We start from the raw sequence: 210,352 nt of genomic DNA on the forward strand, positions 1-210,352 counted from the left end.
GCAGCTTTGAGATGACTTTATAGACTGTGTTGAGGCATGAGATGGGTCTAAAGTCGGTGGGGAGAGACGCATTCAGTTTCTTGGGGATTAGTACCAGATTCGCAGAATTCCATTGCTTGAGCAATTTCCCTGATCTGAACAACTCCTGAATAGCTTCGGTGATTTCAGTGCCAATGATAGCCCACATCGCCGTGAAGAACTCGGCGGAATACCCGTCAGGACCCCCTGTTTTATTCTTCGGCAGGGAGAAGAATGCTTCTTTAATATCAACCGCAGAAAACACTTTATCAAAACTCGCCGTTTGCTCCTCTGAACATTTGAAATCAAACAGGAGGTCTAAGTCACTCTGAAGAAACAAAGGCTGCGCGACGGGGCTTCCTAATAAATCAGAGAAGTAGCCTACACATAGTTGCTGGATCCCCTCCTGAGAATCAATGCGCTCACCCGCCTCAGAGAAAAGGAAGTGGATGTGGTTTAACGCTTGTCTTGAGGCTGCATATCTGTGGAAGAGCGTGGAGTTTCCATCCCCGAAGGAGAGCCAGTTGATACGGGACCGTTGATAAAAGAACTCAGCCTCTGCAGCAGACAGCTCATCCCATTCTTTCTGGGCAGAGAGCTCAAGAGAAGCATTTGTTGTAGAGGGGGAAGATAGCATAACTGCCTGAGCCTGTGTTAACTTCTCGAGAGCTTGCGCTGTTTTCTTCTCAATACCAGAGTAGTTCTGCTTGCTAAAATCTCTGATAACATTCTTGAGCATCTTGAGTTTCCTTGCAACTCTGAACATAGCTGAACCTGTAACGTTGAAAGAGAACCAACTAAAGCACACGGTCTCCATAAAATCAGGGTTCTGCAGTATAAAATTATAAAATTTGAAAGGTTTCTTTGTCCTTATCCTGTTCGGGTCAAGCGTGATTGAGATGACAGCGTGATCTGAGAAGTGCGGACTGCCAAAGAAAGCCACCGAGGAAGGGAACATGTTGTACCATTCCACGTTGACGAGAACTCTATCCAGTTTCTTGGCCAGCGGCGACAACTTTTGCTTGTTCCACCACGTAAATGTAGTTCCCCTGTAGTTGAGGTCATCCATGCTTGCATCTGACAGACATTGATTTAATTCCCTTATCCTCTTATCCATGTTAAGAGTGGGAGGTGAGGAGTGTTCAGAGGGGTCTCTAATCTGGTTGAAATCCCCTGTGATCAGCCACGGCTTTGATTCCAGATCGTGTGTGGCTGCTAAAACTAGAAGCTCCGCCCATAGAATGGATCTCTCCGCAGGATCATTTGAGGCATAGACAACCGAGATGTACGCCTTGGGCTGTGGGGCAGATGGCCATGTGACTTCAACCGAAATCATCTGAAGGGACCTAGAGATGATAGTAACCTGGAGTGAAGGGTGCCACACCAACCAGATTTTGCCAAGAGGAGAGAAGTCGTAGTTCGCTTCCGAAGACCACCCCGGGAAAATTTCAGCAACAAATTTATTCATCTTGATCGACTTGACGTGCGTCTCAAGGAGACCACCAAAAAGAGGAGAAGTACTCCTAAACCATTTCCTTAATCTGCTGCGGTGACTTTGTTTATTTAAACCGCGTATGTTCCAGCAAATAAGGTCGATCGACATTAAAATTAATTGCTTTTGGGGCAGCCCCTGTATCCTTTTAGACCTGAAAATTTCTTCTTATTCCTAACCACTTCAAACCCCTCGTCATCATGACTGAATTCACCTTCTTCAAGCTCCGAGTCGGAGGATTCCACATCCGAAGAATCAGGCTGCACATCAGACTTAGATGATCTCGTATTAGCTGAACCACTCCTAGGGCGCGTAGATTTAAGGTAGTAGGGAGTTTTGCTAGTTTCTCCTCTCTCTTTGTCTTTACCAGTCCCCAGCTTGGAGAGCTGGTTATTCTCTGTTCGCTGCATCCCCTTATACTCCTTCTCTCTGCCGTCCTGCGGCTCGCTCAAAGGCGCAGACGATGAAGTATTGCCGGTGGGTGAGGGAGGCGGGGGAGTTGAAGCTTTCTTTGTGGTTTCAGCGCTTTGGTCCACCACTTTCCATTTCTGCTTGTCTTTTGATCTCCCTCTTCTCGTCTTTCTCCCCGCAGGTTCTTGCTTAAGATTTTGCGGGCAGTTGGCAAGAGAATGCGTTTTCGCCTTACATCGGGAACAGGCCTTTGCGATGGATGGGCAGCGCTTTGAGGCATGTCCTATTTCTTTGCAAAGATCACAAACAGGCGGCATCCAAGGGCTTGAGACCAAGACTCTGCAGATTTCACCTGAATCAAATTGCACGTTAACCGCTTCAGGAAGCTGCTTCCTAGGGTCTATGATCGTGAACACTTTTGCAACTTCCACGTTTGTTTTATTCTTGGTCATCGGGTGGAGGAACTTGGGGTGGCCCACTAGTCCCGCTATACGCTCCAAACCATCTTCATTGAAGAACTGGAAAGGGACCTTCCTGAGTTCCAACCAAATAGGGGCAGAGGTTAGCTCGGGCTTTGCTGGCACTACTCCCGGCTCCCATTTATCAACAAACATGGTTTGGCCTTCTATCTGCCAGAGACGCTGAGTTAGAACTCTGTGTCTTGTTGCTGCATTTGGAATTCGAAATAGAAAAGCGAAACCCTCCATCTTGGATACTGCTATGTCACGGTATTGTTTACTCCAAATTCCGTTGACGATGTTGTGAAGAGTCCCCTGTGACGGTGGGTCAGAGTAGAACTGTCCCAGAATAAAGGATTCCCAAGACTTTTGGTGCTTCTCTATTACTGAGTTTGGGATTTTTATGCAGGCTTCACCGGAAGGTAGGAAGAAAGCTTCGCCTTTCTTCGACAAGCGCTTTCCGAGACCTTTGGCATGGGCGCACCAAGAATCCGATGGGTCACTAGGCTTGATAGATGCGTCGCTGTTCATGTTTGTGCCTGCAGCGGGTAGTACTACATCTGCAGATTGACCCTCACCCAGAACTAGCTGAGCAGGAGCTATCTGAGCCGGAGCCAGCTGAACAGGAGCAACATCGAGGTTGATCCCTTCACTTGAGGCTTCCTGATTACTAACAGCTTGGTGCGGGGTCATAGAATTAATCTTGGCATCCACAATTTCAAGCTGGGAAGCCGCAATAGACAAAAGCCCCTCCTTAGAGGCGACTACAATATCCTTGACCGAAACCGAGGATCGCTGTGGGGTTATCACAGGAATCGACTCCAATTGCATGGACAGGGTATTAATGCTGGCTGAAGATGGATCAGATGCCAATTCATCGATCACTATCTTATTTGCCTGAACCTCTGTTAGGACGAGGGCCAGATCTGAAGAAACACCGGATCGTTGAGCAACCTTGTCAGCTGGGGAGCCGATTTGGGCATCAGAAACAATCTTGGGGGCTTCACAGGGGTGGCAATCCTCCAACGAGTTCGAGAGCGCCTGAGAAGGGGGCTTCAAAGGGGCTTGTGGCGGAGATTTCAAGGGGAATTGTGTCGGGGAATTCTTGGGCTTTTTCTTCTTCATCGTGCTCGGCGGAGATAGAGCGGAGCACTGGCTGAGGAGCCGACGTCTGACGAGACGCCGGTGAGACGCGGACGGAGGCACTGTTGCTCTGGAGATCGCCTTTATTTCGCCGGTTAAGAGAGAGAAACTAGCCGTTTTTCCTTTTTGGACATTTTCCACGAGAATAATTAATTTCTTACTAAGAAAATGTGATGTCTGCTTTTTTACAACAAGAATCATATGATTTTTTGTGTGCATATGAGCACATGAAAGCTTAGTCGTATTATAATAAAAAATAGGTTAAGATCCGAATATTATGTATCAAATGATTTTTCATGTTATTATTTATTTTGTGTTTATCTACGTATTATATATATAATTAAAGAGTAAAAACATAAATGAAAACAATATTTCTTGTTTATTTACAATATATTTGTGGTAAATAAATCAAAACAATTATTTTATTTATTTTCTATATTGCATAATTAAATTTTAATGATATTGACATATTTAAATAATATATTTTTAATATAAATATTTATTATTAATATTTCTTACTCATATGATTTTATTAATATTTGTATATTTTTGTAACAAAAAATTTAAAGCATTAATCAAAATTTTTAAAAATTTAATGCAAATTTTAAAATTAAAATATTAAAGTCTCAATACTTTTTCAATGCAAATTTTAAAATTAACATATTTACTTATTTATTTTTATATGGTATATATTTTAATTTAAACAATATAAAATAGATATGTATATATATTTAATATGAATCTTATATATTAAAACAGAAGTCACAACCTTGATTCATGTGTGATTTTTTTAAAAATAGACCTAATGAACCTATTCATAGAAATTCATACTATATTTTAATTCAGACTAATATAAATAGGATTTTTAAAATATTTTAATCATAATATCTTTTGATATCTTTTCATTTTAAATATAAATATATTTATTTTAAAATCTAATAAATCTGTTTAAAAAGATTTTTACAAGATCTTCATTTTCGAAATTATTTTTAAATATTTTCACTAATTTTGAAATTAGTTTAAAATATTATTATACATTAATATATTCAGTTATATAAAATGAAAAATAAAAAATCTATAATATTTTATTTATTATATAATCATAATCAATCATATTAAAATAAAATTATTATATTGAGCTAAATATAATAAAATTGTATTAAATTTATATATTTATATATTTTATTTTCGTAATTATTAAATATTTATGTTCAAAAATAAAATCTAATATGTTGGTAAGATGAGTTAACAATATCAAACTATATAATACTTGTATAAAAATTAACATGTAGTTCTTTAAAGTTAATAATAAAAAATCTTTGTAACTACTTTAATCAAAATATATTTTCATTTTAAATATAATATATATTTATATATTATATTTTCATTTAAGTTATCGTTTAGAAATGAAAATAAATAAATTATATCCTATTTTATCTACTTTTATAGTCATAATCATGTTAAAATATAATTATTATACTAAAATAAATATGATAAAATTATATTCAATTGATAAATTTATAAATTTTATTTTCATAAATATAAACTATTTATTTAAAATATAATATGATGATAGAACAGCTTAAAATTAACAAACTATATAATACATATCTAAAAATTAACATATCTTACACTTTTATATATACAATAAGAAATTATCTAAAATGAATAAGCATAAAAATATTGGTAAAAAGAAATCCAGTTTTGAAATACGGGTCAGAATTTAGCATAAATTAAATACAAAATATTTTTTAAATATATTTTCTCATGAATTTATTAATTTGCTTAATAAGTAAATGCAAATACAATAAGATAAATATATAATAAGAAGTGGTAAATACATAAGGTTTAAACAATCTTATATATTAAAAGAGAAGTCACAACTTTGACTCATGTGTGATTTTTTAAAAAATGGACTTAATGAACCTATTACTAGAAAGTCATGTTACATTCAATTTCTAATATTATTATTATTATAGATCTAAATAACTCACTTTCTAGATTATAGGAACTAAATAATATGTCTACTACATTATAGGAATTAAATAATTATCAATCTTTTTCTAGCAAAAAAAAACGTGATCTGGAAACAACCAATTCAATAAAAAAAATATACGATAAAATTATTATGTTTTAAAAATATACGATAAAATTATATTAATATATACCAATGTAGAATTAAAAACAAAATGTTTATATAAAAATAAATGAAAATAAAAATCCGCGCGGTTGCGCGGGTCGTGATCTAGTATCTATTAAATGAGATTTCATATTCATACGATTTTCTGATCATTTATATCTTGTGATAACAAAGAAAAAGGTAAACTATTAATCACAAAATTTTCATTGTGAGATTTTTAATATTTTGTGTACAGTACTAATTAATTTGATAGTTAGTTTAATAAAAAAATATAATATATGTTTAGATGAACCAACTTATTTTCTAAATATTCTAACAAACATCTTAGCAAGGATAAGTAGCTACAAAAAAAATTAAAAAAAAATGAAGAACTGATTTAAGTCTTGGAGTTGAGGAAACTCTCTCTCCCCTCCGTTCTCTCTCTAAAAATCTTTCACAGAGGTGTTGATGAGAGAAGTTCAAGGTTTTGCTGGTTTCTTCTCCGGCTCTGACTCCCGGTGATCGGGCTTCGATTCTGGCAAGCGTCGGCTTCTTCAGCGGCGACTTGGCCGGCTTTTCTTCCGGCAAGCGATGGCTTCTTCAGTGTTGCTTGGCTGGCTCTGTCTCCGGCATGCGATGGCTTCCAAAGCACCGTTCATGGCCGGCTTATCTTTTAACTTTCATCGCTCATCTCCGATGTCTGTTCTTGTTCAGATCCGGTTTTTCCGGTTTCATTTTCTCGTTTTTAGTTTTTCTCTTGAGCGTTTTAAAGATCTGTTGCTGTTGACGTTTATTCTAATCTTGAGCTTTCTGTTCCGGTAGAGTGCTCGATTAGACATCCGACGGTAATTTTGGAGCCGGTAAAGTCGACGGCGTCTCTGCTTCTGAATCACCTGGTTCTCCTTTGCTTACGGCAAGGCATGTGGCTATGTTTTGTCTTTGCGGAGATGCATTTTTCACCATTTGGGCTTTAATGGTTGGGCTGTGATGTGCCTCTCTTTTATATTTTCGTATGGGTCTTGTCGTGTTAGGCATTTTTTCCTTTTCTTTTGTTTTTGCTGACCGTTTGGTCTTATTAATAAAACGAGATGGAAAAAAAAAGTAGCTACAAAAAAATATATTATAATGCTTCTTAATTAATATACAAATGATTCATTTAGAGGAAATGTAATTAAATATGTATATTGCTCTTTGACGTCGTCATAACCACTGAATAAAGTAATTTCACAGGCGAGAAAACAGCAAATTATTTCACTACAACTTATTTTATATAGCCGACCATCCATAATGATTACTCTTAAAATGTTAGTTCTCCTATTTAAGTGACACCACTGGTTGTTGTCCTATACGGTTTGGTTGCACTACGAAAAAAGTATAGTTTACCTAAATATAGGAGGACTTGGAAATTTCTGTTATATAATTAAAGCGATTCTAGTGTAACTTTTGCTTAGAAACCCGAGGCTTGAAAATTAATAAATTGATGCTTGTGAAGTGCGTAGATAATGGATCTTTGGTCTAGTTGTATTAAATCTACACATGTATTCATTACTTACGTATTAATGTGGGTGTTTATTACTTATTACATTGGACCGGTTGAGTGAAGTTTGTAAGTTTTTTTTCATTACTTATTACAAACTTTACTTCATGGATTTTAAGTATAATGTTTCTGCATTTGATGTGTTCAGATTAAAGTCGCAAGTTAACTGATGTGGCGTCGCTCTATACTTACATTTTGAGCTGCAAAACATGTTTCTTTAGAAAAAAAAAATCTATAGAAAAAAAAGCCCTGATATGTTTTATGGCCGAATGACTTAGACCCAATCCGCGCAAGCTTGTGATATTTTGAAAGAAATCAAGACAATAATCTGCAGATTATGCGACAGATCTCATATAACTTCCCGACCACTACTTTTGGACATTAATTTTGGATAATGTTAAACGCCAAAGGGATTGGTGAGTGTGACATTATTGTTTGTAGAATAATAATTAAATTTAATACTCGAAATATGACATATTCTTCAACTAAAACTAAAGTAGGTAGTGGGTTTTCTTTACATTCTTGAATCATTTTTATAGTTGAAATAAATGATTTCCATAATCATAGAATACAAACTATCGAAAGTGGCACCCGTATCACGAATCTGGTGTTGTTTTATTCGTTTGGCTATTAAAATAGTGTGGATTAATGATACTATTGCTTGTTCCTTTAGATTCTGGACTTTCCTCTTCGTTGGTTTCATAACTTTTTATTTCTTTTCAATAAACTTCTTTTCTATCCCCTCTCGTCATATTTACCTACTATCTACTCTCGTCTCTCAGGAACTTTTTTTTTTTTTTGATAATCATGATTAAGTTTAATTTAAAAATATAACCTCTCTCAGGAACTTTTTATAACATAAGGGAAAATTTGTACCGTTGAGAAACTCAACCAGTTTGTTAAAGTTATATATATTAATATTTAACAATTAAACTATTAAACCATTTTTACCAAAATATTAACCGTCGACATGTGGCGTTAAAATTTCTCATGGATTTGCAAATGTTTTTCAGTGGAGAAACTACCTCTTGTTAATAATATTTCTGGAAAAGGTCTCTGAAACCTCCTCTGATATAATGGTCTAAGTCAATGTATAACAATCTAAATAAAAATATGATATGTGAGGAATTGTACAATGTTTAATTCTGTGATATTATACAAACATTATCATTTTAGCTTTTGTGTATTTTTATATCAACACACCAGTTTCTTCCTAATTTATGGATTTCATGTGGTCAAATAGATATTGAACCAATTATATATAGAGAATATTACACTACTCTAAGGCAGTTTCTAAGTTTCTAATAACACAATGAGTCACATTCAGCTACTAGGACAGTTTCTTCTAACTAATCCATTTTTCTCCACTTGTACCTAATCAATATAGTTCATCCGTAACTACTCATAGGAAAAGCCCAACTAGTTTATTGGCGGGAACCTATATCCACCGCACATCTCCCCCCCCCCATCCAACGTCCCATAATAAATCTGTCATATATGACAAGACATATATCTGTCTAAATTCTCACCCTTTAGATTTACTTTTTGTCTTTTACTTTTTACGGCCCAGATTTAATTTGTTATTCTCCCTTCTTCATCTTCATCGTTTTGTTTCAAACTTTTTTTTTAGAAAGAATAGACACCGTAATCTACAGCTTTGTTTATATTTGGCCACAAATTAACTTCCGCTAAACTTGTGGTTAGTTTTCTAACATCCAATTATCAAAATTAATTCATTTTCTCTGTTATATTAATTAATCCAATTATGAACATGTATGAGCTGTTTTGAAGACGATTTTATCATTTATGCCCACCCCTACTGATATTCAATAAGTTCAGGTCCGCTTATCCAAATCTGAGTTTTTGACATCAGCTACGAGTAATTAGTACACATTGTCTTTTAGCATGTGTACATCTTAGTTACGTCCACATGTACACATTTTTCACAACGTCCGGGGTTGTACATTTGTGCCTGTCTATATGTACAACTTTGTTTCACAGGCTGAATTGTAATTTGAGAGAACACGTATGAACATGTATAAGCTGGTTTGAAGACGCTTTAACATTTTATGTCCACCTTAACTGATACCCAATATGTTCGGTTACCATGTGTATTACTTTATCACGTCCACATGTACATGCATTTATCTACCTCGTGGTTGTACATGTATTTAATATAGGTTGGTTTTAGTGTACAATACCTCTTGATTTGTACTTACACATGTTCTTTAGTCACACACACATTTATCTAAGGGTGCTTTCTTTGAACAAAAGCTGTTTCGTCCAAACAACACAAATACTACAATATCCGTCCTTACACAATATGTTCTTTAAACACAAATACTACAAAAGGCAAAATACGTCCTCCCGTTCTATAATATCCCAACAACACAAAATACACCCTCCCTTTTAAACCAAACAACGCATAGATGTCTACAATTATCACAAGTACAAAGGCACAACCCAATCCGTGTAAATCTCCATCGCATACTACTTCCTAAATATATCCACCAAGTCATGTCAGGTGAAGACATTATTAACCGACGATGTTTATTAATTTGTTGACAAGTTTGAGTGAACGCGAGTACATGGTTGATTAGAAACTGTGTACAATCAGTAGGCAGTGTACGTAAATGTATCAGTGTACATGACGCATACTCATGAACAAGTCCACGAGTACATGTATCATTTAACAGGGTTGTGATGGCCAATGTAATGAACATATAATAGAATCGAAGAATAGTTTCATGGGAAATGGTGTGTATTTGTTGTGTAAGATACATAATTGTGTACGTATATTTCTCCGTCGTTGATGTATACCATAGAAATAAGACCATCCACAACGATTTGAAGCTTGAGAATATGTATAGTTTCATATGTGCACACATGTACAACTCAGATAATGTACACATGAAATTTTGTTAGACAATGTATATATATGTTAGACGCTGTACACATGAAGTATTGTACATGTGGATAGTAAATTTTATGTGTACAGATGAACGTTATAAAAATCAAACTAAAACTATGTCTTCAAAAGCCAACAACAAGAAAACATTAACAGACAAACAAAGAATATGCAAAGGGATAAACATCGAGAAAGTATACATAGATTGATGATTCAATTTCTTAGTCATTGATGTATACCTAGGAATAAGACCATCCATAACAATTTGAAGCTTGAAAATATGTATAGCTTCATACGTGTACACATATACAACTCAGATAGTGTACACAACCAATTTTCTCAGTACACATAATTAAAGAAAATTGCTAGACACCACATAATACGTGTTCACAACGCTCATTCATTCACATGTCCATATGTACAGCCAAACACACATTCGTTTACAAGTCCACATGTACATATATACAGAACCACCCTAGTATGTTGTGTAAGCTTCTCACCAACATAATTCAACAGTTTCTACTCATTGTCACCACCTAAACGCTTAAGCAAAGCTGGGATAGCTTAAAACGCCCAAAACTGAAGGCTTCCAAAGCAAGACCTCAACAATAGGGCCATCTCCTCCGTGTCGTTCAGTGCGTCTCTAACGCACGTAGATTATCAATCTCCGAGTACATATTGATCCTCTCGCATGGGTACCGATCCGTTGCAAAGAGCCTTTCTGGGAGACTTCCCTTTACATCTTCTACCGCCACTGTTTCTATCCAACAAAGAGAATCAGGCTAAAAAAAAACAACATCAAAATTAACCAATCTAGCCATCAAAGCAAAACTGAAGTTAACTCACCGTCAGCTATCTCTTTTCCCCGCAGACTCCGCTGCCGAGACATGCCTTTAACGTCGTTACGCCTCACCATTTTTTTTTCGTCGTTACGCCTCACCATCTCTTTACCTCGCAGACTCCGCTGTCGTGACATCTTGTTCTCGTCGCCGAACCTCGCCGTCGATTTTTAGACACGTTATCGCCTTTTCAGTTTCTCCCTCTGGTCTCGATAAAAGCCAAAGTGAAAGAGAATAATTTCCCTTACAAATCCGTATTTAATATTTATAATAATTGAAAGTGGGATTTTTTACGCTTGTGGGCCCATCACACCGATTTTGAATTTTGAAAATCCAACAAACAAACTAAGAAACGAGAAAAGGGGAAAACTGGTTAGGTTTTACTAAGGGCAAGTTGGGTCTTTTCACATAGAAACTGCCTCAGTAGCGGAAAGTGTCTTTTTATGACATGGAAACATGGAAACTGTCCTAGAGTGAAAATAACTCTATATTGGCACTTATAAATTAAACTTGTTCGTGTGTGGTAGCGTTTGTTTAGGTTTTGTTTGCTAGTGTAGTTCTCTTATTGTTAGCAAACTATATTGATGTGAAGTTTAAATGCATTTATACGTTTTTCAAATATTGTTAAAATAGCAATCTCTATGTTAATTCAAGACATTGCAAATATATAAAAGAACTACTTTGTTACATTGCAAATATATAAAAGAACTACTTTGGTACAAAAAAAGAACAATCTAAGTTACATTATATTCCATCTAAGATATGGGTACAAACTGGGTACAAAGCACAAACCCGACAAGAGTCAATATCAATTGATTCAATTCTGTAATTCACATATTGTCATTTTTGGTCAACCACCCTATTATCAAGTTGAACCTTTCTTAATATTCTTATTGCAACTGCAAAAGATTCCATAATAGTTCCCTACTCAATTATATTTTAAGAATTTTATCATTTTATGGTAACTATTTTTGTAAACAAAACATTTGACTATTTAAAAAAAAAACAAAGCATACATGTTCATATAGTCATCAAGTATGGTACTTGATGTATATATATGTTTTTTTACTTCTCTCTAATAGCCATATTCAACTTTTAGGTCTTGATTTCATGATATCATCTAACTAACGCAAGTGCAAGTTGATGGATTAAAGAAAACTTTCTTTTTGGAAAAAAAAACTTAACTATTCCGTCAAAATAAGAGACAAAACAAAGTTCAAAAGAAAAAAAAATCCGGCAAAACTAGTGAATCGCACTAATTCCAAAGAGAATTCTACAATTTGTCTTTTTTCCACTTCTCAACTCCCACTAATAAACCCGAAAAGTCATTACGTAATAATTTCATTTTGCGCACTATTATTTAAAACTAATGCTAGTAAATTTCAATGTGTTACACAAATTTTCCAAGACAAATTGATTTTATAATATTTAAGGAATAAAGGGAAATATCAAATATCGTTTTTGATTGGTGCATTCCCACCACGAGTGTCCTGAACGTGTCGTAAAACACAGCCGTCAGACTTGACAAAGCACATTGCTTACATGATGAGCTAAATAATAATAATTGTGGTAATACCACCGAATAATAAATCTTTTTAGCGATGAATTATTAAGTTACTCGTTTCACTGGGACATAATAACTAACTGTGGTAAAAAGAAAGCCAATCACTCAAAGCAAAACAGTTTGATTTACTGAATTGTTAAATGATTTTGGAAAATAATAATTAGTGAATAAAATCTCTAGGAATATATTTTTTTTTTAAAAAAAAAAATCTTACAAGAATAATAATATTTTTAAAAAATATCCGGGTACAGTTGTATTTGTGATATGTGAAGCAGAGAATCGGTTCCAATATATTATCCGAAAATGTTTTATTTATTTTGTTTGATTCTGCGATATTATGGAATCACACTCCGCCGATTTGACCTTTCGTCCTTCTCTTTCTCTAATCCAATTCCAACCCCAAGCCAAGACGAAGAAGAGAACTCGCAGACGGAAACTTTCCCGGGAAAACTCCAGAAAAAAAAAACCGTTGGAAAATGTGCGAGCCCGATGATAACACCGCCAGAAACGGCGCCACACCTCCACCGTCAAGGTCGAGGGAGGTTCTGATGGATGTGGATGACTTGGATCTCGACGGCTCGTGGCCTCTGGATCAGATCCCTTACTTATCCTCATCGAATCGCATGATATCTCCGCTTTTCGTCTCCTCTTCCTCCGAGCAGCCTTGCTCCCCTCTCTGGGCGTTCTCCGACGTCGGAGGTGCCGTTAACCACGGTGGCGACGATGAGAAGATCAGCTCCGCCTCCGGTGTTCCTTCGTTTCGTCTCGCCGATTATCCTCTCTTCCTCCCTTGTTAGTAGCCTCGCCGAACTTTAACTCTTCTCATTCTTTCCCGATATAGAATATATCATATTTCTATTTTAAGCTTATAGAACTTATTTGATCGTAAACCAATGGATTTGATTTGATTTGATTTGATTTGGCGTTTGACTTTGTTCTGCTTGGTACTGTTTTGAGTATCTGAAGTCGTTGAAACTTTGCAGACTCTTCTTCACCATCAGTGGCTGAGAACACCTTAGAGAAGCATAACGGTTTCCAGTTTCCTTCTCCCTTGATGAGCCTAGTCCCGCCGGAGAACACAGACAACTACTGTGTGATCAAAGAGAGGATGACTCAGGCGCTTCGTTACTTCAAAGAATCAACCGAGCAACACGTTTTGGCTCAGGTCTGGGCTCCTGTGAGAAAGAACGGTCGTGATTTGCTGACGACTTTGGGTCAACCTTTTGTTCTTAATCCTAACGGTAACGGGCTTAATCAGTACAGGATGATATCTCTCACCTATATGTTTTCTGTGGATAGTGAAAGTGACATTGAGCTCGGGCTCCCGGGTCGGGTTTTCCGTCAGAAACTGCCTGAGTGGACCCCGAATGTCCAGTACTATTCCAGTAAAGAATTTTCGCGGCTTGACCACGCTTTGCACTATAACGTGCGGGGTACACTGGCGTTGCCTGTATTTAATCCCTCTGGTGAGTCCTGCATAGGTGTTGTGGAACTTATTATGACCTCGGAGAAGATTCACTATGCACCCGAAGTGGACAGAGTTTGCAAAGCCCTTGAGGTTTGGTTCTCTTTCCTCCCTTCTGCACAACTCAAGCTTGCTCTGTTTTTTCTTTATCTGAACTGATTTAGATAACTTTGTGTGAATGGACTTGAGTTTTAAGTTGCAATTCTTGCCTTGTTAGTCATATCTGTTCATAAAAAAGTTGATGTACGTCCGCCTGCCATGTTGAAGCTCTATCTCTCTAAAGCACAGTTTTTTCATTGATAATAACAACAAATGTATATCAGGAGCTTGCTGCGTCTATCTTAGTTATAGCTTCTTCAATATCTGTTATAATCTTGTATTTGAATAGTTCTGTGTTTTTGGCAGGCTGTAAATTTGAAAAGCTCAGAAATACTTGATCACCAAACTACTCAGGTTAGCTACAAGTAATTTTGTGATTTGATGAGTACCATTTAGGCACTGAGTTCTCACTGTTTTCAGTTGACTTTGTATTCGCAGATATGCAATGAGAGTCGCCAAAACGCACTTGCCGAGATTCTAGAAGTGCTAACAGTTGTATGCGAGACCCATAACTTGCCTCTGGCTCAGACGTGGGTTCCCTGTCAGCACGGGAGCGTTCTTGCCAATGGTGGCGGTTTAAAGAAAAACTGCACCAGTTTTGACGGTAGCTGCATGGGCCAAGTCTGCATGTCCACAACCGACATGGCCTGCTATGTCGTGGATGCTCATGTCTGGGGATTTAGAGATGCCTGTCTTGAACACCATCTCCAGAAAGGACAGGGAGTCGCTGGACGAGCTTTTCTCAACGGTGGCTCGTGTTTCTGTAGAGACATCACCAAGTTCTGCAAAACGCAGTACCCGTTGGTCCATTACGCGCTCATGTTTAAGTTAACCACTTGTTTCGCAATATCTCTCCAGAGCTCTTACACAGGCGACGACAGTTACATTCTTGAATTCTTTCTTCCCTCGAGTATGACAGACAACCAAGAGCAAGATTCGCTTCTTGGTTCTCTTTTGGTGACAATGAAAGAACATTTTCAAAGTCTGAGGGTTGCATCTGGGGTTGACTTTGGTGAAGATGACGACAAATTGTCTTTTGAGATCATCCAAGCATTACCGGACGAGAAGATCCATTCAGAAATAGAATCTATTCGAGTTCCGTTTTCTGGTTTCAAGTCAAACGCGACAGAGACGCTGTTGATTCCTCAGCCTGCGGTTCAGTCGTCTGCTCCAGTGAACGGAAAAACCAACGTGGCCACTGTTAATGGGGTGGTTAAGGAGAAGAAGAAAACAGAGAAAAAGCGCGGGAAGACTGAGAAAACGATCAGTCTGGATGTACTTCAGCAGTATTTCACAGGAAGTCTCAAAGACGCTGCAAAGAGCCTAGGAGGTAGTTTTACATCCATGTACCGTTTCATGTATTGGTTACTTACTGGTAAGATATTTCAACTAAACTCTAGATTGTTGTTGTCTCAGTTTGCCCGACGACAATGAAGCGAATTTGCAGACAACACGGAATCTCACGGTGGCCATCAAGAAAGATCAAGAAAGTGAATCGCTCGATCACAAAGCTGAAACGCGTCATCGAATCTGTTCAGTGTACTGATGGAGGCCTGGACCTGACTTCCATGGCCGTTAGTTCCATCCCTTGGACACACGGTCAAACAGCAGCACATCCACTAAACTCACCCAACGGTTCCAAACCGCCCGAGCTACCAACCACCAACAATTCACCTAACCACTGGTCAAGTGATCATCACAGTCCTCCCGAGCCAAACGGCTCGCCTGAGTTACCAAGCAATGGTCATAAGCGTTCACGGACGGGGGATGAGAGCGCCGGGACACCAACCTCTCACGGTTCGTGTGACGGTAACCAGTTAGATGAAACAAAAGTCCCAAACCAAGATCCGCTGTTCACGGTAGGTGGACCACCGGGGCTATTCTTTCCACCTTATTCTAGAGATCATGACGTATCCGCAGCATCATTCGCAATGCCGAACAGGCTTCTTGGTACTATAGACCATTTTCGTGGAATGCCCATTGAAGACGCTGGAAGCTCAAAAGATTTGAGAAATCTCTGCTCCACTGCAGCATTCGACGATAAGTTTCCAGACTCAAACTGGATGAACAATGATAATAACAGCAACAACAACATGTACGCTCCTCCAAAGGAAGAGGAGGTGGCAAATATTACACGCGAACCACCATCAGGGTCCGAAATGAGAACGGTAACCATCAAGGCAAGTTACAAAGAAGACATAATACGGTTTAGGATATCCTCTGGTTCGGGTATAATGGAATTGAAGGATGAAGTGGCGAAGAGGCTGAGACTCGACGCCGGTACGTTCGATATCAAGTATCTTGACGATGATAACGAATGGGTATTGATAGCTTGTGATGCTGATCTTCAAGAATGTCTCGAGATCCCTAGATCCTCCCGTACTAATGTAGTACGGCTCCTGGTTCATGATGTAACAGCGAACCTCGGGAGCTCCTGCGAGAGCACAGGAGAATTGTGACCCGAGGTAAAGGTAAATCATTACACTATTGTAAATAGTTTTTACTGTTTAGGGGTTGTTTGTTTTTGTTTTTTCAAAAGAATGTGTATGGGGGGGACAAAGGTGTAAGAAAAAAAAACATTTGTTTGTAACTGTAAGTGGGAGAGTGAAGTTAGAAGTCAATTGTAGTTGAAAAACTAACTCCAGGCATTTTTTTGTATTTTAATTTTGAAATTGTAAACAAGATTTGACAGAAAAAGCCTAAAAATGAACAAAATCGGATTCTTGCATGTGTTGAAGATTTCTTCTACTTTCTAAGATTCAAAATGAAGTCAATTTGTTAGACACTCTTAACTGCAGTTAGAAGTATCTCCAATCTTTTTACCCAAACATAAAAAATCTCCAGTTTAGCACCAGTGTGATTTTGTCTAGGTAAAATTTTCGAATTACCTAATAGAATTATAAAGAAATATGTTCAAGATATGATAAAAAGAGGTATAAAAGGGTTAAATTGCATTGTTTGGAATTCATGTACTGGCTTATGGATCTAAAATCTTCTAACCATTCAAAAGAACACTTCTCTTTTCAAAATGCTGTAATTAACCAGTAAGGTCAAAGAAGCATGAAGAAACATATTATTTCTCATTTGGCCTAAATTCAGATTTAGAAATGATCCCGTCCAATTGCTGGTCTGAGTTAGTATAGCAGCATAGCTGAAAGGAAAAATTTCTAAAAAAAGGTTATAAAGAAAAAACTGCGCATCCAGCGAATCGAACCCTGGTCAGTACCGTGGGAGGGTACTATGATACCACTACACCAGATGCGCTTGCTTGACTGTTCTGCAAATTAAATCTTTATAACAGTATCCTTGATTCGCTTACTCGGCAAGCGCCTCGCGTTTGGCATTTTCGTTTCTTCAAAATCAAACAAACAACCCCAAATCTCTTCCCCTCTGTTAATCGAATTCCACCACCACCACCAAAGACGATCTTCTTCTAAAACCCTAATCAGATCGGTAGATCATGGACAAAAGCATCAGCATAAGCACCAACGTTAGCACGACTACTTCCATGGAGAAGATCGATCAGGCAGCGAGCTGGCTCAGCGCCACGATCATCTCCGCTTTCTTCGCCTCCCTCGACCGCTGCGCCTGCGTCAACCTCTCTACCTCCCATGACGACGAAGACGAAGACAACGAAGAGTCCTACCACCGTCCCCTTGCTCTCTCCGCCGCTCCTCATTCCAACGACACCGTTTAAGCTCCGTGTTTGACCTCTCTTGGTAATAAAAATCTTATCGTGTGTTTTTTTTTTTTTTTGGCTTCCTCTGGTTAATCGATAAGTAAGCATTACGTGTAATGCTAGATGGATATTTCAGACCTTTTGGATTGTAAATGTCAGACTCGGAACTTTGTTTTGTGATGGTTCTCAAGTGCTTTGTCTGTTTGTCTGTACCTGATGATCTTACTTGGGTTTGATGTAGTTAAGATCATTCGTTTGAAGTTTCTTTTGTTAATCAATCTTGACTTCAAGTATTTAAGTTCAGTTTGTTTAGTGGAACTGATCGATAATCAGAGATCTGACACTTGGACATCAAGTAGTTCCAAATTAACACGTGTGTGTGTGTGTGTGAAATTCGATGCGGTCAGAGTAAATGTCGTGTTTAACTTGAACTACCCAATGTTGTGTTTGCTTTAGCTAGATTCCAAGGATTCTCTCATATAGAGACGATATTGTTTAAACGTCTTTGTCATATGAAAACAAATGTTGTATTATAGGGACCATCCACCGAGTCACACTCAAAACATTATTTTACTTTTAATCTCAGTTGGGATCCAAACAAACTTATGTGTGGATTGGTTGTTTTGTTCTTTGAGTTTCTTGAATATAGATTCTTGAAATGGATCTCTGATGGTTTACACCAATTGCTAAGGAAGCAATATATATTTTTGGTTGGTAAAATGTTAAATTACTATACCAAAATTTTCAAGATTTTACATAACAACATAAAAACAAAATAGCAGTATGCAGTAATTAAATCTAAACAAAACATCTAACCAACAGAAATTGAAATGAAAGGTCCTTAAACTATGAATGAGTGGAATGGCCGATACAGTTACCATGAGCTGCTGAAGGAAAGTAAAATGTTGAATTAACAATGACTCTCAAGGGTCAAAACTCCATCGTCGCATCTTGCATTCTGCATCGATGTTTTGGGTGCGTATCATTTCGTTTTAGGGTTTAGCAGAATAAAAGATAACATAATCTACTCCTTTTTGTTGTTAGATTGCATTTGAATGGGAATATTGTTACGGAGTTGCATCATTTGTCTGTATCTAGGAAAAGTTTAATTTATGGAGGGTTTGGCATGCTTCCTCTAATCAAGAAATAAAAGTAAGCTCTGCTGGCTCCTATGATGTGTATGTTTTGACTATAAGCTAAATAATAAATAAGTAAGGCCACCACCAACTTCTTAGGCGTGTCACTTTTCCTCCCGTGATTACTTCTTTAAAAAGCGAGTTTAGTTTTGTTTCTTACTTTATTAAAAAATTACGTATTTTCAGAAATTGTTTGTTGATAGGTTCGGTTCGTATTGAATTTGAACTCCTTGGATACTTGAGCATATTGTTTAGAAAGATCACAAATCCACACAAACTTGCCAAACAAATCTAATCGTTATCATCCTGAACCAATCAGAATGACCCGTCTGACTCAGCCAGAGGGTTTACTGGTATATATATTTCCAAAAACAAGCTCTTCTTTCCTTTTTCGTATGTGTTCTTCTTAAAACCCCTAGTCAAAGTTCATACCTCTGGTAATGAATTCACACAAACATAACACTAGTCCAATCTCTACACTCTCCTTCTCATCTCACTACAAATACTCCCTCTTTGCTACCTCCTTAGACCTAAAACGACAACGTTTCACTTCTCCGTTGTTGTTGATCTTCTTGTTCCTCTGTTTGTCTTTTGCTACTTCCATGGCAGTCTCAGACTCAGATTCAGACTCTGGTCCTGTTGTTCAGACGACCCCACTCGTCACCTTCCTCCAGCGCGTGCAACTCACGGCACTCCGATCATACTCCAAGAAGCCTGACCCTAAATTCTACATTGACCTGTCTCTCAAGCTCCCTCACGATCTCTCCACCGCCGAGTCCGCCTTCGACGATCTCACGACCGGGTCACGTGACCTGTCAGTGCCAGTGGAGAAGCTTGAAAAGTTCGTCCACGAGTACTTCGACGATGCAGGGAAGGATCTGGTGCACCACGAGCCAGAGGACTTCGTCTCAGATCCCACCGAGTTCCTCCTCAACGTGGAGAACGACCAAGTCAGAGAATGGGCGCGTGAGGTACACTGCCTTTGGAGAACCCTGAGCTGCAGAGTCTCTGACTCGGTCATAGAGTCACCTGACCGGCACACGCTTCTCCCGTTGCCGGAACCGGTTATCATTCCCGGTTCGAGATTCAGAGAAGTCTATTACTGGGATTCTTATTGGGTTATCAAGTCAGTGTTCATCAACTTTTCAAACCATTGTCTTTTTTTTTTCTTTCTATAATTTATTCTTCAACTCCTTTTAATATTCCGTGTTGACTACGCAACACGAGCTCACGTGTCGATGTCATGTTATGTGGTGCGCTTTTGCACGTGCAGAGGACTTTTGACGAGTAAAATGTTCACTACGGCCAAAGGTTTAGTGACGAACCTGATGTCACTTGTGGAGACTTATGGTTACGCTTTGAACGGTGCTAGAGCTTATTACACTAACCGAAGGTAAAAACCAAAACAGATAATCATCGTAAAATGTTACGTAACAGAGAGTAATAGGCTGTTTTTTTATTGTAACAAGCCAACCACCTCTATTGAGCTCAATGGTCTATGAGATCTATAACGTAACCAAAGATGAAGAACTTGTGAGGAAAGCTATCCCTGTGCTTCTCAAAGAGTACGAGTTCTGGAACTCAGGTTAGTTTTTTAGTTGAGTTACATAATGATATGGTGTGTTCTTTCCTATATTTAATGTTGGTTATATTATAAGTATCTTTTAATTTTGTAGGAAAACATAAGGTTGTAATTCGAGACGCAAGTGGCAATGATCACATCTTAAGCCGGTATTACGCCATGTGGAACATGCCTAGACCTGAATCCTCTGTTTTCGTATGTTTCTTGTCTCATTAGCTCAAGTAAACTGTAGCTTTTTTTTAACTTGGAAAAAAATATTTTGACTCCCTCTCTCTCTCTCTCTCGCTCACAGGATCAAGAATCAGCTTCGGGGTTTTCGAGTACGTTAGAGAAACAACGGTTCCATCGAGATATAGCTACGGCTGCTGAATCAGGATGCGACTTCAGCACGAGATGGATGAGGTTAAATTTATTATCAAAATTGTTACTAGAATCGTTTATATTACTGTCACACTTAATTAATATCAATAATGTTTTGTGCAGACACCCTCCTAATTTCACAACGATGGCTACAACATCAGTTGTTCCTGTTGATCTAAACGTCTTTCTTCTCAAGGTTTGTTTACTTTCTTGATCACACATTAGATCTCTATTCATTATGGTTCAAGATTGTACATGACTATGCTTGAGCCTTGTACTGATCTTCTTTTTCCCTTAGATGGAACTCGATATAGCGTTTATGATGGAGATTGCTGGAGATAGAAAAGGTTCAGAGCGTTTTGTGAAAGCGTCAGAAGCGAGAAAGAAAGCGTTTGAGACTGTGTTTTGGAATGAAAAAGCAGCGCAGTGGCTAGATTACTGGCTTTCCTCCAATGGTGATGTAAGTTAAAGAATCTTTAGTTACATTATCGGATTTGTAATGCTATTCAAACATTGGGAGCACGTTTGTGTCTTCAGGAGCCTGAGACATGGAAAGCTGAGAACCAAAACAACAATGTTTTTGCATCTAACTTTGCTCCAATCTGGATTAGTTCCTTCCATTCAGGTAAAACTATGTCTACATGTTTATTTGCACACATTTATTAAGTTTGATGGGTTTACAACTTAAAACCAATTACAATGGCTCATTTCCATTATATACTAGTTAATATGATTTCAAACTTACGATGTGGGAGTCTTTGTCTCTAATAACATGTACATGTAGATGAAAATCTTGTCAAGAAAGTTGTGAAGGCTCTTGCAAACTCAGGACTCATCGCTCCCGCAGGAATCGTAACATCTTTGACAAACTCGGGACAACAATGGTAAATGAAATTACTTGTGGTTCAAGTTTCACTTTGAATATTTAAATTTCTTAACGAAACATTTTTAACGTTGAGATGTGCTTGCAATGTATTAAAGGGACGCTCCTAATGGATGGGCACCGCAACAAGAGCTTATAGTTACAGGACTCGCAAGATCTGGTCTAAAGGAAGCTAACGAGTTGGCAGAGGAGATTGCAAGGAGATGGATAAGAAGTAGCTATCGTGTTTACAAGACAAGTGGGTTTATTCATGAGAAGCTCAATGTTTCAGAGTTTGGTGCATATGGTGGTGGAGGGGAATATAAGCCACAGGTAAAACATTTTTAGTTTAAGCACTCTAATTCAACTTCTTTTACTTAGTTAGCTATTAAGGGGTCTAAAATGCAGAAAACATAGTTTTTTTGGTGTAACATAGTTATATTCTTGGAGAAAATTCTAGTTATATTAGCATTCTTGACTTTTATCTTGCAGACGGGATTTGGATGGTCAAACGGAGTTATATTAGCATTCTTGGAGGAGTTTGGATGGCCCTCTGACCTGAGCATTGAACCGTAGATTTACTACTTTCGTATTAAACATTAAATAAAGGAATTACTTCATAATTTGCAATTTTATTTAAACTTTATGATAGTGGGAATTTACTAGTAGTTTCACTTTTTGTGTGGATTCGGTTAGAATGTTTTGGTGTTCCAGATATTTTGTGATCGATATAATCATCATCCCAACTTATGATCGATTTCAATCTAGTTCATTTATATTTTTCACTAAAAAGAGCTAGGCAAACGACATTCTATACAATATAACCAAAAGATCCAATGATTCTTCATAAAATCGGTCCACAGTTAATTCAGACCATGCAAACCAAAATTTACGATACTAAACCAAAGAAATCAATTTGAATACGGTTTAGGCTGTTCAATCTATTTAAACCACTCATAAGTCATAACCATATTAGTATCTAAAATAGATGAATGGTATTGACTTAACCAAAATTGTATGAAGAAAGCATTTTGGACTTTATTTATATAAAATAGATCAACGATTGATATGACTTATGAGCTAACTAAAATACTGTTTATGGTGTTCAAAATCCAGAAAAATTGTTTGAAATACACTAAGGGGGTGTATTCAATATAACATTTAAGGTGATTTGATTTCTAATGGAGTTTTAAATGATTTTAATAAATTGCAGAAATTTAGGTAGTTTTTGTTAAACCTCTAGAATATGACCTAAAACCATGAGATTTGGGTTTTAATTTTTTTAACTAAAAAACTTCACCCAAACACCTTAAAATCACTTGAAAACTTTAAAACTTCACAACTTAAAATATTTTCAATAACAATGAATTTTAGAGTACTCTACGAAATGTTAAGTTCAATAACAGTGGATTTTAAATGAGTTTTTAAAATTTATGTTTGAATAACAGTGGATTTGTCATTTTAATACATATCACCTAAAACTCTCAGTTGAATACACTTGAATACCACTTTTCATAAATACACAATTAAAAATATCATAACATTTGTGTTTATGTTTAGTAATTATTGTTTAGGGCTTTGTATTTATGGGTGTATTTGAGTTTGTAAACTTCTATAAATAATTTAGGAGGATTATTTTTGTCTTTTTCATAACAATTTAAATTATTTATGAAAATAATTATCATTTGAAAAGTAATGTTTAATTCAAGATAAAGTTTTTTTTCCTTTCAAAAATTATTGATTCATTTTGTATATTAAACTAAGTTTTATTCCATTGAGAAAAAAATATTCCAGGAAACTTCTAAATACTCAGTTAAACATTGACACTGTTGGTTGAATACTGCATGGAAAGAAAACATAATAGTACAAATCTATGAAAGATTAGCTTTGATCCAAAACTCCCATAACATTTAATTGCGGCACGCAAAGCTGCGGCTACATCCAATGAATTTCGGCCTGCCCAGCTATAGGCATGTCCACATACTAAGTCGAGAGCAGACTAAAGCAATTCACATCCAATTACGATTATAAAACTATGGAATCCAACACTTCATTTGGTGTTATATGAGTTGTTGGATTGAAATGGTGAGTGGGGGCTAAATTATTCATTGATGCTACTTAAATAAGTGATTAATGACTGTTGCGTGATCAAAAAAGTAGATTATTACTTATTAGTCAAATATAGTTGGCAAACCAAAAAATTTTAGTCTATGATTTCCGCTTAATCATCAGTTATTAAATCTAAGCTGGAAAAAGGTTCATATAAGTTGGAAAAAGTTGATCATAATCAGAATCTGCGTTTGGATGAATCAGATTGTACCCGACGAATCCTAATAGAAAAATTGAGATAATGGGTCGGTCATTTTATAAAAGGGATAATAAATTAGACGGCCATAAACTAATCTTGGAATCGGAAACACAAGTTGCAATGATATTAAACTATTGGCTATGAACTTAAAATCACATTAAAAATACAGATTGGAAAAATAATGGTTAACAGTTTAGATTATGACAACGGATGATGCATAGAGAGAGAATCTTCCGGCCAAGTAGGGATTGGTTTGCTGCTGGTCAAAATTCATTTTGTTTCCCAAAATCCCATGTGCACTTTCTCATTAGTCAAACTTAAAGATGTTTAAGATTGGAAATAGAATACCATTTAGTTTCCTAAACATTTGAGTCATACTGATACTGATCTTTTTTTCATTTCAGACATCCTTTTATCTCGGTTATAAAAATGATTTTTCAATTTATTCAAAGGTGAAATACTAATGATCTATGAATATAGGAGCTGGACAATGAGTATCATTGCATAAGAGCACATGTAATATAAGTGTGAAGATTGGTACGTAATATTTCTTCTCCTTTATGAGTATTGCATATATATATTCGGACTATATATAAGTAAATTTCTTAACGTTTTTATAATTTTTAATAATAATTATTCAATTTATATGGTGTCATCTTTGTGTTGTATGATTGAACCAGAAATTGTCCCATGACACCTTTTCGCTTGATAAGAAGGACGCCATTCCATTCGCTATGATGAGGAACTTCACCTTTATATAACTATAACAAAAGAGAAACGCATAAGCCAGAAAAGAATATTCATCATAGAATACAATAGAAAAGGTACTTTTAATTTCGGTAGAATATGTAATTGATAACTACGCATATTATATATCAAGTTCGTCATCCTAAATGGTGGTTTGAGACGATTATTGAAAGTGACAGTAGCATCGTCAAACCAATTTTATTTCCTGACATGCTGTTAACTTAACTAAAGAGGTGGTTTAATGTGATATACTTTGTTAGAAAATGATGATATATATCTTGGTTATGTAAGTTAAAAAAAAATATTGTAATACATATTCATCATCGACCTTGACGAAAAGACAGTATTGATCCAAGTAAGACATGTGTATGTATGACTTCGTTGGCCCTAGCAATTTGTTATCTGAAAAAAACTGATTTGCCATTATCTAGTTTCCCAGTTTTTCCTTTGTTTCAAACCGATGGTATATTATATTTGTCTATTCTAGATTCACTCTAAGTTCTTTTTAATAACTACGATTAATTCTACGTACCGAAAGAGTTGAATGGAACGATTAATTACACCGAAAGCATATTACTACATAGGTTATATGACTTTGTAAAAAGTCTATACTCTAATAGTATTCCTATTTGAAGTATGTTTTCTTGTAAATATGTTCACTCGTGAGAGTTGCATGTGAGCTTTATAAGTATTTAACAAACTTTCGAACGTATCCTCACAAAGGCTAGTTACGAAGTTAACAATATAGATGCCTTCAAAATTATATTGTAGGTTACGGTCGTTACAGAAGCATGATGAACACTGAATTATTCAAAAATGATTGATCGCTAGATTACTACAAATTAAATAAATGATCGGTGACCGTGTTCGAAGGGAGAAGAAGAGCGAGCCAGCACGCAGTTTGCAAACCTCACGTGCGTAAGCCTTCTTGCAAGATTCTTCTTAGGCCAACATTATCAGTTAGTCCCTTAAGGGTCCCTAAGGAGGGGGAGGGGCCACAAAACATCAGGACCGAGGAAAAAAGAAGAGAAAAAGTTCTTAAATAAGGGACAAATGAGGTGAGTCCTTGTGAATCCTTGTACTATTCATTTGGGGACCTTCATCTGGGGACATATTGATAATGTTGCCCTTAAATGTTTCTACATGCTACTCCTACGTTGCTACTCCTGTCGTTTACACATTCACCCATTCAACTACTCGCCGTCTCACCTTCGTCACAAAGTCATTTCTATTTCCTTTTTTTTTTAATAATCTTTTACTCATTTATCTATTCATATAGTAGGCTTAGAGTCGCTGATACGTTTTGACAAATTTCATTAAATTATTTTCAAAAAATCATTAGCCAGTAATTAAACGTTTTGTAGAAGACTAGTGATATCTGAGAACTATGCAAGATTTTGACGGAAAGTACTATGTGAGATCTGAACGTTAACTAATTATTAATTTATTTTTGTATAAATATTTTAGTTTTCAATTTAATTATAAAATTATTTTGACAAGTTATAAAAATTAGATATGTAAGAAATAAAATTAGACAAATTTGTAAATTTTCACTTATCTTATTGTTAAAATTGACATATTTATACTAATTTATATCGAATTAGACCAAATTAAATTGATTTAATATGATTTAACCGATTTATAAATTAGATTTAAAGAAAATTGTTTTGGTTATAATTTGCCTTACACCGATTTTTACAACATTGGTTATTTCATTATTCCATAACTTTAAAATTTTCCTCTACAGTATAAAACTATCGTTTCGGTCACTACCAAGGCCGGCGTTTATTCCGAGATTGATATTGGGAAAATTATTAACTACACACGCTAAGAAAGTATGATTTGTTTAATAGAGGTTAGTAAATGAGGTTAGAATAATGAGTTAATGAGTGACACCAAGTGTACAACTAGACATCACGATTGTATAATTGTCTCCTACAAGTGAGTCAAAGCTTAGGCTTTTGACCGTAAATATTTGCCTTCGACGACAATCTATTCCATTTTGGTTCCCTTCATTTGTTTTGCTGTACAAAACTAAGCATTGGTAATTGATTAGTAAACTCTTATTGAGCTCGTTAACTGAAATTCAGTCATGGAAAATACGAAATAAACCATTAATTTATACCGAGTCAGAAACTGACAGCTGTTTAATTTATTTGAGTATTCAATTAGAGTTTGACGCAAATCTCTTCATAAATTATTCATCAAGGTAAAATAATTTTAAAATGGTAATTATCAAAAGCCAAATGATAGCGCTCTAAACAGATATAACAAATCAAACCATACAAAAGGTTGATGATTTATTTCCCATTACACCAGTTTTAACTTCCGTTGAATATCTTTTTCAAATTTAGTTACTACTTGTTTCATAAGTATCACTTAAACATCTTTTATGTTTACTAAAAAATGATTGCGATGTACTTATGTTTTCATTAACTACAACTAGTTAACCAATAATATTTAAAATAAATTTATTTATTTTTTTTATTTTTTTATCAAAAAAAAAGAATATTAATAAGATCAATGCATTGTGCAATTAATATTTAACTGAAAATAATTATAAATTGCATTGAAATTATAGAATGATATTTTTTTATGCAACAAAAAAAAATATTAAAATAATACTTATTTAGAAAAAGAAAGAATATATTTTTCTATTTGACCTTAGTATATCAAAAGTTTTTTAAAGAAAAGTCTTGTTGTTTCGGAAATTGTTTTTGTGACAAAAAAACACTATTTAGGACGATTCAAATATTTAAAGATGATTTTAGAAAGAGTCACCAAAAAAAAATCACCTTTATTATAAAATATATATTTTATTTAATGGTAGATTTTCTTATATTTTAGATGTTGATTTAATTGGTAGTTCACTTTCGGAATCTCTTGTTTTAAATATATCTTTTGAAAGTATGTAATTGTGGTTTTTATATGAAGTGTTTTTAATGTTTTGCAGTATTTTCTGGTGTCCATTTTTAACTTCTTCAAAGTACAGTAAGTTTTTTTTTTAAAGCTAAAGTTTTGTTACATTACTATTCTACGTTTAAAACAAGAATTAATATTGTAGTTGCACCCAAGAAAATCAAGAATTAATATTGTTGACTAATACTCCTTCTGTTTCAAAATACATGAAGTTTTAAGATTATGCACAATTATTAAGAAACTTATTTTTTATCTTAAAAATATCATTAAAATATAAATTAAAAGTTATTCAACCAATCACAAAACAGACTACAAAATATCATTGGCTACACAGTTTTTGATAAAGTGAAAAAATGCATTGATATATGAAAGCATCATCTATTTTGAAACATCAAAAACTCCCTAAAATATCATTTATTTTGAAACGGATGGAGTATTAATAATGAAAACCCTTTAACAAAAAAAATTGTTGACAAATAATAAAAAGTAATATATTATACTATGGAACTAGACCTACCCGTCTTCCACCGCGAAATTATTTAAAACAAGAAGAGAGTACAGAGAAAAACGATTACCGATCGTTTAGGTAAAAAGTGATATCTACTTTTTTAACCTCATCAATAAAAAGTTGACTATAAATAAACAACATTACTATTTCCTCTCATATCTCTCCCTTGCCAGACGGCGTTGCCTTACAAAATCCTGACAAGAGAAACAGAAGGAGAGCTTTCAGACCATATATTATTTTACCATTCTACCCTTCATAACTGATAACTGCAAACACGGTTTTGTCTTCTTCATCCTTCTTTGTTTTACATTTGTAATTAGTAGTAACATAAAATAAAACTCCGACGAAGAGATAAATGATCGACACTGGAAGATACCTTATCGGCACCGCCGGTGTTAGCGGCTTCGGCTCGAAATCCACCGCCGATGAGGTAACCGAGAACTGCGACCTTCGTTCCACAACAGCGATAATCACCGGTGAGTTTTATTTTTCAGTTTTCCGGTGACTTGCGTCGTTGGAAAATTTTCTCATTGTCTGTTGTTGCTTTGGTGAAGGTGCGACGTCGGGGATCGGAGCAGAGACGGCGAGAGTGCTGGCGAAACGTGGAGCGAGGTTGATATTTCCGGCGAGGAACGTGAAAGCGGCGGAGGAAGCGAAAGGGAGGATCGTCTCTGAGTTTCCGGGGACGGAGATCGTCGTAATGGAGCTTGATCTCAGCTCTATGTCTTCCGTACGGAGCTTCGTCGCCGGTTTTGAATCTCTCCATCTGCCTCTCAACCTTCTCATGTAAGACTCAACTCGTTTTAAAACTATTTTTTCATAATGAAGTTTGTGTGTATAATTGCTTGATACTAACCATGTTTAATTACGTTTTGTAATATTTTTCTCCGAAAATCAAAATAAACTATTTGCATGTAAATATATTTATACAGACATACGTGCAAAAACATAACTTAATTAACTATGATCATCCGTTCTTAATCTTTATTTGATTTATGTACTTTCTTCTCTGAATTTTTTTTTTTTAAATACGCAAATGTGGAATCAGAAACAACGCAGGCAGATTGGCACATGAACATGCAATATCAGAAGATGGGATCGAGATGACCTTTGCCACTAATTATCTTGGTAATGTAATTGTTTTCTTTATTATGATTTCCACACTATATGACAGATATTAATTAGGCATTACACAATATTATCTCCTTTTGTTAATAGCCGATCTTAATCATTTTAATTGCAGGCCATTTTCTCTTGACCAACCTGTTACTGAAGAAGATGATCCAAACGGCAGAAGAAACCGGAGTTCAAGGAAGGATCGTTAATGTCACGTCCGGTATTCACGGTTGGTTTACCGGCGACTTGATTGAATATCTCCGGCTTATTTCCCAACCTAAGTGGTATGTTTCCCTCTTTAGTTTCCGGCATCAAGAGGCATAACTGTTCCATAGAAGCATAACATTTCAAAACTTTAAATGATATAGTAGTAGGCCAAACATGTTAGTATGACATCTACAATCACATAAGTGTCCAATAGGTAGAACTATAGTAAATCAGAGAGTAGGCTTGGTGTTGCTGGATTTACCTTTTTACCAAAGGAAAAAGCTGCATAGATTTTAAAATTTTGACTGATGAGTGACGAGTAAGTTGATGGCAGGGGTAATAAATGTGAAAAGGAGGTAAGAAGTTTTGACATTTTGACATATAATAGTAACTTTATTTTTATTTTTTTTGTATGTTGGGGTTGATGATCGAATAGTCAATTCGATGCGACACGTGCGTATGCTCTCTCGAAGCTTGCCAACGTTTTGCATACCAAGGAGCTCTCTTCTAGACTCCAGGTCTCTTTCTCTCCTTCCTCTCTTTCTCTCACCCTTATTTTCATTCTCCAATTAATTTCACTTTCACCTCCCCCCCCCAAAATTAATAATTCTAACTAAAACCATTATGGTATAAATTAATAATAGTGGTTCTATTTCTGAAAATCTTTTTCAAAAAGTGTTTATTGATTTATTCTGAGTGTGAATTAAAGGTGAAAGGTATGAGAGAAGAGGACAACAAGAAACCTAGATTACTGTGATTTGTATTCTAACTAATTATATGAAATTAGTTAGTTAAGCTTTGACTATTGACCATAGTTTAGGATTAAGACAATCATGTGGGCCTTTTAAATAGAATGATTACATTTTATTATTAAAAATTAATAGAAAAGGAGAAAATTGCAGAAAATTGGAGCGAACGTGACGGTTAACTGCGTACACCCAGGGGTTGTAAAAACCCGGTTAACAAGAGACCGGGAAGGCTTATTGACAGGTTGGTTTATCTCAATTCCCCACCCCCTCTTATTAATATTGGCTTATCTTGAATAAATAATCATAAACAATTGAGATTCCTAATTATGTCTAAATGATTTTCCTTTGTCTTTTCCTACTCAGATCTCGTCTTCTTCCTGACATCCAAGCTTCTTAAGACCGTTCCTCAAGTAATACATTGTTTTTTATATATAACTGTAATTGATATAACATAATCTGTGGTGGATATGTTATCTTTTGTGTTTGTTAATTTATGTGGTACGTTTGTTTAATTTTTGGCATGTGATTAGGCAGCAGCAACGACGTGTTATGTGGCAACGAATCCAAGGTTGGTGAATGTATCGGGAAAGTACTTTACGGACTGCAATGAAACGACACCGTCTGGACTCGGATCTAACTCCTCGGAAGCTACCAAGTTATGGGCTGCTTCTGAGATTCTGGTAACTCAACATCCGAAGGCCGCTTTCGACCCATTTAGCTAAAGAAAAACTGAACTAAATATCTTATTTTATATTCCCGTAGGAAAAAGATATAAATCTAATTAGCTAAGAAAAAATATTATGAAGTTCAGTTAATCCTCCGAACTTATACTGGTATCAATCTCTTAACCATATGTAGATGATATATATACTAGTTTTCTATTCTATAGTACTAATGCGAAACTGATGTACTTTATATAGTATTTGTTTATACTAATCTAAATGATATGAAAATTAATATACTGAACTTCTTTTTCATAGTTCTTTTTTCTTTGATTAATTAAAGAAAGAAATCATATATGATGTAAAGCTCAACTTGGGCTATTATACTAGCCTTAATATATTAAAAGATAAGTGGAAAATCATATAATGTCAATCATTAGTTTTCGAAAGTGCTCCGAAGTTATGCTCATAGTTTGATTGACATAATTCTTGTGATTAACACATTTGGACTGATCTGATAGATCTCTCTTTCATTTTACTAAAATAATCTTTTTGACATTGACTATTTCGTATGTCCATGTGAGGTACCAAAAAAAAGCCCTGGCTTTCCCATCACTTTTGGTAGTACGTGGGTGTGATATTATTTGAATGTTGATTTATAATAATATTTGTTTATACAAAACTATACTATTTGATTATAAAGCCTAAACAAAATATGGATGTGGTTGAAGAAATTAACAAAAGAAAGAAAAATTAAAAAAAAAACAAGATGTAAAGGGGGAGAAAAATATAGATGAGAATCGGTCAGATTAGGGACTTCAAGATTTAGGTCCATATAAAATGACGCATGATAATACTTTTACGCATGTGTCTCCATCTCTTTTCTTTTTCTTTCTATAAAAGAGACCCTACTAACATGCGCCAGGGGTTTTCACTTCTTAAAAAGACACTCTCGTGCGTCATCAAATTGCTCTGTCCTTATCGAGTTTTAATCATTACAAAAATTAAAGAAGAAAAGGGCGAAGGTTGGTTCAAAAAAGAGAGAGAGCTTCCAACTTAAACAATGCACGTACAAAATGTACACACTCAGTTAGTTATAAGACCACCTTAGTGTTATGATATTCAGGCAAACATGTAAATGTGCGTGAGTTTTTATCATTGTTCACGTATTTTAAGTGTATGTGTATGTACTACGTAGTAGCTTGCGCAATGCACGGGTGCTTGTGCTTAATCCAGATTGGTTGATCTTTCATTTTTTTGTACTATTGGGTATTTTATTCGTTGATTTGCTTGGTCGTAAAATGAAGAGAAATTGGGAACCCCCCTATTATTCGAAACTTAAGTTTTGGGCTGATCTATAAAACACTATTTCCTAACCTAGGTGGCTATAATCTATTATGGGCTTAAGGACTAATATTTAGTAAACTATTACAAGCCCAATGAGTATTAAACCGTTGTGGATTCATTTTCTCCAAGCTACCGTCGTAATAATATCAAGATGATTACGGATTATAGAACTCTCTACAGAAAATGGACTCGTGGAATTAATCTTTTCCTCATTACGCTGATAGTAATAACCGATTTACGCTAACCAGCACAAATATGATACACTATATACAAACTCTCAAATTTTAATAGAATCTTACAAGTACAGAATCCATATCTCCCAGTTAAAGTGTCTTGTTTTGAAAGAACGCTATGATATTACGATATAGGACCATAAATTGTGGAAGAGAACATCTAGAAACATATAAAAGATCATGTAGACTAGTTGCACGAAACCCACAAAGCCGGCCTTGGAATTTTGGAGGCTATAGACGGTTTATAAAAGATTTCTATAATTTGAGGACTTAAATTTTTTATACAAATTTAGAAACTTATTTATATATAATTTTTTTCAAAAAATTTGAAGGTTCGAGGCGAATTTTTCATCCGACTTGTCTTATCCGACTTAGACAAAGACCGGTCCTATTAGTGAGTACACCATGACCGGCATAAAAAAATCTGGAAACATAGTTCCCATGTACCCATATCCGATCTATACGAGCTATCAAACATTTTATATAATCCAACTGAAAAGGCATAGCTTAGCTCCAAGTATTCAACAAAGAAGATACACAGGTAAAAGTTATGATGTTGAGGATTTGCATTTGGATAACAAGTTGTTCAGGTGCGGGTTTGTCCACAAGCGCTGACATGGACCGCACTTTCAAATATGCTATCCACGCACTTCATGGGACCCAAAAGTAAATCCAACGGTTCAGATTCGGTGGACCTTTTCGTCGGCCAGAATTATCAGCAAAGGCACGCGTATGAGGAAACGCGGGACCCAACTCCACCGGCCACAATTCGTAATTACCGTTCATTAATCAGCACCGGTCAACTCAAGTTACGACACTTGTCACCATCTATGATACTGATTTAACAATTGAAATTAATATTTTATTTACCGCATAAGTTAATTTAATTGGAGGTGTTTAAAAAAAAGAGAAGTTAATTTAATTGGAGCAAAAGATAATTTTAATTTGACAACAAATTTAAGGAAGAAAATTTATACTGGATACTAATTTTATTGTAGTAATTACCCTTTGATTTAATGTATTTGGTAACTTCATTGGTGATGAGAATATAACAAATACTGAAATAAGAGAGCGTGGAACATGGAGTGAAGGAAATTAGGTGTTCCTGAGCTGTTTTGTACACTTAGATAGCTCACGTGGCGATGACACACAGGCCATGTTAATCTGGGACCCCGACTAATCGAACACACTGTCATGATTACCGTCCTTGGGAGTAGATGGGGACTGTCCAATGAAATCGGTTTTAACTCGTGCGATACAGGTTATTATAGCCTAATTGGAATCTTAAGACACACGTGAAAGACGGATAATAATAAGTGTATGAATAACACATATGAGCTTTTTAATCTGGGGCATGTGAAACCTTTAAGGGCGTATTTGGCTCTATATTCTTAACATTCTACACATAATATTTGTGTTTTTAATTATTTGTACGCAAGTGTCAAGAAGGATGTTGTATGAAATGTGTTCATTTTGTTTTGTTTGATTTTAAAAATAAAGTCTATTCGTCAGTGGATGGTCAACTTATTATGTACTTGAGTTTTAATTCCACCGTACAATTATGATACTAATAAATAAACTTTATATCGTGATAAAAAGTTTATACCTTTTATAGCTCTTAGAACTTTTTTAAAAAATTCTTGAGTTTGATAATTGTTTTATAAAGATAGTTCTTCTAACACGATAGTTAGAAAAGAATGACACAGAAATCTCCATGCATAACGCTTTTGCCTTTAAAAAGAAAGAAAAAATATTAGATGATAAAACAAAATTACAGTAGAGAAAAAGTATTACATTCTGTTATGCTATGATGCAGCATACTAGTTGCACTGATGCATTGTACTTGTAAAGTAATATGCTACTAGAAATTGATCCGTGCGACCGAACAGATGTTTATGTAACGATTTATGTATATCATATATTTTGTTACTGTATCGTGTTATATATATATATATTTATTAAATATCAGTTGGAACAGTTATGTAACTATACAAAAAGATTGGATGTTTTATATATATATATATATATATATATTAATATACTATGTTAGATCAAATTTATATTGACATTTATTTCATATTTAATTGTATGATTGAAATGTATTATTAGTATATTATGTGTTTGGATTAAACTAAAAATAAGTTACAACTATTCTAAAAATCCAATTGGACGGGACATAAATTGACCCGTCTATTTTAACTAAAATCATGGGAATAAAGTTAATTTTATATTCAAAATATGAAGGTGACATTGATGGAATATTCATTTTTTATTAAAAAAATTGATGATAATATTCCAAAAATTTATAATAAAGAAGTTTAAAACATAAATGAATTACGTCTAATATATATGCACAATATTTTATTGGAAAGTTATAGTAATAAACATTAATTTTGTTTATATATGGTAATGTATACATATTATAAGACCAAAAGCGTGGAAGCTACCTTTTAAATTATTTTTCATAGTTTATGTTGTTTTTAATATTTGTTTCAATAGTTTGTTAATATAGGTGTATTTTAAAGTTGATTTAATTACATTTAACTCAGATTTATTTAAGGAAAAAACATTAATATAACTGAAAAAGACAAGCATTAACATAGATAATTCAATTTAATGCTCAGTGGCATGGAAGTGTAATTAAATTTAAAAACAAAAGAGTATTTTTAATGGGTACTTCTCTTTTAATAATATAAAAATGTAATGTCACTTAGATATTTTCACATATACTAAAAAATTGATTATAATACATTTATGTTTTTATTAATGTTATCTATTTAATCAATATATTTTAAATAAATATATTTATTTATAAGATTAGTATATTTTACAATTAATATTGAGTTGTAAATAAATATAAATCGTATTAGAATTATAAAATGATATTTTTTTTGTAACAAAAAAATATTAAGTGACATTTAATATGAAACATATAGAGTATGTCGTAATAAACATATATTCAAGCAATATCATAGTTTTAGTCATCAAAAAAGTAAGTACGTGGTCTTGTACTTAAGATCACTATTTCAATTTTATTTAAGATGCGTGATTTACAATTAAATGTCCAGAATTTTCGATCATTAATTATATTTTTGATTAAACATTTTGCAGAACCTTTATTTCCTGATAACTTTCTTAAAACTATAATAAAGAAAATTTTCGGTACAAAACCCGCTTTCAGTCATTTTACTATGAAAAAAAACAGTCGGCTTTTGAAACAACAGAAGAAAACTATTACACTTTTAAGCTCAGGCATTTAAATCAAACGAGAAAAATTTAAGCATAGTTGATATCGTTGTGGACGTTAAGACTTTAAGATCCAGTACCTACTAATGACCAAAAATTCAATCTGACTGGGGTTATCAAATTTGAAAATTCTCGACAACTGACAGACAAACAAATCTAATATTACTACACAATCCTTTTACAGAAAAAAAAATATTACTACACAATTAGAAGTTGGAAGTTGACGCGGTATCAAATTAATAATACACAGTCAAAATATTTCCAAAAGCAGAAGAGCCGTATGTTGCATGTCAATAGGATTTACGCAACTTGTTTATTAGGCTTAATTAACGCGTTGAAATGTTTATATATTAAAACATCTTTACAATAAAAGTCTACTCTAAGTATAAATAAGTAATTTAGAAAGTAATAACATGATAAAAAGACAATAATCAATTACCGAAATCCGAACGTTTATAAAATTAGCCAAGCTAAATTGTAATTTAGACGATATATAATATCGCTTCAACAGTGTAATATTTTGTTCTAATGCAAAATTCGAAGCTAAAAAGTTTAGCGCGTCTAAATTCCTTTTTCCAACCGACTTATAACTCTTAAAATGTCATTTTAAATTTGATGTTCATCCGTTGTTAAACTAACGCAATAGTTTTTTTTTTCAAAAAAAACTATTGCGTTAGTTTAACAACGGGTGAACATCAAATTTAAAATTCAATATCACAATATATCTAAACTGAATATCACAAATTTAAGGATAAATTTTGAAGTTATAACGTTTTATGGCGGAACTACAATACAATTTTATTACAAATATGCTACGAAATAATTTTTTTAACATAAATGCTACAAAATAGATAATTAGTGATATTCCTTCAATAGTTTTTGTTTGTTTGTTTTTGTTTTTTTTTTTTTGCTAAATTGTAAATATCATTAAGAATTTAATGAAGATCCGGTTACAAGTGATTGAAACCAAGATTTGCTTTCCAGCCGATCAGGTTTAAGAGGCCGCAAAAAGTTTAAAAAAACCCCAAAAAACCTAAATTATTAACAACAAACAACCAATAATGGCTACTTGAAGTTAATATTACATTGTAGCACAAAGACAACCATATTGAGCTCCTATACCAAAGCACTTCTTAATCTACTGGTTTGAAGCAGCGATCAAGAGAAGAAGGCGAGTTCGATCGAGCCTCACCGAAGTGGCTCCTAGCAGGCATCGACAGAAGCGCCTGGCTCACGCCCCGGAGCTCCGCTGGAGGAGGACGTCGACAGAGAAAAGCCCAAGTTAACACAGAAGAAAGCCAGAATGTAAGCCTACACTCCCACCACTGAAGATGAAGAGCATGGTCAAGCGTAGACGGTCGTTTAACCCCTCATTCCGCTACGCGACACAGAGGATGCGGCGGAGAGAGCAAGTTACATATCAGCTATCTGCCGGGAGCTTTGGAACGGGAATTGAAGCACTGAAGGAGAAAAATACTCCTTGAAGTAGGTGACCTGATGGCAAAATAGAGCTTCACTTTTCCCGCAAGAAACGTCGACACGAAGGGTTGTCCTCAAGACCCTATTAGTAGACGATGAGAGCAGAGAGGAGAAGCCCACTTTTCACTGAGATACACCATGGGGGTCGTCATTCGAGCTAAAGAAACAGAGGACCTCGGTGGTGCGCCTCACAACCACCCTTCACTCAGAGAGAGAGGAGGAGCTCTACGTAGACCCTGGAAACTGCCCACTAGAATAGACCGGCTGGGGCGAGACGGCGAAGCAGAAGCGAGACGGCACGACTCGTCGAAGCTTCTGGCGGATCTCGGATCTTAGATTTGACCCAAATCCAAGCGCAATCGGCGACTAGAAACAGATCCAGGGCTCCCAGAGCTATCACCGACCTATCACGCCTCGCTGGTGGTCCAGAGGAAACAAAGACCCTTTGATTCCAGTTATTTCCGGCGGAAGAGACCCCATCGGACCCAGACATACCAAGCAAAGAGGAGAGACAAGGAGAAGATAACAGAGGGTGAAGGCGATGAAACACAATAACAAGTTGACGGGGAAGAGGGAGACCGTCGACGGAGGTGCCGTCGGTCGCCTGAGAGTGAAAAAAGTGAAGCGGCGGCTTAGGGTTTTCGATTTGGGGAAGGAGAGACCAAAGGGAGAATTTCACTTCTCTCTCCTCTCTCTAACGAGTTTTTTTTTTTTTTTTTTTTTTTTTTTTTTTTTACTAACGTTTTTTTGTTTGTTTTTGACAACTTCATTTTTGGACCTGTTGCCCGCAGTGAAAAGCACCATTATGATCTATCCTCCCTACATTCTCAAGTATCATCTTATTCCAAATAACATAAATAACACATATTTACACCTATTGTAAGACCCATAGGGTGAATATAAATATAAGCCTACACATACATGCATACACTATATATGTACGCGTATTAAAGTATCTATTTTTCAGTACGACAAAGATTCCCACTCGGAATGTTTTGGTAATTTATATTAGACAATTTGGTCCCTCTCTCTATCTCTACCATAAAGCAACTGTGATCAGACAAGCATATACAAAGAAGTTCCTCATTCAAAAAAAGATTTCTCAGCGATCAAAACCCCCTCTCTCTTCACCAACAAAAGAATCTAACTTTTTTTCTTTCAAATCTATAGTTAAACAAAATATCAGGTTTTGTTTCTGCCGATCGGAGGAAGCTCAACTATGGATACGGCTCAATGGCCACAGGTATATACATAATATATATTCATTTCTCGTACAAATCAATATGTATGTGTTGATGTAGATTAAACAATTGATTCATCTAGACTCAGTACTTGATTTAATAACTTAAGAGTTTAATATTTTGGATCTTCTTCTTTTATTGTCTCTCTTCAACACTTATATATGTTTTTCACTTTACCCTTTATTAATTTGCCTTTTCTTTTATGTTTTTGGTTAAAGCCTTTCTCAAATATTCCAATCATTTATCTCTTGATGAAATACCATTGATTTTTTCATAATTAAATCATATATATGTTAATTATGTCTTTACATATATATGTATTGAGTTTTGAGCTAATGGTTGGAAGAATTGCTTTTTGGTGATTTTGATAAGCAGGAGATGGTAGTGAAGCCCTTGGAAGAAATAGTAACAAACACATGCCCAAAGCCGCAATCTGCCCAGACGCAGCAGCCATCATCGGTTGGGGCGGGGGGAGGAGCTGAGAGGAAGGCAAGGCCAGAAAAGGACCAAGCTGTAAACTGCCCAAGATGTAACTCAATCAACACAAAGTTTTGTTACTACAACAATTATAGCTTGACGCAGCCAAGATTCTTCTGCAAAGGTTGTAGAAGGTATTGGACGGAAGGCGGTTCGCTTAGGAACATCCCTGTTGGTGGTGGCTCAAGAAAGAACAAGAGATCTCACTCTTCTTCAGTTTCTTCGTCTTCTGATATTAATAAAAATCACTCGGATTCTACACAACCAGCTACGAAAAAGCATCACTCTGATCACCACCACCTCATGAGCATGTCTCAACAAGGGCTGACTGGTCAAAACCCTAAATTCTTTGAGACAACTCAACAAGATCTCAATTTAGGTTTTCCACCACATGGGTTGATCAGGACCAATTTCACTGACCTCGTTCACAACATTGGGAACAACAACAAGAGCACTAACAATCCATTGCTCAGTTCTTCATCTTCTACCACGTCAGCTATGGCAGTTTCTTCTTTGGATCTCATAAGAAACAATACTAGTAATAATGGGAGTTCTTCATTCATGGGTTTTCCATTTCATAACCAAGATCCAACATCTGGAGGGTTTTCAATGCAAGATCATTACAAGCCTTGTAACTCAAACACCACACTGCTAGGGTTTTCATTGGATCATCATCATAATAATGGATTCCACGGAGGATTTCAAGAAGGAGAAGGAGGAGGAGAAGCTGGTGATGATGTGAATGGAAGGCATTTGTTTCCTTTTGAGGATTTGAAAGTGCCAGTTTCTTCTTCATCAGCAACAATTAATGTCGACATTAATGATAATCAGAAGCGAGCAAGTGGTGGTGATGCATCTGCTAATTCTGGTGGGTATTGGACTGGGATGTTGAGTGGAGGATCATGGTGCTAGATTTTCTCAGTTTGATGATGAAGATAGTACTATATCATTAATGGTTAATTATTGTTATTTATTTAATTAATCAATATGTTCTTAACTTCAGTTTAAATGTTCTTATTAGTGTTTTTTCGGGTTAATTTTGGAGTTAGCTTGGATTAAAGGATATAATCGAGGGTGCATGCATATCGAATGACTTTAATTTGTTTTGAATTTTTGTTATGGATCGTTAACACAGGTTATAAATGATACATTGGTTGGTCTTTGATGTTCCTTCTTTGATTATATTTTTCAGGTCTTTGTCCACTAATAATTCCAGACGTTATAACAAATTAATGCGAATTTTCTTTTTGCATATATATAGTGTAACCAATTATGTGCAGCAGCATAGTATGTCTTGATTGTTTTGGTCACGCAACGAATGGATGATGGTACTAATTAAATTAAAGAACAGGTATAATAAATTAAAAATTAAATTAATTAAAAGAGACAGGTAAGCTCTGATGACTTTCACATGATCCTCACTAAAACGCTTTATCTATTATTTATTGCCAAAGACTGGTTAAAGCCCTACCATCCCAATTAATTAATAAAACCATATTCCATCTAAATTTAATTATTAAGTTCGTTCCTGACCACAAAACAACTGATTGATCGTTTAGAATAATCAGACAAGCTACCTGATTAGCTTTATGCATTTTGATTATGTCTATGCCATCAGTGAATTTGGAAAAAGTTGATTTCATGGACTTGTTCTTTATTGCTTTGGTTAGGAAAAAAATTTGAAATGAAATAAACTTCTTTTTTTTTTGTTCAACGAAATGAAATAAACTATGTTTTGGTTTTCATGTGTTAGACAGAAGAGGCAATTAGTTTTATTTTTAATAGTATTTGAAAATGAAGAGAGGGAAGAATAATATGAGAGACAAGTCTAAGGATTAAAGGAGGCCCACAGAAACATTCTCCTTGAAATCTGTGTGTTTGAAATTATTCACCCCACTATGGTTTCAGCTTCGTCAATCTAGATCTTGACGCTTGTCTTTGATTTGTTCTTTTTATTTCCTTCTACCAATCTACACAACTGCTTACACCACGTACAAATATTATTAAATGTATTACTAAAATTTAGTTATCTTTTTACTGAAATTACTATAATTTAGGTTTAAACTAATAATTCGAAGATTAAATTTAACAAGGGACGTTGACAAAAAAAAAAATTAACAAGGAAAAATGAAAAATGGTTGAATATTTCAGCTAATTGTTTTAAATCCATTACTATAATTTAGTTTTGAACTAATAATTCGAAGCCTAAATTTTACAAGGGAAAATGAAATATGGTTGTATATTTCAGCTATTGGTTTTTCATGGCTACCTAGAATTTTAGTCTCCATATGTCTTAATTCTTATCAACATCCCACGAACTAAAAAATTTCGCTGTAAAATAATTCGACATCGAAACTTTATGTTAAATAACTACACCGGAAAAATATGGAAACCCTTTAAATTTAATAATTTGATTAAAAGTTTTTTATTGTTTTTATATTAAGAAGTCCAGATTTTGAATTCTAAACCATGCAAATGATGTAAACTAAATAACTTAATATTCTGAGCTATTATATGTGATTCACGTTTGGTGATATTTCTTATATGATGTTAAAGATCTTTTATATGTATGTAGGATTATTGGATGTAAAATCAATTTTAATATTTCTCATTGTTTTTAATATCATAAAAATCACATAGAAAAAATGGTTGTTGAAATATATTCGTAACTATCAAAACATGAAACAGATTAATAGGTGCAAAAAAACTATAAATTGTACTCATAAGATATTGTTAACCTTTTTTCTGGTGCAATATTATAAACTTTTATTTCGAAGGTATTGATATCTTCGCATATTAAATTTTAGTTAAACCCAATGATAACCTCCGGATCATTATCTAATCAAAGCAAGCTATACAATAGCGGCTGAATAATCCCAAAACTCTTAACGAGGTTTTGGGGAAAATCGCATAAAAAACCTTGAAAGTGTCACTTACTAGCACTTTAAACTTTAATTTTTTTCACTAACACTTTTAACCTTCAAAGTGACATTTTTATTATAAAAAACCTCCAAAGAAGAAAAATGACCTGCTGAACAGTTTAAAAACAATTTTTTTTTTTCAAAAAATAAGTATTTAATTAATAAATAAACAAAAAAATTAATAAAAATCGAAAAATTAAACAAAAAACTCATAAATTAAAAAAAGTGAGAAAAATAAATAACGATTTAGAAAATTAAATAAAAAATAACTAAACATTCAAAAATAAATAAGAACAAATTAAAATAGAGAAAAAATAATAATAAATTTCAAAAATTCAAAATTCAAAAAAGTCTTTTTTTTTTCATTTCAAATATAATGTCGGAAATTATCATTGGAGATATGCCAAAAATCGTCATTGGAGATATGTCGGAAATAACGGTTTTTGGCATATCTCCAATGATACGGTTTTTGACATATCTCCAATGATAATTTCTGACATTATATTTGAAAATGAATGTTGAATTTTCATTTTTTTTTTTGAAATTTATGATTTTTTTATTTTACTCCCTTTTAAATTGATCTTATTTATTTTTTGAATTTTTTTGTTATTTTTTATTTAATTTTCTTAATATTTATTTATTTTTTGAATTTTTTGAATTCATGAGTTTTTTGTTTAATTTTTCGATTTTTATTAATTGTTTTGTTTATTTTATTAATTAAATAATTATTTTTTGAAAAAAAAAACTGTTTTTAACCTGTTCAGCCGGTCATTTTTCTTTTTTGGAGGTTTTTTATGATAAAAATGTCACTTTGAAGGTTAAAAGTGTTAGTGAAAAAAATTCAAGGTTTAAAGTGCTAGTAAGTGACACTTTCAAGGTTTTTTATGCGATTTTCCCCGAGGTTTTGTGACCTGGACCTGTAAAATATTTCAAGTTTTACAATAAAATCAAATTGCTAATATTTATTTATCTGGCTGTATCATTTATTCATCGAGAATTCGGCCAAAAAAAACCTCAACTTTACACGAATTGCCAAAACAAACATGAACTTTGGGGCTGGCAAAAAAAACACCAAACTTTCATTGACTTTAGAATTAATTAACAATGTTTTCGCTGACTTGCCAATTTAGCACGCCGTCAACAAATTTAACAGAAATATTTGACGTCGTTTATTGTTGACGTTAAGTGAAACGACGTCGTTTTCAAATGAGATGAAACGACATCGTTTTACACGATTTGAAATTAAAAATATTTAAACCCCTGGATTCGAACCCAGGTTGGTTGGTCAAATGGAAAGGTATTTTACCACTAGGCTACTAGCACTTTTAATGTACTTACTAACATGTTTACTTTTATTTGGTACATATTAAATATAAAAAAATTTCAAAAAACTTAATAAGATCTTTAAAATTCCAAAAAAATTAAAAAAATAAAGAAGATTTTTATAAAATTAATTTTGAAATTAAAATTGAAAATAAATTTTATTTTTCTTTTTAAAACAAACTTTAAATTCCAAAAAATTGAAAAAATAAAGAAATTTTTTATAACATAAATTTTGAAATTAAAATTGAAAATAAAATTTTATTTTTCTTTAAAAAAAATAAAAAAAATATTTTTCTTTAAAAAAATAAAAAAATCTACCAAAAATTTCATAAAATTAAATATTTGTTTTTCTTTAAAAAATCAAAAAAATTCCAAAATTTTCATTTTTTAAAAAAAATCCAAATTTTTAAAAATTATAATAAAATGCAGAAGTTAAAGTTAGAATTATCAACTTTTTATGTGTGTATAATTAATTTCAACTTTTAGAAAATGTATTAAAAAAATTGAAAATTTTGGAAGATTTTTTATTATTTTGAAAAGAAAAAATAAAATTTTATTTTCTATTTTAATTTCAAAATTAATTTTTTAAAATTTTCTTTATTTTTTCAATTTTTTGGAATTTTAAAGATCTTTTTAAGTTTTTAGAAAATTTTGGAAGAGTTTTTATTTTTTAAAAAGAAAAATAAAATTTTATTTTTAATTTTAATTTCTAAATTAATTTTATAAAAATCTTCTTTATTTTTTAATTTTTTGGAATTTTAAAGATCTTATTAAGTTTTTAGAGAATTTTTTATATTTAATATGTACCAAATAAAAGTAAACATGTTAGTAAGTACATTGAAAGTGCCAGTAGCCCAGTGGTATAATACATTCCCATTTGACCAACCAACCTGTGTTCAAATCCAGGGTTTTACATATTTTTAATTTCAAATCGTGTAAAACGACGTCGTTTCATCTCATTTGAAAACGACGTCGTTTTACTTAACGTCAACAATAAACGACGTCAAATATTTCTGTTAAATTTGTTGACGGCGTGCTAAATTGGCAAGTCAGCGAAAACATTGTTAATTAATTCTAAAGTCAATGAAAGTTTGGTGTTTTTTTGGCCAGCCCCAAAGTTCATGTTTGTTTTGGCAATTCGTGTAAAGTTGAGGTTTTTTTTGGCCGAATTCCCTTTATTCATCTTACTACTCGCCCGTGAGTTTGTACAAAATTCTGATGCAACTTATACATAAAGGAATATATTATCTTGTAAAGTAACTTATTTACTTTGGTGTGAATAAGACTTTTAACAAATAAACCAATATCAGTTTCAAAAAAAAAAAAAATAACCAATGAGATTATGGCGTCGAACAACGTAGATCGGTAGATGACATCGAAAGTTTTATCAACAAAATCCATAGACATCGAGGTCAAAGGACTTAGGTGGTGTGTTATGGTGGCTACTATATAAGGAAAGATAAAAAAGAATCCGACCAACGTTATATAATTTTGTCTGGAAATGACAGTGACTCGACCTTAAAAACATACTTCTACACTAAGTTTTTAATTCGGTATGTTTGTGTTGAAATATGGATGTGATCTGATGGATAAGTTCTAGTGGAGCATATACAATTTTCAATTAAATAATGTTACGTTTTCTCTCGTATTGTAGCTCAACAAACATCGAATAAAAATCCACGTCCTTTAATTTAAAAAGTCTTCTCCACAAAGCGTTCAATTGATGACCATAAAAATGAACAAAATGTACAGAAAAAATGAACAAATTTTCATTTAAAGAATTGAATTGAAAAATCAACATTGAAGAACAAACGTTACTTATCAATTTTAGAAAATTTAGAAGAGCAAAATACTTTTTCAATAATTCATCTATTTATGACGAACATAGAAGAATGTGGTGGGATCCATATATAATAATTTGACAAAAAAAATCAATTTAATTGGTATCAATTTTGAGGAATAACAAATTCGTCAATATTTTTTTTCATAAAAGGTAATCACGAATTTCATCTGAATTTCATTCCCCTAACAGGGCCAACTTTTCTTACTATTTTGTTTAGCATTACTTGAGAAGCGAGAGAGATTTTATCTACGACTTATGTCGTACTTTTAGCACAATTTTAAGTGTAAGTACAGCTTAAGTAGTAATACTTGTAATGTTTTTTCTTTGTGAAAATTGTATTTATGTAAATTAATTGAAAGTATTGTGCAGTGTAGATTTGTATAGGTCTACATATATTTCGAGAGTAGAAATCAAGTTGTTCTATTATAATTTATTAGATGTTAGGATTTGTATATCTATTTTTTTGAACTGTAGAAGTGTATCTATTTTGAGGGATCATTATAGATTTCCACATGGTTATGGTAACACTGAATTTATGTCTGATGGAAAAGTATTTTGAATTTCTAAGTACAACACTTCTGCTAAATTATTCAACAATAGTTGGTGAGAAAAAAAGAGAGAAAAAATGTTATTTTTTCCCAAGCGCCACCATTTAAAAACGATACTGAAAGATAAAATCAACAATTCAGTATGATAAAATGGTTGATGGATCAGGTTATTACTTAAGTTCTGTGAGAATCCGTTCTATGGAGTAGTTTTTTTTTGCTGAAAGTTCAATGGAGTAGTTGAAACAAGGTTCTACGTATCGTCGTAAAAAAAAAAAAAAAAATTTATCAAAAAAAAAAGGTTCTACGTATTCAGTTCTGGAACTATCCTATTCATAAAAAAACAATGTTTCTATCAAAAGTCAAAACAACATAAAAACGTTTGAGATGGTGTTTGCGTCCACTTCATTGTTGCAGGACACAATTCTTAAAAATTCTCAACGTTTGATATATTTGATTTATTGGGAAACACTTAATATTGGACATATCCGCGTTTTTCTTTGGACATATTGATCAGTTGTTGTGTCGTGAGATCATAAGGAAGAGTTAACTCATCAGTAATGCTAATTTATGGTTCTGGATTCTTTGAGACACACAATAGTTCCAGATGGTAGATAAGAAAGACCTTCACAAGCAGGATGAGTTGTTCTATATAGTTTTCATCAAAGCTTTCAAGTGAAGAAAACAAAAACGACTAATGTTGTGGCAGTTTGGACAGAAAAACATAGACAAAACTCTTTAAATAGTTGTTATGGCAAGGTGTGAGGCATCAGTAGTTCGTAATGAATAAGTTTTACTGGTTGCAGCCAGCAGAAAAAGTGATTCACTAATATCTTGATTGAGCTAAAATTTGGTTGGGAACTTTAAGATACGACTGGTTTGAGATTCAGCGGCGGGATTGAGATTGCAACGGTCGGTTTGTGTTTTATTAGAGCTTCTTCAAACTGGTTCACTATATCTAATCTGAATTTTCATATTTTCTCATTTCTGGTGGAGATATTGAATGAGCTATCAAATGAATCTGGAATGAGCTAACACTCGGCAAAGACATTCTAGACATGTAGAACTACATCCTCTTAGAAGATAACTGGATTCGGAGTCTGTGGTCATAGTTGATTGACGAAGCTTCACCACAGGTGACTCAGAGTCTTGTATTTATGTTTTGCAAAGAGGTTTTGCACGTGATTCTAGTAGAAGTGGATCAGCTTGGTGTATACAAGAAGTGACTTAACATATAGATAAAGACAGGCGCTGTAAGTTCTAGGTCAAATATGTTTTGTTGAAGCTTTAAGATCGTAAGAAGACTCGATGATATCACCCTAAAGTGCAGCGATCTTGTTGATGGTTCTGGACACTCCTGAGCTCCATGGTTCCTGAAATTTTGAACAAGATCATTGGTGAGAAGCTTGAAAATAGCTAGTTATGCTTGTAGAACATACAAGAGAAGAGGAGCAGAGTCTGTATTGATGGATGAGCTAGAAAATACACCTAGCAGATTTGAAACACGACTGGGAGAACGAAAAAGATTCTGATCTTCTTTGATGCTGTGATAAGTTTCAGTATTTGTTGTCTGTGTGTTTTACGTTAGTTATGTACTCAAGCAGGAAGAGAACTTTATGCACTTGAGTAGGGAGAGAAGACAATGACATATATGTGGTGTAGAGATATTGAACGTAGATTGATGGTAGCTAAAGATGATGTGTTTTGAGTATCAAACTAAGTTTAAAAAGGAGAGAATGTTGCAAATATCATTGAATGTATGCTTATAATTTACTATACGTACAGTCATCAAGGGAGATGTTATTGTTGATGTTGTTAGATTGTGTTTTGATTATAAAACTCAGAAACCAAGGGAGAGACTGAATAGTTGTGTTGACTGAGTTTTTATAAGCTGTCGGAGTGGATCATCAAATAGCTGTGGGAATTAGGAACATGTCGACGTGGAGTTGCTGAGACAAATATAAATAGATGGACAGAGCTGACACTGATGCTGAGATGGTACTTTATGCGAACGTTGGTCGAACAGATGCAAGGCTTTTGCTCTATGGAAATTTTGATATAGTTGTCGACACAATATGGTATGTTGTGGTGATCAAGAAGTGGACAAACCAAGAGATGGTTGATGAGCTGGATAGACATATTGGAGAGTATGTCAAGATAAGTAAAATTTTCTTATTCTTAGAAGAAAAAAAAGGGAAATATCACATGGAGATCTTATGGTTTAGCGCTTATTGTATATACAAGAAACTGTATCATAAGATTTACACGCCTAGGATTTATTAAAGAGATGTACATGAATGTGTGTGGTTCCACCAAACAAATACTGAAATCTGTTGGGTTTAGTTGTAGAAAAGGATGCTAGCCAGACAATATTCAATTGTTGATAGTTTTTAAAAATATAATACCCTACTTCTCTCTAAATAACTAATTTAATTTATCTGTATTAAAATGTTTTAAAATATCTATATTTTATTTGTAATAAATTATTGTATATTATTTAATCCATCTTATATTTAATTTAGCATTTCACATGTTTGATTGGTTACCCCTTAGAAAGTTGCAATCAACTTTGAATACAAAGAGGTATATTCTCTTGTTTTTATTAGTATTGATATAATTTTAGTATATAATGTTAGATATAAATTGGAAAGGTTATATTCGAATTCAATGTTATTAACGTAATTAGTTACAATCTCTAGGGGTGGGCACTTTACCCGATATCCGAAGTGGCACCCGAACCCGATCCGAAAAACCCGAACCGAAATCCGAACCGAAGTAGCAAAATATCCGAACGGGTATTGAATTAAGAGAGATTGGATATCCGAACCCGAACGGATAATACCCGAACCCGAATGGATATCCGAAAATAACCGAACATATGTATAATTAACCTTATATTTCTAGTTTACATCTTTCATTTTATATAAAGTATTTATATTGATACTACACATATTTTAAGTTCATAAGATATACATACAATTACGGAAAAAATGATTTGCTAATCACTTAAAATACATGTCAAATTTTTTATTTCAAGAATGAACAAAAAGTTACATCCAAAATTTAAAAACAATAATCAAATTAATGTTTTTTAGTTTCAAAATGTTATGTCCAAATCTATTAACCATTCAATCTATTAAAAATAAAAGATTAGTGAAGTGAAAGTTATATTTTTAAATACAAGAAATTTGAAAAATGAAAATTTAATTTTGTTTTTTTCAAAATCTAAATATCCGAACCCGATCCGAAATAACCGAACCCAAACTAAAAATATCCGAACCCGACCCGAAGTACAGAAATACCCGAACGGGTTCTACACCTCTATACCGAAATACCCGAAAATCCGAAATACCCGACCCGAACCCGAACAGATACCCGAACGCTACCCCTAACAATCTCAGATAAAATCAAAGTATAATCATAACTATAATTATATATTTATATTTGTCAACTGAAATATCTTTGAATTTGAATTTTAGATACCATAAATAGGTATCATATTGAAGTCTATGCAATAATCTAATTTTTTTTTACGAACATCCAAACTTAAAACTCTTGACGTCATCAACCACTGCCTTCTTAAACAAAGGCACGTCAGTAGCTCCAATTATCATGTGATATCCACGTAACCTGAGATCCACCGGTTTGTCCTGAGCCGTGGCCATCCCGGCCAAGTAAGCTCCACCATTCTCCGGATCGGAAGCTATCACCGCCGTCTCAGCCGTCCTCATGAGGGACTTCACCTTCGCATTTCCTGGGTCATGGAGTAGCCCCAAGCTCGCGCTCAGATCCCTCGGCCCCATCATCACGCAATCCATCCCATCAACGGCGACAATGTCCTTCACGTTCTTCACACCTTCCTCGGATTCTATCTGGATTTTCAAGGATAAAACACATAAACAATCGTCAATATATATTATTTTTAACTATATCGTATATATTAAAAAGTTCAACTATATCTTTTTTCAAAAAAAAAAAAAGTTCAACTATATCTATACTATTAAAATATAAGAAATTATATAATACCATCATCTTTCAGTTGCTAAAAAGAATAATACAATACCATCATGTGAAATTATAAAACATGTGAAATTTTTGCTTTCACATAGATATTTGCTCACAAACTAAACTAAACTACAAAACAAAAATAAAATAAAATATCGTTTGCATTTAGAACTAGTTTTTTTTTTTTTTGAACATTTTGTTGATTTAGAACTAGTTAAAATTAGTAAATTTAGTATATGTCTCAAAATTTTGCACATGTAAATATATAGCTATAAATATAAAAGAGCAAGACCTGGCACATGATCAGTAGCTGATCGGTGTAATTACGTAAATACTCTTCGTCGAACCCGAACTTGGAATCTCTCACAATCGAGTAAGCACAGCCGCGGAGTCCGTCAGGGCGATACCGGCAGTACGAGACAGCATCCGAAGCTGCTTTACCAGTCTCGATCATGGGAAACATAATGCCGTCAGGGCCAAGATCCAGAGCCTTCTTGGTCCATGCTTGACAATTATCTGGAACACGGAGCACGGTGGAAGATCCTGCTGCCTCAACAGCGCGTATACAGTTGAGCGCCTCTCGAACTCCGCCGGCACCGTGCTCCATGTCCACGACGATGAAGTCATAACCGGCATATGAAGCAATCTCAGCCATCTCCGGCGAGAATGAAAGGAGAAATAGCCCATAAAGATTTTCTCCTTCTCTGAGGCGTGTTTTCAGAGATCTCTGAGAAGAGAAGAAGGCCGTGGAGGGTGCTGCTGGCTTGGTTAGTAACGGTTGTGCCCTATGAAGCACCGAAGTACGGTTCAGATTTTGAAATGGGATGCGCCTGGATATGCGGGAAAACATTTTTCAAGATAACTCAAACAGAGAGGAAGAATATTCAAAGAGATTTTGTCTGGACAAAGAATTGGAGAGAACGAAGCTATAAGGTGCGGCCGCGTGAGAGAAAATGTAGCTACTAGGGTTGTACGTATTGAATACATAGTTAAATATACAAAATATGTAATATTCAATTTTAGATATTTAAGATAGGGAATAAATTTCAGCATTTAAAAAGAAATTGTAAATGTGGATTTTGTTACATAATGTATATATTATAAAGTTTTCATGTCACAGAAGGTATTGTGACTTAAGAGCTAGTGAGGGGTTTAAGATGAGCAATAGCTTGAAGGCTTCAAGGTCTCCCTTTTGCGTTGTGGTTATGCCAGCTTGCTTCTGACCAGAAACTTGCTCTTCTACTGAAGGTAAAGGAACATTCTTTTGTTTTGATCAGATTGCAAAATTTTCTAGCATTTGTTATAATGTTTTCCCTTAGCTAGTTTTAGTAATGATTTGAGTATTTGGCTACAATAACAGAGAACTGCAATGGAACTTAATCCTTTGTTCAGCTATTTTGTTGACGTGACGTGATGTAGATGATGTCATTATTATCCAATTCTATGTTCATCAATGGACGTAAACTAACAAAGGATGTAATGGTGCAGTAGCACACTAGGGACCTATTTGATTCGAGCTTGGCATTGTGTGATTTAAAAGATGATGCCATAGTTCTTTTTTTTTGGTCAAATGCTGACAAAAATGATGCCATAGTTCTTATTTTTTAGTTTGCTCTTTGTTCTAGTTACTTGTAGAGTGATGTCCCAAGAACTGCAGCCTTACTCCAGAGAGTGCTAGAAGATAGTTCAATGTTCTCGTAATACATAATAGTCATTGAAGCCGACCAAGTATGATTTCTCTTAGTTTACAAGAACCTCAAAAAGTTTAAAACACCACTAGCCTTAGAATCTAAATGCTTGTGTGTTCTGGTTCCAGTGCAAATGCATTTACACTTTAGTTTCAAACTTCCCAAGGACAATGTACGGGATCTGGATAAATTTTCGATGTCTCTGAACAACACAGGCCTGCATCCCCACGCCGTGTTTTTCAAAGAGTTGGAACTAATCATAAAGAAAAGCAAATCTAGCTTAGTTCTTGGTTTCTTTCTTCGTTTATACACTGAAAATCTTTAACTTATCTTGTAATAATATACTTACCATAGCTGCGAGATATTGGTACATCAAAAATCTGCTTTAGTTATAAATAATCTTTTCTTTAAGGAAACTATATACAAATAAAAATATTTTGCTACTATAAACAAAGCTAAAAATCTATATTTTATAGCAGAGTATTTGAAAAAAAAAATCAATATAATTGATTCTCAAATTATGTAAACAAAAGAAACGAATTTTAAGCCTTTTATAAAAAAAAAAAAAAGAGAAACGAATTTTAAGACACGTGGACTATTTAATCGATAACCCTATTGTCTTCTGGCTTCTTCATCTCTGTTAACGCTTTCTTTTCATCTTCGTTGACTCCGATTTCATTTCGCACTTCAAGGTCTCTACTCTCAGTCGCAATGTCTTCCGCAACCTCTTCGATCCAAACAAGAAAGTCTCTCAAGTCCCGCCTCCGGGAGGGAGAAAACCTCTACGGCCTCTTTCTCCTCTCCCTCTCGCCGGAGATCGCCGAGATCGCTGCTTTCTCCGGGTACGACTTCATCATCATCGATCTGGAGCATGGAGCAGGCGGCATTCGCGAGGCCATCAACTGCATCCGCGCCATCGAAGCCGCGGGTTGCTCAGCCGTTGTCCGCGTCCCTGACGTCACTCAGGCTTGGGCCAAAAAAGCCCTGGACCTCGGAACGGCTGGGATCATGTTCCCCATGGTTGAAAATGGAGGATCTGCCTCCGATGCGGTGTCGTTTTGCAGGTACCGTCCCGACGGTGTTAGGGGATGTGCGTACACTGTTGTGAGGGACTCCAAGTTCGGGTTTGACGAGGCTTACCTGGCGAACTACATCGACAATTTGCTTATCATGTGTCAGGTTCGATCTCTTCCGTTTTCATTTTTTTTGTTTTGATTTTTGGTTATTAAGAATAAGTGAGGAAGACGAACGAACACGTGAAATTCATGTGACAATGTCTAGTTCTTTGACTTGTCGGAGAAATTGTTAGATTTATATTGTCTGTAACTGTAACTGTACTTGTGAAGTTACAAAAGTTGGAAGTGAAGTCATGAATATTTTTTTTATTATTGACTCTACAGATAGAATCTGAGGAAGGTGTGAAGAATGTAAACGAGATCGTGGCCGTTGATGGGATGGACTGTGTGATGATGGGTCCACGTGATCTGAGCGCGAGTTTGGGGCTTCTTCACGACCCTGGAAACCCCAAGGTGAATTCCACCATGAGGACGGCGGAGACTGCGGTGTTGGCTTCCGAGCCGGTGAAAGGAGGAGCTTACTTGGCCGGGATGGCTACGGCTCAGGACACGGCCGCGGATCTCTGGTCACGTGGGTATCACATTGTTCTCGGATCAGCGGACGTCTCCTTGTTCAAGAAGGCAGCCGTTGATGACGTCAAGGCTAATAAGAAGTCCGTGGTTGATGTCACCGGGGTTTAGGCTTTTAGGTCTTAGCATGAAACATGAGACTTGATTTGGGGATATTAACCGTGCTTGATGTTAGTTTTTTTTTATTTTCAATGGTACTAACCGTGCTTGATGTTAGTTTAATCGCTTTATCTATTTTGCTTTTTAAAGACTTTGATCTAAAAGAATGATTAGGAGAAAAAGTAATTCGATACTATGTTACTAGTATGTGTCTCTAAAGTAAACTAATTTAAGAAGCCGAATGCACATGTTTGAAACATTAGGGTAGGGCTGGGCAAAATACCCGGATCCAAAAAATCAAACCGAATCCGATCCAAAAAATAGTATCGAACCGAATCTGATCCAAAAAATAGTATCGAACCTTAACCGAAATTAATTAAATATCTGAATGGGTTCAAAATTTTGGTATTTAAAGAATCGAAACCGAATCCGATCCGAACCGAAGTATTTCGGGTACCCAATTATATCCGAAATTGATTTATATACCTATATATATTAATTATTTTTAGATTTAATATATATTAAGAACATCAAAATATATAAGATACTTTTAAGTTGTCCAAAATACTTATAAAAATATACAAATAGTCAAAAGTACATGTCTAATACTCAAAACACCAACAATACTTAAAATATCTATTTATTTTTAATCCAAATATTCAAACAAAACCAATTTTTTTGTTAATTTTAGATACTTTGACATATGCTATTCAAATTTATATGTAATATAGTGTTTTGTTTATAGATTTTGAGAAACTTAAAGTATATAATAAATTTTAATTTTTTAAAAATAATTTAAATGGGTTATCCGAACCTGAACTGAACCCGACCAAAATTTAAAAATACTCGAATATGGCTGAAATCTTTAAACCTGAAATCCGAATAGACCCGAACGCCCACCCCTACGTTAGGGTGTAAGGTGTTAAAAAAAGGAGAACACTAGAATGCATGTCGTTCGGACTCTGGAAGACCTAAAGTATTGTCGTTGTTTTTAAGAAAGGCCGCCGTTTTTTCATGTACCGTTTCAGTGGCTAGTTTTCATATCGAAGGAACCAGATTGAGGAGAACACAAAGATTCTTCCTTTGTTTCAAAAAAATGCAAACTTTATCTCCACAATCTCTTCGATGGAAATCAAATCCACTGATTGTATCGGAAAGCTATGTCTTGAATCCCAAAGCTCTGAACTTTCAACTGTCTTCCCTGAGTTCTCCTCACCGCAGAACTCGAAACTGGAGAATCAGTAGTTCATCGGAAGATAACGCAGCGAACTCGAGCGACGGCGGAGATTTGAAGAAGTCTCTGTCCGGTATCGTCGGGAACCAAGTCGAGGAGCTGCTGAGCAGAGAAGAGAACAAGAGTCTGCTTGACGGTCTGGAGAAAGCCTCGATGAGGGTGGAGACTGCGAAGAGAGAGCTCGCGGAGATTGAGAGGCAAGAGTTCGAGGCGAAGTTGTTGCAGGATTATGTTGATAAGCTTGAATCAAGAGCCGCTGAGGTGAGTGATCTTATTCTGGAAACAAAGTTTGATTCTTTGCGCTTTGGAATCTGAGAGTTTCAGAGGGTTCTTTAGAGTATGACTTTATGTTTAGTTTGTGTGAAGATAGTTTAGTCTACTGGTTTGAAAATTATTAAAAATTAGATAATGTAAGTCTTTATTGTGTGTAGTGTGTTTATGCAGACAGTGTAAGTTCATGTTTTTCTCGAAATGAAACTGTTTTTATAATTTTAAAACAAGAGAGACAAAAGCATGTTCATCTTATGCAATATCTGATTCAAGATCGCAGAATGCCAGCAGGAGATTATCGCAGCAAGAACAATGGTTGAGGAAGCGGAACGCTCCTTGTCCTTAGCAGAGACCCCCGCAACGGAGAGCTCAGAAAACGGATATTCGATTGATAAAGACAAGGAGAGATTAGAATCAGCCAAAGCGGCAGCGATTGCAGCTGCGGTTGGGACCGTTGCAGAAGTCCCGTTTGCTCTTTCTCAAGTCTCGAGCATTGAGCAGCTTGTTCTTCCCCTAGGAGTAGCGTTTGCAAGCTGTGCATTGTTTGGGGTCACATTCAGGTATGTAATCAGAAGAGACTTGGATGATAGTCATCTCAAATCAGGAGCCGTTGCAGCCTTTGGATTTGTCAAAGGTAAACACATTTTGATTACTGCTTCTATCTTAACTTCATTTTAAATGGTCAAAACGTTTACGTTTGCGATTGATTTGTTATATTGTGTTGGAAGTGTGAGCTGGATGATCCCCATCGTTGTCCTGACTTTGGTTGATTAAATTATAATCTTCCAGTAATGGAATACTAATCAGTGATTTGATTTATTGTAAATGATTTCTTACTTAAATAATTGATTGAGTTGAATATTAACCTCTGACCTGTATTATTTTGGATCTGTCTTAATATTCTTAACAAAATTATGATTTTTGTTTTATATGGTGTACCAGGACTTGGTATGTTAAGCAGAGGACCGCCACTGGAGCTGAGCTGGGAAAGCTTGTTTTCTCATGGAATAGACGGCGCCGTTTTGGTTTCTCAGAGCGTCTTGATATTTGCGTTTGCGTCTATAAGTCTGGACTTCTGCTTTAAATTGAAGCTCTTAAAACCATTTCCAAGCTCTGCTCAGATGTAGAAGCAGCAGTTAAAAAGGTAGAAACGCAAAAAAAAAGAAACAACTATTGTATATTTTCTTGAATACTAATTGGATTTTAAATGTAAAATTTCCATCTTTTATCACATTTCTTCATCAGTAATCAATATATACATTTTTCAGATTTCAACGATATACAGCAGATAATGTTTAGATTTACATCTAATTATAAATAATATTTTATTTAGAATAAATAAAGAAAGAAAAAAGTGAATCAGATTTTTTTACAAAACTGTTTACTTTGTTATCTTAAAAAAGACTCACTCGTGAACTTGAAGAGGTAGATGGGACCAAGATCATTAGCAGCCATTCATTCTGAAACATAAACACGTGTCACAATCCTAAACACTTACCACATTAACACTTCAGCACACAACAGCTCTCCTCTTCTGTCTCTCTCTTTCGCTATCAATCGCGTTTGTCGTGGCGGTCAACTGATCAGAAATATAGCCAGAGCCAAGTTAAAAAAAAACAAATATAGCTGAATTAATTATAAAATTAAAAAAAAAATTCAATCAGCATCTCAAACTTCAATGGGGTTTCTTCGACTTGTTCTCGAGTAAAACTACTATTCTCTCTCTCTCCTCCTCTCCTGATTTTATTTATCATTTTTTGTTGATTTGGTGGTGGTATTCAGGGCGGTTTTCGGTGGAAAGAGACGGAAGAAGATGGTCAGAGGTAGTAGTAGTAGTGGTGGTGCTGTTGTTCGTGGCGGTAGTAGTGTTAAGCAGAGAGGCTTCTCAATGAATCCAAAAGACTACAAACTTATGGAAGAAGTAGGCCATGGAGCTAGCGCCGTCGTCTATCGAGCGATCTATCTCCCGACCAATGAAGTCATCGCTGTCAAGTGTCTGGATCTCGATCGATGCAATAGCAATCTGGTTTGTTTGTTCTTCCTCGATCTTTTAATTAGTTAAAGGCCAGCCGCCCTTTGTCTTTAGATCTCTCTTTTTGTGTAGGATGATGTGAGGAGGGAATCTCAGACTATGAGTTTGATAGACCACCCAAACGTTATAAAGTCGTTTTGTTCGTTTTCTGTCGACCATAGTCTTTGGGTGGTGATGCCATTCATGGCGCAAGGCTCTTGTCTGCATCTTATGAAGACTGCTTATTCAGACGGGTTTGAAGAGTCGGCTATTTGTTCTATATTGAAAGAAACTCTTAAAGCTCTTGATTATCTTCATAAACAAGGCCATATCCACCGTGATGTTAAGGTTGGTTACAAAAAAAATTGGAACTTTGTATTTTCAGTCATCCATATAATGTTTTTTTTTTTTCTTCAATCCTAATAGGCAGGAAACATACTTCTTGATGACAATGGTGAGATTAAGCTTGGCGATTTTGGCGTGTCTGCTTGCTTGTTTGATAACGGTGATAGGCAACGTGCAAGAAACACATTTGTTGGTACTCCGTGCTGGTAGGTTATTGTGATTCTTTATCTACTTTCATACAACATCACTTTCTGTTTAAACTCTTGTTTCTTTTTTTGTAGGATGGCACCGGAAGTCTTGCAGCCGGGAAATGGATATAATTCCAAGTGAGTTTATAGTCTTTAAAGCTCAAATGTAAAAAGTAGTCCACTTTGGTATGCATATGTTAAGACAATTTTGTCAAACTAGTCTGCCTCTAATCCGAATGTATTCACACTGTGTGTGTGAACAAAGAAAATGCAATAGTAGCTTATTTGGTCGATTGTTCTTCTGTCACAGGGCTGATATCTGGTCGTTTGGTATAACCGCACTTGAATTGGCCCATGGTCATGCACCCTTCTCAAAATATCCCCCCATGAAGGTAATCTATCAATACTCTCTTCTCTTCTTTCCTAGAAGATAAATGTTTTAAAAAAAATTGTTTCAAAAAGATGCATGTTTTATGTTTTCTAAGTATCTTTTATTATTATAGATAATGATAAATTACAAACTTCAAAAAGATTAATTGTATTTCTTGAAATCATGTTGATCTAAAATGATTAGAAATTGGTAAACACAAAAAATAAGCGCTTATCATTAAAATTTAATATTACCTCTGTTCCCGAAAATAAGATGTTTTAGATTTTTTATTTGTTCCATAAAGATAGATTTTTTATATGTTTAAAGTATTTTTTATACTTTTAAGAAACATTAAATGAAAATATTTGAATTGATTAAATTTTATTGTTGAAAAGTTATTGGAAAGTGTATAATAAAGTAAAAAAAAATTTAAATTATAAACATTTATTGAATTCTTAATAAGCCTGAAGACTTTAGAAAATCTTACTTTTGGGAACAGAGGGAGTATGTTTTTTTAATATATGTAAGAACATATAAACTTACATCATTTAGGTACAGAGGGAGTATCTCTTTTTTCCAGTTTATGTCTGTGTTTGCAATCTATTAAAATAGTTCTGATTCATTTCTTTGCTGTTCTGATTACAGGTGCTGCTAATGACTATTCAAAACGCACCTCCAGGTCTTGATTACGACCGTGATAAGAAATTCTCAAAGGTACTCGTGTTCTTTCTAGGTGTTGTTCTAAGCTTTGTTGGGTTTTTAGATGTGTATGTTTTTTCAGTTAGAATTTTTTTTTAATAAACTAAACTAATTAGAGGACTTTCAGCTGTGAGCAGTCCTTTAAAGAAATGGTTGCAATGTGTTTGGTGAAAGATCAAACAAAAAGACCCACCGCTGAAAAGTTGCTGAAACACTCCTGCTTCAAAAACACTAAGCCACCTGAGCTTGCTGTGAAGTCGTTATTTGCTGATTTGCCTCCCCTTTGGACACGTGTAAAATCTCTTCAGGTTAGCCATTTTTGTGTGCTTCTTTATTGAAATCATCATCATGTTCTCATGTTGTTGATTGCGTTGGTGTATGACAGGCCAAGGATGCTGCGCAGCTTGCCTTAAAGAGAATGGCCACTGCTGACGAGGAAGCTATATCAATGGTGACAAACACTTAGTTTATACATTATCACCTAAATACTTAACTTAATGCAGAGTTGGACATTGAAACACTTCTTTTGCTGAATGTCAGAGTGAATACCAAAGAGGAGTTAGCGCATGGAATTTTGACGTCAAAGACTTGAAAACACAAGCATCTTTGGTAAGTAACTGCTCTTGCGTATTCTTAATTTCTGTTCATTGGTAACTATCACATAACACTTGTTCTTATATTCTTTTTGTTTGTGTAAATAGCTAAGTGATGACGATGGTCTAGAAGAGAGTCAGGAAGATGAAGAAATCTTCCATACACGGTTTCATAACAAGGCTAGTAATCTGTGGATAACATTTAGAAAAATGCATCTTATAAGACTTCACTTCCTCGGTATCAGATGAACTAATTTTACAAAGCCATTGCAGGTGAATGATAGTCCGGTACTATATGAAAACATGAACGGGAAGGAAAAGGTTTCCACTACTCAAGTGGAAGAACCAAACTGTGAAGAGAAGTTCACTTTCATCACTAATACTTCTTCTGTGACACCAAACTCAGAGCAAGAAGTGTCTGAGGCCAAGGTTAATAAGCCAGTAAGACGCCAAAGTCAGAGTGGACCACTTACAAGCAGGGCCGTTGTATCAGCTTCAGAGAAAGGTCAAATGTTTGAAAGGTTGGACATTTGCTTTAGATCTCTGCTTGTCCTTTTATGTAAGAGAAAGCTTTTAAAAACAATCCAACTTTTTAAACAATGCTTAGATCCGAGAGTGAACACCAGGCAGCCCCGTCTGTCAAAAGAGCTCCTAGCTTTAGCGGTCCTTTGAATCTTTCAACTCGTGCTTCTTCAAACAGCTTGTCAGCTCCTATTAAATACTCAGGAGGTGAGTGGCAATCTTCATGCACTTTTTTTTTGCTTCACTTGCAGTTGAGCTAAAGTGTGTGTTTTGTCAAAATCTTTGAATAGGATTCCGTGATTCTTTGGATGAGAAGTCAAAGGGTAACCTTGTTCAGAAAGGAAGATTCTCAGTAACATCAGGAAACTTGGACCTTGCTAAGGATGTTCCATTAAGTATAGTCCCTCGTCGATCTCCACAGGTTAGTTGTTCTAGTCTCTTCTTCTCTGTTATTGTAGATTTGATGATTTCTTCTCCTCACCTGATGAATCATACACTCAATTTCCAGTCATCCCCTCTGAGGAAATCTGCTAGTGTGGGTAACTGGATACCTGAGCCTAAAATGGTCAGTTTTTTTCCAACACAAAGCTTCATTTTAACTCATTTTATTAGTACCTTTTCTTGATATTGTTTTTGTATCATGCAGCCAACGGTTCAGCCTCAGACCATTAAGGAGTTAAGTAGCCAACCTATGTCCCCGTCACTCATCATACCTCAACTTCAACATATTTTCCAGCAAAACTCAGTACAACAGGTGAATATAAGTTCAAGAAACGTCCAATGAGACATGAGGGTTATCTAGTTAATTAGCAGTATTTTATTAATACTATATATTTCACTGCAGGATCTTCTTATGAACTTACTGAGTAGTGTACAATCCGCAGAGACGATGGACGGTAAGAGCGAAAGTTTTACTACAATATGTTGTGAAGAAGTCGTAATGATACATTGATCATTGTTATAGGTTCTCAATCTGGGAAGTTACCACCTTTGCCTCGCTCAGAGACTAATGGAACCGTAAGTTGATTTTCTCAAAAAGGATAAAGCTCTAGTTTAGTCATAGATATTGTTTGCGGCTATGTTATTATTTACCTTCATTTTTTCTCTGGATTACAGGTTGATTCTGTGCCTTCTGAGAGGGAGAGGATGCTACTTAGCAGTATCTCTGAGCTCCGGGCTAAGTTAGTCCTCTTCTAAGAGCAAATCTTTTTGTTTCTTTTATTGAATGATTTAGTAAGTCTTTACTAAGTGCATCCCGCTGCCAAAAATTTCAGGCTGAACGACTTAACGGAGGAACTCGATTCAGAGAAATCAAGATACAACCAAGTAAGCCAACACACATTTTCAACTCGTTAAAAAAAATGCAAATATCTACTTGATGACCGACCTATCATGTAATATTCTTATGTTTATTTTATTTTTTTGTAAACAGCTACAGCAGAAACTGAAAGCATTCACTGGTCGCGAACTAGTGTAAGCAGGAGCGGGAAGCGAGGGCGAAAAAAACTGAGCTGCACAGAACCTGTAGGAGAACGAGTTGAAAAGTCTTATCAGTAAAAAACCAGATAAGACTGTTCAAAAATACTAAAGGCTGTGAAGCAACAACAGCGATTTTCTCTAGTTAGGTTCTGTGTGTGTTTCAGACGGTGATGATGACGACCACAACGAGAAAACTAGCAGTGTCTCTGCTTCTGATGTAAAACTAACAGTTAAAAGACAGCAGAAACGAATACAAAAAAAAATAAAATTAAAAAGGAGAAGAAAGGCTCTGTCAACCCCCACTTCGAATTTATTTTCACACGTTTTGAACAAGTTTTTATTCTTTTTTTGGTCTTTTTATTATTGTTAGTAAGAAAAGGGAAATCACTTTTTGGATCGTTTGTGTATTTGTTAAATTTGTAAATGCAAATATGATTGACCTACTTGCTTGCTTGCATTCATTAGATTCTTGCATGTTCTTGCCTCTGTTCATAAGGTCATATGATTCATATAAAATGAAACTAGTGCGACTCTTACTAACCAAAATCATGGATTGTTTTACATTATGGTTTAATGATCTGGACGTAGTTGAACAATTAAACTGATTTGATCACAGACAAGTTTAAAAGAGACTTCTTGTTCGTCTTCTTCTCCCTCCACTTCTCAAGGTTTTAGTAGAGGCTTTAGACACCAAGTAGCCCACCCCCAAACACATAACCCAAATACCCAAATCAACGGCCCATCCCATTCCCTCCGCCTCTGACTCCATCTCAGCCGTCCACTCCACTGACTCCCACTCTCCCTCTCCGTCGTCAGATTCGCCGCAACTACACGTGCAAAAACACACATCGTCCGATTCCCTCCCTTCCTCTCTCTCCTCAGGTATCTCCTCCAAACACTCAAACTGCTTCCTCCTCCTCCTCCTATGTTTCCTCGCCATCGTCGACGTCGCCACGTGTCCCTCCGCCGCCACAACGACCTCAGCAGCTCCTTCCTCCATCTCACACTCGCACTCGATCTTCCACTTATCTCCATCCTCTTTCCTGAAGATACCTTTCACGACTCTCTCCTCGCTCATGTACACCTCGAACCGGATCCCTTCCCAGACCCGAACCGGTTCCCTACACCCGTATATCGCCTCTCCTCCTTTAACGACCCTGTGCAGCGTCACGAAGGCCGGGGAGTCGGGTCGGATCTTGGACCCGTCGAGCTCGAAAGCGGCTTCGTTGATCCGCGGCGGGTAGAGAAGAGTGAGAGAGTCGGGTAGGAACTCGCGGGTGGGTAAACCGGTGAACCGGACGTAGAAAGCTTTGACCTTTAAGCTCTCTTTCTCAACGTACCGATCGAAATCCGTCGATCTACACATGTTTCTATATCTGTTGGGTTCTTCGAAAAGTCTTTCCTTTTTTGTTTTGTTTTGTTTTTCTCTGTACTTTGAATTGCAAAACACACATGAAAGGTTCGGGCCTTTTTAGAGGGAAACATAAGAGAGAGAAAAGGTGGTGGCAACTTGCGGCTTCTGTTTTGTTTAGATTCTAGGGGTGGAGGACCGGGTGGCTAGCACGCGGTTTAGCTGCTGATGTGGACGTCTCGACAAAATACTTTTTGTTGATTCTGGTTTTGGTTTTTACGGTCAATATAATGTAACGTAGGCCCTTTCATCAGGGTTGCATGGATTGGATCGTCTAAAATATCAACAGCGAAGCAGTTTTAGCCTGAACGTGGTTTCTCTCTCGAGTTGCACAATTTGTTTGCAGACAGTGGATTTGTTTTCTATTCCACTGTCTGCACACTTTGTCTTCTTCCTACATTTCCCTTTTCGTTTGGTTCGGTTCGAAGATATTTATAAACCGGACTATAATCGAGAATCCCAGCTAATTGCTTGTTAATTGTTTGATCATAGGTGATGACCAAGCTATAGCTTATAAACTGAACAATGTAAATTATGTAATGCTATAATATATTTAGTCAAAGAATTACATCATACATTTACTCGAAGAATTACATAATACATCATACATGATGAACGTATGTTGACTTTTTGTTTCTTGAAATATATTTTTTTTAATTTATAAAAGACTAGACATTTGATCAAAAAAAATAAAATAAAAGACTAGACATGATTGATATCCACAGATTCAGCCCCTGGTTTTGGTCTTTTTTTCTCAGGGTTCTCTTTTCAATCCACGATTCTTTTGTGTTAAATGCGCAACTGCTTTTTTTTAATACATGTAAATAAAAAATCACTAAATAATGGGCCGGGCTTTTAGGATTTGAGATTTGGTTCGTTTCGTTAGTGGACGGGTCAAGTTATGTTTGTTGTTGTCTTCCATTTCGATTTGTTTTTTTAATTGCCCAGATTCAGGCCATGAACCGACTAGATTTATCCACAGATGGCAGGCAGGCAATGCCAACCGAACAGCCGCTCTATACACAACACAAGACGAGACAAACATTTATTTTATAGTTTAGTGTGACCATGACCACATTCTATATCCGATCATTCCTTTTTAGTCTGTTCTCTACGATTAAACCAAAATCAATTAGGCCAACCGAAACAAACAAACAAAAAGACAGCTATGAATAAACCTACTCTGATCATCTTTAGATGCATGGTGTATTTTGTTAGGAAACCAAACAGGTCATGAACTAATGCCAAAACCAATTAACAATGATTATATTCTGTTTCAATTGGAACTTTACATTACACTGGTGGGATTTTTTTAAAGAGTTACCCAAAACTTAACTAAAACTGGTTCGGTTTTATGATTTTTATTGGTTTTCTTTTTTTGTTTCTATATCTCATATGGCACACTATACGAAGTAGATATGTCGTAGTTTCGTCTTATTTTTTAAAAATAAAATTTGTAGGATTTAAACACCGACTAAACTTCGACACATAATCCGAAAACCGGTGGCATCTCTCACATATCACACTATATATCTAAAACTTCGGTTTTGTGATTTTAATTAGTTGTCATATGGTATTCTACAACCATCTGTTTCGTTTTATTTCTTAAAGCACTTATAGGAATTAAACACCGAGTAAAGTTCCGACACATGAAATTGATATTTTTTTAACTCATCAGCTGCTAGGAACCAGATGCACGTGACTGATATGTTAAGCTTATTTTGGACTGATAGTGATATTTTAAGTTTCGGTAACATGGGCTTGTAAGTAGGAACATAGTAACTTCTCTCTGTGTATTAATCTGTTCCAACTAGTCAAGATTAATAATAAAAGGTAGCCTTTTCATCGAACAAAAACTTAGGGTAACATGACAATGAAAGTAAAGAATACAATGCTCGTTGGTAAATGATGTCTCTACAAAAGCATTTCCAAAATGACTCTCTATTTTGAAATTCCTAAAACTCTATATTTGAAGTTTCAAAATGTTATTCTTTAATAAAACTTTAAACTTAACTTCACAAAGATTTATATTTTACACTATAATCCTTATATTTATCATACTTAATGTAAATCCATAAAGTTTTTATAAATAATTAGCACATATATAAAAATATTACAGCAATATTAATTCATTAAATCTTACACTGAAATATAAAACTATAAATAAAAATACATAACTAAATATTAAACTACAAGTAAAATACCACATTATTTTCAAAAAATATTTCTGTAATGCTCCATCTTCGGTTACACAAAATTTGTTTGGAAACTATTTTGGAGATTTTGGAAGTCTCCAGAAAATTTACCAGACTATTAAATTTGTTATAATATTAATTATTTCGTGTAATAATTATATTTTCATGTACATTTTTTATTATATATTCTTGTTGTCTAATTCTAGTTATGAAATATTATAAATATTATTTAATTTTTTATTTAATTTTATGTGTAAAAATTGAATTTATAAATATAAATTTGAAATGTTTATGAGATAGAAAAAAATTAAAGATTAAAACGATAAACGAGAAAATACTTAAGAATCACAAATTTTTATATTCAAATATAAAGTTTTACTTTCCAAAACTCTAAATTTTTATTTTGATATTTCTTTTTGGAGAATAAAAGATACTATATTTAAAGTTATAGAATTTTATTTGGAGATGTTCTAAGCGGTTTGGAAGCAAACGCAAAAGTTTGAGGGACAAGGAAATAGACGTTTAGCAAAGGGTCTAAAACGTAATTGTCGCAGGTTGAGGTCAATGTGGGGCTGTATGAGGATAAGTTGTGACTTTAAGAGTGAATGAGATTCTCTTTCAAATGAATGGTGTCAAGAAGTAGTAATTGTTTCTTCTCCTCTCGTCTCCATCCACCTATCCTTATCACCACTCTATAATGTTTTTTTGGTTTTTTCCTCAAATTTTCTTTGATAATAACTCAGCGAATCTAATCCCTACTAGACCTAATAAGTCCATCCCTATGTGATGCACGCAAATTGGAGAGTTCGAATTAGAAAGCAACATGTTCGTTGAAAAGTTAAAAGTGTTATGGTTTCAACTTTGTACCTACTAATATATTTTAGTTCCTAAGTTCCTAAGTTTATTTCGTGACTTATTTATCGTTTCTTTTGTAATGGTTTAGGTTCAACTTTCAAATGCAACGTGGATTTGTAGATCTTAAATCTGAAGTTTTTTTTTCTAAAGTTATATGCAATTGGTGAGATACTCACATAATTTGTAGTTGCCTGAATTCATAGTAAAAACCGTTAATATATCTAAAACATTGGTTAAAAATACAAAACTAAATTTCACACTTCCGAAGCTGGGGTCTACGGAGATATAATATAAGATGGATTTCGTAGAATAATTGAGAAGAAGGATTGCGTAGAAAGGGAAACAACAAGAAGAAAGTACATTGTCTTTGTGGTGATATTTGAGCCACGCTCATTTAGAATCTCACTGCTTTCATCATATTCACATTATACAAGAATATAGCATATATATATATATATATATATATATTTCCCTATTGATTATTTTGAAACTATGGGCTTTGGATATTCATGTGATCAACATGATCTTTAAATTTTATAATAATCTTATTCAAATAACAAATGTCGAATATGTTTAAGGTTATTGGCATGTGTATATTTGTTATATATTTATATTATATAGTTTCTCTAAACAGTGTAAAACATCCTCATGTTTGATGAAGCTTTTAGATGGAATTTGACTAATCAAGTCGTGAATGTATTTCTACTTCTTACCGTTTCAGAGTTTTCTTTACAGTTAATATTAAGGGGCCCTAATATTAATTTGATTGTATATAAATTTGTTTTACAGTTTATATCAACTTTCGTTGCATATAAATTTATTTGTTAAACTAACAAAATAGGTGAGTTTTCAAAACCATAAATACTAAATTAACTTATTTAAGAGAATATATACGCATGAGAATATCTTCAATCAATTACTTTATTATTAGAGTTGAATTTTGTAGTCATATTAATTTTTCAATTTAAATGAAATAAATCAATAAGTACAAGTACTTTAATTTCTGTAGTAATCTAATTTTTTACTTTATTATTTTTTTTTTGAAAAAAGAGTAGCGTTAGAAAATACTTCATCACAATTAAAAAAAAAAAGAATTTGCCAGATGTTGGAAATGCTGGATAAGAACAAACAAAGCTACATATATACCTATAATTATTTATGGTTGAAATCAAAACTTTAGTGATTTAATATGTATATTTTAATCACCTAAACCTTTCTTTTGTTTAAGAACCATCGGTTTTCATCTTAATGAATCAACTTCCTCGATATCTTATTTACGTATTGGATGAAATTTGCATGACTCAAAATCTAGGTCCGGGTCGAAAGTTTTCACTAAAAAGTCAAACATACCAATAATGGTTATCTTTGAAAATTTCAAAATCAGCGAGAGTGGATATTTTACACGTAATGATGTACGAGACATTTAATTATGATGATGTGATTGCCGAATTTGTTTTTCAAACCTTTGATTAAAAAGAACATTCAAATCATTACACCCACACGTTCATTTGCCAGTAAATGAAAAATAATCAAAGATTCTTACAAAACAAGTGAAAATATCATTGAATGTCCTTTGGAACTAGATGCCAACAACAATCTACTTGGCCACTTGACTTGGGTACCAAAGCTCTCCCAACTCTTGACCCTTTTTTTTCACACATTTTGCGTTTGCTGCTTTTGCGTTTGATATTCACTTGATTTTTGACAGATTCGTCTACGTTTGGACAATGCGCGTGTCCGACATGCGCACTTAAGAAGGTAGAAGACATTTAGCTTTCTTTTTATTCTATCAAACAAAAAAAGTTTCATACATATATATATATATAAATATATATACACATATATTCCTAAAAATTCTGGTATATATATGTGTATCAAAGATAATCCAACCCTAAAAGAATTTTCATTTGCAAAGCTAAAATCTATTTTTCTTTCTTGAGTGCTTTTCCATGGAAGTAGAGCAGAGAAGGATCATGAAGAGAGAAGAAGATGGAGAAGAAGAAGAAAGCAATATTCAACCGTCACTACAAGAAGAATTACAAGAAACAGAGGAAGAGATGTCTGGGAGGACGACCGAACCATGGACGAAGCAGGTAACGGTAAGAGGAGTGTTAGTGAGCATAGTGATCGGAGTTGTGTTCAGTGTGATAGCTCAGAAGCTAAACCTTACGACAGGGATTGTTCCAAATCTCAACAGCTCTGCAGCTTTACTAGCTTTTGTCTTCGTCCAGACATGGACCAAGATTCTCAAGAAATCAGGTTTTGTCGCGAAGCCATTCACAAGACAAGAGAACACAATGATTCAGACATCTGCTGTTGCTTGTTACGGCATTGCTGTCGGAGGTTAAGAACATAAAACTCTTCTTCTTTTTCTTTTTTTTTCCTTAATAGTTTCCTTTTTCGTGGGAAACAAGCAAAGATTCAGTTTAGGGATATGTAAAACAGTTTCAAACATACTAAAAGTTTATAATAACCTTTATAAAAAAGCTATTGCGTTTGGTTGTTCTAAAGAAAAACTTTTGGGTTGATGTTGCTTTTGCTTTTGAGGGTTTATATAATATAAAACCAGCTTGTGAATTTTGATTTAAAATGGTTAGTTTTATATTTTGATTAAAAGGGTTTGTTTCATTGGGTGTTTAAATATTTTCAGGTGGGTTTGCTTCATATCTTCTAGGGTTAAACCATAAAACATATGAGTTATCTGGTGCAAACATGGAAGGTAACTCTGAGAAGAGTGTGAAAGAGCCAGGCCTTGGCTGGATGACTGCTTATCTCTTTGCCGTCTGTTTCATCGGTCTTTTCGTCTTAATCCCTCTCAGAAAGGTTATGATTATTGACCTCAAATTAACATATCCGAGTGGTTTGGCTACTGCTGTGCTCATCAATGGTTTCCACACACAAGGAGATGCACAGGCCAAGTAAGCTAGTCAGCCTCTACTTTTACAAGAAGTGATTCTTACTTAAGTTTCCTAATCTTTGAATGGAATCAATGCAGGAAACAAGTGCGCGGTTTCATGAAATACTTCTCATTTAGTTTCTTGTGGGGATTTTTCCAATGGTTTTTCTCTGGCATAGAAGGTTGTGGGTTTGCTCAGTTCCCAACCTTTGGCTTAAAAGCTTGGAAACAAACGTAAGCATCAACTATATTAAAAAAACACACACACTTTTCCTTTAAAGTATATAAGTTTTTTTTAATCATGAAAATGAAAATATTCTTTTGCAGGTTCTTCTTTGATTTCAGCATGACATTTGTAGGAGCAGGAATGATATGTTCACATCTGGTTAACCTTTCTTTGCTTTTAGGAGCTATCCTCTCTTATGGCTTAATGTGGCCTCTTCTTGATAAACTCAAAGGCTCTTGGTTCCCTGATAACCTAGACGAACACAACATGAAGAGCATATACGGTTACAAAGTCTTCTTATCCGTAGCTCTAATCCTCGGTGACGGTCTCTACACTTTCGTTAAGATCCTATGTGTCACCATCATCAGTATCAACGCAAGAATGAAGAACAAACCTAATGACCTTGATGACGTGGGTGACAAGAAACAACGTAAGTTTCTCAAGGAAGATGAGAACTTCCTCAGAGACAAGATCCCCATGTGGATAGGAGTTTCCGGATATCTTACCTTCGCTACGGTCTCAACCGTTGTGGTTCCTCTGATATTCCCACAGGTCAAATGGTATTACGTTATTGTAGCTTACATTTTCGCGCCATCTCTTGCTTTCTGTAACGCCTATGGGGCTGGACTTACAGACATCAACATGGCTTATAACTATGGGAAGATCGGTCTCTTCGTTCTCGCTGCCGTCACCGGAAGAGAGGACGGTGTCGTGGCCGGCCTAGCCGGGTGTGGACTGATCAAGTCCGTTGTGTCTGTTTCTTGCATATTGATGCAAGATTTCAAGACGGCTCATTACACGATGACGTCGCCCAAGGCTATGTTCGTTAGCCAGATGATCGGGACGATCGTTGGATGCATCGTGACGCCGTTGAGTTTCTTCTTGTTCTACAGAGCGTTCGACGTTGGGAACCCTAACGGCGAGTTCAAGGCTCCTTACGCTTTGATATACAGAAACATGGCGATCCTTGGGGTGCAAGGCTTCTCTGCTCTGCCTCTTCACTGTCTCCAGATGTGCTACGGGTTTTTCGGGTTTGCGGTTTTGGTCAACGTCGTCAGGGATCTTACTCCGGCGAAGGTGGGGAGGTTCATGCCGCTTCCGACGGCCATGGCGGTTCCGTTTCTTGTCGGAGCTTATTTTGCTATTGACATGTGTGTTGGGACTGTGATTGTGTTTGTTTGGGAGAAGATGAATCGGAAGAAAGCAGAGGTTATGGTTCCGGCGGTGGCCTCGGGGTTAATTTGCGGAGAAGGGCTTTGGACTTTACCGGCGGCGATACTTGCACTCGCTGGAGTGAAACCTCCAATATGTATGAAGTTTTTAGCTTCATAGGTTCAGTCCAAGAGAGAAGAAAGTCTTTGTGAAATTAGAAGACGTAAGCAAACTGTAGTCATCCTATTCTTAGAATAATAAGAAGATTTGTGAACAAGAACATCTCTTTTCTTTTCCTTTGTAGGAATTACCGACTTAAAAGTAAAATATATTTACATGGAATCGTGATTAATCAAAACAAGTTTTTTTTTTTCTTCTTTGGTTTAATTTACATTTCTTCTTCAACGGATCTTGGCTCTGTTATCCTCTGTGCATCTGATATTGGGCTGATTGAAACACTTAGGGGATTGGCCCAAACATTGGTGGTCAATCTAGTTGTAGGTTGAAAAAAAAATCATTTTATATATTAAACTAATCCTTTACTTTCACAAAAAGTATCGTTTTACTTTTACAGTTTTAATTTTATTTCATAAAGAGTAATTTTTTACATTTTCAAAAAATATATATATAATTTCATTTTAAAATCAATATTTTTGTATTAAGTGTGGAGTGAGAAATTGTTATTAATGTATCAATGAAGGTTAAAAACAGAACTTTTAATACTAGCTAGATTTATTAATCTGTCAAAATTACACTTTTGTGAAACAGAGAATTGTTTTGTATTGCAGTAAACTTATAAATACTCAGTGGAAAATTGATACTGTTGGTTGAACACTGCATGGAAAAATAGAAAGTAATAGTATAAATCTATGAAAGATTAGTAATGATCCAAAACTCCTAAAACATTTCATTGCTGTTTCGGCCTGCTCACCTAAAGCCATGTCCACATACCAAGTCGAGAGCAGACTAAAGCAATTCACATTAAATATGATTATAAAACTAACAAATCTAACACTTAATTTGGTGTTATATGAGCTGTTGGATTGAAATGGTGAGTGCGGCTTCAATTATTCAGAGAATCATAGATGCTACTTAAATAAGTGATTAGTGAATATTGCGCGATAAAAAAAAGGTAGATTATTGGTCAAATATAGTTGGCAAACAAAAACATATTTGGCCTATGATTTTCGCTTAATCAGCAGTTATTTTATCTAAGCTGGAAAAAAGTTGATCATAATCAGAATCTGCTTTTGGGTGAATCAGATTGTACCCGACGAATCCTAAAAGTTGAGCTATAAAAGGGGATAAACTAGACGGCCCTAAACTAATCTTGGAATCGGGATCACAAGTTGCAATGATATTAAACTTATTGGATATGAACTCAAAATCACATTAAAAATACAGATTGGAAAAATAATGGTTAACAGTTTAAATTATGACAACGGATGACATGCATAGAGAGAGAGAATCTTCCGGCCAAGTAGGGATTGGTTTGTTTTTTTTTGTTTTTTTTTTGCTAAAAAGTAGGGATTGGTTTGCTGCTGGTCAAAATTCATTTTGTTTCCCAAAGCCCCATGTGCACTTTCTCATTAGTCAGACTTAAAGATGCTCAAGTTTGGAAATAGAAAACCATTTAGATTTCTAAATATTTGAATCATACTGATCTTTTTTCATTTCAGACACCCTCTTTCTTTGGATATAACGATGTCTTTTCAATATATTCATAGGTGAAATACGAATGATGTGAAAGATTAGTTATGATCTATCAAGGTGGAGCTGGACAATGAGTACCATTAGCATTAGGTGTTCAACATTTGCATTTAGCTGTTTGGCTTCCTCCCCGTGTAGTCGTGTAGATATGAGACTAGTAATGTACGATTTTCATGATTAACTAATCAAATTATCATAATTATTTAATATTAAAGCTCTAATAGCAGACTAAATCATTGCATAAGAACACATGAAATGTTATCTACTCTCGAAGTTTCATTAGAGGCAATTTGTTATATTTCAAGTTTCAACTGTCCATGTAATGTGACACTTTTTGAAGAATATCCTAATTATTTGGAAAGTCATATCAAATTCAGTAAAACCCTATTTCAAAACCAAATAAATCCATTTGGATTTGAGGATGTTTAAAATAAATCCACCAGTAAACTCGAAAATGTTGTTTTCTCCTCTCACTAATCAAATACCATAAAAACATAAGAACTTTTTTATTTACTTGCAAATAGTCTAGATTGGATCACTACATCAATTTAACTTCCTATTATTTCTCCTCCAACTAACTTAGTTATTATTAAATATATACCATATCTAACATATTATTTTACTATTTTCAAAATAAGATATCTAAAAGATTCTTAAGTATTTTTTTTATAAGATTACACTTAATAATATTTTTAATAGTTTATATTTAAATAAAATATATTTTTGATATTAACTTTTAAATAATAAAATTTGTAATAAATATTAAATACTATTATAAATGAACATTAATTCATTTCTTATTTATAGAATAATAAATAAAAATTCAGTTATATTTATATATACATAATTCATATTCATAATTAAACTGGTCCCAATGAATAAATATAAAGTTAATTAATCCATTTACAAAATATTTTAAATTTTTTAAAAAGTATAGATTAAAGAATCACAAATCAAATAGTTTATTCAAATTAATATACTATTAAAAAGTATATGATTATTTCTAAAACAAATACCATCAAATTTATATAGGTTTTTATCGGGTCAACCATTAGACTAATGATGGGCTTTTGAGTTTTTACCAAATTTTATCAAATATTTACTTATTATGTTTTAGCCAAATCCGAACCGGACTATACATAGATCACTGAATTTTTTCGGTTTAACTATGGGTTTGGGTCATGTACAAAAAAGACTAATAAAAATTATTAACTAACAACCCTACATATCTATACTAAATAAATCTTATGTACCATCAACTTAACAAATGTAACTAGAATTTGACCCGCGCTTCGAAAGCGCGGGTTATTTTGGATGATAAACAAATTTTGATATGAAATAGTATTTAGTGATGTTATGCATTATTATGTTAGAAAGTCGTATTATATCGAAGAGAAAATTTTAAAATTTGTATAATTTATGAATTAGTTTACAAATTCGACTTTTGTATGGATCCAAGACAAAGTACCTATTGGGTAATTTTTGGACCCACAAATTTTTATCGAGTCCAGGTCTTATTCGAGACCCAATCGAGTATCCAAAGTATCCAAAATAGTTTTTATTTATTAGGTATATTTTAATATTTTGAATATGTTTTTGAAATTACGGATAATTTTTAGTTTTCAAGTTTAGATTTTTGTTATAGTTTCGAGTTTTAGGTAAAATTTCATTTTAAAAAATCGCATTTTGATAAAAATTTACGTTTTGGTTTTCTGATCAGATTTTGAGGTAAAATTTTAGGCCTTTTAAATATTTTAATATTTTGGATATTCATTTGAGTTTTTGGGTATGTTTTTGTGTCAAGTATCTTTTGGGTTTTCGTGTAATTTTTCGATTTTTTTGGATATTTCAGATCTTTTCGGAGTTAAAATATCAGAACCGATCGGACCCGTTATGTACCCAAAAGTTAGAGTTATTTACATGTATTTGAATTATGGATTCAGACCTGAAAGAAACCAACCTAAACCCCAAACCAAATGTTTTCAAATACCTAATTAGGTCCAAATGTCTAGGACTTTAAGGATCTATACCCAAAATGAACCGATATGTTCCAAATCTGAATATTCGATGCCTATATTTCTTATATTTTATGTGTATTTTATAATAGTTACATTTGTTAAGTTTATGAGAACCGAGATTAATTAGCAGATTTTTGGCTAATTTAAAAGTATAGATTTATAGGGTTTTAAATAGTTTAACTTATATTAAATAACAAAATTTTATTATAAATATTTTTACTTTTAGTTAATTTCCTTACCTATTCCCCAAAATTGTTAGATTAATAATTTTACTATTATGATTTTGTTTTCATATCATACTATGTGTTTTGTTATTGTGCTTCTTTTTTTAAACCCTAAAAAATAATGTAATATCATAAGTACATATGTTATAACAGAAATCAATTAGTTTCGTGAGCTGCTAGTGTTTGACCGTAGTGTTTGTTTTAAATCGATTAGTAACAACAATTAACATAATTAACATAGTCTGTTCCTTATAAATAGAAGTAGAGATATTTTGATTGATTAAGGCAAACATTAAATAAAACATATTATTAATAAATGGGTCCAACAACTTTGTATAAGTAGATTTTTTAAAAATTCTTCCCTTTTAATAGTATAGATTCTTATAAAATATACATAAAATATAAAGATTACGTTGTAAGATAAAAGTGTACATAAAAATCTAAAATAAACTAATTGATAATTTATTTAATTTTAAACATAAAATCATTTTCTTCTTTGATATAATGCAACTTTATAACTTAATAATGTACATCACAACCATAAAATAAATTTATATCTAACATTGTTATTATCTAAAGAGAATCCGCGCTTTCAAAACACAAATCAAAATCTATTCTATACTATTAAAACATAATCATTCTAACAATCTACTTATAAAAAATGGTTACACCTATTCATTTTTACCCCAACCTATTATATACAACAAAATATTATTTTATAATTAACCCCTATTAAAACAACAATGATAAAAAGCAACAATTAAATCATATTACATTTTATAAAATCCACATTTACAATTAATCGTTATTCAATACACATTTGATATTAACGTAATCCACCTGAATCATTTTATGAAAAACATACAAAATTAGGTTGAAGCTGAGATACCATATATCATCCCTATGTTCTTGATATCCTTGATAAGCTACATCGTGAGGTCAATAACTCGAACGAGGACAAACTTCAGATAATGAGTACATACTCATTTGAATGTTTTTATGTTCAGATTATTGATGAGGAAGAAGCTATGACGCTACCTTTACATGATGCATATACTTATTCTCATCCCCAAAATATTTCATGCATGTAATATCAAAATCTGTAACTGAAAAAGGCATACTCATAATTGATATTTGTATACATTATTTTCTATATCATCGTATAATTATATCCCTAAATCAATATATATATATATTATATATAATATATCGTATAATTATATCCCTAAATCAATAATCGTATAATAATATATATATATATATTATTCCGTAAAGATGATATTTTGGGACTGTGAACTTTTAAATCTATCTACGTGTTTTGAATAAGTATTATACATGATTTTAAAAATAATTGTATTAGATATTATGTTAAATTATATTATGTTTTCCTCTATTCACGTGATTAACAATCAACAAATACGAATCTTTACTAATTATATCCGAATAAGGTGAAGATATTATGCTGAATTTTATACTGATCCATTTAATTTACCTTGAATAACAACAAAATGACTATTTTAACAAATACTAGATTTTAACCCGCATGTCCCTCGGATATTTTTTATTTTATAAATGTATTTGATATTATTACAAATGTTTTAAATATATAAATTCTATTTTAGTATTATATATGAAAAATTCTCTAGGATAGCCATTTTTAAGTTTGTATCACAAAAATAGCATTTAATGAAGAAAATGACCAAAATAAATTTTATTAAAAGATAAAAATGTATTTTTACCCTAGAGTTAACTAATATAGACTTAGGGTTTAGAATTAGGGGGTGAGATTTGAGGGATATGGTTTCAAATTTTTAAAAAATAAAAATAAAAATAAAAATTTTCAAAATAAAAAGAGGCTATTTTAGTCATTTTCCTTCTTAAAAGCTATTTTGTGACAAAAACTTAAAAAATGCTATTTGAGAGAATTATATTGTGTAATTCTATAATATTATTGTTATATTTCTTTTTCGGCATTTATTAATATATAGTTATTGGTTAAATACATTTTAATTTATTATTAATTTTTATTCCTTACTAATATATTTTTGAGTTAGATAAAATAAAATAACAATATGAAATAATCAAATAGATAAGCTCCTTCAAATATGTTTTTTTTGTTAATTTATACATTTTTATAATAAATTTTTAAAACAAAATGTTTAAGATAATTTATATTTACATGTTATGCTTAAAATAATATACTCTAACATATATTATTTTAGTATTTTACGGGATTTATAAATAAAACATTGTTTTGTTTAAATAATATAACCCTATTATTTTAGTAAACGTTCTACATAGTAGCATCTATCTTATTATTTTACTAAATTTTATTGATAAGGATATTTTTTTGGATGTTATGATATTAAGTTTTCTTTTTATTTTATTGCTTTAATTCTTACAATATACATACTTTGTTCTTTCGTGGTGCATTTCAAAAATTTATTTTTTATTATCCATGTATTTATCTTTTGTAAAATTTAAAATATTATCATTTTGAGTTTGAATATTTATTTTCAAAATTTAAAACTTTGTTAAAAAAACTTTGAAAAATTACACTACTATTTTTGAGTTTAGAAAATTACATGAATTTTGAATTTGTTTTTGTTAGTACATTAATATATTATTTTATAAGAACTATTTGAATATTTGGTAATATTTTCTAAATTTGTTTCAACAGATTTTGTTATAACTACAAAATATAATTAAAATTTGATTTGTCATTAATATTTTAAATGAACTACTAAAATTTCATAGTTTTCTAATAACATATTTTTAAATAGTATATGATCTAAATATTATTATATACTATTATATTTTTGTATATAAACATTTTTTAAAATATATTGTTGAGAGTTTCAAAATAAATTAAAAGATAATATATATTTTTAGATATGAAAGTTTAACCTATGTTAATAAATTTATTTTGTATAAAACTATTATGTAATTTACGAATTCTTTCAACCCATTTTAATTTATGAATAATAATTTATTTAAAAAAACATTAAAAAAATAAAATTTGTTAATTTACCTATTTAATATAATTTTCTCATATTTAATTCATATATCACTTCTATTTTTATATAATACAGAATATAATTATAGAATTTATAAAAATAGTATATAACTTTTATTTTGTTTTATGATAAAATTTTAGTTAACATTGATTTATAAAATATTATATTACTAATTACAAAATTAATTAATATGCTATTTTATAAAAATATTTAAATTTTGAAGTAAGATTTTGTTAGATTCTTTCTCAACAGTTTTTAAAATTTAAAAAATAAAATTCAAATTAATAGTTGGTTTATTATTAATGTTAATAATCAAATTTGTCATATTAACTAACTTTTTAAGTGATCCTACAATAACTTGTTAATAGTAGATAAAAATATGACTCTAAAAATATTTTATCACCCAACATTATAGTTGTTAATCAATAACATTATACACCATATAATATGCTCAATAATGGACCTATTAAAATGAGTGATCATATATCATACACCATATTATACCATGCCATGTTACATTATTATCCGGACCATATTATACCATATATCATACCATGTCATACTATATAATATGCTCAATAATGGATCTACAATAATTTATATAGAAATTTGTTTATAATCCAAAAAATAATCTGCGCTTTCGAAAGTGGATCGAAATCTAGTATATCATTAAAACTTTGTAAACCTTTATAACTTACTGACAAAATTATTGACTAAAGAGCCCGGTATTAATTTGTATTTAAAAATTATAAAACAAAAAATACTAGATTTCAATGAAAGTGGAAAAAATGAAAATAAAACTACTGATATATAATAACATAAAATTTTATGTAGATGTTTTGTTCAATTTAAATAGCTAATCCAAGAAGTCTCTCTTAGTATGCATGATCATGATCTTCTCAATAACATGACTATTTTGACTTTTCTAATAAAAAAGTATTAAATATTATTCCCTTTTAACAAAAATATATATATATTTTTTTTTTTTTTTGCTAAATGGTAAATATCATTGATGACAATGAAAGTCTGGTTACAACGTAATTGAAAACCACATTCTGCTAATAGCCAATTTGATCCTAGTGACCGCAAAAAAAAAATTAAAAAACCACTAGGATACAGAGTGATTAATTCTAAGCCTCTAGCAAAAGAGAACTAAAAATTAATAGGTTCAAAGAACAAGTAGAACAACAGTTTAGACACCCAATCAAAACGCTTCTTGCAGTACCTGAACAATCAGATGAAGCAAGAGAACAGCCCGGGAAAATTCAGTCAAGAACTCACCAAAGTGGCTCCGAGCAGGCATCAACGGGGCACCTGGCTTATGCCCCGGAGCTCCGCTGGAGGAGGACCTCGACCAGCAAATCCCAGCTATCTCGACAGGGAGACAAAAGTTCAGCCACAGTTACGCTACTAACACGGAAGCTCGAGTTACGGTCAAGCATAGGCGGTAACAACTCAACACCGCCCACACGACACAAATGATGCAGCAGAGACCACGAAAGAACAAACAGCCAATCTGTCGGAGCTTTGAACACCAGGGTATGAAGCGCAGAAAGGAAAAATAACTCTCCTTTAAAGCAGGCAGCCCAAAGACGATAGAAAACTCCACCTATGAGCAAGTGAGTCACCACATCGGGTTGTCCTCAAACCCTAGCAAGCGACGTCGGTAGCAAGAAGGAGGAGTCGAACATATCACCATAGGAAGCCATGGATGTTGACACTTGAACTACGGGAGAGGCCCCCAACGAGCACCTCATTCTCGTTGTGTCGTCTCAGACCATTGGAACAAGACGGGGAAGCTCTAAAATTAGCAGCCGAGGGAGGAGACAGGAAAAGCAGAGGAGGCGAAGAGAGACCGGAGGAGAAGATCGCGCTTCAATCCGGCAAGCCTCTGTGGCGGATCTGACCCAGAACCAGCGCAAAACAAACCCTAGATCTACCAAATCGACGGCGCCTCCTGCAAGCATACAGATTGTCACGACCTCGCCCTCTCTCCAGAGATACTGGGGACACACCCAGACGTCGGTTTGGTCACCGGATCTGGCCACAATCCGGCGAGAACCAGAGATGGAGAAGCAAAGAGGAAGTGAAAAAACCTTAGCATAACAGGGAGAGGTATTGGAAAAACAGGGAGATTACAGGGTGGCGGACCGACGGGAACAGACCCACCGCCGGCCACCAGAAGAGAGCGCAGAGAAAGTCGCGAGGAAGAAAAGGTTTGGTGGAGAGAGAACAGAGAGAGAACGTGCTTCTCTCACCTCTCTCTTCTTCTTCTCAAATAGTTTTTAAATATATATATATTGTTGGACAATTAGGTACCAACCAAGAACCAGAACCACAGGAAAGAAACAAGAGAAAGAATTAGGCAAACAAATAAATAACCCACAGATCCCACCGATCAACTACCTATCCCATCTGCTTATTCATTTCTTTCTTTTTTTTAATTTCGTTTAAATTGTCATACCCCTCACTACCCCTCACCACAAACGATATATAAATTTCCTCTTCATCATATTCGAAGAAAACATATACAATTTTTCCTGCAGAATTCTATACTCTCGTGATCTAATGGCGAGCGAGGAAGTCGTGGTGGTTGAAGGAGAGAGAGCAGGAGCTACGATTGTATACGGAGCGGAGGAGTGTTACAAGAAGTCGGTGGAGCTTCTAGAGGAGCTAGGGTTTCCAAAAGGTGTGATGCCTTTGAAGAACCTCGTTGAGTGTGGAAGAGTTAGAGCCACGGGTTACGTGTGGATGAAGCAAAACACCCCTTATGAACATTTCTTCGAAGGCACCAACACTCGCGTTTCTTACGGTCTTGAGGTCACCGCCTATATCGACAAGTGTTGTATGAAGAAGATGACAGGTACTGTACTACTTTATGTAATTATACATTTTTTTTTTTTTTTTAATTTTTTTTTAGACCAAAAAAAAAAAAAAAAAAAAAATGTAATTATACATATGGAATCATGGCTTTAATTATTATGTATATGTAATTGTGGGTATATTGTATATAGGTGTGAAGAGTAAGCAGATGTTTATGTGGGTACCGATTGCGGAGATGAGTATGGAGGAGCCAAAAAGCAAGAAGATTTACTTCAAGACTCCTATGGGAATCGGCAAGTCGTATCACGTTACCGCATTCATGGACGAGGAAGAGAAGCGCAACTTTTACTTGGAGAATCCCAAAAAATAAATCATTTAATTATTATTATAATAATAATTTGGTTGCCTTTGTTTTTATTTAATATTTGTACTCTTTTTTTTAAAGTTAATATTTGTACTCTTGTAAGGTTGCTTCTTTGCAATTACTGAATTTTTATTTAACAGAATATAATTTAGCAAAAAAAATATACTGAATTTTTTATTTTGATAATTATAAAGTGGAATAAGATTTGATATATTTGTAATGCAACGGACAATTTATAATTGAAATCGATAAAAATATTTTCAATCGAAAAATACCTCACATAGTCGACGGTGAAACCCAATGTTAATTCGCAAACCATATACTAACGGAAACAAATAAAACAGAAGATTATTTAACGAAAATAATATTATACCCTGTCCTATTCGCGGTTATAGAAAATCTTAAATATTCTGGTGCAATTTTAGATACTTTCTACTAATAAAACTCTAAAAAATGAACTCGATATTCTTGTTTTCTTTTTCTTTTGGTTGTTGTAGTAAAATGAAGGACTCAACGTCCGTTATCAATGGTGAGGGGCCTTCCTGTCTGCATAGCTTTAATTCCCTTCCCTATTAATTACAGTACTACAGATGGGCTTATAACGGATCGGGTATCCGGACAATTTTAAGATATCCGGATCCGAATCTTTATCCGGCGGATCCATAATTTTATTATCTTTATCCAGATCCGGGGTTCTCGGTCGGATATCCTTCTAAAAATTGTAATATCCAGTGGATATCCGGATTCAGATCTAAATCCTTAAAATAAATAAAAATAATAATATTAATATATATAAAATATTAACAATAATTTAAAAGTAAAAATACATATAATGTTTTTAATTATTTCTATATATAATATTATTTACATAAAATTTATATATACTATTATAAAAGTGAAATATTAAATAAAATTAGTTTTTATATATAGATATTACTATTTTTGAAATAGTTATTAATAAAACTTACGGATCCGGATATCTAAATTAAAAAAATCAAAATATCTAGATCCGGATCTGGCTTTGATGGATCCAAAATTTTACTATTCGGATCTGGATTCGGCCCCTCTAGATTTTCAGATTTTCGAATCGGATCTCTTCAAATCCGGATCTCGGATAAAGTCCCAGGCCTACCTAATTACGGATACATGGAGCGCCTGATCACATTAATTTACTGTCTGGACTTGCCTGCGTAGCTTTAATTAAAGTAGCAGAATAACATAGTTAGGTGAGTTCAAGACATTCATTAATATTGGTAAACTAAGATTTTTCTGCGCTTCGCGCGTGAGTATATTATTTGTTTTAATAAATTTATCGTTTAATAATTGGTTATATTATTGTGTGGTTCAAGACAATGTGGTTTTTTTGAATTTGCCGAACATCTGTTTTTGTATTGTCTCATTTCAATAACTGTAATTCATTAGCACTATTTTTATTTTATTAACGGAAATACAACCTCAACGTCTTATGTAGTTGACCAATTTTTCTTATAAATAAGTTGAAACATTAGTAATGTATATTTTGTTCAAATATTTTAATTTGCTTTATCGTATACTTTTAATATTTTCTCTTCGCATGTATGGTTTATAATGTGTTTGTTTTCAAAAATATTACCACAATATAAGTTTTTATTTGAGAGTCCTTCTCGATTTACAGTACTAGGAAATGTGGATAAAGTTGAGATTGAGCTTTCAAGCTTGTCCAACTTGACAAGAGGTGGGAGAAAAAACTCTTATCAAATATACAAAACATGGAATAGAAAACGTTTCGAGGAAGAGGAAAGGGTGGTCGCCCCAGACAAGGCTCCTTTCATTAGATATTCTTTTTTTTCATGCGATTTATGGTCTATCTAGTTTTTACTTTTACCTTTGTTGTTTCAGTGGTTTGGGTTTCAATCATTCATGAAAATTGTTTCCTGAAAACTTTTCCCAGCTATATCTTATAATCGTTTAAGTATAAATATGAAAGCCATTAGTCAACAAATAATATAAGTTTTTATTCGATATGTTGTATCTCTTTGTTTTCTGAATACCGATGTTGTGTGTATTTAAGTTATTTGTTTGGATATAATAACCTTAGATCTGCACTTTGTATTTACACTTCTTTCGCATTTTTAAAGCTTTCTCCCTATTCACAATTTTGTAACTATTTTTTGAAATCTTGATTTTAATCTTGGCTGTAGTTTTCCAACAATTTCTTGCTAATTTTCCTGAATTGAGTTTATACCAAAAAGAGACAATAAATCAATGAGATACACTACTTTTCTTTTTAATTTCGTTCACCTTGGTTTGATGCAATGCAAAAGCAATATCATAAATGGATTTTATTATATTTTGTTCTTATTATTTTCTTATATTTCTTCCTGTATATTCTGTTTTTTCGGTTATAGAATTAATTTTTAATAATTTTTATTTTATATTTTTATATCTTGCTTTTAACAAACTTTTTTGATTATGTATTAGATATTGGTTATTTATCATTTTAATTAATTTCTCAGTTGAGTTTAGTGACCAAAATGGACAAAAGTTTTCAAATTCAGTTCTTTTATATTTTAATTGTCTTGAATTTGATAAAACTTGAAGAAAAATACTGTAACTAGATTTTGACCCGTGCAACCGCACGGGTGTTTGTTTTCACTTTTCTATACATAAATTATTGTTTTAGAACATAAGTAGTATATATTTTTAATGTTAATCATATACTTAAATATTTATATAACTATTTCAAATACAATAATTTTATAATTTGCATGTTATAATTAATTAATTGTTTAAACCGTATGTATTTACTACTTCTTATTATATATTTATCTTATTGTATTTGCATTTAGTTATTAAGCAAATTAATATATTCATGAAAAAATATATTTAAAAACTATTTTGTATTTAATTTATGCTAAATTCTGACCCGTCTTTCAAAACTGGATTTCTTTTTACCAATATTTTTATGCTTATTCATTTTAGATAATTTATTATTCTATATATAAAAGTCTAAGATATGTTAACTTTTAGACATGTATTATATAGTTTGTTAATTTTAAGATGTTCTATCATCATATAATATTTTAAATAAATACTTTATATTTATGAAAATAAAATTTATAAATTTATCAATTGAATATAATTTTATCATATTTATTTTAGTATAATAATTATATTTTAACATGATCATGACTATAAAATAGATAAAATATGATATAATTTATTTATTTTTATTTTTAAACCATAACTTAAAATACACTAAGTTATTGTTTAAATATTTTTACACAGATTTATTAGAATTTTTAAAATATAATATATAAATATATATTATTTTATGATTAAAGTAGTTACAAAGATTTTGTATTATTAACTTAAATACATGTTAATTTTTATACATACATTATATATTTTTATACATATATTATATAGTTTTATAATGTTAACCCATCTTACCAACATATTAGATTTTATTTTGAACACAAATATTTTATAATTACGAAAATAAAATATATAAATATAAATTTAATACAATTTTATTATATTTAGCTCAATATAATAATTTTATTTTAATATGATTGATTATGATTATATAATAAATAAAATATTATAGATTTTTTTTTTTTAATTTTATATAACTGAATATATTAATGTATAATAATATTTTAAACTAATTTCGAAATTAATTAAAATATTTAAATATAATTTTGAAAATTAAGATCTTGTAAAAATCTTTTTAAACAGATTTGTTAGAATTTTAAAATAAATATATTTATATTTAAAATGAAAAGATATCAAAAGATATTATGATTAAAATATTTTAAAAATTCTATTTATTATTAGTCTAAGCTAAAATGTAATATGAATTTCTATGAATAGGTTCATTATGTCCATTTTTAAAAAAAATCACACATGAATCAAGGTTGTGACTTCTGTTTTAATATATAAGATGGATTTCTGTCCTTTTTGTTCTTTTGAAAATTTTCTTTATATTTTTGCAATTTATGTATTAGATTATATTATGAATTTTCACGGAAATATTAAATGTTGGCTAATGTTTTCATAAAATTAATTTATAGGGACTCTTAAGATACTATTTAGAATTTATAGCGCCATGTGTCAAATTAAGCTTTTTCTAAAGATAAAAAAACTAATTTAGTAACTAGACTTTATTAAAACATCAATTTTCTTTAGTTTAGAGCCTCACTTAATGGTGCACCAATGAGGGTGCTCTAAGACCCTAAAAATCAACATGCGACCGCTAATATTAGTACACTCATGATTAAAAACTACTTAGAAAACATTAGTATTAAATATAGGGAAAACCACTCACATATATTTTTGTAGCATCGGTTTAACCGGGGTGGGCAAACAACCCAAACCGAACCAAACCAAACTGATCCAACCGAACCAAAATCGATCCAAACCAAACCGAAGCATATCTTTAACCCGGTTGGTTCAAGATTTTATCAACCCAAATTGCTCGGTTTAGTTTTAAACCGAACCAAACCAAAAAACTGAAGTGTTTTTTAATTAGATTAATTAAATATACTAATAATATTAAGATTTAATATATTTAACCATTTAGCCTAAAAAATAAACATGATTTTATACATTTTACTTTTAAATGAATAGAATAAGCACAACTTAAAATAAAATAAAAGAATATGAATCTCATACATTAACATCAAAACAAAAATTTATTTTATCATATTTATATTAGGTTTGAAGATAATAATATAAAATTATTGAATTACATCTACAGATTTATTGTGATGTTTGGTTTTACGTTTAAATATAAAGTAAATATTGATTTAAATGATGATTTGTTTATGTTTTTATAAATTATATTTTTTTAACTGAACTAGAACAAAACTAAAAAATTAACTCGGCTAAACTGAAAAGTATAAATAAAACAAAATTAAACTGAACCAAACCGAACTAAAATCGAACCGAACACAAACTAAACCTAAATAAAATCGAACTAAACCGAACATAAATCAAACCATACTAATTTAGGTTGATTTTAGTTCAAGATTTCTAAGACCCAAATAACCTAAACCAAACCGACTCGTAATTAAACCGAAATGCCCACCCTAGTTTAGCGAGACAATACTATTACGATAATCACAGAGATTGCATATATGTGCGTGTTTGTGTGTTCAACGGTCAAGCGGGTCTAAAAGAGACATAAAAATCACATCTTCTATTTTTTTCTTTTAACTCTAGATAATTATGCTATTGAATCATACTTCCTATTTACATGGAATATATAAATTATACGACATTTCAGAATTCAATGAATTGATAAGCATGCATACATAAACATACGTGAAAATTATTATTTGATACGACTCGTTTGTTCTCATGGCTGAGTACATAAGGATTTCCTTAATTTATAATGATCAAACTTGATAAATATACTTATCAACTAATCACACAGATCAATTGATGATCGATCACAATTTTCCATAGAACACACTTTCAGAAAGATGAAGTCTTCCAAATCTCTCGGAGCTCTCTGGCAAACTCATCCTGTCTCCCAACGACCATGGTGATATGATCTTTTTTCTCAATAATTTTAACTAGTGCCCGAGGAATCCGCTGTTTGACGTTGTAGCTACACTCGATGGGGATGAGCTCGTCGTTTTCTCCGTGAAAGATAGTCACGTTACACTTGAGCTTATCTCGTACGACATCCAGATACGTATCAAGTTTGCTTCCTGTCCCACATATAATGTTGTGTAGAGTATGCCACGCAGCGTTGTGCGTGTGACACATAAAACCTTCTATTAAAAAGTTTACTGTCCTGGATTGATAAAATTAACTATTAGTTTTATAGATGATCATATAGCAAAATGTAGTTGTTTCTTATTAATAAATCAGCATATACACTAGCTACAAGCCTACAACATTAAAGAGTGCTAGTGTATGCATGGGCAGCATGGCAGATATAATAACCTCTAGGATTATTTCATATCAAACTTGGCATTTTATAGTGACTATTTTTTTTTCACTGAAAACTACAGTTATTGTTTATTTTGTTTAATCAAATTCATATCTGGTCGCACCGAACGGATGCATTTTCACTCCAATTTCCCTAGCTATTTAATTTAATATTGAAGGTTGGTTGTTCTGGTTAGACGAGAGCATTATTTCTAACCATACATTTTTACTCTAGATACTTATATATGAGAATCTATACAACATAGTCCTAAAAAGTCAATATATACATGTCACTAAGATCGGTCGATCAACCAACTAGACATTTCAAGAGTATAATCAGTTTCAATTGCTCCAAGTACACATAGTCATAAGTACTTAGGTTGGAAAGTTAAAATTTAGCATAGCTTTAGAGTCTTGTTAGGTTGCCTAAGCCTCTATTTTCTTAGGGCTAGCCTCCAATGAACGAAGACTCATATTCTAAATTTCTAATGGCATGTCAAAACACGTGGCTCACTGTATCTGGTTAATTGATGTAACTTGTGGCTCACGTTAACACCACGTGTAGTTGTACTTTATCTAAATTTGTTTGTATATAAATTATTTGGTGAGTTAAGGTTGTAGTAGTCGTAAAGTGAGTACACACTAAATAGCCAGCGACCAGATACGGCGACGAATTAAATTTGCAAGTAAATTTAGGTCATTAGAGGTGGTTTTTTTGGTAACTGATGAAAGCATCTAGCTACATTATGATTCTAAACTTCAAATAAAGTTGATAAACTTAAAACAATCAAATAATCTTAATTTTGGAGTAAACCTAACTTGTAAGATCACCATGTTTTAAAACATTCCATACAAAACCACTAACATTCTTGAGCGATAAAGGTTATGTACTAATTAAGTATAGGAGACTTAATATCTGGATCTGTTGAATTTTAAATTCTATATATCTTTTCCAATTCTTTAGCAAATGATAATTAATAAAATGAAAATAAATGATAAGAAACAAAACCTGTTATTACGGGTCAAGAGTTTAGCCAGGAACTGCCAAAGGCGGTGGTGTTTGCAGATAAGGAGACAGATTGTACGGCTAATGTGTTCGTACCAAGCAGCCATCGACGCTCCTAAAGCTATTGGCGGCCAAACCTTCCTCGGCGCCACCTTCTTCATCACGTACTGCCTCGGCTTCTTCTCTCCCACAGGTACCGGATAATACGGCTGCCCACGCGTACACATGCACACGTGTTGTATTAGTCTTATTTCACATTACTTATATGTTTTTTTGTCAAACTAATAATATTGCATTTTTATTAATTTCAATATTTCTTACTAAATGAACTCACCGGAGCAAGGAGGGTGAGCGACTTGATTAAATCACCGTGTCTAGCCGCGAGGTCAAGGGCCAAAATGCATCCCAAAGAGTGAGCCACAATGTGGAAAGACTTCACATTGTGTTTGTGTAAGACCGATTTTTCGATCATCTCTACGTGTTCTCGCAACGTGTAGAGCGAATCAGCTGGCTTAGGGCTCTTTCCGAATCCTAGAAGATCCACCGCGAAAAGTCTATAAGCTGAGGATGTAGCCGACAAGCTTGGAAACACCGTTTCAGTCCAAAACGCTGATGAAGATATGAAACCATGGATGAACAAGACATCCTCTTTCGCTGGTATCCCTGTTTTAATGAATCCGATTGTTTCAAAACGCTAGAAATTGAGTAAAAGCGTTTACAAATTAAACAGAATCAAATTATTTAAAAAAAAAACAATGAAAACTATGAATAAAGAAGGTTTGATAAGTATATATAAATGAGCACAACAGTTTAACTAAACTTTTGCTAAAAAAATAACATGCGAATGCATAAAGTTAAAGACACACACACGAGAACTTAAACCAAATAAAGATGTGAACTTATAACCTTTTGGTATTTGAGTTTTGACAAAGAGGGAGTGATCTTTGTCGGAAGTAGAGGCCCATGACGTACAAAACCCACAATCACAATCCGACCATCGAGAGACATCATGGCTCAAATTCTGCGGTCTGATCTTTTCCCGGAGCATCTCAACGACCGTGAAGTTCACCGTCAAGCTTGACTTTGCTATCGTTTTCCTCCGTTTGTTCTTAGTTAAAGTCTTCTCATGATGATGGTGGCTACACTCGGAGTCGGACGGAGAAACTTTAACGAACCGTTTATTGAGCTCGGTAACGGAGAGGTCGGAAAGAAGAGAAGGACGTGTGTAAAGGGTCTCGGAGATATCCTCCAGCTCAATCTTGGAACGTCGTCCGCTACAAGAAAACCAAAAGGAATATCATACCGACCGGTTCAGTTACTAAACCTACGTAAATTTATAATTTTCAACCCCTACGGCAAAAAATTGGCTCAAGGTAACAATTTGAAATTTATATAGAGAAACGGAGGACATATATCATGAGTCGGTTATGAAAAAAAATTGAGCATTTAACTTGTAAAAGTTTGTATAAATTATAAATGATAAGGGTTTTCTTTGGGTAAAACGGGAACACTACATGTAATGATATTTAAACACGTATTATACCTTTAACAAGAAAAAACAGGTATTATACACAAATTTTAATTATATATACATAGTAATTAATCATTTTTTTCCTATATATATAAACACAAGCTATTAAGATCCTTTTGTTTTATGTAAATTAATACATTCTGGACATGGACAATTCTGATATTGATACATTTTGCTTTAATCAACAAATACATACAGAGACAAAGGATACCTGAGTTCTTGAAGCGGAGAAAGGGTAAGGATCTTAGATACGCCATTATTGTGAGACAAGAGAATCTTTCCTCGAGTCTCCGTGATGGGTTCCTTGGCCGATAAACAATAACAAGGCTTCCACTCGGCTTCGAAAACATAGTCTGCTACTTTGTAGACGACACAAAGTAATAAATCGACGATGTCTAAGAGACAGAAAACAAGGAAGCTAACGGCTTCATTAAGCCATCTACCTGCTACGGTAGCTGCTCTTCTTGTCATCATCACAGCGATGGCTCAGCAAAGCTTAGAGAGTATTATAACTTTTTAGAAAAATACACAACTCTTCTTTATATATTTGGGAGTTTAAGAAGAGAGATCCATGGATGAAGTCGAATTGTGTTGTATAGTGGTGCACTGTATTTATATATTATATATAAGCTGTCTTTCTATTTCCCTTTCTATTTGGGAGTTGAGAAGAGGAGTGTATGGCATGGAGAGACACAAATCTATGGGTTGTGTGAATGTATATAGTTTATAGACTATATATGATACGTGTTAATATAAAATATGATGTCATAACGTGAGATAATATTCAAGACACTCGAAAACGACTGTTTAGGGGTCACGGATCCACCGGTTTAACTGGTCCGGTATTTAAAACACTAGCTAAACAGTATGTGGAGGTGAGTTCATTTTGGACATCTTTATATGGGTTTGTCAAAAATTCTATGTATACTGATAGGAAGATGGTGACTTTAGTCCAATTAACTTTTCTTTTACATATAAAGATAAATGGAACATAAAACAAAACGAAACTTTCTCAAAGGAAAAAAACAACAAAACACAAAAGATACCATTGTCAATGCGTGCAAGACTAAGTGTATTTTGCTAATTTGCGAATAAAGTTGGGAGTGACAAACTGGGGATTCCTTATAATTAATAACTTGTATGCACAGACAAGGCATATATATAAATTGTTTACATATATATTGTTCTATACATAAAAATAATATTTGTACGCAGTGAAAAATTTTAAAGCAATTTCTTGACGAATGTGGAAAATTCTTTAGGTGAACAGAAAACTTTGTACGAAAAAGACTTACAAATGAGAAATCAGGAAGATAAAAGAGCTAGGTAACCAAATAGAATTAAAATACAAAATTAAAGGATGTGAAAAAGGAGAATTGTGGGTTGTGTCATTAAACGTCCAAAGAAAAAGAGGTGCATGGTGGTTGAACCATCCTGTGAAACAGCAGAACCAGTCCATGACTTGGCTTTATCATATGATCATGTAGAATCCCCATTTCATTGATATTTCTCCTTTACATGTATTATTTTACGTCATTCTATTTCCATTTCATTATAATAATCATTTCTTGTTCCACTAAAATTTGTTAAACCTTTTTTTCTTATCTAACTACTTACAATTACAACGTTTATGCTTTGTTTCATGACACGCAATTGTATCTATTTTTAGACCAACGTAGAGGATGCAATAAACAATCACTTTTTTACTTTATTTCACAATGCCGCTTGTGGACGTGATAGATTCGAGCCATGTGATTCTCACAAGTAATAAATAAAATTTATTTAAAAATAAAATTATATATTAGCTGATTCTACATAATAGCTAATTTCAATAACATAATCATTCTTGTGTGGAAATATATAATCTTATTACATTGAGTTTGTTATAGCTATATGGATACTAGATGGACATTAACCCAAGCTAATTTTGGGGCATGTAGAAGAGCTGTATTATTGTTTTCATTTAAGACATCCATGCTGATCAACCAGGGGTGAAATCTGAAAGTGATGACTAGACATTTCCATCATTGTGAACTTTATAACCACTTGGTCACCATGAATTCATTTATATTATTAAAGAAAAAAATCAAAGTTTTTGTTTCACCAAAAAATCTAATGATCTTAAATTTCTCTTGTATTTTCTTATTTCCTACAAACTCTTCTGTTTGCATCCACAAAACTTGTGTTCAGTGATAATTTTAAAAACGTAGTACTATCTGATTTTAGGTGCTCATAAATGAGAATAAGTATGCACAACGTACAATATAAGAAGTAAAGAAAAACATGGTAATACGCTGTGTTTCTTCCTATGTCCAAATCAGAAGACCAAACAATAACTCGTGACAACTCTCCCATATTCAAGTAAGAAAAGTGCACAACTGGTCGAGAAACTGAATGATTCAGAAGATAAAACAAAGAATCTAGTTTTACACTGGGTTGGTTTAAAATGTTACCAAACTCATCATATATCAGTCAGATCGTCATGTCGAACATCGATAGGTTCTGATCCGTACAAAGGGATATGCATGACATCTGTTTTTCATACTTCAAACATTGTTCTGCTTGGTCAAATATGCATGTACTGTTAGGTAATAATAGGATCGAATATTCATTTCTTTTTCATCTCTCATTAAATATTGGTTCGATGCATTCATACAAACACATGATTGTTGACGGCGTATTTACTGAGCATTTGGTGCATATGCATAATGACGTCGTTTTTTATTATGCTCATTGATTTTAACGAAATAAAAGGAAGCAAATGAAAGCTCTGTTTTCAAACTAACATATTTACCACAAAAAAAAGACATGCATGAATCGACTTGTACTTTTTTCGAAGGTAATGTATTTCATTTTACATCAAGGTAAATTCGTTTCCTTCAGTTCCGAATGCTATTCCAAGTGTGTGTGTTTTTCTACAAAACATGAAAATAATAGATTTTATGATGAAAGATAAATGATATAGAGGCGGCGAAGTCCGGATATCTGGTTTTTCATGCCATGACATAAATATTGATATTACATTCAATTAGCTATGACTCCACCACGATTACATGTCACACGACCAAGACATCTCAGAGTAATTTGTAGAGTACAATTGAAAAATATCTTGTCACGTAAACGAAATTCTGATTGTTTGAATAAATTTATAAATTCAAGTGGTGCATTGTACACCACGTTTTTAGAATTTGCAACAAGTGAAATAGTGAATTGTACATATGATGATTGAAACCATGCAAGTAGTTGCAACAGTGAAATTGGTACGAAACACTATCGTAAAACAGGCCAGTATATGGACTTTCTAATAATGGGCCTTTCTTGAGCTAATATACATATCGGCGCATGTTGGGCTTTTAACATTTGTGTATAAACACGTGTAAAAGCATGGATTATTTATTACTAGGGGTTGGCCCGCCCTGCGGGCGGGTGAGTTTACATTAAAATTATATTATATTATATTATATTATATTATATTGTATTTTAATTTTATAAAACAATTGAAAATTATTTTAAATTGAATATAGTAAATATAATTAGTTTTCTAATTAGATCATATATATTTATTTTGTTAACATTTGACCTTTATTTATAATTTTTACATGTTTAGATTTTTATTATTATCAGCTATATTTTATGACATTGCACTATTTTATTTTCAGTATTCATTTCAGTTATATTTTTTAATGGAAATACATTCTCTTAGAGTTAAAGTTTTATGTTTGATTTTGTTATGTTTTACTTGTAGAAGCTGGAGCTGTACAAATTAAGAAAAAGTTAGCTTGTGATATTTGTGGAAACTTAAATCAGTACTACGTTTCTAAATGCATAACTAACCTTTATTTAGTGAGATTCTTTTCTTGCATTTTTTCTATCCCATCCGCCAAGCTCTAGTTGCACTTGACTTATGAGTTATGTAAATAGAGTAAATGTAATACCTTTTTCAAGACTATTATCGCCAGTCTTGGTACTAAGTTGAACGTTTTCACTTGTGAAGTTGCTTGTAAATTTCACGTACAAATTTACATGCTTATAGAAATGGTTTTAAAGTTAGCATGCCTGTTTATATCGTTTATGATCCTATGAATGTGCATCTCCTCATCAGTCTGGTTAGACACAGAGGTCCACACGGAACCTGTAGATAGAGCATTCAAAAGCATTAGCCTCATGGAATATATGGAAAATGGGTTATAATATGATGGGGAACAAAGTTTCAATTTCTTTGAACACGTGGAGCAGCCATAACACCAACCTTTATCCGGATGAATTTCATTCACTTTGGCAGTGCAGAAAAACTCAATTATCTGTGAAACATCAAAGAACACGTATAATTAGCTGGAGTATTTACTTGGGATTTCAATTTATATAGTTGAGACAGTCACCTGAGGATCGGCAGTGATCACATATTCTTCACATTCATAGCTTTCCAAAACGGAGATGCCTGAGACAACGATTCGACTGTAAGGCTCGGGCTTTAACTCGGAAAGTGGTGTCTTGGAAGTCGCTATTGTTCTTTAAGGTTCATCTTTGTATGTTGAGTGGAAAAGAGAGGAATCTGTGAAAATCATGGCGCTGGAGATGCCTTTTTATAGGTATCAGATTGCAAAAAAGTTGAAAAGGACTGTAATGAGAAGTAGTGGGTTCTCGAATTTACTAAAATTAAATGTGAAGATTAATGGTTTGTTCTTAAAGTGATTTGCGACGTTACTCTAATGATAATCTTAGCTCTGCCTAGAAAAGTGATTAGGGTTCTGGAGAGGATGACTAAGAACGAAAGTACTCTTCTTGAGTCGGGGCCCAATTGCTATGTTTGGAAAAACAATGCTATTTGGGTTATATGCCCACGAAAGATAGTAAGGAGAAGTGTCGACCAGAACTGACTATATTAAACAAACAATCCATGGGCCCAAATGTTTGATAGGCCATAACCGGAGAATCCCAAGTCCGTAAACATCAGAAACAAAAGAGAAAATAAAGGCTGGCGTGTCAGCATTTGCCCACCCTTCTCTGCTGAGCTGGACCTTCTAAGGAGAGACTAAAATCTCATTTATTGTATAAGAACTAGGGATTAACCCGGGCTACGCCCGGGATTTTTATGTTTTTTTCAATTTAAGTTGTTAAATTATTTATATTTAGGTTATGATATATATTTATATAAATGTTAAGATGCATGTCATAATTAAAATTTATTTTTAAATTTTAACACATTAAATTAACATATTTTTTACTATTTAAATATTTTTTTGGAATTTTGTTGGCTATCTAGTTATCATATTTAGCAAAGTTATCTGTTGAGTGTTGGAATAAATGTTTTAGATATTTAATCAAACTGCAGAGTATTTTCGGATCGACCATATGCTAAACAATCGATCGATCCGTAAAAAGATGGTCGATCTCCTTAGCCAGGTAAGTACAATTTTAGCAAAAATATCTTTGATTTTTAAATATTAAGTATATAACTATTCTTTTGAATATTGTTTTTTTGAATTGTATTTTCTGATTAAGTCATTGTATTATAATGTTTATGTAAATATTTTTTTGTGATGTTTGAATTTGTGTTGTTCGTATACTTAACCTAGATGATATTGATGTTTAACAATTTATTGTTTTCTGGAAATAGAAAATAATGATATATCAAAACATATCTAATACTTATTAAATGATAGTATAATGTAAATTACATCCATTATTTGAAAATACCATTTGTTGTTTTTATTTTATTTTTAAATCAGAAATTCTTTTTATTTAAAAACATTATTCATATATAGTATAATAGTTTAAGTTTGGAAGATTAATATATATATATATATATATATATATAAATTATGTATATTTAAAAAAAAAATTTAAGAAATTATATATTGAGTAACTGAATAAAAACTGAATTTCTTATCTTGAAAATCAAATAATTATATTTTTTTCTTTATGTTATACTCACCAATCCATCATTGATATTTATAACTCAGTATGTTTTTAAAAAAATTTAGTTTTAAGAAATAAACAAATTTAATAAATTAAATTCATCACCTATAATGTTCTGTAAACTATATTTGAAAACTCTCTAAAATTGTATTTTAAGCATAATATTACTATTATTTAATTTAAGTTATTTTAAGCATAATATATGCTAAACCAACTTAAATTATATTTACAATAGGACCATCCTAAACCGGTTAATAAACCAAAAACAATACTAAACCAACATGAATCAATACCTGATTCGGCGAGAAAGGAAGTGTTTCGGGATAAACGCTTGAATGGTTATTAACTGTAATGGTTTGATCATGAAAGAGTTACTATGAATATTAACAATAAAATTATGGATTAGATTAATTTAAATTTGTAAGAATACCTTTGAGTCTATGAAAAGCAATTCAATTCCCATGAATAAGTTTGGCTTTTGGAAGTTGCGGGTTTTCCAACAATGAATCCACCTAACAAAAAGTTCGTTGTTATAAAAAATCTCTTTCAAGGTCATTAAAGGTTTTTGGGACGGCAAGAGTTGATGGTGGAACCATTTTTTTGCTCGAGTGCTTTGAAGTTTTCCTTGATAGTGTGAGGTTGATGTTGATGGAATAATGAGTTTTATAGAGACTTTCTTGATGTAAAACTACACATTTTTATTTTTTTTGTTTAATGTGGTATTTCTATTTTAATATAGTTTACTACCATTTTAAGATAGATGTACATTTTAAGATAGATGTTTAAATCTTAATGTACTTTTTCCATTTCTTATATTTTTTATTTACATAATATCTATATTTTATATTTTAAAATAGATATTTAAATCTTAATGTACATTTTCCATTTTTTTCAATTGTGTATTTACTTATATTATATATTTTCCATTTTAAGATAGATGTTTAATGCTTCATGAACTTTTTCCATTTTTTTTTTAAAATTGTGTATTTACTTATTATTATATATATAATTCATATATTATATATTTACATTATTCACTTATTATTTATTTTCATGTTTATGTATTTCCATTTCTTGTATTTTTATTTACTTAATGTCTCTATTTTACATTTTAAGATAGATGTTTAAATCTTAATGTATGTTTTCCATTTTTTTAAATTTTATATTTCCATTTGTTATACTTTCTATTTACGTAATATCTGTATTTTAAATTTTAAGATATATTTTTAAATCTTAATGTAATGTTCCATTTTTTAAATTGGGGATTTACTTATATTATATATTTACTTAATATTTTTTTATTGTGTATTTCTATTTCTTATATTTTCTATTTACTAATAATTTTATAATTTAAGATAGATTTACATTTTAAGATAGATGTTTAAATACTAATGTAATTTTTCCATTTTTTTTCAAATTGTGTATTTCCTTTTTTTGTACTTTCTATTTGCGTAATATCTATATTTTATATTTTAAGATAGATGTTTAAATCTTAATATTCTTTTTCCATTGTTTTTAAGTTGTGTATTTATTTTTCTTATACTTTCTATTTTCTTAATATCTATATTTTACATTTTAAGATAGATGTTTAATATTTAATGTACTCTTTCCATTTTTTTTAAATTGTGCATTTACTTATTATTGTATATATAATTCGTATATTAATATATTTATAATATTTAATTATTATTTATTTTTCTATATATTTATTATTTCTCTTTCTTATACTTTATATTTATTTAATATCTATATTTTATATTTTATATTTTAAGTCTTAATGTATTTTTTCATTTTAATGTAGAACGGTAATATTTAATAGAAGAACTTGGACAAATAGTCAAATAGTTATATTTATGTTTTTTTATTTTTTTATAAAATGATAATGTTACATTACGGAGATAAGCCGTTTTTTCTAGTGTAAAATGGTAATCTTACATATGTTTAATATAGTATTTTCATATTTTATGTTGTATGTTTACATATTATTTATTATTTTCAAAATTATATATAATGTTTTTTTTACAAAATAGTAATGTTACATTATGGAGATAAGACGTCTTTTTTTTAGTGAAAAATAGTAATCTTACATATGTTTGATGTAGTTTTTCCATTTTTTATGTTGTATGTTTACATATTATTTTTAAAAAAATAAAAATGTAAAATGGTAATCGTACATATGTTTAATGTAGTATTTCTATTTTTTATGTTGTATGTTTACATATATTTATTATTTTCCAAATTATATATAATGTTTTTTGTTTTTTTATAAGACGGTAATGTTACATTATGGAGATAAGCCGTCTTTTTTTAAGTGAAAAATGATAATCTTACATATGTTTAATGTAGTTTTTCCATTTTTTATGCTGTATGTTTACATATTATTTATAATTTTCGAAAATTAGTAATATTAAAATGTAAAACTATATTTTATATCACGTGTCATCTTTCGGGAGAAGTTTTTTTTGCTGATGTGGACCCTCTATGGAGCCTCAAAAGGTCACTTTTATTAGTAAGGATTTCGAAAGTAAGTAATATTAAAATGTAAAACTATATTTTATGCCACGTGTCATCTTTCGGGAGAAATTTTTTCCACTGATGTGGACGCCCTATGGAGCCTCAAAAGCTCCTTTTTATTAGTAGAGATATGTTTAATGTAGTTTTTCCATTTTTTTATGTTGTATGTTTACATATTTTTTACAATTTTCGAAAATTAGTAATATTAAAATGTAAAACTATATTTTATGCCACGTGTCATCTTTCGGGAGAAATTTTTTCCGCTGATGTGGACGCCCTATGGAGCCTCAAAAGCTCCCTTTTATTAGTAGAGATACCATTTTGTAATTACCAACTAAGATTTTTTTTCTTCCCGCAGTTTCTCAAAGTTGTTGCAATGTCAAGTTTAATTGGACAAACTTGGAAAATTCTAGTCATTCAAACAACGGTAGATGCGTCTTGTGATTGGTTCCTAACGCAGGAAAGTCTTTTCTTTCCTATTATGTTCTTGAGAGGTAACTCGTTCTTTATCTATCGAGTCGATCATTGTTGCTTGTATCCTCCACAAGTTTTAGTTCTTTCTGATAAGATTTATATTTACATTTACAGAAAATAATAGGCTACAATCATACAATAGTTAGTCCACAGCCTGGGGGATACCAAAAATTAACCCTAAACCTAATCTACTTGATGCCAAGATCTGCTCCAAAACAGGTAAGACATCTTCCAAAATCACTTTATTTGATTTATCCCTTAGGTTGGTTATATTCTCATTCCTAAACTTACTTCCACATTACTGAATGAATCTGTATAGAATTTGTAGTCTCGTGGCAATATAGTATGTAACATGTTGGTGGTCTGTAGACTATAGCCAAATCCTAACATAAACCTTCATGAGGTAAATATAATTTGGAGTGATTCCATAGTTTTCAAACATATGGGCATCAATTTAGATTCTTGAAAAAAATACGATCCTCTGTTTGGTAAGAAATTAAACATGAACCACCTAGTATATCAATTACGAACAAATGAACTTAATAAACCAGAACATTAGTGAGTGGTCCTATGTGATTTCAACACCTTGAATTAGCCTACACGACAAAGAAAATAACACTAGAATTAGCGTATGTATACAAATAGATATAATCTTTTTTATATACATAATCAGTTTTTTTTCACACAATAATTTAGCTAAATCAGAAAGGGTTAGTGGAGGACTAATCCGGATAAGAAAGTAGTGGGGTCGAAAAGATAAAAGAAGGAAAGAAAAAGGGGTGGAAAATATAGTAAAATCTAAAAAAGTGACCGAAGAAGGAAAGATAAATTAGTTAGAGCATCACATCCCCTCCGACTCTGGTCCCCCATGAGAAGCTCCCACGGAGAAACGAGAGATGTGGTGGCCTGGTGGGTGGGGTCCAATGGCAAAAATAACACACACATCTCATAACACCGTTACTTAACGGAACGTAAATGGTCTTGAGGTTGAAGTTCGAGAAGAAGACAAAAAAGAAAAGACGTTACCTAAGGTCGAAGTAAAAGATAGAAGAGTTAACGGGGGTTAGTGAAAGGAAACGACAACGTGGGATACTAACGTCTGTGTCAGGGTGAAGAGAGAGAGGAGAGTTAATGTAGAGTTTTGTCTGTATTCTGAAACAAGTTCGAATGTTAGAGACTAAGGAAACAAAATAAGAAAAAGAAAATGCTTTATGGCTCATAAGGCTCGCAAATAGCCGCACCGCTCCTCTCACATGTTGTTAATAACATAAGTCTCCAATTTATTTTCTCCCCATCCTCTCATCTTATAAGAGAGAGAGAGAGAGAGAGAGAGAGAGAGAGAGAGCCTTTTGTGTTCTTGTTTAGGTTTTCATTTTTATGTTCTGGACTTTAGGCTAAGACTCTGTTATTTTTTTTACCACCTTGGAATTTTTGGGTGTTGTTGCTGTCTTAAAGAAAAAGCTATTGAGGTCCCATTAGAGAGGCAAGAGTGGGAATAGGAGTTTCTGTTTCTGTTTTATGTGTGTTTAAGGTTTATAGAGTTGAGAGTTTTGAGTGGATATAACAGAAAGAGAGAGAGAGAGAGATTTTGTATGATGGGGACAAGAGCAGAACATAATAAGGAAGATTTTGTTGGTTGTGGGTTTGGATTTGGAGTTGTAGAACCTTCCCACAGAGAAGTTATGATACCATCACATCATCATCATCATTATCCATCATATATATCTCCTTCCTCTTACTCTGGTTCCGCTGGTGTTACCGACCCTGTCTTCTCTTCTTCAACCAATCATGCTTACACTTGTTCTCTTGGTGAAATGTACTCCCTCGCTGGTTCTAACTCTGCTGCTGTCTCAGCTGCAGACCCTTTATTCACCTTGAGCTCTTCAGGTTTTAAAGTTCTCTCCTTTATGACTTTTGAGCTATGTGACAATATTAAAAAATATTTATTGTGAAATTGATGGATAATAAATATCTCAGGGGAGATGGGAAGAAGTATGAGTGAGAAGGAAGGTGCAGCAGCAGCAGCTTTCAGTGAATCTCAATGGCAGGAGCTTGAGAGGCAGAGGAATATATATGAGTACATCATGGCTTCTCTTCCTGTTCCTCCTGAGCTTCTCACTCCCTTTCCCAAGCACCCTTCCCACACTTACCATCATGATGGTAAAACCTCTCCCTATGTGTTCTTGATCTCTCTTGTTATCATCCTTTATGCATAGGGATAGAATGCTTGGAACTTATGGTGTGTATATGAATCTGATGTGTTCTGTGTGGTCACAGTGGCGAAAGGAGGTTCGTTGAAGCTGGGGATTACTTCAAACGCAAGCAACAACGCGGCTGATATGGAGCCATGGAGGTGCAAGAGAACAGATGGGAAGAAATGGAGATGCTCTAGAAGCGCAGTCCCTGATCAGAAATACTGTGAGAGACACACGCACAAGAGCCGTCCACGTTCAAGAAAGCATGTGGAATCATCTCAACACAATGACACTCGCACCACTAAGAACGCTGCTAGCCACTATGCTGGGACTTATCCTCAGCTTTACGGACAACCCGTTAATCCATTTTCAAATGATCATAGGTACACGTTTGCTTACGTTCTTGTCAAAGCATTGAACTCCATAACTGAAACTTATTGGTTTTTTGATATGTGAAGAGAGTTCAGGTGGTTTATGAAAGAAGACGATTCCAATGCAAATTTAAATCCAGCGGTTGGACCAAGCAGGGAGCTTAAACTTGGATTTGATTATGATCTGAACTTCAGGCAGGAGGAGGCATTAGTTAACCAGAGCTTTGGAGCGTTGGAGGGTCTGTTGAGTCCAAACCGCCAAGAGACGAGGCGGTTTTTTGTAGAAGGGGATCAAGATGAAGCAATGGGAAGCTCTCTGACACTATCAATGGCAGGTGGAGGCATGGAGGAAGCAGAGAGGAGAAGAAACCAGCAGGACCAGTGGGTTAGTCATGAAGGACCGTCATGGATTTGTTACACATCACCAGGTGGACCATTGGCTGAAGCACTCTTTCTTGGTGCCTCCAACGACCCAAGTGTTAGTACTACTACTAGTAGCTGCAGCAGAAGCTCAGGCTAAATAAAAATGACTTCAAGTTGTGTGATTTTACAAGTCAAAAACCGGTTTAGTAATTAGAAATCAAAACTATCTTTTAGATTATGAACCGTTCTCAGTGATTTGTCTGAAAAAACTGAGCCAGACCTTAGTGCTTTTGTTTTGCTTCGCTTTTGTGGTTGGATTTTGCAGAAGCTTAAACCGCTACTCTATGATGGAAAAGTGTTTGAAACACCGGTTTACTTAAACCACTGGAGATCTATTAATTAAACTACTAGTAATCTATTCTAGATCATTATCTTGGGTGGAGAGACAAACACAGAGCTAAGTTGATAGCGAATCTGCAGCATTCTAGTTCAAAGTGATTAGCACACTGAATTAAATAAATCAGAACTAGTTCCGGTTCAATAAACCGGTTTGGGTGAAGAGAACTCATGTCTTTGTTGGGTTGGGGATGCTGATCTATACTATCTATACTATACTAAAAGCAGCATATACTCAACAGAGAAGCTGTCCACGTCGTTTAAAAAAATCGTCCAATCATAATCTTCAAAATGACCACGTCATACCGTTGTTTCTCAACGCAGAATAATAGCAGACCAATTCATATGGGCCGATAATATTTGGTTGCGGCCCATTTTAAATCAGTCCAAATTTCTTATTCCAAATACAAACGTGTGACCCTTCTACTTCGCCTCATCTTTTCCGATTTCTGCAGATTGTTGTTTCTGTTGAGTTATTATGATCCATCCTCACTCATTCAATCCCGTTATTTTCTTCGAAGGTTACAGCAAAGACGATCAATAGATCTTATCTCACATCCCAATTTAATTCTATTTTGATCGTCTCTAGCCGTTACACATCCTAATCTACATCTCTGGAGAAACCGATGGCTGATACATCTCAAGATCTCACTTTTAGGGCGCTTCGTTTGATAAAATGATGTAGTTCTCGCCTCTACACCCTTCAAATCTGAGGCGAAATGGTATCTCAAATGCATGGTATTCATCTGAGACATCTTTTTCCCACTGATATGGTGTCTTCTTCGAGTGGGGAAGATGGCTTCGCGTCGTACCCGGTCAAACTATTCATCTCCACTGAGAAGGGATATGACAGAGGAGAAAGATGAAAAGATAGTCCCAAATCTGGTAATAATCTTTTCTCAGTCTCCCTTATTGATCGTTTTCCAGTTTTCGTAGGAATACAATTGCTTTTCCATATTAATTAGAAATTGACATTGATGCTTTGCTTTAGTAATTCAACATAAAGTGTAAAGATTAGTTTATTTATCATTTCTCGGCTTAAATATTTTCCTCTGCTATGACTGGACCTTTGATTTTTTTTTTCATGTTAAAGCCTAAGAGTGTGGAGTTCCTGTCCATGATGACAAGTATAGCCTCTCACGTTGTAAAGGCACTTCTCGACTTGGGTCACTCCGTAAGGACAACTGTTAGAGACTCCTCAGGTACTTAGCGATCTCTCATTTTGATTGCTGCGACGATTTTTGTTTCTAACTATTCTGTAAAGATGAAGAGAAAGTTAGGTTTTTGTGGGAGTTGAAAGGAGCAAAAGAAAGGCTAAAGATTTTCGAAGCCGATCTAACGGTGGAGGGAAGCTTTGATGAAGCAATCAAAGGTGTTGATGGAGTCTTCCACATCGCCTCTCGTGTTACCCTTTGTGTGGACAGCAATGATCTGGTCAAATGCAGTTTACTTTTGCTAGAAATTAATCTCATTTTTATTTCCATATCAATCAAAGTAGTTGATTTTTTTTCGTCAGGAGAAGTTGGTCGATCGAGATATAAATGGAACAAGGAACTTGATGAACTCTTGCGAGAAATCAAGAAACACTGTGAAGAGGATTGTACTCACATCTTCTTCGACCGCTGTCCGGTACCGTTATGACGCCACAGAAGCCTCTCCACTTAACGAATCACATTATAGCGATCTTGACTACAGCAAAAGCTTCAAAGTAAGAAACATACCTCACTTTTGTATCAATTTTAACCACTGTTTTAGTTAATGAATTGTCTGAAATGTATGTAGAAATGACAATGTATAAGAAAAATCTTCTTTTAGGATGTTACATAGAGTTGTGTGTAAATGAATTATCGTAACGTTGAAACTCTTTAGCTTTGCCGAGTACATAGAGTTTTCAGTTATTCACATACAACTGAACATATATTCATTGGGCATCTTCCTTCTACGGAGTATGGCCCTGTTCGGCGGTGATGCAAGGCGGAGTTGCAATGGTAAAGTCGTGACGTCTCACTTCTTTTTTCAGGCCTTGAGTGGACAAGTGTGTACACACCTTTGCTTTAACACAAGCTCTAACTGCAGTAATTTGAAAAGAAAAGCTTCAGCTTTCAAACGCTTACCTGAACCAACTGGTTAGGATGATTGACTGTCTAATTGTGGAAACAGACATCATTTATCATAGGTTCTTACTTTAGGACATTATGATAATACAGGTTTAGAGAACGATTCGTCTTTGGTTACATAGATGTTAATCTAATCCTTTGTGTCATGGATATACTCATCTAGCGTTTGTGCACTCATATAGTTGCATCAAAATCAGAAACTGAGTGTTGGAACAACAGTTTGAAAGAATCAGAAAGACTGCAACAAATAGCAAAGAAGCAAATATGTAATTGTTGTTAATTTGATTTAGGCCAAGCCAACTATTATAGATGTGCTATTCAGAGTTCTGCAAGTTTTATTTTTCACAAAGGTTTTACGAGTATGATTTTTTAGAATAAAAATGAAAATCAATAACAAAATTTAAATTAACAAATAAAATAATATAAAACAATTAATATCTGGAAACTCAACATAAAAATTTTAATTTCCAAAATTGTATAACTAGGAACAAAAAGAACATAAATTATATCTTATCAAAGTAGAAAATCCAAATATTTTGAAAAAAAAAAATAAAAAAAACTAAAAAATCATAAATTTGAAAAAAAAAATGTAACATTTTCTTTACACGGTTTTTAACAACAGTATACAAAGTTAAAATTACATGTCCCAAGATTAATGTTCATTTCTCAAATGTTAACAGTTATTATTTTCATTATAATTTCTACACATATGTCATATATCTCAAACATGTTGTAAATATTTTTATTTTCATAAATTAGTTATTTACCAGTGTAAGTATTTAATTTTATTTAAATTTTATTATTTTAATAAATTATTTTACTTATTTTTTATAATTTAAGAAACATATATTATATTTTTATAGAAAATAAAAAACTAAACAAAAACAAAATTTAAATATATTTTTCTAATACTAAATTTAATTTATTAGTAACTTGAAAATTATTAACCAATTCTAATGATATTTTAAAAATTTATCAATTTAGATATACTAATTTAAAAATATTTATATTCATGACTAATATTTATTTTTAAAACAAAAATAAACTTAGTGATAAATATTATTATTTGCATGTATGTCACATCATTTAAATATCTAATTTTAATCATTGTAATATATATATATATATAAATTTATTGGAAATACAAATGAAATATTAGTTATTACTTGTGTAATTCAAATATATTTTATTATAAGCCCAAAAAGCAGCATATACAATAATTAATGAATTTAGGTATATTTATATTAAATTTAAAATTTTATTCTAAGTGAGAATGACTAAACGGTTTTGATCCAAACTTATCGGTAAATATTTTTTGTATATTTTATACACAAACTAATTTTTAGAAAAAATGAAAATATCTAATATAAATATATACATATATATATATATATATATATATATATCACTTTTAATTAGATCATCTAAGCAAGTAATGTACCAAAAATGAATCATAAGCACATTTCTTAAAAACAACCAAGACTTTAGGTAATTATCTATACAAAATTAAAAATCATCTGGGTATGTGACTTCATTCATCGTCAAGTGCATATGCCTCTGGTTACACAGATTTTGGTCTAAGACAATGTCATAAAGTTTAGGATATCAGGTACAAAACAACGTTAATAAACATCTTTTAGCGTTCAAATAATCGGCATGCAGCAGCTAAGAACCTTTTAATAAACTATTTTTCTGAATGTCTAAGTAGATTTTATAAAGGTTATTTTAGAAAAATTATTTTGTTTCGATCCGATTTTTAGAATATTGTTTTCCAAAAATTAAAGTTGGTTCAAAGACACAATACATAATCTTTCAGTTCTATGCAGTTTCACATACTTAAAAAAATATTTTTATAAGTTTACAAAAAGACATATTCTTAAATGTATACCTTAAACATAAATTCAAAATACATAATCCGCGCATAGCGCGGAGAAAAGATCTAGTACTATATTAAAAGGGATATATGAGCTCCATTGAGCCTATCCACATCAGCATAAAAATCAGCCAATCAGAAATCTTCAAATTGCCATGTCACATATGTTTTTTCTCTTCACGGAAAAAGTCGGGTCAACAGTATAGGCTTACAAAAATTTGAAATAGCCCGTTTCAAGCCCATCTCATCACACCCTAATCTTCAACGCCATCGATGATCGTTCCGGCTCTTCCTCTTCGTCGGAATCGCTTTGCATCCCTGTCAATTGCCGTTACCATACATCACTCTGAATCATTCAGTGTGTTCTTTATTCCTTTATTTATGGTTTCGTTTCTCCTCCCTTTGTTTTTCTTCTTATATAAAAGCTATCGCCATGAAATCCACAAGAAGATAAAGCTATTGCCATAAAATCCACGAAAAGTCTCCCGTGTCCAGGTATGGGCGTTAATACGAATGCTCTTTTTTTTAATCTGTAAGAGGTGTTTTACTTATGTTAATATTTCGAGATCTTGACGATGTGTAGAGAGTACGATCTCTTCGGGATCAAAGTCATCGACGAGGAGATCAAGTTCGTCAAGGAGATTGGGGAGAAGCTGATGTCTGAAGCCATGAAGGTGTTGGAGAGAGGCGTGGAAGGGCTGAATCAAGCTGAAGTTGGGACTGGGTTGCAGGTTTTCTATAACCTAGGTGAGCTTAAGCTTACGGTTGATCAATTGGTGAACAAGTATAAAGGAATGGCTGTGAAGAGTGTGAGCGTTGCGATGGATATGAAAGCGATTTCTTCTGGGCCTGGGTGGTGGTGGTGGTGGTTTTGGGCCTGGAGGGATTAAGTCTAGCGGAGCGCCGCACATTGGTGGTGAAGGTAAGGTTAGGGAGGCGCTGTGGCAGAGGATGGGGAGTTGTATCGATCAAGGTGAGGATGATCTAAAGAAGTCTTTGATAGATGAGTTATCTTCTTTTTGAGAGATCACACATTTTTCTATTCCAATATACTTTCACGGCCGTCTTAAATGGACTATGGGAAATTCATGCTTTTTTTCAACCAAAATTGAAAATTGAGGATTTAAATGACAATTTTCCCATTTTTTTACCTACAACTTTTCTTTTACAGCTGCAATTACATTTCAATAGGTGGTGGAAGTTTGTTCAAAGGTTTGGAAGTTATTTGCAAAAAGAGCCATGATTGTCGTATGATTCTTCGTCTGTACATAGATTTGCTCATGCTTCTTGATTTGAATTCAAAATTGAAACGTCTCTCATGAATTCTTTTTTTAACTGTAGCTCATTATATCAAGATTCACATAATCAAAAGTATGAAGAAAGGAAGAAATTATCTCTCATCTGGTGATAAGAGAAAGAGGCACTTTTGAAATGTTTTTAAGTTCAGTCTATGTGATAATTGTTAGTTGCTTCACACTACTACTCCAACGGTTAAGTTAGAACCAGCAAGTAAAGAAAAAGATGGTAAGCTTCATATCCAAAATCTTTTATGTTATATTGTTCTGTTGCAATATAATAAAATTAACAATAGTTCTTATTCCCACTTATAATTTTTGTCTACTTTGAAAGGAATATGGTCACCTAATTTTAATATCTTGGATGACATATTACGGGGACTCTAAACTATAAAATATGTAGTATTGCATTACAAGGTGTGCTATTCTGGACGAGTATTCTGAACTTGAGCAAAATCATTTAGACAAGCCCTGTTTTACGGATTCCAACACTGTATGATTCTAAGTTCTTGAACTAATATGTTTCCTTTGTTTCAAAAAATATCGTAGCTAATACTCTAGAAAATCTGCAGGAACAGTTACATTCAGATTTTGAGAGGCGCAAAAGAATACACAGGAACAGAAACAGTGAGATAACATTGGATGGCAGAGGTGAGAAGCTGCAGAGAAAACAGAGGCCGAGAGTCACCATTGGGTGGCCAAGTTATCTTGAGAGGAAAAGAAGAGAGGCTCAAGAGATACAAGTGAATGATCAACAAAATTTGGAGGAACAAAAACGAATAGATACTGACTAGGGAGATTCTCTTGCATCTTGCAAGTAGAATGGTCTTAGTTTTGGTTTACTGATTTTACTCGCTTATAATCCCGAGTCGTAGAACTTGATGGTTCATGAAGAATATATTCAAGAGAATCTTAATGTTGGTGGTCATTATACTCTATAAGAACATGCATGTGAGAAACGAAGTGGTTCAAATCAAAACCAGAACTGAGGACTGGAAGAAAAGAGGGTGATGGAATTTGAGAGGAAAAAAAAGTAACGAGACACCTCAAATAGAACACTCCGCAATAAACTGATGTGCAGTGAAATTAAGTTGATTATCTATTTTTACTATAAATAAAGACATTTAAAAAATTTCAGGTGATCAAACTTCTCTCATTTCAACTATCTCAGTCGGTGGAAAATGAGTTTAAATACAGCATATTAAAATTCAAATGATATCATAACTTTCATATTGGTACGAATAAATAAAATGATTACAACTAAGATTTTTGTACATTACTCACTTTATTAGTCATATAATCATGTTTTAAGAAATTTTTGGAAGTGATAAGGTTAAAAGTGTATAAAAAAGTATTTTCTATCTTGGAATTTAATAATCTTAAAGACAAAACAAAGTTTAAATCAATTATAAGCTAATAATTATTGTATATAAAAGGCTAAATTATCTAAGATTAAGAGTACAAAGATTATAATTAAAGTTTAATTAACTTATATTCATCGTTTTCATCATATATGATTCCAATAATAAAACTATAACAAATAATGAGTTCTTTTTTTACTTTTACTTTATTATTTCAAACATAAAATTACAGCAAAATTTAATAGAGAAGTAAAGTTACAACCATTTGTGAGCTCTTACCATTCTAAATTTGTCAGAAAAAAATACATTAACAAATTTAAATCTACCATTTTTTTTGTAATTGGTACAAATATATATAACAGATATTTAAATATAAATCAACAAAATCTCAATTTAACTAAATTTTATTTGAAAACCCCGGGCAAATGAGTCATTAAATATAAGAAGAACTAAATTGTTAAAATATAAATACAACATACATATATTCACCAAAATTAAATAAAAAACATACATATATTCAAATATATTTCTTTTCTAACTTTTCTCTTTCTCAGAAACCGATGAAAGTTGACAGTTACATTGAATGCTTGCAATATCTAACGTTCCCTAAATTCCAAATGGCCTTTCATAAAATGGAGAAGCGTGAAATAGTTTGACACGTTTAAAAACTTGAAAGTTCTTTAAACAAAAAAAAACTTGAAAGTTGTTTGTGTGATGCTTTTTGTTTGCTTTTTTTTTGGGCAGAGATGTATGAGCCGAGCATTTAAAATTGAACAACAGAGCGATATGATGTTTACAAATGGGTTGAATCAGGACTAGAACAAGATTAAAATATTGGAAACGTATTTGACAGTTTATGACCATGATTACTTTTATTGTCCAAAATGTTCAGTAATTGAAATTACTACTATATAGGAACTTTATTTCAAAGGTGATAGATATGACATGACAAAATTATGAACGAAGTTTTCACCATACACATTACTAATAACCTTATGACTACAATTCGAGTAGAGTTAGGAAAAAAATATTCATATGGGATAAAAATTAATGTGTATATATACAAAAAATGTAAAAATAATAACAAAAAACTACTATAGAAACATAAATAATAAAATCTAACAAAATATATACACTTTGGAACAACCAAGCATCTCTGTTCAGGGAGCTGAAAAGCATAAGTAACTGGAAATATAAAATTGTTATGGTGCTAAACATTATTTGAAGAAACACTAACGGACAAACTCCCGACATCATCCAAACTATCTTTTCTATTTTAAACTCAGTTTTGGTATTTTGGCAAATAAAAGGAAATTAATTACAAAAATGCGAAAATATATGAATCCCTCGAACAACAAAAAACAAATCATGTATCCCCTCATATAATATATTTTACATAGTACATAGTTTATGTGCATATGGAAATTCTGCAATATTCTATAATTAAATAACAAAATTAATTGTAACAGTTTAAAAGCAATTATCCGCACGAAGCGCGGAAGACGATCTAGTTTAATTAAATGAGGATGCTGATAGAGGAATCACCTTATTTAATGATTTTTCACTTTCATATTCATTTCACTATACTAGGGATGGCCCGTCCTACGGGCGGGATATTAGTTAATTTGATATTCACTAAATGCTCGAGTTGAAATTTGTTTTAAGATTCAAGAATTTGATTATCTGTTATGTGTTACTTATTAGTATGCGTGGTATAGTTATTTTTCGATTATTCTTGCTTTGGAATTGTATCAAATTAACTAATTGTCCAACTCATAATTATAGATGTACAAATGTGGATTTGTGATAAAGTTTGGTGATAATACTGTTTTTTTTAATTCTTATTCATAGTAGATTGTGCATGTGTCAGAAAGAGGCCTATATCAACTTTTATGTTTTTGCGTATGGATTTTAAATATATATTATTTTGTATAATGCATACTTGCTCTACAACATTTGCTTGTAGACTAAAAAACTGTTTTCTATATTTTTAAAAGAGAAAATATTTAGTCTAAAATATAACATGAACATATATATTGACTATATATAGAAGTTGAGTGTTATTTTAAAATGACATATGTATAGAGGTTTTTTAACCATTAATTCACTGGCACAAAACATTTATAACTGCAAATACCTTCTTTTAAAAGCAAAACTAATAAAAGCGTGTACAACAAATGTATTTTGATATATATTATATGCATCAAGTTATAAAGGTTGGAAACATTGCAAAACTATTTGGAGCAAAATTTTAACTTCACGATTTTCATCTTGACATCAGTTCAGTACCGACCCTGGCCACATGCAGAAGAAGCATGGACTTCCAGCCAACACGATAATAAGTATTTTCCCGGCCACATATTTATTAAAAGTGACTTTAGCCTAGTGGTTCTAAGAAAAATTACCAGTGCTGGAGGTGGTGGGTTCAATTACTCCTGACAAATTTTTGTTTTATTTTGACCCCAAATATAAAATGGGACACATGTCACTCCCATAACGCACGACTTGATGACGTGGCATCACATGAAGAAGGCGAACATATTTTTATATATATAGATTTCAAGAGCCATAACTATTTTATTCAGTCTATTATAGTTAGAAAAGCTTACACTACTAATTAAAATCTTTTTTATAGAAGAATCAGAAAATAGGTCCTTTCCAATTAGTTTATCTTTTTTTCTGAATCACTTCGCATTGGTATTTTAATACTGCATCAAAATCATTAATGGTAGTGAAAACCTTTTTAGTTCAATTGTTTATTACTCTCACCGTTTCATATTAAATGTCGTTTTAGAGAAATTTTTTCGTTACAAAATAAATGTTTTTTTCGGTTTTCAATGCAAAATTTATTAATTTTATTCTGTTATTTGTTTTTTTATTGGTTGAAATATGTTTAGGTATATAGGTAATTGTGTTTTTATATAGAAAACATGTAAAATTAATTGTTTCCTTAATTCGTGTGCACAAGTCTAAAACAACACTTAATATGGAGTAATGATTTGTTAATATTTTTATATACAAATTTTGAGTTTTGAATTTCAGAAAGCCATATTTATTGACAATTTATATTAAAATTTGAACAATTTAAATAAAAAAATAAAAAAATAAAAAACTGTGTAGCTAAACCATAGGTTATATTTCCATTATAGACCTAATCTTAGTTTATTAACGAACTATTTGACTAATCATGTTCAACGGAGAGAGAGAGAGAGTGTCTAACAACGACCACGGGAAAAGCTATCTCTCTTGCTTTGCAAGAATGCGTGACGTCAGCAATGACGTGTCCCGTCATCAGGGAGGCCGCATATATGCAAAACCTCTCGCTTCAATCATTTCCACAATCTCAGATTCTTTGACTTTTGTCTCCTCTCTAGATTATTGCATTCGTGTATGAGCTTAAACCGGTTCCGGTTAAGAATGGCCGAGGAAATCTCAAAGACAAAGCTCGGATCTTCCTCCGCCTCTGCTTCGGTCTCCGGTTCATCTGCTGCCTCAGCTGCAACCAACGCCGCGAAATCGAGATGGAACATCTTATGGCCCAGTTCCCTCCGCTGGATCCCCACCTCCACCGACAACATCATCGCCGCCGAGAACCGCCTTCTCTCCATCCTCAAGTACTCACCTTTCTCCTCTCTCAATTACGGATTTTATACAGATGGGTCCATCAAAGATTGGATTTTTCGTTCTCTTCTTCAGGACGCCTTATGTACAAGAGCAAGTGAATATCGGCTCTGGACCACCAGGTTCGAAAATCAGGTGGTTTCGGTCTTCAAGCGATGAGTCTAGGCACATCAACACTGTTACCTTTGACGCCAAGGAAGGTTCTCCTACGCTTGTGATGGTTCATGGTTATGGTGCTTCTCAAGGCTTCTTCTTTCGTAACTTCGATGCTCTCGCTAGTCGGTTTAGGGTCATTGCTATTGATCAACTTGGGTAAGCAGCTTTGGTAACGTGCACGTTTTGTTGTAACTGTTTGTCACAAATTGGTCTTTTTATAGGTGGGGTGGATCGAGTAGGCCTGATTTTACTTGTAAAAGCACTGAAGGTATTCATTTCGTTTCTACTGTTAATGACTTTGTGGCTATGGTTTCATTTGGAACTGAAAATGGTCATTCTTTGAATATGCAGAAACAGAGGCGTGGTTTATCGACTCATTTGAGGAATGGCGTAAGTCCAAGAATCTTAGTAACTTCATTCTGTTAGGACATTCTTTTGGAGGTTATGTTGCTGCTAAGTACGCGCTTAAGGTGAGTTTTATGTTCCTTTCGTTGGTATTAACTCAATGAGTAAAAGGTAACGTTTTTGGATATATGGTTTCTGACTTTTCATCGGATCTTTCAGCATCCTGAGCATGTTCAGCACTTGGTTCTGGTGGGATCTGCTGGTTTCTCAGCTGAATCAGATGCCAAGTCCGAGTGGCTGACTAAGTTTAGAGCAACGTGGAAAGGTGCTCTTCTAAATCATCTATGGGAGTCCAATTTCACTCCTCAGAAGCTGATTAGGTATGCTATATACGGCATTGGAACCATGCAATGAGCTTGTTTTAACCAAGTGACAACTTGTTCGGCGATGAAATTAGATGGCAGGACTAATGGAATTCACTATATGTTTCTAAATATGCTTCTGTTGCAGAGGGTTAGGTCCTTGGGGTCCGGGTCTTGTGAACCGGTATACAAGTGCAAGATTTGGAGCACATTCTGTGGGAACTGTGCTAACAGATGAGGAATCCAGATTGCTCACCGGTGAGTACTTCTTACTCTTAAGTTCCCACAGCAGCATATGGAAGATAATGACGCATAGCTGAAAAGTGATGGTTTGTTTTTGCGTTGTAGATTATGTGTATCATACGTTGGCTGCAAAGGCTAGTGGAGAGTTGTGCTTGAAATACATCTTCTCCTTCGGAGCATTTGCTCGGAAGCCACTCTTACAAAGGTTTGTCCACCAAATCTGATGAAACAAAGACCAAGTTTATGAGCACACTGCAGATGGAGTGTTTTATTGAACTCATGTTTTTGGATGACTGTTCTTTTGTGCAGTGCATCAGAGTGGAAAGTGCCAACAACTTTTATCTATGGAATGAATGATTGGATGAACTATCAAGGTGCAGTGGAAGCACGGAAACACATGAAGGTCCCTTGCGAAATCATTCGTGTTCCACAGGTTACATCTCTAAATAGTTTTGCATTAGTTTTTTCAAAATTTAAAGAGGAAATTATAAAGAAGAAGATGCTTATGTGAGAGATTTTTTTGATCAAAAATTTGTGTAGGGTGGCCATTTTGTGTTCATAGACAACCCAGCTGGTTTTCATTCAGCAGTGATGTATGCTTGCCGCAAGTATATATCTCAAGACTCTTCTCATCAAGAACTCATTCCAGATGGTTTTCAATTGGTTTAGTCGTGCTATGTTGTTCCTTTTACCTTATCAACTTTACTTTATTATAAATGTACAAAAACCATATATAAAGAGAAACCATTTTTTTTTAATGTTGGCTGTGTTTGTACTTTGGAGTTCTAAGACCTCTTTCCATTCTCTTTGTAGCGTTTTGATTTCTTTCTTATCTCAAGACTTCAGAATGTGATCTCATTATTAAAATTATCTTAATGTAATCTTTAGATACTCTTTTATTATCGGTTTCATACAATTTCTTACAATTAAATAATGAAACATAACAACCAAATCTCTGTGCTTCAAACTGAGACCACCGAGCCTGGTCAATGCACAATTCTTTTTTTTTTTAAAGTTGTTAGCAACATAAGGTTCATTGTGTGCTGCTCATGTTAACTTATATCAAGATAAGGTTAGTTTCCCTTGTACAACAAGGTAATACTATAATAGCCGTAACGGGAAGGTTAAAATAGGTTAAGGTTAGCAACATTCTTAAATTAGTAATGTGACCTGGTGGTCGAAACGTATCCAATGGCCATGCCGGCAGACAGCTCAATCAGGAAAAATAAACTTGAGGAAGAAGAAATTACAGAGAGGTTTTGACACAGGAAGTTGTCTCTCATCTTGTTATTTGGCTGACTCATTCTTCTTTCCTCATCTCCCAACAACTTTTCTCGTTGAATTTTCTATATGAACTATGATCAAATTAAAACTCTCCTCTAGTTTCAACCCTCACAATCAAAACATGCCTCTCTCTCAAATTTGCAGCAGTACAATGACGATCAAAAGGTGAGCTTGAGTCTTATACATGTCGATTCGTTTTGGTCAATGACTAGCAATGACACGTTTGAAACGTTCAGCATTTGTTCTTTATGATCTAAAGCCTGCATTTGAGAAAAAGAAATGTTTCAGAAGATTTTTTTTTTTCATAAAATAATTTGATTAATCCTTTAATGGGTTTGGGTTAGGTTTTGTGGCAGTTATATTATGAAAAGGAAATTTTATGTTAGGGTTCCTTATATAGGGATCCAAGGGTTTGTATTGTTTAATTAATCCACAAGTTAATAAAGAAACCCTAGAAAAAGGTCTTCACCTCAATTCTGTTCCTCTCTTTATCTCAGTCTAAAAAGATTCATACCTTTGCAACAGCTTTGAATTAAAGAGAGATATATAGAAAGAAAGAAAGAAAAAGATGTCGGCAGGAGGAGGAGAAGAGAAGATACTGGTGTCGGTGAGGGTTAGACCTCTAAACGAGAAAGAGAAGACAAGAAACGATAGATGTGATTGGGAATGCATCAACAACACCACAATCATCTGCAACGCTCATAACTTGTCTGATAAGCCTTCCTTCACCTTTGGTAATAAGCAAAAAAATAATAATTACTAATTACACCAACATATCAATTACTAACTATAAAAATCACATACCAATCAATTATTGTGTTACAGACAAGGTGTTTGGATTTGAATGTCCTACAAAGCAAGTGTATGATGATGGAGCCAGAGAGGTTGCACTTTGTGTCCTCTCCGGAATCAACTGTAAGAAACATAATTGAATAGTTTTGATATTATTATAGATCATGTTATGATGGATATGGTTCTTGTTGTTGTAATTGCAGCAAGCATCTTTGCGTATGGACAGACAAGTAGTGGCAAAACATACACCATGACAGGAATCACTGGATTTGCAATCAATGATATTTTTCTTTACATTGACAAGGTTACACACATTAACTTACAACTCTTGTTTACTTTATTTTCTATCAATATTTCACTCACTGAGAATATTCTCTGTTGTTTCTTTTAGCATAAACAAGAAAGAAAATTCACTCTAAAATTCTCAGCAATGGAGATCTACAATGAAGCTGTGAGGGATCTACTTTGTGAAGATAATAATAATCCACTTAGGCTTCTTGATGATCCAGAGGTCCCTTCTCAATAACTTCTATTACAAGCAATTAATTCTTTCTAGTCATCATAATTAGTTACACAATTACTGAAAACATTAATGTCAACTTTGATTAGAGAGGAACGGTCGTTGAGAAACTTAAAGAGGAGACTATCACAGACAGAAACCATCTAGAGGAACTCATATCCATATGCGAGAGTAATTAACTAACCACACTCAATTAAATTACTTGATTATATATTATCAACAAGTTGATGATATACAGAATCTTTGGTCTTTTCTCAGCTCAACGGAAGATTGGAGAGACGTCTTTAAACGAGACTAGCTCAAGATCTCATCAGATTCTCAGACTGGTACTCATATTAATCTATCAATGATAAAACAATTACACTCACACATTGTGTGTCACATCAATGTTTTTTCCTTCTACTGCAGACAATAGAAAGCTCAAACCGAGAGGTTTCACCGGAGAGCTCAGCGATTCTTGCAGCATCAGTGTGCTTTGTTGATCTAGCAGGAAGTGAAAGAGCCTCTCAGACATTATCTGCTGGTTCAAGACTCAAAGAAGGTTGTCACATTAATCGGAGTTTACTTACTCTTGGAACTGTCATCCGAAAACTCAGGTAATGTCTAAAATAGAGTTCTCCTCTAAGAGTCTCTTAAGAAGTTAATATGAATGTGTTTTCTTGGAACTACTGCAGCAAAGGGAAACATGGACACATACCATATAGAGACTCAAAGCTAACACGCATACTTCAAAACTCATTGGGAGGAAACGCAAGAACGGCTATCATATGTACAATGAGCCCTGCTCGTAGTCATCTTGAACAATCAAGAAACACATTACTCTTTGCAACTTGTGCTAAAGAGGTGACCACAAACGCTCAAGTGAACATGGTTGTGTCTGAGAAAGCTTTGGTGAAGCAGCTACAGAGGGAACTGATGAGAATGGAGAATGAGTTGAAGAATCTTGGACTTGGTTCTTCTTCTTCTTCAACCTCTGATGAGTTTCATTCATTGCTCAAACAGAAAGAAGAAGTGATTGAAAAGGTTAGTTTGTTTTTGAATGCTTCTTTTGTGTGTTTTGTTAAAGAAACATCACTTAATATTACTTGTGCAACAATCTACAGATGGAGGAGCAGATCCAGGAGCTTAAGTGGCAAAGAGATGTAGCTCAATCTCGGGTAGAGAATCTGCTTAAATCAGCAGCGGAATATCAATCATCTTCAAGCTCAGTTGATTACAGCAGGAGAAAAAGCTATGACTCAACAGATTTTGATGAGCCTCGTTTGCTAAATAACATGGTGAAAAGTAACTTGTACTCTCCTGATGAAGATGGTTTCTTGCTGGATGATACTACTCCTCGAATCCCGGAGAATGGAGTGAGCAACAAGTGGGAGGAGATGGGTCAAAGGACCATACAAGAACAAGAAGATGCTTGCAAAGAAGTAAGATGCATTGAAGAGAATAGTGAAAGAGTTATAATCCAAGACACAGTAGACAACATTGTTGAAAAGAAAGTGGAGTCATTATCAGATGAGAATGAAGCTGTGGAGTCCAAAAAGGAAGATGGTGATTCATTTTTAGAGGAGATAGATACAGAGAAGAGTTTATATGCTGAACATGAAGCCCAAGATGAGCTAACTATAACTAAGTTGGCAGAAGAGTTACAAGAGACAGAACAATCTACAAAGAAAGAAGACATAGGACAGAACATGTCTAAGGATCAACCATGTGTTGTAGAATACAAACAAAACTACAAATCTTCTATGGCTGATGAGGATGAAGCTAAGGAAGATGCTGATTCATCTTTAAATGTTAAACTTGAAGCCCAAGATGAGCTAACTATAGACAAGTTGGTAGAAGAAGTGCAAGAAACAGAAAAATCTGTGGAAAAACAAAGGCAATCATCTTCAAAGACAGAAGACATGGAACAGAATCTGTCTAAGGACCAGTCATGTCTGGAGAACAAACAACATTACAAATCTATTATAGCCAATGATGATGAAGCTATAAAGTCAGAAAAGGAAGATGCTGGTTCCTCTTTATCTGCTAAACTTGAAGCCAAAGATGAGCTAACTATACACAAGTTTGCACAAGAAGTGCAAGAAACAGAACAAAGGCAATCTTCAAAGAAAGAAGACTTGGAGCAAAATCTGTCTAAGGACCAGTCATGTCTGGAAGACAAACAACACTACGAACCTCTTATGGCGAATGATAATGAAACTATAGAGTTTGAGAAGGAAGATGAAGCCAAAGATGAGCTAAGTATCAAAAGGTTAGCAGATATGGGACAGAACTTGTGGCCTATGGCCAATGAGAATGAAGCTATGAAGTCAGTAAAGGAAGATTCTGATTCATCTTTAAAGACAATAGATACAAAGATGAGTTTATCTGCTAAACATGAAGCTGAAGTTGAGCAACCTACAAACAAGCTAGAAGAAGCCAATGAGACTAATCAATATGTGGAGAAGGAAGAAACAAACCCTAGCTTGTCTCCCAAGAAAGAAGACACACAACAACATGTACAAGTCCATGGAGGCTCCGATGACGATGAGACTACATACGAGGCTCTTAAAAACAAGGTGAAGGAGATGCAGAAGACAATCGAATACTTTATGAGCATGCACTCAGCAGAAGAGAATCAATCTCCATCTTTTAACACAATAAGTGTCAACACCAGTCCAGGAGATAGCTTGAAGATGATGCGAAGAAGCCGAAGCTGCAGAGAAAATCTCTTGTTCACAAAGGCTGTTGCAGCTGCTGCTAGCGGACGCTTCACATTCAACACATCTAACAACGCATCCTTTGATTTAGACAACACTCTCTCCACCGATGCACAGAGCACTAAAGATACAGACACTGAGACTAGCGGTGGTAGCTTCCATGAGTTTATGGCAGGGCTTAAACAGATGGCGATGCAGCATCATTCAAGGCATGAGTCCGACACTGAAGCAGAGAAGACAAAGCCCGAAAGAGACACTAAAGCAGAGTTTGAGAGACAGCAAAGCCAGATAATAGAGCTTTGGGGGGTTTGTAATGTACCTTTGGTTCACAGAACATACTTCTTCTTGCTCTTCAAAGGCGATCCATCAGACTTTGTCTACATGGAAGTGGAGCTAAGGAGGCTATCTTTCCTCAAGGACTCGCCGGAGATTGTGAGGAAACAAAGTGCTAAAACGCTGGGGCGAGAGAGAGAATGGTTGGCTAAGCAAATACCAAAGAAGTTTGGAAGAAAGGATAGAGAAGAAGTTTACAAGAAATGGGGTGTTGAGTTGAGTTCAAAGCAGAGGAGCATGCAAGTAACACACAAGGCATGGACCAAGGCCAAAGACGTGGAGCATTGCAAAGAGAGTGCTTCTCTTGTGGCTACTTTGGTTGGGTTCGATGAATCAAACATGACGCCAAAGGAAATGTTTGGACTTAGCTTCTCACCTACAACAACACTCAACGTTAAATCATCTGGCTGGAGTTTTTCTAACTCTTTCTCTCGTATTAGCTTGACCGGTGGATTATAAACGAACCATTTTATTTTTAAGTCTCTTTGTGTTTGTGTAAACAATTAAAAGTGAAGGTGTGCAAGATATGTATCACTCACATTATTCGTTATTGTTAGACCTATTCTTTGTCGTCGACTTATTTAATTTGTTCAGTATGGCATTGACGTAAACTTAATAAAACCAAAAAAAAAAACTTAATAAAACCAATCGAATTATAAATGTTTTGTTTTTGTTAAATGATATTCTTCTAACTCTGTTCTACATATTTAGTTGTTATTTGTCATACGTTATACAACACGGTTAATACTATACTAATGGTGAATGCTGATATCTTACAGAAAATCATGAGTATGATCAACAAAATAATTTAAACCAGGTTAAGATCTGAATCTTATGCGGCATGAACATTATATATATAAATTATTTTACGTGTTATATATTTTTTACATATTATAAAATAATAATAAAAGTTTATAACTATTACGTTTATAATTAAATAATTGGTGCAAACATATAAATAAAAGTGAATTTTCATGTTTACCACTTTATTAATACTATTATTCATGTTTACCACCACTAAAGAGACATTTTCAAAAATACATTTTTCATTAAATGGCAAAAGACTCTTATACTCTTGTTATATATATATATAATAATTAATTAAATAAAAATAAAAATTAAATTAAAAAATAAAAAATTTCTTTATGTTTTCGAATTATACTTTTCAAATTCAAACTTTTTATAAACTTTTTTATCAATTTTTTTTCAAATTTTTTTTCAAATTTCTTTTTGAAAATCAAAAATTATTTTTGAAACTATTTTCGAAAATTTATTTTTTTAAGTACTTATTTATATATTTATTAGAATCCTAAATTTTTCACATTTCAAAAACCCTATCCCACTTCTCAATTCTAAACCTTAAGTGTAGATTAGTTAATCCTAAGGTTATAAATATCTTTTACTCTTCATTAAAATTGAGGATAAAAGTGGTTAGTGTAAACATGAAAAGTAATACTATGAATATGATAGTTTTTGGTAATTTTCCATAAATAAATTTTATTAATCCAAATAATACTTTTTTATTTGATATGGTATATAATTAAATTTAAATGATATTAACATATATATATAGTATATATTTATATTAATAAACGTTGTTTTTACTCAGATTTTTTTATCTATCTTTTATAGCAAAAAAAATAAATTATTGATAACAAAATTTTTATTGTGGGATTAATAGTTTTAGTAATTTCTAATTTAAAAAAAAAATTGTTCAAATCTTTCATCAAAAAAAAAAAATGTTCAAAGCAAATTTCTCGATTGAAATATTTTTATATTTTTATATGGTATATAGTTTAATTTAAAATGATATTATATATATATATATATATATATCTTTTAATCTTAAAACTTATTAAATGAGACTTTCTACTTATATGACTTTGTAATCATTTGTATCTTTTCATAACAAAAAATTTAAACTATAGATCACAAAATTTAAATATGAGATTTTTAGCATTTATAGTAATTTATAGTTGTTTTTTTTTAAATTCAATATATAACATATACAGAAAAATCTAATTTTTTTATTATATAGTTAATATGCTTGTTTCATTTATTTTAATAGTTTCAAATTAAACATATATGATAAAAGATATACTAATTTTTATCAAATATTTATTATTCAAAATTATTAATTTTCATATATATATTTTAGCCATATTAGGCAGTTACATATATTTCCTAATCATTAGAAAATCTAAAGACTTCCTTTCCAAGGGAGATTCAAAAGATTTAAAAGATTTTTTCATGTCTATATATTTCTTATTCTAATTAGCTTAACCATAAGTTAAGCTTGAATTTAGCAGGGGAAGAAAATAGGAAGAACAAGTTTTTGGTGAAGTGAAGAAACAGTATGATATTGATAGGTTACCTCATACCCATCATCCTTGTGGTGTGCATGATCATCTTGACTTTTGTATGGATATGGTGTGGCTGCGAGCGGACACGAGTGACGCCTAATTCTTAAGCTGTGTAACTTTTATATTATCAATGCATCAACTATTTTCTTACAATATGATGAATTTATAGATTAGTAAGCAATAGAATAGCATAATAAGACATGCGCTTTGCGCAAGGGAAATTTATATAAAAATTATTTAAAAAATATTGTATGGAAAAATAAATAAATATTCTTGATCAAATTAATATTATGGCCCTTAAATTTATTTTTTTTACTTTTTGTTAATTAAATAATTTATATACAGATGAGCTGATCCAATTTTAAAAAATGTTTTAGGTCAAAAAAATATTTATCGCATAAGAACGTTTTTAACGTTTAGGCCGAAGAATTTCAGGCCTACTATTTGGTTAAAATGAAACTATGCTAGCTCAGTTTTATATCATGATTTAGAAATTTAAAAGTTAATTATGGTCGTGAGAAGTTTATGTTCACGTCCCAATCCTATGTATCTTCAATTTTTTTTTTGTGTCTCTTTTTCATTTTGGTTATTGCTCAATATAAATATTGATTTTGGAGTTTATTCTCATTTCGTTTGTTTGTTTTGGTTTGAGATTTAGAAAATATTTAAGATTTAAAATTATTAAAGAGATACAGACTTAGGTTAAGATCCGCATCTTTTGCAGAATCAATATTTTATATTTATTACTTATTTTATGTTTTCTGCATATTATGAAATAATAAAATAATAAGTATATATACTAAATAACTAAGAAATCGGTTACTATAATATAATAAATTAGCGTGTGCATATAAATCAAACGATCATTTTTGTTTATTTACAATTATTTTAGGGTAAATAAATCAAAACAATCAATCTTATCTATCGTATATGATATATAATTAAATTTAAATGATATTAACATAGATATATAGTATACTTTTAATATGGTTATTTATTAAATGAGGTTTCTACTTATATGATTTTATGATTATTTGCATATTTGTGTAACAAAATTTTACACTAACGAATTTTTTTTTTAATGTGGGATGTTTAGTAGTTTCAATAGTTTATAATCATTTTGAAAAAGCAACGAAAATTTCAAAATTAAAATATTAACTTTTCAATATATGTTTAATGCAAATATCAAAATATATGGTTTATATTATGTGCTCTAGAATAATTAGAAATAGGATTTAGAAGGCATTTAGAAGTGCCACATATGATGTGGTTTTTTTTAATTAATACAAAATTAAGGTTCTAATGCTTTAAAAGATCTTTAATTAATATATAGGGGATATATTGATATTGTGCCGCTGCAAGGTTTTTTTCTCATTCAACAATTAAAAGTTTTGTTTTTGTTCCTTTCGATTGACATATTTTGTTGTTATACTATTATGCTACATGATTTTCGTGTGTGGTAAAATGTCAAGATTTATCACGCGATTAATAGTATACTAGTGGTGAATGCTAATATCTTAGAAAAAGTCTAACCAATCTACTTTTGGAAGTGGTTTTGTAATGGAGCTAGAAGATGGGTCTACGATCTCTGGTTCCCTTGGGGGAAAACAAATCCTTACTCCCCTGCATGCGGAGATGAATGCGCTGCTTTGGGCTATGCGAAATTCTTTCCATATAAGGCATGTTTTTATGCATTTCGAGTCGGATTGCCTGCAAATGGTAAATCTGCTCGAAGAAGAAGACTATTGACCATCTTTGGCTTCAGAATGGAAAGAATTCTTTCATCTCCGTTTTTTTTTACGTTTTTTTCTCTATCTTTTATCTCTCGAGTTTTTAATGTTAAAGCGGATCTCCTTGCAAAAGGGGCTCGCGCAAAAGTTTCTGAATTCTCCCATGTAAACATTATGGTTCCTACAGGGTTAGCTCTTCAGCCTAAACCATCAGAACCAGTTTAATAAAACATGGTGTTCGCAGTAAAAAAAAAATCCTAGAAAAAATCATGAGTATGATACACAAAAGAACCTTAATTTGACGACCAAATCAACATTGATCTAGTATATGCTCCAGATTTTCAGTGTATTAAACGAAAATAACTTAATAAAAAGTAAAAAGATAAAAAAAAATGAATTGAATCTATACTATTAGTTACAAAATATTTTTTTACTGAGTTTTCATTTAAAACTTAAAAGTTAAAGTGGTTAGTGGCTAAATTTTTAGTGGTCTAAATGAATAATTAGATCGATTTTGGTAATATATAATGAACCATAAATTTTTTAAAAAATCATTGATCTGATATTTATCATTATCTAAAAATATTTTATATTGTGTTATAAAATCTGTATACACTTTAATAAATAATTAAATTAGTTAATATATAATTAACCATACACTAAAAATGAATTTCAGTGACTTGATAATTATCATTATATAAAAATATTTTATATTATGCTATCCAAAAATTACATCATAATTAAAAAAAAAATCAATATATATATTGTATATAATTTAACATATAGATGAGTTTTTCAAATTTACTGTACACAATAAAAGATAATTTTGTTATACTAAAAGACTTTGTTATATGTAAAAAATATTAATTTATTTTTTTACTAAATATTGTAACGCATGAGTGCTTTTAAGTTTATATTACATAATAAAATGTATTTATGTTATGATGGATTTTTTTTTGCATATATAAAGGATTTTTTTTTAATTTATTATTAAATATTTTGAACATATGTAAAATTATTATGCCCACGGAGAAAAAACACCTTAGTAAAAACTAAACTCTTTAAGCTCTTTTTACAGTGTAGTAGTAGATAAGAACCACCACCACTCGACATCGGAACCATTCGCCGGAGAACTTCCATGGCGCAACTCATACGTCCGATAAGGCAATTGTCGCCGCAGTGTCATCACCGTCTTCGTAATCTCCGCCACTTGTTCTCCAAGAAGCTGCCGCTAAACCCACCTTCTTCTACCCCCACTCTCCTTCTCCTCTCCCCTTCTTTCTCCACCGCAAGATCCCCACCTCGTCGGCGACTTCGCCGTCCACCAGAAGCTCTCTCTCCTCCAACCCTCATTGCTGAAGAAGATGGCGGTAGCGATGAATCAGAGTCTGAGTCCTCGAGGAGCAGGAACCAGCGGAAGCGTGACGCTCGCCGCGCCGTACGGTGGGGTATGGAGCTAGCTTCCTTCTCGAGTGATCAGATTAAGAGGGTTATGAGGTAATCAATCAATCATCTCCTATAAAAATCTCAACTTTATTGAAAATGAATTGACTTTACATCTGGTAGAGCGGCGTCGCTTGGTGAGGAGGTTTACGATGCGTTGATGCTGGCCAAGGTAAATCAAGATGCGTGCTTTAAGGTAGATGATCGTGTTATGGGACTAATGCACGCAAGGTGTTTGTTGTTATGTCGCAGAGACTAGGCGCGGATGTTAGAGAAGGAAAGCGAAGACATTTTAACTATATCGGTGAGAGAGAGAGAGAAAGTTACATTATTTACTCTATAGCTTTCACTAAGAGTTTAGCTGATGTTGGTGTTTGTTTGTTAGGGAAGTTGCTGCGTGAAGTTGAGCCTGAGTTGATGGACACTCTGATTAACGCTACAAATCAGGGTGATCTCGTAAGGATTCAGGCGCTGATTGCTTCAGCAAAGGATGGCGCAGATGACGCTGGAGTCGGCGATTTTATTGATACAGAAACAGAGTCAGAAGATGAAGGAGAGGTAAGTATCAACTTCAGTTTTTAAAGGTAGTTACAATAAGTGAATGGAGACATGATGATGATATAGCAAAGGGTAGAATATTTTGGTAGTCCATTGCAGAATATAGCGGTTAAGAGTAGCTTCCATTAAAGAAGAGGATGGTATATTAGTATCATTTGTCTAAATGGATGAAGAGAACTGTCTACATAGAAACGTTCTCAGTAGTTTTGCTCTCCAAACTCATATAATTTTTAAGATGATGTTTTTCAGAGCTCAGAAGAATATGTGGCTATAGCTGCGAGATGGTTTGATGGCCTTATCAGTCAAAATGTGGAGCTCACAAAAGAAGTTTATTCTCTTCAGAGTGTTGATTTCGATCGGCAGGTTAGTCAAAATATGAGTTCAATAAAGAAAGTTGATATGTATGACTTGTTTACTAAAGTGTATAGTTCCTTAAACGTATCATATATGCTTTTACGTCGTTGATTGTTGATAGGAATTGCGTAAACTTGTTCGGAAAGTACAGTTGGTTCATGAGCAGATGAAAGAGGTAAACCCGGAGAAGCAGAAAGAAGTCGATGCTGCATTGGTGACGGCTGAGAAGTCTTTGAATCGATTTCTTCATTCCATGGCGAAACAAATGCAGAGTGAGGAGAGCAGTCTGTACTTATGATTTAAAAGAATATTTGTTGATTCTCAATAATGTAATACCCATTAAACCGAACTCAAATCGAGTTACCAAAATTTTGGTTCTGTTTTCTAAATCCGGTTAAACTGCCAAGGCTTTTACTTTAGCTTATCAGTTATCATGATCTTCTTTTCTCCTTTTGTACTTTCTTTTCGCAGCACACGTTTTTGCGTTTCTTGTCATCTATCCATCAATGTTATCCTAATAGGACACATCATTTGTCATCAAAACCAAAATTAAGATAGACTATTAACTTTTTTATCAGATATGTTCTTCCACTAAGCTGTATTTTATGAATCATTTGTGACGACATTTATAGATATACTATAACTACTTGCAACTGAAAATTAGCTATGCTGCAACACCAAAATGACATTGTACATGGTCAATGTTTTGTAGTGAACTTGAAAAATGATCAACAATGTGGTTAAATATTCATTAATGTGCACAATCATGAAAAATATAAATGTAATCGGATGCAGAATTTACATCCAGAACCGGAAATGATGAAAAACAAATATCAAAATTGCCGAAAAAGAAGAAAAATACAACTAAAAATGAGTAAATATTGCCAAGATATATGAATTTTTGAGGAGTCAGAAGTGAAAACATCAGATAACCAAGTAGATAATGGTGACGGTGAGCTTTCTGCCAATCCACCGCCCTCTCTCCACCCATTAGCTGCAGACTTTTGGCTGTATACACATTCCAAACTTATTAGAGTATAATAACTATTTGAATATAAATAACTAATATAAGCATACGCGTTCGGTAATGGTAGGCCTGTTGTATCTTCTAATAACCTTTTTCATTTTCCTTTCTTTGATGGAATGACTATTATATACTCCTTTATTACGTGTAAAAAAAAAAGAAAGAATCAACTTCTTTTTCATAAATGGCTCAAGCCAATCACATTACTCTGCTAGCTAAGCTCGTCGTGTGCATGATAAAGCAAGTAGACAAAAAAATAATAATAATAAAGAAGTTAAACCTACCTAGGCAAGGAAGGGCAAAGAGTGATGGTATAATCAGCAGAAGTGCATGTGAACGTACTAGTAGCATCGTCGAACGCGTAGCTATACGACCTAGGACAAGCTGACTTGAATATCTCCGAGTACATGGACGGTTTACACTCCGTTGGTGAAGCGTACGCGCCACTACAACAATACTCCGGACTACCAAACGCCTCGCACGCGCTTTTGCATGCTGACCCGGATCCGAACCGGAGCTCCGCTGGACATCTCTGGTTTAGATCCGCTACGCATCCTGTGGTTAAGCAGTTACCTTCTGTTCCTCCGCTTGCTTCAACTACCATGGGGACGTTGTATCCGTCCACGAGGCTTACGTCGTAGAAGTCTTGTTTTCGAGTAGGATCTTCTGGACCTGAACCTATTGTGAACTCGGCTAGTGTAGCCGGTGGTTTGGCTCCTGAGCCGTTGCATTCGACTTGGTTAGAGCCGCAGTCGCCGGTTAAGCAGGTGAATTGACCGGTTTGAGAGTCGAAGTTGCAGCCGGTTCTTGCCCAAAACCGACCCGACCAGCTAGCTGGAGCTTGGAAGGAACGTGAGCCACCAGAAGCAAGTTCGAAACCGGTGGTTCCTAAGCCGCTGCTTCCGGAGTTGGCTAAAATTCCCGGCCAGACAGTGAAGCTGCATCGGTTTACTATAGTGACTGTAGCACCGTTACTTCCTACGCAAGTCAAAATGTATATGAGAAGATATGAATATGAAATGAATATTGCGAATCTTGATACAGAATCATATAAATATTACCGTAGAAGAAGAGGAAGCTAAAAATGTAGATGAAACAGAATGAGACAGGAGAATGAAGAAGTGTTATGATCATCACTGTTTTTATTTTTGTTTCCTTCTTTTGAAAAGAAAAGTATTTTCGGTGGAGAAGTCAAGTTTGGAATATTGGAGATAACAAAACTAAAGAGGAAGAGAAAAAACTTATGAGATAAGAGTTTAAAGGGAGCATTTTGGGTGACATCAACACCTCTATATATACCTTCTCTCAAGGGTCAAGATCCATGTGATCTCACAAATAAAAAAGTATGACCAAATTGCTTTATGTTTAAAGTGATGCCAGAGATAACAATACATTGAAAAAGATATTTTATCACGAATTGATTAAAGTCTTTTTCTTTGCAAATAAAATCTCTTCCTTTACAGAATATATGTTTTTAATTTACAAAGACCATAGCTTTTCAAAACTTAGTTTTGTAGAATACAAGTAAAAATACTCAAGTAGATATGCATTATAGGTGTCTAACACTACAGAAAGCTACAAGGATAACTTCGGACAGATAGATTGACCAACCAAAAGTTTCGTGTCTGAACCGTCGCGGGTTCACATTGTTGTTTAATTTAATCAACAGTGATATGATAGATGCACTCATTTAGCATGATCTAGAATCAAAGTTGTGCTGCTATTACATAATCCATCAAAAACCACATAGTAAAAACTAATCTTGGAAAGAAATACGAGTAAAACACGATGTTCTTTTTTTAACTAAGAGAGTAGAGAAAACACATAGAAGAAAAACATCAGAAGTGAAATCTATAGTTCGTCCTTGGTTGGTGTCTCTTCCTCAACAGGTTCGGCTTCAATGTTTAGACCACCAGGCAAGTCATCTGATTTTGTCTCAGTGGCTTCCTCACTGGTCTCTGTTTCCTCTGTCTCTACTTCCTCTTCGGCTACTGCATCAGGGCTAATCTTCAGGCTGCTCTTGACAGAGTTGTAAATACGGCCTGCAAAGTCTTTTGGGTCGTTGAGTATGAATCCACTCTCGATCAAAGCCGTCTGGTACATGAGCTGTGCTGTTTCTTTCACACTCTCATCCTGCAAGACTTTTGAGTGTCAGGAAGGTAAACAAAAAACAAAGAACTGATGGATCTTATGTTTTTTACCTCTGGGTCGCTAGCAACTCTTTCCTTGAGTTCTTTGATGATCGGGTGTCGTGGGTTGATCTCAAGGACTCTCTTTCCGCGCATGTAAGCTTGCTTGTTTGCATCGGAGAGAGTTTGGGACTGCATGATCCTCTCCATGTTTGCACTCCATCCAAACTTAGATGTTACAACTACACAGGGAGTATCAGCCAAACGGTTACTGATTTTGACGTCGTCCACGTTCTCACTAGCGAGACTCTCTTTCCACCACTTGGTTAACTCCTTGAATGCTTCTTTTAGCTCCTTCACTTTCGAGTCTTTCCCAACCTGCAGTCCTTCTTTTGACACATTCTGGAACTTCTTGTCCTCGTAATCCATCAGGTATTGCATCAAGTACTCATCAACGGGGTCTGTGAAGAAGATAACCTGCGAACACAAGTATTGGATTGTGAGATGCGAGTTGGCAATGGATTAAAGAAGAATTATCAGTGTTCGATGCAAACCTCATAGCCCTTTTTGATTAGCCTCTCGAGGAATGGAGATTTCTCCAGTTGCTCCTTGCTGCTTCCAGTAATGTAAAATACGTCCTTTTGCCCCTTCTTCATTCTCTTGATGTACTGATCCAGTGAAGTCAGTTTTCCATCGGACTTAGTTCTGTAATGAGAAATTTTAAATCTTTAGCCAACTGGTGCTATTAAGCTAACAGATGTATATAAGAAGATTAATGAAAGCACATACGTCTCAAAACGAAGAAGTTTGGCCAGGCGGTTCCTGTTAGAAGCATCCTCAATGATGCCAAGTTTAATCGATTTACCAAACTCGTTCCAGAATTTGGTGTATTGACCCTTCTTCTCGTCATTCTCACCAGACTTCTCCACATCTGTGAGCCAAAAAAGAACAAATTCCAGTAAGATATAAGTACCATGGTAGAGAATAAACCTGGAACACGATAAGTGGTCTGATACCAAGAAGCTTGTTATATGGAATACCTTTTTTGTCATCGTCATGGACCTCATCAGGGTCTTCTTCAGCAAGCTTGCGGATCATATCAAGAGCCTTTCGGATGAGCTTCTTCTTAATTGTCTTTAAGCTGCTGTGTTGTTGAAGCATTTCTCGTGATACATTTAGAGGCAATGTGTCAGAGTCAACAAGACCCTGCAGAAGCAACTCACATTAGCGATTCAGCTCTTGAATTTGTATTGAAAGTAAAAACTTGGTTTGTCTTCCAGTTACTTACCTTCAAGAAACTCAAATATTTAGGCAGAAGCTCATCAAATTCATCCGAGATGAAGACCCTCCTGACGTAGAGCTTCAAGTTCGCCTTGTTGGTGTTGTAGTAGCTCTCGTACTGATCATGGGCAGCTTTCGGAGGAACATACAACACAGCCTTGAATTCAACATCACCTTCCGCATTAAAGTGACTCCAAGCCATTGGCTTCTCGTCAGAGAAATCCTGTACAACAACTGGGGTCAGAGAAATCCAAATGTGTAACATATATTATTTGTTCACGCATTGATTTTCACCTTTGCAAGAGAATGGTAGAATTTAGTGTACTCTTCCTCTGTCACCTCCTTGGGACTTCTCAGCCATATAGCCTTCACATCATTCAGAAGCTCCCATTCATAAACTGTTTCTTTCACCTTCTTGGTTTTCTGCTTCTTCTCACTGTCTTCCTCCTCAGCATCTTCCTCCTTCTCTTCCTCGGTAGAGGTGGTTTCTGAAGCGAAAGTACCATTAATAAAACTCACGTCCGTCTGACTCGTAAGAACATATACACGCTAAAGCAGAAAATTATTATTGCCATGTCTCAAAATAACTCACCAGTTTCCTCTTCAGCTGACTCGTCTTCCTCAGCTGGGACCTCAGTTTCAACCTCTTTGCTAGCCCAGAGGTTGATAGGGAAGTTAATGAATTCAGAATATCTCTTCACCAAATCCTGCAGTAGACAATAAAGAGATATAATCAGTCCACGGTATTTACAATTCTGTTGACCCTGGGTATTCTGGTTTTTTGCTTTGTGTAACTTTTCGTTCGTATCACTCTTTAAGAAACGAAAGAAAAATTTACATCTTTATGAAAATAGTACTCACCTTAAGTTTACTCTCCTCAAGGTACTCGCCAGCTTCATCTCTAAGATGTAGTCTAATCTCAGTTCCACGTCCAAGAGGCTCATTCCATGTATCCTCGGAAACAGCAAATTTACCATCAGCCTTTGATTCCCATACATGTCTGAAAATGGAAAAGAAGTTATCAGAAAACTTTCCAAGTGAGTTCACATTCATACAAGTATATCTCCAAACAAAACACTCTCCGCAATCAACTTACTGGATGTCATCGTTGTGCTTGCTAATGACTTCAATGTAGTCAGCAACAAGATAGGCAGAGTAGAATCCAACTCCAAACTGTCCAATAAGGTTAAGATCCCCACTTGATTGCATTTTCTCAACAAAAGCTGTGAAAGACAAGATCTTTAATACATAGGAACTCTCATATCCAGACTATTAAACTACAACACCACATAAGCAAACGCACCTGACGTTCCAGATTTTGCAATGGTACCAAGGTTCTTGATCAAATCCTCCTTAGTCATTCCAATACCACGGTCCCGGATAGAAAGAATCTTCTTAGCTTTATCTAACTTAATCTGCACATCATCATCAAAAAAACTTCAGATCTCTCAAGCTCAATGTACAAATCACACACCATCTACCAAAAGATGTAGGAGCTAACCTGGATCTCAAGCTTAGCAGTGTCACCTTCACCCAAAACATCTTTATCAGTGAGTGCAAGGAACCTAATCTTATCCAAAGCCTGCAAAAAAGTTACAAACATTAGCTCCCCTCTTCAACAAGCAACAAGCAATGATAATAAACACAAAATGCTTACATCAGAAGCATTAGAGATCAACTCTCTAAGGAAAATATCCTTGTTGCTGTATAGAGAGTTGATGATAATATCCATCAGCCGAGAAACCTCAGCTTGGAACTCAAACTTCTCCGCGTTACTGCGAAGTGACTTCTTCGAGATCGACTCAGACTCTCTGCCAACAAACGAAATCAGCCGAGATTTACGCGATTCAATCGAAAGCTGTAGCGTGGTGAGAGACTAACCTATGAACGACATCTGAATCAGTCGATAAACCGCCGTGACCGCCGAGTTTCTCCTCCACCTTGGGTGGATCTGAAACCTCGTCGGAGCTATCTTCCGCATTCGCGTGTAGCTTTCTTCCTGTGATACACATACACAGTTGTTAAGCATAGAGATCGAAAGCGAAGAGTCACGTAATCGAAATCAAAGTGTTGGATTGGATCGATACCTTGATCTGGGAGAAGGAAGAGGAGGGAGAATAGGAACAAGACGGACACGAGCGTCCTCGTCCTCATTGTTGAGTTCGTATAGCTTTTTCGATATCTCTCGAGACTCGGTCGCTAGCTTTGTTTGAGGTTTATTCACTCACTCACTGGAGATGATTCGAGCTCGAAAGGAGATGAGATCCGTAAAATAGGAGATTGATTCTGTGTCATTGCGTACACTACGGTTCATGAGCTACGTCTTGATTTGTTGACGTGGCAGATCGAACGGCTCAGGGTTGCTGAGGAGTCCACGTGGGAGTTTTGTATTGGAGCAAGGTTTTGAACTTGACGTGGAGCGACGTGGGTGTCGGGTTGTAGTGGGTGGATCACTGGATGGACGACTTGAATAATCAAAACTCTTCAAAGTCGACGGTTATACACGTGTCATCCTTGTTGGACGATCGGACGGCCATGTTTACTCGTATTACACGTGGCAATGTATTATTGGATGTTAGCATTTTTATTGACGTCAGACTTCCGAAAGCTAATAAAGATGCTTTCTGGATGATTCTTCTGCTTCACTCACGTTTTTTCTGTTTGGCTGCATGGATACTATTGTTCTGATTCTGTATTGCAAGAGGACACGAACTTGTTCTTTACGACAACTCAAACTCTGTTTCAAGAAACCACAGTTGTTTCTTGGTTGGTTCCGAGAGTTGTATGAAATAATTACTCAGAACTGCTCTTTTTGTTCTATGAAACACTTATTCACAAATGAGAATATAAACACCATGAGTAAAGGAAGACAATGGTAACACTACCTTGAGTTTTGGAAAGAAAACTATTATCTATTTTTATTTTATTGAGAAAAAAACAACAAGATTAAAAAGAATCTTGACATATATCTCTAACACAACATGTAATCTACTAGTGAGTCGTTATTGTACATTATCTGAATTAGGTAATGTATGTTATTGATTAAAAAAAAAAATACAGCAATATAAAGATTTCAATGAGGAGACTACAAAACTTTATGTGGCCTTCAGACGATGAAAGAGATGTCCTCATCTAAAAGAAACACCAATGCTCTCATCTAAAATGGCTTAAATCTTTAACCTTCTTTTTACTGCAACATAGTTAATTTTTCTTCAAAGTTAATGTAGTGAAAGATTAACACACATGATTATTACAAATTTTGCTTGGGATCATGATACAAAATGGTGGTTAGGGAAAGCAACAACGTTTAAACCTTCAGCACTAATCTCTTAGATTTGCGTATCACCCTCCGGCAAATCGGACACACCTTGTTTTCTTCCGACATGATCTTCTCAGCACAGCCGCGACAAGTGGCCGAGTGACCGCAAGGTACGAAGAAACAGTTTCTCCGTTCCTCGAAACATATGACACAATATGTCGAGTAGTCCACATCCTCCGCAGAGCTAAACGACGCCGTTTCCAAGTCTCCTTTGCCAGTTACTTCCGACGTCTCGTTGACCAAGGGCGTCCAACCGGTGACTTCTTCTCCTGCCACCACTGGTAACCTCTCCGTGTCATCTTCCATGTCACAATCGCTCAGGAATTTCAGTATCAAAAATATAAGGAACATTATAGTCCCTAAGAAGTAAGAACACATTACAAAAAGAAGCAAGTTAGCTTAACACTGAATAAGATAGTTTATATGTTATAGTATATAAGTTTGAGAGATTGTACCCAAAAATGTGATATAAACCACCGCTCTAGCGGTGATGGATAGCTCATTGTACCATCCACTGAACTCATCCTGCAAAACACCAGAGAACATATATCTTGAGATCGTTGTACCGAACATCTTCAAGATATAAAATAAAATGATTCAATGATGATAGAATGATTTGGGCTTATGTGAAGTTATATTGGATCTCTTCTTGCTTGTTTGAGAGCATTAAACTAGTGGATTGTTGATTAATTCCAAGCATTGTTGTGATTTTGACAGAATTTATATAAGATTGTGTCAAAGGGACTCGTCGTGCGATCCATATTTATTAATCTGATCAGAAAAAGAGGGAGAATGCAGGTTGCTGACACACACACACAAAAAGAAGGTCGTTTCCAAAACTGATTTAATACACATTTTTAAGAACAAATTCACGCCGTTTTCTCCTAAGCAAATGATTCTTTTTGGCTTGAAATAGTTAATGCTGTCTCTATAGCCACTGACCCACTGGTCTCTTATGTGGCACACTCAATCAAAGGTCATTTAGGTGACGTTAACTCTTTTTAAAAATATAAATGGAAAGTACCTAAGTGATTGAAAGGGCCAGTGTGGTGAGGGTAAGAAGAAAATACTTAAATGTGTGTGTTTATTTCATTTTTGTGTTTGCCGGTTATAATACAAAAACCGGAACTGTTCTCCAAAACATTAGTCATATGGCTCGTTATAATAGGTAAGGGGCAACTTGTTGAATGTGACAACACTTATGACTTATCTGTTGTGACTGGGAATAATAAAAAAAAGGTGTCCATCTATATTTATCTACTAACTGCGCATTCTTCTTTGAGAATTTTTCAAATAATGTTGCGTTTAAGAACTTCAACTAAAAACATGAATTTTGATACTCTGGAAATATGCATGAATATTTTGATTATGGCATGCATGCAGGCAGTGGCGAAAGGCAGGTGGAGTATGCATGTGGCACTGCCTACTCTCATCTTTATTTTACTTGTAAGTGACTAATCTAAATTTTATTTAAATACTTTAAAACAAAAAAATAGTTATAATATATGCCTCACTAAATAAGCTTTTGTACTCGCCTCTACACACTTGGTTTTGAAGACTCGGCATGGAGCTGGAGTTACCAATGGAATGGTGAAGTAACCTACTGAGTACTAGCTGTTATGTAAACCATGTTTGATCCTCTTTTGAACACGTGTGCACTGTGCAGTGTCCTTAGCTTTGTGTTCATCGTTGTATCTTGGGCCTAAATATTTGGGCTGTCTACTTCTTCTTATAACGTATTTGGGTTTTCGTTCATGATGACAAACAGAACCCGATGAAGACAAAAACAGCTGTGAGGGTAAACTCGTCACTTCGAATAAAAAACCAGTCGAACAATATTCATTGTATTCTTTTTTTTCTTCTTGTCGTCTTCGATAATACTCCAAAGAGAAGGCCCCTCCAGAGCTCATAACCCAATCTCCCATCTCCCTCGATTCAATACTTATCTCTCCTCTCAATCAAAAACTTGATCTACATAATCGATTCCACATGAAACGCAGTGCTTCAAACTCAGTTACAAACGGTGACGCGAGTAACAAGAAGATGAAAAAGACCACAGAGGAAGATTCAGAAATCGGATTCGCCAACTTAGACGAGAATCTACTCTACGAGGTGTTGAAGCACGTGGACGCGAGGACCTTAGCAACGTCTTCTTGCGTGAGCAAGATCTGGCACAGGACTGCACAAGACGAGCGTCTGTGGGAGCTGATCTGCACGCGTCACTGGGCCAACATCGGCTGCAGCCAACACCAGCTCAGATTCGTCGTCTTGGCGCTTGGCGGCTTCAAGCAACTCCACTCGCTCTACCTCTGGCCTCTCTCGAGTCCGAATCAACATGGTAGATTGGGTAAAGACGAGCTGAAACTCTCCCTTTCTCTCCTCTCGATTCGGTACTACGAGAAGATGAATTTCACTAAGAGGCTCCCCTGAGTCCAAATAATTTCACTTCAGATCTATTTTTCCAGCATCGTTCTTAGTTTTATTTTATTGTTTTGCGAGATGTTTGTAATTTGTAATATCTGCTTTGTACTTGTTTAAGCTCGTTCTCATATGTTTGATATTATTAAAATCTGGCAAAATCCATGTAAGCCAGACTGTCTGAAACAGCTAGTTCTGTAATAATAGAGGCTGGTGAGAATATTTAAGTCAAATCATATTTGAAGTTTTTGTACTTAATCAGATCCAAATTGAAGGAAATATTCTTCTTATGATTCGATTCCCCTTCTCTATTATTGTAGAACTGATATAAAAGGTTTTTCATGGTTCCATATGAAATTAGAAACAAAGTCCAGTGAAATTACGTGGCTTACCAAGAAACAGCAGAAAAATGGAAAGTTTTATAATAAGTGTTGTTTAAATTTTTACACACATATAAGAAGAAATTATTAATTTTTATTAATCTTATTTGATTTTGTTAATTAATCAACTGAAAATGTAAAACTTAAAAAAAGTAATTTAAAAGCATATTTGAAAATGTAAAAACTATTAATAATAAAACAAAAGTTTAAAGATTAAAACAATCACAGAAAATCTGAAAATTCAAAAAAAATTCACAAAGTTTTGTTCATTGTTTTATATGAAAAATAGAAACAAAGTAACAAACTGTAGACTAATTGTGTGGCTTACCAAGAAACAACAAAAATGGTGTAATTAATTGTGTAAAATAATTTTATGTTTTTGTAAGATTTATATAATAAGATAGTATGAGATATTTTTTAATTACAAAATGACAAGAAAATGCTGAAAGACAACCTCACACGGTTCTCATTCTGTATCTAAAGTTACTTAACCGCAAGTCTAGAACATCTCCCATAGCTTGTCTTTTGTTTCTCGTGTCACACCGATTTGATCGAGAAAAATGAGTTGGTGGTGGGCTGGCGCCATCGGAGCTGCCAAGGTAACTTCAACCTCGTATGATATTCGTCTTCTTCATAATCACTGATCTAATAGTATCTTCTTCCGCTCTCCTCTCGCAGAAGAAGTTCGACGACGATGAGCCAACACAAACCTACGAGAGCGTCGCACTCATCATCGGCGTCACCGGAATCGTCGGAAACAGCCTCGCCGAGATCCTCCCCCTCTCCGACACCCCCGGCGGCCCGTGGAAAGTCTACGGCGTCGCTCGCCGTCCTCGCCCCTCCTGGAACGCAGATCACCCCATCGACTACATCCAGTGCGACGTCTCCGACCCCGATGACGTCAGATCCAAGCTATCCCCCTTAACCGACGTTACGCACGTCTTCTACGTCACGTGGACCAACCGCTCCACCGAGCGGGAGAACTGCGAGGCCAACGGAACCATGCTCCGCAACGTCCTCCGCGCGGTTGTCCCCCACGCGCCGAATCTAAGGCACGTTTGTCTCCAGACGGGGACCAAGCACTACATCGGTCCCTTCAAGGACCTCGAGACGACTAAGTATCATGATCCTCCGTTTACTGAGGATATGCCGAGGTTGGGAGTCGAGAATTTTTACTACGCTCTTGAGGATGTTCTGTTCGAAGAGATCAAGAAGAAGGAGAGCGTGACTTGGTCTGTGCATAGACCGAACACCATCTTCGGTTTCTCTCCTTACAGTTTGATGAACATTGTGGGGACTTTATGTGTGTACGCAGCGATATGCAAGCACGAAGGGACTAAGCTGATCTTCCCGGGGAGCAAGAAGGCCTGGGAAGGTTTCAGTACGGCTTCGGATGCGGACTTGATCGCTGAGCAGCAGATTTGGGCTGCGGTTGATCCGTACGCGAAGAACGAGGCGTTTAACTGTAATAATGATGATGTTTTCAAGTGGAAGCATCTGTGGAAGGTTCTTGCGGAGCAGTTTGGGATCGAGGAGTATGGGTTTGAGGAAGGGAGGAATGTTGGTGGGTTGGTGGAGATGATGAAAGGGAAAGAGAGTGTGTGGGAGGAGATGGTGAAGGAGAATGGGTTGGCGGAGAAGAAGCTTGATGAAGTTGGTGTGTGGTGGTTTGTTGATGTGATACTTGGTGTGGAAGGGATGATTGATAGTATGAACAAGAGTAAAGAGCATGGTTTCCTTGGTTTCAGGAACTCTAACAACTCTTTTATCTCGTGGATTGATAAGTACAAGGCTTTCAAGATCGTGCCTTGATCCATACATGAATGTTTCTCTCGTTTTCTTCTTCGTTTTATGTTCTTTGTTGTCTTCAAAAAGAATAAAATAAAATGCGGATTTACCGTTGTTTAAGTACTCCATCTCTAGTCTTGTAAGTCCCTTTTGAAATTCTACTGTTTTCGGATAGTTTTTTTGGCATATGTCATTACTAGTTGTTACTAGATTCTTTGTCTTGGAAGTAGAGTGTATTGGTCGCTATGGTTCCGCAAGTGGTGTCTCTTGGACCCGCTATAGTATTGGTTGTTGACTGTTTCCAAACGCTCATAACAAGGTAAGCTGGTTAAAGAGAGTACACAGAGCTGGCTTTGATCTCAAAGCTCTCCTCTTTGCAAATTGAAAGTAAGAATACTTGCTTGTTTATTGTTTAGCTGCAATCAGCTTTAGCGTTTTAGCTTGCTGATACGTGAGAATCAACCCAAAGACAAACTACTAGGAAGGTATAAGTTCCCTTGCTTGATTGATGTCTTAGTTTTATCTACACACCATAAATCAACCAATCCACACACACACACACACATAGATATTTAATTTGTTTTTGTTTGCTGAAAGTAACTCCTTCAAACCATTGGGTGAGGATTAGGAATTATGTAGAACAACACTATACAACCAAATGGTCTATTTACTGCATTTATGATATTATCTTTTGAGAAACATACTTTTAATGCAAAAGAATAGATTTGCCTTTATTTTCCCAAAGGATTCTTTGTTCAATCAAGCCTTTCCTGCTTAAACACTGGATTCATCTTCCCCTGAAACGTGTATTTCTAATGAGAGTTAGATTTGAAGTTAGCAAAAGGAATATAAAACTAGGAAAGATACAAGAAATCATTTACTCTCAGGGAATTATTTATTAGTCTTTACCATTTTTGCTGGTTGCAACACCAATTGTGTCTAAAGTGGTCGGATCTTCTAATGATCCAGAGTTAGGTGGTAAGTCAACAGAGGTTTCTGTTTCTGGCATCTTCCCTACCTATAGAGAGAGAAGAAAGATAAATAAGTCGAAAAAATTCTAACAACTTAAAAGCCATTAAAGACCAGGAATGTAACAACTCACAGTATTCACCAAATCAGGAATCTCCTTTGAAACAAGTGCAAGATATTGCTCCATTGCCTCTTCTTGACTCATGTTTCCAAGTCTTTGCCAGGCATTCCTAGCACAAGGTAAGCACTGTGTGTCACTCTCACATAGCAGTTGTTGAACATGCTATAAAAGTAACTAAGTTACATACATTGCTGATTCTGTCCTAACTAGATGATCAGGTATCTTTTTTTTTTTTTTTTTTTTTGTAACAAGATGATCAGGTATCTATTAAAGCTTTGTACCTCCTAGTTTTTAGTGTATTGAATACCCTCCCACATCAGTAATAGGACATATAAAAATCAACAATATGGAAATATATTCCTAACCATTTCCAGTCTTAACACTCAGAACATTCTGCCTCTAAGACATTCACATGGAGTAGAGAGATGGAAAGCTATAAGTTGCAGTATGGTACCATTTAGCACGAGCAGAGAGCATGACGGCCATAGGCTGTGCCTCTCGGCATGACCCTTCCGTGGCGATCTTGTGAAGGCCGTACAGCTCCATCTTAGCCTCAGCACCAATATCTTCACCTTTCCCTGATTCCTCCAGAAGATTTGAAGCAGCTGCAAAGGCTATCTCAAGCTCACTCCTCTCAATCCCCTCCCAATCATCATCAAGATCTTCTTCTTCAATACTCAACTCCACTTGCTCTTCAATACTCAACTCCATCTTATCCTCACTCTTCTCCACACTGTTACTTTCTTCAACCCTAACCTTCTCAGACTCCGTAACTACGACTTCTCTTTTTACGTTTTCTACACAATCACTTCTTCCTTCTGTTCCCTCCTCTTGTCCTCGATTCATAATCTCCTCTGTAATAACGTTTTCCGGCGATATAGAAGCAGTGGACTCAGCTTCCGCCGTACTAACAACCAACTCTTCACGTTCATAACCTGTTTCTTCTTCTCCACGAACTATCATCTCCTTGGCTACCACATTCCCCGGCGAGACAGCGGCCAAGAACTCATTAGCTTCCGTAGTTGGAACCACCAACTCAACGTCTCTAGCAGCTTCCTCAACTTCATCAACAACACGATCAGCTCCACTTCCAAACCGATCCACGTGTTCGACATTCTCATCAACAACAGCTCGGAGTTTCCTCTCGCTCTGGACCACCGGAGCATCCACTTTCAAACCAAAACAAAGCTCCTCCACCGTAGCAGAACCATCACCGACACCGATCTCAGTTTCCCCCGCCTGATCGGAACTACCATCGTTTTCCCCTGCCATAGAAACAGATACTATTTTGGCGACAAGGAAAGAAAACAGAAGCGCAACAACCGCCGTGAGAAGCAACTCTAGTAAGAACTCCATGATGATGATGGATCACGCAAAGACGGAACAGGAGAAAGAGAAAAAAGCAGAGAGATACTTAGGGATCTATGAAGGAAGTAAAATCAAGGAACGTCAAATATTTTTTAGAAGAAAAAAAAAAGGGAAAAGGGAAAGAAAGAAGAGAGGAAGAAAGTATATTCGTGGAGAGTCTTCGACTTTATGCGACATAGCGGGTCCGACAATAACAGGACTTCTCCTCAACACCTAACCGCTTTTAATGCTGACTTGGCTCTTACGGTTTACGCTTATCCCCTTCACCCACCTGGCTCCTTCTCCGCCGCGCCGTTTTTTCTTAACACTTAATGGGCCAACATAAGCCCATTACGCACCACAGCCCAAATAAAACCATCGTTTTTGTTTTGTTCTTGTCCTTTTTCTGAGGGGGAATTTATTACTCATTTTCACCATCAACATTTGTGAAAATCGTTTTATTTTATTTTATACGAATAGTATATTTTACTATTTTAATTTGTATCGAATATCTAGATATTTCGAATAATTTTTTAGAATATATGTTTATTTTTGAGCTCCACTGGTTCCAATTCCATTATAAAAATCATTGACGTTGAGATTGTCAAATACTTGACAAAGTGACGACACGTGTCTCCCTATTATTGGCAATATATTTGACTGATGCACTATCTCAAAGAGAGAGATAAAGCGCATTAGAGTTTTGAGTTGACTCGCCCCTTTCATTTCTTTTTATCGGTGCTCATCATTATCATCTTCTTTAAACAACTCCAACGAGGGAAGAATAATAATACAGTGAAACCGTGTATTTATTAGTTTTGACTTTTTTTAAAAGGATTACAGTGGTGTGTTTGTTGTGAGATATGGCGGTGGAACTCATGAGGAACAGCTACGGTGGCGTTAGAGTCAAAGGAGAAGACGACGGCGGCTTTTCTGCAAATATGGAAGACACCGCCCTGAGAGAAGCTGCGTCTGCTGGGATTCACGGCGTTAAGGAGTTTCTTAAACTAATTAATCAAAAAAGTCAACCGACAGAAGAGATAACGGCGGTGACTGACGTCGCCGTTAACAGTTTCAAGAAGGTGATATCACTTCTCGGTAGATCTAGAACCGGACACGCTAGATTCAGACGAGCACCGGTTACGACAAAAACCAAAGAAGGAGGAGATTGGAAGACGGAGGAGAAGCCAGCAACAAGCGCCGTCGTGTTAAACAGACAGAAAACGGAGCAGAACGGTGGATCTGCGTTTAGAGTTTATTGTCCGACACCAATCCATCGACGTCCTCCTTTATCACACAACAACAGTCTGATAACAAAGAACGGTTCGTCTTCTTCGGCTAACAACGGAAGACCACAAGAGCCATCAACGATAAACTTCGCGCCGTCACCACCTGTCTCCGCGGCGAACTCGTTCATGTCTTCTCATAGATGTGACACCGAGAGTAACCAGATGTCTTCAGGATTCGAGTTCACTAACCCATCATCCCAAATCTCGGGTTCGATTGGTAAGCCTCCTTTATCATCAGTTTCGTTGAAGAGAAGGTGTGACTCATCTCCCTCAAGTCGTTGCCATTGTACCAAGAAAAGGTTTGATCCCACACACTAATAATCATTATTATTAGATCTAAATCTTCGTTATTTAAAAATTAATTATTGTAATAAAAAAAATAAACAGGAAATCTAGAGTGAAGAGAGTGATTAGGGTTCCTGCCGTAAGCAGCAAGATGGCTGATATACCATCTGACGAATATTCATGGAGAAAATATGGTCAAAAACCAATCAAAGGCTCTCCTCATCCTCGGTTAGTCTTAATTAGTTTTATTTCAGGTTTATGAATCCTTAAATCACACAAAAACACATACGTCACTATAAACATCTAATTAATTAGATTAGAAAATAATGCAACTTGTGTATATTGTCAAATATTTTTTTCTATATTGGTTGTACCAAACGTGTCGTCTAGTAGTAGTGGCTTTCGCACTCTTTTTGACTTGTTTATTTATCTACAAAGTTTTAAAATACACGAGACCGAGTTGAGTCAGCTCGTGTTGTTGTGATTCTCAAACTTAACTCGATCTTGTGACTCGGTGTCACAGGGGATATTACAAATGCAGCAGTGTAAGAGGTTGTCCGGCGCGTAAGCACGTGGAGCGTGCACTCGACGATGCGATGATGCTTATCGTGACTTACGAAGGAGACCACAACCATGCTTTGGTGCTCGAGACGCATCATGACAAAACTCTTTAACTTTGGTCGTTGCGGCCGTGGAATCTTAGCCGTTCGATCTGAGTTGGAAGTGACCCTACTCTTGTTTCTGTCCGAAATCCAGATTAGTCAACGACAGAGTGGGCCTTAGTCTGCACTTTTTTATATATATATTTAATTTTTTTTACAAAAGCTTTTGCTTTATTTTGCTTTAATTGGAGAGAATAGGGGGCAATCGTTGTGGATCTTGACTCTTGATGCAAGTTGAACCATGTGAAAGTCCTTTTCCTTTTGTTTATTTATTCTAAAGATAATAGCACTATATATTAGGTTAGTTTAGATTGAGTTGACTAATTTGTTTGAGGAACTTGGAAGGTCAATAGCACTATTTATCACCATGTTTGAATTTACATCAACTAATTAATGAACGTTACCAGAATTTATAACCGTTGTTGACTTGACAGAACAAAAATATGAATGAGGTTGTTGACTTTATTATCACCACATGTTCTAATGCAGTGCCAAACAGATCGACACAATCCTGTGATGAGAGCTCTAAAGTTAGCATAACCAAACGATATAGAGTCGATTACCATTTAAGACACTTTTTTATCTTTTTTAACACTTTAAGACACAATCCGCTGGAGGGACACTTTCCTTGAATCTGAGAGCTGTTTTGGACAGAAATGCCCTTGCTCAGAAGAAACGGAAGATGCGCTTATGTTTGGGTAAGTATAAATTGTAACTTGTTTTTCTTATTTCTCTTAATGTTTCATTTACTTTTATTTCAAATTCTAAAATATATAAAACAAAAATAATTATCACATTAAATTATGTATAAAATTCTCTATCTTTTAACATCCATTTTCATATATATATACTAATATATATACAAAAAAAGTATGGACATGGATATCATAGTGTGGATAATATAGTTATAAATTAATTGTGGACATGGACACAAAACCATATTTATTCATACATTATTTCAGTTTCTGATTAAATAAATATATAATAACCATATAAAAACATGTTTCTTTTTTCTTATTATTTTGATATCCATATATATATTTTTATATTTTAATGTCTAACTAAATTGCTAAATTATAATTTATTGGACATATGTTTTATGGATGTGGACACAATATTTTTTTTTTACAAAATTCTATGTTTTGTTTTCTATTTTTTTATTTAAAGATGTATATGACCAAAAAAATTAGTATAACAAAGTGATATATATTTGTTATTTAATGATATATACTTTTATTGTTTTATCTAATTTTCTATATATATTTTTATATATAACTTATAAGAATATATGGATATGGATTATAAAAGTGTGAACGTAAGATATGTGGACATGGATATAAATGTGTAAAAGAGAATATCTAGACATATTAGTATGACACACAAGTTGTATCCACATCAAAGTTTCTGAAAGAGATCATGTTAAATGATGTCCATTATCGATTATTTGTGAGCTAGTAGGTGTGGACATGGATTAGGATATATTTATATGGACATTGTAATCATGAAGAACATAATTGCATAAAGCATGTCTGTAGTGTATACTTGAAAATTTTGATACTAATTAGAATACAAATCTGCACATTTAAAAATTGAGGGTGAAAACAAATACTTACATAAATATAAGGACCAAATATGTAAATTCATCATTCTTATTGCAGATCTAATCGAGCTTTCACCCATGGTGATACCAAGCTCAAACCACTGCAGCTTCACCTATATAATGGATGAGACTTCGGAAATGAGTTGAGCAAGGCGAGGAGTCAACTTGAGCAGCAGATCTCGTGGTGGCGGAGGATTTCGACGAGCTCGAACCCCCATGGCTTCACTGAGCCACCGAGCTCACCGATGCGATGTTGAGCTCGAAATCCATGTTGAGGCGTTTTCTCTTTCTTTTTTTTATCCGTGGATTCTGTCATGATTCGTAATAAAAAGATAGAAAAACAGACAAAAAATAGAGATATACAAAGGAATAAAAAAAAGTTGAGAAGAAGGAAACAAGCCAAGAGGATTAAGAATTAATTGTTTCTTCGATTTGATGAAGGAGAGTGTATCGTGATTATTGGATTTGAGTATGCGTTATGAAAATAAATAAAAAGAAAAATAGAGTTTAATAAAAGTGAATCTGAACTTGAATTTTGAAATTCTAAAATAAATAAATTTTTGAATGATTTAATAAAAAGACTTTTGGATTTAGTTAGAGTTGTTAGTTAATATCTTTCTAGTTATTGTTAGATAAGGTTGAGGGCATCTAAGACATTGCACATAGAAATTGTGTGCCTCAAGCAACAAGTGTCTAAATATGCAATTCCAAAGACATAATGTGTCCTAGAATGTAAAAAAATCAACGATATAAGTGCAAATGTTACAACAAATAGTTAAGGGATAGCGTAGGGAATGATGTAGCAGATCTTATTGGACTTAGACATAAATAGCAACTTAAGGGTTGTCACATTCCATAACTTCATTGATTTGGACATTAAAAGACTCAGGAATGGTAGGTACTATCTCCATCCTGCGAGCCGCGCTCGTGGATTCACCTTTGCTCCTTGTATCTGACAACCATACTTTCAGTGTGGAGTGTACTAAATCGTCGAATATCCCTTTCTTGAACTTGCTACCCATCTTTTAGAATTAGAAAAAAAAAACAAGTGATTCAAAACTTTGTTTAGTTGTGTAGTGTATATTAGCTAGGCTTGTTGTGGTTATATACTTACTTGTGTAACGAGAGCATAAAGTGGCAATGTGCTGTAACTGCAAAGCACTTGGACTAACACTCTGTTTGGACAAAAGAGTTCATCAGATCAAATGATAGTTTATTTAGACTTGCAAGTGTGCATCTTGTTATTACCCCATGACAAGCCGTGGAATAAGGAAGCCTAGTTTCTCCATGATACACGAATGTATTCCATATGTGAACTGATGATACGATGGAGAAATCATCTATTAGCATTGTGATTGTTCAAACAAAACTCTTAGAAAAGGAAGAAAAATGAAAGTACCAAAATCCAGAAGAAGAAAGCGATCTCAAATGAATTTTGAAAGAGAATGAAGTGGACGAGTTGGAGAACAATCTCTGGCCTATGGAACCAAAAGAGTTCATCAGAAGGTGTGATTACTGCTTGTTCCCCACGGTTTCTCTTCTCACAAACATCCACAGCTAAGCTACTTATTATATTCTCCAGTTTCGCACCCACCATTAGTAACAACTACATTTAGATAAACACATTGAAGTATAGCATTCCAAGAATTCAAAAATATGATTAGATCATTAACTAAATGAACTTACTATTAAAGGCAAGAAAGACAACCAGAAGTAAGTATTCCATCCTCCTACATTCAGCAGAAGAAAGACGACAACAAAGAGCCAGAGATACCAGCTTTATATTTATACCATCACATCATACAAAAATGGTGTTAGACAAAAAAACTTATGAAGCCATTGGTGTGTGTAATCTAAAAGAGCTAAATACCTTATGGTCACAACTTTCTTGAAATCCATCTCCACTGTTCTTAGCATGTACTTGTGAAAATTAAATGATGGGTTTGTGGGGCAATGGGTCTGGAAAAATGAAGGAATAATACATATTGTTATTGTTACATAAAAGACTGGAAATAACATGTTGGAAAAAAGAGAGTGAAGTAAGACCATGATGAACCCATGTCGCAGAGCTATATATTCTGATTTGGTGACAGAACCATAAAACTGCTTGCAAAATGATCTCTGCACCACATTGGATGATCTCATCAGATATCAAATAAGATCTAGACAAACTTGTTTGATGTGTAATACGTTTGTTTTGGTATTAGTATCCAAGACTCACCAGCCAGCTGATGACAACAGATCTTCTCCAGAATCCTCCAGCATGCATCTTGAAGAACTCGTGATTTGCGTTAAATAACTCGTGAAGTGCATGAGCATGAGCATGAGCATGAGCATGATGAGCATGAGCATGACCAGGCTTTGATGCATCTGAAACATGTTTTTTTCTTAATATTTAGATGGTGTTTAAGACGCAAAAAAATCAACAAAATACCAATGTCGAATCTCACCTTTTTGAGAAGGAATCTTCTTGAAATTATCCTCCCAACGCTTCCATTGTTGTATCTACATGTAATTTCAAATCATATGAGCAAAACAAGAGAAAGCTTTTGAATAGAAAGTTCTAATGTTGTTCAGTTACTTGCGAAAAACGCTAACAAAAGCAAGTTACATTACCCTAGCTCCTCCAAGAACCATCGTTGAAGCACAGAAGATGACGTGAACAACCGCTAGCACGAATATAAAGATATGGAGATGATGTAACGCTTCAACGGATATTAAAGGAACCTTCCCCTGCAAAACCATGTTGATGAAAAAAAGCAAGATACTAATAATAGAAAAGCATCCAGAGTGAGATAGGAGTTTCAAGGGAAATATTACCTTGTTAGTACAATGGTCTGGACTTGCTCCTGTTGAAAGCAAATGTCGTGTATTGAAGACAAGCGAATGAGATGTTTCAGGAGCATGATGCTCCTCCTCTAATGGCTTCTTACAAGGGAACATGTTGCTAACAAGAGCTGGTGGGACACATATATGCCTGATTGCTGTCTGAGATACCGTTAACATTAGCGAGATGAATCCCAAAAGCATCAGTTCTGTTTCAGGAAACACAATTTTGGTCATGTTCAGGTGTAAACCAATCAACATATTCATGTTCCAAAATTGAAAAGAAGAAGAAACCTTCTTTAAGTTTCTGCAAGGCCTCAAACAAGGCATCTTGTTTTTTACGCTTCAGATACTGGAACAGAGACAATGTTAGAGTTATTACAAGAAGAGACCTTAGACTTACAGATATAGACAGTGATGTATATACGTACCTTTCCAAGATGATGAAGACCACGTTCAGCGAGAAGGGACAAGAGAACGATGATGAAACAGATAAACGCTACGACCCATGTGGGTGTATATTCAAGTGAATTCTCCTCTTCTGCCATTTTCTGCACCTCGAGATGGAGACAACTCTTGTTTATTTATTATATAAAGCAGAGAATAAGAGACGGAAGTAGTAGAGGGTAAGGAATAGAGAGAAAAGATCAATGTGTAGGTTACCTTGTATAGTAAAAAGCATAAAAAACCTTTCTTCTGTCTCACGCCACTACTTAAACAAATAAACAAAGAATATATCAAGACTTGTTATCACTTGAAACTATTTTATTCACTTAGGGAAACAATAGATGACTTATTACACTCAATAATTTTCAGTTTTTTAAGTGTTTTTTTTCTCTCTAAGGTGTCCATGGTGCTGGAGGAGGTGGTGTGGCTGGTGTTAAAGGAGGTACCGCAGAGAATATAGTGTTTTTGTCAATAGATTCTAACGTCTCTTCTCCTGATAAAGCCACCAGAGCTGCGACCAGACCGGCATTACCGGCTAGAGTTGGTTCTGTGTAGTTGTAGTTTGAGCGAAGGTCATGGAACCCATCATGCTTGTCAGGTCCAGCAACCATTGCTCCTACAATGATGTTTGGATTATCTCTTTTGGTGTCTCTCCATTTCCATCCTCCTTTGCAGCTTTCTTTCTTTACGCTTTTCGGTATTGAAGCTCCTTTGTGATGTACATGTCTCGGGTAACGCTGTCCAAAATCCACAACATAACTCATATTCTGAGGGTTCTTACCAAGTATGTAATCAATCTGCCAAAGGACACAAAAGTTTTTAATCAGAAATTAAGTATTCTTTGTTTTGCTTCATTTATGGATTTAGAGGATGCATATATACCTGAGATCTGGCAAAGTCTCGTAGGACTTTAGTAGAATAGAAGTCAGGACCACAATACCATCCAGGAGTATCAGCAGCATCTAGATAATCACTGTAAAGCGCCGCCAAGAAAGCTGCGTTTGCAGCATATTGAAGAGGCTGTGGTTCTCCATGGTTCAGCTGGATTAAACCTCCTGCATAGATAATAGCTAGGTTATATAACTTTAACATTTCCAAAAACAGAACATGTCCACACACAAAAATAAAACAACTAAACTCACCCTTGGTTCTGTAGAATCTTGTGAAATAGGGTAAGTAAGAGCACATAACTACTCCTGTTTGATTGTGAAAGGTGCTCAAGATGTCTTCATATGGATATCCAGGGCTCATAAACAGCCTCAATCGCGTCAACAACAACTAAAAAGCACATATCAAGTGGTTAAAGAGTCAGCCAAAATAGCATTTGTTACCAAAGAACGTCTAATATTTAAGTCCAGTCCAAGTCCATTTAGTATGAGTTATTTTTGTGAGCAACCGATCCAAGAACAAATCCGTGAAGGTTCATGTTCAAAACGGACAATATCATACTAAGCTAGGGGTTGGGTTGGCTCTAGTAGATTGAGGGCACCCGGTCCGTCATTAACTACAATTTTTTCCAAAAAGAGAACTAACCTGAGCTCCGGGAAGCTTGTTATCCCAGCTAGATACTCCATAGTCAGGGCTATTCCAGAAAGCACCAGCTTTCCTAGCCATATCATGACTGGTAACATGATCAAGATATGTTACATTTCCAGTAGCGTAATACAACCAAGCTCCACCCCATAAGAGTTCATCCCAAAACAGGCTTGACTTGTAGAATTCACGAGACTGATTTTTACTGTTCTTATCTTTGACAAAGTCTGCATACTTATAAAGCGTCTTAGCTCCATGAACAAGCTTTTGAGAATAGACCCTGTTGTCTTTGAAAACAATGGACGCAGAAGCCAAAGCAGCAGCCATCTCTGCACCAAGATGAGAGCAGGAACCGTAACACGGAGTTACAATCCTTTCGTAGTCAATGTCCTCAGGACGCATCCAGCAGTAATGGTCATCATGTCCTGATCCGACCTGTGAACAAAAGGGAAACGTTTTATAAACAGAACAACGATCTCACAATGGCTTAAACATGCATTTTTGTTTCACCTGTTCCACCATCACATCGATTGTATCAGCACTACTGTTGAAAGTCTTGAGAAAATAGTCAGCTCCCCATTTAATGAGTTCTTTGACATGGTCTAGCTCCCCTGCAGCTTTGTATTTTGCGCTGTATTCAATCACACTCCAGCTCAACATGGTCATAGCGTAAGACATTGGGAAGTTGAACTTGGTTGCATCTCCAGCATCGTAGTAGCCTCCAACCAAATCTTTGTAGAATCCTCCTGTTTGATCTTTCCCGTCTTGCAAACATGAATCTCCCCTCCATGTCACGTTATTGTGCTCTGGTAGCTTCCCAGCTGCAAAAAAACATCACAACATAAGAATAGGACCGATCCTGAGCATAAGCTAGTGGCCCCTAATTTTTTTGGAAAAAACTTACACAGACTAGATTCCCAAATTTGTAAAAAATATATATATGTATATATATATTGAAACTATTACTAAATCGTTTTTAGTCTCCAAAATCTTAGGACCCGTACTGAGTGATAAGACATCAGATTAAAACAGAACAGAATGTCTAGATTAGCTGTTAATGCTTTTGTTTCTTGAGCTTACATTTCTGAGCGTTGAAGAACATGAGAGCTTTACGGAGAGCGACAGTGTAGTTTTCAGGTTCAGGTTCTGTCTGTTTGTGATGTGGCATGTGCCTTACGATCATGGTTATGGAGCCAGCGAGAAGGGTGGTTACAAGAACGGTTCCGAGAGTCCAGAGAAAGATCTTGCGGCTGACTAGCATACAACCGAGATCAACGTACTTCTTTTTCTTCGGCTGTGGTGGTTCGAGTAGCCAGCTCCGCCGCGTAGCGTCGAGTGGAGGAGGAAGAGTGGCACGGTCGTGTTCTTGCAATTTTCGGCTGCGATCGTCGTCTGTGATGGAGTCAGCTGCATTGATCTCTAGAGGAACAGTCAATGGGTGTCGTCCGTACATGTTGATGATGGGTCCCACTCTGATAAGATCTGAGGAAGTCTCTTTGTCTTTTTGTTTTCAAAGTAGAGAAGACGAAGTTGTTTGATGAGTGTGTGATGTGGAAAGTGAAAGTGAAGAAGCTTTAAAGACTTTGAGTTTAATTAAATATTCAGCCACGTGTCATTCATCGGTTCTGTGTCGGAATGTTTTATAAGATGATGATGTAATAGGAAGACGTAAACAAACACATGTAACATGTCAAAGATATTGAATTATTGTCGTAAATAGTTTTCTTAATGGCGGCTAAAACAAGGGAAGAAACAACGAACTACATTTGAACTTAACTCGATAACACAACCGAATATTCCCACTGATGATCTCTTGGCTGGAGCTGCTTCTACGATGATGGGAACACCAACACTTGGATTCGGGACCATGTACTGCTGATAAGACTGATTGATGCGAAGATCAGACACTTGAGACAAGGGTTTTATCTCGACGATGGCTTCTTCTTGTTTCTGAGGCAATGGAGTACTCCAAGGAGATGCTGATGATGTCTCTGGAGCATAAAGACGCTGAGTTTCATCGAACCAAAACGAGAGAGGAGGTGCTGTTGGCTCAAGAAGAGGAGCTGACACTGCGGAGGAGGAGTACTCACAATAGCATTGGTGTGGCTGAGAGGATGATGAAGCTTGCTTGTGTTTCTTCTTCTTTCTTGACCAGAACTTGAGCTTCTTCACTGCTTTCATAACCTTCATTGGATGGATACTGCTTTACGCTTAAGGAAATGGTACACTGCTGCCTTTTTGTATCAAAAGGTGACTATTTTGTAACCGTTGCAACAAAAAAAGTCAAAAGGAGCTATAATCTAATCTTCTTTAGCTTTTTGTGATTTTTTTCAGTCTTTGTGACCGTTTTATTATCACCATCTTGCAGAGGCCCCACACACCACACCTATCACTAATGATAACGACATTCTTTATCTAAATGCAAGTTATGTTGATACGTTCATCTTTGCCCATCAGGCCATCACCACCAAAGATTACCTCTAAATTAAAGTAAAACTATCGGTGAAGCTCTTAAAACACATGATTATATATGGCTTTAACATCAAACGAAATACCAGAAGCAGAAGATTTACGCATCCTATGGACGGATAAAGACGTTATGACCAGACTGAAAACATGGTCTTCTTGCAATAACTTCAAACTGTATGTTTAGTCATTGATGATTATCTAATTATCTTAAACACATGAGAGAGTCGCAGATGCGATATTGTCAGTCAACAACACAAGATTGCTTCAGAGTGCGTTTAGAAAAGAAGAACAAGGAAGTTGTATCCATGGGAAGAGAAGAAAAGGGACCAAAGCCAAAGCCTTACCCTTTACGGAACATATTCCCGAACTCGTCATTTGATTTTGGCGTCTCATCTGCTGCGATGGATTTGGGTGTCGTGAAGTTTAACATTTCGTGTACAATAACATGTCGTGAAGTTTAACATTTCATCTTACCAAGTAATTAACATCTTTCTGTTCTTTGCTATAGCTGCTGCAAGGTGCTCCTCATCCACAAAGTCAACATATGCTAGTCCCTGCGAGACACAAGGGCATGAAGCATATTAATATGTTGGTATGATTCGCTAGAACAGAAACTAGCAATGTTGGTATGATTCACTAAAACAGAAACTATTGCGTCTTGTCTCCGGGGTTCGGTAGACATGGATTCTATAATGGGGTCTCAATTTGCCGGGTTATTTGAGTTGCATGTTGTTCGTTGCCCCAACTCTGCGAAGCTAATAAACAGTTGCCTCTGCCGTCAGCTTCTTACCGATAGCAAGTACGAGCTTTGTTTCACTTTGCGACTTATCCTCTTTGCTTCTCACTGGATGAGTTTCAACAAATAACTGGGTTGAACTGCGGAGCATTCGATGCTGCCGATTCTGAAGCAGAGGATGATCTAGGTTCAACTATGTGGCACGCGCTTTTTCTAATCATGCAACTCATCTGTCAATCAAATAAATTATATAAATGATGGAATGAGAATGTGTTGCAACATGTCTAGGCTAATATTATAATTACACTATGGAGGAGCAAGTTGTATTAATGAAGAAAGAAGGTTATACAAAAAAAAAACGGTTATTATCTTAACGCATATAAATAGTGTAAATATACATATTTTTGTGAAAAATGTAATGTAAGTACTATTTATTATGATTGCATAAGAATAAGATAGTTTTCAAAAGTATAAACTATTTAGGCCTATTTAACAGAAAGAAAGAAAGAAAAAAAAAACTATTTATTGAGTATGATTGAATAGTTAGAAATTTTAAAAATAAAAGCATATAAAATACAATAGGTTAAAAAAAACATATAGGCAAAAATATTAAAAGGAATCATATTTTAATATTTAAGAAACATAATATGTTAAAACTGATAGCAATTAAACATAATACTCGAAATAAAATTCTAAGAAGGTTAAAAGTGAGTCCGACCGAACCTAGTTACAAAATCTATTTAAAATAGATGTGTCAGAGGTGTTAAAAAGTTAAGTTCTAGCATCAATACGAGTCGAATTAAGGGTTCGTCGGGAGCGCCTCCAATGATGAAACGCAAGGAACATGCGAAGGGCAGCTTGGAGGCGATCCCTCTGAAGAAGAAGATGGTGACTCATCACCAAAAACAAGTCTTTTGCGACGAGTCAAAGGACAATGGCGTTGGAAGCGGCGACAAGAGCCCAGGTAAGAAGCTAAAGGTCCTCCTCCCTTACGATATGGAGGTGGAGACACTGAGTAGATTGCCTGGAAAGTCGCTTATGAAGTTCCTATGCGTGTCCAAGAATTGGTATTCCCTTATCCGAAGCCAAAGATTCGTCGCTTCTTACTACGCTGCCAAGCCATCCCGTTTTGTAGCCGCTTTCACCAACAGTGTATTTGGTAAACCCGAGCGTCTCTTCATCATGTCGGGAGAGGAGGAGGAGGGAACTTCTTCTTTGGTTGCCAATCTAGACAAGACAATACCCTCAGTGACCTTGCCTCACGGCAGCGCCAAGTTTTCTTCCGTCCATGGCTTTCTCGCTTGTTTTGACTTGTCAAAGTTCATTATATGTAACCCTAGCACGGGGCAAGTCATTACCTTTCACTGCAAGGCAACGGGCACATCCTTGGGATACGATCCTGTAGATGATCAATTCAAAGCATTGACCCAGGTGACATCTATCTATGCTCATAACCCTAGTTCCATGGTGCACGAGGTTATAACACTTGGAAGAGGAGGAGTAGTATCTCGTACCCAAGTTACCTCCCCGCCTCATCACCCTCTAACTATGGGACGATGCATCAATGGTTTCATTTATTATGCTGCTTGGGCTCCAATTTTTGGAGCAACTCCTGTGTTTGTGTGTTTTGATGTTAGACATGAGAGGATACTAAGTTTTATCACAACGCCTAAGGATGTCATGCTTCGGGGGGCTTTTACCCTATTGATAGAATACAAAGGGAAGCTAGCTGTCGTTGTACCAGACTGTTCTAAATTTGGTCTTTCTTTCAACCGTTTTTATCTTTGGATACTGGAGGATGCGACGAAACATGAGTGGTCCAAACAAACATTTGAGCTTCCCTTGTCTCTTCCCTTCTCTCCTGCGGCGGGTGAGCGTTTGATTTCCCAAGGAACCATCAAGGCTGGTGACATCGTTTTCTCCCCAACAACTCTGCCAGGCCGTGCCCAGCCCTTCTATGTTTTCTACTTCAACCCAGACACGAAAAACATTAGAAGAGTCAGGATCCACGGAGTCGCTGATACTGAAGAGTTCTGGAGCCGTTATGGACTCACTGGCATTTGTCGCGCCTCTTTCTCACCCCAACACGCTGATAGTATTGCTTCTTTATAAAGCCAACTTGAAGCCAAGTGCATTGTTTTGGCTTTGTGTGCATTGAAAGATCTTACCTCCTTATGTTACAGTCCAAGATACATTTACTCTTGTGTAGGCTTGTGTGCTTTGAAGGTGATGATGATAATAAAACAATTTATGTTAAACGAAGACCAGATGGCACAGATTATTATTATTATTATTTTATGAGTAGAATATTATGGGTAGACTAGTATTATGATCCCACTATGCAGGAGTTATATTCATGAAATGTTATACAAATTATCTTAAAACATACTAGACTTTGATCCGCGTGACCGTGCAAATGTATTTTTTCAAAAATATGTTTTTATTTGTTTTCATGTCAATAATACTAGGGGTGGACAAAATACCAAATTTGAAGAACCGATCCCGATCCAAAAAATAGTAATAAACCCAAACTAAAATTGATTAAATATCTCAATTATTCAAAATTTTAGTTTTTGGAGAACCGAAACCAAATCCTAAGTATTTCAAATATCCGAATGTATCCGAAAAAGATTTATATATACTTACATATTAAGTATTTTTTTAGATTTACGCATTTTATGGACGGATAAAGACATGATGGCCGGACTGAAAACATGGTAATCTTGCAATAACTTCAAATTGTATATTTAGTTATTGAAAATTATCTAATTATCTTAACACAAACGAGAGCTTCAGATGCGACATTGTCAGTCTACAACATAAGATTGGTTCAGAGAGTGTGTTAAGAAAAGAAGAACAAGAAAGTTGTATCCAGGGGAAGAGAAGAGAAGGGACCAAAGCCCAAAGCCTTACTTTTTAAGGAACATATTCCTGAACTCGTCATTTGATTTTGGCGTCTCATCTACTGCGATGGGTTTGGGTGTCGTGAAGCCGAGTGCTTTAACAGTTCGTGGGATGGCGAACGTGTTCTTACCCCTCACCTCCACTTCATTTCCTCGCTTTTCACCCTCTGTTTCGCCATCAAGAGATGCTTTCGCCTTGTCAGAAACCTGGGATGTGTCCTTTGAATTCCCCGAACCTTCTGTGGAAGCAAATCATACCAAGGTTAATATTATTTTGCACCAGAAGTAGCTACGTAATTAATAAACTAGAAAGACAGAGATTCTCACCATTTCCACGCCGAGTGAAATCTTTTTTACCCTTCTTTGGATTTGACCGTGCTATACTGATCTTCTTACCAAGTAACATCTTTCTGTTCTTTGCTATAGCTGCTGCAAGGTGCTCATCATCCACAAAGTCAACGTATGCCAGTCCCTGAGAGATACAAGAGCATCAAGCAATCCACAATATTGGCATGCTTCACTAAAACAAATAGTCGTTGGCAGTATGCATTTAATTGCTATCTATGGTGAACAGTTCCCAGCAACAACCGCGATGGAAAGATCTAGTTGCTTATTATCTATTACAAACAGGATTTCATCTAAAGCATGACCACGCGGAGATTTTCAGATTCATTAACAGTAACAGTAAATAATGACATCACATATTATGAAGGTGTGTTCGACAGACATACCCTTGGTTTTCCAGTGCCTTTGTCATGGAGAATGCGAATGGAAGCAACACCACCAACATCGCTAAAGAACTTGCGTATATCTTCCTCTTGCGCCTGCCAAAAACAGCATAACCTGTATCAGAATGTCCCACATTTTTCTTCCAATAGGTCTACTTCGTAAATTTAACATGAAGCTCATATATACTTACCTTAGGACTGAGATTTGAAAGAAAAGCTGTACACTCGTCTGTAAAGATTTTCGGCTTCACTGGTTTAGCGCCTTCTGACTCTTCTCTCTTTGAATCAGCTGCTTTTTCAGTCTCTGACTTACTTATTTTGTTTGGTACAGTTGCAGTCTTACCTTCTGCTTCCTCGTCATTCATCTTTTGACCTTTACTCTTTTGCCGCTTAGCAGAAGACTCTTCTTCTACATTCGGTCCAGCTTTTCTCTTTTCACGTGTACTCTTTTGTGGGTTATGCTCTTTTACGCCGGCTGACGGTTTGACAGGTGCAGACTCTTGTTGTAGCCTTATCAGTTGTAGCTCTTCCAAGCGGGGTGTTACCTAAGGAACCAAAAACCAGCAAATCATATAATTTACAGCTTTTACAATTCGTCAACGTGTCCTTTTAGCACGAATGCATTGCTTTTTAAATAAGAACTTCAGAGTCTAAATTTCGGAAGCCAAGAGTAACCCAGTAAACATGAATCTAATACTAATTTAACAGATTAAGTTTGGCGTATTTATCACATCACGGTTAGCATAAAATCCAAAACCAGTTTAAATCTATCAATATTCACCATTATCTAGAAATGTCGAAAGATAGTAAACAATAATACCTTTTGTACTGCATGGTCAAAATCTTCCAAAGCTCCATGCTCCCTTTCAAAGCGCAACCATCCATGGCATATATCCTGGAAGATTGTCCTTCTTAGGAAATGATATAGGCGTATAGAAATTCGACATGGATACTTAGCATACGGTGCATTCATATTTCCAGTTGCCACCTTTACAGATGGTTTCTCTAATCTATATCAATAATAGACTGCAATTTTAGGGGCATGTGAAGCCAAAGAATGTGTTGTTAGAGCTAAATATCCCTACTTCGATAACAAAGCAAAAGTAAGAGTAACACATAAAACAAGAGGGAATAGAGTGCATACTTCTGAGCCAGTCCCATCAAATTTTCTTGTATAGCACCTCCGGTAAATAGATCTTGCTTCCTTTACATGCCCCAAACGTACTTCCATATCGATATATGCATGCCAGGCTGCTAGCATCCCACCACTGGAGAGAAGGAAGTAACATAAATTATAATGGACCAGTTTACCTTATTCTGACAAGTGACAAATGCTGTAATCTACCTGGATTATTTGAAGAATAAAACTATAATAAATCAAATATAAGGGATATAGCTTGCAAAACCTCTTTTTCAGAAAGCTGTCCCAAACACCTCTTGCTCCAGCTAGATCTTTTCCAATATTCAGTTCCAAGTTAGCCCAGTAAGCATGTAAACGCACCAAACTGTCTGTATTTTGCATCTGAGGCGTTAGATAATCAGATGCTTGCTGACAGGAAAGAAACATTAAGTTAGTTCAAGTGATGCAGAAGAGGTCCAAATCACGAGAAAAGCTAAATGCAAAACCACTTTTACAAAAAAAAAACCTAGATAGCATTTCAAATAGAAAGATGCAACTAACTAAAAGAACTGCTAACATACAAAGATCTTGAAAGATGGGAACAGGAATTTGAGGATATTATTGATGGTAAAAGCAGCATACAAACCTGAAAAGTTTCTCTTATTAGAGAATAATCCAAAGTCTCCACCATCGAAGTTGAAATCATTCTCCTTCTCAGACCATCTACTCGAGTGAGGTATAATTCCAGGTACTGATGAGGAACATCTCATAAGAATTACATTGGATAGAGTGAATGGATACATGCAAGAAAATAGATAAGAAAATCATGGAAGCAAAAGCTGTACCTCCTCAAAAGAGGAAAATGTGCACTGCAATGACTTCTCAAAGACCTGTATGAAACAATTTGAATGGTAGAATATTTCTCAGCATAACTTTCTGAAAATCTCATAGCACAACAAATGAGATATGGTAAGAAGACGATAACAGGGATAAATCAATGTTGGGGCGAGTATCCTTTCCTTTCAATATATTTATTTTGGTTTTTAATTTAAACAACAGAGACTTACATCATAAATATCTTTTTCAGATGCAGAACCACGCTCTAAAGCAAGCAAATAACGAGTCCAAAGATCTCCAGTCCAAGGGCAACTTCTAGTCGCCCTAGAATAAGCATGCGTTATAGCTTTTCCAACCTGCGCAGGAAGTTCATAGTACAAATAAAGCAGAAAATGTTAGAGAAAACAAGATAAGACTGACAAAAAAATCCCACAAAGAAGCTACAACAAGAGATGAAAAACCTTCAAAGTTTTATCAAGATAGCTGGTGTAGTCTATCCACAAGTCACTTGAAACCGGGAATTCAGCCACAGCACGTTCATATATAGCTTGAACTCGGGTAGGATCTCCAGACGTCTGCTCAAACTTAATGTAACTCTACAAAAAAACAGTCATCAGGTTTCCAAATAGACAAGTCTCTAGATTCAGATCCGTCACGCAATATGATTACAGATGGTAGGCATATTACAATTCAACTTCAACACAGCATACAGACAAATATTAACTGCAAAATAAGCCATACGCACCATTAAATGCTGAAACTTTTCCGTGTCGGATAAATCTTTCTTGGATATGTTCTCTTCAAGATGGGCACGTTCACTATACATCTGTAGTGCCTTCTTGTTTGCAACAGCAACCTGGGGAGAAACCTTACTCAAATCATCAGATCCAATATCAAGGTCAGTGCCCTGTTCCAACTCCCAAGCCTTATATGTAGTAAGCGTGGAGCTCAAATCTTTCAGCGGAACAGACAGGTGACGGTGAAATATGCTCCGAATCCTTTGTATCTGTTTATTCCTTTCCTGCAAAATAAAACGAGTTCTTACTAAATCCAAAGAACTATAAACAAATGAAAATTTTGTTCTCCCGCTTCTATACTCAGTGAATCTTCCTAAGACACAAACCTCGCTAACATGCTGCTAGAATGCAGTGAATAAAACAAAAATGAACAAAATCAAGAAAATAAATCCCACCTCAAGGTCAGCCTTGTCAATAGTGTCTAAGATGCCTTGCTCGAACTCTCTATATCCTTCCCATATTCTATTGCCGTCAGTAACATGGAATCCCGCAGCCGGAATAGCACGTTCAAAAAGATTCCTCATTTTTGAGACTCCATCAGGTGTATACCCATGTACGGATGGATCAAACTCACGCAAGAAGTTCAGGTAGTCACACCAAAGAGATACAGACTGCATACAAGAACAAATATTGGCTTATTAATATAATAAAAGCCTCAAAGGTATACAATTCTTCCCACAAGTACTCACGAGTCACTACTTTACAATCAACAGAAGAAGAAAATGGTATACAATTCTTCGAGATGTTGTTTCGAGTAGAGAAGAGAACATACCTGATAATCAGAAAGTCCCCGTTCGTAAAGCTTAACAATTTCAGGCACATTATCACTGCAGAACGAACCGTAAACAAAGAATGATTAAAGCAGAGCAAGTGAAGCCTATGATGAAAACGGAAGCACGAGCAATAGATCATATTAAGAGACAAAGAACAGCAGATACTATCTTACCTAGACGCTAAAGACGCCTCATCCCGTGCCCACTCAAGCCACAAAGAAGGACTCAACGGAAACATAGCACTCATAGCTTCTCTTGCTTCTCTTAGCTTCTCAAGGTTCGCTGTTTTCCTCAGAAGCTTTATATACTGCCAACAAAAAAAAGTTTGAAAACCTGTGAGAACCCATCCACAGGCTCTCAGGCACATAAGCAATAGCACAATTGTTCAAGTGTTATAGCAAAAGGGAAGAAGGTGAAGGGAGTGATTATTACTTGGACATAAGCATCGTAGTTGTAAGGATTGGCGGAGAGCTCCGACTCGAGGGCTTCAATCTGGTGATTCGACTCGGCCTCGTCCTCTGAATCGGAATCGGACTCGCCGGAATCATCCGACGAGGGTGTGATGGTTTGGGCAGGGGTAGGGTTTACGGTTGAAGCGTCTTCCATCTTCTGATCGCTGCTAACGAGTAGCTCAGTGTCATCCATCTTTAGGTTTTAGGGTTTATTTTGCTCTCTCAGTTACAACAGTGGCTGACGAACTCCTCCGTCGTCGTCGAGGCTGAAGCAACTAAATCAATTTAAAAGCTAGCTGAACCGGTTTAATGAAGTCTCACTAAACCAGTTGGTCAACTTTGACCTCGAATTGATATTCTAGAGCCCTTTATAGGCCCAGAAATAAAATAAGCCTTGTTTTATGAATTTTTCTTGGTCTAGGTTGGTTTAGAGTAGACCAACTTGAAGTCGGTTCCATCCGTTTCGACGGGTCAGCATTGTTGACTTTCTAAACCGGTATACTAATCACTCAACTGAACCTACTTTCCTAGACCAACTCGGTTTACCACCAACCGAACCGGTTCTTTCCAATTTCTCAAATTAGTTCAAAACGAGTTAATGGACCAAGTGTGTGCTTTTCTCAATCTTAGAATAAGAACCAAGTGAAACCATAACTTTAGAATTGAATCAAATACTAGTTAGTTATTATACTAAGATTTGAATGAGAGAAATAACAAGAGTTACAAAAGGGGTGTTACATGTGGGCTTATATGCATGTGATGCCAAACATTTGGCAGACAAGTGCACATGCCCAAGCGTTAAAAACGTTAATTACAATCTCCACCAGCTGTAATATTTTTTATATTAGGATCTCGACACATTTTTAGATGGCACAACTCATAACTAGAGTCCATCTATTAAATCACAAATCAGGTCAAGAAGAAAAAAGATAGCACACCATGAGTGGCTACTCCAAAATGGATTCAACAGATCAGAAACCCAACCCGGTCGATCACCAGACTCAGAAACCAGATCCGGAACCTGCTGAGATGAGACCTAGGCTTAGCAGGAACAGGTCAGTGGCTGCATCAGAGCATCCGAATCACTCACCAATGAAGCCTGCTGTGTCTATGATGAGAAGATCTTCGTCTGTCAGCTCTGCCACCACGTGGCCTCTTCCTTTCAACGAAGGAAATGATAAAGAGAAGGTCCATGAGAAGAAGAAGGGTAACAACATCAAGAAAAAAGCATTCGTTAAGGCTTGTAAGCGATTCTTTGGGATCTCTTAAAACTCTTTTTGTTTTGTTTTTCCTCTCTAGTCTCTCTATCTACCATATTATATAGATCTGGATGTTATTTTCCATTAAAGTCCTATCGCTTTTTTATGAAACGTTTAATACAAGAACATGTTCCTTATATAACTGTTATCGTCTGCTTTGAATATTCGATCAGTGATTTTGACTTATGTTCCCTTTTTTTTTCTTTATGTATCAATGATCTTTCATTGAAACACACACATTTTTAAGAAACGTAATGAAGATCTTCTTGTATTTATAATTGAATTTGTCCACCAACATATACATATACACATAGAGATTTAACTTAGGTTCCAACAGACTGGAAGATTACAAACTAAATGTGTAAATACATTTTTGTATAGACAAATAGTATATTCAAAGATGTGGAATATATTCGTCATACAAAACGACACTGTAAACCCACTACGTTTCGTAAATGTGAATCCATCGAAACAAAATGAAAATCTGCAAGTTTCAAAGAAAACAAACAAAATGAAAATCTGCCCAAAGATAATATTATAGAAATAATAAGATGAATAAACTGAATATTAAAGATGATTATGACTCACAAAGTCGACAAAAAAAAAGATGAATATGCCTCTTGACTCCAGAATTGTCCTTTGCTGTAAAATCCGACCAAGAATCGTCGAGTCCAATGCACTTGCACATGGAGAGTTCAGTTTTGTTTTTCTAATTAGGAAATAATGTACGTTTTCATCATTTTTCTAATGAAAAAATGTTTTAGAGCAAGTAAAGTATATAGATAAGAAAAACTTATCAGGAATATCGACGACTTGATTGCCAAATTTGAAGTCCACATGCTCCAAGACCAATGACATAATGCAAAAAATCCTTACCACATATGTAGGCATGAGCCTTCCTTTCTATTGCTTCTTGATATCTGAAACTTTTACTTCAAGTTGTATGTTATTTCATGATCTTTAATTAGTTAGATGATCTAACTTAGATCTTAAACTTGTTAATTATCGTCTAACAAGTTTTTTAAAGGACCTTACAGAATGTACAACCGCTATTCCCGTCAACCTTTACCACATTGATTTGTAATGATGAACATGGTTTTGTTATTAACAAGCACATTTAGTTATTGCAACTAATTTATTCCCTGATGGCATTTTGCGAAGAGGCATAGAGCAATCTAAAATGTTGTCTCGTATTAACCAGTCTCAGTTGAATGTATAAAATATGTAAGATGTGGCTTCACATGTCAAATGCAAACCTGAGATCAAGAACCATTCCCACCTACTAATACAGTCAACATAAATGTATACAAATGTTCATTTTCTTCAACGCCGAGTTACATCAACAATTGTGAGTTTGTAGTAACAACCACCAACTAATCAGCATGTAGCTGGTCCACGTCGTATAGACAAAAGAAAAACAACTTTTTAAGAACATATGAGATGCGGAGATGATTTTGTAATTTTTGTGGCTTAAAGTGACGCGTCGCATTTGAGAACATATGATACGAAGAGGAGAAGTGTGTGGGCTCTGTGAAGTGTCTCGATGTTTCTAGGACGAAAACTTGAGAAACTCATAACCATAATACAAACACACACACACACACTTGTGGAAGGAACCCAACGGCCAAGAAAAGCCCATCCACTTTTTCATATGTGCAGCCTCTCTTTCTGGAAACTTCACCTAGGGGGCCCCGCACTCTTCTTCACCTTCCTCTCTTTATCTTCTTTTATATCTTCTCAATCTTCCTTAGGGTTTATCGTCGAGATTTTCTGACTATTCTCTTGTTTCCTCCGTCTCTGTTATACTCTTACTAAGCTCGAAACATGGCTTCGTCCGCCGCTCAGATTCACGTCCTCTGCGGAATTGGCTTCACCACCTCATCTTCTAAGAGGAATCTCAATGGTAAAAGCAGTTTCATGCCGAGAAGCGCCTTCTTCGGCGCTAGAAACGGTCCTTTCTCCACCTTTACATCCTCCTTCCTGAGAATGAGGAGTAGAAACGGCGGCTCCTCTAGGTACGCGGTAGGTCCGGTGCGTGTGGTTAACGAGAAAGTCGTGGGAATAGATTTGGGAACGACTAACTCCGCCGTAGCCGCGATGGAAGGAGGCAAGCCAACGATCGTGACGAACGCTGAAGGTCAGAGGACGACTCCGTCTGTGGTGGCTTACACTAAGAGCGGTGATCGGCTTGTGGGGCAGATAGCGAAGAGGCAAGCTGTTGTTAACCCGGAGAACACTTTCTTCTCAGTGAAGAGGTTTATAGGTAGGAGGATGAATGAGGTTGCTGAGGAGTCTAAGCAGGTTTCGTATAGAGTTGTTGAGGATGAGAACGGGAACGTTAAGCTTGAGTGTCCCGCCATTGGTAAACAGTTTGCAGCTGAGGAGATTTCAGCTCAGGTATTCGAAGTTTATATTTTTGAGTTCTTATTTTTTTTTTTGTTGTGTGTGGTTATTTTCTGATTGGGTTTATGTGTGTGTTGTAGGTTTTGAGGAAACTTGTTGATGATGCGTCAAGATTCTTGAATGATAAAGTGACTAAGGCTGTTATCACTGTGCCTGCTTACTTTAATGACTCGCAGAGGACGGCTACTAAAGATGCTGGTCGTATTGCTGGGCTTGATGTTCTTCGTATTATTAATGAACCCACTGCTGCTTCTTTGGCTTATGGTTTTGAGAGGAAAAGCAATGAGACAATTCTTGTTTTTGATCTTGGTGGTGGTACCTTTGATGTCTCAGGTACTCTATATATCTTCTTGAAAATTTTGTTTTTATGTCTTTTAGTGTTTTTGATGTATTAATCTGTATCTTGTTATGTTCTTTGGTGTGCAGTGCTTGAGGTTGGTGATGGTGTGTTTGAAGTGCTTTCCACTTCTGGTGACACACATTTGGGAGGAGATGATTTTGATAAGGTTAGTACACCTTAACCGTATAGTCCTTACTCCTTAGTCATAGAGCTTTGAGTCTGTTTGCTCTCCCTTCTGTCCTTTATTTGACTTGTTTTTTTTTTCTCATTGCAGAGAGTTGTAGATTGGCTGGCTTCAAATTTCAAGAAAGATGAAGGCATTGATCTTCTGAAGGACAAGCAAGCACTTCAGAGGTTGACAGAGGCAGCAGAGAAAGCTAAGATTGAGCTCTCCTCTCTGACTCAGACAAACATGAGGTACAGTTTATTCTCTCGCCCAAATGTATGACTAACTTGTTAGTGCTTTCACAGACATGTGGATTCTGATTGATATGGATTCTGTGCCCAGCTTGCCTTTTATCACGGCCACAGCTGATGGACCAAAACACATAGAAACCACCCTCACACGTGCCAAGTTTGAAGAATTGTGTTCAGATTTACTTGACAGGTAATTTTACTTTCAGTTCATATGACATGTCAACAGGCTTCTATGTTCTCATTCTATAGCTTTTGATCAACCATGGAGACCTAAAATTGTTCTCCTTGTCTCTATCTTATATAGGTGTAAGACTCCCGTTGAGAATTCACTGAGAGATGCAAAGCTCAGCTTCAGTGATATTGATGAAGTGATCCTTGTTGGTGGATCCACACGTATTCCTGCTGTTCAGGAAGTTGTGAGGAAATTGACTGGGAAAGAACCTAATGTCACAGTAAATCCTGATGAGGTTGTAGCTCTAGGTGCTGCTGTCCAGGTGTGTTCTCGTGAACTTTTAACTTTCACCCTGTTTTCTGCAATGAGTACTCATTAAGCGTCATCTTTTTCTTGACTCTAGGCTGGTGTTCTTGCTGGAGATGTGAGTGACATAGTGCTTCTTGACGTCACACCACTTTCCATTGGTTTGGAAACCCTTGGAGGAGTCATGACTAAGATTATTCCAAGGAACACTACATTGCCCACTTCTAAATCAGAAGTCTTTTCAACCGCTGCTGATGGTCAAACAAGTGTTGAGATTAATGTGCTGCAGGGCGAGAGAGAGTTTGTTAAGGATAACAAGTCTCTTGGCAGCTTCCGTCTAGATGGTATTCCACCAGCACCACGTGGAGTTCCACAAATCGAAGTCAAATTTGACATTGATGCAAACGGTATCCTCTCCGTCAGTGCTAGTGACAAAGGCACCGGAAAGAAACAAGACATTACCATTACTGGTGCCAGTACATTGCCCAAGGATGAGGTGCGTTCACCTTCTATCTCCATGGTGATTATAGGGTGATGTTTTTATTATCATATATGTTCATAGTAACAAATTGGGTGTGGATAAACGTTACAGGTAGACCAAATGGTCCAGGAAGCAGAAAGGTTTGCAAAGGATGACAAGGAGAAGAGAGACGCAATTGACACAAAGAACCAAGCAGATTCAGTTGTGTACCAGACAGAGAAGCAACTTAAAGAACTCGGAGAGAAGATACCAGGTGAAGTGAAAGGGAAGGTGGAGGCCAAGCTACAAGAGCTTAAAGACAAGATTGCAAGTGGAACCACCCAAGAGATCAAGGACACCATGGCTGCTCTCAACCAAGAAGTAATGCAGATCGGCCAGTCTATGTACAACCAGCCTGGAGCTGGAGCAGGTGCAGGTCCTTCCCCTGGTGGTGAAGACGCTTCATCAGCAGATTCGTCAAGTAAAGATGGAGATGATGTGATCGACGCTGACTTCACTGACAGCAAATGAGAAAATCGAATTAGGATGGTTTGAGTTTATATATCCGGTGTAGAAACGCATGATTTTGTTGGTTGGTTGGTTGGGTTGAGTTGAGACACGCATGGATTAAGCTGTTTTTGTGGGAAAAAAAAACGATTATTTGTCGTTAGAAAGCAAATGTGTGAAGCTGTCCAATGAATACTAGTATGCTGCAGTTTTCTCTCTTTCAGATGCTTCAATGGACTTAGAGGTTACACATAACTTAGAGATGCAAATCTTAAGATGTTGCTACTTGCTACCATACCAATCAGTGTAATATACCTTGTTCGACTCGCTTAAGGGGAAATCTCATTAATTAGCCAATGACGGGAAGTTCTCATTGATTAGTTGACGAGGGGAAACGGTTGACAACAGTCTCAATATATAAATTATCCATACCAAAATCTATTTAGTTACAATTGCATTATTTAATGGTTACAAATCTAAAATACATAATAGTAACATGAAGTATAAATATTATAGCCCTATTATATTTAACAAAAAATAACACCCGTGTGTGCGGCAAAACTCTAGTTAATATTAAAAGAAAAATTTCAAAACCACTTATTAAATAGAAAATTACCAAAACTCTTGATGTAATCCTAGCTAGAAGTGGAAGAAGATCACTAGGGTTCCTCTTTTTCGCTGCTCTGGATATTATGAAAACCAAACATATGATTGTGAAGAAACATAAGGAGGTTGGGGTAAAAAAGAAAACGATCTTGGTTGGCCGACTACCTACCCATGCTGGTATAGCAGATATCATTGATTTCTTCAAAGATGTTGGACAAGTTGTTCGTGTTCAACGTATTGTGAAACCCTGGCTGAAGGCGAATACTTGCCTTTGTTAAGTTTGCTTCTTCTAACGAAGCAGAGAAGGCTGCGCAAAAGCTTGAAAATTCGCATATTTTTGGTCAGATTTTTGCATCTTACCGTCCTCCAAGGCCCAAGTATTGCAAAGATCACATAGTTTGGAACAAAGATTACATAAGCAGAGAAGGCTGCGCAAAGTATTGTTGAGAATGTTCTCTTTGTTTCCAATCTCTCTCCTCAGACTAAAATATTTCATATCATCGATTACTTCAGCTATGTTGGAGAAGTTGTTAGTGTTGGACTTATTGTAAATCCCGAGGGCAAACATGTGGGCTATAGCTTTGTTGAGTTTGATTCTGCCGATTCAGCACATAATGCGCTCCAACTTATGAATGGTGAATACTTTCTCGATCACATGGTTTTTCTTCATGTGGCTAAGCTACCTCCATACCGTCTTCTACACCAGTACAACCTTGCAGAGAAGCTCTGTTACGAAGACTATCTTCGACTAGCGATCACAAAAGGAAGGCTTGATAAAACTTCCTATGAAGAAGAAGAATGCCTTGATGGAACTCCAAGTTTTGTTGAGGCAGTTTCTGTAAGACGTAATAAGACTATCTCTGTCGGCAATCTCCCTTGCCCAACTGTAATACATGATATCATCGATTTATACAAAGATGTTGGACAAGTTGTTCATGTTCGACTTGTTACAGACTGCGAGGGCAAGCAAAACGGCATGGGCTATATTGAGTTTGCTTCTGCTAAAGAAGCAGAGAAGGTGAGCATAGTGACTTAAATTATTATTAATTTTTTAAGTATAATTTGAAAGTACCACCATTGTTGATTACGTCTTTTATATTGTAGGCTATGAAAAAGAAGTATTTGCATGGTCAAAAAATTTATCGTTATCCGGCTGAGGAATTTCCAAACCTTCCGCGTCCCAAGTATTGCATCGATCACAATGTTTGGTACGAAGATCAACTTGGACGAGAAAACCGTTTGATCGATGAGGAAGTGGAGGAAGGATTTGATGAAACTCATGATTTTGCTGAGCAAGTAGCATTAAGAAAAAAGACACTCTTTGTTTACAATCTCTCTCCCAACATAACAAAATATCAGATCTCTACTTACTACAAAAATGTTGGACAAGTTTGCCGTGTTCGACTTGTTGTAAACCGCAAGGGTGAGCATGTGGGCTGTGGCTTTGTTGAGTTTGCTTCTGCTGTTGAAGCAAAGAAGGCGCTGCTGTACGAGAGTAGAGCTCTGAATATTCATATTATTTCTGACGTGGTTGACATGTCTCCATACCCTATCCGACCCAAGTACAACCTTGCAGAGAAGCTCTGGAGGAACGAAGAATACCTTCTACTAGAAAGCCTTCCGATAGAAGGAGATTATTTGGAGAAACCGGAGGTGACTAAATTATTCTGCGGTAAGAAGATAACCTTCTCTGACGATGACTGATGGAAGAAGATGAATAAGCTAATAGGTGTTTTTAAACTTGTGATACATTTCAACTTTTGATGTTCTAGTTTAGTTATCCCGGTTATGTTTTGTTAGATTCAGGCTCTAACTGGTAACCATTAAACGATTATGGGGAATAAGATGAAAATGAATAAAGAGGAATAAAACAAGAGGAAAATCTATTCCTTTCTAATATGATAAGGAATAATTGTAATCTATTATTCATTAAATATTAAGGAATGTAAAGGAATTAAACGTAACAAATATTCCTTGTGAAAAAACTTGGTGACCAAGTTTCATACTTCTTTCTCTCTTCTGTATACATTCGAGCTTTTGTAAGAAATAGTTTTCTTCTTTATCTCGGACAGCTTCTCATCAAACCCTCCTCTTCATCGCTCTTTCTGTACCCTAAACTCAAAAACATGGCTTCATCCGCCGCTCAGATTCACGTTCTCGGTGGAATTGGAATCGTTACTTCTTCATCTTCTTCCAAGAGGAATCTCAATGTGAAAGAAAGTTACATGCCAAGAAGCGCCTTCTTCGGTTCTAGAAACGGTCCTTTCACTACCCCAACTTCTGCTTTCCTCAAAATGAGTATCGGAAACGGCTCAGTAGTTCCGGTGCGAGTGGCCAAGGAGAAGGTTGTGGGAATAGATTTGGGCACGACTAACTCCGCCGTAGCTGTCATGGAAGGAGGCAAGCCCATGATTGTGACCAACTCTGAAGGTCAGAGGACGACTCCGTCCGTGGTGGCTTACGCTAAGAGCGGTGATAGGCTTGTTGGGCAAGTTGCGAAGAGGCAAGCTGTGGTTAATCCTGAGAACACTTTCTCCTCGGTGAAGAGGTTTATTGGTAGGACGATGAATGAGGTAGACGAGGAGTCTAAGCAGGTTTCTTATAGAGTTGTTGAGGATGAGAACGGGAACGTCAAGCTCGAGTGTCCCGCCATTGGCAAACAATATGCTGCTGAGGAAATCTCAGCTCAGGTATTCAAAGTTTGACTATCGTTTAGTTTGTGGAAAGTGTCTTTTTGATGTGTTTGGTTTCTTGCTTTTATTTGTGTTGTTTAGGTTTTGAGGAAACTTGTGGATGATGCCTCGAGACTCTTGAACCATAAAGTGACCAAGGCTGTCATCACTGTGCCTGCTTACTTTAATAACTCAGAGAGGGCAGCTACTAAAGATGCTGGTCGCGTTGCTGGGCTTGATGTTCTTCGTATTATCAATGAGCCCACTGCTGCTTCTTTGGCTTATGCTTTTGAAAGGAAAAGCAATGAGACAATTCTTGTCTTTGATCTTGGTGGTGGTACCTTTGATGTCTCTGGTACTTGACATTAAACTCAGGAAGTCGTGAGGAAGTTGACTGGGAAAGAACCTAATGTCACTGTAAACCCTGATGAAGTTGTAGCTCTAGGTGCTGCGGTCCAGGTGTGTTTTCGTTAATTTGTATTTCTCACCCCATTTTCTGCAATGAGTTCTCATAAACCGCCATCTTCTCCGTGACTCTAGGCTGGTGTTCTTGCTGGAGATGTGAGTGACATAGTTCTTCTTGATGTGACACCGCTTTCGATCGGTTTGAAAAATGTTTTGGAAATGGATAAGTTTATTCCAAGGAACTCTACACTGCCCACTTCAAAATCAATGGTCTATACGACTGGTTCTGATGGACAGACAAGTATTAGATTTTATGTGCTGCAGGGTGAGAGGCAATTTGCTAGGGATAACAAGTGTCTCGGAAGCTTCCTTCTAGATGGTATTCCACCAGCCCCCCGTGGAGTTCCAAACATCGACGTCAAAATTGACATTGATGCAAATGGAATCCTCTCCGCCACTGCTACTGACAGAGCCACCGGTAATAAACAAGAGATTACCATTACTGGTGCCACTACATTGCCCAAGGATGAGGTGCGTCCAGTTGACAAGTCAAACTACATTGCTTAGATTTTACTAACTTGGTTACTTATTTTGGTCATTTTTATGAGATGGTAACTAAATTTGTACCTTAACTTATCGTTGTTGCAATTGATTAATGTGGGAGTGGTGCTATGTCCATGATCTAGTAGCCTTTTTTGTTAAAAAAACGTTTTTCTTTTTTCTTTTTAGCTAATATTTTGATGTTTATGGTAACAAAAGTTAGGTGTGAATGATTGAACGTGTTACAGGTAGAGAAAATGGTCAAATAGGCAGAAAGGTTTGCAAAGGATGACAAACAGAAGAGGGAGGCAGTTGACACAAAGAAGCAGAAAGAGAAGCAACTTGAAGTATTTGGAGAGAAGATTCCAGGTGAAATGAAAGAGAAGATAGAGGCTAAGCTACAAGAGCTTAAAGACAAGATTGAAAGTGGATCGTCCCAAGAAATCAAGGACTCCGTGGCTGCTCTTAACCAAGAAGTGATGCAGATCGGTCTGTTTATGTACAACCAGCCTGGAGCTGGAGCTGGAGCTGCAGGTCCTTCGCCTCCTGGAGGTGAAGGTTCTTCATCAGAAGATTCATCTTCAAGCAAAGGTGGTGATGATGTGATCGATCCCGACTTGACAGACAGCAAATGAGAAAAAGGCACGAGGAAGGCTTTGGATTGAATTCGTGCACACCCGATGCAGTGGGTGTGTAAAACACACATGATTTTGTAGGGTTGGTATAATGGGGTTTATTTTGAGCAATGCTTGTGATGATAAATTTATTGTGGGCTTAGAATGAAGCAATGCTATTACAGAGAACATTTTCAACCTATATAATAATAATTTGATGTTGTAGTAACGATGAGTTCCCATCAAGAAGTGTCATATTCTTTTGATTTGGTGTTTTTGGCTGGAGATGTGACATTTGTAGATGTGACACCGCTTTCGCTTCGTGGTGTAACGACTAAGATTGTATTCCAAGGAACAACACTACTCTGCCTACTTTAAAATCAAAAGTCTTTACGACATGTTCTGACGGACAGACATGTATTAGTCACAATGTGCCCACCAGCACCAATAGGAATTCCAAAAATCGAAGTTACATTTTGGGATTGATGCCAATGGGACTATCTCTGTCAGTGCCGTTGACAAAGGCAAGGGAAATAAACAAAAGATCACAGCTTGGGAGAACTACCTATGTTCAAACGTTTAGAGTTGAAATCAAAGCGCTTCTTCTTTCTACTTTCTAGCCCTGAGGTTGGTCCATCGGTCTATAATACTATAAATCTGCTCATAGGCGAAAAGACCACCTAATTCTACATAATCCTACAGTAAAAATCGTCACAATATACATTTATCAGTTCGTTTGACCAAAAAAAAAAAAAAACATTTATCAGTTCAACCAAGTTTACTTACTACCATGATAGCTACAACAACGACTGCCAAATCATTCTACTATTTCTACCAAATCAAATCACACCTCTGAATATTCAAAAGTTAAAACTAGATGGTTCAAAAAAACTTGGTAATCTAAACAAAATCTTGAGCTATTCGAGAAAATCTTTATCAAAATGTGGTAAGTTTTTATTTCCGTGTTTAAAAATTGTAAACAAACTGATGAAACCTGTTAAGTAGTTTAAGGTTTCCCCACTTCCCAGGTAAAATGATTTCACCTTTGAGCAGATCTCTCTTTGAAATACGAAAAAAGTTTCTAACATGTGAAAACATTTTCATAGTTATGAGTGCTTTTTTACTAAAATTCCTTTAGAACAAAACTAATAACTAAAGTTCCCACTTCCCAGCGAAGCATATAAACAGGCTGTTAAAACAAGATAATAATAAAAAGATGTTTTGTTTGTTTTCAAATAATATGTTTTTAGCTTAAATTTGATAATAAATATATTAATTTGTGATTTACTAACTTAATAAATTTAAGTTAATATAATTAAAATATATATATTTCAATATTTATGAGATAAATAGTACTAGCAACTAAAAAAGAAAAAGAAAAAAAAAAAAGAGAGAGATCAAAGACCAAACACAATTCTCCATTGACTTTGACTTTTCTTTGCCTTAAAACCAAAACTTTAAACACTTTTGTGTTAATCTGACGTAAAGCTGTTACCTTGTAATCACATATAGATTTTAACTACACAGCCCTAATTAATTTACAGCAGATGGTTTTCTTCATCCTTTCCTCCCCCAAATCTCTCCATCATCCCATGTCCACACCAGCTCTACAAAACCTCTAGGATTCTTCTCAGCTTCGTTTAGATCGTGTTTCCAAGCTCTCTCCGCGATTACTTGAGCTTCAACTTCTACTCTTCAAAGTATTCACCTTTACTTTCTTCTTCTTTCAACTTATTGCGCGTCTGTTGAATGAATTTTGGTCTATTCTTTGGGCAATTATTACATCTCTTTATTTGGTCTGGATTTGACAAAGTCTCTGTTCCGACCATAAATAGAATCTCCGTATTGTGTCAACATCTCTCAGAAACCAGAAGACCAAAGTGTCTTTTGATTGTTTTTTTTTTGCATCTCTTTGATTCTTATAGCTTAATCCTCTTTCTTCTTTTTCTTTTTGGGTCTAAAGATGGCACTTCGGCTACCAGCTTCTAAAGCAGCTGAGTTTGCGATTGGTTCAATCGGCTGCGGCTATGATTTAGCTATTGATGTACGCTTGAAGTATTGTAAAGAATCACGGTTGCTTGACATTCAAGACGGTGACGACACTCGCGAGATTGTGTTACCTGGTGGAATCACTATCCCTAACGTTTCAAAGTCTATCAAATGCGATAAAGGAGAGCGCATGAGGTTTAGTTCTGATGTTCTTTCTTTCCAACAGGTATTAAAAAAAAGTCTCTTACTTTATGTAATAAACCCATCAAAGTTAAAGAGCATACAATTTAATTTTTTTTTTTTCTTGTGGGTTTTTGTAGATGACAGAGCAGTTCAACCAAGAACTGTCTTTGGCTGGTAAAATCCCATCAGGTCACTTCAACGCCATGTTTGAGTTCTCTGGCTGTTGGCAGAAAGATGCAGCCTACACCAAGAACCTTGCCTTTGATGGGATTTTCATCTCTTTTTACTCGGTTGCTTTGGATAAATCTCAAATGTTGCTACTTGAGCATGTTAAGCAGGCGGTCCCATCAACATGGGACCCCGCTGCATTGGCTAGGTGCTGTACCGTTTAATCAGACAGTTAAATTTTTGGAGGGATTGAGTTTTTGTAACTAACGTTTAATCAGATGTTTTTGTTACCAGGTTTATAGATACTTATGGGACGCATATAGTTGTTGGTGTTAAGATGGGAGGGAAAGATGTGATTTATGCGAAACAGCAACACTCGTCGAAACTTCAGCCTGATGATCTCCAGAAAAGGTTGAAAGAAGTGGCTGATAAGAGGTTTATAGAAGCTAGTGGAGTTCAGAACATAGCTTCAGATAGAATTCATCCAACCAGTAAGGTCTGTGTAACAGTTCTCATCACCAAAACTTTCTTATTTGACATCTTGAAGAATTACTACTAACAGTTTAGTGTTGCAATCAAAACTTTTGTCCGTCGTTACAGGTGGAAGCAAAGGAGCAGCGCCTGAGATTTGCAGATACCAGTTCGCTGGGCTCTTATGCAAATAAAGAGGTGATTTCTATTTAGTACCATAGTATTAGTAGACATTTTTTTTTGCATGTGAAATTGCTTACTTGTTTCTCATGAATTACATTGTATTTTTGTAGGATATTGTCTTCATGTGCAAAAGGAGAGGTGGAAACGACAATAGAAATCTAACGCATAACGATTGGTTACAAACAGTTCAGACAGAGCCTGATGCTATCTCCATGTCTTTAATTCCAATAACTTCTTTGCTTAATGGATGTCCAGGAAGTGGTTTCTTGAGCCACGCCATTAATCTCTATCTAAGATGTAAGCCTACATATCATTCTCCTAATCTTTATACACAACCAAAAAATTTGTTTTATGTGATAAGCAAGAACCATAGAACCAGTTTATTAGATAGGTTGATTAATAGATGCAGTATTTAATAAAGTTTGTGTTTATATTGATATGTTCTGGTACTTGTTTATGTAGATAAGCCACCGATCTCAGAGCTACATCAGTTCTTAGAGTTTCAGCTGCCAAGGCAGTGGGCTCCAGTGTTTAGTGAACTTCCTCTTGGTCCTCAAAGGAAGCAGCAAAGTTGTGCCTCTCTGCAGTTCAGTTTCTTTGGACCTAAGCTATTTGTGAATACCACTCCGGTATGAGTTTCTTTCATTCCTAATCATATATTCCCGAAAGAAAGATTTTCTATATTTTTCACACATATTAAAAATACAATAACTGCTTACAATTAAATTTATTATTCGTTTTTATTATACACTTTTCGATAACTATTCAATCAATTCAAATATTCTCAATTAATGTTTTTTAGAAGTATACAAAAATACTTTGAAAAATATAGAAAATTTATTTTCGTGGAACAAGAATTTTTTAAAAAAAAATCTTACTTAGAGAGTAAAGAGTATAACAAGACTTTGCAGGTTGTGGATTAATGTGTTTATTATTTATTTGGTTTCAGGTTGATGTCGGGAAGAGACCAGTCACTGGCATGCGACTCTACCTAGAGGGACGAAGAAGCAACCGTTTAGCAATTCACTTACAACACCTCTCCTCTCTTCCCAAAATATTCCAGCTCGAAGACGCTCCAAACACAACTATGCGGCACGATTCCCACGACCGTCGATACTACGAGAAAGTAAACTGGAAGAACTACTCCCACGTCTGCACATCCCCCGTCGAGTCAGAAGACGACCTCGCGGTGGTAACAGGCGCGCAGTTTCTCGTCGAAAGCCACGGGTTCAAGAACGTGCTCTTCCTGCGCCTTAGTTTCTCCAAAGTCGTGGGAACGATGCTCGCCAAGACCTACGAGTGGGACGAAGCGGTGGGGTTTGCTCCCAAGTCGGGACTCATCTCGACGCTGATAAGCCACCACTTCACCGCGCCGCAGAAGCAACCGCCGCCGCGTCCTGCGGATGTGAATATAAACTCTGCTATCTACCCTGGCGGACCGCCTGTGCCCGTGCAAGCTCCCAAGCTTTTGAGGTTTGTGGATACGAGTGAGATGACGAGAGGGCCGCAGGAGTCGCCAGGGTATTGGGTTGTGTCGGGTGCGAGGTTGTTGGTGGAGAAGGGGAAAATCTCGTTGAAGGTTAAGTATTCCTTGTTGACTGCGATAATGGAAGATGAAGCGATGGAGGAAACATATGAAGGTTGAGTGAGGTGGTTATGGTGGTTATGTGTGTGTGTGTACATTAATCATATGTAATGTAACCGTTTGTGTGTGTGAGAGAGAAATAGGATTCCATGTCTTGTACATTTCCTGTCTTGAAGAAGCAATGATACACACTCTATAATCTGCGAGCATGGCTAATGATTCTATATTTTGTAATCTTTTTTTATATTGCCATATCGACTGATCCGATCGACTCCTACAAAAATGCACTTAGTGCAATGGAGTGGAATGAATATCATATTTTGCATGATCCAAGTTCGGAATATAAGATATATCAAAGATGGCTAGATCATTGGTTAGAATAGTAGCAACTTTGTTTTCAACATGAATCAAATCCAATGCAGGTGAGTTTACGCCGTGCCCCAATTTTTTTTATCGCTAGAAGCTGTGTCATGGATATAATATATAGTTAACGTCTCATTTGATTCACTCTTAGTCCGTCTCTTGCGCGACTTACCAAAGTAGAAGTCAATACTACTTGTTACAACGTTGTAAAAGTTTGGAGAGACAAGGAGTAGGGGTGTTCAATCCGGATATCGGTTCGGTTTCGGTTCGGTTTTTTTCGGTTTTCGATATTTCGGTTAGTAAAATATAACTACCATTCTAAATCCATATTTACTTCGGTTCGGTTCGGTTTATATACCGTCGGTTTTCGGTTTATTCGGTTTTATACCAAAAAACATAATAATTTTGTTTGAGATCATATTATATGAATTTTAGAGTCATATTGTCAACACAGTCATTTATTAAAAATATATTACATGTTCAAATAAATGAACAAAAAAATAAAAATGCTTCTACCATCAAATAAAATAATCAAATCTATGACTAAAATCAAAACTTGAAATTTTGAAAATAAAAATATGAAACAAAACAGAAACATGAAAGAAAAGTTTTTCCACTCTTTCATATTTAGTGTTCATTAAAGTCATGATTTTTCAATTGAAAATTTTCCATTAATTATTGTCCATCAAATTTATAATCTTCATATTAATTTAGTGAAGACTAAAATAAATCAAAAAGATCAAAAAAGACTTAGAAAATAAGATGTCTGAATTGCGATGTATTGTTATTTAGTTATAGTTCAAGTGTTTTACAAATTAAGGTTTTTTATTACTATAAAATTATGGTAATAGTTATTAACACAAATTTAACTTATGTAACAAATAGATTTTCATGTATTGTTATAAAATAGATACATATTTACATGTTTCTACTTTTAATCGGTTTTGTTCGGTTTATTCGGTTTAATCGGTTATATACCAAACCATATCCAAATCCTACGGTTTTTATAAAATTATATCCATTCGGTTTATATGGTATATACCAAAACCAAACCATATTGTCTATTTCGGTTCGGTTCGGTACGGTTCGGTTTTACCATATTGAACAGCCTTAACAAGGAGAAAGAGTCTCGTAATATAATAATCAACTTTGAAACGCGTTTGACATTTCTAATTACGGTAGGCGGAGAATAAGAACGAGACCAAGCTCTCTCGCCTCTCCTGACTTCTCAACACACCTTGATCACGTCAACAAACCATTTTTCAACACTAATAACCTCACGTTGTCTTAAACTTAGTCTGTATATATTATGCTCATAATCATTCATTAACTCTCCACGCAAACAAGAAAAAACGAAAGAGAAAAAACATGTCATCTTCTTCTTCCCTGACGCAGAGAAACCCAACTATTTCGCAAGAGCCATCAGACTCTCCTCCTCCTCCTCCTCCTCCTCCACAGCTAAGGAGACAACCTTCGATATCTCAACATGCCGTGTCACAGACGCTGACGTCAGTTGCTAACTTAGCCAACCTCCTCCCGACAGGAACGCTACTAGCTTTCCAGTTCCTCATTCCCGTCTTCACATCAAACGGCTCGTGCAAGTACTCCACGCGCGTTTTAACCGCAGTGCTCCTAACCCTCCTCTCCATCTCATGCTTCCTCAGCTCGTTCACGGACAGCGTCAAGGCTGAAGACGGTAACGTGTACTACGGGTTTGCCACTCGTAAAGGTATGTGGGTTTTTGACTACCCTGACCCGTCCGGTTTGGGTTTGCCCGATCTTAGTAAATACCGGATCCGGATCGTCGACTGGATCCACGCAGTTTTGTCTGTGCTTGTGTTTGGTGCGGTGGCTTTGAGGGAGAAGAATGCTGTGAGCTGTTTTTATCCTGCACCGGAGCAAGGAACCAAGAAGGTTTTGGATATTGTTCCGATGGGTGTTGGAGTTATCTGCGGGTTGTTGTTCTTGGTTTTCCCGGCGAGAAGACACGGCATCGGTTATCCGGTCACCGGAAACGGAGGTCGCCGTTAGATTCGTTATATTTTTTAATTTCCAAGTGCGTTTAAACAATTGATTCATATAATTTATGTGCAAAGGTGGTTGGCTTATATTTTTTTTTTTTTGTAAATCATTTTGTGTTTGTATCTATCTATCTGTGTTCCTTCTCATCTACTTCCTGTAATTGATTATAAGTTTTATCGTTCGTTGAGTGGAAATTAATAACGCATGCAACGACCTTATAATAAGTCTGACGACGCGATATAAAGAAAAAAAAATACCATTGAATAAGATTATTGACTCATGAAGATACAAACCCATGTTGACTATGTCGCTTAGAAGACCTTAAGAGGTCGATCCTGAGTTTCAGCTCTTCCTCTGCTTCGTGATTTTCTCAACTTAAACAGCCATCACCATGCCTGATGTCCTAAGGACCAGTCAGTTTAGCTGTTTTACTTGAACAATCTTAGCCACTCATTCATTCTACATAACGAGTTCCGGCTACAACTAATCCTATGTGAATATTAGCTGTTTTGTGCATCAACGCTTTGATTGCTTCTCTTAACTCCAGGAACATAGTCTCGTTTCTTTACTCTCCCTGATCTGCTCATAAGATAAAGATACCTATGTCTCATCCCCATCAACGGATGCTTCTGAATCAAGAACTCTTTATGATAACCTTCCCTCAACACAACAGTCTGCGTCCGAATCTTATGCGACATGTAAAAGATACCCGGATGGTGCACCAAAGCCTTCTTCAACCTCGTCCCAAACCCTAAATACTCCCCTAAACAAAGCACATTCTCTGTCTCAGTCTTCTTCGATATCAAAAGGTACAGAAGCTCGTGAAGTACAGCAACCGCCCACTTCTCAGCCTGATCGCTGTACGACCCCAAATGAAACGCGTTTTCATAAGGCGAGATGTAAGGAAGGTCTTGCCATTGGTCAACCCAGTTCTTTATCCTTTTCTCCAACTCGTACCCTTTGGGGAAATTCATCGAATACCTTATGCGCAGCCCCTTTTGCACACGAGACCCGTTGATGATACTTTCTCTTCTCTCCATCTCCGACACGGCGAGGCTCTTCCGCGGCGAAGTAAGCGACAAAGCGAGAGTCTTTCCGCCGTTTAACCGATCGTGAACCTCAATTACTTCAAAGTAATCAGGGTAATCGCATATCAACGAAGTAACGTAATCGTGAGGGAGACCTAAATCGAACCTGAAGCGATCGACGACGTAGAGAGGGAGACTCCCAGCTCCCGTGAGCATCAAGAGCTTCGCGAGACGTTGAACGGTGGCGTTACGGTGAGGAGCCGAGAGGTGGATGGTCTCTTCTTCCTTGTGGAGGTCGAGAGCTTGCGGAGTGAGGCGGACGTGGAGAGGGAGAGAGCGTGAAGGCTGGAACGTTGCGAAGACGGAAGGGTGTTTCTGGAGAAACGCGGCGGCGGTTACGTGGAGGTTGACGAGAGGTTTGAGGAGCGAGAGGGAAGAGAGAGGGAGTGATTTCGATGGGGATGATATGATTCGGTCTTTGAGGGAGAGGAGTTGTTTGAGGTTTTTCTCTCGTTGGACTGCTTCGTCGAGGTATGGGTCGCCGACCCATTTGACTCTGGCGTTGATGAAGGTGCGTCTTTGTTGTAGAGATCTTCCTAGCTTTGTGACTGTAGCTGCTGCCATTACAGGTCAGTGCAAAGTTCTGTTTTTTTTTCTTGGGTAACAGTGCAAAGTTCTGTTATTAAGTTGTCGCCTTTTGGTTTATATTTACCCTGTAATGTTCAAATCAACTTAAAGACTTTTGTCATTCATGCTTACGTAACACTTTTTTTTTTCTAAATGGTCTAAAATTGTTTAGACTGCAAATTGATTATAGCCACAAAAAATTTATGAGTTTCATATCGGTTGAAACTGTTTTAAACTGATTAAAATTAATTTAGATCGATTTAAATTAGTAATCAAATATATCGAATAAAACAATAATGTTAAAGCAAATTTACAAATTTGTTTAATTTCTTATTTTTGCATTTCTAACTTTTGTATTTTATAAAAAAAATTATAACAATATCTAAATTTCAAATTGGGCAATTGTCAATAATAGCACCTTTTGAAGTTTATGTCTCAAAAATAGCACTAGAAGGAGAAAGTCACAAAAATGACGTTCATTAAAGGGTAAAATATACTTAATACTCTTGGTTTAAAATTAAATAAACAAACAAAAATAAATAAAAATAAATAAAATAAAAATAAAAAAATGAAAAAAAATAAAATTTTTTATAGTTTCAGATTATGTGTTTTTAGATTCGAAATTTTTATAATTTTTTTCTTGAAATTTTTTTTATTTTTTTTATAATTTAAAAATACTTTTTGAAACTGTTTTTAAAATTTTTATTTTTTATTTTAGTATTTATTTTTTATAAAATTTTAAACCCTAATTCCAAAACCCCACCCCTTAACTCTAAACCCTAAGGTTTAGATTAATTAACCCAAGGGGTATAAATGTATATCTCTTTAATGAAACCTATTTTTGTGACTTTGAACCTTGAGTGCTACTTTGGGAACAAAAACTTGGTTTGGTGCTATCATAGTCTTTTTCTCTTTCAAATATCTAAAAAATAAATCAATAATTTGATAATGTTAAACCCTTGCCTATACAAAGCTCCTAATTACTGTGTAGGTAATTTTTAACATTTCTTTGTCATTCATTGCAAGGGCTAACTGAGAATAAAGGATATTACTTTCAGTGAACAAGAAACTAGGTCTTTGAGGATTATCAAAAGCACAGCCTGGGTGTCACTATAAGGGAAACCGTAAGGTTCATGGAAGTAAGAAGGAATATCTAATCGAAAGGGCTAAAAAAAAGGAGGGAGTAGAGGAATAAAATATAGCTGTTCCAATGGCAGACATGAGATTGTGATCGTAAGAGAGATGTCCCTATTGCTTGAGCGTCTTTAGTGGCCACGACTCATCTTAACTTTTGGCATTGACTTCTTCATCTGTCGTGCACGTTCTTTAGCCTCTTTCTTCCTTAGAGCCTCGGCGCTAAGCTTTGCCTCGGCCTCCTCCAATAGTTTCTTCTTCTCGGCTTTCTTTCTCTGCAATGCCTCTTGCCTCACATTCTCTAGTTCCTTGTATGCTTCCTGAGCCGCCTTTTGTCTAGCACCATCGGTTTTGTTCCGTGCCTGCATACACAAATTTTACTTTATTCAACCTGTCACGCATGATGATAAAACTGCAAGTGATAATAAGTTTGCCACTATACCTGGGAGCTGAGCTTGTAGCGCCCAATTAAGTCAATGTAATACGGAATAAGGGCTACCAAGCGAACCATATCATCCATGTGTTTAGCATCAGGTAAGGCAAACTTGAAAAGCAGCATCTTCCTGTGTTTGCCAGGAAGTTGGTCCGAAAAATGCATTGAGATGAAATACTTTCCAAACTTTTCAAACGACTTGTCACCAAAAACCTACAGAACCCAGTTGCATCACCCAAATTTGATTAGTATGTATAACAGATGATTTGAGGAGATACGCAAGCCATACATTAACAAGCAAAGATCAACAATCTAAGTCCACATCAACAGAGGAGAAATTGAAATATATATCCTATATATACAACAAGGAAACGTTAGCCATACAACAGTAATAGACTAACAGCATTGGTCATTCATACTTGCTACACTATGATAAGTGATCAAAGATCCGAGATAAACACAGAAAGAGAGAGGAACATCATATACACTAAAACTACTTCACTCTTATAGCATTCCGAACTCAGGTAACGATCTGCCTTCAACATATCACTATCATCAGGCCTAAATATATCCTAACAAAAGGAACCTAAGGAATTTTGCTGTACATCACAAGTCTAGACCCTGTATCTCTCTATAACTGGACAGAGAGACAAACCCGATTCGATTCACACCAAAAAAAAGTGATGTATGGTTCGCAACTCACAGAAAGTCTCTGTCTTTCTATCAGAAGCACACCACAAAAAGACAGAACCTTAAGTGACAAAGTTACAAATGAGGCAAGAGCAAAGTTCCTATGAATGTTCATGTTCATCATTGTCAACCCTCAAACAATAAGAACACACAAAGAGATTCAGCATTCTAACCTGATCAAGCACAACATCAGTGATCATATCCCCAGCAACCTCCTTAGACTCAGAGATCACAGCCAACTCCTCCGCCACCCACTTCCTCCCACCAGGAGCCGCCACCACCCCTCCAAACCTCTGCAGATCCCTCAGCTCCTTATGCATCATCTTCGCCATCTTCTTCCTCGCCATCGCAAACACAACATGATCCATCGCCTCCTCGTTCATATACACCTCGAAACTAATCTCATCTTTACAAGGCACCACGCAATTATAAAGCCTCGAGATCAAATCATGTCTACTCTTAAGCTCCATCGTCGCCAACACCCCGTGGCAAAACCTCCTCCCGCTCGCGTAGAACTTGAACACGTTCGTGGCCTCTTTGAGCAGCAGGGGAGAGTCCTCTCCTTCGCCGACTCCGAGAAAGCTAAAGTTTTTCTCGAAGATTGAGTCTTTGAGTCCGAACTTGGTGGCCCAGGATAAGGCGAGGTTCTCGTTCTCGCGTTTGCCGGTGAAGTAGTTGATCAAGTAAGCGATCAAGATCGATACGGAGACGATCTCTACGGTGTAGGATGATATCTTCTTCTTCGTCGGAGTGGTGTCAAGGTCGGGACTTTCTGAAGCGGGCGATGGATCTGGAGTTAGTTGATCGCGAGGAGATGGGGTTACCGGAGATTCGTTCTCCGGCAAGCCCTCGAACTCGTCTTCGTCCCAGAAATCGAAGGAGGTTGAAGAGGGCTTCTTGGGAGGTGTTTGGGTAAGAGACGGGTTCGATTTGGAATCGGGTCTGGGTTCGGGGGAGGGATCCGGATCTGGGAGAGTTGACTGAGACTGGGTTATGAGGGGAGGAGGGAGGGAGTGGTGAAGCTCAGTGGAGTCTTCGGAGAACTCGTCGTCTTCGGCATCGAAGCCTTCGAAGTGAGAAGCAGCGAGGGCGTGATGGTGGAGGAAGAGGAGAGCGATGAGGGCGATTGAGAAGAAGGAGAGGGGGAGATTCATTTTGGGATCCGTAGAGAAAAAAACTCAACTCCGAGAAAAAATAGGCTAACACTTGTGAAATAGCTGAAAAAAAAAATGAGTTAAGAGTCGTGCTTGCCTGCTTCTTCACTAGATCTTTATTTCTTTCCAGAAAAAAAATTAAAAGATATATCTAAGAAATTCAGAAAAATGAATATTTTTTTTTTTTGAACAACTGAATATATTAGAACTTAAAAACTGAAACAAATGAAGGTTTAGACCCAAAGGCTAGCCCATAACAAAGCAAGAAGGAAACGGATGGGCCTTAAGGGCCACTTTAGCTAGATAGTCTGCCTCTCTGTTCTGGGAACGGGAGATATGCAGAAATTGGATGCGATCAAAGTTTGCTGAGAGATGCTTGATATCCTGAAGAACACCATAGATCTCCTTGATCTGACTTTGGGTTGAGATTGCTCTGATGAGCGTTGCGCAATCGGAGTGAAACGAAACTGACTTCTTCCCTAGACTTAGGGCTTCTTTGATTCCTTGTCTGAGCGCCAGCGATTCCGCCATGAGGGGGGAAGCCACATTGTCTATGATCTGGGATCCTGGAGGAGAGTTGGTCCCTAGATCGTTGGTGAAATGCCAAGCGATACCTGCTCGGTTGGAGGAGGCATCCCACGCTGCGTCTACGAAGCAAGAGGGGTATGATTGGATTCCTGGTATTTGTCGTCGGCTTGGAGCTTGGGGGAATACTTGGTTTCTCTTCAATTGATCGGTGCTCTGAGCTAGGTCCCATTCAAGTGCAGCTGCAAGCCCTTTTGTCGCTATTTCGAGTGGTTGAGCCGTTTTATCATCGAAAATCAGCTTGTTTCTTGCCGTCCATAGTGACCAGCAGATCCACGGGAGCACTGGTGATCTGATGCCTGTAGGAGGGAGACAGAGGGCGCTTCGGAATTGCCCCATATAGGATTCAAAAGTCTCTGCATCAGCTAGGTGAACTGATGAGTTGAGAGGAATGTGGCGCCATACTTCTTTGGCAAAGGGGCACTGGAAGAATATATGGGTAGCTGATTCCTCTTTCTTACAGCGGGGGCAAGCAGCAGCATTGATCATACCTCGACGTTGGAGTTCTGATCCTAGAGGTAAAGCTCCCTGTATAATCGACCATAAGAAAAGCTTAAGTTTTGGCGCTGTTTTGATTGACCACACATCTTTCAGCCAGTCGAATTCCAGGTTAGGAGGAGGATTTGAGGTTCTCTGTTGCAGGTGTGTGTGTGCATTGAGCTGGGTTTTAGAGTTGTAACCCGACTTAGTGGAGTAGACACCAGACTCAAGGGGGAGCCACACGTAAATATCCTCTGCACCTTCCTTGCTTGGCTTAAGACACTGGATCTGCTTTGTAAAGTCTGGTAAGAACTTATCGATCTTATCCTTGTTCCACTGAAGGTCATCCGTTAGTAGATCAGAAACTCTGAGGTCCAGTCCCGCCTCTTGTACTGGTCCATAGGGCTTTAATGGGGCTTGGAGTGAGATCCACGGATCCTTCCAGAGTCTAGTGTTCTGACCATTGCCAATTGCTCTTCCTAGGTGTTCTTGGAGTAGGTCTCTACCGTGCAAAATGCTCCTCCATCCATGCGAGCAAACTGCTGGGGTCTGTACATCCAGGAAGCTTTTCTTATGGCAATACTTCCCGGTGAGTACTCTAGCTAGAAGGCAGTGTGGTGATGTTAATATTCTCCAAGCTACTTTTGCAAGTAACGCTTGATTAAACCGTTGGATATCTCGCAACCCAAGACCTCCTGCCTTTTTTGGTCGTGTAAGTTTTCCCCATGCTACCCAGCACATGTTCTTCTTGTCAGGAGATTTGTCCCACCAGAAACGCGTTAATGATGATTGGATTCTGTTGCAGAGGCTCTGGGGTAGTATGAAGCAAGACATTGCATAGGTTGGGATAGCTGTAAGGACCGCTTTGAGCATGGTGAGCTTGCCTGCTCTCGAGAGGAAGCGTGTTGACCAGTTCGCAGCTCTCTGTCGGATTCTATCAACTATCGAGGTAAATAAATCCTTCTTTTTTCTTCCGAAATGCTCTGGTAGGCCTAGATATTTACCCATCCCACCCTCCTTTTGGATCCCCAATAAGTCTTTTGCTGCTTGTTTTACCTCAGGGGGTGTTTTTGATGAGAAGTTGATTGCAGATTTGGCAATATTAACCTTTTGACCTGATACACTTTCATAATCTCGCAGTATCCGTAGTAAGGCTAGGCAGCTTTCTGAAGTTGAGTTGCAGAAAATCATTGTATCGTCAGCAAAAAGTAGATGATTGACTCGGGGGCAGCCTCTAGCAACTCGAACTCCCCGCATTGATCCTTCTAACTCCGCTTTTCTGCAAAGGCCTGAGAGGACCTCTCCGCATAGGATGAACAAGTACGGCGAGATCGGATCTCCTTGCCTGATTCCACGGTGAGGTTTGACCAGACCATAGACTGAATCATTTATCAGATAGGAGTAGGAAACCGATGTGATACACTGCATGATCCAATTGATCCATTTTTCATGAAAACCTAGGCGTTTCATTACTTGAGCTATGAACTCCCATTCCACTCTGTCGTAGGCCTTTGACATATCCATCTTGACTGCCATTGCACACTGTTTTTTAGCTTGTGAAGTCTTGAGAAATTGCAGTACCTCATGCGTAATTAGAACATTATCTGTTATTGCCCTTCCAGGAATAAAAGCGGATTGGTTCTCTGAGATTATGGAGCAAAGTATGGGTTTCAGGCGCAAGGATAGGAGCTTAGAGATGACTTTATAGTACACATTGCACAAAGCTATAGGTCGGTATTCATCCACTCTTTTCGCTCCTAATGTCTTAGGGATCAGCCTAACATGAGTCACATTCAATGTTGGTGACAATACGCCCGTGGAGAAGAACTCTTGGATCTCAGTGATGATCGATTGGCCGATGGTCTCCCAATTTGAGTGGAAGAAACTTGCTGAGAACCCGTCAGGCCCGGGAGCCTTATCTGCGTGGATTGCAAAGAGTGCTTCTTTTATTTCAGCCGGTGATGGGTCTCTGGTAAGCAGCTCGTTCCATTCCTGAGTTACACAGGGCTTGAGCGCTTGGGAGATCGTTGAAGAAATTTCTCCTCTTTGATTTGCAGTGAAGAGGTTGTCATAGTAGGAACAGACTAACGCTGAGATTTGGTCTTCTTCATAGACAGGTATGCCATCCTTATTCTCCATAACCGTTAGCCTGTTTCTTGCCTTTCGCGTCTTTGTCACTGCATGGAAATAGCCAGAGTTTGAGTCTCCTAGAGTTAGCCAAAGAAGTCGACTTCTCTGTTTCCAGTATGCTTCTTCTGAATTATAAGCTTTTAGGATGAGTTTATTGATATCTTGGATCCTGTCCTCATCTGGGTCGTCCTTAGTCATCTGATCATCAAGCTCTACTCGTAGATTCTCAATGGTTTGTTTGCTATTTTCCTGGAACAGCTTGCACCATTTACAAATTGCTCTGCGGACTAAGACGAGTCTAGCCTCTACTCCAAGGTAAGTACAGTTTTGCCAGATCTCCGCTACCAATTCTTTAATCTCTTTTTGATCTTTTAGGCGTCTGTCATAGCGGAATAAGTTATGGCCTTTCTTTCTTGTTGTATCCAGGTAGGAGAGGATAGGGCGGTGATCAGATCCCTCGAATTTAAGATATTGACAGCGGCAGGAGGGGAAGAGCTCCATCCATTCTGGGTTGCTCATAGCTCTGTCGAGGCGACATCTAACAAGGTGTGCACCTCTTTTACCCCTCCAAGAGAAAGGGTTACCAGAATGTTTGAGATCAAACAGGTCATTTTCAGATAGGAATGTTCTGAAGGCTCCAAAGGTGCCTTCTGCTCTCTCTGGTCCTCCTTTTTTCTCACTATTATCTTGCAGTTCATTGAAATCCCCTGTTAAGAACCAAGGTTCCTTTAGGTTAGCATGTAGAGTAGTTAGCTCGTTCCAGACTGCATTACGTTTTGTGTGATCAGGTTCTCCGTAAAGAAAGGTAGTCAGGAAGCTCTTTCCTTTGGAACTGATTCTCGTTTCAATGAAGTTGTCTGTCGTAGAAAGGACAGTAAGATCAATGTCTTTTTTCCAACTGAGAATCAGACCACCACCGCCGGGGCTATGGGGGGGAACTATGCAGTTATTTTCCTCTTTCAGCCAGGGGAGTTCCTTCCTAATCATCTCTTCTGAGTTCTTTGTTTCCATTAGGAACACTATGTCAGGAGACTTCCTTTTCCGAAGCTCCTTCAGACGCTGGACTGTTATGGGGTTCCCCAACCCACAACAGTTCCAGCTCAGAACGACTAAGGAGCCTGGGGAGGGGGAACCCGAAAATCCATTTTCTTCTTCGACATAGCTGGAATTAGTTGGATAGGTGGGTTCTTTGGGTTCTCTGATGCCTTGTTACCCGACTTTGAAGCTTCCCCGCGAGTACGTCCTTTGTTTGGTACATCATTCTTTTGTTTTTTGTTAGCTCCTGGTGAGTGAAGAATTTGTGATAATCTTCTTTTCTTTGTGCTGGCTCCTCGCAGGACATTAGTTCCGCTTCGTGGTGATCTTGCTTTATGATGTCGCACCGTTCTTTCCCTTACTTTGTTTTGGAAGTCATTAAGAGTTTCTTCCTCCTGCAGCTCAGGGATTAACTGTTGTTGCAGAGGAGATGTTTCCGTCGTCTCAGGGGGGCTAACAATAATTGATCTAATGCGTGCAGGGTGTTCTCTGACTTCTTGCACCCGGAGAGTGTTAATTTGGGCAGGTTCAACACTATAAGGTGGGTCAAAGCCTAGATCTTCTTCTTCTCTTGGGATGGGGGTGAAGATTTGGTCTTGACGTAGTCCCATAAGAGACCCCTCTCCCGGTGGGCTTATTGACTTGATGCCTTGCTCCCAAGGTGAAAGCGGGCGTCTCGGGGTTGTTTCCGAAGCTAGGATTGAAGCTGCTGTCTTTTCCACTAAGCCTGACGCCTCACTGTTAAGGACCCGTTGTCTCCTAGCTGCAGCTTCAGTAGGATCTGAACAGCTAAGGTATTGGAGTGTAACTGCATTAAGATCCTCCAAGACTTGCTCTTTTGATCTAATAGTGACATGGTTATGTCTTGTTTCTTCAGGCGCTAGGTAGTTCTCTCGGCGGCCTTGGGCTTTTAGCAGTGCAGCTGTGGTCTCTTCTACCTGGCCTCTATCATCTCCAAACTTTACTCTCTGCCTTCTGGCTGCTGCCTCTGTGGGGTCTGAGCAGCTCAGGTACAGCATAGTTGCTTCGTGAAGGTCCTTTTGAATTTCCTCTTCAGTTTGTTGTCCCTCTGAGCTTTGGTGGTATTGGAGTTGTAGAGGTTCGGTTCTGGAGTCACGACGCTCCAAATGATTTGAGCTATCTTTTTGTGCTTCAGGGACCGTTACTGTCGTAGGTTTTACTCTCCATTCTTTGAGTTCCCTTTGTGGGAAAGGGGCCCGCTTGTAGTGTTCTCTTATTGCAGCTGGTTCTCTTCTTGTTGTGTAGGAAGGAGATGAGTAGATCACGGGTTCCGGTTCTTTGAGGTTAGAATCTTTCCTCCAAGTTTCTGCTATATCGCTTTTGGACATCATGTTTTTTGTGGGAGGTGGAACTCTTGTTTGTTTTGTAGCGACTCTAGTACCAAAGCTATTGCCATGTCTGTCAACTCTATCTTTGAAAGGCCTAGGGCTTCTGGTTTCTCTGGTCGTAGTCCCCTGCTTTTCTCCCTCACGATGCAATGAGGTGTGATCTTGTTCCATGTTGCTGTAGAGGAGGGGTCTGGCATTAGAAAGATCTCTCTCGCTCATCTCTCTCACCTTTGTTTCCTGGTGCTGAGTTGTAGCTTGGTTATCTCCTGTGAAGCTAGGACAATCTTTCTTGAGATGGGAGAGGGCATTGCAGAGGGAGCAGTGGTTCTCTAGGCGCTCGTATTCCAGATGAATTAAGCTTTCCTCTCCAGAGTCAAACTCGACGATGGATTTTTTAACCAATGGTTTAAGTCCATCGACTAGAACCTGGATTCTCGCCAAGGTTTTTGTGAGCTCATGATTCATGAGTGTTCCCAGATCCTTCCCTATGTCGCGCAGCATATCTTCATGCCAGAAGTGGAGGGGTAGTCCTTTTATTCGGATCCAGAACGGGATCTGCGAGGGGAAAGTCGCTGAGATGACTGGTTCCCATCGTTGGAGTATGACCATCCAGTACGCAAAGTGGTAGGGTCTGTTTTCCAGAACTCGCTTTAGATCTTCTTCTCTTTCAAATCTGAATTGGAAGCAGCCATTTCCCAGATCTGAGCCTGATACTCTCCCTTGTAGTTGCCATTTGCGTGGGAGGGCAGGGATAAGAGCCCAAATTCTCTGTTCCTGAGGGTTAGTGGTTCTTCCAATCAGTGTGAGCGCATTATCTTTGATGAGAGCAGAGTTATCAACGTAGGGCGCCTTGATTCGTTTGATAAGAGGTTCATCTTTCTCTACCAGTTGGTTTTTGCCTTTCTCATCCCATGTCAATCTTCTTGCCATCTTTACTTTTCAGTAATCTGGTGAGACGGAAGTCTTGTTCTGCACGGAAGTGGGGATGTTAGATACCAGCTTGACGTTTCTTGAGTGTATTAGATGCTAGATGCAAAAGAAAGCCGTAGATCTGTGGAGTAAAACTTGTTGAGGCATGAGGTTTGAAAAGATGAGCTTCGTGGAGGATGCTACTTGAGGTAAAGAAGTAGGGTTTTCATCAAAGAGCCATGAAGAAACCGATGAGAACTTTCCGGTTTGAGCAAAGATACGAGTAGTCACTGTCCTGCTTTCAACCGTTGTCTAAAGTCGTCTCTCTTACTTTGGGAATAGTGCCTGGGAGAGTCCTTTCTCACCGAGCTTCACCAAATTCAGAAAAATGAATATAAAAGTTGAGAAATCTATATCTCAGAAGTGTTGACAAAATATTATAAATGTGCAATGATCTCTTACAAAGACTCTTAAAAGATTTAAGATTTTACTTTGATCAGTTTTTGACTCGTAGTATAGTACATAAACACTATTCCACAAGTGCAGACTTAGAATTTTTCAAGTAGCACAGAAGTTGTCCATTCCATAAAGATCAACAGTTCTTGTTTTGTAGGGACACAACACACGAGACCAACTATGGGAAATTGGGCTGTATAAACAAGCATAATACAACACAATAAAGCATAAGCAAGTAACCATACAAAGGTAAACAGGAAATTTAAGGAAATGACAATTTGCAGCCTAAGCAAAAACAAGGTTAGCATGTAAAAATTACTATGCTCTGCCTTATGTTTTAGAACCAGGTTCAAGATAACTCTATCAGATATCATTTGAGTATTTTCCAACACTTTCCATGCATAATCGTTTTAGGTTCTTAGTGTAGAAACTCTAGAAGATAAGAAAATCGTAGTTACTATGCATTTTTGTAACAGCAATTTAAACATAACCAATAAAGGGACTTTGTGTCCGTATGGACAAAATAAGACAATTAACTTCGCGCATTATGTGCAAGATTGTATGCCTTTGTATTCTAATTCCTGGGAACATACTGTAGTACCGAAGCTCTCTTAAAACCTTTGGACTCGTAGTTACTGTACATCATAATTAGTTTTTGTGAATATCTTCTCATGCAAGCGTATATTTACGCTACAAAAATGCTATTTATCTATGAGAGATACAATTATTTCATTCATCTCCCTGCTCTCATCAATCTAGCTTTTTGTAATGTATGTTTCATTTTTTTACAAAAAGAATTTACTTTTAAAGAAATAAAAATTATGATTCGGATAACCAAATCGGTGATGCAGAAAACACCATAATTAAAATTTGACTTCGATCGCCACGTACAAGCATGTTTGTCATAGCATTTTTTTTGTTCTTGGTATATTTTAAATTGTAAAGTTAGTGAATAATGAAATTCCTTCGTATAAAGAGTGAAAACCTGATAGTCTTTACGCGTATACACCATCTTCACCAATTCATATTTAATTTGTGCCTCTGAATTTATCAGCCATAACTTGCAAATTTACATCTTCACAACACTTGTGCTTCTTTCAATTCATATGTGGTTTTCCTTTCTGTTTTAACATTTTCCTCATACTTCAAGAAAAGAAGAATAATTCGTTTGAACTGATTCATAGTTTAAACTATTTTATCCACGATGGTCTATGATACAGGCTATTTTAACCTATTAAAAAGTTGGTCTCACTTTCGATCAAAATTCGTTATCATCTTTGTTCGAATGCAACGTAACGAGAAGCTTTGTTAAAGAAAAAAAAAAAAGCTTTGTAAAAGAGAAACTATTTACGTCGGAGTTATACAGATTCCATTCAAATCATGTGTTAACTGTATACTCTAATTATACTTCTTGGCTATGAGAAAATTAATAGCTTACTATTTTTGATCAAATGAAAAACTACTTAGTGAATAGTGATCTATAATTCTATAGTCATTGTTTCGTTGCCTCTTAAAAAATTTCAAATATTTGCAGCGTTTAAGAGTAGCAAAAATAGTAATAACAATCACAATCAAATGTTATGCAGCGTATATAGCAAAAACACACTAATCATTTTATTAAATGTGAACTTCTTATGCAGCATATGTATAAATCGAATATTAATTACAAACAAAGTTTTCAAACGCGGCTTAGCTGCGGTTGTGTGTGTTCATGTTTTGCAATAGTTTAGGCAGTTGAAAAGGACTAATTGAATGTTCAAAAAAAAAGAAGACGAATTGCATGAGGAATATAATGAAACCACTTTTAATGGCCATGTTTCAAGACTATGGACCCTCTTTTCATTGTTAGATTTGTTTATAACAAAAACAAACTAAATATATTTTGACAATTTCTAGCTTAATTATTGGTATTTTTAAAAACGTGCAGCCGTCTACGTTTATATATATAATATGTAAAGATTACGACTAGTTTATTGACACGAAAGGAAATTCACGAGGAAGAAGAAATATAGTATACTAGTTTGACTTGGATGCTATATATGCCATACAACATGAGCTAGGGGATTTTGGATCTCAAAAACCTACAACCAATCAAATGGCTTCTCTGGACCACATTCTCTGTCTTCTTTCTCTTCTCTTCATCTCTTCCTTGCACGTTTTGCCTGCTTCAGCCACACCACACAAACTAAAAAACGCCATTACCATCCGAGAAGTCAACCGCAGAGGACCTTATATCGGTCTCGTGACGGTCTTTGAGACGGAAGAAAATGCTTTCCTGGGAAGTGTAGACTTCAGACCCGATCCTGCTCATCCGTTCTTGGATCTCTCTGGTATATATATGTGTGCTTAGCTTAATAACTGCCACTTCTTGAATATATATCTTTTCACGTTTTATATGGTGATCGAGTCTTTTGTTACCAGTCAATGGAAGCAAGTCACTTTGAGATATGTGTAAAATGTAAATATGTTTTCTGATTTTGTGAGAAAAATGAAATGATTGCAGGAAGACGTTTTAGGATAGGGAAGATTCATGGAAAGAAGGTTGTTTATGTCAGATGTGGGATAGGAATGGTGAGTAACCACCAACTATAGTCAATAGTTACAATTTTAAAAAGGTTCTTTCGTTGTTTTTTTTCTTACATTTTTTGCCAACTGTTATTTTCTGACTAAATAGGCTGGCTAATATTTTCTGTCTCTATAACAGAAAATATTATAGTTATTTAACTACTCCAATAATTATTTTTGACAAAAGATAGTTTTTAATAAACAGTTGTCAATATAGGTACAACTAATAAATATTAAATTTTATCAATGATCATATATTAAAAAGGGTAGGATATCATGGAATATCACATATTGGATCCAGATTTATAAAAACATGTGTGGCTTTATTAAAATGTCTGAAAAATAACAATTAGTATAATATTGTTAAAAAGTAGAATATATAAAAAATCACAAAATATAAGGAACTGTTTTTTATTAAAAAATTTAAAAATCAAATATTTGCTTCACACCGATCCGAAAAATTTAATATCCGGATATTTACAAATTTGGAGCTGATTTTGGATCAAGTCTTATATTCTGGATACTAATTGTACCCCTAATATTTAGTAATATATTCATAGTGGCATATTAGTCTATTTAATTTATTTATAGTTCATGTGAATGATTAAATCTGACACTTTTATGAAACACATATAGTTTATGTTATTAAGAAAAAAATGTGCAGGTAAACGCAGCAGCAGCAACACAACAATTGATAGATGTGTTCAATATGAAAGGGATTGTGCATTTTGGGATTGCTGGAAATACAAACAACTCAATGTCCATAGGAGACGTGAGCATTCCTAAGCAAATCACCAATGCTGGCATGTGGGATTGGCTGGTAAATACATAGTAGTTTGATATTTGATGACATATAATTAATTGCTTCTCTTCATATGTATTAACTTTTAACTCATGATTTGGTTGAGTAAAACAGAATCCAGACAAAGCAGAGGGAAGTGAGTATGCAGCATACTTAGATTTTGGGAAGTATACTGTTCCACAAGGGGATGGCAGCGACAGTATGTTAGGGAGTATTGGATACAGTTACGAGGAACTATATTCAGTCAGTATTGGTCACAAAAATTCACCTAAGAAAGTATTTTGGATCAATACAACTCAAGAGTGGCTTCAACTTGCAGCTGGTCTAGAGGTTGTTAAAAATGATATATTGATTAAGGCAAAAGAATGGTTCCAGTATTTAACCTAGGTTGTTATTTATTATTTGGATATGGATGCAGAAGATGGAGCTGTTGCAATGTGTGAATGCAACTTTGTGTCTTCCAGAGAAACCAAAACTGGTTGTTGGATTAAAAGCAGCCACTGCTAATACATTTGTGGATAATGCAGCCTACAGAGACTTCTTATATGATACTTTTGGTGTTTCCTCCTCAGACATGGAGAGTTCTGCAGTGGCTATGGTAATTTATTCACATACACACACTTTTGAATCATTCATTTTTAACTAATAGTTTCTCATGTTGTTTTTTGTTTCTGTTTTGATTTTATTTTTAACTAGACGTGCGTGTCAAATGGTTATCCCGTGATTGTAATAAGGGGATTGTCTGATTTAGCTGGAGCACAGACAGGAGATAATGCTGTCCGGAAGTTTGGATCTTTGGCGGCCACTAACACTGCTAGAGCTGTTCTAGAGTTCATCAAGAAGCTGCCACCAAACTACAACCTTAATTCCTACGCGTAGCCCTATTTATCAAAATGAGTGATTTAATCTGTAATTCTATCAAATAAGTGTTCACTATTCAGCTTTTCTTAAGTCAAAAACAATTAATCTCAGCGTTGCAAAAACATTTTTATTTATTAAAGAGTGTCACTATTGGTACATGTCTCTAAGTTAATATCAACCAACTGATCACCTTCTAGAGGGTCAGATCTGATGCCTCAATCTTGATAACAATTATAACATGTGATTGCAAACTACAGGGACTGGGGGTGATACACACTTACGTCAGCGTTGAGGCCATACCATCAACATTAGGAAATTTTCAACTAGAGTAGTCCTTCACAATATATATTTATATATATGTATTTCAAAACCTTGAAAAATTCATGAAATAGATATAAATATAATTTTTGTTCACAGTAAAATATTCAGTTTGATAAATCGTTAAAAAAGCTAAGAAAAAAATTGTGTTGTATATAACATAAAAGAACCAAATTGTTATGATCAAATATAAAAATACGAATATATATCAGTTAATAAAGTATATAATTATATAATACATTTATATATTGAAGTATGGGCGTTAATGTGAAAAAAAAACACAAAACTATGTAAATAAATGTTTTGTTTATAAAATTTAATATATATTTCTAGATCCAAAGTTTTCACTATATGGATATGAAAAATTCATGAGGGGATTTTAAATCCAATCTTCGATTCCGGAGAACAATTTGACCATTAATATCAAACAACTTTTTTTGACCAATAACATTTAGCAACTTATTCATGCTATATATGCTTCGTACACATGAGCCAGGCTTTTAATATGGATAACAAAGCCACCAATCAAATGGCGACACTGGACCACATTCTTCGTCCTCTTCCTCTGCTCTTCATCATCTTCGTCATCTCATCCTTACACGTTTTGCCTGCGTCAGCCACATCTTCAGACAAACTAAAAACCGCCACTACCATCCGTAAAGTAAACCGCAAAGGACCTTACGTAGGTCTCGTGACGGTCATTGAGACAGAAGAAGATGCTTTCTTGGCCAGTGTCGAATTCAGACCCGATCCTAATCACCCGTTCATTGATCTCTCTGGTATCTACTTAGCTTAATATTTTCCACTTGAACTGGTTTCTTTTTCAGGCTTTATGTGGTTGACAGATTCTTTTGTTTCGGGTCAATGGAAGCAAGTCCCTTTGAGATGAAAATGTGAATAAGTTTTTGACTGTGTGACACAAATGAAATGATTGCAGGTAGACGTTTTCGGATAGGAAAGATTCATGGAAAGAAGGTTATGTATGTCAGATGTGGGAGAGGAATGGTGAGTCACTATTAGTCTAGTACAGTAAAAAAGAGTTTCTTTTGTTACTGAACTTGTCTTTCTTAAAAGAGGAAGCCTTTGATTGTTACTACTTTCAGAAAGTTTTTGGCTTTCGATTTAAATTTTTTGGATTTTAATAATCTTAAAATAAAAATAATTCCAGACAGAAGGTGGAATTGGAATGTATGACCATTAAAAATAAACAAGAAAAATGTCCTATGATAGCATTTTTTTTAGTTTTTATCTCAAAAATAATCCGCAATAAAGAAGATAACCAAAATAAATTTTATTAAAAAGAAAAAAAAAATACATTTTTATCCTAGGGTTAACTAATCTAGATTTAGAGTTTATAGTTAAGGAGTGGAGTTTTAGGGATAAGATTTCAAATTTTTAAAAATAAAGAATAAATATTAAAATTTTAAAATAAAAAAGGTACTATTTTGGTCACTCTTTTTTTAGGGTTATTTTTGTTAAATTTTTTTGAAAAAATGTTATTTGAGAGACCATCTAACATATATGGTTAATATTGGTGTTCAAAAAATATATAGGTTTGATATTTACGGCTAGAGATATATAATACATTTTTTGCCAAAAAAAAACTATACTTATTTCATCATTTTTTTTCTCTTGCTTTTAGCCATGTGATAGTTAACAGAAAGTTTTGAGTGATTGGTACGTTTACGAGATGTGACCTGATAAGCAATATTATAAAATTTCATCTAGTTTTCGGTTCAATCTAGCACCACCAAACTGATCAATTTTGGCATTTAATATTTATGTAACTTTTCAATTGTATCAGCGATTTATATTAAATTATACTCTTTGTGTTTCACAAATATATATTTTTTATGTTTTCACACATATTAAAAAATTAAATCACTAAAATAAATGTATCATTTTCTGTAATTTTTAATTTTTAATAATTTTTAATCAATAATAATTCAATAAAATCAATTAATTTTCTTGAAGAACCCATCATTTTCATAAAAGATATATATATATATATATTTGTCATCTCATAAAAAATAATATAAAAAATCTATTTTTGTGAACAAATTTTTTTAAAAACATCTGCCTTAACGAAATGGAGAGAGTATTAAATTTTACCGAACGAACCCAAACGGAAGGACCTAAAATCCGAAGAACAGACTAGCCAATACAAAATCTAACACATACCATTTTTATTTTTTGACATAGATATTATAAGTTATAAGAAAAATCTGCAGGTGAACGCCGCAGCAGCAACGCAACAAATGATAGACGTGTTCGATGTGAAAGGGATTGTGCATTTTGGGATTGCAGGAAATATAAACAACTCAATGTCCATAGGAGACGTTAGCATTCCTAATCAAATCACCAATGCTGGCTTGTGGGATTGGCTGGTATATAAAAATAAACTAGTTTTATATTGATATAAAATCAATAGCTTCTTCTTCACATATATTATTGTATAATGGTTGCGTTCGAGTGAAACAGAATCCAGACAAAGCAGAAGGAAGTGACAATGAAGCGTACTTAGATATTGGGAACTATAATGTTCCACAAAGTGATGGCAACAACAATATGTTAGGGAGTCTTAGATACGGTCACGAGCAACTGTATTCAGTCAATGGTCACATCAGTTCACCTCAGAACGTGTTTTGGATCAATACAACTCAAGAGTGGCTTCATCTTGCAGCTGATCTAGAGGTTTGTTTAAGAATGATATATTGATTAGAAAACAAGAACGGTTCCAGTGTTAATTTCAGTTCCTTCTTGATTATGGTTGCAGAAGATGGAGCTGTTGCAGTGTGTGAATGCAAGTTTGTGTCTTCCAGAGAAACCAAAACTTGTTGTCGGACTAAAGGCAGCAACTGCTAATATATTTGTGGATAATGCGGTTTACAGAGACTTCTTATACGATACTTTTGAGGTTTCCTCCTCAGACATGGAGAGTTCTGCAGTGGCTATGGTAGTGTAATATATTCAGCGTTTATAGATTTACTGTTTGAATCATTCATTTTGAAGTAATAGTTTCTCATTTTGTTTGTTTTCTGCTTTGAAATTTATCAGACGTGCGTGTCGAATGGGTATCCAGTAATTGTGATAAGGGGGTTATCAGATTTAGCTGGAGCACAAACAGGAACCAATGCTATTCGAAAGTTTGGATCTTTGGCTGCCGCTAACACTGCAAGAGCTGTTCTAGAGTTCATCAAGAAGCTACCGTCAAACTACAACGTTAACTCCTAAGTGTAGCCATTTTATCATAATCAGTGATTTAATAATCTGTAATTCTCTTATATCAAATATAAGTATTCACTGTTGTTTAAGGTGAGTTTGGTCTCGGGTGAAGTAAACAATACTAGAAATGGGTCGAACAGAGGCGTTTATTAGATTTCGACATGATGTTACAAAGGTGGAGAAAGTAAAAGCAAGCCGGAGCTCGTGAGAGCTTAAACCGGAAAAGTACAAATAGCAGAGAGATGATTGTACGGATGATAAACCCTAATCTCGCCGCTAAGTTTGTGTAGCTAAGTGTCGATGCCTTTCTCCTTTGCTTTCCTCTCCTTTTATACTCTGTTCGATTACCTTAACCTAATCTCCTTTTACCGATTGGGCCTTGTCGGCCCTTCGGGCCTGACTAGGAGATGCTCGCTCTGAGCCGCTTAGTCGATCGGTCCCGCTCCGTTTGCTCTCCGCTTCGACTAACAGCATTTCCTGGCTAAGCCGATACCTCGAGAATCGGCTTCCGAGCCGAGGCCGACTCGATCTGCTGGATTGGGCCCTTTGTTCGATGGGCTTTGTGGATGGATTAAATCCATCCCCAACAACTGTTCAGCTTCTTCTTACAAAGCAAATACTTATTAATCTCAGCGTTACTAGAATATCACCTTCTAGAGAGGTCAATCCCAAAATCTTGATCAGGTTCAAAGATTAGATAATCTGAATGCGATGCAGACTTAACTCAATCTTGATTCAACAAGTGTGACTAAACGGATGTATATAAACTTACAAGGAAGAGCAAAGTTGTTACAATTAGGTTTTGACATTTCTCTTTGAACAATTCTCATCATCATTATCAGAGCTCCGGTTCTCATCATCATCATCATCGTCATCGGAGGGAGGAGAAGGATCGAGACGCGCAGCGTCTATAGCCCACTGTATCAGCTTCTCAACTTCATCATCTTCTCCTAATTCATCAGCCTCATCTCCCATTTCACCCGGACGAAGAACTGACGGCGGAACAGAGGAGGAAGACGATGAGGAGGAGGGAAGAGTACTCTTCAGAGCGGCGAATCTGAGCATGAGATCGTCCGGCGTTTCTTCAGCATCCTTCGATTTCGTCGGAGAAATCGACCGCCGTTTCTGCTCCGTCGTCTTCTTCTTCTGCTGCTGCTGCGAAGGTTTAGATCTGAGGGCGAGGAATCTAGAGTGAAGACCCGGATCGAGGTAATCAGGTCTGGAGCGTGATGCATGAGAATCGACGGAGAGCTTGAGAATCATCTCGTCTTGAGCCGCTTGGAGCAACTGTTCAACTTCATCGTCTTCATCCTTGCCTCTCCTCATCCTTCTCCTTCCATCAAAATTTGTTTTTTTGGTTTGACTTTATAGGATGCAGAGATTAGGCTTCGGTGTTCGGATACCCGTTTGGGTTCGGATCGGGTTTTTTAGATTCGGTTCTATTTTGTAACACCTCATGTGTCCCATTCTAGTAAATTTACAAGTACAAATCGGATTCGGATATAACACTTTTGTTTCGGATCGGTACGGATATGTCCGAAGTAACCATATATCATTAAGATTCGGATTACATCGGATCGGTTTGGGTATATCCAAAGTAAAATCTAAAATTTAAAAGTAAAACATAAAAAATATATCATTCTGTGTATATAATGGAATATTTAAGGTGTTTATTTAAATTTTCAATACTTATTATTAGATATCATATCAAAATAAATATGAAATTGAATATTTGAAGTACATATTTATGTTTCAAATATTTATATTATATATTAATTTAGACATTCGGATCAGTTTCTGTGGATATTTTTTCGGGTTTTCGGGTTTTTCGGGTTTTTGGGTTACCCGTTCGGGTTCGGTTAATAACACTTCAGGTTCAGATATGTTTTGTAACACCCTATAAAATTTATTGAGGTATTTTTTACATTTCAGATCAGGTACGGATCAGGTGTTTTGGTTCGGATTCGGTTCGGATTTCGGATTTCGGATTTTATGCCTGGCCTTAATAGAGATTATAATTCCGGTTTAATAATAACCGGTTCGATTTCGTGGACCGACACGGACCTAAGAGCAAGAGCATTAGAGGTTCAAGAGGGAGGTTCACACGTTTTACGAGAAAAAAAAAATATTAAAAAAAGCAAAAGTGATGAACTCACCCCTTCTCACCTCTTCTGCATGATACCCTCTCTCCTAAAGTTCATCACTGTAGCGCGGGCCCCACGACACGTGGCGGCCCGCGATTGGTCAATTTTTTTTTTTTTTTTAAAAAAAAAAAAAAATCAAAATGAAAAAAAGAAAAACTTTAATAATAAAAAATTAAGAAGGTGAACCCCAAAGGAGGGTTCACTGATGCTCATGCTCTAACTTGCGGGGATGTCGTTCCCCACGCGGGTTAGATTCCAAAATTCCGTGTGATGAGATTTAATCTTAACCGTTCGTTAGAAAATTCTGGTGGGAGTATTGTTTTGTAGCCGTCGATTTCAACCAACAATTACCAACTAATCAGGTAAGTGAGCAACCTGATTTTTTTTTTTGCTGAAAGCCCCATCGACATTTTTGGTTCTTTCCATGTGCGTTAAATTAAAAAAAGGATTTGGTATATATTGGTCAAATGTGAACCACGAACGAGAGAGAGACACACACACAGCTCTATAAAAAGACAGAGAAACCAAACACAACACAAACTGTGATTTAATTATTATTTTTGCGTAAAAGAAATGGGAAGCGAAGGGACGATTGTGAGGAAGCCAAGGTTTCTATGTCTCCATGGGTTCCGCACGAGCGGAGAGATAATGAAGATACAGCTCCACAAGTGGCCTCAATCTGTTCTCGACAGACTCGATCTCGTGTTTCTCGACGCGCCTTTCCCTTGTCAAGGCAAATCTGATGTCGAAGGCATCTTCGATCCTCCTTATTACGAGTGGTTCCAGTTTAACAAGGTCGCCTTCTTTTTTTTTTCTTACTTCTCTTTATTCACGATGAAGAAGATTCGTTTTTATTTTTTGAGAAAGGGCTTTCAAGATTCGTGTAATTGAAAGTTGGAAACTAATTTAATTTCAGGAATTTAACGAGTATACGAATTTCGAGAAATGCTTGGAGTATTTAGAGGATCGTATGATCGAGCTTGGTCCCTTCGATGGTCTCATTGGCTTTTCTCAGGTACTCTAAGTTACAAAATTGCTTCATTTCTCATTTAACAGTTTTTTATATAAGATCTAATAATATATCTCTATGTTAATTTTGCAGGGTGCAATATTGTCTGGAGGATTACCAGGACTGCAAGCTAAGGTACGTCAGTAGTGTTGCTTTTGCGTTGGGAAATCACATTACATTATCTTAGAATTTTTTTTCTGCAGGGAATAGCACTCCAGAAAGTACCAAAGATCAAGTTTATCATCATTATTGGAGGAGCTATGTTCAAATCCACCAAGGTCGCCAAGGATGCGTATTCGTCTACCATGGACATTCCCTCCCTCCACTTTCTAGGTAATTTGATGATCAACAATATTCTCTGTGTGGTTTTTGCAGTTCTCAATGTGAAAAAAAAATGAGCTTATTCTTTGCAGGAGAGACTGATTTTTTGAAACCTTACGGAACTGAGCTGATAGATTCCTTCGAGAATCCGGTGGTGGTCCATCATCCCAAGGGCCACACGGTCCCAAGGCTTGATGAGAAGAGCTTGGAGAAAGTTACTGCTTTCATCGACACCTTAGAGCATCTGCTGATGGAGGAAGAAGTCAAGATTGGTGAAGATCTTATAATGTAATGTATAACCAATACTTCTTGTAGACAAAAATAATCGTGAAATGCCTGTAAAATCATATTCTTGATTACACACAAATAATAAAAGTTTCATTCTTTGACTTCCACAACAAATCAAATCAAATGGTACAAACAATCATACAAACACACATTCTCTTCTAGTTCAGCTGCTGCTTTCTCTAAGCTTGTTGTCTTCATAAAATTGTTACAAACTTTGGAGCATCCTTCCTTGGGCCATCAAGGGACCGATACATGTACAACGTCTCCACATAATCTGCATTGTCGTCTTCGTCATCATCATCATCATCATCATCTGACCCAAACGCCTCCACCACCACACTAGGCAGAGTATGAGCAATGTCCCTGCAGGCTCCCCGGGACAACCTACACGACGACATCCAAACAAACCTCATGTCGTTATACCTATGCATCCCAGAGCGCAGTCCAACATCCCCAAAGGGACTGTCCCTGATCTCAAGCTTCTCTAGTTTAGGACATCCCTCGAGTATATATCTCAGACCCATGTCACTGTCCCCTGCAAAAGCTACAGATAGAGTACGGATCAGTTTTCCATACTCTCCTATAAGGCTAAAGGCTTGGTCCGTTAGTAATCCAGATACTGCAAGCCGGGTTAGCTTCTTGCAGTTTTTAACAATGGCGCCAAACCCATCGTCCATTGGCTTCCCTGTCACGTGGTCAGGCCTATGGCGACCCATTATGCAAAGCCTAAAGACCGTAAGCTGGGGACAGTTCTCAGACATGGCTGTCACAGCTACATTAGTCATCCGCTGGCAGAAGTAGAGAATAGACTCAAGTTTCTTACAACCTTCTGAAATTGCTTGGAGGCCTAATCCCGAGACAGGACCTTCACTGTCTTCACTAGGATCAAAAGGGAAAATCCTAAGCTCACGAAGCTCCTTGCATGTTTCAGCTACTGCTTGTAGTCCTTCATCGCATATAGAGTCAAGAGCCTGCATTATAAAAGGTTATAAGATACACATGTAACTCAAATTCAACAGTTCTTTAGATATCAGACTAAATAATACAATGAGCTTACCTACAACACATTTAACAGAAACCAATGCAATTAGGCTGGGGGTTAGGATAATTCGGTTTTTGGTGAGTTTGGTTCAACATAACTCTTGACGAATTAACCCGAAATAAACTTGGGTTCGGTTTTCGATTAGTTCGGTTTTTGAAAATCCTACTGAAATTTTGATTTCATTTATATTTTGGTTTAATTTTGTTAAAATTAAGGATTAGTTTGGTTAATTTCAGTTAAATTTAGTTAGTTTGGTTATTTCGGTTAAAATATGGTTAGTTCGGTTAGGGGTTTTTGGTATAGTTTGGTTATATATATATTTTTTTGGTTTTTTTGTAAACAAAACCGAAGTAACCAATTGCCGAACCAAACCGAAAATTGAACTTTTTAAAACAAACCTACCGAATCAAACCAAACTAACCAAAAATTTGCGTTCACCGGATTTGGTTCGGTTCAAAATCCCAGCCCTAAATGCAGTAGTAATAGATACAAGAAGGTTACATACCCAAAAGACTCTGATATTGTGACAGTTGCGTATGATGGGCTTGAACACATCAGGAGAAATATTAGCATAACTGAAGTTAAGAGAGGTGAGATTAGCACAAACTGGAGATATAGCCGGGAGATACTCCGCCGTCAACTCCCTGAACCCTGATAGACAAACCAATGATCTACAAGCACGAAATGCAGATGCATAATCCGGTTCTTGTTCACCCTGAGCCCCATCGTGTGTACTACTGAATGCGCCAGTCCCAAGACTCGTTAACTGCGGCGCTCGAACCATTAGCGTATGCAGCTCTTCAAGTGAAACAAACCTGTTGGTTCTAAGCTTCTTCAAGCACGGTGACCTCACCACAAGCCCCTCCAAGGCCTTGAAGTTGATAGGGGACTCTACACAGTCGAAAGACAAAGACTCCAGATGAGTTTCACCTTCTGGAAAGCAAGAGATCCAGTCCACCTCGTCGTCGGTCACTTCAGACTCGATCAGATCAAGAACTTTAAGCTGTCTGAAACAAATTAAGTTCATTAAAGATCCAAAACTTTTCAATCTAAACAAGATCTAGAGAGTTTACCTGCACTTGTTAGCAACAACAGCAACACCACTAGTTCCAAACCCTTCACAGCAAAGCAAGACAAGCTCCTTGAACCCAGGGAACGACACAGCGAGAAGCGCTAAGTCATCGTCACTTACAAACATCCGTTTCAAACTAACCTTCTCGAGCCAAGGGTAAGCCCTTGCCGTGGCAGCAACCCAAGGCGCGAACTGAGCTCCCCAGTCAGGAGGCATGAGGTTGAAATCAGCAAACCGGGGCTTCCCTTTGAGGAACAGCGACCTAACGCGCGTGAAGCGGCGAGTGAGGCGCGCGGGAGAGAGGGAGTAGCAGTTGCCGATGAAGACCTCGAATCGGGTCTGAGCTTCGACGTGGTGCCACGATCTGGAGACTAGCGAGACGGCGTTGCGGTCGCGTCTTGTGGTGAGGAACTTGAGCACGTTTTCGAGAACGTTCTCGAGGACGTGGGATGGACACGGCGGCGACGAAGAGGGCTTAGGTGGATCCAGCTTGAGATGTCGCTCAACATCATTGGTCATCTCCGAGAGATCTTCTTCTTCTGCCATTTAAGTAAAATGATCAAAAACAAGAACCTTCCAACTTTTTTTCTTTCAAGAAGTATCAGTTTCTTCTTGTCCTGATCCAGAACTCGGATTCAGATAAAGAGCAGACAGGAAGGTAAAAAGAAGCTTTGTCTTGGAGTTTGGTCTCTCTCTTTCTTTCTCCACTTCACCTCCATTATTTGTGAGACTGTTTCTTCTCCATTAAAGAAAAAAGGAAACTTTAATTTTTTGTAGCTTACTTTTAGTTTTACCAACCCTATAGTTGATGATATTAGGCTCGACAAGGGTAAATATTTTCTACTTTTAAAGATGCGTCTTTTTTCTAAGACGTGACATGTAATTTGTGTCTGGACATAATTAGAAGAATTTAACTATTTTTTTTGTAGGATTTCATTCACCTAATAACATTATTTACATTTACAGGCTTTTTTTTTTCCTTTCTAGGCATGATTGTTAAAGGGAAATTTGGCTGTATGACGCCGAAAAAAACCATAATTCACCTTTTAACCAATTTCTCTAATATATCGATACACCATCTGTCTTTCCTATAATATTGCCAAAATACCCTTTCATTCTACCGGTGAAACCTGAAGAAAATAAAAATAAAAAATCCTAGTTATTAGCTGTTTCAAATTACTCGTGGCGTAATCATATTCACATCTTTCCTTTTACCTTTATTTGATAATTTTTCAGAAATTGATCCATGATTTTTTCCACCTCTTCCAACCACGTTTCCTTCCTCCCCATCGCCACCGTCTGTGTTCTCTGAATTTATTTCTTTCTCTAATTGTGTTGCAAAGGGAATCGTCTCCACTTTGAGAATCTATTGCGAGAAGACGTCGTGACAGTCCAATCGGGGAGAAGGAGCACACTGACCATTTTTCCATTCACATCGGCGCTTTGTCTCAGATCTATTGCAATACTGTAAGTTCTAGGGTATGTGTTTTAGATTCTATTCTTGCGATGCTCTTTTTCCCTGTTTGGGTTGCATGTCGGATCTAGTAGACAAAGGTCACCGAATCGATTTAGGGCTGAACTTTTACCGATTTGTCTTACTCATCTGTTTACATCGAAATCTATGGTAATTTTGTTTGGAATCGAAACAAAGATAGTATATGTAGAGCTATTTGATCGGTCTATGCTATGTGACATGGAATAGCTTAAATTGTTAATCATTCACGTACCCTTCCGTTTTGCACTTCTTTATAATGTAGAAACAATCATAAGGTATTTAGAATTTATATTCCATTCAATGTACTTTTGTGTTCCAAGTTATACGTATATATACAATAATATATCAAATAGAAATAATTATCTTGTTTTATGTATCGAGTGTAGTTCACTCCTCGCAAATGGAAATGTATAACAATTCCATTCTATGTAACCATGTGTACCATGTCATATATAGATTTACTATTCCATATAAATAGAAATGTTTATCTTGTGCTATGTATCGACTGTATTTCGCTCATGTCATATTCTCTTTGTGATTCCAAGACAAATACATTTGGTTTAGAATAAATGTTTTTATAGAACTAAGCGACTTTGGCTTTGTATAGGTTGCTCCGCTGTAGTGACACTTATTATGTTATAAATGCACGCTGTGGGATGGAATTGAAGTGTGTGGCTTTCACTGAAGAAAATGTTTGTGTAGCTGCGGAGAACTACTTGCTTGAAACACTGGCACTGTGTCAATCCGGAGCACTCACCCAGGACGTGTAGACATGGGTTTATGGTTTCTAAGCATAGTTTTAATGTTCTAGCTTTGCTTCTTGTTTTTAGATACTACCATCTAAACTACCTCCGTGTTGTAGTAATGTTTTATGTAATGACTCCAACTCTATGTATCTTCTTCCTTTTTGTTGCTTACACTGGAAGAATGAAATCACTTTCCATATGCGTCAATTTGAATTTGGTGTAAGCATTACCTCCTTCCCTGCAATCATAAACACTTCAAAATGTGAGCAATATGTATTATATAACGTTGGTTAGATGAAATAGAACAATTAATTATATACTATTTCCGTATTTTGATTTATTTAAGTTATTTTTACATTTGAGTTTGGGTTTATGAATTTAGGTTTTGGGTTTAGTATTTAGGGCTTCCAGGTGGGTTTGTTCAGGGTCTAGTATTTCAGGGTCGGAGGTTGGTTGAGGTTGGAGGTTGGTTGTGATTCTGATTATGGTTATAGTACTATACTATGTTGGTGAGATGAAATAGAACAGTTAAATTTTACTATTTTTGTATTTTAATTTATTAAAGATATTTTATATTTGGGTTTGGGTTTATGAATTCGGGTTTAGGGTTTAGTATTTATGGCTTTAAGGTGGGTTAGTTTAGGGTTTAGTATTTCAGTGTTGGAGGTTGATTGTGATTCTGATGGTTTTAGTATTATACTACGTTGGTGAGATGAAATAGAATAGTTAATTATATAATATTTTGTATTTTAATTTATAAAAGATATTTTACATTGGGTTTGGGTTTATGAATTTGGGTTTAGGGGTTAGTATTTATGATTTAGAGGTGGGTTGGTTTAGGGTCTAGTATTTCAGGGTTAGAGGTTGGTTGGGGTTAGAGGTTGGTTATGATTCTAATTGTGTTTATAGTACTCTACTATGTTGGTGAGATGAAATAGAACATTTTCTTTTCCATCATGTGTGTTGCATACAGCTGTCATATATGCTTCGTATAATTAAGTGTCCCTAAGAAAACCACGTCTCTTATATTTGGAAGTGAAATTGGCAACCTGTTAAGTAAAGGGGTAGAACCGGTTTGATTGAGACCAAAAAGTCTGACATTAAATTATGTCAAAATCAATGTTAGTTCCTTAATTTGTCTCTCAAATATAGCTATTTCGCTAATAAGCCCATTATGGCTTTTAGCCGAAATAATTAAGAGGTATGATTGCTAATGCTGATGCATTAAATATGGAATTTTCAAGTTTTTTTTTTGTAGAAAGATATTATGAAAGTTGTAAATTTTCATTAGTGGTAATGTTTTTTTTATATAAATCATTAATCTTTTAAAGAAAATAACCAAAATAACGTGATATATCTAATTTATTGTTTGAACCTTTTTTTTAATGCAGGTTATATATTGAGTTGAAGTAGAAACTGCAAACAAAGTTTGTCAAAGGCAACCCATAGAGGTAATGCCTGACATCAGAATTAAAGAACACGGACAGAGAAATAAACGGTAACAGGAATTGAACTACATATCAATAGACCCTAAACCCAACTACTAAAATTCCGAAACAACACTTCTTGACTCCAGGCGGTTGAGAAAGTAAAATATTATTCTCAACTGTGACTGAAAGAGGTGTTATTGCCTGTAAGAAATTTTTTTTTGACCAACAAACACATTCATTAAGAAAAGGAGGGTTGCAGAGACAGTATAGTAAAGGATAAGTTGGTAGAGATAAGATTGTAGTGAAACTTATGAAACTTATTAATGATCTTTTGATTTTATGTTCATCGTAAAGTTCATTCAACCTTTGAAATTGTATGAGATCGAGAGTTCAATTCATTCTCGACATAAATCAAAAGAGAAAGACAAAATGATAGAACAAGAAATTTGTATCTAATACTTGAAGACTTGGCAGTGCTTTGATCTAAATAAGCAAATGGTTTTTGACAAAGGTAGTAAGAGTTGAAAAAGGTTCTGGCTTTCTGATTGGGCCTGCTATATGTCATAGTATGGCCCATAATAACAAGAAGCAAAAGAATCCAAGATCAAAGGTAAATTTGGGGGTTTAGTTGTTGATCTCAATTAGATGGGGTTGAAGATATGCTTTTTACATAAGGCCGACTTTCATAAATTTCAAGTACGCTTCTTAAATTTTTCAAAAGGCAGTTGTCTTCTTTAAATTTTTTCAAAAGGCAGTTGTTGAAATATGGAACTTTTCAAATAAGCTTCCAAAACTCCCTTTTTCATAATAGCATTGCTACAAAAATAGGTCCATAAAGGAGGACACATTCGTAAATTTACCACCAAAAAATCAATCATAGAAAACTACAAACAGGTGTAGTAGTAGACTAGTAGTGGTATTAATTATTTCTAAATCTAAAGAGAGTCGTATTTAGTGTGAAAATCTGGTATACAATGTTGACCCCAAAAAAGGATGATGCGATGAGGTAGGAACCAATAAAAAGAAGTAGTCGCCAAACACGTCTCCTCTCTTCTTGGTCAAAAAGTCCTCTCTTTCTGACTTCTCCTCATAGCCGGTGTTGCGGCCGGCGTGGATCACCCACGAAGGCACGCTTCAGCCATTTCAAATAAAAAGGTCTCTCCTTTTTTTTCTCAAAGTAAAAGACATTCCTATTATTGAATTAAAGCTTCTTAATTTATTAATTTCCATGTTCTCTCCCTATCTATCTACTCTCTTGTGTATTTGTCGTCGTAATTTAATTCTAAAAAAATTCAAAAGGAATCATCTTTAAACACTACTCTCTCTCTCTCTCTCTCTCTCTCTCTCTCTACTACAACTTGACAAATGCAGTGAAATTGATTTTGAGGGTTTTGGTAAGCAGAGATGGTGGTGGTAAGAAAAGTAGGAAAGTATGAGTTAGGTAGAACAATCGGGGAAGGCACCTTCGCCAAAGTCAAGTTCGCTCAGAACACTGAGACCGGCGAGAGCGTCGCCATGAAGATCGTCGATCGCAACACCATCCTCAAACGCAAGATGGTTGATCAGGTTCCTCTCTCTTCTGTCTGAGATTTGATTATGTCTCTTGAGATTTTTAATTTTCAAAATTTGTAATTATCAGATTAAGAGGGAGATCTCGATCATGAAACTTGTTCGTCATCCTTGTGTTGTTCGTCTCTACGAGGTTAAAGTCTTTTTCTTTTCCTCTGCTCTGTTACTGTAAAGTTTATATCTTTGTTGATTCTTTGCTGTTTTAGGTTCTAGCGAGCCGTACTAAGATTTACATCATCTTGGAGTATATTACTGGTGGTGAACTGTTTGATAAGATTGTGAGTTATCTCACCTCTCAACTCAAGTCACTTCAGGTGATGACTCTGGAGGAAGACGTTGTTTATCACTTTGTTTTATGTTGCAGGTTCGTAATGGACGTCTTAGTGAAGCTGAAGCTAGGAAGTACTTTCACCAGCTTATTGATGGAGTTGATTACTGTCATAGTAAAGGGGTTTACCACAGAGATCTAAAGGTGGTTTCTTTTTGCTGACTATCAACAATCTTTTCAAACGAAATCTGATTGTGTTGCTGTCAATTGCAGCCGGAGAATCTTCTGCTGGATTCTCAAGGAAATCTCAAGATATCTGATTTTGGACTCAGTGCATTACCAGAACAAGTAATGGGGGTTCCCAGTTTCAGGTTTTTGCTTTCAAGTTGAATTGTTATCAACTAATTATCTTCTCTTTGATATGAAGGGAGTTACCATCCTAAAGACAACGTGTGGAACTCCAAATTACGTTGCTCCTGAGGTAAATTATAATATCGTAATGTTTTGAAACATAGCTATGTTTTTTTTATCTTGTAGCTTACGTGAGCTTCTCTGTTTTGGGTTTAGGTTCTGAGTCATAAGGGTTATAATGGTGCTGTGGCAGATGTATGGTCCTGTGGGGTCATCCTTTATGTTCTTATGGCAGGATATCTTCCCTTTGATGAAATGGATCTCCCTACTTTATACAGTAAGGCATGGGCTCTACTATTCTTGCTTTGTGAATATTAATATTTGTAAAGTGTCTTTCTCCGTTGCCCATTTTAAATAAGATCTCTCTGCCATGTTTACTTTGCTAGTCCACTTATCCACTTGATTAGAGCTTAACTTTTCCAGGCTTAAACAGGGAATATCTATAGCCACGCACTTTGATAGAAACTTTAATGACTAAATTGTTTTTTTTCCACTGTTAATCAAAGTCCAGTTCTGTGAATTTAACGTTTTATGTGCTTGTAAGTGATCTTTGTACTATCTTTCTAATAAGGTTTCCTTTTCTTCTCACATTTTGCAGATCGACAATGCTGACTTCTCTTGCCCATCATATTTTGCCTTGGGAGCAAAGGCCTTGATCCGTAGAATTTTGGATCCAAATCCTGAAACTGTAAGTTTTTGATTCCAGAGCTTCTGTGTGTGTTTTTGAGATGTATTAGATATCTAGATTACTCTACAATAGTTGACCAATGATTTCATTCGTATCTACACTCGAATATACGCTTTCCATCACTATCCTGGATTGTTTGGAAGGTCTATACAATATGGATAACTTTCCAATTCAAAGCCTTGCATCACATAGTTCTCAAGTGAAGTTGTAGCCTTGCTCTCTCTATTATTTGCAGCGAATTACAATTGCTGAAATCAGGAAAGATGAATGGTTCGTAAAGGATTACACTCCTGTACAAGTTATTGATTACGAACATGTAAACCTGGATGATGTATATGCTGCTTTTGATGATCCGGAGGTAGGGTTTTCTCGGCACAGTTCTTTGTCCCCCCCATTTGTTTTGCTGGTTGGCATGTGTATATATAGTAAAGCATGTGTTTTAATGGTCTATGTGACACAATACGTTTTCACTTCAGGAACAAAAAGAAGCACAGGTTGGAACAAGAGACACGGGTCCACTGACTCTAAATGCATTTGACCTTATTATTCTGTCTCAAGGCCTGAACCTTGCAACTCTTTTTGACCGTGGAAAGGTAACAATGCTGGGCATCATGACCCACTGTGTGCATTACTCTTCCTTGTTCAGTTATTCTTTAGCATTTCACTATGTTATGCAATGATTGCATTAATCTTTGAAGTCTGTCTATTGATAGGACTCCATGAAGCATCAGACAAGGTTCATCTCACACAAGCCAGCAAACGTGGTTCTTTCAAGCATGGAAGTTGTGTCGCAGTCCATGGGCTTCAAGACTCACATTCGCAACTACAAAGTAAGAAAGTAGAGTAAGAGTCTATTAAGCTTCTCATCTGTTGCATTTGCTTCATCAAGCACCTAACTGATGTCAACCTTATTTCACTTTTCAGATGAGAGTAGAAGGACTATCTGCAAATAAGTCGTCTCACTTCTCCGTCATTCTAGAAGTAAACTTCTCTAACATTTTACCTACTCTTACGTCACTCAAAACCAATCCTTGGTTTTTTTTTTTTTGAACTTTGGTCTCTGCATGTCTCACTAATCATTTTGAAACCTGAAGGTCTTTAAAGTTGCACCATCATTTCTCATGGTAGACATCCAAAATGCAGCAGGAGATGCAGAAGAATACCTCAAGGTTAGTATCAGAAGAATGAAATCCATTAGGGTCACCTTGAGCTTTGTGTGACTCATTTTCAGAATAGTAAAAAACCAAGTTTGTTTATGCTTTGCAGTTCTACAAGACCTTTTGTGGTAAGCTGGATGACATCATCTGGAAGCCGCCAGATGCATCCGTGAGAAATCGAGTCACCAAGACCAAGAGTAAGAGACGTTGAATCCATGCCTTATGTAAAACAGAGCTCTGTGTGTGTGTGTGTTTAACTGCTTTAGTCTGAATGAATATGTACAAGCTTGTTGATTTGGGTTTAATTTATAAATACGTATAAAGATTGTGCATTGTTTGACAAAACTTCCGACAGTTTCTCCTGGTTTATGCCTGCTTCTTGGCTCTGCTTCTTATTTACTACAAAACTATGCACACATCTAAGTAGGCAAGTGAAAGCTTATTTACCACTGGTCCAATTACTTTTTTGATGAAAACGTTCAAGAAATCAGCCCAACGGCAAGTTAATGGCAAAATAATAATTTATTAACCTAGCATAGCAGCATTCAGAAGGTCATACTGCTGGTGGAAGTTGCTCCACTATTGTGAACTATCACTGTTTTGTGATGAAATATTACTGTGTTTTAGCTAAACTATATACAAGTCATTGTGCACTATATCTTTATCTTTTTTACTCCGGAAAATGTGGCGGATGATACTACTGAAACCGAGAAAGATGTTGCAGTGTCTCTAAGCTGTTTTTCTGTTATAGCAAACTGTTCTTGTGTTCTAGTGAAACATCCCCTATATATTATTTGAGAAGCATTATAACTTCTTTTTGTAGCCACATGTCATCACTAGGTTGATTCTTAGAATCATTAGAGAAATATGTTGGTCCATCTAATTATATAATAATTTTTTTATTAAACTAACAATAAATTCATCATTAATGTACTTTATAATTTCCTTTAATAAAATTTATGTAATTACCTAATGTGGCTAAAGTATATATGACAATTAATGATTTTGAATAATAAAGATTTGATAAAAAAAATTAGTGTATCTTCTATCATATTTGTTTAATTTAAAACTATTAAATAAATTAAACAACCACAATAACCATATAATAAAAATTTAGATTTTTCTGTATATGTTATATTTTGAATTTTTAAAAACGACTATAAATTGTTTAAAAACTTCACATTCAAATTTTGTGATCCATGGTTTAAAATTTCTGTTATGAAGAAATACAAATGATTACAAAATTATATAAATAAAAAGTCTAATTTAACTAATTATTTTAATATATATATATCGTTTTAAATTAAACT

At 35.5% G+C, this 210,352-nt stretch overlaps 43 protein-coding genes, 2 long non-coding RNA genes, 1 other non-coding gene and 1 pseudogene across 60 annotated transcripts; 31 read left to right on the plus strand and 16 right to left on the minus strand.

The window, feature by feature from the left end:
• Positions 1–12,722: 12,722 nt before the first annotated feature.
• On the plus strand, positions 12,723–16,744 carry LOC103861648 (protein NLP7). Its single transcript, XM_009139366.3, has 5 exons — positions 12,723–13,281; positions 13,473–14,047; positions 14,360–14,407; positions 14,492–15,383; positions 15,470–16,744. Exons 1-5 carry the CDS (start codon positions 12,966–12,968, stop codon positions 16,510–16,512), a joined length of 2,874 nt encoding a protein of 957 aa, XP_009137614.1. The 5' UTR covers positions 12,723–12,965; the 3' UTR covers positions 16,513–16,744.
• A 252-nt stretch (positions 16,745–16,996) lies between these two features.
• LOC103861657 lies at positions 16,997–18,025 on the plus strand. Its single transcript, XM_009139376.3, has one exon. It carries the CDS (start codon positions 17,514–17,516, stop codon positions 17,748–17,750), a length of 237 nt encoding a protein of 78 aa, XP_009137624.1. The 5' UTR covers positions 16,997–17,513; the 3' UTR covers positions 17,751–18,025.
• Positions 17,247–17,317, minus strand: TRNAG-CCC. Its single transcript has one exon. It is a non-coding gene; the product is annotated as a tRNA-Gly (tRNA).
• Positions 18,026–18,990: 965 nt separating the features above from the next.
• LOC103861669 (trehalase) lies at positions 18,991–22,435 on the plus strand. 2 transcript variants are annotated; one of them, XR_004456415.1, is made up of 11 exons: positions 18,991–19,994; positions 20,142–20,261; positions 20,338–20,453; positions 20,545–20,645; positions 20,743–20,852; positions 20,934–21,006; positions 21,109–21,270; positions 21,348–21,435; positions 21,595–21,694; positions 21,792–22,089; positions 22,133–22,420. XR_004456415.1 is itself a non-coding variant. In XM_009139386.2 (11 exons), exons 1-11 carry the CDS (start codon positions 19,309–19,311, stop codon positions 22,246–22,248), a joined length of 1,854 nt encoding a protein of 617 aa, XP_009137634.1. In that variant the 5' UTR covers positions 18,994–19,308; the 3' UTR covers positions 22,249–22,435. The 2 variants fall into 2 exon arrangements, 1 of the variants encoding a protein (XP_009137634.1); XM_009139386.2 differs by having other exon boundaries at positions 18,994–19,994; positions 21,792–22,005; positions 22,165–22,435.
• Positions 22,436–22,684: 249 nt separating this feature from the next.
• On the plus strand, positions 22,685–34,792 carry LOC103861680 (short-chain dehydrogenase TIC 32 B, chloroplastic). The gene is made up of 8 exons (XM_009139397.3): positions 22,685–28,630; positions 28,709–28,940; positions 29,203–29,282; positions 29,398–29,554; positions 29,914–29,995; positions 30,380–30,467; positions 30,590–30,636; positions 30,757–34,792. Exons 1-8 carry the CDS (start codon positions 28,510–28,512, stop codon positions 30,946–30,948), a joined length of 999 nt encoding a protein of 332 aa, XP_009137645.2. The 5' UTR covers positions 22,685–28,509; the 3' UTR covers positions 30,949–34,792.
• Positions 34,793–37,301: 2,509 nt separating this feature from the next.
• LOC103861688 (dof zinc finger protein DOF4.6) lies at positions 37,302–40,073 on the plus strand. The gene is made up of 2 exons (XM_009139409.3): positions 37,302–38,436; positions 38,810–40,073. The coding sequence occupies exons 1-2, from the start codon at positions 38,413–38,415 to the stop codon at positions 39,821–39,823; spliced, it is 1,038 nt and encodes a 345-aa protein (XP_009137657.1). The 5' UTR covers positions 37,302–38,412; the 3' UTR covers positions 39,824–40,073.
• Positions 40,074–48,958: 8,885 nt separating this feature from the next.
• On the minus strand, positions 48,959–51,409 carry LOC103861698 (2-keto-3-deoxy-L-rhamnonate aldolase). Its single transcript, XM_009139421.3, has 2 exons — positions 49,841–51,409; positions 48,959–49,415 (listed from the first exon to the last, which is right to left on the minus strand). The coding sequence occupies exons 1-2, from the start codon at positions 50,396–50,398 to the stop codon at positions 49,074–49,076; spliced, it is 900 nt and encodes a 299-aa protein (XP_009137669.1). The 5' UTR covers positions 50,399–51,409; the 3' UTR covers positions 48,959–49,073.
• A 280-nt stretch (positions 51,410–51,689) lies between these two features.
• LOC103861708 (2-keto-3-deoxy-L-rhamnonate aldolase) lies at positions 51,690–53,130 on the plus strand. Its single transcript, XM_009139433.3, has 2 exons — positions 51,690–52,415; positions 52,637–53,130. Exons 1-2 carry the CDS (start codon positions 51,948–51,950, stop codon positions 52,991–52,993), a joined length of 825 nt encoding a protein of 274 aa, XP_009137681.1. The 5' UTR covers positions 51,690–51,947; the 3' UTR covers positions 52,994–53,130.
• An 892-nt stretch (positions 53,131–54,022) lies between these two features.
• Positions 54,023–55,754, plus strand: LOC103861719. The gene is made up of 3 exons (XM_009139440.3): positions 54,023–54,476; positions 54,759–55,119; positions 55,428–55,754. Exons 1-3 carry the CDS (start codon positions 54,078–54,080, stop codon positions 55,610–55,612), a joined length of 945 nt encoding a protein of 314 aa, XP_009137688.1. The 5' UTR covers positions 54,023–54,077; the 3' UTR covers positions 55,613–55,754.
• Positions 55,755–55,976: 222 nt separating this feature from the next.
• Positions 55,977–61,090, plus strand: LOC103861731 (serine/threonine-protein kinase fray2). Its single transcript, XM_009139446.3, has 21 exons — positions 55,977–56,189; positions 56,268–56,511; positions 56,590–56,844; positions 56,923–57,047; positions 57,123–57,167; positions 57,340–57,421; positions 58,045–58,113; positions 58,236–58,406; positions 58,484–58,549; positions 58,639–58,707; positions 58,800–58,871; positions 58,965–59,212; positions 59,299–59,420; positions 59,504–59,634; positions 59,722–59,778; positions 59,860–59,967; positions 60,058–60,109; positions 60,178–60,230; positions 60,330–60,394; positions 60,488–60,539; positions 60,646–61,090. The coding sequence occupies exons 1-21, from the start codon at positions 56,164–56,166 to the stop codon at positions 60,688–60,690; spliced, it is 2,157 nt and encodes a 718-aa protein (XP_009137694.1). The 5' UTR covers positions 55,977–56,163; the 3' UTR covers positions 60,691–61,090.
• A 90-nt stretch (positions 61,091–61,180) lies between these two features.
• LOC103861739 lies at positions 61,181–64,476 on the minus strand. The gene has a single exon (XM_033288575.1). The coding sequence runs from the start codon at positions 62,056–62,058 to the stop codon at positions 61,315–61,317; it is 744 nt and encodes a 247-aa protein (XP_033144466.1). The 5' UTR covers positions 62,059–64,476; the 3' UTR covers positions 61,181–61,314.
• A 250-nt stretch (positions 64,477–64,726) lies between these two features.
• On the plus strand, positions 64,727–69,802 carry LOC103861748 (metal-nicotianamine transporter YSL1). The gene is made up of 4 exons (XM_009139460.3): positions 64,727–67,496; positions 67,804–68,071; positions 68,149–68,283; positions 68,377–69,802. The coding sequence occupies exons 1-4, from the start codon at positions 67,103–67,105 to the stop codon at positions 69,605–69,607; spliced, it is 2,028 nt and encodes a 675-aa protein (XP_009137708.2). The 5' UTR covers positions 64,727–67,102; the 3' UTR covers positions 69,608–69,802.
• Positions 69,803–78,723: 8,921 nt separating this feature from the next.
• On the plus strand, positions 78,724–79,746 carry LOC103861763. The gene is made up of 2 exons (XM_009139472.3): positions 78,724–79,259; positions 79,411–79,746. The coding sequence occupies exons 1-2, from the start codon at positions 78,965–78,967 to the stop codon at positions 79,587–79,589; spliced, it is 474 nt and encodes a 157-aa protein (XP_009137720.1). The 5' UTR covers positions 78,724–78,964; the 3' UTR covers positions 79,590–79,746.
• A 4,998-nt stretch (positions 79,747–84,744) lies between these two features.
• LOC103861771 (probable lysophospholipase BODYGUARD 3) lies at positions 84,745–92,065 on the minus strand. The gene is made up of 5 exons (XM_009139479.3): positions 88,254–92,065; positions 87,418–87,785; positions 86,846–87,174; positions 86,515–86,720; positions 84,745–85,368 (listed from the first exon to the last, which is right to left on the minus strand). Exons 1-5 carry the CDS (start codon positions 88,514–88,516, stop codon positions 85,044–85,046), a joined length of 1,491 nt encoding a protein of 496 aa, XP_009137727.1. The 5' UTR covers positions 88,517–92,065; the 3' UTR covers positions 84,745–85,043.
• Positions 92,066–96,784: 4,719 nt separating this feature from the next.
• LOC103864387 (growth-regulating factor 8) lies at positions 96,785–102,155 on the plus strand. 4 transcript variants are annotated; one of them, XM_033288272.1, is made up of 7 exons: positions 96,801–98,836; positions 98,927–99,109; positions 99,227–99,527; positions 99,603–101,159; positions 101,368–101,476; positions 101,539–101,708; positions 101,791–102,155. In XM_033288272.1, exons 1-4 carry the CDS (start codon positions 98,542–98,544, stop codon positions 100,033–100,035), a joined length of 1,212 nt encoding a protein of 403 aa, XP_033144163.1. In that variant the 5' UTR covers positions 96,801–98,541; the 3' UTR covers positions 100,036–101,159; positions 101,368–101,476; positions 101,539–101,708; positions 101,791–102,155. The 4 variants fall into 4 exon arrangements, with proteins under 4 accessions (XP_033144164.1, XP_033144163.1, XP_033144161.1 ...); XM_033288270.1 differs by having other exon boundaries at positions 99,603–100,115; positions 100,169–101,159; positions 101,539–102,155; XM_033288273.1 differs by having other exon boundaries at positions 96,785–98,836; positions 99,612–101,159; positions 101,539–102,155.
• On the plus strand, positions 101,070–102,062 carry LOC103861778 (tetraketide alpha-pyrone reductase 2). The gene is made up of 5 exons (XM_033287291.1): positions 101,070–101,159; positions 101,368–101,476; positions 101,539–101,708; positions 101,791–101,982; positions 102,057–102,062. Exons 1-5 carry the CDS (start codon positions 101,070–101,072, stop codon positions 102,060–102,062), a joined length of 567 nt encoding a protein of 188 aa, XP_033143182.1.
• A 1,240-nt stretch (positions 102,156–103,395) lies between the features above and the next one.
• On the plus strand, positions 103,396–106,519 carry LOC108869128. Of its 8 annotated transcripts, XR_001955398.2 has the most exons (5): positions 103,399–104,759; positions 104,848–105,237; positions 105,436–105,512; positions 105,606–106,052; positions 106,132–106,519. It is a non-coding gene; the product is annotated as an uncharacterized LOC108869128 (long non-coding RNA). The 8 variants fall into 8 exon arrangements; XR_004456819.1 differs by having other exon boundaries at positions 103,396–104,759; positions 104,848–105,788; positions 105,894–106,052; XR_004456823.1 differs by having other exon boundaries at positions 103,396–104,759; positions 104,848–105,512.
• A 3,602-nt stretch (positions 106,520–110,121) lies between these two features.
• On the plus strand, positions 110,122–112,544 carry LOC103861787 (1-acylglycerol-3-phosphate O-acyltransferase). The gene is made up of 9 exons (XM_009139495.3): positions 110,122–110,534; positions 110,617–110,853; positions 110,919–110,965; positions 111,049–111,167; positions 111,262–111,422; positions 111,553–111,662; positions 111,753–111,852; positions 111,957–112,080; positions 112,188–112,544. The coding sequence occupies exons 1-9, from the start codon at positions 110,311–110,313 to the stop codon at positions 112,314–112,316; spliced, it is 1,251 nt and encodes a 416-aa protein (XP_009137743.1). The 5' UTR covers positions 110,122–110,310; the 3' UTR covers positions 112,317–112,544.
• A 234-nt stretch (positions 112,545–112,778) lies between these two features.
• Positions 112,779–117,937, plus strand: LOC103861797 (kinesin-like protein KIN-7I). The gene is made up of 10 exons (XM_018659897.2): positions 112,779–113,096; positions 113,457–113,665; positions 113,757–113,846; positions 113,927–114,027; positions 114,115–114,234; positions 114,333–114,414; positions 114,502–114,569; positions 114,652–114,839; positions 114,918–115,266; positions 115,347–117,937. Exons 2-10 carry the CDS (start codon positions 113,500–113,502, stop codon positions 117,732–117,734), a joined length of 3,552 nt encoding a protein of 1,183 aa, XP_018515413.1. The 5' UTR covers positions 112,779–113,096; positions 113,457–113,499; the 3' UTR covers positions 117,735–117,937.
• A 4,444-nt stretch (positions 117,938–122,381) lies between these two features.
• LOC103861798 (UPF0307 protein Asuc_0809) lies at positions 122,382–124,180 on the plus strand. Its single transcript, XM_009139507.3, has 6 exons — positions 122,382–122,865; positions 122,935–122,983; positions 123,064–123,115; positions 123,197–123,369; positions 123,619–123,732; positions 123,845–124,180. The coding sequence occupies exons 1-6, from the start codon at positions 122,507–122,509 to the stop codon at positions 124,019–124,021; spliced, it is 924 nt and encodes a 307-aa protein (XP_009137755.1). The 5' UTR covers positions 122,382–122,506; the 3' UTR covers positions 124,022–124,180.
• A 260-nt stretch (positions 124,181–124,440) lies between these two features.
• Positions 124,441–126,184, minus strand: LOC103861809 (thaumatin-like protein 1). The gene is made up of 3 exons (XM_009139517.3): positions 125,809–126,184; positions 125,032–125,725; positions 124,441–124,731 (listed from the first exon to the last, which is right to left on the minus strand). The coding sequence occupies exons 1-3, from the start codon at positions 125,879–125,881 to the stop codon at positions 124,557–124,559; spliced, it is 942 nt and encodes a 313-aa protein (XP_009137765.1). The 5' UTR covers positions 125,882–126,184; the 3' UTR covers positions 124,441–124,556.
• A 235-nt stretch (positions 126,185–126,419) lies between these two features.
• LOC103861819 (endoplasmin homolog) lies at positions 126,420–130,494 on the minus strand. Its single transcript, XM_009139528.3, has 15 exons — positions 130,245–130,494; positions 130,039–130,156; positions 129,815–129,968; positions 129,659–129,739; positions 129,461–129,572; positions 129,254–129,380; positions 129,019–129,157; positions 128,750–128,864; positions 128,452–128,645; positions 128,165–128,380; positions 127,917–128,082; positions 127,666–127,807; positions 127,431–127,581; positions 126,949–127,353; positions 126,420–126,880 (listed from the first exon to the last, which is right to left on the minus strand). Exons 1-15 carry the CDS (start codon positions 130,309–130,311, stop codon positions 126,599–126,601), a joined length of 2,469 nt encoding a protein of 822 aa, XP_009137776.1. The 5' UTR covers positions 130,312–130,494; the 3' UTR covers positions 126,420–126,598.
• Positions 130,495–131,320: 826 nt separating this feature from the next.
• Positions 131,321–132,202, minus strand: LOC103861828 (E3 ubiquitin-protein ligase APD1). Its single transcript, XM_009139536.3, has 2 exons — positions 131,932–132,202; positions 131,321–131,835 (listed from the first exon to the last, which is right to left on the minus strand). The coding sequence occupies exons 1-2, from the start codon at positions 132,047–132,049 to the stop codon at positions 131,465–131,467; spliced, it is 489 nt and encodes a 162-aa protein (XP_009137784.1). The 5' UTR covers positions 132,050–132,202; the 3' UTR covers positions 131,321–131,464.
• A 1,124-nt stretch (positions 132,203–133,326) lies between these two features.
• On the plus strand, positions 133,327–134,187 carry LOC103861839 (F-box protein GID2). Its single transcript, XM_009139548.3, has one exon. It carries the CDS (start codon positions 133,466–133,468, stop codon positions 133,904–133,906), a length of 441 nt encoding a protein of 146 aa, XP_009137796.1. The 5' UTR covers positions 133,327–133,465; the 3' UTR covers positions 133,907–134,187.
• Positions 134,188–134,687: 500 nt separating this feature from the next.
• LOC103861849 (3-oxo-Delta(4,5)-steroid 5-beta-reductase) lies at positions 134,688–136,250 on the plus strand. Its single transcript, XM_009139559.3, has 2 exons — positions 134,688–134,873; positions 134,953–136,250. The coding sequence occupies exons 1-2, from the start codon at positions 134,835–134,837 to the stop codon at positions 136,084–136,086; spliced, it is 1,173 nt and encodes a 390-aa protein (XP_009137807.1). The 5' UTR covers positions 134,688–134,834; the 3' UTR covers positions 136,087–136,250.
• Positions 136,251–136,537: 287 nt separating this feature from the next.
• On the minus strand, positions 136,538–138,799 carry LOC103861859 (acyl-CoA-binding domain-containing protein 3). 2 transcript variants are annotated; one of them, XM_009139571.3, is made up of 4 exons: positions 137,607–138,799; positions 137,165–137,261; positions 136,972–137,080; positions 136,538–136,874 (listed from the first exon to the last, which is right to left on the minus strand). In XM_009139571.3, the coding sequence occupies exons 1-4, from the start codon at positions 138,506–138,508 to the stop codon at positions 136,837–136,839; spliced, it is 1,146 nt and encodes a 381-aa protein (XP_009137819.1). In that variant the 5' UTR covers positions 138,509–138,799; the 3' UTR covers positions 136,538–136,836. The 2 variants fall into 2 exon arrangements, with proteins under 2 accessions (XP_009137819.1, XP_009137826.1); XM_009139578.3 differs by having other exon boundaries at positions 136,541–136,859.
• A 284-nt stretch (positions 138,800–139,083) lies between these two features.
• LOC103861876 (probable WRKY transcription factor 7) lies at positions 139,084–141,027 on the plus strand. Its single transcript, XM_009139596.3, has 4 exons — positions 139,084–139,277; positions 139,343–140,087; positions 140,176–140,301; positions 140,597–141,027. Exons 2-4 carry the CDS (start codon positions 139,363–139,365, stop codon positions 140,745–140,747), a joined length of 1,002 nt encoding a protein of 333 aa, XP_009137844.1. The 5' UTR covers positions 139,084–139,277; positions 139,343–139,362; the 3' UTR covers positions 140,748–141,027.
• A 279-nt stretch (positions 141,028–141,306) lies between these two features.
• On the plus strand, positions 141,307–143,078 carry LOC117133014. The gene is made up of 2 exons (XR_004456828.1): positions 141,307–141,433; positions 142,394–143,078. It is a non-coding gene; the product is annotated as an uncharacterized LOC117133014 (long non-coding RNA).
• On the minus strand, positions 142,974–145,736 carry LOC103861893 (MLO-like protein 13). Its single transcript, XM_009139607.3, has 13 exons — positions 145,593–145,736; positions 145,456–145,513; positions 145,156–145,370; positions 144,952–145,068; positions 144,786–144,840; positions 144,557–144,705; positions 144,382–144,456; positions 144,206–144,294; positions 144,022–144,112; positions 143,735–143,941; positions 143,584–143,651; positions 143,450–143,510; positions 142,974–143,357 (listed from the first exon to the last, which is right to left on the minus strand). Exons 1-13 carry the CDS (start codon positions 145,707–145,709, stop codon positions 143,172–143,174), a joined length of 1,488 nt encoding a protein of 495 aa, XP_009137855.1. The 5' UTR covers positions 145,710–145,736; the 3' UTR covers positions 142,974–143,171.
• Positions 145,737–145,797: 61 nt separating this feature from the next.
• Positions 145,798–148,685, minus strand: LOC103861904 (endoglucanase 21). Its single transcript, XM_009139617.3, has 6 exons — positions 148,222–148,685; positions 147,652–147,962; positions 147,142–147,576; positions 146,751–146,886; positions 146,491–146,663; positions 145,798–146,405 (listed from the first exon to the last, which is right to left on the minus strand). Exons 1-6 carry the CDS (start codon positions 148,592–148,594, stop codon positions 146,001–146,003), a joined length of 1,833 nt encoding a protein of 610 aa, XP_009137865.1. The 5' UTR covers positions 148,595–148,685; the 3' UTR covers positions 145,798–146,000.
• A 139-nt stretch (positions 148,686–148,824) lies between these two features.
• On the minus strand, positions 148,825–149,366 carry LOC103861914. The gene has a single exon (XM_009139628.3). The coding sequence runs from the start codon at positions 149,329–149,331 to the stop codon at positions 148,867–148,869; it is 465 nt and encodes a 154-aa protein (XP_009137876.1). The 5' UTR covers positions 149,332–149,366; the 3' UTR covers positions 148,825–148,866.
• A 1,761-nt stretch (positions 149,367–151,127) lies between these two features.
• On the plus strand, positions 151,128–152,653 carry LOC103864626 (F-box protein At1g30790). Its single transcript, XM_009142394.2, has one exon. It carries the CDS (start codon positions 151,172–151,174, stop codon positions 152,456–152,458), a length of 1,287 nt encoding a protein of 428 aa, XP_009140642.2. The 5' UTR covers positions 151,128–151,171; the 3' UTR covers positions 152,459–152,653.
• A 400-nt stretch (positions 152,654–153,053) lies between these two features.
• Positions 153,054–158,205, minus strand: LOC103861930 (squamous cell carcinoma antigen recognized by T-cells 3). Its single transcript, XM_009139646.3, has 16 exons — positions 157,937–158,205; positions 157,678–157,811; positions 157,504–157,558; positions 157,127–157,342; positions 156,680–156,955; positions 156,396–156,530; positions 156,165–156,290; positions 155,943–155,987; positions 155,744–155,848; positions 155,384–155,526; positions 155,122–155,245; positions 154,798–154,872; positions 154,169–154,522; positions 153,981–154,073; positions 153,577–153,721; positions 153,054–153,488 (listed from the first exon to the last, which is right to left on the minus strand). Exons 1-16 carry the CDS (start codon positions 158,147–158,149, stop codon positions 153,256–153,258), a joined length of 2,472 nt encoding a protein of 823 aa, XP_009137894.1. The 5' UTR covers positions 158,150–158,205; the 3' UTR covers positions 153,054–153,255.
• A 525-nt stretch (positions 158,206–158,730) lies between these two features.
• Positions 158,731–159,490, plus strand: LOC103861940. Its single transcript, XM_009139655.3, has one exon. It carries the CDS (start codon positions 158,896–158,898, stop codon positions 159,223–159,225), a length of 330 nt encoding a protein of 109 aa, XP_009137903.1. The 5' UTR covers positions 158,731–158,895; the 3' UTR covers positions 159,226–159,490.
• Positions 159,491–160,801: 1,311 nt separating this feature from the next.
• On the plus strand, positions 160,802–164,055 carry LOC103861962 (heat shock 70 kDa protein 6, chloroplastic). The gene is made up of 8 exons (XM_009139674.3): positions 160,802–161,612; positions 161,699–161,951; positions 162,045–162,124; positions 162,233–162,375; positions 162,467–162,565; positions 162,680–162,869; positions 162,951–163,349; positions 163,446–164,055. The coding sequence occupies exons 1-8, from the start codon at positions 161,040–161,042 to the stop codon at positions 163,842–163,844; spliced, it is 2,136 nt and encodes a 711-aa protein (XP_009137922.1). The 5' UTR covers positions 160,802–161,039; the 3' UTR covers positions 163,845–164,055.
• Positions 164,056–165,442: 1,387 nt separating this feature from the next.
• LOC103864635 lies at positions 165,443–166,182 on the plus strand. The gene has a single exon (XM_033288685.1). The coding sequence runs from the start codon at positions 165,534–165,536 to the stop codon at positions 166,128–166,130; it is 597 nt and encodes a 198-aa protein (XP_033144576.1). The 5' UTR covers positions 165,443–165,533; the 3' UTR covers positions 166,131–166,182.
• A 321-nt stretch (positions 166,183–166,503) lies between these two features.
• On the plus strand, positions 166,504–168,886 carry LOC103861952 (annotated as a pseudogene).
• A 1,181-nt stretch (positions 168,887–170,067) lies between these two features.
• On the plus strand, positions 170,068–173,498 carry LOC103861973 (MACPF domain-containing protein At4g24290). Its single transcript, XM_009139685.3, has 8 exons — positions 170,068–170,357; positions 170,621–170,872; positions 170,967–171,205; positions 171,292–171,493; positions 171,598–171,666; positions 171,762–171,948; positions 172,114–172,280; positions 172,601–173,498. The coding sequence occupies exons 2-8, from the start codon at positions 170,621–170,623 to the stop codon at positions 173,294–173,296; spliced, it is 1,812 nt and encodes a 603-aa protein (XP_009137933.1). The 5' UTR covers positions 170,068–170,357; the 3' UTR covers positions 173,297–173,498.
• A 1,062-nt stretch (positions 173,499–174,560) lies between these two features.
• On the plus strand, positions 174,561–175,819 carry LOC103861987 (protein DMP3). The gene has a single exon (XM_033288643.1). It carries the CDS (start codon positions 174,968–174,970, stop codon positions 175,628–175,630), a length of 663 nt encoding a protein of 220 aa, XP_033144534.1. The 5' UTR covers positions 174,561–174,967; the 3' UTR covers positions 175,631–175,819.
• A 42-nt stretch (positions 175,820–175,861) lies between these two features.
• Positions 175,862–177,665, minus strand: LOC103861996 (protein WHAT'S THIS FACTOR 9, mitochondrial). Its single transcript, XM_009139715.3, has one exon. It carries the CDS (start codon positions 177,271–177,273, stop codon positions 176,122–176,124), a length of 1,152 nt encoding a protein of 383 aa, XP_009137963.1. The 5' UTR covers positions 177,274–177,665; the 3' UTR covers positions 175,862–176,121.
• Positions 177,666–178,302: 637 nt separating this feature from the next.
• On the minus strand, positions 178,303–180,778 carry LOC103862007 (uncharacterized protein At5g49945). The gene is made up of 3 exons (XM_009139726.3): positions 179,707–180,778; positions 178,853–179,056; positions 178,303–178,772 (listed from the first exon to the last, which is right to left on the minus strand). Exons 1-3 carry the CDS (start codon positions 180,685–180,687, stop codon positions 178,542–178,544), a joined length of 1,416 nt encoding a protein of 471 aa, XP_009137974.1. The 5' UTR covers positions 180,688–180,778; the 3' UTR covers positions 178,303–178,541.
• An 8,842-nt stretch (positions 180,779–189,620) lies between these two features.
• On the plus strand, positions 189,621–192,017 carry LOC103862017 (bark storage protein A). The gene is made up of 6 exons (XM_009139734.3): positions 189,621–189,961; positions 190,135–190,202; positions 190,861–191,016; positions 191,113–191,328; positions 191,417–191,596; positions 191,695–192,017. The coding sequence occupies exons 1-6, from the start codon at positions 189,727–189,729 to the stop codon at positions 191,875–191,877; spliced, it is 1,038 nt and encodes a 345-aa protein (XP_009137982.1). The 5' UTR covers positions 189,621–189,726; the 3' UTR covers positions 191,878–192,017.
• Positions 192,018–192,602: 585 nt separating this feature from the next.
• On the plus strand, positions 192,603–195,491 carry LOC103862027 (bark storage protein A). The gene is made up of 6 exons (XM_009139743.3): positions 192,603–192,956; positions 193,115–193,182; positions 194,409–194,564; positions 194,659–194,871; positions 194,954–195,133; positions 195,235–195,491. Exons 1-6 carry the CDS (start codon positions 192,665–192,667, stop codon positions 195,409–195,411), a joined length of 1,086 nt encoding a protein of 361 aa, XP_009137991.1. The 5' UTR covers positions 192,603–192,664; the 3' UTR covers positions 195,412–195,491.
• Positions 195,492–196,078: 587 nt separating this feature from the next.
• Positions 196,079–196,765, minus strand: LOC103862038 (histone-lysine N-methyltransferase SETD1B). The gene has a single exon (XM_009139754.3). It carries the CDS (start codon positions 196,726–196,728, stop codon positions 196,198–196,200), a length of 531 nt encoding a protein of 176 aa, XP_009138002.1. The 5' UTR covers positions 196,729–196,765; the 3' UTR covers positions 196,079–196,197.
• A 1,257-nt stretch (positions 196,766–198,022) lies between these two features.
• On the plus strand, positions 198,023–199,268 carry LOC103862061 (esterase CG5412). Its single transcript, XM_009139773.3, has 5 exons — positions 198,023–198,341; positions 198,463–198,561; positions 198,649–198,690; positions 198,759–198,888; positions 198,969–199,268. Exons 1-5 carry the CDS (start codon positions 198,120–198,122, stop codon positions 199,166–199,168), a joined length of 693 nt encoding a protein of 230 aa, XP_009138021.1. The 5' UTR covers positions 198,023–198,119; the 3' UTR covers positions 199,169–199,268.
• LOC103862050 (F-box protein FBX14) lies at positions 199,199–202,013 on the minus strand. Its single transcript, XM_009139763.3, has 3 exons — positions 201,280–202,013; positions 200,712–201,213; positions 199,199–200,135 (listed from the first exon to the last, which is right to left on the minus strand). The coding sequence occupies exons 1-3, from the start codon at positions 201,822–201,824 to the stop codon at positions 199,359–199,361; spliced, it is 1,824 nt and encodes a 607-aa protein (XP_009138011.1). The 5' UTR covers positions 201,825–202,013; the 3' UTR covers positions 199,199–199,358.
• Positions 202,014–205,855: 3,842 nt separating this feature from the next.
• On the plus strand, positions 205,856–209,430 carry LOC103862071 (CBL-interacting serine/threonine-protein kinase 8). Of its 3 annotated transcripts, XM_009139786.3 has the most exons (15): positions 205,856–206,104; positions 206,352–206,515; positions 206,589–206,651; positions 206,725–206,796; positions 206,883–206,990; positions 207,060–207,134; positions 207,214–207,267; positions 207,354–207,479; positions 207,796–207,885; positions 208,121–208,243; positions 208,362–208,478; positions 208,599–208,715; positions 208,810–208,866; positions 208,980–209,054; positions 209,152–209,430. In XM_009139786.3, exons 2-15 carry the CDS (start codon positions 206,354–206,356, stop codon positions 209,251–209,253), a joined length of 1,341 nt encoding a protein of 446 aa, XP_009138034.1. In that variant the 5' UTR covers positions 205,856–206,104; positions 206,352–206,353; the 3' UTR covers positions 209,254–209,430. The 3 variants fall into 3 exon arrangements, with proteins under 3 accessions (XP_009138034.1, XP_033144105.1, XP_009138030.1); XM_009139782.3 differs by lacking the exon at positions 205,856–206,104 and having other exon boundaries at positions 206,184–206,515; XM_033288214.1 differs by lacking the exons at positions 205,856–206,104; positions 208,121–208,243 and having other exon boundaries at positions 206,179–206,515.
• Positions 209,431–210,352: the final 922 nt, after the last annotated feature.

Source organism: Brassica rapa, chromosome A01 (assembly GCF_000309985.2).
Source record: "Brassica rapa cultivar Chiifu-401-42 chromosome A01, CAAS_Brap_v3.01, whole genome shotgun sequence".
Classification (NCBI taxonomy): Eukaryota; Viridiplantae; Streptophyta; class Magnoliopsida; order Brassicales; family Brassicaceae; genus Brassica; species Brassica rapa.

Bases quoted from the DNA above. Each gene is read 5' to 3' on its own strand.
- LOC103861809 (XM_009139517.3), bottom strand. From the start codon at position 125,881: ATGATCATAACACTTCTTCATTCTCCTGTCTCATTCTGTTTCATCTAC. The intron at 125,726-125,808 runs GTAATATTTATA...TGACTTGCGTAG, and splicing joins TAGCTTCCTCTTCTTCTACG to GAAGTAACGGTGCTACAGTC. The intron at 124,732-125,031 runs GTAGGTTTAACT...ATGTGTATACAG, and splicing joins CTTTGCCCTTCCTTGCCTAG to CCAAAAGTCTGCAGCTAATG.
- LOC103862050 (XM_009139763.3), bottom strand. From the start codon at position 201,824: ATGGCAGAAGAAGAAGATCTCTCGGAGATGACCAATGATGTTGAGCGA. The intron at 201,214-201,279 runs GTAAACTCTCTA...AATTTGTTTCAG, and splicing joins GTTGTTGCTAACAAGTGCAG to ACAGCTTAAAGTTCTTGATC. The intron at 200,136-200,711 runs GTATGTAACCTT...TTTATAATGCAG, and splicing joins ACAATATCAGAGTCTTTTGG to GCTCTTGACTCTATATGCGA.
- LOC103861719 (XM_009139440.3), top strand. From the start codon at position 54,078: ATGCAAACTTTATCTCCACAATCTCTTCGATGGAAATCAAATCCACTG. The intron at 54,477-54,758 runs GTGAGTGATCTT...ATCTGATTCAAG, and splicing joins TTGAATCAAGAGCCGCTGAG to ATCGCAGAATGCCAGCAGGA. The intron at 55,120-55,427 runs GTAAACACATTT...ATGGTGTACCAG, and splicing joins AGCCTTTGGATTTGTCAAAG to GACTTGGTATGTTAAGCAGA.
- LOC103862071 (XM_009139786.3), top strand. From the start codon at position 206,354: ATGGTGGTGGTAAGAAAAGTAGGAAAGTATGAGTTAGGTAGAACAATC. The intron at 206,797-206,882 runs GTGAGTTATCTC...TTTATGTTGCAG, and splicing joins GTGAACTGTTTGATAAGATT to GTTCGTAATGGACGTCTTAG. The intron at 208,244-208,361 runs GTAGGGTTTTCT...TTTTCACTTCAG, and splicing joins CTGCTTTTGATGATCCGGAG to GAACAAAAAGAAGCACAGGT.
- LOC103861669 (XM_009139386.2), top strand. From the start codon at position 19,309: ATGAATTCACACAAACATAACACTAGTCCAATCTCTACACTCTCCTTC. The intron at 21,007-21,108 runs GTTTGTTTACTT...TTTTTCCCTTAG, and splicing joins TAAACGTCTTTCTTCTCAAG to ATGGAACTCGATATAGCGTT. The intron at 21,271-21,347 runs GTAAGTTAAAGA...TTGTGTCTTCAG, and splicing joins GGCTTTCCTCCAATGGTGAT to GAGCCTGAGACATGGAAAGC.
- LOC103864626 (XM_009142394.2), top strand. From the start codon at position 151,172: ATGATGAAACGCAAGGAACATGCGAAGGGCAGCTTGGAGGCGATCCCT.
- LOC103861739 (XM_033288575.1), bottom strand. From the start codon at position 62,058: ATGTGTAGATCGACGGATTTCGATCGGTACGTTGAGAAAGAGAGCTTA.
- LOC103864635 (XM_033288685.1), top strand. From the start codon at position 165,534: ATGAAAAAGAAGTATTTGCATGGTCAAAAAATTTATCGTTATCCGGCT.
- LOC103861797 (XM_018659897.2), top strand. From the start codon at position 113,500: ATGTCGGCAGGAGGAGGAGAAGAGAAGATACTGGTGTCGGTGAGGGTT. The intron at 113,847-113,926 runs GTAAGAAACATA...TTGTAATTGCAG, and splicing joins TGTCCTCTCCGGAATCAACT to CAAGCATCTTTGCGTATGGA. The intron at 114,415-114,501 runs GTAATTAACTAA...GTCTTTTCTCAG, and splicing joins ACTCATATCCATATGCGAGA to CTCAACGGAAGATTGGAGAG.
- LOC103862038 (XM_009139754.3), bottom strand. From the start codon at position 196,728: ATGAGGAGAGGCAAGGATGAAGACGATGAAGTTGAACAGTTGCTCCAA.
- LOC103861914 (XM_009139628.3), bottom strand. From the start codon at position 149,331: ATGAAGGTTATGAAAGCAGTGAAGAAGCTCAAGTTCTGGTCAAGAAAG.
- LOC103861708 (XM_009139433.3), top strand. From the start codon at position 51,948: ATGTCTTCCGCAACCTCTTCGATCCAAACAAGAAAGTCTCTCAAGTCC. The intron at 52,416-52,636 runs GTTCGATCTCTT...TTGACTCTACAG, and splicing joins ATTTGCTTATCATGTGTCAG to ATAGAATCTGAGGAAGGTGT.
- LOC103862061 (XM_009139773.3), top strand. From the start codon at position 198,120: ATGGGAAGCGAAGGGACGATTGTGAGGAAGCCAAGGTTTCTATGTCTC. The intron at 198,691-198,758 runs GTACGTCAGTAG...TTTTTTCTGCAG, and splicing joins TACCAGGACTGCAAGCTAAG to GGAATAGCACTCCAGAAAGT. The intron at 198,889-198,968 runs GTAATTTGATGA...TATTCTTTGCAG, and splicing joins TCCCTCCCTCCACTTTCTAG to GAGAGACTGATTTTTTGAAA.
- LOC103861904 (XM_009139617.3), bottom strand. From the start codon at position 148,594: ATGTACGGACGACACCCATTGACTGTTCCTCTAGAGATCAATGCAGCT. The intron at 147,963-148,221 runs GTAAGCTCAAGA...GTTTTTTTGCAG, and splicing joins GTTCTTCAACGCTCAGAAAT to CTGGGAAGCTACCAGAGCAC. The intron at 146,664-146,750 runs GTGAGTTTAGTT...TTATCTATGCAG, and splicing joins AAGATTCTACAGAACCAAGG to GAGGTTTAATCCAGCTGAAC.
- LOC103861771 (XM_009139479.3), bottom strand. From the start codon at position 88,516: ATGATGACAAGAAGAGCAGCTACCGTAGCAGGTAGATGGCTTAATGAA. The intron at 87,786-88,253 runs GTATCCTTTGTC...GTTTTCTTGTAG, and splicing joins TCTCCGCTTCAAGAACTCAG to CGGACGACGTTCCAAGATTG. The intron at 86,721-86,845 runs GTGAGTTCATTT...ACGCGTGGGCAG, and splicing joins CGCTCACCCTCCTTGCTCCG to CCGTATTATCCGGTACCTGT.
- LOC103861849 (XM_009139559.3), top strand. From the start codon at position 134,835: ATGAGTTGGTGGTGGGCTGGCGCCATCGGAGCTGCCAAG. The intron at 134,874-134,952 runs GTAACTTCAACC...CTCCTCTCGCAG, and splicing joins GCGCCATCGGAGCTGCCAAG to AAGAAGTTCGACGACGATGA.
- LOC103861648 (XM_009139366.3), top strand. From the start codon at position 12,966: ATGTGCGAGCCCGATGATAACACCGCCAGAAACGGCGCCACACCTCCA. The intron at 14,408-14,491 runs GTTAGCTACAAG...TTGTATTCGCAG, and splicing joins TTGATCACCAAACTACTCAG to ATATGCAATGAGAGTCGCCA. The intron at 15,384-15,469 runs GTAGTTTTACAT...TTGTTGTCTCAG, and splicing joins CGCTGCAAAGAGCCTAGGAG to TTTGCCCGACGACAATGAAG.
- LOC103861657 (XM_009139376.3), top strand. From the start codon at position 17,514: ATGGACAAAAGCATCAGCATAAGCACCAACGTTAGCACGACTACTTCC.
- LOC103861940 (XM_009139655.3), top strand. From the start codon at position 158,896: ATGAGTGGCTACTCCAAAATGGATTCAACAGATCAGAAACCCAACCCG.
- LOC103861698 (XM_009139421.3), bottom strand. From the start codon at position 50,398: ATGTTTTCCCGCATATCCAGGCGCATCCCATTTCAAAATCTGAACCGT. The intron at 49,416-49,840 runs GTCTTGCTCTTT...TTGAAAATCCAG, and splicing joins AGCTACTGATCATGTGCCAG to ATAGAATCCGAGGAAGGTGT.
- LOC103861680 (XM_009139397.3), top strand. From the start codon at position 28,510: ATGATCGACACTGGAAGATACCTTATCGGCACCGCCGGTGTTAGCGGC. The intron at 29,283-29,397 runs GTAATGTAATTG...TTTTAATTGCAG, and splicing joins CTTTGCCACTAATTATCTTG to GCCATTTTCTCTTGACCAAC. The intron at 29,996-30,379 runs GTCTCTTTCTCT...AGAAAATTGCAG, and splicing joins AGCTCTCTTCTAGACTCCAG to AAAATTGGAGCGAACGTGAC.
- LOC103861787 (XM_009139495.3), top strand. From the start codon at position 110,311: ATGAGCTTAAACCGGTTCCGGTTAAGAATGGCCGAGGAAATCTCAAAG. The intron at 110,966-111,048 runs GTATTCATTTCG...TTGAATATGCAG, and splicing joins TACTTGTAAAAGCACTGAAG to AAACAGAGGCGTGGTTTATC. The intron at 111,423-111,552 runs GTATGCTATATA...CTTCTGTTGCAG, and splicing joins ACTCCTCAGAAGCTGATTAG to AGGGTTAGGTCCTTGGGGTC.
- LOC103861731 (XM_009139446.3), top strand. From the start codon at position 56,164: ATGGGGTTTCTTCGACTTGTTCTCGA. The intron at 58,708-58,799 runs GTAAGTAACTGC...TTGTGTAAATAG, and splicing joins TGAAAACACAAGCATCTTTG to CTAAGTGATGACGATGGTCT. The intron at 59,421-59,503 runs GTGAGTGGCAAT...ATCTTTGAATAG, and splicing joins TCCTATTAAATACTCAGGAG to GATTCCGTGATTCTTTGGAT.
- LOC103861798 (XM_009139507.3), top strand. From the start codon at position 122,507: ATGGCGCAACTCATACGTCCGATAAGGCAATTGTCGCCGCAGTGTCAT. The intron at 123,116-123,196 runs GTGAGAGAGAGA...TTTGTTTGTTAG, and splicing joins AAGACATTTTAACTATATCG to GGAAGTTGCTGCGTGAAGTT. The intron at 123,733-123,844 runs GTTAGTCAAAAT...GATTGTTGATAG, and splicing joins GTGTTGATTTCGATCGGCAG to GAATTGCGTAAACTTGTTCG.
- LOC103861930 (XM_009139646.3), bottom strand. From the start codon at position 158,149: ATGGATGACACTGAGCTACTCGTTAGCAGCGATCAGAAGATGGAAGAC. The intron at 156,956-157,126 runs GTGGGATTTATT...TTTATTTTGCAG, and splicing joins TTGACAAGGCTGACCTTGAG to GAAAGGAATAAACAGATACA. The intron at 155,988-156,164 runs GTAAGTCTCTGT...TGTTTCATACAG, and splicing joins CTGAAAAAGATATTTATGAT to GTCTTTGAGAAGTCATTGCA.
- LOC103862007 (XM_009139726.3), bottom strand. From the start codon at position 180,687: ATGAATCTCCCCCTCTCCTTCTTCTCAATCGCCCTCATCGCTCTCCTC. The intron at 179,057-179,706 runs GTTAGAATGCTG...TGGGTTCTGTAG, and splicing joins CTGATGTTGTGCTTGATCAG to GTTTTTGGTGACAAGTCGTT. The intron at 178,773-178,852 runs GTATAGTGGCAA...TTGTGTATGCAG, and splicing joins GCTACAAGCTCAGCTCCCAG to GCACGGAACAAAACCGATGG.
- LOC103861828 (XM_009139536.3), bottom strand. From the start codon at position 132,049: ATGTTCGGTACAACGATCTCAAGATATATGTTCTCTGGTGTTTTGCAG. The intron at 131,836-131,931 runs GTACAATCTCTC...CTTACTTCTTAG, and splicing joins GGTTTATATCACATTTTTGG to GGACTATAATGTTCCTTATA.
- LOC103861763 (XM_009139472.3), top strand. From the start codon at position 78,965: ATGGCGAGCGAGGAAGTCGTGGTGGTTGAAGGAGAGAGAGCAGGAGCT. The intron at 79,260-79,410 runs GTACTGTACTAC...TATTGTATATAG, and splicing joins TTGTATGAAGAAGATGACAG to GTGTGAAGAGTAAGCAGATG.
- LOC103861688 (XM_009139409.3), top strand. From the start codon at position 38,413: ATGGATACGGCTCAATGGCCACAG. The intron at 38,437-38,809 runs GTATATACATAA...TTTGATAAGCAG, and splicing joins ATACGGCTCAATGGCCACAG to GAGATGGTAGTGAAGCCCTT.
- LOC103861839 (XM_009139548.3), top strand. From the start codon at position 133,466: ATGAAACGCAGTGCTTCAAACTCAGTTACAAACGGTGACGCGAGTAAC.
- LOC103861748 (XM_009139460.3), top strand. From the start codon at position 67,103: ATGGAAGTAGAGCAGAGAAGGATCATGAAGAGAGAAGAAGATGGAGAA. The intron at 68,072-68,148 runs GTAAGCTAGTCA...GAATCAATGCAG, and splicing joins CAAGGAGATGCACAGGCCAA to GAAACAAGTGCGCGGTTTCA. The intron at 68,284-68,376 runs GTAAGCATCAAC...ATTCTTTTGCAG, and splicing joins TTAAAAGCTTGGAAACAAAC to GTTCTTCTTTGATTTCAGCA.
- LOC103861973 (XM_009139685.3), top strand. From the start codon at position 170,621: ATGGCACTTCGGCTACCAGCTTCTAAAGCAGCTGAGTTTGCGATTGGT. The intron at 171,206-171,291 runs GTGCTGTACCGT...TTTTGTTACCAG, and splicing joins GACCCCGCTGCATTGGCTAG to GTTTATAGATACTTATGGGA. The intron at 171,667-171,761 runs GTGATTTCTATT...GTATTTTTGTAG, and splicing joins GCTCTTATGCAAATAAAGAG to GATATTGTCTTCATGTGCAA.
- LOC103861987 (XM_033288643.1), top strand. From the start codon at position 174,968: ATGTCATCTTCTTCTTCCCTGACGCAGAGAAACCCAACTATTTCGCAA.
- LOC103861778 (XM_033287291.1), top strand. From the start codon at position 101,070: ATGGCTTCGCGTCGTACCCGGTCAAACTATTCATCTCCACTGAGAAGG. The intron at 101,160-101,367 runs GTAATAATCTTT...TTCATGTTAAAG, and splicing joins AAAAGATAGTCCCAAATCTG to CCTAAGAGTGTGGAGTTCCT. The intron at 101,709-101,790 runs GTCAAATGCAGT...TTTTTTCGTCAG, and splicing joins GTGTGGACAGCAATGATCTG to GAGAAGTTGGTCGATCGAGA.
- LOC103861819 (XM_009139528.3), bottom strand. From the start codon at position 130,311: ATGAGGACGAGGACGCTCGTGTCCGTCTTGTTCCTATTCTCCCTCCTC. The intron at 128,381-128,451 runs GTGAAAATCAAT...GTTGTTGTACAG, and splicing joins TCTACCATTCTCTTGCAAAG to GATTTCTCTGACGAGAAGCC. The intron at 127,808-127,916 runs GTATTCCATATA...TTTGGCTCACAG, and splicing joins CCATGACGATGACAAAAAAG to ATGTGGAGAAGTCTGGTGAG.
- LOC103862017 (XM_009139734.3), top strand. From the start codon at position 189,727: ATGGCTTCTCTGGACCACATTCTCTGTCTTCTTTCTCTTCTCTTCATC. The intron at 189,962-190,134 runs GTATATATATGT...AAATGATTGCAG, and splicing joins TCCGTTCTTGGATCTCTCTG to GAAGACGTTTTAGGATAGGG. The intron at 191,597-191,694 runs GTAATTTATTCA...ATTTTTAACTAG, and splicing joins AGAGTTCTGCAGTGGCTATG to ACGTGCGTGTCAAATGGTTA.
- LOC103861876 (XM_009139596.3), top strand. From the start codon at position 139,363: ATGGCGGTGGAACTCATGAGGAACAGCTACGGTGGCGTTAGAGTCAAA. The intron at 140,088-140,175 runs GTTTGATCCCAC...AAAAATAAACAG, and splicing joins TGCCATTGTACCAAGAAAAG to GAAATCTAGAGTGAAGAGAG. The intron at 140,302-140,596 runs GTTAGTCTTAAT...TCGGTGTCACAG, and splicing joins AAAGGCTCTCCTCATCCTCG to GGGATATTACAAATGCAGCA.
- LOC103861962 (XM_009139674.3), top strand. From the start codon at position 161,040: ATGGCTTCGTCCGCCGCTCAGATTCACGTCCTCTGCGGAATTGGCTTC. The intron at 161,952-162,044 runs GTACTCTATATA...TTTGGTGTGCAG, and splicing joins TGGTACCTTTGATGTCTCAG to TGCTTGAGGTTGGTGATGGT. The intron at 162,125-162,232 runs GTTAGTACACCT...TTCTCATTGCAG, and splicing joins GAGGAGATGATTTTGATAAG to AGAGTTGTAGATTGGCTGGC.
- LOC103861859 (XM_009139571.3), bottom strand. From the start codon at position 138,508: ATGGAGTTCTTACTAGAGTTGCTTCTCACGGCGGTTGTTGCGCTTCTG. The intron at 137,081-137,164 runs GTGAGTTGTTAC...CTCTCTCTATAG, and splicing joins TTCCTGATTTGGTGAATACT to GTAGGGAAGATGCCAGAAAC. The intron at 136,875-136,971 runs GTAAAGACTAAT...AACTCTCATTAG, and splicing joins TGTTGCAACCAGCAAAAATG to AAATACACGTTTCAGGGGAA.
- LOC103864387 (XM_033288269.1), top strand. From the start codon at position 98,542: ATGATGGGGACAAGAGCAGAACATAATAAGGAAGATTTTGTTGGTTGT. The intron at 98,837-98,926 runs GTTTTAAAGTTC...TAAATATCTCAG, and splicing joins ATTCACCTTGAGCTCTTCAG to GGGAGATGGGAAGAAGTATG. The intron at 99,110-99,226 runs GTAAAACCTCTC...GTGTGGTCACAG, and splicing joins CCACACTTACCATCATGATG to TGGCGAAAGGAGGTTCGTTG.
- LOC103862027 (XM_009139743.3), top strand. From the start codon at position 192,665: ATGAGCCAGGCTTTTAATATGGATAACAAAGCCACCAATCAAATGGCG. The intron at 194,565-194,658 runs GTATATAAAAAT...CGAGTGAAACAG, and splicing joins CTGGCTTGTGGGATTGGCTG to AATCCAGACAAAGCAGAAGG. The intron at 195,134-195,234 runs GTAGTGTAATAT...GAAATTTATCAG, and splicing joins AGAGTTCTGCAGTGGCTATG to ACGTGCGTGTCGAATGGGTA.
- LOC103861996 (XM_009139715.3), bottom strand. From the start codon at position 177,273: ATGGCAGCAGCTACAGTCACAAAGCTAGGAAGATCTCTACAACAAAGA.
- LOC103861893 (XM_009139607.3), bottom strand. From the start codon at position 145,709: ATGGCAGAAGAGGAGAATTCACTTGAATATACACCCACATGGGTCGTA. The intron at 145,371-145,455 runs GTTTCTTCTTCT...TTCCTGAAACAG, and splicing joins CTTGCAGAAACTTAAAGAAG to AACTGATGCTTTTGGGATTC. The intron at 144,295-144,381 runs GTCTTACTTCAC...TCATTTTTCCAG, and splicing joins TGCGACATGGGTTCATCATG to ACCCATTGCCCCACAAACCC.